At 40.8% G+C, this 288,358-nt stretch overlaps 3 protein-coding genes across 6 annotated transcripts; 1 reads left to right on the top strand and 2 right to left on the bottom strand.

Moving 5' to 3' along the window:
- The first annotated feature begins 8,468 nt into the window (after nt 1-8,468).
- Nucleotides 8,469-13,665, top strand: LOC146700547 (uncharacterized). Of its 3 annotated transcripts, XM_085470807.1 has the most exons (10): nt 8,469-8,675; nt 9,523-9,943; nt 10,092-10,124; nt 10,221-10,310; nt 10,722-10,793; nt 10,900-10,988; nt 11,101-11,203; nt 11,461-11,563; nt 11,643-12,971; nt 13,080-13,665. In XM_085470807.1, the coding sequence occupies exons 2-9, from the start codon at nt 9,731-9,733 to the stop codon at nt 11,678-11,680; spliced, it is 741 nt and encodes a 246-aa protein (XP_085326933.1). In that variant the 5' UTR covers nt 8,469-8,675; nt 9,523-9,730; the 3' UTR covers nt 11,681-12,971; nt 13,080-13,665. The 3 variants fall into 3 exon arrangements, with proteins under 3 accessions (XP_085326933.1, XP_085326932.1, XP_085326931.1); XM_085470806.1 differs by lacking the exons at nt 11,643-12,971; nt 13,080-13,665 and having other exon boundaries at nt 8,471-8,675; nt 11,088-11,203; nt 11,461-11,636; XM_085470805.1 differs by lacking the exons at nt 11,461-11,563; nt 11,643-12,971; nt 13,080-13,665 and having other exon boundaries at nt 8,471-8,675; nt 11,088-11,367.
- Nucleotides 13,666-14,804: 1,139 nt separating this feature from the next.
- Nucleotides 14,805-18,894, bottom strand: LOC146700546 (uncharacterized). Its single transcript, XM_085470804.1, has 5 exons — nt 17,923-18,894; nt 17,558-17,654; nt 17,074-17,184; nt 16,459-16,625; nt 14,805-16,126 (listed from the first exon to the last, which is right to left on the bottom strand). Exons 1-5 carry the CDS (start codon nt 18,345-18,347, stop codon nt 15,079-15,081), a joined length of 1,848 nt encoding a protein of 615 aa, XP_085326930.1. The 5' UTR covers nt 18,348-18,894; the 3' UTR covers nt 14,805-15,078.
- A 34,850-nt stretch (nt 18,895-53,744) lies between these two features.
- On the bottom strand, nt 53,745-275,551 carry jade2 (jade family PHD finger 2). 2 transcript variants are annotated; one of them, XM_085470801.1, is made up of 14 exons: nt 274,752-275,551; nt 245,041-245,104; nt 236,846-236,931; nt 203,846-204,003; nt 156,338-156,492; nt 149,646-149,857; nt 145,885-146,052; nt 142,434-142,550; nt 134,738-135,223; nt 131,617-131,781; nt 90,367-90,484; nt 74,287-74,418; nt 58,990-59,135; nt 53,745-56,834 (listed from the first exon to the last, which is right to left on the bottom strand). In XM_085470801.1, the coding sequence occupies exons 2-14, from the start codon at nt 245,102-245,104 to the stop codon at nt 56,049-56,051; spliced, it is 2,793 nt and encodes a 930-aa protein (XP_085326927.1). In that variant the 5' UTR covers nt 274,752-275,551; the 3' UTR covers nt 53,745-56,048. The 2 variants fall into 2 exon arrangements, with proteins under 2 accessions (XP_085326927.1, XP_085326928.1); XM_085470802.1 differs by lacking the exon at nt 74,287-74,418.
- Between the last annotated feature and the right edge of the window lie 12,807 nt (nt 275,552-288,358).

The raw sequence follows: 288,358 nt of genomic DNA, 5'->3' as shown, positions 1-288,358 counted from the left end.
AGATTTCTCACGATGTTGCTGCTAGCCGGCTAGCTAGTTCGGCCGGCCGGCTAGCGCCGCTTTGCTCAAAAGCACCCAGGCTTGGCTTTCAGTGAGGCGTCTCTAACTCCTTTCACCCCCGATCGCTCCGCAAACAGTCTTTGTATTAGCTGGACTTATTTTTCGTTTATATGGGCCGATGATGCTGGTCGATGTGGAAAAAATAACTGAGTTGTTCATATACCGGTGGCTAGCTAGCTCCGCGTTAGCCACCGGTATATGTCTCTTCCCCTCGTATGCGGGGAAAGAAACATGCGAGGCGGCCACCGATCGACCGGTGGTGGCTAACGCGGAGCTCAATCGTGGATAAGGGGAACCCAATGCAGGAGAAGCAGGCGGCTGGTGAACTGAATTTCAGGTAAGACGTTATTAACTGCACTCTATTTGGGTCAGATATAAACCGAGTTTAGGTGTAGTTTATTTTCGTTGTGCTGACAGTTACAATAACTGTACTGCGTGCTAGCTAGCACCACGGAGTTTCTGTACAGCTGTGCGCGCTAAGTTACTGATGTTGAACTTTATGACAGCCTCCCCTATTTTCAGGCGATAATGTAGGGGTGTAAACTTCAAATATCTGCTCGTTTTATCAAGAAGTCCCATATTTTATCAAGAAGTCCCATATCTCTCACGATGTTACTGCTAGCGCCGCATGGCAGCTAGTCGGCTAGCTGGCTAGGGCGGCTTGGCTGACACCCAGGCCGGGCTGACTGATACCCAGGCCGGCTCACGCTCTCGTTTCACCGCCGCATGGCAGCTAGCCGGCTAGCTGGCTAGCGCGGCTTGGCTGCCACCCAGGTCGGGCTGGCTGACACCCAGGCTGGGCTGGCTGACACCCAGGCCCGCTCACGCTCTCGTGTCACCCCTAGTCTTTCGTGATGACTCTTGGTTGACTGCTGGACTTATTTTTCATTTATATGGGCTGGTGATTCGGTATGAGTGTCCGGTGAACTGAATGTCAGGTAAGACGTTATGTATATTTAAGGTAGTGACTGGAATAAGTCACAAGGTGTCGCTGTTGAGCTGCATATATGTTGTAAATTTTAGCAATTTTGACCATTTGTCCTCTGCAGGACACCGTAGTTCAGATTTCTCGTTCGCGTGGGCGCCATCTTGGTTCAGTGTTTACTGTGATGTGCAAAGGTAAGCACTGTCAGTGGCGAACTGCATTGGTTTTGTTTAAAAATAAGTGTTCCACTGTGTAAAATAGCGGTTTGTCATTTAAGCCGAGCATATATTTTGTTTATTGAGAGGTTCATGTATTGTCTGATGAGAGTATGAGACAAAGATATACTTTTCTTTCTTACTCTCATATAAAATATTTAGCTTTTATTAAATAGTTATCTGAATCTTACAACCAAAGTTTGTATAATAATACACAAGATTGGCTGTAGACCATTGTTAATCATTCAGGTCTGCAGTGCCGCTGCAGGGGAGGTGGACCCACCTCAGCGGCATCTGCAATCACGCCTCTCAGGTGTAAAGTCTGTGCTCTCTCTGCTTTTTTTTTTTTTTTTTTTTTTTTTGTGTATGTGTCGGGCTATGAGATGAAAAGCTACAGCCGGCTGTGTGGGTACAGCAACTATGTGTGAAAAGTGGTCCATAACGTAATGCTTCAAAGTGTGTTCATGCAAACATTGTCGGTTCTGCTTATGAACCTCTGCGCACAGCGTCTACAAATTGGGGCTGTACGAAGTCACCTCATCTTTACACAAAACGGTAAGCTGTCATCTGTGAGGCGCGAGCGGTGTTTGGTTTTACCATAGTTCATGGTGGAGAATGGCTGCTCTGCTGAGTTTTGCTCTCTGTAGCCGTTTGAATGGCAAACTATACTGATTAGCGGCGGCATAGGCACACTTAAAATTTCTTCAGAAATTTTCGCTTTCTAGTTCTTTATTATTCTAGTTGCCAATTTTTGTACTTCTTTGGCACTTAACTAGTCCCACAATTTTCAGCCGATTTTCGCCGTTCAAATTTTAAACTATTCTACTATTTCTGCTAATGCGGGCTATGACTTTTGCTATTTTTTGCTATTATACTTTTTAAAATATTAAGCTTTTTTCCTTTAATTTGTCCCATTGAAATGAATGGAAAACTTCCGCAATTCTGCTAAATTTTGCTTGTTTTTGAAACTTAACTACTTCCTCATACTTTCGCCTAGAAAAACCATTCAAACTTTAAAATGTTCACAAATTATTGGGCTATTCATGTATGATTCAGCTTTTTCAAATATTTTACCGTTTTACTTTTATGCCTCTTAAAGTTTTGAGCTGCAAAATTGTGATTTTTCACAAAATACATGTGTTGTTATGGTTGCTATGCTCTTGGCTTCCAGTGTGCCACTGAAGGTTTTGCAATTTTCACTTCATGTCCGAACAACTTCCTGCTACTTGCTCAATTTTCACTCAACTTCCACAAATTATACATCAAAACGTAGGTATTTTTGCTGGCTTTCAGAAAATGTCACCATCATTGTTGTGGGATTTATAGAATTTTTGCAAATCTCCTCAGACTAACACAAGGTCAGAAAACTCTCCATATAAAGTGAATGGAGAGCTTGTTCAAAATCACCGCTGGATTTCTGTAATGAGAGGCATATTCGAATCGTCATATCTCCTTAACGAAGCAAAGTTAAGACATGAGGCTTGTCCCCGAATATCTTCAGACACCCCTGACGCTCACAATTCAAGAATTTCTTTCTCACCTATTACCGTTCTGAAATGAGTTGGACTTGTTTGAGGGTAGGAAATTCGTCCTTCGCTCAGATTTCTTCAGATTTAAAACTGTGGAAATGAACCACTTTTTTCTCTCGTCATAACTTTTTGTTGGATTTCCACAGAGACCTGAAAATTTCCATGATTGTTCACCAAAGCCTGCTGTCTCTTACGGTGAAAGAATGATATCGATACTCCAAATAGATTTCGAGTTAGAAAGCGTTGTTTGAGGGCAAGTCAAGGCAGTTTTTGCTTCGCTCTACTCAGTTATGGTGCATTAGAAGTCAAATATCTTTAATAATTCATATTTTAATGATAAATTGTAAACACTGGAAGATTCCCCCATCTCTTCTGAACAAAACGGTGTAAGAATGACCGCTCTAGCCCCTACGGTTTGGAAATTATGGTCATTTGTTTGAGGGGAGTCCTCACTATGAGAAATAGGCTGCAATAATCCTGTGCCTCTCTGTGCTGCGTGTGTAAAAAGAGGCACATGTTTTGGCGGGAAAAAGTACACAGGCTCTCTGATTGGTGGATTCAAATTCAACAGCTCCCAGGCTGACCTAGAAACTTACTTCTCTCTCCCTGTGCATTTTTTTGCTGATTTTTTCATTTAACAAGTATATTTGAGGGACCCTCAGCATGTTCAGCATTTTTTCAGCTGTCCATTTTGCTTTTCCAATTTTTCTGTTTAACTTATTACTATTGTGCTAAATAATACTATTTCTGCTATTTTATAAGATTTGTGCCTAATATAGTATTTCTGCTAAATTACAATATTTCTGCTTTTTATACTATTTGTGCTCAAACATAGTATTTCTACTAAATGTAGTATTTATGCTTAATCATACTATTTCTGCTTTTTATGGGATTTGTGCCTAATATAGTATTTCTGCTTTTTATAGGATTTTTGCTCAAACATAGTATTTCTACTAAATGTAGTGTTTATGCTTAATCATCCTATTTCTGCTTTTTATAGGATTTGTGCTTAATATAGTATTTCTGCTAAATTATAGTATTTCTGCTTTTTATAGTATTTGTGCTAAAACATAGTATTTCTACTAAATGTAGTATTTATGCTTAATCATAGTATTTCTATATATTTCTGCCAGGTCCCCAGGCAGCCAATCCTCTGTGAGGACTGAGAAATTCAAATTTTCAAATCAGGGCCTGCACGGCTTCCCAGCCAATCATATATGTGTCCTGAGGCATTCAAATTTACATATTGGGGCCTTCATGGCTTCTAAGCCAGCCAATCATATCTGAGGGCTGAGGAATTCAAATCCACAAATCAGGGCCTGCACAGCTTCCCAGCCAGCCAATCATGTATGTGGGCTCCAGGTATTCAAATTTGCATATTGGGGAATTCGTGGCTTCTAAGTCAACAAGTCATCCATGTCATATATCTCTAAAAATTCATATTTTAATGATAAATTGTCAACACTTGAAGATTCCCCCATCTCTTCTGAACAAAACGGTGTAAGAATGACCGCTCTAGCCCCTATGGTTAGGAAATTATGGTCATTTGTTTGAGGGGAATCCTCACTATGTGAAATAAACTGAAAGAAGCAGGTCTATGTCTCTGTGCTGCGTGTGTAAAAAGATGCACCTGTTTTGGCGGGAAAACGTAAACAGCCTCTCTGATTGGTGGATTCAAATTCACCAGCTCCCAGGCTGACCTAGAAACTTAGTCCTCTCTCCCTGTGTGTGTGTGTGTATGTGTGTGTGTTTGTTTAGTGGGAGAGAGAGGACCCTGCCCTTATTTGACAGCATGTCATTGTAGGATTTAAATTGAACATAGTTAGACTGGTTGACTGGATTAGAGCCTGTGTTTGTGTGTCCCTCTGTGCATTTGTGTTTCAATAAGTTATTACTATTCTGCTAAATCATAGTATTTCTGGTACTTTTCGGTACTTGTGCTAAATACAGTATTTCTGCTAAATCATACTATTTCTGCTTTTCATAGGATTTATGCCTAATATAGTATTTCTGCTAAATTATAGTATTTCTGCTTTTTATAGGATTTGTGCCTAACATAGTATTTCTGCTAAATTATAGTATTTCTGCTTTTTATAGGATTTGTTCTAAATTATAGTATTTCTGCTTTTTATAGGATTTGTGCTTAATATAGTATTTCTGCTAAATTATAGTATTTCTGCTTTTTATACTATTTGTTCTAAATTATAGTATTTCTGCTTTTTATAGGATTTGTGCTTAATATAGTATTTCTGCTAAATTATAGTTTTTCTTCTTTTTATAATATTTGTGCTAAAACATAGTATTTCTACTAAATGTAGTATTTATGCTTAATAATAGTATTTCTATATATTTCTGCCAGGTCCCCAGGCAGCCAATCCTCTGTGAGGACTGAGACATTCAAATTTTCAAATCAGGGCCTGCACAGTTTCCCAGCCAATCAAATAAGTGTCCTGAGGCATTCAAATTTGCATATTGGGGCCTTTGTGGCTTCTAAGCCAGCCAATCATATCTGAGGGCTGAGGAATTCAAATCCACAAATCAGGGCCTGCACGGCTTCCCAGCCAGCCAATCACATATGTGGTCTCAGGCATTCAAATTTGCATATTGGGGAATTCGTGGCTTCTAAGTCAACAAGTCATCCATGTCATATATCTCTAAAAATTCATATTTTAATATTAAATTGTCAACACTTGAAGATTCCCCCATCTCTTCTGAACAAAACGGTGTAAGAATGACCGTTCTAGCCCCTACGGTTAGGAAATTACGGTCATTTGTTTGAGGGGAGTCGTCACTATGAGAAATAGACTGCAAAAATCCTGTGTCTCTCTGTGCTGCTGCGTGTGTAAACAGATGCACCTGTTTTGGTGGGGAAAAGTGCACAGCCTCTCTGATTGGTGGATTCAAATTCACCAGCTCCCAGGCTGACCTAGAAACTTACTTCTCTCTCCCTGTGTGTGTGTGTGTGTGTGTGTGTGTGTGTGTGTGTGTGTGACAGAGAGAGAGAGAGAGAGAGAGAGAGAGAGAAAGGCTTTTAATGGGATGATCTCATTCTAAGATTTAAATTCAATATATTTAGACTGGTTGACTGAATTGGATCTTGTGTGTGGGTCTCTCTGTGCATGTGTGTTTCCTCATGTGTACATATTTGTGATTGTGTGGCTGTAATAAATTTTTTTGCAGATTTTTGTCATTTAACAAGTATATTTGAGGGACCCTCAGCATGTTCAGCATTTTTTCAGCTGTCCATTTTGCTTTTCCAATTTTTCTGTTTAACTTATTACTATTGTGCTAAATCATACTATTTCTGCTATTTTATAAGATTTGTGCTTAATATACTATTTCTGCTTTTATAGGATTTGTGCTTAATATAGTATTTCTGCTAAATGTAGTATTTATGCTTAATCATACTATTTCTGCTTTTCATAGTATTTGTGCTTAATATAGTATTTCTGCTAAATTTAGTATTTCTGATTAATTATAGTTTTTCTACTAAATCATAGTACAGTATTTCTGCTTTTTATGGGATTTGTGCTAAAACAAAGTATTTCTACTAAATGTAGTATTTGTGCTTAATCATACCATTTCTGCTTTTTATAGGATTTGTGCTTAATATAGTATTTCTGCTAAATTACAGTATTTCTGCCAAATTATAATATTTGTGCTAAAACATAGTCTCAATTTAAAATTACAATATTCATAGTTCATCACAGTGTCTCTGGTAAATCACAATATTTCTGCTCTGTTGTACTATTTTTCTAAATCATAGTGTTTCTGTAATGTTTAAGTATTTTTGGCTAAATATATTCTTTCTGTTATCTTATACTATTTCTCCTAAATTCTTGTATTTTTGAGAAGTTATGTTTCTGGTAAGTTACAATATTTCTGCTAAATTCTGCTATGCTATTGTATTTCTGCCAAGTATTATGTTTCCTCTAAGATATTGCAGTTCTGCTAAGTTATTCCATTTTAGCAAACTTCTTTTGCTTCTGCAAAGTTTTTACAATTTCTGCAACTTTTCAGCTTTTTCAGCTACTTTTTGCATACAGCTTCAGCTTTAAGCATCCACACTGCATTTTCGCAGGAAATGCAAATTTTTCTAGTTCTAATTTGTTGTTGTACAGTTATTTCATTTTTAACTTTAATCTTTATATTTTATTTTATTCCTTCCTAGTTAAATTGACCCTTTTTAATTTTCATATTTATTTCCTATTTTATTCATAGTCTTTATTTTCTTTAGGTCACGAGCAGTTGTGTAAGCATTTCACTGCATATCATACTGTGTATGACTGTGTATGTGACAAATAAAATTTGAATTTGAATTTAAATTTGATTTAATGCAAGAAAATTACAATAGAATCACACAACTGTCTTATTGAAGTTACAAGACAAAACTGAACATTTTCTATTTATGGATCAGCTGCATATCTGGCCTAAGTCTTAAAATCACAAAAGTAATCAAGCATGGCTGTAACTTTTGAGTGGTATCATTCATACTGAAGTATGTATTCTGAAGGGTTTTCAAATGAGATACTGATCTCCTGAGATCCAACCCAACCATAGAAATGGGCAGTGCATAAGAAAAGTCAAGAAGAGGGTAAAGGAAGGGTGGGGCAGATGGAGATGAGTGTCAGGTGGAAAAGAGGAAGACCAGTGAGAAGATTCATAGATGTAGTGTAGAAGCATGCTGGATAGGGTGAGATAGAAGCAGATGATCCACTGTGGTGACCCATAAAGGCACCTGCTAGAAGAAGAAGAAATCGTTGGTATAATTTTGGCAAACATATTAAAAATGGACTAAAATGCATGGTAGTTGTTCAAAATTATCTACTTTAAAGTATTTGAGGTGATACAGCTCATAGCACGTTTTGGACTTTGGCAGCTGAACATTTTATCCATTTTGCTCCGACATTGTTCTTCCGCTTTTGCGTCACCTTTTTCTAGCCAACAGTCTTGTTAATGTTTCTGAAAGTGAAGGCTATTTATAGTAGGTGTCTGTGAGTGTGGGGGTGTATACAAGCCATGGGGATGTGTCCTTCACCACTGCTGTGAACAATGCTCTGTGCCAGACTCACAAACACTTATTTGCAAGAGGGAACTCAGTTAGTGTGGAGAACAGTATACATGCATATAGACTAACACATAAGCACACGGCACATGTGCATGAAAACACACAGGGAAACAAAATCACACTGCAAAGTCAAAGAGAAGAAGGAGCTTTGCAATTGCAGCCTCTATTTTTTTTGTAACTTCAAAGGAAACTCACATCATTGGATGTTATTTGGAAACTAAAAGACTTGTAAAATAAAGTAAGTACACTAAAACTGGGCTACTGTTAACAGATATGAATTTTTAATTGTGTACCTGAAACAGTGGCTTTGACTTCTTGGTTGATTTTAAATATGGAAAATGTAAAAATGTAGCAGTATCACAAGTTAGCTAACAGCCAGTGATAAAGAGGTAAGACAAGCTGCAAGTGATGTCGAGGGTTCATGGATAAGTGGTATACAGTGTGGGAAATTTTTTTTTGATTGCCTGCTGAATTTGTAAGTTTGCTCATGTACAAAGAAATGAACAGTCTTAGTTTTACCGTACTTTCATTTTAATGGAGAGAGACAGAATATCTACCCAAAATCCTGAAAACACGTTACATGAAAGTTATTAATTGAGGTGCACGTCACTGAGTGTTTCATTGAAACAACCCAGAAACAATAGGTGTGGATCCTGGACGATCTGATTTCCTCGTGTCAGCATTGTTCCCACATCATCATAATTAATGTTGTTCCAGGTTCAACATTGCAAGTGACCAATCACCTTCTTGTGACGTCATTCCTTTGCGACTTCGAAATACCCGCCTTCGAGTATTTCGAAATACAAGTGAAGAAGCGAAAAACAGCCGCCTGTCCGCCGAATTTGAAGTCAATTTAGGATACTTTCCTTTAATAAACGGTAAGCATTATACATATGTTCCTCACTTGGCTTGCTGTTTGTTTGCTAGCGATAGGCTACTTGACGACAGCATTAGCTAACCAGTGTTCCCCAACTTTTTGGGTGTTTCGTGGCCCGGGGGTTGGGTCAGGCAAAATTGCAGTAGCTTCCCTGATCATTTTACAAACATAAGTGAAGAGAATCTGGACTAAAAGGCCTAGACTTATGGTTGTGTGCTGAATCTATGAATCAAACTATCACCTGGAAACATAATTAACTGGTTCATAGCTGTGAAACTGGACATGAGTTCTTGATTCTATGGAGATTAACAGTAATCCAGAAATTTACAAATTTGTCCTGGTACATCGCGTAAATGTTGTCCCTGGGACATCATGTAGAAGTTGCCCTGGGACATCGTGTAGATGTTGTCCCTGGGACATCGTGTAATTGTTGTCCCTGGGACATCGTGTAATTGTTGTCCCTGGGACATCGTGTAGATGTTGTCCCAGGGACATCGTGTAAATGTTGTCCCAGGGACATCGTGTAGATGTTGTCCCTGGGACATCGTGTAAATGTTGTCCCTGGGACATCGTGTAAATGTTGTCCCAGGGACATCGTGTAAATGTTGTCCCTGGGACATCGTGTAAATGTTGTCCCAGGGACATCGTGTAAATGTTGTCCCAGGGACATCGTGTAAATGTTGTCCCAGGGACATCGTGTAAATGTTGTCCCAGGGACATCGTGTAGATGTTGTCCCTGGGACATCGTGTGATAGCTTGTAAATAATGGAATGAAAATTATTGATTGTTATTAACTTGTGAAAAAGAAGTGTAACAAATCCACATGTTATGTTCTTACACCCTTACAGAAACTGTGACTCCTTCACAATGTCAGGTAAATGTCAACTCATGTTGAATAATCAACCAATCAAGCCTTTTATTATCACATGCAATGTTACACGTACAACTGCAATGAAAATTTCACCCCCTTCTGACCATACATATATTGCTTAAACATCACATTGGGAAGACAGGTCGGAAACAGTTAGGAAGGTCAGAAAACAATTTAATTAATAGATGAGGGGAGAGGAGGAGAAAAAAGAACTACAACCAGACAAAGCTCCTAGAAGACTGAAATGGATGATGGTTGCAGCATGCAAAAAGAAAATGATATCTGTTGACTACAGCATATGCTTTCTCACAGATTACCTTGTGGGAGTAGCTGGACCAAACTCTATTGGTATTTCAAGTTTGAAATCCCTGTTTGACCAGACTAACATTTCAGATGAGGTACCTCTTGACATAAAAATCCTTTTATGTTGTCATAAAACTAATGTTAAATTCTGCTTTAAATACACTTTATTGTACAATTTACTTAATGAATCGTGTTCCTTAGTTCTGTTTTTATTTATATGTATTTATTTATTTGTTTTATAAGGTAATAGATGGCCTAATCTATTTGCAGTGTGAGGTATGTTGAAAAGCTTGTTTGATCATAATGACATAGCATGTTTACGTTTTTTGTAATGTACTTGAAAACATAGGTGTATTTATGTTATTTTTATAGAATTTCCCTCACATTTATCCAATACCAAGCCAAATCACTGGAAAAATTTTGGATGGGTCCACAAGAGCACAAAGTGCATACTTTTTGAAGGTATGACTTGGACTGTGGTAACTATGTTCTTATCACAAAGGGTTTATAAGTTGCCACTATAAACAAACAGCATTTTCCAAAATTGAAGCCTTGTCAGAAGAACCTGAAAAATACCTTTCTGAAACCTTTTCTGTGTAAAGACTTGTTCAAAAGCAATGCACACAGATTAAAACATTTCTGTCTTGGCCAACTGATAAAGAACACCAAAAATTTAGTGGTGCGTGTTGAGTCTGTGGTCTTGATTTGTTTTGTACACACTATAGAAATTAATTAATGTAAACCAAAAATGACACTTTCTATATGTTTGTGTATCTGCAGAATTAATTACAAGTCTCACCTGACAAGCTTTTGCAGTTTTGCAGTGTCATTCTTGACAGAAAAACATACTTGTCACATTATTTTTATTTCCAGAAAAACATCTTTCAGATGTATGAGAAATTGATTGGAGCCTGTCTGGAAAACGGCAGCCACTGGACCTTGTTTGTAAGTTGCACAGATTTTGCACTCTCTAGTGCATGATACTTTTCAGTGTCCCTCATTAGGAAAGCTCAAGGCCCAAGCCTACCATATCCATCTTTTTACAAAACAGTTTTGTGACATACCCAAGAGGACCATAGTCTATATGAATTCATTTGGCGAGTCGGAGGTCAGAAAAAGTGCGGCGTTGAAAAACTGGAGGTAATTAATTAACATATTTAACATAACATATTTAATTTAATTGAAATCATTACCGAACGTGGTTATTGATTTCTCTATATGCTTTTTATTTGTAATAAGTGCGATCTCTCAGCTCATTTGCTTCAGCAAGAGGCTGCGCTGGAGAGTGGACCTTGTCACATGTGAGCCACCCACATCAACAGGATGGGAACTCATGTGGAGTGCATGTCATAATGGTACTGAAAACTATAGCTTTAACCTATATAAGTAATGTTTACATTTTTGCCTATTCAGTTTTTAAAGCCTTAGAGGCAGGATGGTAAAATCTCAATTTTTTTTGTAGATTGAACCATTTCAGCAGTAATGCTTTGCTTTGGTTGCTCTGTTTTTTTTTTTTTTCTCGGGGGGGGGGTTAAAAACAAACAAACATTTCTTTGTTAATCTAATTCTTTTTGTTCTTTTTGTTCTTTTTTTTTTCTTCGTCAATTATTAGTTTGCCCAATCTCTCATTGACGGTAAAACACAAGTGGAGGAGTACAACACTGAAATCACAAAGCTCAGGTCCCGACTTTGCCACTACTTATTTTCCTCAATAGGTAAAGATAAAATTAGCTGCCTTCTTTTTCTCTAACATTGGAAAATGTAACTTGTACTTAAACAAATTATATTTTGCAGATCGAACTAGGAAGTGCAGTCAGTGCTGGTGTGTGTGATTGCAGCCAAAGACCGGGTACACTATGACATGTCCTTAGCCATATAGATTGTTTATTTAATGGACTTTGTTCATTTGTTTTTTGTTTGTTTATTTCTTCTTCTTTTTTTTTTTTTTAATTCACCGGTGCAGTGCCAGAAATGTGGTGCATACAAGCACATGCGTTGTTCAAAGTCTGTTTGTGGCATCTGTATCTTCTGTGAGAGTAAGTCACAATATAACTAAACAATGTCCAAAAATGTTTAAAGTGAATTTTTTTTTCGTAATTTTGCCTTTGCACACCAGGACTGTGTAATTAAAGTGGACGTTTCAAGATCCAGTTTTTACACAAAACTATTTTAGACATAACTGTGTCGTATTGTGGGGATTTCTCTTCACAATTAAATTGATATAGTGCTGTTTATATCATTCTTCTTTATGTAACAGCACAGTGCAGCACAGCAGAGGGAAAGGAGTTGTGCAGCATAGTGGGTGGCTATACAGGAGGAGCAATAGAAGTAGCCAGTGAAGAATGTCATCAGGGAAAGCATCAGGCAGCGAATGACAAAGGAAAAGTTCCTAAGGGAGAGAACATCTGCAGCAAATCGACAAGTAACAGTGAGATAGGAAGACTGACAGTCAGAGATGAAGGTACACAGACTGAAGACAAAGAAAAAGAAACAGAAGTGTACGGCACAAGTCTGAGTACAGATAATGCTGCTGCTGATGATGTTGACAGGATCGATGCAGATACAGAATTCCAAACTGATTCAGAAGGAACTAGTACAGTTTACAGAGTGCATGGTCGCTTATCTGTACCAAGCTCAAAAAAGAAAACCTACACAATAACAGAAGACGAGATCAAGCGCAGAATCAATGCAGAGAACATGTCAGTTCATGTTTTCAGAGGTTTGATTGGGGTAGGTATACATTTCGTGATTTTGATGTCACCTGAAATAAATCCGGGTTACTCGTATCAATGAAGTGACAATGTGGCTGGAAATTGTGCATTTGCTGCAACATATACACAATTACACCATGTAAACAAAAGCATTTAACTTTGTGCGCGTGTGTGTGTCTCTCTCTGCTCTTTTGGTGTTTGCACTTTTTCTTTTTTAGGGCCGTAAAGCCAAACTGCCCGCAATGATTCTTGACAGGCCTAAGAAGGCCAAAACTAAAGTAACAGTGTTTAGTGTTCTGAGTGAAGAGGAGGCTGGGGAGCTAGCCCTCGGGTTTGCCGGAAGATTGGCCTGCGATGTCACAACAGACATGGTCTGTAAAGGCATCGACCATTCAAGTGCTGATATGACAAAGTAAGTTAGTAAAACAATATGAAAGTTGTATCTTTTTTGGTATTATTTGTCATTTCCCCGTATTTGGGTTATTGGTGTAACATTGTTAATCTTACTTTCTAATAACAGACAGACTCTTCTCAAAATCCAACACAATCTTAAACATGAGCTGACTGATTCCTCAACCTTCAGTTTGCTGACACACACCTTTGGCCCCGCTGCACTGGATTCTGTCATTTCATTCCTGTGTGAAAAACTTGATCTTGTCTCTTAAATAATGAAACCTTTTGTGACTTTTGTTTGTTCTGTAAATCAGAATCTTGAAAATTGTTCACTGTTGTTCTAAGTTTGTGTTAACTATTTGGCAAAAATGATTGGTTCCTAATCCAAACAGCATAATGACTGTTCTAACACATATCTTAAAAATGCTACAAAGAAAGAAAATTATCACATATGTTTCAATATGAATGTAATTGTGTCACACTCGGTTTGTAGTAGCTTTCCTGTTTTATTTTGAGTTTTGGTATGTTTACACTGTTATTTTTATTTCCCGTGTGTTCGTCTTCCCTTATTAGTTTTACTGTATTTAATTAGTCTGATTTAATAACTTATAATTATTTACTTTCCAGTGTGTATATATGCTCCTCGTTTGGATTATTGTTTGTTTGAGTTCTGCCTGTCTTTTCTATTAAAGATTTGGACTTTTGGACTATTAGTGGACCTCGTAGGTTTTTATTCTGTTCAATTGGTAATTGACTGGGTTTAATTTAGTGGCCTGGAAAACAGGCCGGAGGGGTCTGGTCATTTTAACCCCCTAAGACCCGAAATCTTCCATGGCATGCATTTTTAATTTCTCTTTGATATTTGGGCCGATTGGAACCCGATGAATGTAAAAAGAAAGAATTACCAGGTTTTGTTTTTTTTTTACCTAATTTTTGTTTCTGAGAAAAATGAGAGCCACATATGAGGACATTAATTTGAAATTTCAATAGAACAGTTGCAGTATAATGTCCTCATAACTGTATATCAGGCACTTGTTGATCAAGATTTAGTATTTTGGTCTAAATAACCCAAAATGTGATGTCCACATGTGTGGACGCCAGGCTGGAGTAAAGTGTTAGAGCTATTTATACCTATGTAAACTTTTATACACTGGTTTTTACCTGTCTTGTTTCAGAAAGGTTTAAAAGGGTAATGTCCACAGTTTATTTGTTTATTTATTTGTTTGAATTCAACATATTTTATTAAAGTAATTGAGCTTGAACACAGAAAAAACTGAATCAAATAATCATAAAATCAAATCACTTGCACTATACTGAAGTCTAATCTACTCTGAGCTAATGCCGGTTTCCAACACTAATGATCGGGTGAAGGAGAGAGATGAGGGTGTGCACGGCCACTGGTGCTCTTATCCCTGTTCTTTGTGATACAATCCAACAGGAAAGCAGTCAAACCCTTGGACATTAGCCAAGTTAACGTTCACAAATATATACACACAGAGGAACTCTGAGCCCCAATGTCAGCATTAGCACAAACATGCCACTTCATACCAAATCTCAGTGTGAGGTCAGGTGTTAGTCTCATTCCATTATTCTGGCTATATTTTCTTACTCATTACTATTAAACTTATACTTAAGACTAACTATTAACAAAATCACACCCCAATAACTCTGTTATTACACTTTGTATTTAATCATAAAAAGGCTGGATGTTGAAACCTTTTACTTCTATTTTGTATGAGCCAGGATTCTCAACAGCTGATACTCTATGTCCAAAAAGTGACAGGTATCGTTTTATGGAGCAAAAAACTTAAGAGCGCATATTTTATAAATAATACCAACAATTACAAATGCAGACCTTTAATAGTAATAAGTAATCCTTTATTTATAATGCATAGCAATATAAAAATAGTAACATATGAAAATATTACAATGGGCACAGATGAATTTGTATCAAAAACAGCAACCAAGCCAAAGTAATGAATAACACACATAAATAACAACTGCTTGAGAGACCAAACAATTTCTTTTCAACTGTTCCTTGGCAGAAAGTTAAGACAGCTATTCAGCTTTAGGTTTCAATAAACAGAAGTAATGGATGCAGTCCCTTTGAAATGTCACACAAAAGTCTACTTATGCATATACTTAGCTTTAACTCTTCTCTTTTTTGTTTTGTATTCCAAAAGGTTTTCATTTTCTCCAGAGGATGTCTCTCTTTCAGTGGTTATCGACTGTTCACATTCATTTTCACAGACTGTTGGAATGTCGATGCTGGCCGAACGTTTCTTGCTAGAATACAATGGCCTAATTTTGCGTGCATTATCTGTCGTCTTTATTTCGTACTGGCATATACTTTTGCCTACTTGTTTTGTTTTTAAGACATTTGTATGCAGTTCATCTATCATTGGAGTAATACCCTCTGGAATGAATGCCCACTGTTTAACTGTGTCTAAAACAGCATTTAGTTTTCCAACTGCATCTTCTGTGCATTTTTTGTCTGTGCTTTCAACTACAGGAGTGTCATTCAAAGTTGATAGAGGACTTTTCAGAGAGTTTTTCATTTTTTTAAAATGGCTACAAGCCACCTTCAGGCAAGCACATGTGTTATAGTGAGAGAACGTACAACAAGTGCACTGAAGTGTTTCAGCCGATGCAAAAAAACACAGATTTCCAAACAAACTTGGCATTTTTATCACTTTCAAGTCCTCACAGTGTACAAAGTAATGCCTTTCTTTCACTGCAATTCTTGCCAAGGTAGAAATGTCTGTTTCCATGTTTGGATAGATGTCATTGTCAGCCTCTGCTAATTTTGCAAGTAACACTAGATGCTTGCAAAGAAGTCCTCGTAAGCCATATGTACAGTTGCAGTAGGACTCAACAGGGCAGACATCATACACCATGTCTTCTCTTGACTCAGATGGGACTTGATATGCATTAACTCCATGGCTGTTCTTGACTGTAATTTTAAGAGCCCAACCACTTTCCATCAGTCTTGAAGCAGAGTCTGAAACTTGAGACAAGGTGTCAGCAAACCTGTTTTTCATGCGGCCCACATCTTGCAGGGTTTTTATGACTGAGAAGTAGTCGTCGGCCTTCCCTAGGAGCACTTCAATCAGATCATCCAGACGCCTATTCGTGTAGCCAGATAAAAACTGGTATTTCAGGCGGTGGAAAAATCTGAACAAAAGTTATTTGAAATGATTAGTAACTGTAATTGAAGGAATTTAAAGTTTTAATCAAGACTGTATTATTTTTTTAAAAATTGGAATACCTATTGCACACGTCTTTTATAAAGGAATGCTCTGTGCCGGTTTAGCTGATTTAGGCAAATCCACCTACTCTGTTTTTTGTTGTGATAACATAAAAAACGCTGCTAGAATTTAAAGGATTTGCCTAAAACCTGTTCTGGCAATGACATGACGAACCTACTCAGTTTAGCCTCTTGGATTAAAGCATAATATCTTTTTTTCAGCAATACAATTGAATGAGGTCAAAATAATAAATCATACCTTTCAATCACATTGTTTGTTTCAGAACGAGCGTGACTGAAGCGACGGCCGTAGTCACACCACATGTGGCCAATGCCTTCCCAGTGCTTCTGAAAATACTGGCACACCAAAGGGTATTGCTTAAATGTCTGGCAGAACTCTGCTGATGTGGCTTTAAAGTCGTCCTCCTAAGAGAATTGGATGCAACAGAATATATTTCAATCCATTTAACAGACCTATTGAAATCTTTAATATTATGTATTGAAGCCCTTTTCCTTTTATTGAATAACATTAAGAATTTTAAGTTATTAATAATATGTCGTGTTTTTGTATTAAGAAGCAATTATTTCTTCCCTTACAATGGCTAAGAAGGAACACTAAACCTATAAGCATATTTGGTTTCAGCATCTGTCTGTGAAAGAATCCCACTCACAAGTTCTACTGCACAGTGGGTGACACAATGATGTTCTGCACAGCTTAAGTACTTGTTTTGATAAGCAAGATAAGAAGCCAGTTTTAGAAATTGTTTCAAAAATCTATTTTGTATCTCTCTGTAACTTTTTTTAGCAACTGAAAGTTATTATGCTCTTAGTGTAATCAAGAAATCAAAATGTGAAATAGACAAATTACACTTACAGATGTGCAAGCTTTCAGCTTACAAAAGAAAGAAATGATTTCATTTCTCTTTTGGGTGTTAGAAAGCCCATGGACCCCGGACTCTGATTTTGAAAGCCATCGATTAACAGCCTGTGAATGTAAGAGAAAAAAAGTTAATCTGGAGAGAGAGACAGAGGAGCAGCTGTACAAAAAGCATAAAAGAAAGCTGACGTCCAAAAATAACTTTGTCACTCACTGGACAAGAGGACCTGTGCATTACAGAAATCAACCAGGCAAACATATTTTTAAATGTCAAAAAGAGCTTTGAGAAGCAGCCACCAGAAGATGAGTGCACTGTGGTCTTAAATGGATGGACATAGTCACTCAACATTTTATCCCTTTATATTCATTAACCTGAGTAGGTGAATATCACAATAAGGCAAATCATGACAACAGGACCCTGTTGTAAAAATGTGTTTCAGGTGCATCTTAGACAACGTGAAAAGAAAACAATGTGGTTTACCTGCAAGACATGGTACCAGCATAGAAGGATAGCTGACTCTGGAAAAACCTTCTGCAAAGCATTTATTTCCGCAAAGTCTTTGTCAACCATAAATGCTCTACAGAAAAAAAGAAAACACTAAATGAGATTAAACAGTATGAAAATGTTTTTGCTATCTCAAAGCACCACTTCAATGCCAAATTAAACATTTCAACTCACAAGTAGATATATAAAATACTGCATACAGCCTATAGGAATAACTTTAACAACTGGAAAGGAAAGTTTTTTGCAGCCCATGCTGCAGCTATAGCATTAGATTCTGGCATGTTATAACTTTTTTGAAAAGGAATTATTTCAAAATCAATAGCTGTCAATGTATTATTTACCTCGGGGAAGTTGGGAAATGCTCACAAACTATTCCAAGAACAGTTTCCAGGGTTTTCTGACTTTCGTTGCTGACAATAGCATAGGCCACAGGGACTCCATGCCCATGATCATCTCTTACAACAAGTGTGAATAAGGGAAATGAATACTGGTTAACGCAGTGCGTGGTGTCAACAAATACTAACTGTTTTGCATAGTTCTCCATGTTTGATTTCATTACAGGTGTCTGCAAAACAATCATTAGTTCTTGGTCAGATGTGTATGGTTGATAGAAGAGAACATGTTCTTGATGTTTTCCATTAAGTAAGGTATGTACACTTTGACTGTCTCCACAGTTAAAGTGCTTCTTCCTCATCATGCAGGTTCTAACACTGTCAATGTCACGTGGTGTGACAAAATGCTCTCTGTTGTGAAGATCTGTGTCCATGTTCTTTGGCCCATTTATGACATTCGGTTAGTATGATGGCTGGCTTAGTTCCAAGGGAAAGCAGTTCCTCAATCTTCCTCCTTAAATCACTGGAAATATTGTTGAAATGTGCGTCTTTTGGGTCCGAAGGATCATGCCCATCATGCTTATCATATGTACGCTGCACGATGACTGTGTGGTCTTTCCAACATTTGAGTACTTTAAATGAAACATAGGCCTTACAGCCCACTGCTCTGTAGCTGTTTCGACTTTTTTTCCCAGCTCTGATGCAGTTGAATTTGTAATAGTCTCTTTTCCTGTCTTTACCTGAGGCAACATTTAAACATTTATAATGTCCATGAAGGGTTAATGAGTTCAATTTTTCTAACACAACACTGAATGGGTCCTCCTGGCATTGTGACACATGCACACAAAGTTGTGTGTCTTTTCCAGTTCTTTTTTTTTCGTCATTCAGAACACTTCTTCTAATTATGTCGTCCATTTCTGGTGGAAAAATAACGAAGGTTTAATTAGTCAATATTCATTAATTCATTTTAACTTGTTGTGGGGTTTTTTGCAATACAATGTAAATATTAAATATAAAACAAACAGGGGCTAAAAGAAGCTAAACTTTTATATGGTATGTCCCAGGGGCAACTTTAACATGATGTCCCAGGGACAACAGCTACGCGATGTCCCAGGGACAACAGCTACGCGATGTCCCAGGGACAACAGCTACGCGATGTCCCAGGGACAACAGCTACGCGATGTCCCAGGGACAACAGCTACGCGATGTCCCAGGGACAACAGCTACGCGATGTCCCAGGGACAACAGCTACGCGATGTCCCAGGGACAACAGCTACGCGATGTCCCAGGGACAACAGCTACGCGATGTCCCAGGGACAACAGCTACGCGATGTCCCAGGGACAACAGCTACGCGATGTCCCAGGGACAACAGCTACGCGATGTCCCAGGGACAACAGCTACGCGATGTCCCAGGGACAACAGCTACGCGATGTCCCAGGGACAACAGCTACGCGATGTCCCAGGGACAACAGCTACGCGATGTCCCAGGGACAACAGCTACGCGATGTCCCAGGGACAACAGCTACGCGATGTCCCAGGGACAACAGCTACGCGATGTCCCAGGGACAACAGCTACGCGATGTCCCAGGGACAACAGCTACGCGATGTCCCAGGGACAACAGCTACGCGATGTCCCAGGGACAACAGCTACGCGATGTCCCAGGGACAACAGCTACGCGATGTCCCAGGACAAATTTGTAAATTTCTGGATTACTGTTAATCTCCATAGAATCAAGAACTCATGTCCAGTTTCACAGCTATGGACCAGTTAATTATGTTTCCAGGTGATAGTTTGATTCATAGATTCAGCACACAACCATAAGTCTAGGCCTTTTAGTCCAGATTCTCTTCACTTATGTTTGTAAAATGATCAGGGAAGCTACTGCAATTTTGCCTGACCCAACCCCCGGGCCACGAAACACCCAAAAAGTTGGGGAACGCTGGTCTAGAGAACACTGGTTAGCTAATGCTGTCGTCAAGTAGCCTATCGCTAGCAAACAAACAGCAAGCCAAGTGAGGAACATATGTATAATGCTTACCGTTTATTAAAGGAAAGTATCCTAAATTGACTTCAAATTCGGCGGACAGGCGAATTGACTTCAAATTCGGCGGACAGGTGGCGGTTTTTCGCTTCTTCACTTGTATTTCGAAATACTCGAAGGCGGGTATTTCGAAGTCGCAAAGGAATGACGTCACAAGAAGGTGATTGGTCACTTGCAATGTTGAACCTGGAACAACATTAATTATGATGATGTGGGAACAATGCTGACACGAGGAAATCAGATCGTCCGTGGATCCTACGAGGTAGAGAGGCGGAGTAATTAGTAAGGTTGTGTGAAGTGATGCAGAAGTATCCACATGGCAGCCATGAAAAAAACTGGTCAAATTCTCCAAAAAATGCATTTCAGTGCTTTCTTTATTACCTTACCAATACATAGGATACACTGGACCATCTTTTATGGAAGCAGAGATGTCTTTGCACAACAGACCATTCAGAAAAATGTCAAAGGTAATTTTTACATAACCAGTTAATAGAATCAGCGTCTTCTGAAGTTGTCACCTTGTAATAAGAGCATTTTTTTTAAAACTCTAGAAATAAAGATTAAGATTTAAGTTTAAAATGATGAAGTTCATTACACTATATATAATTTATGTCCTCAGTTTGAAAGCTGCTGTATAGCAGACTTTGGGATTATCATTCATAAATTTTATCTCTGTCACAGAAAGCCTTAAGAAAGGCAAAACTCCAATTCCACCCAGTTCCATCAGTAATGAAGTAATATTTTTCACCAGTGGTTCTTTTGTATAAGAGCTCCATGAAACATTCTCTCCACCCCAGGGAAGAGGGTAACACTACCTGGGTCTGGGTGCAGTTTCCCCCTCCAGGGGCAAGGGTACCTAGACCTGGGGCTTAGAGTACGCTTGGGGAGTGTGATTGTGTGTACAGTGTCTATTTATGTCTGTCTCCAGGTTGGGTGAGTGTTGAGTATTTGCATATGAGAGCACGAGGGTGGGAATGGATGTTTGTATCTGTGTGTGCCTGTTTGTCTGTGTCTATATGTCAGGTCGGGTATCAGACACCACATCTCAGGCCCTCCAAGGTATGGAGGCTATCTCCCCCCACCATTCCCCTGCCAGTGGCAGATGCCCTCAGACATCGGTGCATTGGTGGTTCTTTGTGTCTGGGCATGGGCGTCCAGGTACCTACCGGCTCACTCCTGGTGGCTGCTTGTCGGGGCCTGGAGCCTGGGGCTCGCTCGGGCCCCTTCGGGGGGTGGGGTGCCCTCGGACTCTCGGCCTGGGGCTCGGTCACTCTGGCACAGCTCACGGGCACGTCACTGCAACCCCCCACCCCCTGGCTTCTGCTTCGCGGCTGCTGAGTGATCCCTCATCTGTGGCTCTCCTCAGCTCTTTCTGGAACAGTGGCGTGGCTGCCCCTCTGTTGGTCTTCCTTGGTCTCTTGTGCTCTGGGGGCCTCTGGATGTCTGGAGTCTTGATCTCCTCCATACCTGCTTCATGCTCTGGAGGACGGGGCTGTGGACCCCCACACCCTCTAGCAGATCATTACATGAAGGAACCTTTTTAAAAACAAGTGCATTCATGCTCACAGGTGTACACACGGGTGCTCACACACACAAACTACACCCTTTTTGGCTCCTACCTCAAAGCACACTGTGTGCTGTCGATCTTACGTGCTGCACAATAATGTTTAATATTTAGTATTTACTGTTATATTCCCATAGATCATCGTAATGGTGTTGTTTATTATATTGCTCTTTTTTCTGCTTGTTTTCTCTTTTTTCTTTCTCAACAGGTGATCCAGATGATCGATATACGGTATGTATTTTTTCTCTGCTTATTTTGTTGGTTTTTTGCCCTTTATCACCATTCCTCTTCCCCGCTGTTTTTCTTTCCCTCTTTCTTTCTCCCCTTTTCGTTTCCCCAGTTAAGTCTGTCCCGTATTTAGCAGGTTAAAATAAAATAAATAATAAAAGGCGAATCAAATAGACCAATACGGCAAGGCTGGGTTGGTCGATGTGGTAAAGTAAATCCGTTGGGCATCTTTCTTTGCCTTTAGACAATAATTCTGATGGCAAAAGAGCCAAACGGGACAGTCAAAAAAAAAAAAAAAAAGGATCTCCATGAAACAAAATTTTTGGAACACCTTAGGTAAAATACTTAAAGTACAGTATGTCTATAGGCTTTGAGTTTTCCAGATCGTGGTCATTTTAAATGCTTAAGTTTAAGGCAACTGGACTTTTTTTTAAACAATATTTGTTTAAACAGCACTTACAAAATTATAGCAATCACAAAACTGCACAATTACTTTAATGTGAACAGAGCAGCACAAGAATCAAAGACAAAGTTTACACTGAACAAAGCACTGAAATCCCAAAATAAACAGATATCTTAATATTTCACTTCAGGATCATCTGAGGATCATCTTCAGTTCAGAGCAGAGGGGATACAGCTTCAAGAACCAAAAAAAGAAGTCCAAAAGCCTTCAGCTCCAGCGTTACAGACCGTGTAAGGTATGCTTTTTGTTGTCTCTTCTCAGGACATTTCACACCCATGTCAACAAATTACACATTATTAAAGGAGCCTCATGTAAGTGCAGTTGAATTCTCTGAACACAGTTCTCTTTTTCTGACTTGTTATTATTTCCCCTTAATATCTTTATTTAACTACATGGTGTTTTCTATTAGCTTCAATGAAAAATTAATTACAAAAGAGATCTTTCTTTCTTTCTTTCTTTCTTTCCCAGATAACCTTAAACTAAATCAACAAATCCAAATCAACCTTATAGCCCCTGACCCCCGAGAAAAATGTACTATAAAGCATAATTAATCTGGAGTAATAATGAATCTTTGTAAATATCCAATAAGCATGATTTACTAAAGAGCCATATGTAGATATAGATGTGTTCACAGGTCAAACATAAGTACAAATAATAGGTTGGACTGCAAGTACAGTGCAAGTAAATATAAGTTTTTGGTAAGTTCTGCTTTGAAGATGACAGATATTTGTAGTTGTGAAAATATGAAAAATATGAAAAAAAAAATTTTTTGGAGGAGGTGTATGTATACACTGTCATGGGGCTTGATGTATTATTATAAGTCAAGTTGTTTTATCAACTTACAGTGTCTTAATATGACAGTTTCTTAATAGGCCCAATAGCATATTAAAAAACCCCACTACTGTTAAGCCAGATCAAGAACACCAGCAGAGGGCAGTACAGGAAGGCAGCTGAGGGTCACAAGCTCTTCTAAATCTTTTTTTTTTTTTTTTTTTTGCTGTAACTGGAGAAAACAGAAAGGCTCAGATTTTTACAATCTGATATCCTACTTATTATCAATAATAATGACTGGACAGTTTGTCTATAAGATCTCCTGCCTTTTCCCTTTACTTTGTCATCTGGTGCCAATGGTGCTTAAAGGTTAATAAAAAATGCTGTAATATTTGTTAAGATTGTATCAGTTAGATAAGATAAGGTTCAATGGAAATTTAAAAGGCTATCTGATATGCTTCTTCTGCTGGTTTACAACAATTGCACTTATTCATTATTAGATAGGGTCGTGATTTTAGAATTTAATAAGATTGATTGATTGAATCTTTATTTTGAACATGTTGAAAAGTATAAAAAAAATAGAATTAAAAGAGACAAATGAACAAAGCAAACAAAAGGAAAACGAGAAACCACAACTCCAAATAACGTCCATGTTCAAAAAGGAGCAGGAAGAAGCATAAGCTTATTTAATCCCACCCCTTTTCCACTATCTAGTATCAATAGACTACAGAAATACCTCCTTGCAATTACATTATATGTTATGTGTAATTTTTTTTTTTAAATATATACACATATATGTTTCTATCTATCCATACATACGTATATACACACATACGCACATATACACATTGTCAATAACCCCATTAACACCTCAAGGATACACAGCCTACAATTATATATATATATATATATATATATATATATATATATATATATATATTTGTGTTGTACCTCGTCAATCTCTAGCTGTGAGAGCAGTCCCACCCGAGATTGGGTACATAGCCCCAAGTGTGATAGGAGAAGGATCGTTGAGTGCGAGAGGAACTGACCTGAAAAATAGGATCATGGCCAAGCTTGAAACCTGGATCCCCCGTAGCCGGTTACCAAGATTACGGGAAGTACCTTCAGAAGGTCTGCTAGATGATGTTAATGCAGCACTACGGGCAATACCTACAACCACGATTACCGACACTAACAAGCTGATCTACAATACGGCAGCAGTGATCAGTGAGATGCTTGGCTACAAGTTGAACAGCCACAAGGGGCAGTACCCTCCATGGAGAAGGAGGCTAGAGGGCAAGATCAAAGTAGCACGGAGGGAGGTTAGCCAACTAACGGAGTTGCAGAAAGGTGCGACGAATAAGGTGCCTAAGAAATACAGCAAGCTGTCCATACCTGAGGCCTTGGAAACTGCCAAGCAAAGACTCACAGCCTTGGCCAGCCGCTTGAGGAGGTACACCAGAGAGATAGAAGGCAGGAGAATAAACCAGCTGTTCTCCACAGAACCAGCAAAGGTGTACTCTGAGTGGCAAGGGAACAATAAGAGAACAGCACCACCAAGGCTGGAGACGGAGCAATACTGGAAGAGCATATGGGAGAAGGATGCAACCCATAACGGCAATGCTCAGTGGCTAGAGGATCTGAGGGCAGACCACAGCGACCTCCCTGAACAGGGTCCAGTAACCATCACAATGGCAGATATCCAAGAAAGGGTCTCCAGTATGAAGAGTTGGACAGCACCAGGGCCCGACATGGTTCACGCCTACTGGCTGAAGAAGCTAACTGCACTCCACGAGCGTCTGGCAGCACAAATGAACCAGCTGCTAGTTAACGAGAGACACCCGGAATGGCTAACTGAAGGCCGGACGGTCCTGATCCCCAAGGACCCCAAGAAGGGACCGGTCCCCTCCAACTACCGACCAATAACCTGCCTCAGTACTACATGGAAGCTCCTGTCAGGCATCATATCGGCTAAGATGAACAGGCACATGGGTCAATACATGAGCGGGACACAGAAAGGAATTGGCAAGAATACCAGAGGCGCAAAACACCAGCTACTGGTAGACAGAACAATCAGCCGAGACTGCAAGACCAGACTGACCAACCTGTGCACTGCCTGGATTGATTACAAGAAGGCCTATGACTCAATGCCCCACAGCTGGATACTGGAATGCCTAGAATTGTACAAGATCAATGGGACCCTAAGAGCCTTCATCAGGAACTCAATGGGGATGTGGCGTACAACACTAGAGGCCAACTCCAAGCCCATAGCACAAGTCACCATCAAGTGCGGGATCTACCAAGGAGATGCTCTGTCCCCACTGCTGTTCTGCATAGGCCTGAACCCCCTCAGTGAGATCATTAACAAGACTGGCTACGGATACCGACTACGGAACGGAGCAGTTGTCAGCCACCTCCTGTACATGGATGACATCAAGCTGTATGCCAAGAGTGAACGAGACATCGATTCACTGATCCACACTACCAGGCTATACAGCAATGACATTGGAATGTCGTTCGGACTGGAGAAGTGTAGTCGGATGGTAACAAAGAGAGGGAAGGTAGTCAGAACTGAGGGGATTGAACTACCAGAAGGCAACATTGCAGACATAGAGGACAGTTACAAGTACCTGGGGATCCCGCAGGCAAATGGGAACCATGAAGAGGCCGCTAGAAAAGCTGCAACCACCAAGTACCTGCAGAGGGTCAGGCAAGTCCTGAGGAGTCAGCTGAATGGTAAGAACAAGATCCGGGCCATCAACACGTACGCCCTGCCCGTGATCAGGTACCCTGCTGGGGTAATAGGCTGGCCAAAGGAGGAGATAGAAGCCACTGACATAAAGACAAGAAAGCTCCTTACCATGCATGGAGGGTTTCACCCCAAGTCCAGCACCCTGAGGCTGTACGCTAAGCGGAAGGAAGGGGGCCGGGGACTGGTGAGTGTCAGCACCACAGTCCAGGATGAGACAACGAACATCCAAGAATACATTGGGAAGATGGCCCCAACTGACCGAGTGCTCAGTGAATACCTCAGGCAGCAGAAACCCAAGAAAGAGGAGGGAGACGAGGAACCATCATGGAAGGACAGGCCCCTGCACGGTATGTACCACCGGCAGATAGAGGAGGTGGCTGATATCCAGAAATCCTACCAGTGGCTGGACAAAGCTGGACTGAAAGACAGCACAGAGGCACTAATCATGGCAGCACAAGAACAAGCTCTGAGCACAAGATCCATAGAGGCTGGGGTCTATCACACCAGGCAAGACCCCAGGTGCAGGCTGTGTAAAGATGCCCCAGAGACAATCCAGCACATAACAGCAGGGTGCAAGATGCTAGCAGGCAAGGCATACATGGAACGCCATAACCAAGTGGCCGGCATAGTGTACAGGAACATCTGTGCCGAGTATAACCTGGAAGTCCCGAGGTCAAAATGGGAGATGCCCCCAAGGGTGGTGGAGAATGACCGAGCTAAGATCCTGTGGGACTTCCAGATACAGACGGACAAAATGGTGGTGGCTAACCAACCGGACATAGTGGTGGTAGACAAACAGAAGAAGACGGCCGTAGTGATCGATGTAGCGGTTCCGAATGACAGCAATATCAGGAAGAAGGAACACGAGAAGCTGGAGAAATACCAAGGGCTCAGAGAAGAGCTCGAGAGGATGTGGAGGGTGAAGGTAACGGTGGTCCCCGTGGTAATCGGAGCACTAGGTGCGGTGACTCCCAAGATAGGCGAGTGGCTCCAGCAGATCCCGGGAACAACATCGGAGATCTCTGTCCAGAAGAGCGCAGTCCTGGGAACAGCTAAGATACTGCGCAGGACCCTCAAGCTCCCAGGCCTCTGGTAGAGAACCCGAGCTTGAAGGATAAACCGCCCGCAGGGGCGTGCTGGGTGTTTTTTTTTTTTTTTTATACACCCATACCAACAAACCCGTGCATGCGCACACACATGAAAATATTAGACAAGAACACCCTATCAAATCTCTACCTTTTCCCTGTACCCTGTAAAAACCATATCCTTAAACCGCTTTTTAAACTGCGCCATGCTTGGACATTGCTTCATATCTTTACTTAGTCTGTTCCACAGCTTCACTCCACACACAGAGATGCAAAAACTTTTTAATGTTGTACGGATACGAGGATGTTTTAAATTTAATTCCCCCCTCAAATTGTATCCCCGTTCCCTTTTAGAAAACATTTTTAGAATATTGTCAGGAAGCAGGTTATTTATTGCTTTATATATAATTTGTGCTGTGAGAAAATGAACCAGATCTGTGAATTTTAGAATTTTTGATTTTAAGAATAGTGGATTTGTATGATCTCTGTAACCAGTTTTATGGATTATCCTTATGGCCCTTTTTTGTAATATAAAGATTGATGATAGCGAACATTTGTAAGTATTGCCCCAAACCTCTGCACAGTAATTCAAATACGGTGCAATCAGGGAACAATAGAGAATGTGGAGTGATTTGTGGTCCAGAATGTGTTTTACTTTACTCAAGATTGAGACACTTCTTGAAATTTTGTTATGTATATGATTTATATGAGACTTCCAGTTTAATTTATCATCTATAATCACACCAAGAAACTTATGTTCAAGTACTCTTTCAATTTCCACACCATCTACATGAATCTGCACTTGTGCATTTCTAAGGGAATTCCCAAATAAGATAATTTTAGTTTTACTTAGATTTAGCGATAGTTTGTTCCTGTTAAACCATTTTTTAATTTTGCACATTTCTGAAGTAATTGTATCCAGCAGCTCCTTTAGATTCCCCCCAGAACAAAAAATATTTGTGTCATCTGCAAATAATACTAATTTTAATATATCAGATGCCTTACAAATATCATTTATATAAATAATAAATAATTTTGGACCCAGTACAGAGCCTTGTGGAACACCACAAGCAATGTCCAAGCATGATGAGGAATGGACACCCAGCTTCACAAATTGTTTCCGGTCACTTAAATAATTTTTCACCCATTGCAGTACAACCCCCCTAATCCCATACCGTTCCAGTTTATTAATTAATATGTCATGATTGATTGTGTCGAATGCTTTCTTGAGATCCAGAAATACTCCAGCTGCATACTGTTTCTGATCTATAGCATTCGTAATCTCCTCAATTGATTCGATTAATGCCAGAGATGTTGATCTTTTTGATCTGAATCCATATTGACTGTCAGAGAGTAATTTATATTTATCTAACAATTTGTCTAATCGTTTATTAAACAGGTTTTCTAGGATTTTGGAGAATTGTGGTAGTAAAGAAACAGGCCTGTAATTTGTGAAGTGGCGTCTATCCCCGGTTTTATACAGCGGCACAACTTTAGCTATTTTCACTTTGTTTGGCACTTTTCCCGTCTGAAATGATAAGTTGCAAATATATGTTAGAGGTCCTACAATTCCTTCAATGACCTTCTTGACGATTTTCATGTCAATATCATTACAATTAGTAGATGTTTTATATTTACACATGTGTACAATGTCAATTATTTCTTTTTCCTCCACTGATGTGAGGAACATTGAGTTAGGGTTCCTATCAATCAGGTTTTCACTACATTCTACTGATGGCAGTGACTCAGGAATTTGTTCTGCCAGTTTTGGTCCAATATTTACAAAATAATGATTAAAGCTGTTGACCTTATCAGCAGTGTTTTCCATAATATTGCCATTATCGATAAAGTATTGTGGATAACTTTGTTGTCCAGAATTATTTTTAATGATACCGTTTAAAACATCCCATATTCCTTTCATATTATGTTTATTGTTGTTCAATATTTTACTATAATACTCCTTTCTACATACACGTATAATATTGGTCAACTTATTTTTGTATTTTTTATATTTATTTTCAGCATCTTTTGTTCTTTGTTTTAGGTATTCCTTATAGAGTGTATTTTTCTTTTTACATGCATTTTGTAAACCCTTAGTGAGCCATGGTCTATCTGAATATTTGTGCTTTCTGTTGTATTTTATTGTTGGACAGTTTTTATCGTACAACTCCATGAATATTCTTAAAAATATGCCATATGCAATATCAATATCAGCTTCTTTGTACACATTGTCCCAGTCCTGATTTAATAGATCGTTCTTAAATGCAGTCATAGTTTCTTCCGTCCTTACACGTCTGTATCTCAGTTGTTCTTCATGATGATTTTTCTTATAATTAGTGTCATAAACTGCAAAAACTGGTAGGTGATCACTGATGTCATTAATTAATACTCCGCTCACAATGTTGTTTTCCATATTGTTAGTGAAAATATTGTCAAGTAAGGTGGCACAATGTGGTGTAATTCTGCTAGGCCTGGTTATTTTAGGATGTAAACTCAAACTGTACATAGTGTTTAGGAATTCGTCGCTCATTTTATGCTTTTTTGGATTCAACAGGTCAATATTAAAATCACCACAGATAAACATAACTTTTTGATTTGTTTTAGAGAATATTTCCTCTATGAAGTCATTAAATACTTGAATACTAGAGCCAGGTGTTCTATATATACAGCTAATTATTACATTTTTTTCTTTTTCCTTATAAATTTCAATTGTTATACATTCTAGTAAATTATCAATTACAGTTGTCATACTTTCTACCACCTTGTAGTTTAGGTTTTTATCCACATACACAGCTACTCCCCCTCCACTCTTGTTCCTTCTATTTACAAAATTCACTTCATATCCCTCCAGTCCAAAGTCCATTCCTTTCTCCGCATTGATCCATGTTTCAGAAATGGCAATAATTCCAAATGGATTTGTCAACTCATTTAGATATTCCTTTATATTGTTGAAGTTGGCATACAGACTTCTGCTATTAAAATGGATTATTGATAATTTATTTTCGGTGTTGATGGTGTGCTTAAACTGTTCATCAGTGAAGTAGCAGCAGTTACAGCTGATGTTGTAGAAGAAATTATTTTCCGGGTCTATATCCTTTTCTAAGTCTAGAACATTATGGTCTGTGTATCGAAATGTTCTCAGTTCCAGATTATCATAAAGAGAATTCCAATGAGTTATGTTGATATTGTTGCCGGATGCAGATGAAGTTCTTTTGGACTGTGCCATGTGTTGTGTTGTGTGTCACGTCACATGTGTATTCATACCTCCAGAGTAAGTTGATCTCAGTATTTGTCCAGCTCTTCCATATTTCTGATGACCAACACTTTGGCTTGTTCCGGTGTTCCATTGAGTTTAATGAATACTTTGCAGTTGGTGGTCCATGTATTTTGAATTTTTCCCTGTTTCTTCAAGTAACGTGCTTTCCTGGCAATGTCCGCATTTCTTTTTATCAGATGTTCGTTCATGAAGACATCGGATCCTTTCAGTTTCTTTCCTTGTTTTAACAGTGCTGTTTTCTGTCTCACACTCCACTCTCCCCACACTCGTGAACAAGAACCTGAGATACTTAAACTCTTCCACTTTGGGTAGTAAGTCAATATTCTGTCCATAAAAAGTATGAACAGAATCAATGACAGGGAACCCCTGAAGGAGTCCAAAACCCACCAGAAAAAAAAGATCAGACTTTCTGCAAACCAATACAAACCAAGCTCTACATGGACATAATGGGGTGTAGCATTGGGCCAGACATCCCATACTCCCAAAGGACCCCCTCTTCTCCAAGTCCACCAAACTCCCACTCACTCTCAATTATACTTGAGAGGATGAAGAGTTGGTCCAGTGTTTCACAAGAGTCACCCTGAATTCCTCAAGTTTCTGAATGTTATTGGGCTATCCTGGCTAACACGTGTCTGCAATGTCGTGGGGAGTCTGGGGCAGTGCCTATGGATTGGCAAACTGGGGTGACAGTTCCCCTGTGGAGGATGTGTTCCAGCTACAGGGAGATCACACTCCTTAGGAAATGCCAGGGTAACCTCAGATTCAAGAGGAACAATGCGGTTTTCTTCCTGGTTGTGGAAAAATAGTCATCAGTTTTAAAAAATCACAAAGTAAACTGATCTCTATTCTTGCTCTTGGAATAGTATTCTATCCTGTAAAGGTTGTCTGTTTCCATTATTTCTCTAAAACACTGCTTTGGCCGACCTGTATGATGTAGAAGATTTCAGAAGACTGGACTACAACTATTATGGGCTTGATAAAGCAAATTAGCACATCTGGAAAATCCATTTGGTTGACTGAAGGAGTTAAAAACACTACTTTAATATTTGTTTACAACTTTTATTCTATCTGTAAATATTCTGTCATACTGCCAACAAAACACTGGAGCCAAAAGAAGACCAGTTAACAGATTTTGTTGCAAATAAACAGGTTATCACACCCAAAGCTTGGGAACCAAGAAATGCAACAGGTCAGAAATTTTTGGAGCTGGGATTCTGCCAGAGAGGAGAGGCTAGTCAGAGCAAGGCTAATATCTGGACAAACAAAGTGATTAATAATTCTTTAAAATTGTTTGACGTAAGTTCTTACTTGATTCTGTGTTCTTGGCAAACAGGCCAAGAGGAAACCAGAGGGTGAGCAGTGGAGGTTGTACTGACCTGGAAGTCCAGGTCCAGGTCCAGGAATTGGTTTTTCCTTTGTGGATTTAAATTAAATTAAACTAAATTCAAGTTCATGCATATGGTGTCAAATTACAACAAGTGCAGCCTCAAGGAAAAAGTCAATCAGATGACCTGCTATGAGTTATTTTATCATAGTTCTGTGGTTCTGGAAGCGATCTTTTATATACAGTACACTGTAGTTTAACTTAATTATTCACAGACTTGATCGGCTGTTTTGATTAGTTGTAGTTTAATATTTTCTTCTGTTCCTGTGCCCTGTACATTTATGGAGATTGAGTGCACTAACAAAGCCCATAATGCAGTGATAATATTATCTGGCATCAGTAATCAAACATTGCTCAGCTGTGTTTCTAAGTCACATGGGTGTGAGGCAAACAAACTGCCTGCAAGTCTGTCAGATTTCACCACCCTGTGCCGATGTGCTGCTGCATCATTAACTGAGGTGATCATAGTCTTTTGCTTTTTCGGTCTATTAAAGTGATCTGTGCACATGTGTGCCTATAGGAGAAGTAGCTATTTCACATACATCTGCATCTTTAAAACTAGATTTGACTTCAGTTATTTAGCTCGGAAGAAAAAAGAACCATCTGCTAGATGACAAATGAGGTTCAGGTGCATACGATTCTGTCCTGCTCCTCCTTAATTATGATATTACGCTGCAGAAAGCACTTTTAGGCCAGCTCCTGTCTTTTATACTGTATTTGAGCAGAACATGCATATTATTCTTGTTCTAAAAAGTTCTCTGTATGGGTAAGGCACACAGAAAGAAAGCTGATAAAGCATTTTATACTCTTATCATGTCTACAATAGTGGAGCAGTAGCTGCAGAACTACTGTACCTAACCTTTGAGTGAGGTATAAAGGACTTGGCCCATAGGCGTGGCAAGGATAATGAAATGTTGTGTAGGGTCATATGTGTGTTTTTCTGCATAACTATTTAAAATATTACACACCTAGAAACCACATATTTTAGATTTTTTTTTAAAAGCACGGAAGTGACAAAGAAATAAGAATGACTGTAAAATAAATAAAAAACAAACCCTGACTGTTAGGAATTCACTGTGAATTCATCAGAGTAGTACAGAGTAATCAGTACATTTATATTTTGATGTTAAAGTGACACTTTATGTAATACATGAATCACATTTTAGCCAAACATTTGGTCATTTTAACCATTAAAACACAGTTGTTTAGAGGTTTACGTACTCTCATGGGCATGAATGTCATGGTAATTCAGCATCCATCTTTAATGACTTTAGTGAGTCATTAAAGATGGATGTACAAGCCTGAATTTATTTTGGATTTTCTCTAATGCATACAGACTCAAATATACAAATATACAAATATATATCTATATACATACACAGTTAAATCTTTAACTTGACGACGCAAAGGACTGTGAACTTCTTATTAGTGATCTTGCTTGACTACAATTAGTAGTTTTTCTTTGCCAAGCATAAACATGATGATAGTCCACATGGAGAAGCCAAAGGCCTTCTGGAGAAAGGTTTTATAAGCAGATGAGATAAAGAGCTATTTGGCCACAGTGACAAGAGGTATGTTTGTAGGAGTAAATGTTCATACCTGAAAACACTGTACCAGCTATTAAGCATGGTGGTGGTAGTGTCATGCTCAGGGGCTGTTTTACTGCCAGTGTTACTTGCACATTGCACATAATAGATGAAATAGTGAAAGCCACTTCAAATCAACAACTAGATGTATGAAACTTGGACACACTTGGGTGTTCATGCAGGATGATTATCCCAAACACACATTATAACTGGTTTTGGACTGGATGTAGCAGGCTAACATTAAGCTTCTGGAAGGAGCAGATTATCTGCCATTCGAAAAGTTGCTGGTTCAGTTCACCAACTTTCCCCAAGTATCCTTGGGCAAGATACTGACCCATTCATCGGCTTATGAATGTGTGTGTAAATGTAAGATAGAAAACATATACAGTGGGGCAAAAAAGTATTTAGTCAAATCAAATCAAATCACTTTTATTGTCACATCACATGTGCAGGTACATTGGTACAGCACATGTGAGTGAAATTCTTGTGTGCGAGCTTCACAAGCAACAGAGTTGTGCAAAATACAATAATGTAAACAAGGAAAATACAAGAATGGCTACATCTGAAACTAATAAATATATGTACAATATATAATAGTATATGCATTTCTGGATGTGTATACTAAATATTTTTTTACGTGTGTGTGTGTGTGTGTGTGTGTACACATATTTTACAAATTAAATAGAGTAAACAATAAATAAAATATATAAAATAAAATATACAGAGTGAGACATGTGCAAAACAGTGGCGTTACTGTACAGTATGGAGTGCATAATGTTAAAGTTCCAGTAGTGAAGCTGAGGTGTCTATGAAGTGTTCAGCAGTCTGATGGCCTGATGGAAGAAGCTGTCTCTCAGTCTGCTGGTACGGGACCGGATGCTGCAGAACCTCCTTCCTGATGGAAGCAGTCTGAACAGTTTATGGCTGGGGTGACTGGAGTCCTTGATGATCCTCCCCGCTTTCCTCAGGCACCGCTTCCTGTAGATGTCTTGGAGGGAGGGAAGCTCACCTCCAATTATCCGTTCAGAGCACCGCACTACTCGCTGGAGAGCTTTGCAGTTGTAGGCGGTGCTGTTGCCAGCGATAGTCAGCGATAGTCAGCCACCGATTGTGCAAGTTCCCCCACTTAAAATGATGACAGAGGTCAGTAATTTGCACCAGAGGTACACTTCAACTGTGAGAGACAGAATGTGAAAAAAAAATCCATGAATCCACATGGTAGGATTTGTAAAGAATTTATTCGTAAATTAGGGTGGAAAATAAGTATTTGGTCACCTCAAACAAGGAAAATCTCTGGCTCTCACAGACCTGTAACGTCTTCTGTAAGAAGCTTTTCTGTCCCCCACTCGTTACCTGTATGAATGGCACCTGTTTGAACCCATCATCTGTATAAAAGACACCTGTCCACAGCCTCAAACAGTCAGACTCCAAACTCCGCCATGGCCAAGACCAAAGAGCTTTCGAAGGACACCAGGAAAAGTATTGTAGACCTGCATCAGACTGGGAAGAGTGAATCTACAATAGGCAAGCAGCTTGGTGTGAAAAAATCAACTGTGGGAGCAATCATCAGAAAATGGAAGACATACAAGACCACTGATAATCTCCCTCGATCTGGGGCTCCACGCAAGATCTCATCCCGTGGGGTCAAAATGATCATGAGAACGGTGAGCAAAGATCCCAGAACCACACGGGGGGACCTGGTGAATGACCTGCAGAGAGCTGGGACCAAAGTAACAAAGGTCACCATCAGTAACACACTACAACGGCAGGGAATCAAATCCCGCAGTGCCAGACGTGTTCCGCTGCTGAAGCCAGTGCATGTCCAGGCCCGTCTGAAGTTTGCCAGAGAGCACATGGATGATACAGCAGAGGATTGGGAGAATGTCATGTGGTCAGATGAAACCAAAGTAGAACTTTTTGGTATAAACTCAACTCGTCGTGTTTGGAGGAAGAAGAATACTGAGTTGCATCCCAAGAACACCATACCTACTGTGAAGCATGGGGGTGGAAACATCATGCTATGGGGCTGTTTTTCTGCCAAGGGGACAGGACGACTGATCCGTGTTAAGGACAGAATGAATGGGGCCATGTATCGTGAGATTTTGAGCCAAAACCTCCTTCCATCAGTGAGAACTTTGAAGATGAAACGAGGCTGGGTCTTCCAACATGACAATGATCCAAAACACACCGCCCGGGCAACAAAGGAGTGGCTCCGTAAGAAGCATTTGAAAGTCCTGGAGTGGCCTAGCCAGTCTCCAGACCTCAACCCCATAGAAAATCTGTGGCGGGAGTTGAAAGTCCGTGTTGCTCGGCGACAGCCCCAAAACATCACTGCTCTCGAGAAGATCTGCATGGAGGAATGGGCCAAAATACCAGCTACTGTGTGTGCAAACCTGGTAAAGACCTATAGTAAACGTTTGACCTCTGTTATTGCCAACAAAGGTTATGTTACAAAGTATTGAGTTGTATTTTTGTTATTGACCAAATACTTATTTTCCACCCTGATTTACTAATAAATTCTTTACAAATCTATTTTTTCACATTCTGTCTCTCACAGTTGAAGTGTACCTCTGGTGCAAATTACTGACCTCTGTCATCATTTTAGGTGGGGGAACTTGCACAATCGGTGGCTGACTAAATACTTTTTTGCCCCACTGTAGATGTAGAAAAAAGTGCATGTAAGAATGAGTAAATGAGACATATTGTAAAGTGCATGTTGTTCATGTAAAGTGCTATATAAGAACCAGTCCAAGTAAAAGTGGATATCGAGCTGCTTCAAAGATCTGAGAAATATCAAAATGGTCAAAAATTTGATCTGAATATAATATTAAACTATGTAAGCCCTGGCAATTCTGACTCTGTTAAGCTAAGCTAATTAACATCTGCCAGAACAAAATTAAAGATGTTCGTCTAATACACTATGAGCAATGCAACCCAGTCGAGCGTGCCAACAACATTGTTGTCAGTGCCTTTTATTTAATTGTATATGTCTGCAAAAAATGGGTTCATATGACCAGTGTTGGTCAAGTTAGTTAGTAATTAGTTACTAATTACTGATTACTTCTCCAAGAAAGTAATCCCATTATTTTACTCATAACTTATTTTCAAAAGTAATTAGTTACTTTATTACTTAGTTACGTTTTAAAAACATGTACAACCTGAATCCCTAATAAAGCAATAGACCTTTCAGCCCAATTCTATTTTTTCTGCATAATCCGTCATATAAAATTGAATTAAATGAAAAAGTATCTCTTAAAAACTTGTTTTATTAGTTTTAATCTTTTAACTTTATGCATCAAGCAAAAATTTAATTATATGCAACAGTCTTTGACTTGAAGAAATTTATTTAACATTCAAATCTATTTTCTGCATATTCCAACATATAAAATAAAAATAAAAATTGTGTTTACACTCACTCTTTCAAATAAATGCAAGTAAAACGCAGCAAAAAATAAATAAAATCAAAGACTCAGCACCACTAAGTCCTGCCATTCTTAAATCTATTTTCTGTTTTTTTCCCCATGCAGAGTGCACAGTTTTTGTCACTTTTTACGGAATCAAACTCAAAGTAATGTCAGTACTTCCACACTTTAAACACTCCACGCTCATACTCTCTCCCGCACTCCATATTATCCATCGTTACTGCCCAATCTCTGCTTATAACTGGTTGGCGCTTCATTCAAGCCACTGTGTTGCTAAAAAATTATCTATGGGCAGGATCATGAAGCAACATACTGAGGGGTATCTTTGCATTTTCTGACCTCACTTACCCTAACATCAGAAACTGGAATAAGTTAATCCAAAGTGTAGCATCCTAGCTACAAGTACATTTACATGAAAGGAGTGCAGTTGGCTGCATGTGAACAATCACAGACATGGATAATCTGTGAACATCAGAGCTGCTAAAAGCACTGAGGTACTTTTAAAAGTGCTGTATGAGTACCTGTGTGCCTTTAGCACTTTGATTAGTCAGACTGTAAAAGATGTGCAATAAAATCAAAATCAATAAAATCGAGGTAACAGAGTATCAGTGCTCTATCGTTAAGACAAAGAAGACATTCTATTAAACTAATGTTTAGATGTGCATGAAACAGTTTTAATTATAGTGCTTGTCAAACAGTAAAGTTGTGGTGAAATTATTTTTGAGAGTCTTTATTTCTTGAGATGCTCATTGGGGAAATTCAAAGACTTTACACTGTCTTACTCTCTGCACACCTGCAAACACAGGTCAGTGGGATCTTCCAAGAATAGTGGTGCTATTGAACTGACGAGTCAGTCGGAGGTGATTTCACATTTGTTGATCTCTCATCTCAAATATAACCAGTGAACTAGAGTTTCTAGCACAGGTTGCCATGGCAAAAGTACCCCAGTGAGAAGTCTTTAACAATGGAAACCCCAGTTTAACCCTGAAGTTACCTGGATAATCCCTCTGTGTAGCGGGATTATCCAGGTAACTTAGCTCAGCTTTGATTTGCTGTGTGTGAGAAAGTCCAGTGACAAGGGTCAGGGCTCACTCTGTAGTGTGCTACAACTGCTTCCATTGACAAGACAAAAAAGTGCATAAGCTTGTTAGCTCAGGCTGTAGCTCAGGCGTTAGAGGTCATCTGCTAATCGGAAGGTTGGTGGTTCGATTCCTGGCTTCCCCTGGTCTGCATGCCAAATATGCTTGGGCAAGATACTAACCCCAAATTGCTCTTCGATGCATCCATCTGAGTATGTATGTGTGTGTGAATGTTACTTAGAAAAATGTGCTTGTGTGAATGGGTGAATGCACAAGTTGTGTAAAGCGATTTGAGTGCTCAGAGGAGTAGAAAAGCGCTATATAAGAACGAGACCATTTAATCACACAGTCTGTGCATTTTAGAATAGAATAGAATAAACCTTTATTATCCCATGGATGAGAAATTTGGGTGTTACACAGCTCTTATAGCAAGTGGAATATAAAATATAAAAGGAAGACACAAAGTGGTCATATATACATAACCAACTTCGTATATACAGGTAACACTATACAAAAATATGTATAGAAAAATTGTACGTAGATATGTATAAAATAAAATGAAATAAAATAAAATTTAACTGCAAAGCCCTATGTTGTATCTTGGTCACTCTTGGCCAGCCACATATGAAGCCTCTTATCAGTAATCTTATTGGTTTACAATTTAGTAGCTATAACTCGCTCTTTCAACTTGCTAATACCTTTAATAACCCTTCGTCTTTTTCTCCTCACCTCCACCCTTGTTTGGCTATACTAAGTATTTACAAGTGCTCTTGCGCTGCATTACTTACTGCAAAGCACCCTGGACCTCGACCAAGAGCAACAAACACAAACTATCTTTCATGTCAGCAGGCTCTGGTATCTTTTTTCCTTCTTTTTAAGCCCACCCCTCTGGTGAAACCATTGTTTGTTGCTTTAAGAGGAGATGGCTTATAATTCATCAGTGGAACACACTAAACCCTAGTGGCCTCTCGACATTTCAGCCCGCTGTTGTACTCAGTGATTTCAACACCTGACATGTGAAAATCCTTGTCTTGGTTGGATGCGATTCTGCTGTTGATAACGATCTGGGAATGGAAAAGAGAGAAAAGTGCGAGTTCAAGCGCCTGTGTCGGGACTAAGATGATGTTCTGTGTGTTGTCACAGTGCATGCGTGTGTTTGTGTGCGTCTGTGTGTGGAGGACAGTATATCAGATTGTAACAGATACAATTGTTCAGATCCTGCCAGCAAAAACGCCCACTTCCTTCCTCTGTCGTTGCAGGATGTCATGAATCCGATGGCACACATCCATTGATGGTGGATGGCACCCAGTAACAACAGAAGATTATTTGTGTGGGTTTATTTTAGACCCTTGTGTCAAACACACAGGTGTCATTTGATCTAAAGTGAGTCAAACCATTTGTTGGAGTTTCCTGGTGCCATTTTCTTTTAAATATTTTGGGGAAAAAAAACAACTTTTACTTTGAAGTACAGTTAGAAAACGTGCAAATGTGCATAAAAACTACACGTCACAACAGGTCTACAGATTTGTGGCGCTGAAATCGTTAACTGCTACTGCTCCTTATTCCAGTTGGAGCCTTTAACTTGTTTGCTTGACACCCCTGTTTTAGATCCTCGTAACAAGAAAAAATGGTTGGTGAATCAGCTCTGCATCATGCCCCGCCTGATCATAAACTGACCATCTCCTCCAGCTGTTTTCCTTCTCTCTTCTATCTGCATTACAATCTAAAAGGCTCCTTTGGATTCAGATGGACCTCGACTCTCTCAGCGCGTCACACAAGCACAGCTTGGAAATGAGCCAAACAAACAGACATATTCATAATAATGGAAATCAATTTAGATGCACAAAGCAAAAGCACCTGGAGAGATTTCATGCACCTGGCTTTCTTTACAAAGCACTCATTTTCATTCCTGTGGGAAGCTTTTGAAAATCTTTTTTTTCCCTTTTTCGCAATTTAAATGTTATTCTTCTGGGCTATTATGAAGGTTTAACTAGCTCAAGCTGCTGTATAGTTATACTACTGACACACTATCCCACAACAATTTCAGGGAGTTTGAAAGAAGCTTTTGAGAGCCCTCGTTTTGTGTGAATTTTTATATTTTACCACATAGCTTCATATCTCCAGCAGGTAACAGCAGGATGAAGTTTCAGAGCTGAGCATACCACAGGGGATCCGGCCAAACTTTTTTATGCACCTGCCGCAGTGCTGGTTTTATTTAGTTTTATTTATTTATTTTTTACAACGAGTGCTTATTTAAGCTGATTTTTATCAGCAGAGGAGGCTGGTCCACAGAGACGGAATAGGCTGAGATAAAATATAAAGAGCAATTGGATAAAACAAACCATTACAAAATGTCAGTATTGTTTATAAAATACTTTGTACTTTTTTATTGAATTTCTCAATGCCTCGACAATATCACCTGCTGGCAGGAAAAGATGGGGTAGTCTGGAAGAGGAGATCAGGATCTATATGTCCTCCTTATAAACCTCTTTATAAATTTAATACACTTCTGGGTAGTTTTTAAATGTTTTTCATGGTGATATGGCATTACGAGCACACGTAAATGATACTCAAAGGGAGGATGTGCTCACTAAGCATCTATGGATTTGGACAGACGGTGTAGCAGGGACAGTGCACCACAGTGGGGGGGGGGGGGTATTTGATTCCTACATCTTGCCCTCACCCACCTGCACAATAAAGACACACATGTACGAATTCTGTTCATAGACAGTTCCGCATTCAACACAATCATTCCTCAGCACCTGATTGGAAAACTGAGCCTGAACACCTCCCTCTGCAACTGGATCCTGGACTTTCTGACAAAGAGGCTTCAGACAGTCCAGATCAGTGACACCATCTCCAACACCACCAACACTGAGCACTGGAGCCCCTCAGGGCTGTGTGCTCAGCCCACTGCTGTTCACTCTGCTGACTCACAACTGTGCAGCAATGCACAGTTCGAACCACATCATAAAATTTGCTGATGACACGACTGTGGTGGGTCTCATCAGCATGCAGAGAGGAGGTGCAACAGCTAACGGACTGGTGTAGAGTCAACAACCTGTCTCTAAACGTGGACAAAACAAACTAGATGATTGTTGACCTTAGGAGAGCACAGAGAGATCACTGTCCACTTAACATCAATGGATCCTCTGTAGAGGTTGTCAAGAGCACCAAATTCCTTTGTGTCCACCTGGCAGAGAACCTCTACCTCTCCTGGTCCTTCAACACCAGCTCCATAACTAAGAAGGCCCAACAGCGTCTCTACTTCCTGCAGAAGCAGAGGAAAGCCCATCTCCCACCATCCATTCTCACCACCTTCTACAGAGGGACTATCAAGAGCGTCCTAAGCAGCTGCATCACTGTCCGGCATGGTAACTGCACCATATCAGATGGCAATACCCTACAACTGATAGTGAAAACAGCAAAGAAGATCAATGGAGCCTCTCTTCCCTTCATCACGGACACTTATAGCATCCGCTCCATCCGCAAAGCCACCAGCATTGTGGAGCACTCCCACACACCCCTCACACGCACTCTTCATCCAGTTGCCTTCCGGAAAGAGGTACCGGAGCATTCGGGCCCTCACTACCAGACGGCAAAACAGTTTCTTGCCCCAAGACGTCAAACTCCTGAACACTCAGTGATTGGACTGACACATGCACACCTTCATACACCAAATGACTTTTTGCACAATACTCAGTCTTTTGCACATTTCTATTGCACTGTTGTGTCTGCACGGTCTTGTGTCTGTATTGTTCTGATCTGTCTGGTGTTGCACTGTCTTTGTTTTGGGATTTTTTTTTTTTTTTTGCAATTTTTGCACATTGCACTTTATGTAGTCCTGTGTTGATTGTCTGTTATATGTCATATGCAGCACCATGGTCTTGTCTCGTTTCACTGTGTACTGTACCATTGCACACGGTTGGAAAGACAATAAAGCCACTTGACTTGACTAGCTTCATTAACTGTTCATAACTATCAATTAGTTATGATGTACACAGGATTGGTCAGGAGAACATCAGAAGGCTGAGGTGACACTTTTAGATGCTAGCTAGGAATAAGCTGAGGAAGAATTCTCATTCAGTTGTAGCTGCTTTTCCATTTTTGGGGGTATATTTTCTTCTCTTATTTGAAGTAGAAAATTATGGAAATGTAAATTATATTGCAGGTTTATTAAATTAGTCAAGGGCAGCGTCATGCAGTGTGCTGACTGATCTGTTATCCCCACTGTGCAGTAATCTAAGCCTGATTGACTGAAAGTGCAAAAATCCACTGGGATCGCTGGCTGATCACTGAAGACTGAGTTGGTTAAAGAAGCTCTGGAAATGATGAACGCTTAAATTTGAGACTTAATAAATGAATTTTTGTTCATTATTTACTCCCTGCCAAAACCCAGAGAGTGTCATTTTTGGATGATGTGTAAGTATAAGAAAGGCTAATAACAACAATGAGAAGGATAGCAGGAATGGTGAATTTAGTTATTAAAAACATGCCACTTGGCTGAGATGACTGATGACATTTTTAGTGAGAGATATTTTCTGCGCCATACATTTATCAGAGTTTTTATTTGTGCTTTGATGCTTTTCTTTGACCCTGAGGAGGAGGATTGATTTAATTTATGTACAGGTCCTTCAGCTGCTCTCCCATGTGTCAGTGAATGCAAAGTATTTTAGGTCATCAGCTGACTCATTAGCTTCCTATTTAAATCACATGGTCAGTAAGGAATGATAATAAGCTGTGTCCTACTCCAGAAAGACATCGGGCAGCAAATAGTTTCCTCCGCAACGTGACAAGCATCTGGCTAAGATATACGACAGACCAAAATTCAAAATATCAGGGGATCCATTTAAGAGCCTTTTGTGCTGGCAGCCAGTTAATCTGACACTTTGATGAAAAATCAATAGAGGGGAGAAAGCTGTTTGGCAGCTGCATCTTAATGGTGCTGCTGCCTGAGTTGAAAACAAATTACAGTGTATCAGATTTAAATATCATGTTATATAAAAGCCTTCTTCATATGTGGTTTTGATTTTGTGTAATTTATTGTCTTCATGCCATTAGCGCAGCTTTTTTGTGGATTATGGCTTGCTTGGATCTAATATAATTTTACCAAATCTGGAATAGTTGACAGCTTCCACTCTGTGCTTCCAGTTTCATAGGAAGTGCTTGGTAATGAAGAATGACTATGATCCCGTGGAAACATTCTCTGTTTGGGCCGTTTTCAATACATATCAGCTGATATTAGGGCTGTGAAATATGACCAAAATATCCCGATATAAGAATTCTATCGTCCCGATAACGATATAAATCACAAAAAATTAACATTTTCTGTCAATTCTGTGAATCTCGGGCAGCTCGACTTGCCTGAAGTGTTTGCAGCTGGGCGTCATGTGGAGTGGAGTGTTTTAACCGATGCATGAAACGACACATTTTTAGACATAAGTTGTAACGGCCTCCGTTTTCTTTGTGAGTATTTATTACACGGGGTGCTGCGGGGAAAAGCCTGTTCTAACGTTTGAATCTAAGGTTTATTTTGTTAGCACCTAGCGGCTCTTTTTTTTTTGCTTCTCATCCGTAAACATACTGCGTACTCTTTCACGTGATTCAGTTTATTTTGAAAAGTCTCAACAGGATCTTGAGCTTTATTGTGAAAGGTTTATGTGGAAAATAAACAAGCGGACACGCGATGGTTTTACCATCATTGTTGCCAAGGACAAAGCATAAAAACAGGCACTTGTCCTTCAGTAGTGTGGTTATATTAAATATAAGAGAGAACTTTAAGAAATTAATATAGCCACTACAGTGAACATCAAAACGATGAAAAAATATTGCCGTAAACTGTTTATTTTGCAACACCAAACGATAGTTGTTTTTATAACGTCATCCGATATATATCGTTATATGAACAGCCCTAGCTGATATATTTTAATAGATGGATAGTACCTTGTCACCATTTCTTACAAAGAATGATGACAAAAAGAGTATTATCTCAAACTGGTTTCTTGTACTCAAATGATCTCCACCTTCACCAGAGCTAATCCAAGAGAGCACCTTCATTGTGGGAGGTTCTCATGAAGGCTGTGCAGCTGACAGATCTGTAGCAACGGTGTGATGCTAACATCTCAATATGGAGCAAAATCTCTGCTGAATGTTTTCAGCATCTTGTTGAATCTACGCTGTAGTCTGACATATTGTAACCTGTTAAGTTGACAATAGCTTAATTGAAACCACACAGTTCCTGGTGTTTCTGGCCACCACCCAGTGACCTTCTGTTTTAGTTTTGCTCTGGAAAGTCCCGAGCAAAGATTAGCTGCTAAACGCTCCATGTTCATCAGCTAGCTGCTCGCTTTTCTCTTTGGTCCATAATGACAGATATTTGTTCGAGCCATTATTAATATGCAGGTTCTAAATAATTCAGCTTATTCAACTGTGAGAGGATTCTTTGTCACAGCAGCTCCCTTTCAACTCTTCCTGGAAACATTAACAGCTTGGCACATTTGGATATGGCTCGATCTTAAAGTCATTCCACAGATTTTCTCTGGGATTCAAGTCTGGGCTTTGAGGCCACTGAAGGACTTTCACATTCCTGTTGTGAAGCCACTCCAGCGTTGATTTGGCAGCCTGTTTGAGTCCTGTTGGAGGAGAAATTTATTGGCCCCGCTCTTAGGCCCCTGGCAGTCAGAAACATGCTCTTCTTGAGATTTGCCTGCATTTGGATTCCTGCATTGTTCCTTTGGACCTCTGGCCAAGTCTCTCCATCGTCTCTGGCCAAGTCTGAAGCGGCATCATCATGCTGCGAGGTATAGATGGTCTTAGAGGTTTGATCAGCCTCCCCAGTTCCAGCAGACACAGCACTCTGCATTGCAGCAGAAGCGTTTTGATTTGTATTTCATCAGATCTTTTTTCTTCTTTGCTCAGTCTATGCTTTGACAAACTCCAGGCTGCTGCCATGTGGTGCTTTTCAGGTGAGCCTGATTTTCTTAAAGGCGGTTGCCACAGTATTAGTTTCTGGCCTGACAAGAAATTCCAGCCTGAATGAAGAACGTCCAAGTCTGGCCGGATCGTCGGCAGGTTGTTGGCTATCTTGAGGTTCGAGGTCTCTCCTTGGCAGGTCGCTTGATTAGATCAACAAAAAGAAGGAATGACAGTTTAACCTGTCCAGAATACATCTGATAATTAAATTTTTTGCTTTTTTCATGTTTTCTTGGTTTGAGTTACTGTTGATCCTCAAACCCTTTTTATAGTTTAATTTTATTCCCCATATTACAGATTCTTTATACTATTTACAATATGAAATTTAGACATCAGTCAATCAATCAAATTATCTTGTCTGGTCCAACGAGTCTCAATTTTGCCATAAGTCATAAGTCAAACTTGCCATAGTCAGATGGTTCAGTTAGAAACAGGATGAAACCAAACACCTTACTGCAGCATTCTTGGCTGCACATCCATGATAAATAATTGCCAGTAAATTTAAATTTTTTGAGCCTGGAGTGTTTATTGAAATTTCTGAGAAATAATAATAAAAATGATTAAAAAAAAGAAATTCCAGTTTGCATAAGTTACATGAGTTTCTTTTTAGATTACTTTTGCTACATCTGACATTGTATACATCAGGTTTTAATGGAAAAAGCACAAAATTACACTGAGATGTGATTTTGAAGTATAGGGATCAAAAACGTATCAAATATACATTTGGCATCAAAGGGTCACAAATACCGTACACGTGAAAGTTTTAGCCTTTTTAGAGCCACTGTGATCGGTGTACTTTATTGGTAATGTGACGACAGTGAAATCACCGTATGCAGAAAAACACGAGACATTGCTGAAATTACACATATTTTCTAAGACTTACCCTCCTGTACCGCATCTATTTTATATGTGGATGTCTCATTAAATGGGAATGTTTTCAGAATATATTTGTACATTTTTTCCATACAATAGTTTTACTGTCCCGGCCAAATTGAGATCACACTGTATGTGTGTGGCCCATGAACGATTATAAGTTTGACTGGAGAGCCTCAACTTTTCCTCCTTTTGATACCTGCAACAAAAAAAATTCGCAGGAGACTCTAGACTCGCACTAATTAGCAAATGTTATCAGGCTCATGTAGCATCACAAAGCCGCTTGCATGGTCCTACCTTTTTATTTATTCAGCAGCAGAAAGGAAATTTTACTCTCCTCTCCCCTGTACTTTATTCTCCCTCGGTTTATTGGTAGAGCAGCAAACACCTCATAAATCAAACTATCAAATTCAACTCACTTTACTGTGACACTGCAGAAAGATTTTTATAGTGACCTTTGACATTTCTCTACCCCTCTAGAGTCTACACAAGAGTTTTGGTGATTCTAGATTTCTTTGGTAATGAGAAAGTAACTAAATGCTGATGATTATGGTAGAAAAGCTTAGCCTAGTTTTTGTCAAAGAGATATTTTATTTTTGTTTCAGCTGAAAGCTGGTATTAAAAATCTAATCTACTTCGGCTAAAGCCAGAGTAAAATAAAGATCTTTGTTAAATCAGCTGTGTTTGTGTAATGAACAGAGAGGCAGAGAGTTTAATGTACACAGAAAGCACTGCTTTATTGACTGCACTGGACTGGACTGGTCTGGACTGGGTTGGATGGGACTGGGACTCCATCAGATGAAGTTGAGAGGAGGAAGGGAGCAGAGTGGGTTGGGTCAGGTTGGGGAGGCACGGGGTGGGCAGGGGCATAGTGGGATGCAGCCATCATTAAGGCAACACAAACAGCATGCAGATACAGTCACAGGAAACATCATCATCATCATCATCATATTGCTTTTCAAAGTCTCGCTTAAAACATCGAAATTGTACAAAAAGGAAGAAAATAGGTTTTTCGCACTAATGAAAAATACATTTTTTGATTTTTTTCCCTCCTACAAAGAAGATTCTAATACAAGAAAATAAATATAGCAAAAAAAGCCAAAAAATAATTTAAAATAGCTCTTCTTTTTCATATATGTTCAATAGTTCTCTTTGCTATTAACAAATGGCACAACATTCTTTGAAACAAAGAATACAGAAGGATAAACTCCTGCAACATTCATATTATTATATTGAAGAACCGATGCAGAGTGGAGGACAAACTGGACATGACAGCAGAGATTTTAACCGTTTTATAAGGACAAATAAAGACAGCAGGAGGAGGAAAAATGTGTCCGAGCTCTGCTTTGAATAGACAGCGCCGATTGGCTTCATGTCGTTTAAATACAACCAATAAGATTCAGGATAAGGATGTCCAATTGTACTTAAGTATGTCATGAGAAAGTAGAAATGAGGGAGAGAGGGAGACTCCTATCTTGTCACAAAAATGGAGATTCAAGGGTGATGTTTAAAAGTTGCTCTTTGGAGGTTGCCAAAAAAAAGCTAATTTAAATTTCTACTTATTTAAACCTGAGGGTGAAACCTTTTTTTGTTGTTGTTGTATTTAATGAGTCAGGAACTGTCTGCTCTGCACAGAAGAAACGTGCTGAGGGAGAATGGTGAAAACAAAAGCCAAAGAAATACATCAATCAGATAGAAAGTTACACAAAATTAAGGAGAGCAAGAGAGACGGACTGACTGGGGAATGAAGAGAGATCAGAGTGGCAAAATGCAATACATGCAGAGTACAGTACAGAGCGAGGTACCCCACATCTGTTCTGGCACTTCATCCACATTGAGCCATCAATTTTTAACATTCAGCAGTAACTAGAACAGATGAACGTTGGCTTTTGGTTTCCTGCAGCTGAGCCTTTTGGAAGACAACACGCCTGGTCAGGAGACATGTCAAAGCACTTAAGAAGATGGCCTTTCACCTGTCTGTGATTAATCATTTTAAACGTCACTGCATTTAATCATATAACCGGCACACTGTTTTTAAGTTTGCTTATATTGTGTAGAGACCTTATAAATTTTAAAAGGTTTGACCTGCTGCGACCAGCATTTTTCCCCTTTTGGATTTTCACCTATCGGGCAAAAGGACGCTGGTTTGAGACCAGGTATAAACACAGGTCCCCTTTGGGGGATGGGCCATCCAGCATAAAAATCCAATATGTGGAGCTACCCAGAAAGGGAGTTAAAGAGCAGCTCCTTCTTAGCATCACAATAATACAGAACACCATCATATAATGTCCCCTAGGCTATAATAACCTCGGCTGACACTCAGCAGAGGAACCGGTCCACCCGTCCTCCTGGTGACCAGATATTGGCTGTGATGCAGCTTTGTTGCAGGATGAAGACGTGATTAGCGCTCATCCCATCGTTCAGGCTTTTAATGTGGCTGTAGATGTACCGAGATGTACCACAATTTTGTGCGAATGTTTTCTAAAGGTGTGTGCGACAAAACGAAGAGTCATAAATTCTTATTTCTGTGGGGGTGTGAAGGTTGAGGCTGCACCTCTCAATTGATGTTCCCAATGGAAAAACATGAGCTGTGAGCTTGATTGCAAGGTATGCATTAATCAAGCGTGACAGCTGAAGCCCCTGACGGATGTGAGGACTCACAAGAAACTGAATTTATTTGTGTTTTCCATCCGTCTGTCTCCCTTTCTCTCCTCGTCTGTGTGTTCGTACGAGCGCATTATTCAAGCAGAAACTTTTTTCATTTCTCGCAAAGAGTTTGTAGCATCTAATTATAGAAAATTGCTTCTCTCTGTTCCTTTCACATTTGTTTGGACACACCTTTAAGAGCGGAGAAGGAGTTCAGAAGAACAAAGGGACGGAGGTGCAAACTATGTTTAGTTTTAACTAGAATTATGCCAGTGGACTCTCTCTATTTTGCCTCCTGTGACCACATAAAACTAACAGAACACCCTTAAGCATACAGAGGGATCCAATTTAGGCAATCACAACACCTGTTGGTTCCCTGCAAGTATCGAATCTGGGATAAACACAAGAAGTGACTCAGAGGCAGGAGATAAACATTTGCGTGAATGAGTCAGCTCATGAAACGAGAGAAGAAGAACAAAAAAGTGGGGAAATGGATAAAAATGGAAGGAATCAAGGAGGAGGATTAAAGCGAGACAGATGGACTGCGTGGTGGAAATTACAAGCGGGAGAAGCAGAGACACAGTGCAGACGGCCTCTTAACAAATTATTTTAACCTGCATCTGAAATCCATTCTGCCTCGGCGCGATGTAGCCAGATTACATTTACACCTGCAAAACAGTGTTGAAATCGCTTTCTTTCCTGTTGCACTTTGGGCGAGCTTCCTGGCTGAACTCAGAACAGACGCTGGGAGACGGCTGGTTTGTCTAAATGGATCTTGGGAGTGTTTTTTTGGATTTACACTTCAATTTGTATGCTGTTATGTGGATGTCTGAACCTCACAGGAGCGCGATGGAAAAACCAGATGTAAAGACAGTTGAATAAACTGTTCATTTGGTGGGTGAGGCAGTGTGAAAAAGCGGGACTTTCCAGGTTTTCCAGGTTTCAAGTGAGATTTCCAAAAGTAAACATTAAAACAGACTGGATTCCAAACCTGGATCTTTTTATTGGTATGAGCTGTTGGCTAAAAGTATCTTTTTCTATGAACATAAACAACCAGAGTGTAAAACTGAAAGTGGATAAATGAAAATCTGGTCTTCATTGTGATTTTTAAAGGACAAAGTTGGTGTTATGATATATTTTTTTTCCTTATTTGAACAAATCCTAGAAAAATACCAAAGCCATCAGCGGTTTATTACAAAGATTTTCAGACATCTTAGACATGATGGGGTCTGTTAGCATCACAGCTACAAAAAGAGCCTCTTTCACATTCATTTTACTGTTGTTACAATGCCTTAAGCTCCCACTTTCAGAGAGTTTTTTCCACTGTTGGATCTGTGTGATGTCAAAAAGAGGGGCCATGCCTAATATGGCAGCTCTGGCTGTGAACACAGAAGCTTTAACTTGAAAGGAGCTAATAACTGTTTCAGAGTTGGGATGAACCTCGGCCTAGTAAGATAGAGAATGGTTAGTTTTAAGAGTTTTAAACTCTGTTTAAAGAATTGTTTGGTAATGGCCTTTAATTTATGCTCTAATTAGCTTCATATCACGAAGTTCTGGTGATTAATAATATATTCTGACGTAAAACTGAATCGTTTTGTAAGCCGTTTAAAATGGAAGCATCTCTGCTCGGCGCTCCCGATTTGAGTTTTTACATTTTTCAAAGACAAATCTTGGACTACCAAGCTGTGTGAGGCGAGAGAGCGAGAGGAGGCACAAGGAGGGGAAAGGGAGGGCCTGGTACTGTTTATATTAGCTGCTTGTTAACCTGACTGTACGGACAGGCTCCAAACAGAATGCAGAGGAAAGAACAAGTTGTACTCTTTTGTCTTTCTTTGGCTCCAGTTCAGCGAACAGTCTCCCTCCTCTCCTTCTTTCTAAACAACTCTCCCCTTTCCCGCACTTTCCCTCTTTTCAAGCCAGAGTTAAGCAAAGCTGAGTGCAATGTTTTCAGCTCCTCGTGCGTCTGTCATTATTTGTCCTTAAAGCTATAGGTGTCCTTCTTCTTTTTTGATCACCTTTAAAAAACCATGTGCCAAGGGCCAAGGAGGCTGATCACCGGACAGGGAGAGGAAGAGTTGTGGGCAGGAGGGAGACAACAGGGTGATTGTTTTTAGGGGATTCAGGATGGAGAAGAAGAGGGGAGTTTGCTGGTGGTGGGAGGAGGAGGAGGACGAGGAATTTGCTGGATGGTGGATGCAGAGTAAGGTACGCAGTGGGTACAGACGGGAGATTTAGTCTGAAAAGATTTCTCCGAGCTGCTGTGGAGGATGACGCGATCACACAGGTAGAGCATCAATCGCTCTTTGGTTCCACCTTCAGTCACCAAGAGATGCTGGACACAAACAGTGTCTCCCCCCCCCCACACACACCTAAAAAAAGGCACAAAAATAGAAGCAATGCTTTTCGGATGAGTGCTTCTTGAGGTTTGTTGCAGGCTTTGATCCAAAAAAGCAACGCGGTGCTATCAGATTGCTGCTGCATTTACCATTACATTAAAAAAAGGCAGCAAATCTTCACTGCTGTGAAGCTGAACCTGGGGAATGAATATCTGCCATTTCTGATAAATTAACCAAATAAATTTTTAAGATGCGACTGATTGAGTCTCGAGCTCTGAAGGTTGAGTTTTACTTGAGATCAGTTTCTTCCTCGGCAGCAGCTCCGGTTGTGCGACTAAACCTCCGATCTGTGGAGTGTGTGTCTGGGTTCTGGATGCTGAGACCTTTAAGCCATAACTTTGCTGTAACGGAGAGGAGAGCAAAGCGCCAGTAAAAACAGTAGAAGCAGATAATGAGTCAGCTTTCTAGTCTGATACGTGCCACAGCGGCTAGATAAGCATTATAAAAGGAAAAAAAAACAAAACAAACAGCTTGCAAAAGCCTCTTTAAAACACAGAAAATGAAAATGTCTAGTAGTAGTAGTTGAACAGTAATATACATTATTGTAGATGAGTATAAACTCCAGCGGTAGGTAGGTGGGCGGCTTTGTACGGCTGGTGTAGGGCAGCGAAACAAGGACTAGGCATTGATACCAGAAACAGGAAGCACTAAGCAATCTCTATTGTCATGTGGATACATTTTTCGACAGACCTGCAATTTTCTGCTTTACAGACATTTCAAGACTTCTGATCTAATCCTGCTTTTATTACTGGACTGCTGTCCCTTGTCGCTTGCAGGTATTTATTTCCTAAGCAATACCCAGTCCTGCTTTCACTGATCCCACTACAGCCTCAGACCACTTTCTGGATGAAGGAGCAACCACAGAAGAAGAAACGACATCTTATGAACTGCATCCCAATGCCCTCGTGGTTCCCCAGAACCACCTCAGTGCAATAAATGACTTTAAATTGTAGAAATCCAACTTTTTACCACCCACTAGGAGCAATCATGGAATTCAAAGCCCCGTTTTTAATGTCGTCGTTCACCAGAACTGAACATTGCTGTCATTTCTGGATCACCCTAAACTGCTTTTCTTGCTAATGGAAAGCTGTAAATGTGACCCTTCACCCAGCTGAGGGGGTTCTGAGGAGCCCAGCCCTGCTGGTGCACTGATGTTTTACAACAGAGTCAGTACAGTAAACGGCAGCTGTGCGCAGGCGAGGTTCCAATTACCTGCAAGCAATCGGTCTAGTGGAAAGCATCACTGTGTGTAGGTGTGTTTCTAACCTGCCATTATGTGCTTGATGCCCGTCAGTTTATTTCCGTGGTGCAGCGTCAGTGCCAACACCTGAGGGAAGAGTTCTGCTCTCAACATACAGCAAGCTGAGGACTGTACAGCTTTTCCGTTGCACATTTTATTGCCTCTCTAAGTGGTGACTTATCATAGAGGAACGTGACCTACCGACACGGATGCTCCGAGTATGAAGATAAAAACTTTCACACTGTGTCTAATTTTATGGGACACAACCCAAATAGATAGACAGAGAGCGCGAGAAACCCCCTGCACTAGATCTCCTTTCAGTGTGGATATTCGACCTGACAGAGTTGCAAAATTCAAAGATCATCAGAGCACATTCGGGCTGCGAGCCAACACCCACACTGGCGTACCACACAGAGGATAGCAATGCTTTGAAGTTGCATTCTAGCAGATATTGATAAAAAGAACCTGCAAGAGACTCCAGTCTACATTATCTACGAAGCGGAAGGAGAGGGCATTGAAGCCACACTGTAAATATAGAATAATAACCAGTTATGTTTGCTAAGGCTGCACAGTATCAAGGCAAAAAAAAAAAAAAAAGAAGATCAGAAGTACAATTTGCTTTGTTTTTGTGTGGAATCTCACCATCACCCAGCAGGAAATCTTATATACTGCTAACCAGCTCCACTAATTTAGCCCCAAATGAGTATTTTTCAGTCCTTTTTTTGTCCTTCAGGCACTGTGCAGCCTCAGCCTTTGCTACTACATGTTAAGGCCATACATGTGAGGCCTTGTCTAAAACCACTGTCTACAACGTCAGGCTACTCTGAACATTGAATATTGAAACCAAGATTACATTTTTCTGTCTTAGCAACACATGAATGGTAACGAACACCTGGCTGAGGATTCGGAGGCGACACGTCACCGCGTCCTCGCATCGGAACACGAGCTTTGTTGCTCTTTTTTTGTCGTTACTGTAATGTGTCAGCTGTAATAGCCATCGTAGAAGTCCCAAGTTCTCCGCCTGTCCTCGCAAGACTGTGACGCAACAATGCGAGTGCTTCTACCATGGCTACACCTGAAGGGACGAAGAGGGGACAGAGACGCAGCGCTGTCACCTGACCTGTGATAATACTCTCCTGCTGTTGGGGAGGGGGTGGCGTTTCGCTCTGAGTAAACTCATGCTTCCTGATGCAGTCAGGACCACATATACATAACAAAAACTTTTACATTGTAACCCTGTTATACCAGCTCTGGGGTTTGTGTAAGCGTCTATGTGTGTGTGTGTGTGTGTGTGTGTGTGCATGTGTGTAAGTGTGAGAGAGAGAGCTGTATGTTGTGTGATCAGTTCAGCAGCACTGGCTTTTTTCTTTTTTTTTTCCCTTTTTTGGAGGGGGTTAATACATGCGAGTGTGTTTAACAACCATCACCGGGCATTTCCTGTGGGAATCCCCCCGTGAATGCAGATCTATCCAGGTTGGGAATTAAAAGCGCCCCCTGGGTTAGAGGAGGTCGAATCACATCTGCTGACCTGGACATCACTGTTCGAGCGGTCTGACAGCTTAATATGTTTGCGTAGATAAGACTGAAATATGCTGCCTTGTAACACAGATCTGTTCTTTGGCATGGTTACTCCAGAAAACCGGGGAGAAGCTGTTCATACAGGAAAACGGAGAAAGTAGAATGGACTTGGGCCTCTGTTTAAATGTGTGTTCATCAGGCCTGGGTCAAGCAGCCCTTAAAATCAAATCTTTAAGTCATCCCAGTTTGGTGAGACCCAAAAGACAGTTCCATCTGTTAGCCGATACTATCTGACCTCAGATCAGATGGGTTAAAGTGGGACTGTTGAACGCAGGGCTGATGGTCGTATGCTGTACTGAGAGAAGGAGCATGCTCAGTAGTAGTCGTGTTGGAGTTCAAACAGTGAAGCTTTCCAAATAAGGAAGTTTCTAGACAAACACACATCACTTCATATATTTATATATATATATACTGTATATGATATAAAATGTGTGTGTGTGTATATATATATATATGTATATATATATATATATATATATCTACGTCTTTCGTTGCTTTTCCATAAATTCTTAACCTTTTATTGTTCTTTTTTATAAGTTTTTTTTTAACCCCTGAGAATACCACGGACTGCTTTAAGTACAAAATACAACTCTCTGAGAAAAACAAGAACGGCTCATGTGTTTCGTTTTTAAAAAACAAAAACAAATTTACAATCAAATCAATTCAGGGACTTAAGAGCGCAGGCCTCTGAAGCTGATTATTACACTGTCTACGTCCATCTAGTAGGAACAAGACGTGCCTCAGAGCCATCAGTTGTGAAAGCTTGGCCACGTCAAACAAAAGCGGCTGCCACCTTGGTGCCTGACAGTGTTTACGTCTTCATAGAACAAAATAATAAGCTGCATAGGTACACGTGGGTGATCTGACTAATAAAAATGACTAATTTCCTCTAATTTTACATATAGTTTTATGTATATCCACATGCACTGAATGCATTCCAAGTGATCCCGCTTCCACTGGACACATAAATAGCAACATCAGAATGCCAAAACTGAGGATTCCTCCTCTTATGAACCAAAGCAGAATTTCAGCTGCTTTTGAGGTTGAATTTGTGTCACATGATGTCAGCTGCTGTAGCAAGAATTTACCCATGAACTACACAATGCATGGCCACCCTAACCACTCTGAAACTGTTTATAAAACACGTCTCTCAGGCTTGGCTTACATGAACACAGCTACCCACTCCATATGAAAAAGCAAAACTGTACTGCTGATTAACCAAACCCCAAAATGAATACTATTTGCAGTAATGTGCATGAAATTTTAAATAAGAGGTCTAATTTTCAATGGCAGCAACATTGTGCCCGCAGTGTAACTGGCCAAACTCTGGTTATTGATGGCTCTGGGCTGCAGTGATGTAACATAAGGGGGCACAGAGCAGCAGGCAGCTCTTTGCACTGAAAGCACGATGTTGCTCTGCGTTGCAAGCTGCTGCATATGCTCTGTTGATAAATGGCAAGTGATGCATTTCCATCCTTTCAGGCACTACACAATTGTTAAGGTGACAAGGAGCCCAATGCCAGCTACGCTCAGTAGCCACTCCAATGGGATTTCCTTTTGGCTTGATTGTTACAAATCCGATTGACAAACGACTGATTGATCTACTCAGCGATTGTTTGGTTGATTTGGAAAGTTGGCGGCGATTGAGGGGGACGCAGGGCCACAGGGCAAGTGAAAGAAAGGCACAGAGTTTGTACGACGATTTTTCTCCAAAGACCCGGGAGTTAAAAGAACGCGGAATTAGGAAGAATTTGAAAGCAGCTGACAAAAAGTCAGACCAAATATTTCAACGGCGGCTGTGAGCAAAAGGGATCCGCTTATGGTAGTTTGTGTGTGAGTATGTTTGTGTGTGTCTGTGTGAAAATCTGAATGAGCACCAGGGTTGGGGTCAATGTGTTCGCTATTCAGAAACTGGCAAAGCTGGAGATTTGTAGATTTTTTTTGTTGTTGTTGTTTTTTCTTTTATGAACTAAAACGTGAAAATGAATTTGAGAATGAAGGATTCAGTGTACATTTTTCAAACCGAGTCAACGAGGGAGGAAAATTGACCCCAACCCTGAATGAGCATCTATTATACACACAAGTGCTTACATTACAGCTCTTATGACTAGCTATGTTGTGCTTTTCAAGGCTGAATACAAGTTGTCACCCGCTGTACATATTCAGACCAACTCTGGTGTGAAATTGTCTTTTCCACTGAACATATTCAAGAAAACAAGCACTCACTGGATGCAACTCGGGCCACAAAGGCCGAGAATGAAGCATACCCTGAAACCAGCTTGAATAATAATAATAATTATAATAATAATGCCCCAAAGTGTTTGTTCCCAAGTCTGGCAGATACCACAGACATGAGGCCAGAACTGGGTGCTTCGTTCGACGCCCAGAAATGAAATGATTCTGAAATATACAACACAAAAAAAAAAAAAACAAGAGAAAGAGACTGAAGGTAATGTTTGTTTTCAATCTGCTGAATGCATCACATCTTATGATAAGCTAACAACAAACTGCAGTCCAGTGGAGAAGCTTTTCTGTATGATAGGCAAACGGCTACATTCAAATCCCCTCCGTCCTAAAAAACAGAGCAGGTTAGGAGCTGGGGATTTCCCACTGATGGATGCGATCGGGATTTTGGTTGAACAAAGCGATCCAGCCGTGTTTTTATAGACTGTATGCTGGGCACAGGTGGGAAAAAACAAAAACAAAAAACAATTAGCCAGCGGGATTCTGCTTGGATAACTGCTTGTGTGTATTTGTCTATTGGAAACTCAGTACTTTAGGAAGCCAGCACGCTTCTTCTCAGCAGGTCCTCGTTCCCGGAGTGCAACTGCGGCAGGCGGAGCTTGCGCCCACCAGTGCGCGTGTCCGAATCGCTCTGCTCGCCGTCAGAGAAGTAGCCATCAGTCTCAGCAGCGTCTAACAGGGATACGTCTTTCCCTGCGAGTGGCAGGTTCATGGACTCGAACCCCGCTACACCTCCGGTGACGCCCCTCCCTCTTGATTTACCCTGGCGGGACAGACGGTGCCGCGGGGTCCCGCCACGAAAGATTGTCCCACCGTCGGGAATTGTGAACCCAAGACCAGAGACCGGTGGGTTTGAGCCCACTGTGAAACCAGATCCAGCCCCTGATACTACACCATTCCCTGCATGGATGCCATCCCAAGGACTGTTATCCTCCGAGATGTGACAGGAATCCATTTTGGAGATGGGCGGCTGTGGCGGTGGGTCCCTGTGAAGGTCAGAGCTCCTGGTCTGGTGGTGATGGAGGGGGTAGTGCACGGTCTTGGAGGAGCCTTTGTTCTTTTCCCCTTTCCGACTCACATGGCCAGACTTTTCCTCCGCCATGCTCGCCCAGAGCCTCTTTGCGGTGGAGGGGCTGCCGCCTGCGGACGCAGCAGCTGCAGACAGGAGCGTCTGAGGCTGGGCTGGAGCGGATGGTTGTGCACGAACACGGGGCTTGTTGCTCCCTCTCGGTTTGCGCCCCAACTGGGGTGTTTTCCAGGTGGACTGCATGGAGTTCTCCATCATTAGGTTGAGCAGGCTCTCTTCGCCCTGCAGGAGCTGGATGAAAAGAGGAGAAAGGTTGGTGATGAAAGAGGAAAACGGATGAGGAACAAACAAATCTTTTCATGTTTAAAAGTGAAATAACACAAAATATATAAATGATATAAGCGAAAAGTTGACTGATACAACAGTTAATCTGCTCATTTTTGATTTTGTGGTTTGGAATATTTTGGAACAAAAACTCCCCACCCACTCCCACCTACCCACATGTCCAACAGCTCAGCAGTTTAGACTGTGAGCTGCCGATGTCACAATTTGTTCCTGAGCAAAAAAGCCCGACTAAATGACAAAGCTGATCTGTTCTGACGGCACTCTACATCGTGATCTTTTATTTCTTCAGGGTGTGATTCTGTTGAATCTCTAACACTTTTTGTTTTTAATAAACAAGGCTGGTGTTTATTGATTTTAAACTACACCCCTAATATTAACTTGCGACATGTGGGCTTTGTTTAAATTACATCATTGTTTATTTATGCAGATCTTTGTTTCTGAAAGATATCAGGTTCCTGTTTAATTGGAAAAAATGACTGCGGTTGTGTTTATTGTTCTTTAAGCACATCCAAAAACAGCAGCGCAATCTGGTGAGAGCGCTCTGCCAGCCAGCACACAAACAGCACGTTCCTGGGGGGAGAACATCTTTGCTCTGATTAGCAGATCGATCAATTTACAATAAAAAACTAACAAGCTAAACTATATAAAACCACAGCCAATCTAAAGAATCGATGATCAGGTCTTTGTTCAAAGTCAGATGAACTTTTTCAAGTGTCAAAACTACAAACTGACGCTGTGCTGGCTGACTGGCTCACCGCAGACTCGATGAAATGACTGAAACTTGAGTGAAAAGCACCATCATGCAAACTTTTGGACCATCACAAACAGCTGTAGCAGCTGTTTCATGTTGGTATGATGCTGATGATATTCTATATTCCGATCAGAAAAACACATTAGTTCCTTGTTTAATACTTTCTGAATTCCCCAACTTGTTTGTGGCTCTCAGCCCTAAAACTACTGGTTCCCACTTAAGTAACAAATCTTTATAAATGGCTTCATAGAGGTGTTTATGTACACATTAATGTCTAAAACTAATTTAGAATCTAATTTCTAAATCTGAATTTATGTTTCAACATCAAAAAGGTGATAAGTTGAGTCATTGTGACCCCTGTCAGTTCGAGGGACCAGTCTAACCAGACCCAGGATAGGTGGGGTCTGGTTAGACTGGATAGGTGGAGAGCTGGCGCCTCTTTGCTGAGCTCACAGAGGCTACTGAGCGGGGACTCCAGCCACATCCAAGATGATGCTGCTGGAATGTGTCCGCTGGATGAGGAATTTATTGGCGAGGCAGCTGCCTACTGCTCAGTTTTTTAAAAAAAATGTATGTAGTCACAAATATGCATGTACACATCTGTTCATTATTTAAAAAGCACAGATTAGCTTCGCCTATGTCCACAGTTGTGGACACAAACGCAACAAAGTTCTGTGGGAAACACTGTGGCCTCTCTCATGTGTTCGGATGGTGATCAAAATATACACAGATGAATTTATGACAGCTTTTTAAAAAAATACTTTTCCATTAATACAAGCACCATTCAGGAATAGTACCAGTGCTCAATTCTAGTTGAAACTAACAAAAAGTAATTAAACTGATCAAATGATTTCTAATATATGTGGAAAAGAAACGCTGGTCGTCCTTGTGGAGTGTTTTAGACTGAATTAATGCATAAAAGTGAAATTCTCTGTGTATGTTTCATTTTCTTGTACACTTTAGCCGTTTTCCCTTCCTCGACTAAGAAGAACGCTTCACTTTTTTACTTATGTAGCTGTTTGTGTCGGCGTGGCCTCTTCACAGGAAAGTCCTTGGCACTCGTTTCGTTCACCGGTGAAGTGGACAGGAATTCAGGTCAAGATGTAACGGTCTACTCACAATGTTGCATTAGCAAACCACTTTTTCTTTTCCAAGTATTGAGCAAGACGTTTGTGTTGTATTCATCTCTTATCATAACATGTAACAGCTGCAGTTCACCTGGTAAAGCAGGCACCCCATTGTACTGAAGGCTTAAGTCCTTACTACAGCAGACCCATTGCTGCGTTTCATTCTTTCTGTCTCTCTCTGCTAACACATCGTCTTCTGTGCCCTCTGCTCCTGAAGCCCTACCTGGTCAGAAAGCAGGCTGCCGCTCTTGTCCCGATGTTGGGCACCCAGAGCCCACTGGCTCAGCATGTCGTCAGCGGTGATCTGAACCGACTGGGCGAGCCAGCTGTCGAACAAAGAGTTGTCCAACGGGAATGACTTTGACAAACCTAAGGAAAGGGGAAGAGGGCACAAGCAGGGAGAGGGGAGGTGCAGGAAGGGAGAGTAAGAGGAAGCAAGAAAAATGGGAGAAAAAATTGGATGAAATTGGTAAAAGTGAATAGAAGGGAAGAGGCAGAAGGGAAGAGGAGGGAGAAAACAAAGCAGACAGGTGAGGAGTGTTGCATATTTTTCATGAATAAGAAAATAAAGGTAAAAGATCGAAAGCCTCCTTTCGATCTGATGTGTTTTAGATTACTGTAATGTTACATATATATCCAAAGGGAGCACGAGCTTCAGGGCAGGAATGGATGGATGGACATTTTTCTTCAGGATTTTCTGGTACAGAGGAGAATTCATGGCTCCATCGATTACAGCAACTGTGATGCTCCTGAAGCAGCAAATCACACTACCACAGCACCACCATGTTTGACTGCTGGTATGATGTTGGACACAAATCTTCGGAAAAGTTCAACTTTTGTCTTGTCAGTCCACAGAATATTTTCCCTAAAGCTTTGGGGATCATGAAAATGTTTTTCTGGTAAATGTGAAACGAGCTTAGTCTCCTCCTTACTGTTGAATCATCAGTCTGTCAGGCACGTTGATTCAACAGGTCTGGCAGTAATGAAGCCTGGGTGTGGCTAGTGAAATTAAACTCAGACAAAATGTATTTAACAATGTAGTTAATCACAGTTAAATCATCAAGGAGGGGCATTAACGACTTCCTCACACAGGGCCAGGTAGGTTAGACTGGTGGGTTTTCGTTTCTCTAAACAAAATCAAATAATAATTTCAAGCCTGCATTTTGTATTTGTCTAATATTCAAACTAAGGAATCAGGAAGGAGGCAAATAATTTTTCTCAGCACTGTATATGTGTAAGTAGAGCAAACACAACAATGGTCTGGATTCGGTGAAAAATTACCAATGAAGGCTTTTGCTTTGTGTTTTAAAGTTTGCATCCAAAATTCGGGAATATCAAAGACAAAGCACTTAAATTAGATGACAACGTCCAAGTAAAAATAGAGTTGATGTCTCCTCGCCAAAAAAAAAGAAAAAAGAAAAAGGATGCGTTTAATGACTTCTCCAACACTGGTGTGTTTACAGGACTATCTCAGCCTGGATTATGTGCAGTGTGAGTGTGTTCAGTATCTGTGTTTGTGTGAGTCTGCAGACAATGCTCCCTCCTTTTAAGTGTTTGCATGTGTGTCTGTATAATTAGGAGATTTTCATGGCTCCTTTTCTATCATTGTGGGCTGTGAGAAGTGCTGCCAAAGCGCCGCATGTCTGTCTGCAGCATTTTAGGATTTCTTCCTCTAATATAAAAGCACAGACAAACTCGTTTTAACAATGTACCCACACTTTCACTTGTCAAATATTTAATTTAAGTGGAGAAAGATGGATGGTGGACATGGCGCAATGTTAACAGTTAAAAAGATGATAAAAACAAACCCAACACATAGAACAAGCAAGTGTCAAAAATCCTCACTCATTATATTTTGGAAAACAGAAAGAATCTAACATTTTATAGTTGTGTCAAAATATACAGTGATTATAATTATGTGGTATTTAGTCCACTAAGTGTAAAGTAGTGTTCAAGTGACGGTAATTGCTCAAACACTGCATCACGAAGTGGCCCAAAAGAAAACAGGCAGACAAACACGAGGAAACAAGGCAACTCATCGCAACCATGGATTTCACATAAAGGATAGACATCACCTTTTGACTAGACTTCAATATCAGTGAGAATCCAGACGTGAGCGGATTTTTCATCTGCAGTCATAAACCGTTTGGGGACAACACACAGACACCGATACGCAAATCAGGATTTATTAACAAACTAATAAAATACTAGAAATTCAATCACTAAAACCAAGCGCAAACATCTTGGACAGGCTGTACCTCACAGCAATAATATTTATTATTTGCCACATAATTCCATTGAAATTCATCAACAGGCACAGACGGCACAATCAAAGCAGAGAGGTCCAATTCAGCAATTCAAATTAGTTTAGGTGAAACCTAGTACACAGACTTGCTAAAGGTGCCTATGTCAGGACACTTACCACCACCCAGATGGATGAGCAGAATTAAAAACCCACCCCCTGGTGAGCTCTTACAAGGGGGAAAACTATCCATGGAGGTCAAAACATTTTATTCTTTAGCTGTAAACACGATTACTGTATAACTGAACGTGGGAGTCCACGGGGACCACCGGAGTCCACCTGTTCTCCTTTTTAAATGACCAACCTCTGATATTATCTAGTAGTGAATGTTTAAAAACTCATATATTCCATGAGGCATTCAGTGACACCAATATGACTGCAATCATAACCTATGATACAGTCTGTAGTTGTCTTAATCAGGTACAGGTTTGGGTGTATATACAGTATCATAATAGAGCTCACTTCTACTGTGAGTTGAATGAAGTGCAAATGTTATTGCAAAAAAAATCTAAGTATGACCTCTCAGGGACTCTGTAGGCATCAAGTGAATAAAAATAATCAAGTTTATTGATCTAATTTAGTCCAACCAAGAGCACTGGGAGATAGTCATACTGTCTTCTGGGACCAAATGCATCTAAATAATCGATAGCAGCCATATGCACATCATCAGGAATGCAGAGAATGAAGACAAAACTTTGCAGAAACTGAAATGTACTCATAAATGTGGATATTTTTGTGATCTGAGCATCTTTCTCTCTTTTATTTTTGCAACCTCCTTGTAAATCATCACTGCTTATAATGATCTGGCAAGCAGGACAGCAGGAGGTGCTGTTAGGGTGCCTTTAACACAAGCTATCTAACACACACACACACACACACACACACACACACACACACACACACACACACAGACACGCACACACTGAGCTGGTAGTTTCCATGACGCAGCATGTCTCTGCAGGAATTGAGAGAGCTCAGAGGGAGGGAATAGGTGACGGAAGGAGGGGGAAAAAGACAGTGAAGAAGTGTGAAGAAGACAGGGAGGGGTGATGGAGCAGAAGGGAAATGAGCAGAGTTCAGAGAGAGGAAATCAGGAGACCAACATAAACATGCCACCCTGTTACTATGTCCAGTTTGGTCAGGTACAACATCCATGTACAACATGATTTGTTTAGATGTGATTATTTAACACAAATCCATTCTATTGCATAATAGACAGAAATCTGGTGTATTTTATATGCCTTATGACATCTTACAGACTTATCTGGGAACAATTTTTCATGTCTAACTTATAGCCTGTTGTTGGGTCTGAGTTCTGTCTGTAGTATTTCTGTGTATCATCTTACGGTGGCAGTTGTGGCATGTATAAAAAAAAACTGATTATGCAATGTCTTTGTTTTTTCAGGACATGTTTTCCACATTTATCCAGGTTTTTCCTCAGCACAATCTGCCCAGGTACAATAACAGCCACAGTTTATTACCTTATTTTATTTAGTATTTTCCTGTTGTTGCTTTGCATGTGATAAAGAAAAAATGTTAATAAATGTCTGCGAATCAAACCCCCAGTTAAAAATGTTTGCTGATGCTAGAGATATTCCTTTCGTTTCCTATGCATTCATATGTTTTGGATCATCATGCTAACATCAGGAAAGGGAACCTTTAGATATAAACACGAGTATAAATAAACATAAAGTATTGTTTTATTTTCTGTTTAAGGAGACAGGGAAGATAAAGTCCTCAAACAGATTTCCATGAGAAACCTACTAATGGCAACACTTTGTCATTTAAACCAAATTGCAACACTGTTTCTACCTTCTTCTTTTTTTTGGTACAGTCAAGTAATTAGCTGATGCTGCAGTAAAGCTAATGACAAGGAAATATTTCTTTTCCTGGTACTTTTGCAAGCTAATGCTAAGGAAAAAATGGTGTTGGAGTTAGTAAACACTAGGCTGTCTTATGGCACACAGAACAACAAGAATTGCCAGCTAGTGCTAGCTAATGCAATGCAGGGTAAGGGACACACCAGCAGCAGGATAGGGCGAAGACCAGAGCCAGTACATAAGAAAGAGAGCGAAAAGATGCTCCTGTAACTAATATGCTCGTCATTTATGTGCAGCACTTTGTGTCATGTATAACGTTGCAAACACATAGTGTTGGGTTAGTTTGCTAAACTTAGCAATGCTAGGAGTAGTTTTTCCGTGCAAATGTCCACAACTTGGTACAAAATGTGATTACAAATGGCTTCAGTTGCTAGGTTACATTCCAGTTAGTTCAGGCTGCCTGAAATAGCTTGCTTCTGGCATAAGACAGGGTTTTTATTGATGTTTCAGGCTCTGTTGCCACTGATGTTTATACATTTTGGTTGTCTTTGTATTTTGTGTATTCTAGTTTATGCAACTGTGTTGACCGTACTGATGTCTTTCTTTCAGACTTTAAAAATCAGAAATACATTTTCCTAATTAAGGAATGAAGTCAAATAAAGGGACACAATAATGGGAACTAGAATAAAATCTTTTGTTGTTGCCTACCATTTCTTCTTTTTTCACTCTGTGCTACCAATTTGTCCAAAAGCAAATTCATCTCACACATTACTGTTGGCCTCATTATCTTTGTGACCAAAAGGCATCTTGTTTCGTTAGAGCTGTCGTCAGAAGGCACAAACCAATTACTGGATAGTTTTAAGATAACGGATTTGTTTCTCTCTCTGCTGTAAAATCTTCGCTCTCAAATTTCAAAGTCAAGAGAAACACAAGAGATTCTCAGAAATGTTAACCTTGCTTTTATGATCCACTATTTAATAAACTGTTATTTAATAAACAGAGAGCACGTTTTTAATATTTTTAGCAATGTGGTTTAGTTTATTTTTATTCAAGGTTTTATTAAATCTAAAAGCCTTTTAAAGCTCTTTTAAAGTTGCTGTAACTAAGGCAGTGCAGACCAATGTTCTCATCTGGTCTTATTACAGGTATTTGATATCTAAAGGCATCGACTTTATTCACATCTGAAAAAATGACATTTAAAAAAGTAAAGAAGAGACGGGAGAAACACCCTTCAATGATTTTGTGAGTGTTCATGTTTTGCAGCTTGTCCACCAGAGGGCGCTATGAAACTTCCCTGTAAGTAACACATGGTTTTCGAAGCCACGATCAGATAATCTGAGCAGAATCAAGTAAACAACTAAATAAATTCCCACACGTAACGAGGACATTTATTTAAATTTTATTTTCAGTGTCTGAAAGAAAAACTTAAACTGTCCCAGTATTGGATTTTTCAATCACCAAATATTGATATCGGTCTTAAAAAATCAGATATTAGTTTGGCTCTACTATTTGTGTACTATTTTATAAATCATAAAATCTAACTGGAATCAAACATGTAACTTTGAATTATAAACAATGTTGGATGTTCACATTAAACGTGAAAAACTACTTAGCGCTTGAATTCGGATTTTTTTCCCCACTCTTGGCTCTGTATGATGTCAGCGAGTGTGGACATCCTTAATGCGATCAATTCAGACGCGTAGCTCTGAAGTCCATCCCACCTGCCGTTCGAAGCTTTTGTTGACGAGGGGCAGCCTATCAGAAGAAAGTTGGCTTACAGGGTGGGGGAACAGAGCTGGCTCAAGACGGAGAATGAACTGAGCACAATACAGGATAAATATGGTTGATTGGGAACTTCATAGCTACTCTAATGGAGCCCATGATTTTAAAAAAAGGAAGCTGAGAATGAACGTCCCCTTTTAAGATGAAATTCCTCAGCACCCGTGGGGAACATTAGAAACAACTCAAAGCAATTTTCCTTTTTCTAATCATCACTAGCCTCTGGGCCTGACTAATAAACAGTGCGGATAGGGGACAGCACATCTGAGAAGGAGTTATGATACACGTCTGTCATCTTGATCCCAGAACAGAGAGAGAGGAAGACAAAGCCCTGAGAGTCAGGACCAGACCCGACAGAGAACAGATGGCCGGACACACAAACACACACACACATACGCACACACAGAGACAGTGAGATATGAACACATACGACACGCATAGACAAACACAGAGACGACACACTGAGAATGATATATAGAGCAGGTTGACAGAAGAAGGCGCACATAGACACACAAATGCAGACAAATGTTACAGTTGCAAACAACAGAAGCACACCATATATACAGAAGGACTTGTTTATCGTGGAAAGACGATTCGAGCTATGATTTCCCAGCAAGTATTCAACATCAAGTTGCAGTCCTTATCCCTCAGCAGTCGGGTGGAAAAACCGAGAAAGGCAGGAGAGAAGATAAACAGAAAGAGGGAGTTTCATAACAACAGAGCAGGGAGAGAGAGAGAGGGGAGATTCAGTATAAAAATAACTGTAACAGATGAGTGGGGGAAAAGGAGAGATAAACAAAAAAGGATGGAGATAATCTCAGAAAAGGAAGCAAGTATGCACAGCCAAACTGCTCTTGTGCCCCGTGTTATTATCTGCCTGTTTATTGATCACATTCACTTCGACTGCCGGCTCTGCGATGCTCAGCTCTGGTTAAATAAGGAAATGAGAGACAGTCCTGCGTCACTGCTGATAGTCACTGTGTGTGTGGGTGAAAAACATCTCTGCCAGATTAGATACTGGACTGTGAGGTGCAAATACACATGATGATGGACATGCTGGACCCACTGTAGTTTTTACACTGCATATGCCTAAAAATTGTGTGATCAGATTAATAACTGATGCTCATGACGATAAAATTACCCCATACGTGCAAAGTTCACCTCGCGTTTCACATGAAAAAAATCGAAGAATTCAGTAACTAATCCACAACATACAGGGAGTGCAGAATTATTAGGCAAATGAGTATTTTGTCCACATCCTCCTCTTCATGCATGTTGTCTTACTCCAAGCTGTATAGGCTCGAAAGCCTACTACCAATTAAGCATATTAGGTGATGTGCATCTCTGTAATGAGAAGGGGTGTGGTCTAATGACATCAACACCCTATATCAGGTGTGCATAATTATTAGGCAACTTCCTTTCCTTTGGCAAAATGGGTCAAAAGAAGGGCTTGACAGGCTCAGAAAAGTCAAAAATAGTGAGATATCTTGCAGAGGGATGCAGCAGTCTCAAAATTGCAAAGCTTCTGAAGCGTGATCATCGAACAATCAAGCGTTTCATTCAAAATAGTCAACAGGGTCGCAAGAAGCGTGTGGAAAAACCAAGGTGCAAAATAACTGCCCATGAACTGAGAAAAGTCAAGCGTGCAGCTGCCAAGATGCCACTTGCCACCAGTTTGGCCATATTTCAGAGCTGCAACATCACTGGAGTGCCCAAGAGCACAAGGTGTGCAATACTCAGAGACATGGCCAAGGTAAGAAAGGCTGAAAGACGACCACCACTGAACAAGACACACAAGCTGAAACGTCAAGACTGGGCCAAGAAATATCTCAAGACTGGTTTTTCTAAGGTTTTATGAACTGATGAAATGAGAGTGAGTCTTGATGGGCCAGATGGATGGGCCCGTGGCTGGATTGGTAAAGGGCAGAGAGCTCCAGTCCGACTCAGACGCCAGCAAGGTGGAGGTGGAGTACTGGTTTGGGCTGGTATCATCAAAGATGAGCTTGTGGGGCCTTTTCGGGTTGAGGATGGAGTCAAGCTCAACTCCCAGTCCTACTGCCAGTTTCTGGAAGACACCTTCTTCAAGCAGTGGTACAGGAAGAAGTCTGCATCCTTCAAGAAAAACATGATTTTCATGCAGGACAATGCTCCATCACACGCGTCCAAGTACTCCACAGCGTGGCTGGCAAGAAAGGGTATAAAAGAAGAAAAACTAATGACATGGCCACCTTGTTCACCTGATCTGAACCCCATTGAGAACCTGTGGTCCATCATCAAATGTGAGATTTACAAGGAGGGAAAACAGTACACCTCTCTGAACAGTGTCTGGGAGGCTGTGGTTGCTGCTGCACGCAATGTTGATGGTGAACAGATCAAAACACTGACAGAATCCATGGATGGCAGGCTTTTGAGTGTCCTTGCAAAGACAGGTGGCTATATTGGTCGCTGATTTGTTTTTGTTTTGTTTTTGAATGTCAGAAATGTATATTTGTGAATGTGGAGATGTTATATTGGTTTCACTGGTAAAAATAAATAATTGAAATGGGTATATATTTGTTTTTTGTTAAGTTGCCTAATAATTATGCACAGTAATAGTCACCTGCACACACAGATATCCCCCTAAAATAGCTAAAACTAAAAACAAACAAAAAACTACTTCCAAAAACATTCAGCTTTGATATTAATGAGTTTTTTGGGTTCATTGAGAACATGGTTGTTGTTCAATAATAACATTATTCCTCAAAAATACAACTTGCCTAATAATTCTGCACTCCCTGTATTTATTTTAGCCACCTGCAGTTAGTTGGTCAGGTTGTAAATGAACAGAGATACAAGGCATTTAGCAACCGCCTGACAACCACCCATTCATGAGGGAAAAATGTGTCTTCACTCACCAGTTGGACTAAAAAACTGAAAAGTAATCAGCTGAGCAAAAAAAGGATTAAAATGTGATGTGAAAACTAAGCCGGGCACCATCCTACGTTGGACTACACAAACCACAGGTATGTAGTTTTGTCATATTTTATATTTGTATCCCTGAAGTCAAAAATTTAATTAAACAATTAATAATCAGTCAAATATAACCAAAAACTCAACACGACTCTGTATTTTCTCGTGATTAAATTACTGCTGAGTAAAATACCTCTAAGCAGTGGTATGCCTTGTGAAAGTATGGAGCAGCTCCATGTAATTTACACTAATAACATTTAGTTAAAAAATGCTTTAATGGTTCCTCTTAGTTATTCTTTTTTAATTGCTGATAAAGCTCAAGAAAGATCAAATTTTATATTTCTAATATAAAATGATGGTTGTGCTGTTTTAAAGTATCTGTGGAGAAACTGACTCCAGTTTTCTGAGTATATATGTAGCCTCGTAATGGCCTTGGATGGCTGGACTCCGCCCCTAAGCCTTAGTGAGCCAATGACAGTCCTCAATGACAATGCCATTTTTAAAATTGGGCTTTGGGATCGGTAAAAACCCCCAAAAAACAAGCTATGTATGATATGACGCACATGAATCGTAATATAGTAAAAATCATTTTGGTGATTTTAAAATCACAAAAGGCTTCTCAGATTTAAATCAGTAATGACCAAATATACCTTCAAACCAACCGACATCCTACTGTAAGTTGAAGTCAGTCTGCCATAAACTTTTAACAGTGCAGTTCAAAATATGCAAACAGCTCTACCAGTGGAAATCGATACTACCAATCAATCAGATACCAATATGAAGACAACGGGAGAGGGTCTGTGGCTCTGCTTCCCTCAGCTTTATGGAGCCTTTTACTGAGTGATGACTGCATCGGATCATTTCACTCTTGTTGCTCTTACAGTGGTGTTTTCAGCTGCAGCAGGTACCTCTCTTCTTTGAAAAAGCTCTTAAAACCCACAGTGCACTACCCGCTCAGCACCAAATGGCAGACAGACACAGCTGGCACCTCACTGGTCAACACAGTACAGCGTTTTGCAGTCGGTAGGCAATGGATCAAAATCTTCCCAAACCTTTGGTTTTGTGCTCCACTGGGGCATAAAGCACAAAACCTAAAGGACAAAACTAAATCTTCATGAGGGTGAAGAAAAATCATATCACCGTTATGAAGAATTTATAAAACTCAAATGTAACTAAATTAAAAAATCTCCCCAACAATGTTAACAAGAGCACTTCAAGACTGCATATCTCTGCTACACGCCATCCATAAACTTAGTCTCAAAAGTGTATCTGAAGGTAGATCAGTTTGTGATATTCTCTTGAGAGCAGTGTATTCCTATTGTTTTGTACTGTATGTATTTGGGAGGATAGCATGCAAAGGATTAAAAATTGCCCAAACTTGCATCGGAAAAGAATCCTGACTAACTTTTTTGGCGGTAGAAACATTTCGTCACTCATCCAAGCGACTTCTGCAGTCTCCAACGATTCAGAATTATTCAGCTGAGTCTGAGGAAGTTACTTGGATGAGTGATGAAATGTTTCTCCCACTGAAAACGCCACCTCCAGATAACAGAAACAACTTTCCAGTATTTCTGAGCGTGCATCAAGACAGAAATTTGTGCATCAACTTCACAAGTTAATGACTTCTTAGTTGGGCCAAGCCACGCGTCTAATATCTATCGCTAAGTTTTTCCAGTAATGTTGCTAACAGACACAAACTGAACCGATCACATGACCTCCCTTGGCAGTGGCACAGGGTGCAGTGCAGCACTCGGATAGCAGGTTTAATCCTAGGGTGTGTAAAGGTTTTAATAATTAAATAAATCTACAGTAGAAAGCTGTATGTCGTCACCCAGAGTGAAGGCTAAACTGCAGCAATAGCACACAGTGTTCGCTCTGATCAGGTGGTAACTACTAGGATCAGTCAACTCATCTTTCAAAGGCCTGAATTTGCTTGGATATGAATTAGTTCTCTGCTGTTGAGAGAGTGTAGTAAAAAACGGCACGACGAAGCATGCAAATGTGAAATTTTAAGGTTGCAGTTTTCATCATTACTCCAATTTTACTGGCTTTAGAATAAAAAATCTGTTTTGTCTGTAACATAAGCAATTTGGTTGAATTAAAACCAAAGTGACTAGTTCAATACCGAGGGACTTCAGCGTACGAGGGCTATCAAAAGCAGCCCCGCCTTTTCCGTTTACTGAATCAAGAATCGGTTAGAATTAGCAAAAGTAACGCTGGCAAAACTACTGAAAGAAACTCGTGTTGCTAAAATGTGAAACTGACTTTGGAGGGAAGGTTAGGAAAGATGGCCTATTTTGAGTTTTCTGAAGATTCTGAGTTAAATCTACTGATACTAAGACACAAAACACTCTTTACTGCAATGCGCTTCTCAGAAGTCAAGCCTGCAGCTGTCACACAGGAGGCTCACAGTGGAACCTGAATCTTTGTGGGCGTATATATGAATTTTATGATACAGAAATGTTATAACAGTAGAGTGAGGTTAAGCTTGGCTGTATATAATTCCTACCAAAAAAAAAAGCTTTAATCCCTCAGAGCCAGAGCCCATTTTGTTATCAACAGAGCAGCTTCAGGTTTCATCCTTTGATGACAGCGTGAAATCTTTGTCGGCTGGTTTTCATAGCTTTCAGCAACTTTCTGTCATGTTCGTTTTCTGAGATCAGAGGAAGGAAGCGAGCTCTCTGCGTTTTACGTGTTGCTTTAGTGCCGCTGCCAGCGTGCTGAGATCTCCCGTTTATGTATTTTTTTAATGCGTTTCGCGTGTCTTGGCCGTCGTACGCAGACCCGTGCCTATCCGTCCCCTACGCGAGTTGCTTTCGGGCACGTAAAAACTCAGATGAAAGGACGACAAATTAGAGCGCACAATTAGTCGTCTAATTAGAACTCATTTTCATTTAGGCTCTCAGATATTAATCAGGTACAGTGACTGTCTGAGCAGCCTACAGCTTTTTATGGAATGCAGCAATATTCACAAATCTTTAGATATGGGTACACAAAAACAAGGGTTACATAAGGCTACGAAACCACCTACTTGATGTCCTACATATAGAAGCTATTTAGAGCACAGCAGCTTGTTTTTAGAGGTGGCCTGAAGATACAGAAGACTTTGTTTTTGTTTCTAGACACCCACGCAAACATATAGGATGTCAGAACTCGTGTGTTCACTTTTTGCGTGTTAATTTTTTTTCTTTTCTTACACAATTTAAAAAAAAAAAAAGACTTTATTGATGTGTCTTTTTTCCCCTGAAATTGAGGTCTTTTCGTTTCTCTGGAAACACTTTACTCAAGTCTTCCTATTTATAAGCACTATATAAATATTTGCAGAATGGTTTATAGCACCCTTCAAGGTAGTTGACATTTGTGTTTACAAGTGTATTTGTCAACAACTGCAAATCCACTTTCCGGGCACTGGTGAGTGGAAAGAATGACAATATGGTGCAGTTTAAATAATAAAACTAAGCCATTTTCACACATGAACTCCAGGCGATCTTGGCAGAATCAAGTCGCCGTCTGATGTTCCCCTCTTTTCAAATGTAGCACACATCAGAAGAAGGTTTGTGTCAGCTGTATTACTGCTGGAAACAGTTGGGTGTAAGTGAGGCTTCTGCCTGAGAAGAGTCTGCAGAAGGAAGGATGTGTAATCCACTCACTCACTGTGAGAAGTTCATCTACCTCCATCTCACCCTATCCTCAGCATCTTCTCTGTCACGCCAACCCTCTGCAAGTCCTGCTTCACCACATCCATGAATCTTCTCTGCAGTCTTCCTCTTTTCTTCCTGCCTGGTATCTCCATGTCCAGCATCCTTTATCTACTATATTCACTATCCCTCCTCTGCACATTTCCAAATCATCTGTAACTTTGTCTCCCTCTGAAGTCTAAAGTATATGTTCTGACATGCATCTCCATCAGGTAATGTCTACTCTAGAAAACTTCAGAGCTGCAGTGCATGTGTGAAAAACAAGTAATTTGCTCATAGGAGTGGTTAAAGGTGTTGGCATACAAACCCCCCCCCCAGTCCATTCAATAATAATCACTATCGACACAAAGGATTCCACATATATATTTTAAGCCAAGAGGCTTTTCCTCTTATTTGATTTTGTCATGTTAAGACCATTCAACATGCATGGTTGTCACCTTTTTCAAATGGCTTCTGAGAGTTATGGAATTCTGGAGCAAAACGTTTCCGAGATAAAAGCGATAATTTGAAAGACAAAACCTGAAACAGGAGGAAACTCTGCGTTTGATTCGGACGGCGTGCTCTGACAGCACCAGCTCTCATCAAACTGTCACAGTGCTACTGTCCCATGAAGACGCAGCATTGAGAAAAGTAACCTGATGATGTTTTCAAAATGTCAGGAAATGTGACTTTAGCAGCGCAGCAGAAATGCTGCAGTCGTTTGTGCCAACTTTTAAAAGCGAGCCATGATAATAGATGGACGTGAACAGATGGGTAAATACTCAGCTTAAAATCTGAAGCTCCCATGTTTCTGAACAGAGAGGCTTTGGTGTCTGCACCCCTGATTTAACACATCAATCAACATATTTCTACTGGGGCTAACAAGAACCTGGATTATTTCCTAAGAAATACACACACACACACACACACACACACACACACACACACACACACACACACACACACACACACACACGACAGTTATACACTGACTCATAGCCTCCTCGAAGCTAAGCCTGTCTCTCCTACTCAGAAGAAATAAAACCTTCTCTTGCTGCTTAGTGATGGACAAACTGTTTTAGAGTAGAGTATCTTTTTTGACTTTTATATGCATGTCAGCGCATTGAAATGTTAATTTGCACCTCAATAGTCAGGCAGGTGGCTTGTCTTGTGTTGACAACTTAAAAGCTCCAGATTCAATCACCAGAGCCGCCAGCGTGTCCATCAAACGTCTCTCAACTGTCCTCGAGTGAGTCACTGAGCTTTTATCTTCTCACTCGCTTCGACTCGCTGTGCGCTCGAAATATCTCTATAAATTGTCAATGTTAGGAGAAAAAAAATCTGTATAAGCCGCTTGCTCAATTTCCATATAATATCCATCTTCTGAGCATCATAGGTGGCTGCAAAAATCAGCCACATATGAGGGATGGATCATCTGACACGGCAGCCAGCCGTTATCTTCCATCTTTATCCCAACGATGAAAGGCCTCCTGTCACACTGAAGCTGTTTACTCTTTTTAGTTTTACCATCATTTCTGGGTCTATTTTTTCCTACTTTATTTAGTTTTTTTACATTTTGCCAAGTGATGCAAGTTGCTCTTTAATGGCTTTGAAAAATGTACGTAACCTGAATTTACAGCTGATGCAAAGAGTTAAAGACTCCCACCGTAGATGTCAACAGTTTTAAACCTTCTTTTTACAGCACCACTTAAAGTCTTGATGATTGGCCTTTTTTTTAATTCTATCTGTGGAATTGTTTTCTGTCTTTTGCCATCCATCCATCCATTTTTTTAACTGTTTGTCTAAATCAAGCTCACGGTGAAGCTGCAGTCTATCCCAGCTGTCCCTTGGTGACAGGTGTGGTACATCATTGGAAGGGTCACCAGTTTGTCACAGAGCCAACATAGACACCGACAATCATGCACGATTACATTTACACCTATGAATCACTTAGAATCACCAAATATCCTGACATTTGTAGCAATTTTGCATTAATTGCTTAGTAATTCCTAAGCCACCATTTGTATATACAGATCCCCATTGTAAGAGACTAAAAAATTAAGTGGACTCATTATGTACCAACCTACATACACCAACCTGCATATTTACACACACTAAGGAAGGGCTGTTTAGGTTGTACTGGCCGGTGGATTCAAAACCAGAAGCCTTTTACTGTGAGGTGGCAACGTTTACATGTTTCAAGTGTTTAAATTGTTAAAAAATTAAGACAATGTTCTTTGGGACATCCTGAAATTCCGAAGTTTCAGTAAAAAACAACAACAACCAAAACTTACTTCTCAAATAAATGATAAATATCTGATTTGTTAGGGTCTGTAAGCTTATACATACAGATTTCCACATTTCCCAGTCTGACCATAACTAGTCCTTCTAGTTTTTCTATAACTAAAACTCTACTTGACATGATTTTAAAAAACAGTCGTCGTGTATCCCTACACCACACTGTGCTTCTTAATCTCTCCCTCTCTCTCTGTGAGTGACGTAACGCTGCCCAGAGATTGATAGATCATATTAGACCTGCTGTCAGCTTCTATTAAAGATTTTGCCATCGGACCTGCCAGCTGATCAGCAGCTATCACGGAAAAGGCGTGATGGAGGCATGAAGATTGTAAAAGAAAATTTTAAAAAAGGCAAAATAGCACACACACAGAGTGTGGAGAGGATGCTAAAGTGGCAGTATAAAAACTGATTATTAGCGGATAAATAATTTATTCAAGACAAAATCATCTAATAGTGTGTTTATAGGGCAAAGTGTAACTGTAAAATCCTTAGATTTTCAGTTTTTGTAAGGTCTTGGTGTTTTGCACTAAGGGATTGTATATCAAGCATCAAGGCTACAAAACTGTGGGCACCTTCTTATACAAATGCACAAACACACACACAGACACACACAGGTTCAGCCTATGACGTGTAGTTTGGAAAAACTGCAAACACTGCAGGAAACGCAGCCACCCACCCACGCACACACAATGTACCTAGCTCTTTAAGCATGGAGCCGTTCTCTGACTTCCATCTCTCCTTTTTCTTCTCAGGACTATTCTTCCTTCTCTCCTTCCCTTTATCCTTCACTCCATTCTGCTTCCTCTTTTCTCCCTTCTGGGTTTTCTCTGCAAGGAGACACAGAAGACAGGCCCATTTTAGGGATTTAGTTGATTTATTCAATTTAATCTTGATTTAACCAAAAAGTGTCACTGAGCTTGGGGAATGTCTTCTTTTCAGGTGCAGTTTGAGTAAGAAAGCGAAGTTTCAAGTTGGAGAAAATAGTGCAAAAAGATACATAATTAAGAGCATGTTTGTCCTTATTTGAACAATTGATAAGAATAAAAAAAGAAAGCTGTATTTCTTTGTTTTATATAATTTAAAAATTACTGCATGACACCAATATTATTTCAATCTCAAGGAAAATTAGTTTTACAGAGGGAGCTCCTTGTAGTTTATGAGACGAATAATTTCTGAAGGAAGAAAAAAAAAACACCAGAAAATGTTATATTGGGAAAAGTTTGGCAGAGTGTAAAACAGGCCTTTGAGAAGTACATTTTGCCCTCACCGTTTAAGAAAAGTAGCCTCCAAAGAGCAATATTATCATTCAGTAATGTCAGACATAACTCAAATATTCTCTCTCTTTTTGCTGTTTTTGGTCTCTACTGACTCTTCTGGGAAATACGAAGCTCTTAAGCTCCATAAAGCTCCACTGTGTTTGAGGTAGCTGCTGATAGCGTCTTTCTGCTGTTTGGTGCTAAGAAAGCAGAGCTTTTCGAGAGAAAACAGCCGCCTGCACACCAAAAATTCTGTTTTTTGAGACTGAACAAAAAATGATAGAAGTTTGATCCTGAAAGGACAACTAAAACAAGCGGAAACTCCCTACAACCATTCAGGGACCAGTGATTTACTGATAGTTTAGACAGGCATGCCCTTCCTCAGACACAGTAGCTCCCTAACTAAACTCACTGGACACTTTATTAGGTATATCTTGTTACTAACGCATTGGGCCAACTTTAGCCTTCAGAACTACCTTAATTAATCATTTCTGCTGGAAACATTCCAACATCCCATCACACAGTTGCTGCAGATTTGTCATTGCACATCGATGCAAATCTCTCGTTACCCCGCATTCATAAGGTGCTCTATTTGACTGATAACTGTGGAGGCCATTTGAGTACGGTTAACTCAATGTCATCTTTAAGAAACTAGTTTTAGATGATCTGAACTTTGTGAATGGCGCACGTTTTGATCGAAAGCAGCCATGAGGTCAACCCAACACTCAGGTGGGTTGTGGAATTTTAACAAGTTGGTACTAGGATGCCCAAAACAGTGTGTAATCGTGGTTAACTGTGTGACGCAAGGCAGGATTTCATGCTAATTAAACTAACTTCTAACGCTACCATCTTAATGCCATCAGACTTGGCAATATTTTCTTCTATTGTCTAATTTTAACGAGCCTTTGTCAACTGTAGCCTCCCAGTGTGGTCTTCTGCCGCCGATGGGCTACAGCAGCAGAAGACCACATCTTTGTGTTGAGAGATGGTCATCTGCATACCTTGGTAAAAGGTAATTTCTTATCAGCTCGAAGTAGTCTCCCCTAGCTTTTTACCCCACAGAACTCCTGTTTGCTGGATATCTTTTTTTTAGGATTTGTAAATCCTAAAGATGACTGTATGGAAAAATCCCAGCGTATCAGCAGTTAATGATATGCAGTTGTTGCTCGTCTGAAATACTCAGACCAGCTCCAACAGTCATGGCATGTTTAAAGCCACTTAAATGACCTTTCTTTCCTATTTTTATGCGCGGTGTCAATTTCAGCGGTTCTTTACCATGTTTAGATGTGTAAATGCACTGCGGCGCTGCCGTGTGAATGGCTGATTACATGTTAGTGTTAACGAGCAGTTGAACAGATGTACCTAGGTGGTTAGTGAGTGCACAAAACAGCCCAAACAGAAACCTTCACTGCTAATCGGTTTTACTGCCATGCAGCTATAGTAACACGTTTTTATTGCTGTATTTGACAGCGTTATTATGAGACCTGGTGACAGGTTTACACCTTTTTATCAGCTTGGCCAAATGTGACTCCCCTTCTAATGAGGTTTAGTGGTTTGGAGCCACAGTTCATCTTCAGCAGCTCATTTTCACTTCTGCTCTACTCTGATAAACCGCAGCTGACTGTGGCGCATGTTAATGCTTGTTGTAAAGGTTGTTTAGTATTCCAGTTGAAGTTTCAGGTTAAAGCTGTCCATGTGGACCCATAATAATAATAATAATAATAATAGATACTTTATTGATCCCCATGGGGAAATTACTTGTTTTTCTCTGCATTTGACCCATTCACTCAGTGAAGCAGGCGCCCGGGGAGCAGTGTGTAGGGACGGTACCTTGCTCAGGGGTACCTCAGGGTAGCCGTTAAGTGGATTCGAACCGCCGACCTTCCGATCATGGGGCGACCACTTTACCTACTGAGCTATCCCTGCCCCATGTGGCCTTGATGGATGTTACCTCAGTTAACCTAAAAGTTAAAACAAAGTCTAGTCATGGGGTTATCTACGTGAGTGGATTCAGGTTAAAAAGCCGTTTTGTATTCTTATATTGTCAAGATATTGCCGATAAGCAAAATGCCTCTGGGTTGATGTGGACAGCAGGGGGGTCTCTGTCAACTATCATTTTATTTAGGATTGTTCAGAATTGCAGTGTGTGTTCTTCAGTCTCCCTAACAGCCTAGCCCACCATTTAGACACATTTTATGTGTGCAAAAAGCACATGCATCAGTTGTGTATCAGTCTTCAAGGCCTGCGAGCATGCTGACACACACACTTTATGGCATGTAACAGAGCCCTGCAGAGCGCCTCCCTGCTGGGAGCTGTCCTCTCGCTCTAGGAGACCTCGCTCACTCCCTTCAGCAGGGAGCGTGGCAGGAAACACAAGAAACACTGATAAGTACACACCGTGAAAGATACTGTAATACTGTCTAATGCAGTGCTTGTCAAATGGTGGTACTGCCAGGGGTTCTGTGAAGTCCCGCATGGGGTAAGTTTAACGTTAACAAAAATATCAGTCAAACACGAATCCTGGAAGATAAATAAAAAAGTGAGCTAAATAAAAGATAAATCAAGTTTTATATTCAATATTCTCATTTCCAGTGTAGTTTCAGTCAGCTGCTGCAAACTGCCAACTGCCATAAATCCTCACAGAAGGCAGAGGCAACAAGCCCAGTCGCATTTACTCAGGCAAACATCAGGTAAAATTGATTCTTGGTTGAAAAGTGTGGAAGACATAGATGTTTCTTACAGAAAGAAGTGAAGCCTAGTTCTTTGTAATGACAATGCACAAAACAAAAAAAAAAAGATCCTCAGTGAGGCACAATATCACGATTCCTACTAAACTATTAATGCAATTTATTAACCCTTTCAGGTGTAATGTCTGATTTAGACTTCTTTAGTGAATCTTTGCAGAGCCTACAGTGTAACCCGTAGGTGGCCAATGCAATCCAGTCAAAGGAACTTGAAAAGAAAAGCGTCTGGACTTCTTTAAGTTGCTTGAAGACGTTTCACCTCTCATCCGAGAAGCTTCTTCAGTTCTAAGGTCAAATGGTGGAGAGTCCCAGATGTAAACCTAGTGGGAGTGACCCCCCACAGAGGGACAAAAGGACCCCCTGATGATCCTCTAATCGCCTGAGCCAAGGTGTGAAACTGGGCGTGGGTCCCAATCAGCCAGAGTTTCGGGTGTGTTCATTGTGAAACCTGGCCCCACCTTATCATGCGAATTCCTGAGGTCAGATGGCCCAGGATGTGAGTGGGCGTTAAGGCGTCTGGGAAGGGATCTCAAAACTGGATTATAGATGGCAGAGAGTTGGTGTCGTAAACCACCGCCTCTGTTCAAAGATGGTCGCTCACAGTGGACATAGATGGCTTCTTTCACTCCTCTTTCAAACCATCTGTCCTCTCTGTCCAAAATGTGAACATTGGCATCCTCGAAAGAGTGACCTTTGACCTTAAGATGCAGATGGACTGCTGAGTCTTGTCCTGTGGAGGTGGCTCTTCTGTGTTGTGCCATGCGCTTGTGAAGTGGCTGTTTGGTCTCTCCAATGTAGAGGTCTGGGCATTCCTCGCTGCACTGTACAGCATACACCACATTGTTAAGTCTGTGTTTTGGCGTTTTGTCTTTCGGGTGAACCAGTTTTTGTCTGACAAGACTCAGCAGTCCATCTGCATCTTAAGAACAAAGGACATTCTTTCGAGGATGCCAATGTTCACATTTTGGACAGAGAGGACAGATGGTTTGAAAGAGGAGTGAAAGAAGCCATCTATGTCCACTGTGAGCGACCATCTTTGAACAGAGGCGGGGGTTTACGACACCAACTCTGCCATCTATAATCCAGTTTTGAGATCCCTTCCCAGACGCCTTAACGCCCACTCACATCCTGGGCCATCTGACCTCAGGAATTCGCATGATAAGGTGGGGCCAGGTTTCACAATGAGCTCACCCGAAACTCTGGCTGATTGGGACCCACACCCAGTTTCACACCTTGGCTCAGGCGATTAGAGGATCATCAGGGGGTCCTTTTGTCCCTCTGTGGGGGGTCACTCCCACTAGGTTTATATCTGGGACTCCCCACCATTTGACCTTAGAACTGAAGAAGCTTCTCAGATGAGAGGTGAAACGTCTTCAAGCAACTTAAAGAAGTCCAGACGCTTTTCTTTGCAAGTTCCTTTGACTACGATGACCTGGATGACTGAGAACCTTCACAGACACAATGCAATCCAGTGTTTCATATGCGGTGCCAGCCATGATAGAGACAAATAAAAAGATGGGGCATTTACAACATTTAACACATATGTAAAAATCCTTTGTTATTTACCTTGGGTGGTAACTCTACCTTAAATTTAAGAGCCAAAATGGATCATATGGAAAAAAAGAAGTAGATTTTAATGCAAGTAAGGCAGGTGATTCTTTTCTTTGGTCCTTTATTGCCCAAACCTGTAAGAACAGTGAAATAAAAAACAAAAATGCTTTTGTGCTAATTGCCCACAGTTAGGGTCAGGGCTGGATTATCACTGGTAATGACTTAGACCTCAGAGAATTAAGAAGATAATGTCACGGGTGCATAATAACAAAAACATTCAAGTATTATTTAGTGAGAAGCTCTGTGTTTAATAAATAAGACACTGAAGGGTCAGTCTTCTGTTTTAAGGTAACTGCTTCCTAAAAATGGTCAGAGGGGCACTTGGTTCACCTAACATGTTTTTCTTTACTTGCCTAGATACTGTATACTGTCACTATGATGGATGTTTATATTAAACATGAGCAGAATGTCCAATAGTTTTCCTCTACTCTTGGGTCTGTATGATGACATAGAGAAGGGATTTCCCCAATATGGTTGCACATCCCTAGCTGTGACCACAGAAGCTCCACCCACTTGTTATTCAAACCTTGTGCTTGTGGGGGACAGCCAATAAGGACAAGGCTGTCTTAAACGGATCTAAAACGGCTCGTTTCAGACTGTGGACGAATGCAGGAGTTGCACCAAGGTCCATAAATAGATAAATAAGGGTTCAGGGGCTCATTCAACAATAACTAAAAATGTAACAAGTGAAAAGCTGTGTAGGTGCTTGTTGGTTTTTCCGGTGATTTTACATAAAAAATATGGTGTAATAATACATTACAATAAAATATGTTTTCTTATACTGAGAGTAATTCAATTAGGGCTGAAACTAATTATTGGTTTATCATTGTCTCTTTTAATTGGTAGTCAGAATATTACCTAAGAAAAACTGTTGCAAATTTGCCCAAATGTGAGATATTATTATTGGTTGTTTTGTCCACCCAAACCTTCAAGATATTCTGTGTGTAACAATCAGAGCTGGAGTTAGATAATGCTCGGTACTCGGTACAAAAAACCAACCCTAATGATTAATGGATTATCAAAATGTTTTCATAACTGGCTAATCATTTCAGGCCCATTATTTGTGATGCCATAACTGAACAGAAAGAGGATTGCCGAGTTCTACGTTTACCAGATAATGACAAACACATGCACACTCCACACACATGTCTGCACACACAGCAGGCCAGGAAACGGCGCAGACCCATGCAGTCATACTTCAGTGAGCCTCGCATATACAGCACAGCGATGATCTCCATCTCTCCCTCCCATTGTATAACATGGGGAGCCCTTAATGTTGGAATGTCTTGTTGTAACAGGCTCTCGCTGTTTACACAAACAGAGTCCTGACTGCACGGCTCACTGACTCTCCTGCTGCTGTGCATCATGTTTATATATACATGCTTGTGTGCGCATGCATGCACCAGTACAGCAGGTGGCAGCTGCGAGATCATAGCGAGGTTTTAAAAAGGGTGAAACGGTCGAAATAGATTATCTGAAAACTACAGCGAGTGTCTAAACAGTACAGCAAATAATTTACTGGATTTAAAAAAAAATTGTAATGTGAAAATTAAAAACACAGAAAAGCCCAATTTATCGCTTTTAATTATTTTTATGTGCCGCATAATGAGCAGCAGCTCTTTTGCGAGCACATTTCTCTTTTCTTCTTTTGACTTTTTATTAGCAGCAGCTGTTGTTTTTTTAATTTTTTACCACCAGATGACCCTTGTTGTGCAGTTCGCAGCAGGAAATGGAACAAAGTTTAATTCCTCGTTAAAACCAGTTTAAAACCAGTCTCCTCGTTTTTATTAAAAAAATACATTTTCTGTGAAAATCTGCAAAAAACAAAGCAAAACAAAACAAAAGACTGATTTTTTTTTTAAAATAAAGGAAGAAACAACCATTAAAGCTGGTTGGTAAACATGACAGTGCACCGAGCTTTGTGTTAAGATAAGAAATACTTATTTATTAATCATAATAATGCTATTTATCCCATACATCTGTATGAGAATGCTGTAGGAGTTCATAAGCAATACACATATAAACACACTATGGAGTCATTTATTAGAAACTTGGTCATAAAGTAAACTTAATAAGGTGTTTTTTAAACATTTTTTGGGTCTACATGAAACATAATTGATATCAGGTTTGTTACATTTTACCCTGAGTGAGACTTTTCATCTGGATTGAATGTCTTTTGCGCTCCATTCAATAGTTGTTCAGGTATTTCACTCAGAACCACAAATGTCAAATTCATGGAGGAGTTAGAGGAAAGCTCAGGGCACGTCTCTACAGAGTCTTTTATCATCCAGAAGCTGCCGAGATATTTATTTAGTAAGGACCAAAGGGGTCAGGCCAAATGATGGGCTGAATGATTCAATGTAGCTGAGCGCTCAATTTGATCTTATATCAAATTTGATCTTATATCAAAAAATACACACAGTATTATATCATAGATGCTCTGTAACATCCAGAATAGACCTTTTTAAAGGCGTGTGTGTTACTTGTGTGTGTGGTTGTCATTGCCACCAGCAGGCTGTCCTCATGGTTACTTTAGCATGGAGGAGCAGGACATGCATGAATGGAGCTGAGAGAGACCAGAGAGCGATTTCACACTGAGACGACCTCTGTGTGTGTCCAGAGAGACGAGTGTGAAAGCTTAGTTCAGTAAGAGCACAACGCCAAATGTTAAGAAAAAAGGCAGAGTATTTGGTTGTACTGTGTGTTTATGTGGACTAAAAATCTTTCCATTTTTATTTAGGAATATTCACATTTTCAAAGGGATGGTGATGCTATAAAAACAGTCAGCAATAAACACAAAAAGGTCTTACACGCAGGCGTGTGCTGGACATCCTCAAAGACAGGAGGATACTTGGAAATATTCGATTTGAAAAGTTATATAAAGTGAAAACTGTTAAAGTTATTGGAGGTTAATGGTGTGGAAAACCTTTTAGAGCCTTAACTCTTTCCCATTTGGATGCCTACTACAGGTAACTCTTGTTTCTCTTTTATGAACAGAGGGGTTTCTAGTGAAGTTAGTGAACCTATTCAATTGGTTGTCAAATCTCATCTTTACTGATATATTCTGATGTATCAAAACTTGTAATTAAAGAAACAGGGGAGGTCATTAAAAGTCGTCTTTATGGCAGAATTAAAATTTTAGACGAACTGAACCAACCAACGAAAAATTTTGAAATAAAGAGGGAAAGTGGTTAGCTTTTTTGTTAAATTATGAAATTTTTTACACTTCTCTCTGCCATAATGTTTCCACTCCTCCACTTTTCACTGTTTTATTGTTCCTCAAAGGAAACACAGAGGCTCTTTTCATTCAGACGTCTGCTGTGATACGCGGTTCTTATCGGTGCTAGACTCCTTTCGAGAAGATAGCATCTACGACTATGTGCTTCCTTACTTCGCCTGTATCTGCACCAAAAACAAAGCTGGCATCCTTCCTGTCTCAACATCAGGTTTTGCATTAAATGTGCCAGATGAGTAAAAAAAGATTTTCTTGAATTCGCTGCTCCACAACAGAAATGAGTAAATCAAAAGCTTACCTTGGAGCCTCAAATATCAGCTATTTAAACCTGACTTACCTACAGAGGGAAGTAAATTTATTGAGATTACACTGCTGGCAGGGCAAATTTACACAGTACCTCTTTACCGCTGCAGTTCTCGGTGCCCTGTAAGGTGCACTACGACTTGTCAGAAAGCAAAGAAATGTTTAAATAGAACTTGGATTGCTGGCAAACATCTATTACCCGAATCTAAAGCAACTCAGAAACTGAAACACGCATTCAAATAATTTGGTCTTTAAACAGGACAGACTTAAATCACTGGGGGAGCCAGCTGGTGTTATAAACCTCTGTTGTTTAAACAGAGACGACCTGTTATTGGTATCATTTAATTCCTGGAAATTTCCTGGAAAGTCTGCCCATTTAAAAAAAAATTTTTCCAGTCAGCACTGTGGTAAAAATCAAGACCATGAAGACAAAGGAGGCTGGGGAAAAGCCATGTTTGGAGCAATACATGTGACCTGATAGCTAGTCTTTGTATGCCCTAATAAACAGTAATGTACACTTGGTGAGTGCATGCATCTTCGTCTTCCACTTTTCCCTCTTAAAGATACATTTAGGAAATTTGTCTAAATCTTTATCCATGTGAATTCCAAGGACGGTGGGTCTGTAAAACCACTTGACGCTGGTGTGAAGGTTGTAGGAGTTATGTATGACTGCGTGAAACTTTTTTCCCCCCCATTTCTGTAAAACAGCGCAGGTACATCTCCTCGACACTCTCCCCCGTTTTTCCAATTTATTTTATGGCTGTTGCTGAAACTGCAGAGGCCATTAACGCCGGGGGATCTTTGAGGGAGCTCCCAGAGGGAACGCTTCTTCACACAGCTTCTAAATTATAATTTCTTTCTTTGTTTTGACAGAAGCACCATCTTATCCTCTGATCTCCCAGCGACCGTTTCCAACACCCCCCCCTTTCCTAATCTTATCTTGTTCTTTTATATGTTCTACAGCATGCAATAGGAGAAAAAACTAGTCTGTGGGTTTTCAAGGACGCCTGCAGGCTCTGCTTGAATGTGTGGAAACTTCCTCCCTGCAGGTTGTAATCTCTCCACAAATCCAACCATCAGCACAAGAGACCTTTTTTTTTAAACATGTTTTTGTCAGATCTGGGCTTTCTTTTTTAAACTTTTTTTTTTATACGTTCTGCTGTTTGCTTTTTCTCAATCTCCACAGTATTACTCCCTCCCTGAAAACCTCCTTCCCTTTCTTGTTTAGAAGGTGCAACAGCACCGGGGGATTTGTCTTTTTGAAGTGTATGATTAATTTTCCCTCTTTCTAGGCGCACTGAACTGCAGCGTCTATGTATGTGTGTAGCCACTGTGTCCCATTTCTTACCTGAGCTCATTAGTGCAATGTGAGAAAGTTTTTTCCCACTTCCTCCCCTCCCCTACTGTCTTTTCCTCCCTCTCGCCACCTTTTGTTCCATCCTTTTGCTATTTCTCTCTCATTGTAGCTACTTCAGCTTCCCTCTCTTCTTCCACTACTTCTTTCATCCCATTACCTTCTTGTCCCTTCCCATTCTCGTCTTCCTCTGTCCTTATTTTCTCTGTCTTCCTCGCACTCCTACACACATAAACACACACACACTTGCTGAAAGCAGATCAGAGAGGCCAATACTAACCGCTGTCAGCTTGTCACGGTTGGGTTTGAGCCAGAATATAAATGCAGTGCACTATCTGCATAATAATAATGCTGCGTGAGAGCATGTGTATGCACTTTTCAAGAAGTCCTACCTACAATGGGGATTATAACTGGAGCTGTTTTTGCAGGTGTGTCCACTAAAGGCAAAAAATATTACCCGCATAGTGCTGTACAACAATTTGTTACATTGACAAATTACAAAAAAACGCATAAGAATGAGCAATGCAGGCTGGTAAGCGATAGATAAAACTTAAACCAGCACAAAATTAATAAGGAAACCTGACTCCAGCTCCAGCTTTAGTAGTTACAAGGAAGAAATACTGTTATTCTAAAGGCCTGACAAGAGAAGAGGAGGTTTAAGTGTGATATGAGTTTCTTTTATGGCTTTCTTTAAAGTAGTCAAGCTTTTTCAAAACCTAAAAAGAACATGTTACCTTGGCTTAACCAGAGCGTGTTCACTTACTACACTGCACTACAGCCACTGTCCCTACAGCACACCTACAGATAGTCCTCAATGAAAAGGAAAGGAGCTTAACTGCTAAAATAATTTTCACCCGCTTCTTGACAAAAAGCCCACATATAATATTAATTGTGTCAGAATTGAAATAAAACAATTCCCATATCCTAGTTTTGACCATAAATTGACAGCTTCTTACTACAATATGCAAAATCCCTGTTTGTGAGTGTGTGTTTGTTTCTTTGGCTGCCAACACCTCCTACACAATTAGGACTTGAAGAGGCAAACGTGGCACACGGTTACAACGTGTGCCCCTGAAGGTTTTTATCTATATTAGATGTTACGATGCCATCATGTTGTCTACCAGCAACCCAAAAATGAGTTCAAATGACCTTTTAGCATTCATGCAAAATGGAAAATGGACTGCGTTTTCCTTTCTGCACCTACCTTCAACGAAACCTGTCGTTTAATTTCACAGCTAACAGCAAGAACAGGCTTGACAACACTTCAGCATGGCCATGTATTAGTTTTCCTAATTTGCAAGAGGACATACACGCTTGATGGCATCAGTCTTCAACTGATTACTACAAGAGACTGGGAGCAAAGTTAAAATCAAAACAAAAGCTTATCAGAAACTGTACATTTGTGCTGATTGTGGTAGCTGACTGACTGCTGTCAGACAGCTGCTGTTAGAAATTCTCTGCTTCTAATCACTGGTGTAAAATTAAAATGACATCAAAGTATCTAATGTCATTAATTCTTACAAGAAAGTCTTTTACCCCCATTTAAAATATCTAAAAGTGTAACTGTAGGTACCCATTGTATTTTGGACCTATCCAGAATATAATGAAAATACAAATGAAGCAAGCAGTTGAGCCCAGAAACCAATCATTAAAGTGAGGCCACAGAAGGAGAGAGCTAATTCACATCCCTCACGCGGAACAAGTTAAAATTTGAATTATTTTGTGCGTATACTTTAAAATTTAGCAATGACAAAAACTCTTGACCATCCGTTTTGTAAACATGTAAAGGCTTGGGGAATCTCCCCATTTCAAATTCTGCACACAGTTCGTCTCAATTAGTTTTTATTTACTTTCTGTGCTTCTTGCTACAAAATGCAGTTTTCTGCTTTATGCATTCAGCATTGTGTAGCTTCTCTGTCTCGATGGGAGACCACTTGGGATATCACCCGCATGCCTTTCCGCCTTGCTGAAACCATGCTAGCACTCACAAAGCATGACGCGGGCAGCCCCCGACATGACAGACAGGCATGCAGAATGGCAGACAGAGCATGGATGACAGATGAAGTACTATGAGAGACAGACAGGCGGACAGAGGGTAGTGGATCTGTTTTAGGTGAGTTAAAGAAGCTGGAAACAAGCCCATAAAGGGAGTAAGAGTGGTGCAGTTTATGGAAGGGAAACTAAGGGTATCTGAAAAACCTGATTCTTATAGTTGTAAACGCTTTGTGCGCAGCCTAGAATGAGTGTTGGACAGTCCACATTCCTGAACTTCCTTGGGCAAAATACTGAACCCCAAATTGCTCCAACTGAATATGACTGTAACCATGGCAGTCAGATAGTGCCTGAAAACTACAAACTCCAGTATAAGGAATGCATGAAGGCCAAGAAAAACAGTGCTATGGTTCCCAACGTGAATCGTCCAACATCAACTCATGATGTTCACAAAAAACGAGCCTGTACATCGTTTTTGTGTATTCAGCGTATTCACCCATTTTACAAAGACACACAAGCAATCACATGTGATTTGGCCGAAGATACGAGCCCACTGAACATGATCAATAACGACTTAACATAAGTCTTTTAAATTTCTCTTGCAGCCTAAGTTCACTGACGGTTACAGTGGAAGCAATTTCCAGCAACACAGAGTCAATGGTGAAACTAGATTTTTCTTAATTCGCAGAGTAGTGAATGAAGCAGCTACCAATGAGAACTAAGGATACAGCTGTCATATGAAATGGTGCTAAATAAGGGTTACCTTGGCACCTGAAGCCTTAAATGTTGTTGATTAGTCTTTAAGTGCAGATGGAACCAAGGTGCCAGAAGGAGGTGGCCTACGGTCTGCCCAGTCTGTCCAGACATCGTAAAAGGTTTCAACAGGTGAACCTGCTGAAGGATCACTAATGGTTGCGCTTGCTCACCTGAAGGCTTCTTTATTACTCTCTGCATGGCTACCACCGCCTCACAGTCTCCTCTCTCCTTATGCCAACAAAGTCAGTTTCTACTCCACGGTAAGAAACTGACACTTGTTCTCTACTTAGTCATCTGTATTTTTATTTTTTATTTTTACAATTCAAAAAGATTTCCTGTGTGACTACATAAATGACAATATTAAATAACCAGTCTTACAGTTATTGACCAAAGTCATCATAATGATAATTTCTGTCATAATCTAGCAGCCCTACCTTTAATGCCATGAAATCAGTCTAAATGGAAGAAAGCCAGACCGATACAACTGATGGACTGACTAAAACAGGATGTCAGATGAGACAACCAAAATAACATAACTGAAAGAGACAGACGAGGAAGATACGAGCCTTAGAGGAGACTGCAAATGAGAGAAGGAGAGAGGGAAACAGATGGAGGAGAAAAAATAATTAAAGAAGAGGATAAAGAGAAATGGAGAGTGGAAAATACTAAAAGGAAAAGATGCTGAGAGACACGACAAATCATTACAGCAGACAACCTCATCCTTCATTCTCTGGTGCTCTCTCTTTTTCCCTGACACACAAACACACACACACACACACACACACACACACACACACACACACACACACACACACACACACACACACACACACACACCAACTATTCTCTTTAATCTAACTCCTGTGGCAGTGTGAATAGATATGGCTGTTTAGTGCCAGCAGCACAGCTCCTGGTACCTGATGGCAGCAATCTGCTGAGTCAGGAGCTCTGCACTGCGTGTGTGTGTGTCTGTGTGTGTAGGTGTGTGTGTGCGTGTGTGCCTTTGGGAGTGTGTTACGGAGAAACAGAGAGAGTGAAAGTGTTCGCATTCGATTTACTTGAGTGCGTAAATGTGTGTGTAGTCTTCTTCGGGAACGAAGAGCACTGCAAACTCAACACTCCAACTACACACATACACACACACACAGCCACAGGAGCAGGCTGACAGAAGTTCACTATCATTACCATGCCAGCAAGACGTTAGTGGTATTACCATGACAACAAGCTTTCACTGTCATCGCCATGACAGCTGCAGGTCACGACTCCTCGAACTGAAAAGCTTCCTTTTAGCAACAAAGATGCGGATCGCTGTAATTTCTTAACAACTATTCTTAAAACATCATCAATATAAAAAAACCTAAACAAAACAAGATCAGAATTTCCAGCAGGATGGCAATATAGCAACAAATATGACCAATTTAAATGACTGTTTTTGTTCTATAACTATTTAACCCACTACAAATCTCTGTTTGTAGTGATAACTGTCACTAAGGTTCTGTCTTATACATCATATCAAGTGCTATCGAGGAGGCTTCAGCACGAGAACAACCTCAAAACTAGAGTGATGTGCAGTAACAACAAGAACAGGGTTTCCTGCAACAAATGGTAGCACATCCAGACAGCGCTGATCTCAACATGTCTTGAAGGATTACATCAGAGGTCATCAAATGTTTGAAGTCATGTCCCACTTCAGAAAAGTGTTCCAGCCCTACATCACTCCGTTTTTATCATTAATAATGAAAAAGGATCAGCAGTTTAGCAAAAGTATTGCATTTACGGTTTAGGAATTGGAGTCCTTTTTATACACGGCCTCCCATTTTACAGATGCTCAATAATTTTAAATCTAATTTTAAATACTTGGATGAAATTGTTGTCAATGACTGCCTGAAGTCTAGAGCACGTGGACATCACCAAATGCTGTTTCCTCCCTGCCTGAGATGCTCTGCCAGGCTTTTACTGCAACTGCCTTCAGTTGCTTTGCTTGTTCTCTGCCTTCAGTTTTGCCTTTAGTAAGTGAAAAGCTGCTCTGTTGGGCTGAGATCAGGTGGCTGACTTGGCCATTGAAGAAAATCCAGTTTCTTTGCCTTGAGAAACTCTCGGGTTGCTTTTGCAGTATGCTTTGAGCCAGTATCCATTTGTACTGTGAAGTGCTGTCTGATTGGTTTTGCAGCCTTTGGCTGAGTACAGAGCAGCCATCCCCATGAAACTACTTAATTGTCAAGCGTTCAATCACCTTTGACCTGCTGGAAATTGGGGGTATGTTTACAAGTTGCTGTAATTCCTCAACAGTTATTGTAATATTTCTATTGACTCCTTGAAATAAAGCTGAAAGTCTACACTTAAGTCTTGTTTGATTTAAATGCCACTGTGGTTGTGTGCCTTTTAAACATAAATAAAATAAAATTTCAGAAGCAGATTTTATTTCTCCGTGACCCATGAAATTGAAGTTATGAGTCTCTCTCCATTTATTTAGACATGGGCTTCAAAATAACTGTCCAAATTCATTCCAAGATGGCTGGCTGGTTGTGGGACTTGAATCTACACGGACTTTGTTTTAATCCAGATTTTTTCCTGGTTGTCCAAGCGCCACCTTCAGTGGCTCTATCCCCCTGCAGTTTTAGAACCACTGGATTATAAGACACAAACATCTGAAACAGACCAAAATGCATCAACAATTCAACCTCCCTGTTTTATACCATCAAAAACTGTACAGGTCTACCCAAGAGAAATGGTACTTTATAAATACGAATATTCATACTGCACAATTTCTACCAATGGCGTCACAAGCTGTGAAGGCCTCAGTCTGGGTCTGGAATAGTTACACTAAGGATCAATCAGCGTATAATAATCTGCGATGCTTCTAGCAAGGACTCATTTCCAGGTGAAATTCTAATATTTCCACAACCCACAGAGACAAAAACCCACAATTCTAGATGAAGATAGCAAGTGGGGAACTGTGAGGAGAATACAAATATATAAAGAAATAGACTCCATTTAACCTGGATGTTTCACTAGGACAGTAAATCTCACTGTGAGCAGTTATCTGACCACCACAGCAGGAACAACTCAAGCAGCCTTCTTCATCCTTCCTGCTCTCCATCACAAAGCATCTGCACAAAATGCACCAAGGTCAGTCATCTGTGTAGAGTGGATAGAAAATCGAGCTCCATTTATGTGGATGGTCGGTGTCACAATATCTGGCTGAACTATTATTCCAGTGTTCTTTGCTGTGCAGGTGTCAAGTGTGGCCTACTGTGCAAAAATGATGACAGGCCATTTCCAAAACTATCCACCCACCACACTCAGGCAGCAAGGGCTTGGATGTAACTGTTATACACTTGAGCTTTCCAAATTGTACTTTTTTGGGGGGGAAAGGGGGGGTGGTGGAAGGATAGAGTACGTGTTGGCGGCATTGGCTGCAGAGCTCGAGTGGGTGAAAGGTAACAGGCTTTTTATATTGGTAAGTTTAGATGGCTGCAATTAGATGAGTGGAGACGCATGCTCACATTTTGTCTCACCCTTACCTCCAGCCATGTCCTCTTCCAGCAGTTGTATCTGAAGGTGGAAGATCTTCTCCTGGAGGTCACAGAGGGTGTGTTTCATTTTCTCCCTCCGTGTCACCATGTAGCACAGGTTGCGCACCTGAAACACAGGAAGAGGAGCAGTAGCTATAACTAGAGGCTTGTGCACGGGCAACATAATTTATCATGATGCAGTGAAAAGATCAGCCAAAAAAACCAAAAACAAGATGACTTGGATGACAAGGAAGTACGAGTGCTCGAGCACAACCTGGCTAATGGCAGCAGACCTGCATGATTGGTGCTACAAATTAATTATTATTTGCACATTATTTTATATAATATTTGTGTTAAGTAAATTGTTTAATAGTGAACTGACTTGTGAACAGTACAAGGAAATGCCAATGAAATTTAAAATAGGCAACACTTTATAATAATGGCATGCTATTAAGCACTAATAAGCTATAAGTGTATTCATATGACAACAGCACCTGCAGAACACATGACAGCCCAAGCATGTCGACATCCTAGACATAGGCATGATTTTGAATATCTGAACAGTCATTAGGTTATTAAAAAAGTCAAATAGCTAAGGTGAATTTTTTATTTTTGTCAAAAATACAAATTTCTTCTTCTTTTTAATGGTTTGGGGCCCACCATTAAACCACAAAATGAAGGAAGAATGAGCCACTAACTAGGACGCATCAGACCAGAAAACCTGTGAGATGTTTCAAATTATTGCTTGAAATACCCCACGACAGCTGGTACAGGCGCTAGCCCCCCATTTCCATTATTATATCACTTTCTTTATAAAGCATTTAAAGAAAAACAGGTCTGACCAAACAACAAAACCAAACCTATAAGACAAAAACAGCCCAGAGAGTAAAAGTTCTAGGGACGCATACAAGCTGTAGAAGGTAATAATGAATGCACATAAAAGAGGAACATAAAATTCATAGTCAACAAATGACACTAAATCGAAAGTCAGGAAATAAAAGAGCGTTTTTAAAAAAGATTTAAAGATGAAGGAGCTCGTCTCATGTGCAATGGCAAAACTTTCCACTGTTTTGGAGCTGCAGCCGCAAATTGTTCCTATTTGCAATACATAAAACCATAAAAACAAAACAAACAAACAAGCAAAAAAAAAAAAAAAGTTAAATGGATTTGCAAACAAACTGCAAGCCAGTAAAGGGAAGTCAGAATTGAAGTAATGTGCCCTCGCTTGCTTGTGCTAGTTAAAAATCGATTGGTGCTTTTTGCACCAGCTGTAGGCGAGCTATGGAAGCCGGGCTAATCCTAATAAGAAACACACCGGAGTAAGTGAGAGACTAGAGGTTATAAAAAGCGTGTATTAAGTATTAGTTAATGATTTCAGGCTCTTGTTTTATGTGTCAATGTAACCATGTTAGCAGTGCTCTCATCTGGCTTTTGTGCAACAGTTGGTTCATACAGGTAGCTGGTATTATATAACCTTTGTATACTTTATGTTTATGTAATCAGAGTGATCACAGACCACTGAGACTCTGCAAAAGCGATGATATACAGCTAAGTTATAAGATCTCCATTTCCAAACTCACCAGTGTTTGCTTCTCTACATTACCCAAAGTAAACTCTGAACTGATTTTGACACAACTGGGTCGAGACCACGTCAAAAGAACTGCTATGTTAGTTACAGTAGTTGTGAATATGAGACAAAGCAAAGCAAACATGCGTCAGATGAATGTTATTGTGATTCTACCTGTGCTGTTTGGTCAAGCAACACTTCGAGAAGCAAAAATTAAAGCCAGCAAACGCAACACAATGCAGACAAAACCACCAAACTAGAGGAAAGTCAAATGTACACATTAGAATTACAGCCATCAGATGGACCGAAAATGGCCTCCAGCAAACATTAAAGTTGCTCTGTGAGTATCAATAACTGTCTGTTAGTGTTTCGTGAAACTAAAGAGATTCACATTTCAAAAGAATCATGAGGTTTAAATGATACATGTCATAATATCAGAGGTTTATAGTCCATCCCTCCGCTTCTGACACGGTCACAGAGTCAAAAGGCGGCATCCTGTTTCCTGCCAACAAACTCGATCTTCTTCCACTCGAACCCAAACTCCAGCTGAGCCCTCGTGCTCCTTCATTCTGCCAAATTACTATCATATGGCCCTGCAAGCGGTATATGACCGCATTAGTGTCTGCGCTGAGCTGGAAGATGGATGTGCGAGCATGCATGTTTATGTCATGCGCATATGGATGTTCAAAGAAAATCTGTGGTTGTAAATGCATGTGTTACTGTTTCGTATTGGCAAGACATTAAAAAAAAAGATGAAGAAGAAAGCAAATGAAATAGCTGAGAATTAGACTAACGGGCAGAAAGAGATGGATACATTGAGAAAGACAGGTACATAAATATGATTCAAAGATATAGACATACATAAAAAGCTTTAGTTATTAAATGCTAACCAATAAATCTATCTGCAGATAAAATGATGACAGAGCCTGTGTATGCTCCAGCAGTATGTTTCAAAGGGGAAAAGGAGTAAGATGATGAGAAGAGAAAATGTCCAGCGCATCTGAACAAACATTTGCTCCACAGTCATTTCAGTGAGAGAGCAAAGGCAAATTTCTAGTTATGAACCGAGTTATCCAGCTACAAAGTACTTTACATCTCATTATAGATCACTGGACCCGTGTTCTTACTTTTCCTTCTGAGGCTTTTGATTTAAAAATCCGCCAAACATAAAACAGAAACAAGTGTTTAAATTTTAAGTTGGCTTATCTTTTCTTAAATTCATTTTCTATTGATCTTCATTCTTATCTTGATGCACATTAGTACCAAAACTAGCACGACTGAAAAGTAAAGCCTGTGTGGGTTAACACAATGCCAAGGAGGAAAAACGTCAGCAGTGATTAGAGCAGCCATTGTTGCTCTCCAGGGAAGGGTTACAAGGTCATTTTCAAACAATTCACAGTCCATCATTACCTCTGCCATGGAGGTTATGGTTTTGTTAGCATTTGTGAGCGTGTCTGTGTCATTATTATGTCTGTAAACACGATAACTCGAAAAGTTTGGAATTCTGATCAAACTTTGCAGGGGTGTGGAGTGGGGTCATGTTCACAATCCATTCAAATTCGACTCATTTCCACAGAGGTCTTTAAGGTCAACTTAATGATTTATTGGATGAAAACTGATTTAAAAAAAAACTTAGAAACTATGTGCTACATATTGTCAACATACAGAAAAAACTATATAAAGATTTAAAATATCACATCTGACCTATGACCTCTCCTTCAAGGCCAAAGTGATAATAATGCTATTATGCTAGAGTTACTGCCATTGTTGGTACTGACAACATATAACTATATAGGGAATTATATATGATGATTTTATTGACTTTAAATGTACATTCGAGTACCAGGTTAAAGCTGTTTAAATACAACACAACCACAATTTGAGGAAACAAAATGAATATATACAAAATACAATCCTGCACTCTGAAAAGTAAACACTGCCCAGAGAGTGAGCTGCCTCCTTGGAGGAGGTTTATCCTGCAATGAGAATGCTTATTTGCAAGCGGAAAAAATTCAAGACAGCTTCCAATTATCCAGGAGAAAGCCTCTTCTGTCTAAGAAGAACATGGCATCATGGGTTACGTTCGCAGAGTTGCATCTGGAAAACTGTAAGACTCTGAATAGAATATAGCATTTTATTGACATTATGCATGTACAATGAAATTGTGGAACAATTCCTTGGGATAGACAAGACCAAAGCACAGATGTCTGGCCATAATGCACAGCACCACGTTTGGATAAAACTAAACACAGCATATCAGCACAAACACCTCATACCAGCTGTCAAGCACAATGGTGGAGGGGTGATGATTTGGGCTTATTTTTCAGCCACAGGAGAGACTAATAAGGTCATAAAACAATTACTTAAAGAGGTGGTTTTACAAGCTACTGAGTGATGGGATGTCCTTAGTTTTTCTCATGACTCGTTGCAGTACTTCTTAACTCTGCACATGAGACCCACTCCCGGGTTTGACATTAGAAAGATATGTGCACCCCTGAGTATAACCTAAGTGGTCCGCAGGTGCGCATTCGCTGTCAAAATAAAAGACACGCACCAGATAAGAAGTTGCAATGCGCGTTTGCGTACATATAAAAGGCACTGTTTTTGTCCTGTAGAGTGGGATTTTCACAGCATATTCTGCACCACATCTCTGTGCGTTCATCATTTGTTTGAAGCCAGCTCACCTCCTGCAACCACTTTTCAGAGAATACACGCTTTTTTTGCGGTTCTGAGATTTCTTTGGAGGTGGAGGAACACCAAAGTAATTGCTTAAAGGAGCTTGCTTCTTCAACATCTTTAAAAGTTCTAAACAAATGTCTGTCCTCCTCCAGAAAATCTTATGCACGCAAACGCGCGTTGTAACTTCTTATCTGGTACGTCTTTTATTTTGACAGCGCATGCACACCTGCTTGTGTGCAGCCCTGGTTATACTTACACTTTATCCCTCAGATAATCTAATATTAATAACGTCCCAATTGGTTTTGCTGCAGCAATTTGTTTTCAGCTAATTCAATTTTTACACTATAAAACAAACAAACCACAACAGCCGGTTATTATCAGCAGCTCATAGTTTAAATCATGATTTTCCACAAGAGCCCCTTCTTCTGAGGATCCAAGTTGAATTTTAAGTAATCAAAGATCAGCTGACTGAATATCAAAGAAAAATCACATCTATTCAATTTAAATTCAAGTTATAGTTTTTCCCTCGTTATAAGCGCCCCATAGTTTGTAAACCACAGCAATGATGGTAATTTAAACCACGATTTCAGAACAGAGAGTAACAGGAAACAATAAGTTAGGCCATAATAAATGTATTTGAACCATATACATTGTGGTTGCATGCATTTACCACGAGACTAACACGGCTGCTGCTCTGTAAACCAAACACCATGTGCCATGCATACTGTTTAGAGCCGTTTAATGCGCTTATAGATGCTATTCCCTGTTGCTCTGACAGCAGGAATCTCCAGTAAGAACTATTATAGGCGCCGACATCCCTTATGTTATATAAAATGTACCAGTGTTGTGTTGGTTTCCAGTTTTGTTGCGGTATACAGCACAATTGTCATGTGTGCATAGAAAGGGAGAAAAACTAATTGGGTCCAAGCCAGACTACTTGAGTCTCAAACTAACAAGCCAGAAACTGGATCTCTGCCAATTGGCTTTCTCTCACAACGGTGCATCAGTAATCATGGGTCTCTAAGTACATTTATGTGTGTGTGTCAGCATCCTATGTGTGCGTGCGCGTGTGTGTTTGTTCATGAGAGAAAGAAAGTCACAAATGCAGGTATTTAAGAGGCAGCACTACCAATACAGCCAACATGTAACCACACGCAGCAACGTTTTGTACTGGTAGGAACACGAATCCACATCCTGGACTGGAGCTACCTGCACTCACGTGGGTCAGCACAAGACAAAGATGCAGGACAGAGAACGATCTTTGATTGCCATTATCAGTTTACTTGTTTACTTAAACGGGGGCAGCTGTGTGTAGGTGTGTGTTCGTGTGCGCTGGCAGTCCTGCCGGCTGACTGTTTACAGTCTCCGTTGGTCTTGACGGATTCGTCAGCCTGGCCTATCTGACCCATTCCATCCCTGTGTTAGAGCAGTGCGGATAAAAATAGCTGCTCAACTGGGACACAATGTGCAGAGCCTGGCTTTGATTAGGACACTGTGTGTCTGTTTTCAAAAACAACCACCTCTGCCTGCAAACATGACAGGGGAGTGGAGAGCAGGATGAGGGGTGGGGAGGCGGGGTGGGTAAGGAAAGGGGAGAGCATTGACAGATGAGGGGATTTTGGAGTAAAATAACAAATAAGCTGCATCTTGGTGTTTGTTTGCTTGCTTGTTTTGTGCTTTGCTTTACCTCCGCGTGTTAGCGATTTCCTCTAGCCCTCTTCTTCAAACCTTTATATTAAAGCTACCCGTCCAAAGCACTGAGCAGTTTTTCAGCTTTCTTGTTTAAGCAAAGTCATACTGAACCAAACGGAAGCGTTTTCAATAATAACCAGAAGATCACACAATCCATCACAACTCCAGGTTATTGTTATGTGTGAAGCGCAGAAAGAGAGCTATAAGTTTCCTTGTTATTGGTCGGCTCTGTTGCACAGACTGATGAGAAATGAAATCTACTGAGAAGTGAAGGAGGCTGGCAAACAGTCACATCCAGGACTAAATTCATTTATTTCACTAAGGTCTGTCCAGCACGCTAGGAGCTGAGTTATTATAGTTTTGTATTTTGTAATTACTTTTTATATTCTTTTTATTTTACCATGTTTTTTTTAGTATCTTAGGAAATGTTCTTGCTTCCCTTACTCCACTGCCTGCTGGAACCTCCTGCCCTTTACCAACTCTCCCTGCCCCTTTTTTAAATACTGCCCTCAACCTCAAGTCAGTTTTTCCTCCTCCTTAAGTACAAATGTGTCCGTCTCATTCAGACGTGTTGATCCACAGACACAAATCTGACAAGACGTGTAGAGTTAATTTTGTTTGTCAGCACAAACGGTTATGAAATTTGTCTTTGGACTAGCTAACCGCTGGACAAGGACACTTGAAAACCTCAGTCGCATGAGACGGAGACAATGAAAGGAAAGCAGAACAGCTCTCTTGTCAGGATTGAGAAGCTGATGATTTCACTGTTTTTCCTCTCCTGATAAAGAGAGACGTGCGGCTGTTGCAGTTTATAAAAACATCAGTTATCAGGGACGACTGTTTGTCTTTGGATAATCTCGCCAGTGTGAAGCAATAAAACAACATGACCTTTTAAATGCCGCGAGGGTTTCATTTGAAAATGCAGATGGCTTGTGAACGTGTTTATCTACCCGACACATCGGGAAATGACTACAAAGACAATTTCCACAATGATATCCAGGAAAAGAATTTTTTAAAAAAATCACTCACGTCCTCTTTTGGGCAGTTTTAAAAGCCTTTTTTCTTCCCCAGTCAGGAGAGACGTTCTGATTCATCACCATTTGTCATGCCAGAGTCAATATGACACATTTTTGGAGACCGGTCGTTCGTTAATTTGTCCACTGAAAATTAAACTTGACAGACAATTAGCTTTCTGGCAGGTACATGGGCCGCGATATGAATAATAAAATAAAAGTGGTACATTTAGAATAGAATAGAATAGAATAGAATTCAACTTTATTGTCATTGCACATGCACAGGTACAGGGCAACGAAATGCAGTTTTTTTGCTTATCAATGCAACGCCTAACACTTGATTTACAATAACGTTCGATAAATGACAGACAAAATGGACCTTTCGGCTGAAAGCATCCATCTACAACTCCTCGTGCTGGTTCATCCATCCTCCGTCCCTTAATCCCTCGACAGCTAAAGCTACCTCCCTCCTTTGTCATCCATCCATGACACGACAGGCTGGAGATAATCAGCATTACAAGTGTATTAACTCTGCTGAGCAAAGCCACCGCCTCTCCATATCACTCCCTCGCTCTTTAACCTTCACACTGCAAGGCCCTGTCCCCCCCCCTCTGTGTGTATCATCACCTTTTCCTGCACTCGCCACACCGCTACTGTCCTGACAACAAATGCACACCCACACAAATGATTGTACACAAACTATATGCACATATACAGTGGGGCAAAAAAGTATTTAGTCAGCCACCGATTGTGCAAGTTCCCCCACCTAAAATGATGACAGAGGTCAGTAATTTGCACCAGAGGTACACTTCAACTGTGAGAGACAGAATGTGAAAAAAAAATCCATGAATCCACATGGTAGGATTTGTAAAGAATTTATTCGTAAATCAGGGTGGAAAATAAGTATTTGGTCAATAACAAAAATACAACTCAATACTTTGTAACATAACCTTTGTTGGCAATAACAGAGGTCAAACGTTTACTATAGGTCTTTACCAGGTTTGCACACACAGTAGCTGGTATTTTGGCCCATTCCTCCATGCAGATCTTCTCGAGAGCAGTGATGTTTTGGGGCTGTCGCCGAGCAACACGGACTTTCAACTCCCGCCACAGATTTTCTATGGGGTTGAGGTCTGGAGACTGGCTAGGCCACTCCAGGACTTTCAAATGCTTCTTACGGAGCCACTCCTTTGTTGCCCGGGCGGTGTGTTTTGGATCATTGTCATGTTGGAAGACCCAGCCTCGTTTCATCTTCAAAGTTTTCACTGATGGAAGGAGGTTTTGGCTCAAAATCTCACGATACATGGCCCCATTCATTCTGTCCTTAACACGGATCAGTCGTCCTGTCCCCTTGGCAGAAAAACAGCCCCATAGCATGATGTTTCCACCCCCATGCTTCACAGTAGGTATGGTGTTCTTGGGATGCAACTCAGTATTCTTCTTCCTCCAAACACGACGAGTTGAGTTTATACCAAAAAGTTCTACTTTGGTTTCATCTGACCACATGACATTCTCCCAATCCTCTGCTGTATCATCCATGTGCTCTCTGGCAAACTTCAGACGGGCCTGGACATGCACTGGCTTCAGCAGCGAACACGTCTGGCACTGCGGGATTTGATTCCCTGCCGTTGTAGTGTGTTACTGATGGTGACCTTTGTTACTTTGGTCCCAGCTCTCTGCAGGTCATTCACCAGGTCCCCCCGTGTGGTTCTGGGATCTTTGCTCACCGTTCTCATGATCATTTTGACCCCACGGGATGAGATCTTGCGTGGAGCCCCAGATCGAGGGAGATTATCAGTGGTCTTGTATGTCTTCCATTTTCTGATGATTGCTCCCACAGTTGATTTTTTCACACCAAGCTGCTTGCCTATTGTAGATTCACTCTTCCCAGTCTGGTGCAGGTCTACAATACTTTTCCTGGTGTCCTTCAAAAGCTCTTTGGTCTTGGCCATGGCGGAGTTTGGAGTCTGACTGTTTGAGGCTGTGGACAGGTGTCTTTTATACAGATGATGAGTTCAAACAGGTGCCATTCATACAGGTAACGAGTGGGAGACAGAAAAGCTTCTTACAGAAGACGTTACAGGTCTGTGAGAGCCAGAGATTTTCCTTGTTTGAGGTGACCAAATACTTATTTTCCACCCTGATTTACGAATAAATTCTTTACAAATCCTACCATGTGGATTCATGGATTTTTTTTTTCACATTCTGTCTCTCACAGTTGAAGTGTACCTCTGGTGCAAATTACTGACCTCTGTCATCATTTTAAGTGGGGGAACTTGCACAATCGGTGGCTGACTAAATACTTTTTTGCCCCACTGTATCACTTGCTGCCTGTTTATGTTCCCTCCTCAAACACACAGACGGTCTGTTATCAACTATTAAATTCATCATGAGTCATCTGGCAGGAGAGCGCCATGCTCGCTCATCCAAATACTGCCCATTTTTAAACACACTTCCACGGGTTGAGAAAACGCTGCAGAACAGTTTGAAATATGGAAATCTTCTGTAGCCTTCTCAAAACTCAAAGCACAACTGCGATCGGCAAACAATACTTCTAAATATTTATTTATTTTGTGCTCGTTGAGATTGAATCTCTTAACAAAAAATAAATAAATATGCTGTAAAATGTAATGTAAATGTAAAATGCATGCTTGCACTTCAAAATGAATGGGTTAAAAATATAATTTGCCATCTACAAAATATAGAAGGCAAAGCTACACACACGTAAAATGACTGTTTTACAGTAAAGCCGGATTACGCTGACACGACGGTGTCCATCGACGCTGTATACTACTTATCAAAGTCAACAAACAAAGACAACACCACACCTACAAGGACTCTTTAGAATAATGCACGCCTACGCTCTTATTTAGAATGGAAGTGTGGGCGTCAACAACGTTCCGATAACAAGCATAACAAACATTACACAAGAGCAGCTATGCACCGGCTCTTATGAAAGCCAGATGTACAAGGAATCTACACGATACGAGAATCGACCCCCGATTAGATTTACAGGCAAAGCGAGAGCATCAGCTAAGAGTTGGGAACGGGCTAATGTGCATTTAGACTGACCGTACGGTGCCAGAGCATGTGAAATCGGTCTTACTTAAGGCTAAGTGTGCTTGTGCTTTGGGATTCACACTAATGTATATCCATACATCCTATATTAAAAAACATTAGCCCCCTCTCTTACCAGCAGCCTGTTGATTTTGGCGATCTGCTAGGTTTTGCCAAGTTTTGGTGAGGCTGCCTGCCTGTTTGCAAGTTTAGTGGCCGCACTCTGTGACCCAGCGCTTTCATTTGGTTTTTGATCTCTTTTGCTGTATTTTGAAAATAATGTTAAGTTCTAGGGTCATTATTTAGTTGCCTCGAGTTTAATCTAGTTATGTTTCACTTACGTCTTCTGGTTAGTCTCATGTATTTCAGGTTGTCAAGTTTGTATTGTCATGTCTGTGATACTTTGGTCAATGGACTGAGATCCTTCACAGACATTTCTGGTCAATGGTGTAAGTTTAAGCAACCTAAAGTTCACCATTTCTACTATTAAATACTTAGTGAAACACAGAAGCATACAGTACAAATACAAAAAACCCAACTTCATTATCTATTTTTCAATTTGTACTCATGGTCCTGCAAGTAGTGATTCGGGAGTACAGTGGTTGACACATTCGCCTAACGCGAAAGATCAGTAGTTCGAGAACAGGAGGAGACACAAATCCCTGTGAGGGTTGTGTCATCTGTGCGACATCAACCATACAGATCCATCTGCTGTGGCGACCTCTTGTGAATAAAAAAGCAGCCAAAACAAGCTTTAGTTCATGTCCTTTACGAGTAGCCGGGGAAAGCTGCAGTTTCCAAGGCCGTGATACTTCTCTGTATTTTGGTAAATAAGACTTTGGAATTTTGTTTACAGAAAATGGAGCTCGTTTAAAACTCCCTCCAAAGTGAAAATTTTGAAAAAACTGGAAATTTTGTCTTGTAACATCAAAAGTGCAAACCTTTATCTCCCTTTTTGTGCAACCGTCTTATTGTTTTTAGGTTTGTGGTTGGCCAACATTGTTATGCAGTTTACAGTTACAGTATATAGTTTAGACAGTTATCTCTACCCCGTTGCTCTGGCATGCTCTTGACATGTTGTTTTTTGGATTTGGATTTGCACGTGGACGGCGATGCTGTGGACGTAGAGCAGTACATTCCACGACAGGGACGAGATACAAGATGTTCCAGATAAAATAAATGAAGGGCAGCACTTAATTATCAAAACTTAATTACTATTATGTATTTATCTATTTGGTATAAAATGTTAAGTTGCAGCCTACCTGCAGGAGGCATTGGCACAGTTTTTAATAACTGTTCAATACTTAAGTAACAGATTACTTTTTTTTGCTGGGGCTCAAATACAAACAAAATATATTTTGAACAGTTTTCTGTATTTTAAAACATTATTTTATAAAAATGTCAAAGTTTTGTCCATTGATCTATAATGAAATATGTATAAAACAGGTTTTAAAAAGTAAAGTTTATTAATGTGTCTGCCTTCTCTTAACTATATGCAATGCTAAGTTTACAGTAACGAAAACAAAACCTGAAAATGTTTTATTAGGAAACAGTTCCAGCAGCATCGGTAATGATCTCCTCCTCCAACCTGTACACCTCAACCACCAATTAAAACTACGATATTTAGGGCTTTTTAGTTTTGACATTTCAAATCAGGTTGTCTGATACAGAATATCAAGGTGGGTGGAAGAAAAAAAACAAACAGGAAATGAGTGCCTCCGTTTCCCTCAGTCAGCTGCTGTGTTTAGGTCTGAGGAAGACAGTGTGTATCCATGTGTGTGCTGCCCCCGGGAAAAAGGCAGGACCTATTTAAGTCTGAACTAATTCCCAAAGTGATCTCTGAGATAGAGATAAAAACCCAGGGGGGGGAACAGAGATTGAATGAATGTGCGTGTGTGTGAAAACAGGAACATCCGTCTGTATGTGGGGATGCGTGCGTGTGTGCGCGTCTCTAAGGGTCTGTGACTAAAAATGGATTTCATGGTAACGACTTAAGTAATATGTGACGCACATGTGGCAAATTACTGTGACTAGATACTTACAAAGACAGACAGGGAGGCGGGAATCCAGTACAATCAAAAAGACAAAAAAAGTAAAGAACTGATCCAAGGATAACAACAAAGCTTGTTTTGTTTTTTTCGAGTTTCACAGCTCAGCCAACAACTGATAAAACAAAATTTGAGTGAAACAAAAAAGTCTTAGAAGAAAAGCAGAAATGAGCCAAGAAACAAAGAAGATAACACTTTCTTTCTTTACTTCTCCAACTAACTTCCAGCTCAGATCCATATTGATTTGACCCTCTCGGCTCTCACCATATTGACTAAAAACCTGTGCTGCTTACTAATGAGCGCCATCGACTGCTCACTCACCCTGAAATACACAGACACCACTGTGAGGAAGCAGCCAGCTAAAGATCAGGATTATTGATCTTTAATTGGCCCAATATCACCCCAACCCCAATATGTAGAGCCTGGGTTAATTACTAACAAGACAATCCCAACTGGAATGATTAAAGTGGAGCGTGTATTTAAATTTAGACGGCTTGTTTCAGACGGAGCTCTGCTGTGATCGCAAGTGTAAACACGTAATCAATTTGTCACATGTTGCTCAAGTGTGTAGGATAGAGTGCTGGGATTGTGTGTGTGTGCGTGTGTGTGTGTGTGTGAGGTGATTTACATTGGACAGAGTTCCTGTTCATATCTATTTGAACACTTAATGATGAAGACGATTATTTAAAAACAGATCAAATCACTGGCTTAAAGCAAGCTGCATGCACTTGTGCAACAACCAGCAAAAACGCTGACTTGGTGACTGGCAGGTCTTTGTTAATGTGGAAAATCCAGGCAGGGGTCACTTTAGTGATGAATCTTGGAACATAATTATCACCTGAAACTGCAGTTCCCCTTGGATTTACCAAGCTTACCCAGTTTCAGCTCAAGCCTTCGACTTCACCACTGTGTTTGACTCATGTCTCTCACAGACTTGTTTCTGAAACCAGAGAGGCTCTCAAATAGAGTCCTAAAGCTAGATTAAGTCCTTCTCTGAATCCCTGTAGAGCCTGTGGAGCACTGGACGATGCTGTCGTTTGCACTTGTACGTGTGTGTGCTGTTGTGTCAGCATTGCCGTGCCATCGTGAGTCAAACTGAGCTGATCATGTTGGACTTGGAGCTGATAAATATTGAATGACAGCTGCTGTTGCTCAAGGCAAGAGAAAAGACGGTGTATACTAATGCTGTACAGGATGCTATAATTGTGTGAGCACGCTCTATTAAAGCAAATGTTTGAGCAGTTTGTTAAGCTGTGTGATAAAACAATACCATAGTCTTCTCAGGAGTGGAGCAATGTTCATAGAGTTACATCTTCATCTCTACAGACCTCAGTTAGCATGTTAAATGTTAACACTCAAGACAGCACAATTAGAAAATGAGTGGACAAGTAGATGCTGTTTGGACAGGTCCCCACCAGAACGCCTCTGCTCTCTAAAAAGAACATGGCTTAGGTTTGCAAAGTCGCGTCTGAAAATACTACAAGACTTCTGACACAAAGTCCTATGGACAAACAACATAAAGTGGCCATAATAAACCAAGCACAGCATATCAGCACAAACAACTCATAAAAACTGTCAGGTGCAGTGGTGGAGAGGAGATTTGCATACATTTTGCAGCCGCACAACCTGAATTTTGCAGACTTCTAGAGTCAAACGCGAGGACATCTGTCTGACAGCTGAAGTCTGGCCGAAACTGGGTTACACAACAGGACAATTGACTTCAAGCACAGCAGCAAATCTACAACCAAGTGGCTGAAAAAGAAAAAGGTGTTGCAATGGCCCAGCTCAAGTCCAGACCTCAACACGACTGAAATCCTGTGGCGGGACCTTAAGAGAGCTGTGCACAAAAAACCCACAAACTTCACTGAACCAAAGCAATGTTGTAAACAAAAAAGTCCCACAAAAAGTGATTGCTGCTAAAGATGCGAGACGCTGAATCATGGTTTATACTGCTGCTAAAACTCTTTTTTTTCTTCTTTTAATGAAGGAATTATCCTTGTGCTATACTGTAACTAACAGACTAATCACAGTTGTTGTAACGTGTGTGTTACAGTAAGCCTAATGCTTCCTGAGTAGATACAGAAGCAGAACAAAAATGAGAGAGAGAACATTTGACTTTCACTGGCCAACTGGCCGGAAGGTGGACTGATTAATAGATTGTAGAATCTGCTTCCTACAGGGAAATAGTAATTTTAAAGCTTTTGAAACAGACAGATCTGGCGAATAACATACATTCTTACAATAATCTAATAACTGATACCAAACATTTTGGTGCTTTTATTTCCACTTGTAGCCAAAGAAAACAGCACTGTGCTGCACGTCACGCCAAAAAATCCCTAAGCAAAATTAAATCTGACTGTTTTATCTACAAAAAAGTTATGCAAGAAAAAGTCTGAAGGAAATAGCAATAACAAAGTGACTTCACTAACTCGGATCTTGAAAAAAGTGCACCGTTAAATGTTCTTCCTCGTGCAGTCCTCACTCAGGAATATTACACACCAGTGAGCTGCACAGTCAGAGCAAAACACCTGAGCACTATGCCATGAATCCTTTTCATGATCCTAGAGGGAAGGCTGAGTAACTCCCACATCTTACATTCTCATCTCTCGAAACATTACAAATTTATGAGTGAAAATAAAAACCTGCCTGAGAGATGCAAACTATACTAACTCTACCTCTGCTGCCTCAGACACGAAGACAAAGTTTAGCTCGCGGTAATATCTCGACCATCAATCACACGTCGAAGCACGCTGGGTAAATTATTCGAATTGTGAGCATCTGAACAAGCACAACAGATCCACAGAAGATTGTAGTCATGCACTGATTCCACACTTCATATATAGACCTGTGGTGAAGAACTAATTATTAATCAGGAATATTGTTTTGCTTCAGCAGGAAGCAGAATGTCAAACCTAACCTGATGTGTGATTTAATGCAGGGTTGCGTTGCTTACTGCTTTCATGCAAATTGTTGAAGCTTTCCTTTATAATAGAACAAACACTGGAGCATTATATCTAACGAGACTGGATTAAATCAGACCACCTTCAAACAGCTACAGCTCACTGACAGCACAGCCCAGCAGTACAGTGCATTATTCCACCTCTTCAGCCTTGGCTTTTCACATAATATTAAAATATTATTACTGTTTATAAAGCAAACAGCGATTTCGGGCTAAATAGATAGACTCAGATCCTCCAGGGCTATTCTGAAAGTTAACCCAGAACTCAGGAGTGCAGAGTTTAGCTTTAAAAATGCATCTGGATCAAACAGGGCTAAAGACTTTTCTAGCATTTGGTCTCTAAAATGTATTTATTATATTTTTCCCCCAGCTTATGCTTTCGGTAATATCTCATGCCATATGGAACATCGCTGTGTTTAAATTGTGCTACAAAAATAATAAACCTGGACTTGCTTTGCCTGACTACAGACTGCATTAAACACTGTGGACTGAATGGCTGCCATAAAGGCAGATCTTGGCAGCAGGAACACAAATATCCTTGCAAATCATTAAAGACCTTCAGATAATATCAGCTACCTGGAGAATAAAGTAGCTCAGTGTGATTGGTACCTTCCCTCTGTGGTGCCATTTAGAGGGTCCTAAAACAGTTAGGGGCTTAATGCCACCCACTGAAACTATCAGAACACGGAGTAATCACAATCTTCACAGCAGGGGCACTCTAGCCAGTGAGCATTATCTCGACTCTTTAACTACTGGTCACGACCTAAAATAGATCATGAACATGTGAGGCGAGTGGGCGCCCACAAGATAAGAGTAGCAATATAAGCCTGAATGCGAGCTCGATATTAAATTTCCATCTCCAGTTCTTCTGCTACTTTTTTCATGCTGCTGAACGTCGACAGTGTTTGTGTTTTTGCTCTGCATCGTCCCAAAGGAAATGCCGTTATTGCAAACTTATGCCTCTGTTTACGTGATTCGTGCTGCTGGAAATATAAAACTAATAACTTCTTATGCACCAGTGCATTTAACCTGAGTAAGAAAAAACATCTGTAGCTTCTTCTCTTTTTGTATATCCCGTCCTGATTCAGAAATGGGTGCTTCCTCTGAGGTTTTGTTTGGCATCTGTGCAGAAACAGCATGTCAGTTTGGGAGTGGACTTGGACAGATTCTCTTTTGAACCAACAGCTGCACTTTACTACAAGTAGAATAGTACAGGGTTGTGCAGAAGGCTTGAGCCACCACTTATTTCTTTATATTTTGGTTCTAAGAAGGCAGACTCCTTTGTAATGTCTTTGGTAATAGTTCTCCAAGCTTTCTGAAGGTCTTTAAAAGTTTCTCTTTGGACATTGACTGCTTTTTCTCTCAGTTTGCAGTCCTTATACCTGACCATTTTCAAAGGAATGCTTTTGTTTGTGCTACTTAAGGCTGACCTATGAATCATTGAAGCATAAAAAAACAATAAAGAACCAATTTTAAATTTCATCTTTAAGCACTTTGTTACCAGCAGCCTGTTAGACAAGCACATAATTTGTTCCCATTTCTTTAGTTAAATCTACAAAAAAGTCAAAGTATATGTTGGCATGGTGCGATCTAAAAGAATTTGTGGAGGGGCTAACAAACTGTGCACATTATCTTAAAGTCCCGTCCTTAAGAAATAAAAAGAAATCCAGCAAAGACAGGATGGACACCAAAAGATTTTGTGGACCTCCTAACCAAGATCCTCAGCTCCAGTGGCACCATTTCTTTTTCCTGAGACCTGAAGCTAAACGAGAGAATAAATCTGGTACTTAGGTTGGTAAAATTTTAAAAGCAGAAGATGGATAGCTGCTGAATAGCACATGAGAGTCTTGAAGGCAAAGGACAGGTAGACATTCATAAAGGCTGACGGGCAACAAAAGAAGAACAAACCAAGAACAGAGAGGGTGTGCAAGAAGGGTGATAAAGAACACAGGCAGAAAAAAATTTAATAAGAAAATAAAGGAAAATGAATGATGTGCAGGAACTTGTTCATCCAGTCATTAAAGAGAAACCTCTATTCAAAGACAAATAGAGGGATGATGGAAAAAAGAATTGAGGGCATTTAAAAAAAGGGATGAGGGTAGCAGGAACAGAAGGGATAGCATAAAGCATGGACAGAGGAGGGAAGGAAGGAGCACAATAAAGGGAACAAAGGATGAAAAGAAGGAAGGAAAGAGGAGAAAGTGGGTCAGACAAGCAGACAGACAGTGGAGGCTGGATTCAGCAGACTGAAGCTTTGTGAAGCCCTCCCTGATGTGCAGTGCACACAGCCGTCAGATACACACACACTATAATCAAGCACACCCCCCAAGTCTATCGCCCCCAAACACTTACACACAAACTACATGATTTATTAGCTCCTGCATATCACTCACTGACACTGAAGCCACACCCATCTGGGATCCATAGCAACATCATTCTCCAATCAGAGTTCAGATATTCGGCTTTTTGGCTCTATGTGTGTGTGTGTGTGTTCCCAACATGCATCTAAACGCGTGCATGAGCCTTAAACTATTTGCTTTCCGCAGGTGTGAAAACTTTCTGTCACTTTTCACAGTTTCACACTCGTCCTCAAACACTTACAGGTATGCATCACAAAGTGCACACATATTGTATTTACCCACACAGACTGCTGGAGGAATATAGGGAGGGAGTCTGGAGCGCTGCCAAAACAATAAACTCTAAATAAACCTTGTGACACAAACGCTCTGCTCCTCTCTCTCCTTTCATTCCTCTACAATCACACACTCCCCTTTTCTTTTTCCATGTGCGCTAATCCTCTCCCTTTTCTGCCTCCTCTTCTTGCGTCTTTCTCAAATCTGCATCCATTGCTCTCCCGTCTCCTCTTGCACTCCTTTTCTCTTTTTCCCCAGCCCCCTCTGCCAGTTTCTCTCTCTCCCCAAGAACTCTTTTACCTTCCTCGTGTCTTTTATCTAACACCCCCCCACCCTCACCCCCGTTTCTGCAGAGTCCTCATGCACTGTCCGTGCAGAGATAAAGAGAGGAAAAAAGACAAAACGAGGGAAGAAAAGAGCGAGGTAGAGAGAGCGAGAGAGAGCAACAAACAGGCCTTCACACACAGAGTTTAATTAAAACTAGAGGAAAGTGTGTACACACCACACCATGTCTAATAGCAAATATTTAAAGATCAAATCCCGGTTATGAAAACCTTATTACTCTAAAGCCCCTCGTCTCCATTGGATTGAGGTTTTATTGGACAAACTGTTTCATGTCAGCAAACAAAACAGGATTTGGGGAGGGATTAAATTGTCTCCAAAATCTCACTTGACAATGTATCCAGACACCATGGATTGGCTGTCTTGCATGCAGCATGCATAAGCCCTGACAGGATTAAAGAAGAGGCTGGTGTGAGCTTTCGGAAATTTTAGTCCTTGCCACAGTTCCTTAAGGAATCCCCTGTTGTGCGCATCTTAAATACAGTCTTTCATTTCCAGCCAGCAGCACTTTGTTCACAATTACTAAGTGCTGGAGTCGATGTTTGTCTGAAATTGCCATAAACAGTTCAGGTCACATGGTTCTGTGTTAACTATTTTTGAATCTAATACTAGAGCTGTGTGATTAAAACCATAATCACAAATACTACAGTACGCAAATACACTGGCATTAATTAAACGTTAAATATTTAAATTAAACCAAATTTAATAGAAAAAAAAAAGGTGGACTTGGACAAAAATACTAGCCCTTTGATAAACTGGTGACCCGTCCATGGTCTCATCCATTGACTGCTGTGATATGCCACGGCCCTACCGCAACCCTGAACTGGATAAGTGGACAAAAATGGATGGAATACGAAAAGATATAATAGATAGTTTTACGGAGTAAAGCATCAGCAAGTCCTTCATATAAATCAACTACATTTACACTGTTTTTTTCTTCCTTTTCTTTGTTAATTCAATCAAAAATGCCCTTTTCCTTTTCCTGAAAGATATATGATGGGCAGCAAATAGAAAAACGCTACAAAAGACACAACGCAAGTTGAACGCAACAGAAATAGGAAAAAACGCACAAATTCTAAAGAAATTGAAAGTTACAGAAACCAAAACATGCAAAGGACTTCACTGAGACGCGCTTAAAAGAGGCTGAAGGTTCATCGGTGCTGTAACAAACATGATTCATATAATCCTGAAGCTATACGTTTGCTATTAGCCGTTTACTGTTAGCTCGTCCCTTCCACAGCTGTTCACTTTACTATCCTCCCAAATACACTTCCATTTTGTTTGGTGATTTTATTTTATTTTTTACTTTTTTCAGTTTTTGTAGAGTTTTTCTTTTTCTCCTGTGTTTCATACAACATTTTACAATGTGTTATATCATAAGAACTGAATGAAGGCTGAGTCATCACTGCCGACCCTGATTAGGTGACAAACTGCTCTACCTCCTGAGTCACAGCCAGTTGTTTACCAGTGTCAATCTTACTGAGGAACCTGTGTTGCATTTCCATCTCAACATGCCTGGTCTCTTGTTATAAAAATTGTATTTCATTTTTTTTAGTACAGTTTGTAGCTTTTAAAGCCCAAAAACATGCTGGATTTGTCTTCTGCTGTTTTGTGTGACTGTCCTGCAGTAAAGATCAAACATCCCTTTGTGTTCATCGAGTGCGTGAGCTTGGTGGTGCATTAAGTTTTGTTTTGTGTGATGAGACCTAGATTAGATACAATTATACACATGTGATTAGTCCTTATGAATAGTATCACGGGATGAGAAAAGTTGATTTTCAAATAACTTGACTTTCAGCTGTGTACATTCCCAGGGATTTAAGTGGAATTTGTAGGCTCTGTGCCGAAACGTAAATGCATTTTTGCCATGATGTGATCCAATAAACAAGCGAAATGTATTATTATTTGGTCCTCGCCCACTTGGACGTTTGTGATGTACTATGTTTTCTGGTTTTTGGATTCCTGTTTGTTGCAGGACAGACATCCAAAGGCTCTGATATCAGTTTGGTGATATTACATTATTACAGCTCCTGGTTATTTAGAAAGTGGCAGTAAGATTTTCAATACTGTCATGGCATGTTTTTTTTTTTAAACCAAAATGGTTAGGCTGTGTGTTGGCCATGCACTGCAAAAAAAAAAAAAGAAGAAGAAGAGAGAGACCAGAAGGCAGTATGTATGTACTAGTTAACAGTAAGCTGAGTTCATTGAGGTGTAAAAGAAGATGAGAAAGAGTAGCTAACAAAGTCTTTGTGAAATGTGGTTATGCAATAGGCAAGGCAGAGCATGCAAACTTCCTGCAGATAGGCCCTACAAAGGTTCAAACCCAACCCAGTCTTCTTATGGACCAATCAGAGTCAGAATCAACTCTATTAATCTGAACACATACAAGGACCTGGGGCCGGCTATTTCTTTGCTCTCAACGTACGCGTGATTCAGCAGGTATGGTGGATGTCTAAGTACAGACCAGTGAAGCCACAGTATGCCAGGAAAGTATGAAGACGTGAAAAAATAGACACCGCTCAAGCCCACTCTGATATGGAATTACCTCCCGAGAAGTTTCACACTATTTGTCAGGTTGAGTAGAGAGGTTACTCTACACCCACCTCATCTCAGGAGGGGAAGTCAGAGAGGAAGTTATTCAGACTCAAATCACACTTAGCAGCAGGAGAAGGGCTTCACACAGCAAGGAGTAAAGCCTAATTGGCTATGTTTTATTACCCAGCCAGCCAGGGGTAAGTAGAGGCCTGAGGAATGTGTTTGCAGATGCTACAGGGTGCTCAACAGGGAAGCCTTATTCTATAATGGCTTGAGAGGCCGGCTGTGATACAATTATAGCATGAGGGAACGTCATCGAAATTGTTTTCAGAGCTTTAGGGTGAAACGCTGTTTGGGAAGTGATGGATTTTTGGTGCCAACGGGGTGGGCTGAGCTGACGGTAATCTTTGTAACCTCCCAATTAGCTCCACTTTATTGTACTCTGGATTTACAGACTGAGGACAGGCTCCCCTGCTGAAAGAGAGCCAGTAGCTGTGCTGACCATAAAAGCATAATAATCAGGTGATGATATTAAAACTGCTCTTAAACAGGCAGTTAACCCCCCCCCACATACTTTTCTTGCATCTTATCTCTGCTCTTAGTTTCAAAGACATCGTTAGGATTCTCTTAGTAAATATGAGATACACAAATATACATCTGCCCCTTTTTGTTGCTGTAACTTGCTTTTGTTGGGGGTGATTTAACTATCATGCACAGACAAGTAAAACATCCTCGTCTATTATTCAGTGCATGCAGAATCAAATATACATTCAGGACTAAAAAACATACCAGACTTTAATCTGCAAATCTGTTCATGCGTCACAGGACCAAACCCTTTGCTGCTCTTTTATCATGTTTCTGACAGCTGGAATTTACGATGTTTTGAATTTATTTGTCTTGCCAAAAGGATTGTTATGACGGCAACCAGATGGGTGGAGCTGAAATCTTGAAGGTGCTAAAGATCAGCGTGAGTTATATCTAACTGCCTGGGTATGGAGCTGTGATAGTGGGGGCTGGGTGGTGCTTGTTATTGTACCTACATGGTTGATGATCAGATAACGGCTGAATTTGTTTATAACTGAGAGAAAGAAAGTTAAACCAGGATGCGGGTGAATTATAAACATCGGTTAACGTATTTTTTTCTCACTTCCAGCTTTCTATTTTTAATCGTGGACTCTACGAGACTGGCTGCGCATGATTCACAATTCACAGTAATTGTTCTTTTTTGTATATTGGGGGTTTGCGCAATCCTCTGTCTGAAACAGAGTTTTAAACACTTTAAGTGAACTTTCTTCTGATTGGCTGCCCCTCGTAAACACAAAGTTTAAACAGTAGCTGCGTTGTTCTGCTGAGCTAATCACAGATGAACACATTAAGGATACTGTCTTACTTAATCGATGAAAAGATTGGAATCAGCAGGCCACATAATGGCAATTTCTTTTCTAAGATCTGTAACTGTCAGCATATACAAAAAATATCCACTTTTCTTCAATGTAAAATATTATTGGTATAAACAACTGTGAAAATAAAGTGCTCAGTTACTGAAAAAAAAGGTCAGATAACTGAGAATGAGTTGCTGTACATTCTAATAGCTGCTTTGATCCTTTGCTCATACCGAGGCTCTTGGCTTGTGGCTGCCTCTGAGCTTTAGATACTTTAGGTTTAGCTATTTTGCTTTAGTTAGCTTGTTTGACATGACCATGTTTAATTGTGTGAGGGTTATTTAAGTGTCTGATTAGGTTTGTTTGTACCAACATTTTTATTGCGGTTGCCCTATGGCTTACTTTGATGAACTTTGTCTTCTTAAAATATGGCAAAGAATTTGCTAACAACCACAGCCACATGCTTATTTGCCTGCACCACTGTGTGACTGTGTGTTGTGCATGCATAAAACAGAGAGACTTGTATTCGGACACGTGACCGGGCTGGTCTGGACTGTTGACTGACCAGCTAATGATCACACTGAAAATTTTTCAAATGTGGTCCCTGGTGCATGTCTAATAATTCCTTATGACAGAAAAGAAAACTGTAATAGACCCATTACAATTTGAGTATTTGTTGGGTCTGCACCCACTTTATATGTGTCACACATAAACACATTAAATCATTGAGGACTTGGAGTCCTCAATGATTTAATGCGAAGTAGTCTATGAAAATATTGTGACACTGACTTAAATGTCAAAGAATTGTGTTAGCTTGCAACAAGCTGGGTGCATGCTGAGTAGTACTAATGCAGCAACCGTTTAGGTGTAAACCAAAGAGGTGAATTTGTCACACATACATACCACGGAGCTGAAAATGGAAAACACAGACCTCAGCTCGATTCAGTTGTTTGTTTCAGTACTTGGTTTCATTTCTGTTTTTGCTGCGCCAATAAATGCTTCAGTAAAACTGCCTCGAACATGGAAAGGTCAGTCGTCTCACCGCTTTATCTACAGCAAAAAACACGTACGACTACACAAAAGCTCTGGAAAATATGCAAAGATACAAAAACTAGGCCACTGAAACCACATATATTATTGGTTCAGCACTGATTGAAAAATTCTTGTGAAGAGACACGACACAATGAAAAGAAAATGTTCTTATTGCAAATGCATTAAACCATAAACGCCTGCTTTAGTAACCTTAAAGCACCTCATATTCCAGCCATAAACATCAATTTCCAAGAAACGTCTGGCCAAAGAGGGTTTGTATTAATAAAACTGTTCAGAAAACTGCCAAAATATTCCTGAAGCTTCCACGATAATGTTCCTGAATTATGTTGGCTATGCAATTTAGTCCTTGAATATTTCATCTGGATAGAGAAAGCAGTTAGCTATGATGGGAAACAATAAATGTGCCTGTTATTAGAAAAAGAAAGTTGAATAGCATCTTGTGTTTGATGTGTAAAGCAGTCTGCCTTTGATTATGAGCTGACGATGAATCAAATGAAGTATTAGACTGCAATTAGGCATTTCCCTTAAAAGCCAAATAAAAAATAGCCACATTAAAACTGATTTGTCATCCCAGTGCATTTGTTTTCTGGAAATCAGGCTTAAGACTTTAGAAGCAGTGGTTGCTTTGTGTGAGCTAAAATACACCCTAACATTTACATGAATCGATATTTCTGCCTTTATCAAACAAAAAACTATTGGATTCCTCCTAAATGCTGCAGAAACCTTGCATTGTTTTATTGCAGGTCAATACTCTCCAAAACTGAACCTGATTGGCCACCTCCTGAGCTAATCTATACTAAAAGGAAGCATTCACACTTCAAAGTTTCTCTTCTGTCTTTCTAACGTCTGTGATTCAAAACAAAATATGTTTTAAAGGTTAAGGTTTGTGCTTCAAAATGAGAAGGGTTTACCAGAAGGGTAACCTGACTTTATATCTTACAATGTATGCAATTAATGAATAACTATTCCTGTTTTTTCCCTACAAAATACAGGTCTGAAGTCGGAAAGAAACAGACTTATTATGAAATATACATTCACTGGCCATTATGCCTAATTTGCCTATGCCATGGCAGTGACTCAGGGTTCTAGGGATACAGACAAAAGGCAAAAACTTAGACATGAAAGGTGATTTACGTGACATTGCTAATGAAGTAGGTGAGCGTATATTTGTCATGTTTTTTGCTGGCGCTTAGTAAGATTCTGATTAACCCAAAAACCAAGAAGCAGCTTAAAAATAAAAACATCTATACCAGATACAGCTGAGAGAAATGCCTACTGAAAGTCAGTATTAGTGTTGACTACACGGAGAGGCTCTCAGAGGATGCTACTAAATTGGACCTTGGAGGGCGGTGTTTCCCATCAAGTCCTGCAAAGAGAGATTTTATAGTTGAGCTGCAGCAGTGCATTGGCTGGTACCGTCTGAGAGACCATACTGTAAAATATTTAAGGTCCGGGTCAACTGGGGGCCCCCCTTACATCTCCCTCATTACTTATTGACGTGCCCTGAGTGTAACACAGCCAGTGAGCCTGTAGGAGTGTGTTGCGAAAAACGAACATGGTTGACGTGCGCAAACATTCACCACAAAAAGAGTGAACAAAATCTCGAAGACACGAGGAAGAATGTGTAATATACATTTTACAGTCGGTTAAAACGTCCGCAACAATGCTCCAAGTTAAGCTCATGGAAGTGCGTGTGTGTTTTTTCTGCATTACCACAGTGTGCATCGAATTTAACGCATGTTCAAGTTTGCACAAGTGTGTTTTCATGCATGGTCACTGAAAGACACAAAATCGGTATCAAACACATATGCAAGGATGCATTTATTCACACATGTGTGAGGGCACAAACTGACTGTTAGTGCTACATTGTGTGTGTGTGTTATGTTCTTTTACTCCTATTGTCTTATCAAAGTGATGTGAATTGAAGGTTTAACTTGCAGTGAATTATTTATCCCTGCAGCAGCTTGGCACCTTCACTGGCCAAGGGTTTGAAAACGTATACACCCCCCAAACACACACACACAGACCTTCATGTATGCATGCACACACAAAGTGCAACATCACACTGCCGTGCAGAATTATACAGCCGGAGCAGCTATAAATATTTATACCTCTCCCGCCTCATATTTATTTCATCCAGCAGAGCTCATATCAGAGGGGCAGCGGGATGGTGAGGATATCCAGAGACAGAGAGAAGAGAGAGAAGAGGAGAAGAGGGGAGAGGAGGAGGTGAGAAGTGGAGTGATGAAGGAGGAAGAGACAGAAAGTTAGACAGGATGTTGAATAGTGAAATTCCTTTACAAATAAGAAGTTTGGTGAAACGAAAAGGGGGGGACATAAGTTCTGTATGGATGAATATATGGAAAAAGTTGGAAGAGTGAATTAATGAAGAGAACAATAAAAAGAAACAGTTACACTGACTGAAACTAGCCAAGTGTTAAGTTAAAGTCAGTTAGAATTGCTATTTCTCAGTTGCAAAACTGAAGCTGGCCATGCCACTTAGCTTGGATAGAAAGCCTGTGCTGGCCAGCCTTCTGCAGTGCCTGGAAAAAATACCGGCCGCTAGGTTGTAGCTGCCAGAGAGGAAATGTCAGGGAAAATATCACAGTGACTCTTAAAAGTCAGAAAGCACTTTGAGTCAGGCAGCAAGCAGATGCTTTGTTTCCCCAAGAGCTGCAGAAAAAGTTTCATGTTGCTCTCTAAGAGTCCCACTTGATTACACGGTGCATATTCCAGCAACACGTACTTATGTGCCTTCCATCAGTGCATCAGAGACGGTATATTTTAAATGAAACCAAACAGTGGATCTCTGCAGCTATTAATGCGCAAAGTAAAAGATGAGTTTTGTATTCGTTATGTGCATTTTAGTTTAAACCATCTTGATGGCTGGCAGTTTGGATTGGATTCAGATTATCTTAGTACCAGTTTATGTACACTCAAGCTTCTAGTCTTAAGAAGAGATGAGGTGAGGGCTACTGGGATTTTTTTCCTCCCATTTTCAGACATACACTCCTCACTATGAACTGTCGCTTCAGGCAATATCTTAAGACTTCACCTTTCATGTATGCAGTTGTAATCCCAAAGCCTTGAAACAGATTGGAGATTACTTGGGCAGCTAGCCCAGGTATATTAATGGAAACCCAAGAATATCTGGCAAGAGCGTTTTTTCTTTTTCTTCATCCATGACAAAACACAATCTACCATTGATTTATTAATGGGCGATGCCCTCCCTCACTCTTATTTTGTTGCCAACCCCAGGTTGAACAGTCCCCAACATCATTCAGCCACCTCTCATTTTGCTGTTGGACAAACTTCAAAGCCGCACTATGGTTGCGCACTGGCAGCTATAGTGCTTTTTCTGCTTTCAGGATCTGCAATGAGACTGAGAGACACTTTAACCGGGACCTGGATCAAGAAGAGAAATGGTCCATGTGTTGATACACCGAGCTCACTGAGATAAGGTGGAAGAATGGCTGCTGTCACAAACTGTGCTCCAAGACAATGGCGTTAGCAATTAAAGCTGACTGAGGACTACTTTTATATGGTATTAATTCATTCTTTTAAGAAAAAGTCAGTGCACCTCCCTGCATATGTATACACCAGTGCTGTAAGCCCCTCCCCCTTTCATATGGGGGGGTCATATGGGGTCATCTGCTCAACTCTTTAAAAAAAAGGCCAGTATTTGTATAGCGCTTTACTAGTCCCTAAGGACCCCAAAGCGCTTTACACATCCAGTCATCCACCCATTCACGCACACATTCACACACTGGTGGTGGCAAGCTACATTATTATTATTATTATTATTATTATGTAAGAAACACTGCAGTACAACATGTTGCCAGATAACAGTGAGAAAACGACATTTTTCAAAATCTAATGACGATATACAAATATTACACATTTGATAATAATAAATCTGCTTGCGTCTTTGCATTGGGTTTCCCTCACGAACTTCATATTTGTATCACGACGAACCTGCCTGAATCTTTATCTTTTGGTGAAGCCTTGACTGTCCCTTCAGCGCAAGAAGTTCTAGATCTAGGTTTTGTATGTCCAAAGTACGTGTAGGTGGCATAATTAGGTGCTTCTGATCTCTCCTTGTGCTCTGGAAGGCAACTCAGTGACCTTTTGGCACAGAATTATCAAAGGCTAGAGCCAAAGGAGCAGTTCTCTGTAAGCTTTGAAGCCTTGGGGCTGTGTTACACAGTCAAGCTTAGCATGCAGCATTTTAAACAGCGGTGGATCTCAACAGGCGGTTCCTAGCAAAGTGAATGGAGCTTGAGGCTACCTGAAGGTGGAAAGCCTGTTCTTGCTGTCAGCTCATGCAGAATGTTGAGCTGAAGGCAGAACGATGCAGCCCAGACTCTTAAGGAGATTGAAGAAGAAAAGGAATATTTTCAAGATTACACTGAGTTTTAGAAATTATCTGGAGTTTATTTTGAACATTTTAATATCACAGACTGACCCCTGCCAACAGGTATAAGGTTTGGGTGTGTTTGCTGGAAGCATTTTATCATAATTATCTATCCATCCATCCATTCGCTTCCGCTTATCCTTTTCAGGGTCGCGGGGGGCGCTGGAGCCTATCCCAGCTGTCATAGGGCGAAAGGCGGGGTACACCCTGGACAGGTCGCCAGTCTGTCGCAGGGCTAACACACAGGGACAGACAACCATTCACACTCACATTCACTTGCACATTCACACCTAGTGGCAATTTGGATTATCCAATTAACCTATTCCCACAAGCTGCTTGTCTTTGGACGGTGGGAGGAAGCCGGAGTACCCGGAGAGAACCCACGCAAACACGGGGAGAACATGCAAACTCCACACAGAAAGACCCCGGCCTGATGTTGGAATTGAACTCAGGACCTTCTTGCTGTGAGGCTAACCACCGTGCCACCGTGCTGCCCCATATAATTATCTATACTCTCTTTTATTTTTCTAATAGATTTCATGAGCCTACTCTTAATTACAGTCAGTCATATATAGTCATTATCATAGTTTCTCCTAAACTTAAGTTTGTTATGATCATAGCAAAGACATTCATGAAAAGCCTGCCTAAAAACAAAGAAAGGACTGGATTAAATTTTTTTTTTCTTCTTGAATACACTTGTAATTACTTGCAAATTTAGTGGGAATGTTTCAAGATGAAAGGATTACTCACTCCCACCAGCAATTAAAGCACCTTCAATGTACATGTGAAATGATTTCCAAAAACAAAACACCTTATTAGCAATTATATGTGACTCAGAGACTCATTTTCCAATCAGTAACACAGAGTTTAGAGCAGAGTTTTTCTTCCACTACTAAGAATACATAAATCAGTTGGACAGAGTTTACCTTGGTAGAATTTCTTTTGAATAACAGCTACAAGTCCACCATTATTGGAAAAAGTCAGATTCTACTGTATGAACATACACTCACCTGTCACTTTGGGTACAGCTATTCAACTGCTTGTTAATGCAAATGTTTAATCAGCCAATCACATGTCAGCTACATACGCATTTAGGCATGTAGACTGAGCATCAGAATAAGGAAGAAAGGTGATATAAGTGACTTTAAACGTGGCAGGGTGTTTGTTCCACACGTTTAGGTGTTACAGGAAAATGAAGACAGAGGCCAGCATGCTTTGAGCTGATAGCAACAGTACCTCAAATAATCAATGATTGGAGAAGAGCATGTCTGAGCACACAACATGTTAAACCTTGAAGCAGAGGGGAACACTCCTGTCAGCTAAGAACACAATTTCTTTTACAAAAATTGGACAACAGAAGACTGAAAAGCCTCTTTGGATTTGTCTCAGTTTAATTTAGATGATTGGGTTAGAATTTGCCATAACAGCACGAGAAAGCATGAATCCACAGATGGTGTGGGTAATATTTTGTCGGCATACCAACTGAGATTCATTTAAACACCACAGCCTGCCTAGCCATTGCTGCTGACCATGACCCTTTATGACCCTCTATGACTGCAGTGTACCATCTTCTGATGGCTGTTTCTTGCAGGATAACGCACAATGTCACAAACCTCAGATCATCTCAGACTGATTTCACTGAACATGACAAAGAGGTCACTCTAATCTAATGGCCTCAATCAAATCACCAGATTTCAAACCAATAGAGCATCCCTGGAATGAGGTGGAAAAGGAGATCCACATCATGGATGTGTAGCCGGCAAATCTGCACCAACTGTGATGCTGTCATTGCAATATGGACCAAAATAGCTGAGGGACGTTTTCAGCACCTTTTTGAATCTGTGCCACAAATAAGGCAAAAGGTGGTGTACCTAAAGAAGTGGCCGGTGATTATACAAGTATTAAAAAAAAACTAAATTCTTCAATAGTTGTACCTTAAGCTGAGATTTGACTTTTTTCCAAATTGAAAAGAAGAATTTGAAAACAGTTGTTATTGTCGAATTGTGTTCAGTGAAACTCACACACCACTGAACAAAACACATTCAGAATAGATCAAAGGAAAAAAAAAAACATGTTCATCTTCACTGCAGCCAACGAGGCATCTATTCAAATCTAAACAGAGCGACAGGTTTGTACAGCGCATCTTCACCCTTTAGGAAGATTGCACCTCATGCACTACTTAATAAGCAGGCAATGCCACAATTGTGAAAACATGTCCTACCTTAAATCATAGCTTTCAAATACACAAAGCATAACAAGCAAAACATAATGTTTGATTTAAAATGACAAATGAACCTTGAAGTTTTAAATGTGCTGATGAATCCGCGTGAGGTGTACAGTTAGGTCACAGCTCATCTAATTCGAATCAGCCCAGACTCAGCAAGTGGCGCGCGGTGTTTAAACATCCCTCAAAACTATACATCCTACTCACATTATTCAAGATTTTTTTTTTCTCTGGAGAATCCATCAGCAAGCAAGAACATGGGCCAAAAATCCTGCAGCAGAAAGGCTGTAAACCACTGAAAGGACCAGACTGCTTCCCTCAGGAGTCTACGTTACTTTGCCTCGCACATTGGGAGTAAGCCAACATTGACTTCCAGGTCTGTACTAAATGTACAAAGGAGACCTGGTTGGCTGGTAAAACACTTACAGTGTCTGCTGAATGTTGAACTTAACAGTAACCGTTGCTGGTGGATAGAAAAGGCCCTTGTCTTCTCCTCTCCTGGTAACTTGAAGCATCTTGGAAACAGACAGCAGCCTAAGAAGAAGGGATTTTGTGCAGAGAGCCAGTATTAGGTTTGGAGCAGAGCTGTGTGTGAGGAGCCAGGCTGATGCTGATCCAACAGGGTGGGTCTGTCTGACTCGGCCCGTCTGGCCTGGAGCGAGAAATCTCCCCCACCCAACCCCCCCTACAGACATGCAGAGCTGTAAAAAATGTGCGTAGGGTGTCGATGCATGTGTGCACATCTCTGCAGGCAAGCGCGCAGGCCAATGAGTGACGTTGCACTGTATGGGTGCCAAGCATGCATAGATTTGTGCACGCGCTACTGTGAGGCATGTCAGTCAGCGTAAGAAGTTGAGTGCATATGCACTGGTGTGAACTGTGTGATTGCAAGAGAAGAGGAAGAGGGCTCACATAGCCAAGTAGTCTGTGTCGCTCTTTCCATTTCTCTGTCCTCGCCCTGACCCTACCTAACATTGCATAACACCAGGGACTTTTTCATGCCAAATGAGTGGCTGGATGTATGATGTTGAAGTGGCTGGGGGATGATTATGGGAGGGTGTGAGAGGTTACAAGTCGGTTACATCAACCACATGAATGCAACAAACTAAAGTCAAATGCCATTTTCAGGATTGGCTAAAAAGAAGAAAATCCATTTTGAAGGGAGGCTACAGGTAGAAGGTCATAAAGTCATAAAGCACTTAAACGGATCAGCCAAAACAACAAAACTACCGGCAGAAAAAGTTAATAACAGTTGATATTTCATTACAAGAGAGGCTGTCAAGAAGTGTGCTAAATAAAGCAGCAAGTGAACAGTCAGATCTTGAAACTGTTGTGTTGAAAGCAGATTAGGACTTGGTCAGAACGGCACGTCTTAGGTGTGTTTCAACAATGGTTAAAGGCTTATGGGTGTGCTTGTGAAGGCCGGCCAGTGTGGTCTGAGACTACAGAAGAGCAACTGTTGTACAAACCAGGGTAACTGAGTAAATGAGGCTTTATGTGCTCATTTCCTGCCTTTTAAATACTGTTAAAAAGCTGGATACACATTAGACCTTTATCACCCAAGTATCATACAGGCTGTCTGGACTTATTTTGTAACTTTGGCTGTAAAATAACAAAATAATGCATTACAAAATAGCCCACAATGGTTGAGGTGTTGCAGTAATGTGACACTGAGATGATTTTTCTCTCTGTGTTCAGACAGTATTACTTTGTGAACGCTTTGTGCTACCGTCATACACCAAATATCGCCTTAGAGCTCATCTTCTCCTCTTTAAATTTTGTAGAAGGATAACAAACTCCTTCTAAATCATAAGCTTCATACAGCCCACTTTAATCTTTAGTTGGCTGGACCATTGAAGCTACAGGATAAATGTGAAAAATCACATAAAACATTCTGATAGTTCATTGCACAGATTGTCTTGTAATTATAAAACATAAATGTTCTGTAAATTCTCTATGGACTCACTGATAATGGAAAAACAGGAACTTTCCTGTCATTTAATTGTTTGATAGTTAATTGCTTTGGTGTAGTATGAATGGCAATTGGCATAGGCAGTCTTTCTCAATAGGAAAAGCTGTAAAACTTGTGTCCTTCACCTTTTCTCAAGCTGTCCAGTGGGCCAGATTTGAGTCTTCAGTGGGCTGATTCAGGCCCCTGGGGCCTCATGTTTAACACCCCTGCTGTAGCACAAACATTAAGGACTTACAGTAGGGTAAAAGGGACCCCCTACCATAATAAAAATACAAAACGAAAAACCCACTGAGCTCAGGTTATGTATAAAATCCTCCTTCACTGCTTATTTAGAGGGGAAATCCCTATTATGCACGTCTATTATGGACAGCCACACTCACCTGCTGTTCAGATGCTCAGCTTATGAGGGGCAGCCAATCAGAAGAAAGTTGGCCTTTGCGGGAAAGGAAGTAAAATGCCTTTGTTTTTACTGGACGAAGTTGCTATTCATCATCCACTACGCTTAAACTCTGAACATGCACAGATATCCCAGTTAGCTTTGTCTTACATGTGTCACAGTCATGACAGTTATCTACCAAGCAATCTAAATGACCTAAAAAGCACATCAAACGTCAAACTATCGTTATCAGATGCCCCACCATCACTTCAAAATCATAAAGGAAATTAACCTGTTTCTTTATGGGGAAAAGTAGGATCCAGGAGTTTTGGAGCTTGAGCAATACATAACACTAAAAAGACTCCTTTTTGTTCAGTTTGATACATTTTTAACACCCACCTTAAGGGCGTAAAAAGTCTGAAGAACAAGCAGAGATTATGCTTCACAAGCATCAAGGAGTAAAAAAAATCACTTAATTAAAAAGGAAGCCACAGGTAATCCGAGGGGTCACAACTGTAAAAATAAATAAAGAAAAATTACTCCATAAATAAGGAATTCTTGGATAACTTGAGGCAACTTGAGAATATTAAGAATATTGAGACTATAAAGAAGAAAGATGCTTCTGTGTTTCTGTGGTTCCTTTTAACTGTGGGGAAGAAAAAAGATTAAAAGAAAATCGAGCAATAGGAAGATTTCTCTGGTGGCTCGTGTGGATTTTGCCGTGTGTGGATTGTAAACGTGCGTCAACCCAAGATGAAGAAAATCCAGTAAATCCATACATGTCGATTGCCTGAGAAAAAAAAAACAAAGACACAAGCAGCAAGCCTTTTCTGCCCAGACACTTTTTTTAGTCTTTAGGCTTGGTTTGATGTGTGAAGTTCCTCCCTTTAACCTCTTCCTGCCAATAGTTTCACTCACAGCAGTGCAAATCCAAGTCAGCAGATTAGGGGTTGCGGGCTTGTGTACACATACATTTTCCTCTCATTCTTTATTTTGCTTCCGAACTTCCTCTCTCTCCTCAAACAGAACGAAGCGCCGAGGGGGGTTTGCGGAAAGAAAACAAACTGTGAAACTGTAACCTGTAGCCAAGGAAAACTAGCTGATGGGCTTTCCTCCCTAGTGCCTCGGCACACAGTGTAGCGATACAGTTTACCTGGCAGATACCTGCAGCTGAAGGCTGATGGTGCTGTCACGGCTGCTTTCTGTCCAGGTTTCAATCTCTGCAGCACTGTCCAAACACCTCTGCCTAAATCTGTACTAAATACATACAATATCCCTTCTTCTCATTAATTTCTCTTCATATAACCTCTCTCTACACTCCCTCCTTGTCAGCATTCTGTAGTTTAAAAAAAAGAGAGAAAAATATGATATAAAACATATGTTAGCTACTCATAATGAAAACTTTCCCCTTCTTTAAATGGACTGTTTCATAAGTGTACTGCTGTGTTCTGCTCTGAGGGCCTCCTGGGTGTGGGACTGCTGACCTGCTGAACCAAATGTACTGCCAAGTCGTTACCGTGAGAGAGCGAGGGAGAGCAGAGGGCAGGACACAGAACGGCGGCATGCCATCAGACACCCTGCCAGCCTTGGCTATAGTACCGATGCACTGACTGACCGGTGGGAAAAGACTAACTGCCATTGTTTGACTCGAGTGGTTTTAGAATTGAAAACATGCAGGAAGAACCGAGAAAGGAAAATATATTCTTTCACACCTGCTTTCTCTCCATCATCCCCATTTCCCCAGTGAATCACGTCCCAGTCATTTCCCCTCTCTGGGAATCCTTACAGGTCACCTCACTAAAGTTTTAACTTTTAATTTCCAGTCCTACTCTTTTCTTTTTGCTTCCAGAGCCTGAACCTTCACCTCCCCTTCAATATTCATGAAGCTCTCCCTTCTTTTGCCAGTTTTATTTAATCTCAGTGAGCTCTTCTGAGAAGCCATGCTGAGTAAAATCTATAATTTCTCAGTTCCAGTATCATCATAAATGTATAACTGTGTATATTTTGCAGTTTTACAAAACAAAATACAATCATCGGTCTCAGTTTGGTTGGGAAATTATTCCAGAACTGTGATCAAACCAGGTATGAACGCCACAAACCGAACTTTTCCAGAACTCTTCAGTCTAAACTTCTGATAACGGTTTCTGGCACATTTTGATACTGCAGCTATCATTGCCTTCTATTTCATACTACTGATATAACCCAACACCATTGTTATCTGAGAGGAATGGTATAATGCATGGGTCCCCAATCCGGGTCCACGAGGGCCAGTGTCCCTGCAGGTTTTAGATGTGTCCTTGATCCATCACAGCTGATTTAAATGGATAAATTACCTTCTCAGCATTCTTGAAGTTCTCCAGAGGCCTGGTAATGAACTAATCATGTGATTCAGGTGTGTTGACCCAGTGTAAGATCTAAAACCTGCAGGGACACCGGCCCTCGTGGACTGGGATTGGGGACCCCCGGTATAATGGTTTGGGAATTATGGTTCACTCTCAGTTGCTCAGAACTGGATAAAGAAGATCGATATTACTCTCGTGTCTGTTGGTTAAAGTATGGATCTGGACCCAGGGGGTGTTCAGCTTGTAGTATTGGGCTAGGTCACAGGGGGAAAGCCCGGTTCTATCCAAAGGAAAAATACATGTCAACACCTCTGATACTCTCTAATTAACAATTTATATCTTTTTTCTGTGATTTTCATTAGATGGAAACATCACCTATTTAAATATGTTGCTCAAAGCATCTACCAAACTAGTTTTGGTAGATGCTCGATCTTTTTATATTTTATATTGTGCTTCCAAGCAGCCCAGATGTTCTTATAATTTTTTAAAATGTTTTTTCTTTGGACATTTTCAGTCCAGTTTTCTTTTGTTTGTGTGTTTGCTGAATCACTTAACACAGATCTATGATGAATTAAAACAAAAAAGACACCTAAATATCTGACCCTTCAGTTGATCCATCTACTTTTCAATTAAAGCTCATCAGAAATGGTCTCGGTGGAAGAATGGCAGTCCAGAAGTCTTTCTTAAGGTAGGGAAACAGGGAGAAAAGGCTGATAGATGCCAAATTACACAAGAACTGCTCTGAAAACAGATCTAATGGAGTGATTGGTAACAGCTTCATTTTTCAGTATAATGATCCCAAACGCACTGCAGTAAAAACATACCTGATAGAGAAACAGACACTACAACAGTATTAGTCATGTATTGGCCTCCCCAGAGCCCAAACCTCAACATTATTTAAGGAGTGTGGGATCATCATGACAGAAAACAGAACAAAAGGCAGCCAAAGACCAGCTTTGAATATCTTTCTACAAGCCTGGAGACTTATTCCTTCACACTACTTAAAGAAATGAGAAGAAAGCCTGGCAAAGAGAGTTGAATTCAGGCTGTGCTGAAAAATAAAGGTGGTCATCCCAAATATGGAGTCAAGATCATTAGACTTGCCAAAAATCTAGGCACCAGTTTAGCTCACTGGGATGAGCGGGCAACCACATGCTGTGTGGCAGAGAGTGGCAGGCCCAGTCTCGAGTCCGACCTGCGGCCCTTTGCTGCATGTCTTTCCTTTTCTCTCTTCCTCCGCTTTCCTGTCATTCTTCACTTCTCTATTCAAAAAGGCCAAAAATAAAGTATAATTTAAAAAGAAGAAGAATTGCACAAAATCTGCTTCTACGTCATCCTCTACTGCACCTATGCCCAGATTTCTTCTTCTCTTTTTTTTTAAAGGTCGAACACTTACCTAACTTACACTATCCAATCACTGTGTCACACATTGCTTCAACATGTTGCACGCTGATTGGATGCGAGTTGTGGGTGAAGGGAGGGTGTTGGGGCAGCACTCAGGAGAGGAGTACAGAAATGGAGAAAGCTCACAGTGCATTAGGGACAGCACGGTGCAATTCGTTCCATTGGCAGCACTTCAAAGAGGAAGAGGAGGGGGATAATCCACCCCAACATTAGCCCTTGGAATCTTCCACCACCAACATGCACACCCGCACACTCACACACAGACACACATACACACTTGTTCACAAAAGCAGCAGGCTGGAGGCTTTGGTCGTGGGGTCTGATTGGGTTGGGGTCTGGGGATGACGGGATGGAAGGATGGAGAGGATTTTTCAATTTGCCCGCAAATCAGAGATGATTGCAACACTATCTTCCACACAGACACATACATGCACTTAGAAACACAATGTCATGCACACAACACCTCCACAGAAAAATACCATATGCAACGAAAAAACAAAGCAAAGCAGGTGGACCACTTGAAAAACAGGTCAGCAATGGATGACAGAGCAGATACTTACAGGTGGTGTCGGCGTGAGAGATGGAAAAGTAAAAGGAGGAAGAAAAGTGAAGAAGACGGATGAAGTGAAAGAGAGCTTGTTTATCGACAGCCAGTGGCATCACAGCAGTGAGCTGTCAACACTCACTTGGCCAAAACGTGACCAATTGGAGATCAATCCTCCTCATGGGTGACTTGCCAGCAGCAATTCTAATCAATCCGACTTTCTCCGTTACACACTTGGGCAGTGGTCAAGCAGAACACTGCTAGATTTGGAGCTTGCCAGATTAAACACCTTCAGATCAACCTCACGTCTTGATCTGCAATCGCAGCGCAGCTTTCAGGCTATTAAATGCTGTTTTGAACATGCCTCAACAAAATGATCAGACACATTATTCTGCCTCATTTGCACAAAAACAATTTGAAAATTCAGACTTTGTGCCCCAACAACTCCACGGAAGCTTCTTAAAAACACAATAACATTGAGTTAAAGTCGCTATACTCAGGGTGTCTGTCCTAATATATAAAACAGAGTACTTATGGTGAAGTATGGTCAATAGCTACCAGGAGTTCCAACAATTCAACCAAGACTACATGAATTTAAGAGTTCAACTACTACAAGTTACAGCTCCAATACACCTGATTATTAATGGTGCTAAATGGAGGTGAGGTGATGGTGACACATTACTGTAGTTGCATATCAGCATCACTCAGTGTGAGCCTAGTTGAATCATAATAGTGAATAAGATGAAGCAAATAGTGTCAGATATTTGTCTCTAAGAGCTTAAGAAGAGCTTAAAAACAGCAAAGTTATTTTACATAATAAATCAGGAAAATAAATCACAAAATCCCCAAAACCAAAATGTCAGGGATCTAGAAGCTCATCTGTCACCACTCATAGGTTACTACAAAGTTTCCTTGTCATTTATTCGCTGTACTGCACAAACGAATGAGAATTCAAATTAATTGACAGTGACAAATGGGACTTTAACCTTGAGAACAATGTGGTTGAAGACCCATCAGATGATCACTGTGTGTCAGCTTAATTAAATTCTGACCAGTACTGTAAGAGGAGTACGGACAGCCTTGCCAGCACATGAGCCATCAGTCTTTCAGGCGCACGAACTGAAAAAAATAGGGATCAAATACAACTGTCACTTTCCCAATGTTGCCGTAGCAGCAGCGTCTCAACAGAACGCTGAACGGTGCCGAGCAGAGTGATACCAAAACCTCTCACGGTCTACAGTATGTACAGCATTTTATTTTTACTAAGAGCTGACTTTGGACTCCTGGAGGTTTCTACCTGGAGTTTGTCCTTCCCACTGTCACCAAGTTCTTGCTCATAGGGTTCATCTGGGTTTTTATCTGTATTATCACAGGGTCTTTCCTTCGTAATATAAAGAGCGCTGAGGCATCTGCTGTGGTGACTTGGCGCTTTATAAATAAAATCAGTCTCTCTATTATTCCTAATGTTTTTTGTTTGATAAAAGAAGGCATATGGAACATTAAAAATCACAGAAAAATGACCTTTTTATTTGTCTGTGAAGGTTCTCAGTCATCCAGGTCATCGTAGTCAAAGGAGCTTGCAAAGAAAAGCGTCTGGACTTCTTTAAGTTACTTGAAGACGTTTCACCTCTCATCCGAGAAGCTTCTTCAGTTCTAAGGTCAAATGGTGGAGAGTCCCAGATATAAACCTAGTGGGAGTGACCCCCCACAGAGGGACAAAAGGACCCCTTGATGATCCTCTAATCGCCTGAGCCAGGGTGTGAAACTGGGTGTGGGTCCCAATCAGCCAGGGGTTCAGGTGAGCTCATTGTGAAACCTGGCCCCACCCTATCATGCGAATTCCTGAGGTCAGATGGCCCAGGATGTGAGTGGGTGTTAAGGCGTATGGGGGGCGTCCCTCTGCGGGGTGATACTCCCACTAGGTTTATATCTGGGACTTTCCACCATTTGACCTTAGAACTGAAGAAGCTTCTCGGATGAGAGGTGAAACATCTTCAAGCAACTTAAAGAAGTCCAAACGCTTTTCTTTGCAAGCTCCTTTGACGACCTTTTTATTTACATTTCTGTATTAAGTGAAAGCCAAATGATGTTCCCCATAAATCTGCAATATTTGGATGTAATATTCAAGCTAAATCCAACATGTGTTCATGGATTGCTTTAAATCCACCACGTGTTTGCATTTTTCACAAATAGGACGCAGTTGCCTCGAACACTGAGGTACACGTAGGCACCATCTTTACATACTCTGAGTAAATAAGCTGTTTCAACTGTTATTTCCTACTGACTGCTTCGCTGTTTTGTGACAGAATGAAGAGAGTTAACTTTTGAAAGCTGAAGTGGTATGGTTCACTTCTACAACACACATACACACACATCAATAATGGGTGGTCAGGAGGGAGAAGAGTTATGGAGTCCATGGACACACTGACTGGTTGAGAGGTTAGAAAACTGCAACAATCAATAAACCCTGACCACCAGAGACCACTGCGGTGTGGCTACAGTTACATAATTCTCTACACATCTGTAGAGTGGTCTTCCAATCACAGAAAATAGTGTACATCGACAGTGATTTGCACAGCTACAGAATATCTAAGTATAGCAAGGGCTTTCAGTTATTTGGCTCACCCAAATAAAAAGTGACCTACATAAAAAAGTTCAGCCCACTGTTTAGAAATGACAACCTGGCTCTGTGGGAAGTGATTTGTGATTCCATTATTTTAAGTTAAGAGGTGGAGGAATTATCATCTAAAAGCCAAATTAACACCGTGGGACGCTGGACAAAGCACGCTGATCCCGTGGTCTAATCAGCACTGAACTTAAGTCCACTGGTCTTACCAGCTGAGGCTAAATGAGAAAAACTAAGGAGCAATTAACAAAAAAAAAAATCTCCAATTATCTCTTGTGTTTGTATTTGAACTCTTTTAGTTTTGTACAGAAAGGTCATTTGGTTAATATGGAGCCACCTAATTACCAAAAGGTTTTCTTACTATGAACGAAATTAAATCAACCAAGCTGAACAAAACCAAGGCACCTTAGACTCTGCTGACAGAAATATCCAGGGGTTAAGAATCTCTCTGCAGTGAACATTTTTGGTAATTTATTATGTGAAGGTAAGCAGATATAATAAGATTTTTTTTTCATTGTGGGAATGATATAAACAGTTGTCTAAATGTAAAAAAAAAAAACAGAGGACTCCTGCCGCATGTCCTTAGCGAACCGCATTTACGTGTATCCCCCTAAATTTTGGCCGCAGTAGATGTTTGGCTGCTCGCTGTAATTTAGATCCTGTATAGTTTGCAGGGTCAGAAAGAGGTTTTGAGAGCACTGCAGCCGCAGCAGAGAATGCCAATGTACTAACAGAGCTCTGGAGTGAGGTTTTGAAGATGGGCACAACTAATTCAAGAAACCAGGCAAAAAAATGAAAATATTAGTGCGCATTCTGCAGCCAAATGCAAGCTCTGATACTGAAATCAGCAGGGGAATATTTCAGCATTCAGAAATAACCTCAACTCTTAGCAGCTACAGTTACAAACTACAAGCTGCAAAGATTTCATGTAGATAATGATAAGTTTTGTGTTTTATTTAAATGTTAAGGAACATTGTGTCAGGCAGGGCAAAAAAAAAAAAACTTCCATAACCTCCTTTCTCCATAAATAGATCAACAAGTTTCTCATTGCACCAAGATACTGCTAACCCTCCAAAATGTGATCAATCCAGTTACAACAGCTACTACGAATGCAACACAACATGCAGCACGAATCTCAACTACCCTTTGAAATTTCTTCACCTGAGAGATGGGCCAGGCTTCCATTAGATCTTTCAATTTTCTCATCCACAGACACCTTTAATTAGAGTTAGCAGTTAAAGCTTCAAAAGCCTCCCTATACTTCTGCTTCCACAACCACAGAAGCTGGAAAAGTATTCTTCGCCGGGTTTAAAGCCTCCAGTACAATTAATGCCCATTAGCTCGCTCTTACGTTAGGACACTTGGTCTACCTGAACTCATCAACAATCAAGGTGTAGATGTAGCACACTCCCAAAAATCACACCATGCGTTCAGTTCTAAAAATTGACAGTATCATGAAATTTACCATATTTGATTACTGATGTCATTTGGGCCAAGCTAGAAACCATCTGAGGTGCCTCAGTAAAAGTAGGGAGTCGCTGCGGAGCACCTTTTCTGGTATCCACCAACAAACTCCAGATCAAAGCCTTTCTCTCCATGGCACGGCAGCTGCACAAGCATTACCATCTCTTTCTCTGGGGAATAACAAACTGTTTCCAAGCAGGGGGCTCAGGAGCATCACAAAACGAACCCACAGGCTCTCAGAGAAATGAAAACGAAAAACGTCTGAACCAATTTCCACTATAGAGCTGACTTTCCACTTCCCGAGGGACTTTACAGTATGTACTGTATGCTATTCCTGTGCTCCGGGTCACTTGAGACTGAATTTTCTGTGAAGTTTTTTTCTCCAAGTCAGAAGAGTGGGAGAGACACGGCAAACAAATAAACAAACAAACAAATCTGAGGAAATTCCGAGAGTGCCTCGCTGACTTTTTACATGAAGTAACTAATCTGTCACAATGATCACAGATCATAGAAAAAACAAATGAATTCTCCACAGTTGGTGAATTTTCACTTACATTTCCAACACTTGGCTATCAGTCAGTCACTCATTATATCCCTGAGTCATTTCATTACCCCGTCATCCTTTGAGCCATTCATTCATTTAACATCAATATTCATGAGAGCAAAAATCAACTTCATATGATACTGTCAATGATCTTTTTAATTAACATTCGGAAAAATGTAAATTAACTCGGAAATTATATCAGCGATACAGGGATGGATCAAGCACCGAGCACGAATATTCGCACATGTTCGAAACACACACACACACCGAACACACACGAACAGAAAGAAATGATCCCAGAATAAAGCACTCTGCAAAGAAACAAGTTTTCTTTGGCTTCATACCAAACAAACATCGAAACAACGTCTGCATCTGATTGTCCAACTCACTCTTTCCAGGTCTTGTCGGAGGTGTGTGAAGAGTTTGAGGCGTCTGTAGAGGACGTCCTGCTCCTGTTGGGCCAGGTTGTCCACCTCGTCTCTCTTTAAGGTCACCAGAGGTCGATTAAAGTTGGCCTTCCTCTTCAGCTTCCAGAACTGATATAAGTAGTCCACCTTAAAACGTAGACACACATTTACCTGTTACGCTATCATAATGTTCGCATCGCTGCCATGTTTGATTTCAATTCAAGTCAAAGATGGCAGCGAGAAATTTCATGGAGTTAAAAATCAGTGCGAGCATCTGGTCAATGAAGGTGCTGTGTGCGCAGGTCACATGGAAGGCCACTGTACTGTGCTTTCAGACTATTTCCTTTTTTTGTTGTTTTTAATTGTGAATTAGAGGCACTGAAGCATTATAATGTGAAATTCTAGAGCACATTTTTGCAGGAGATTTATTTCAAAAAGTCATCCAGCTTTGGAAACTTTATAGTCATATTAAACTTCAATAATTTTCTCAAATTAAGGATCAAATACTTGGATATTCTTTGTTATTTTAAAGTCAAAGAAAAACTTTACAAAGGTCTCACAAAATTACAAAATACACATATAGTCACATAGAGAAGAAAGGACTCTCTACTGTCCTGTGAAAAACTAGGTGCACCATTACAGCCTCAATACTGTAGGAATTTTTTTAATTAAATAGCCACCAGGTGCTGCTAATCAAATACACCTGATAAACTGATCATCACCAAGTGTGAGCAATGCTATAAACACTGAAGTTTTGGTAGTTTGCTGGTCAGGAATGGGGATCCTCACAAAATCAGCCCAAAGCATATCTTAAGTTTGCAAAATTGCATCTGAAAAACACCAGAAGACGTCTGGAACAATGTCCTTAGGACAGATGAGACCAAAGTAGAGATGTTTGTCCATGATGTATAACGCAAACACAAACACCAACTGTCAGGCATGGTGGTGGTGGGGTGATGATTCGGGCTTGTTCTGCAGCCATTCAGTTGACCAGAAACTCCTCTGTACACCAAAGTAGGGCTGTGCGATATGACCAAAATCTCATATCCCGATATAAGAATTCTATCGTCCCGATAACGATATAAATCACAAAAATTTAACATTTTCTGTAAATTCTGTGAATCTCGGGCAGCTCGACTTGCGTGAAGTGTTTCCAACTGCGCGTCCTTTACCCGGAGTTGAGTGTTTTAACCGATGCATGAAACTATACATTTTTAGACTTAAGTTGTAACGGCCAAGAAATTTCATGGAGTTTCTTTGTATTTATTACACGGCGTGCTGCGGGGAAAAGCCTGTTCTAACGTTTGAGTCTAAGGTTTATTTCTTAGCACCTGGCGGCTCTTTTTTCTTCTCATCCGTAAATAATCTGCTCTTTCATGTGATTCAGTTTATTTTGAAAAGTCTCAACAGGATCTTGAGCTTTATTGTGAAAGGTTTATGTGGAACATAAACAAGCGGACGATGAAAAAATATTGCCGTAAACAGTTTATTTTGCGACACCACGAAACAAACGATAGCGTAAAATGAAACGACAGATGTTTTTATATCGTCATCCGATATATATCGTTATATCGAACAGCTCTACACCAAAGTACTTTAGAGTAAAGTGCGAGTCCATCTGTCTGACAGCTAAAGCATTGCTGAAATTCTGTCATGTAACAAGTAAATGAACTTAAGCACAGCAGCAAACCTACAACTGTCTGAAAATAAGAAGAATCACCGTGTTGCAATGACCCTAACCTGATTGAAATGCTGTGGTGGGACCTTAAGAGAGGTGTGCACACATGGAGTGTGAACTGTTTTTAAAGAAATGTGGGCCAAAATTCCTCCACAACAGTTTGAGAGGCTGATAAAGTCATACAGAAAATAATTACTTGAAGTTACTGACGCTAAAAGTTGTTCGACCTCACCGAGTTTTTCACAGGGCTGTATAGAGTCCTGTGACAACTTCATTTTTCCCATGATTGTAGACGTGACATTTTTCTTTTGTTAAAAATCCCCATTCATATTCACATTTGAAGGATCAACCTTTTACACCAATGAAAATAAAACAGGACTGCACACATTAAAGAAGTGCAGCACTACGAAAAACGTTTCACTCGTGATCTGAGTAAGCAATGACTCTTCAAAGTCTGGGTATTTGACAACATGGCTACAATCGCAAGTATTTCATTAGTGTATCCAACTACAATGAATACCTCTATTAGATCATACACTGCAGGCAAGACACAAAGCACACTGAGGCACTGTGGTGTAATGTGGTTGCCCCAACCTTGCCAAGAAAAGTGAAGCGGTTCTTTGACAACACAACAATATTTTCTCATAGATTTGTGACCTTAACCAGACAATACCTGAGTTTTTTCCTCTCTCTCTCAGCTCTATTATATTTTTAAAACCCAAAATGGCCCTGAAGTGTTGACTCAGTATCAAAAATTCTTTTTATAAAAAAGAACTCTTTCAAATCCATGGTTTAGCTTTCCTAGTAAAAAAAATAAAAAATAAAACACTTTCCAGCAGCAGCGTCCATGTTTGGAAAGCAGAACAGAGCATGGTCTAAACAAATACCTGTAACTCATCATGCGGTCTACGAATACCTATGAATGGGGAACACTTGAGCCAGTGTGCTAAATCGAGGCAAGTACATGATTAGTCTTCTCATATTTCTATAATTTTATACTCTTAACACAAACACATTTTTCCGACTAGGCAATGTTCTCCCAGATTTCATCAATCAATAGGAGCCTTCAGCTTTTTGTTCTTTGGACAGAAACGGCACTTCCTAACAGCTTCATGCTTCGGTGAATCGGGCGTTCTGAAATGCTCTGCTGCACGTCGCTGCTGTACTGAGCAGTCACAGTATCTGCATACTTGCTCCCTCTTAGCAGGAACAAGTGCTGCTATTATGAGCTCTCTCATCAGTGAGTTTTTTCAGCCACTCATCTTGTTGACCATGTCTGTGCACTTCGTGCCTATACCTGAGTCACTACCTAGAAGAGCAGGTATTTTTTGATACACATACAGGCGTACCTATCCTATCGCAACGAGTGTTTAACCTCATTTCTTATAACTTAATGAGAAGCTGTAGGGTCCTAGCTTAACACACCTGGGAGACGGGTAGCCCCAGGTTTTCGGCAACCTCCCTGGGTTCCACGAGTCGGTAAAACTCATCCTCCAGCTCCTGAAGCTTCTGCTTCCTCTGGCTCACTTTTTCTCTCTCCAGTTGGTCGCGCTCAGCCCGCTCCGACGCCGACACTGAAACCAGGTGCGATACCGACCTCTGCGCCGGATCGCTGCTGCCATTTCTCTCGTTTTGCTGGTCCTGCCAAAGCTCGGAGGTGAGACCGGGGGCGGCCCACTCGGGTCTGGCTCCACCGTGTGCTCCGTTGGCGGTGGAAGCGGTGACGTGATTGCCGTTGCTCATTCCGCTTGAGCTGAAGGTGCTGTTGGTGTTTGTACTGGTGTTGCTGTGCTCCAGGCAGAAGGACTTGAAGCGCACCTCGTCGTTCTCGGCCAAGATGGTCTTCATCTCCAGGCCGTGATCGAAGGCGCAGGTCACATGGAAGGCCACAATACAGGAGGGCATGGAGCACTGGGAGCAGGGACAGAGAGGGAATTGAGTTAAGGGACACAGAAATAAAAAAAAATGTCTTCATGTTCTCAGACATTTTGTCAAACCTGTTTGTTTTAAGCTGTCATTTTCGGTTCATTTATTGCGTTATCAAGGTTCCAGAACAAGTGCAGCAAAGCAGAAAGACAGACCAAGTCACAACAAACACAGCTTTCCCATTTCTGCTGACATTCTGGTAACTTGGGATATGTTTCAATATGTGTGTGAGTGCATGTTTCTCAGTGCTATCCATTACAGGTCATACTAAGAGCTGACCTCCCACTGAGTCCCTCCAGGCATGCTACGATTTTGTGTGTGTGTGTGTGAGAAAGCGAGAACCCTTGTGACTGTACTGGTGTCACTGCTGCATGCACATTTTTTTAGTATGTGTGAGTGTGTGTGTAGATCTGCACTTATCAAAGTAGTTCAGGATTCGGCAGGAGGCTCGTTGGTGACTCTCTGCACTGCAGTGCATGATAAAAAAAAAACCTCACTGATCCGACCGACTCAACCATCTGGAAAACAACTTTTCTACAAATGTCTCTCTCCCTTTATTTCTCTTATCCTTATTTGGCTTTTATGCTTCATAAAAACTTTCTAAAAAGCTTTAAAAAGTTTTAATTGGAACTACTTCCTACCAAAGAAACAGTCCAGTCCTAACTGGCGTTGGGCTTTTCGGCATTTCCAAATGTGGTTTGTACGATGAGGCAAAAAAGGAGACATAACTGGCTAGCATATTCTTTTTTGCTTGAACTTCGGGTTGGCTTTGGACTGTGCTGCGGTCTTCTCTACTGTCACACTAAAGTAGGTCATCATCAGCCCGAACACCAATCTATCACTACAACCTTCAGCAGCACATGGAAAAGTGTGCGACTGTAATCTCAGGTATGCTGAGAGATCCAGATGAACCCACTCTCATTTCATCTTTTATGGACTTAATATTAGAGCCTATTTGTGTGTGGGAGGATTAACAGAGATATCCTGCATTAAACTTACATGATTTGTGAAACAGCATGTGAATCCATGTGAAACCGCAAACTGACTAATGGAGACCTCCTATGTGTGTTATTCCCCAATGTGGATAATGATGATAGACTCCTTGCTTTAATTGGCTCAATATGTCAAGTTGTACAGTCACTGTTATATATTTTAGTCTTTTGAGCACGACAAGCTTGGTTTTTATTGAAAACTGCCTGCAAATACCACATTTTCACCAGTTCTTTCCCTAACGTTACCAGATACATTATCAGAGAGATTATGAGGGAGATTTACCACTCAAACAAACCCCGTTAGAAATCTATAGGGAAGTGCTATAACAGCAAATATGAACACTACTGATTGCAAACAGTCAATCAACAGCAAAATGAGAAAACATAAACCTACTGTGTTATTGTGCTAATGCAGATGAACCCTAGAAGTTCAAAAGGTGTGGCAGCCTGTACACTGGGGGAAATACAGTGAAGTGAAAAAGTGTTTGCCCCCTTCCCGATTTCTTAAAACACAAGTTAATTACAGTTTATAAATGAATTATTATTATTACAATGATAAACACCTTCATTTAGAAAATGCATTTTGTGTTTACTTGTGTTTTCTCTAATATTATATTTGTCTGATGATCTGAAACATTTAAGTGTGACACGTATACAAAAACTAAAAATAAATCAGGGGACAAACACTTTTTCAAACCACTGTAAGTATCTGATCCCCTGCTAAAATTTTTAAGTTTGCCAAGAAACACCACTGTTAACAGCATTGGTAATGTACATGCCTGCCTAAGTTTGCCACTGAAAATCTAAATGATTCAGAGAAAGTGCAGGAGAAAGTGTTGTGGTCAGATGAAAGTAAAATCGAGCTTTCTGGCATCAACTCAACCTGCCATGTTTGGAAAAAGAGAAATTCCAAGTATGACAAAAAGAACACTATCCTCACAGGTGTTTTTCTGCTAAGGGTACAGGATGACTTCACCACATTAAAGGGCCAATGGATGCGGTCATGTCCTACTAAATGTTGGACGAGAACGTCCCTCCCCAAGTCAAAACACTTAGAATACCAATTATTTCCCCCACTGTATATCTACTCATTATCGTGGTAAAGATGCAAGCGTGCCTAGTGTTGTTTCTCGGCTTATGTATGATGTGGCACAGCAGAACACTTGTGCTATGGTGAAGAAAGTCCATAAACACCTAAACAGTTAGAAACACTGATATAGCATATATTGCGTAACTTTGTGCATAGCATACACGCCTTTTGTAGATGACAAAAAAAAGAAACCTTATTTTAGGGTAAAATCACCAAACTCACCTCATTGTTTATCAGATTAGACAGTTTTATATTCTGGTAACCACTGGAATTCACGTTATATCTCTCCCCGTTTATTTGACTCGGGGCTTTATGATAACTGATAATTGCCCATCTTAGTTACAAATGGAGTAAGCGTTTACCACAGCTGCCACTTTGTTACCAAGATGGTTGTTGAGTGGCAAATTTTCTCCTAAAACTTTGACAATGTATCCAAGATATTGTGTCCAATAGATAACAACATTCTACCCATAAAGTTTATTTCACAGCACTTGTTTAAGTCCCACTTCATATTGTGCATATATTTTATATGAATTTTACCTTTATTGACGAAAAACAAATGATTTCCATATTTTTTTCACTATGGGACTGTATCAGGTCTGATATAGCGATCACGTTTATGAAATCTGTTTTTGATGTGCAGCAGTCTGAAATGACTGCATATGCACAAGCATAAGCATGTGAACATTCTGCAGTATTACCATTTTGTCTTCTTGGCAACACCTGCTAGATTTTACCATATATATATTTTTAATATCCATATTTTCTTTCCATGACCTGATTATCTTGACTCATCAGGCTTAACTCAATCCATCCATTTTGTGTCAAAGAAGAGTGAAGTGGCACATCATTGTATGCGATCAACAAACACAGCCTGGGTTAACAAAGACAGTGGATAACTATCCATTATTTTTAACTGGGGTTTTAGGTGTTTTTCAAGCTAGCTAATGCAAAGAAACCTTGGCTCTAATGGATTTTGCACAGCCCTCAAATCATTATGACAGTTTGGTTGGCTTTTCAGTGTACATTCTCGTGTTTAAAGAGTTTAATTTGTCCTTTATTGTTTTTTAAGGTAAAACTAAATGGCTTTTCTCTGTCATAAGAAGCTTTGACCAATGAGTTAGCTGCCAGATGTGGGTTTAGAAGGCAGCTGTTTTCCTCCACCCCATCGGAGTGGAGCTGCAACCACGTTTTCTCCTCCCCTTCAGGTCACCTGCTGATCATCAGAGCAATCAACTGCTGAACAAAAAGACCAGCGCAGCAATCCACACTCCGCCAGATTATGAGCTCACCCGACGTGGTGAAGAGGCTAATCTTGTTTTTATTTGCTTTTTCTTATGATCTGTTTCTCATGTAATTCTGTGCCTTTTCTCCTCGTCTCCACTAAGCCAGCCAGCCCCGGATCTCACATCCATGTGCAACCACTCACCTCTCACGAATGCCACTTCTTCTGCTGCTACTTGAGATCATTACTCACCTGCTGGATCACCGCTGCCACTCTTCGGAGCCTTCCCACGCTCCACCCTTCACCAGCTTCCTTGCGGGCTCAAAACCTCTCCCTTTTGGCACCCTCCCCTGGCCCGACTACCTCGGATTTCAAGTAAGGTTTTCTCACAATAATCCTCTGGACAACATTGCCTAACTCACCTCCTCCTCCTCCTTCTCTGCACTGTCTAACTTGTCCTCTTGTCTCACAGATCTTACCCTCGCTACCTGCCTTCGCTCCTCATGCCTGCCTCTCTCTCCTGTTAATTGCATTCATATGTTCAGCTGAGCTCAGCCTTGTATTTAAATAAAGTTTGTTTCTATGTTTACGTTTCTTTAAAGTGAGTAAGAGCTCATTTAAGTTAGTTCATGTGCAATGTCTCTAAGCGAATAAAGAATCTCAAAATGCACTCTACTTCTCTCCGTCTTGCCCGGGTCCCGCACTTGAGTCCTACACTCACTGTTTACTAAAGCATGACAGTTTCACCTGATGCACAGATAAATCACCAAGAAAATAAAGCCAGTGATGAAGAAACAGAAGGTGTGATCCAATAATCACATGCTTAGCCTGTGTAAGACACCCCAATAAATACAACATCCTGATAAAACGTGGAGTTACGGTCAAAGATCTCCACTGTAAACCCATTTTTTTTATTACCAACCAAATGTCAGATTGAGACCACTGCAGCTGCTCTCACTTTTTCGGTGGCAAAAGGTTGAACACAGCGTGGAGTTGGCTAAATGTGTTGTTTGGTATGAGCCAAGTCATCGGAGGAAAAAAAAAAGAAAAAGAAAAAAATACTCATCTGGCCTTTTCGACTGCACCTGCTCTGTTCTGGCAGGGATTCATTAATAATGTTTTTATCAGTGCCCACACTGCTGCCGACTACTTCTGTTTGTGAAGAAAACATGTTTCTCTAAAATAATCTTTGCAAGACTTAACTGAGAAAAACCCCGACATTATTCAGACTGAGGTTTGTTCATACTTTACTCTGGAACATTTTTTAACTTGTGTATCAACTTGCGATTTATCAACATTTCCTTGACCTGAAAAATTCTGGATTTGTTTCCTCTCTTTTTTTGTTGCACATGTATTTGGTACAAACCAACCAGAAAAATCAATGAAGCAACTTCCCATCTTTTTCATCTTTAGGTTTAGCCGATTTTCTATCACTCTCCATAATTAATTTTAAACAAATCTATCCATTCGTTATATTACCACAAATTCAATTCGGGGTCATGCAGGCACTGGAGCTTATAGACTTACATTGGACCCTTAGCAAATTTAGAGTCACCAATTAACCTAACATGCAATCCTTTGCATCGTGGAAGGAAGCAGGAGTACCCAGAGGGAGCATAAACAGGCAAACTCCACAGAGAAAGGCTGTGAGGCGGCAGTGCTAACCACTGCACCATTTTCCCACCCAAAAACCAGAAAGGGGCAGAGATTAGAGAGAAGCTTGGACCTACAGTAACTAATCAGTGTGATCACTTGAGAGATCTCAAGCATCTTCCTTATATGTCAATCAATCGTCAATATAGTCAATTGTATCAATAACAATACTAGTATTGTAGCGCGATAGGATCAATAGTTTGATCCTATCCTCCAAGTTCAGAATGTAGCCCACTGAATCGTGTTAAATTGTTTTCTTTTTTGAAAATGAAAAAATATACCTCAAACATGCACTATGAAAACTGTCATAACCCTTTTGTGTTTCCCAATACATCTATTTTATTTTTGACCTAAAGCAAATTTAAACAACAGAAGTTGATCCAAAGTGCTTTAGAGCAGGCAAATTTCCTCCAAAAAGCCCAGTTTCAAAATACATAAAAGGCTGATTGGTGTGCTTTGTAACCGTGGAAAGTAAAAAAAACTGTGATTTAAGGGTCACATCTCTTAAATCTCTACTACATAAGTTGCTTTTATAAGTTGAAAGTATAAGTATTGTTCTTCGCAATACTAGCCCTGTATTTACTTGGTATCCCTTCAATAACAAAATGTGCAGCACTGCACAGGACTAGACTTTAAAACAAAGTTCTGTATGTTTAAACAGAATTCAGCTCCAATCCTATGATATTCCAACATCTGAGCTGCTGGATGTCCACCGCTTGATATGGGAATAACCAGAGTCATAATAAAGCAAATTAAATTCTTACGACATATTTTCAAGACCTTTTTCTATTCACTTAATCCATCTAGCACACTTAGAGCTACAACAATCTCATTATTAAAAGCTGTACACAGAATCTCTTTTACATATACAGTACAGGTGGCACTGGTTGACCTTCTAGTGCACAGATCTTCAGTAGAATACTAATTAAGAGACTCTTAACTCAGAACGTCCTGGCTAATGGTTGTTAGATATGTATACTTTGTTATGAGCGCTTGAGATGCTTGTTAGTAGCTCAGCATGAAAAGAGACAGGACAAGGTGTCATTAGACGAAGGCTTCAAAAAGTGGATTTCACTGTTGGAAGTGGTGCCGAAGTGAAGAACACTCAAGGCTGAAGCTGTCTGACCTACTCAACATTAAAAACACACAGATATCAGTGGTAACACATGCTTTGTGCTTTAATGTCTGCTATAGTGTGAATACATTGTCCTGCAATTGATCTACAATGATTGTATCACAAATCACAGCAAACACTTAAATCGGAAAAATAGATTAAAAGAAATTTTCTCTCCTGGACTGAAACTTTTCGAGGCGGAAAAATATTTCTTATTTCCGACTTTTCTCCACAACGTGGTTTACAAAGAACTCCTGCTGCTCGAGCTGCTGTGCAGAAAAGCATCTCAACTGATTAGCAAGTATGTTTGTACAGCAGTCTGCTTTCAGCTATGGAAACAGGAGAGTGAGACTCTCCCTACGGACGACTCCAACTCAGGGGGTTCGCTGATAGTCTACAGCAGGGATACACTGTCAGGAAACACCCTCGCCGATGCGCAAACGCACACACGCGTTCGTATCCAGTACATACATCTGGGATGTGCATATGCTGCAAGCAAATGTAAAAGCATTGCAATGCTTTAGGATTGCGGTTCACCTTAAGGGCACTTTTGAAGCTAAATCATGCACAGGCTAATGTCTGTGAAGTGGGTTAGTGTAAGTGTGTCAGCAGGGGCTGTGTTTGCATACTAAGCAGTCGCTTCAAACACATCCACATTGCCTATCAGGAAACTAAAAACTACAATAATTTGATGAGAGAAATGCTGTGTTTGGAGCATGCTGTGCTCATTTTGTGTCTTTTTACCTGCAAGGCTTCATTAATAAATTCATGGATCAGTGTTTCACCCTTTGTAATAAATATTACACATAGTGGAAACCTTCACATATCCACAAACCACCTCTGGCTGATGTACAGCATGCATGCAGGCTGCATGATAATTTAAAAAGAGGAAACTTGTTGCTGTTGAAATCACACCCTCACTTATCTTGGTTTAACTTGTTTGCAAACTGGTAGTTGAGATTTAGCAACCAGAGAAGGAAAAGAAGCAAAAACTGAAACCCATAATCTGGAGCACTGTAGAACCTGTGGACGTTTTGAATGCTGTGTTTCTTTTGTTTTTGGGGTTTTTCTTTTAACATTTGAAGACAATGAGATAGACGGGCAAAGCACTGATAATATACCTGAATGCAGGTCCCTGTGTGCTCTCGACACAGGCTGCAGGACAGAGCCCAGCGGCTGGCGGGGATATGGGACACCTTGGTAATGGGCTCCATCTTCTCTGGACAGCCTATACTCACCTAAGGAGGAAAACAAAACAGTTAGTAAGAAACAAACATAGAAAGCACAACAACACTGATGAGACTCATCTTACTCTAAATTCTTTTTAAAAAAATCTCACTTAATAATTAGGCAAAGTGCCAAACATATTTTGGTTGCAGCTTCTCAAATGTTGGAATATGCAGCTTTTTTTGGGATAAGTTAATATTCATCTGCGATGGTCATACAGGCAACTGAGGCTGAAAGACTCTTGGTGCATCTGGGGGCTTCCCATGATGTGTTCCTTTTCACTCCCTCTATTTTTATACACCACTTTGCATTTCATCATTGGCTATTATTAATCTCTGGCTGTCTTTCACTTCTCTTTTCTCCCCTCAACCCCAACTAGTCGCGGCAGACGGCTGCCCCTCTCTGAGCCTTGCTTTGCTGGTGGTTTCTTCCTCTTAGGAGGGAGTTTTTCTTTCCGTCTGTCGCCAAGCGCTTGCTCATATGGGGTCGTCTGATTGTTCAGATTTTTTTATGTACTATTGCAGGATCTTTACCTTAAAAAAAAAAAAAAAGCAAAAGCTTCTTGAAGCAACTGTGATTTGGCGCCATATAAAGTATTAATAAAATACAACATTTGAAGTTACAACATAATTATCATCTTCTTAAATATATTTAACACCTCAGCTACGCAACTTCTTCAGTTTCTGATTAAAGTAACCTCCCTAAACGCATCCTAGGAATGACAGTTTACACCCTAATTTAGCTTGAATAACTTCACCTGTTTTCCAATTTCCAAAACTGTCCTCGGACCCAGAGCAGAGACACATGTGCTTCTTGGAAAAAGGTTACTGTAAAGCTCTGTGTGACTTCCTCTTTGAGCAGTTCATTCAGAACAGCTTTGGCCCCAGACCTCCCTGCACCAAATACAACCAAGAAGTCATTGACTTGTGCCAACCAGCCATGCAGAAAAGAAGTGAAGAGCACTCATCACCAAAGCGCTGTTTCTTCCTTCCTTCCTTCCTCTGCTGCCTATTTCTTTACAAAAAAGGAAAAAAACAACATTCCACTTCTTTCACATCCACTTCTTGTCATATTTGAGGCACGGCCTTCTCTCCTTGTCCTTCACGCTTGTATTAACAAGCTGACAACTGATTTCCGCAGGTCACGCCTCCCCCCCATCATCCACTCGTCCTTCTATCTGATTTTCTTTCCTCCTCTCATCTGCTCAACCACAGAACAAACCAATGGCCTCTGCTCTTTCTGTTATTATCGATGTCTTTTGTACAACACACTCACACAGTTGATGCGGGGGTCAATTTTCACTCCATTGAGAATGTCAATAGAAAGTGCAATTCTGACTATGATGCCACAGCCGTCACTGTCAACGCGCACTTCTTTTATGCAGCTGATATAAGAGCCGGTAGATAAGAAAAGGATTTCCACTTTTTGAATGGTACAGTTAATTGATTGAATTGTTCACAACCGTGATTCCCACGCGCACACACACACACATACGCAGAAGTTGCACTTCACATTTCAAAGCAGACAGATGAAAAAAGGGACAAAATCTAAAATCGCTTTAGAGGAAATCACTGTGTTAAATAAAAAGCCTTCTTAAAAGAGGGGCTCTTCCTCTTTGAGATTGAGTGTGTGTGTTTGTGTGTCTATGTGTAACTATGAGGGGTGAAAAGCTGTTTAAAGAGAGACCTTTCTCTAGGAGCTGAAGGCAGGCATAAGGCAGCTATGCACAGCTCTGGAGAGGCTGTATCATTTGAAGGCACACACACCCATACAAAAACAAACACACATACACTATAAATGTAAAACACACTTACACACAGTTTTTTCCACCACATATTCAGAACAAATCTACCAACTAGTAGCATGAAGCACATACATCTGAGCCCACACAAGGACAAGAGCACAAAACACACACACACAGCACAGACATGCAAATTAACCCCCTCCGCCATGGTAGGAAGAGAAAACAAAAGCGAATGGAGCAACGAAAACAATTAGCCCAATCAAGGGTGACAGAAGGCAATTAGGAGGAAAAGGTTTGAGGTGCCAAAAGCCACTCTATTATTGAGAGAAATGTGCTGGTGAAGTGTGCCGCTGAATAGTCGCAAGAAATATGGCTGTCTTAAAGGTATGCAAGGCTCGAAGCGCATCCACGAACCTTCTGAAATGAGGGGGCTCCGTTTGGGGCTTTCAGATGAGCGACGGTGACAAAAGATGTCATCAAGAAACGTCAAGACGAAATGAGCGGCTGCTGGGAGAAGCACGCTTGACAGCCAGGTTCCTCGGGAATCATTATGCATTCTTCAGATTGTAAAGAGGAAGGTGTTGACTGGTATTTTAAACATTTACTCTAAACAAGTGGTGGAAACAAGTAACAGGTGCAAATGCTTCTCAAAATCTTCCACCAAAGACTTTTTTGAGTCTAATTGCAAAGCAAAGGCCTCACCGTAAAACCACAGCGATGCGCTACATTGCCAAAAGTATTCACTCAGGCATCCGAATCATTGAATTCAACTCCGGTCATTTCCACGGCCACAGGTGTATAACATGCAGCACCTGGACGTGCAGACTACTTTTACAAATATTAGTGAACGAATGGGTTGCTCTCAGGACTTACCTGTCCAACAAGTCCAGTCATGCAGTTTCCTTGCTACTAAATATTCCACAGTCAACTGTTAGTGGAAGTGGAAGTGACTTGAAGCCATGAAGTGGTAGGCTATGTAAAGTTACAGCTCAGTGTCAGCAAATGCTGAGGCAAATAGTGCGCAAAGGTCGCCGACTTTCTGCACAGTCAGTTGCTACTGATCTACAAAACTCATGTGACCTTCAGATTTGCTGAAGACCAGCGCAGAGAGAGCTTCATGGAGTGGAGTGTAATCCAAGCCTTACAGAACCAAGCGCAATGCAAAGCATCAGATGCAGTGGTGTAAACCACACCGCCACTGGACTATAGAGCAGTGGAGACGTTCTCTGGATGGACATCACGCTTCTTCATCTGGTAATCCAATGGAAGAGTCTGGGTTTGGCAGTTGTCTGACTGCAATGTGCAAAGTACAAAGTTTGGTGGAGGAAGTATCACAGTGTGGGGCTGTTTTTCAGGAGTTCGGCTTGCCTTCTTAATGCTTTACCATACCACGACATTTTGAACAATTTCATCCTCCCAACATTGTGGGAACAATTCTGTGAAGCCAACAATGCCTAAAAGCGAATGTAGAAAAGGTTACACTTCCAGGGATGTATTAAAAATTCATTAACATGCTGGCTGCAATTTTAAGATTGCACAAAGAAACCAATCAGTATCTGACTGTATGTGACCACCTCTGTGTCTTTCTCTCAGTGTCTCACCTCAGGGATCCATAAGGCACAGCTGACGTGGACCCACTTGGTTCCACTGCGGGTGGGCTTGAGTGCCCCCCCTCTCTTGGGGCAGAGCAGACATTTTGGCTGGACCCCGAGAGCGCAGGTCCGACACAGCCAGTTCCCCTGGGGTACCTTCAGGATGCCGTAACACGCCTGCAACAGGGAAAGAAATAAAAAAGGAAAGTTATGACAGGTCTTAATGCGAAAGCTGCATAACGATGGTTCTGAATTTACATAGGTTACCAACCATGACGTAACATGCAAGCCAATTTATTCTGGCTAACCAATTCTACCTACAAAGTCTTTGTGCCAAGCTAACCAGCCAATAGCTGTAACTTTTTATGCAGTGGACAGATTGCTAGCCTTGCTAATAAGAGAATGGAAAACTACGTCAAATCACCATAAATAAAAAGTTCATTAAAGACCTATTAGTACACTGAAGCACATTAACATACACCCCATGTAAACCATTAGGTGTATATTAAAAGTTGTATTCCATATACTCTGTGTTGGCAAAAAGATGACTGACAGTCAGCTTTTCAAGCCAACCTAAAAACAGTGAATTTTGTTTTGTTTTTGTTGTGATTGAGCACATAAGTGGTGCCGCAGCTGATCCGGTTCACAATCCATTAAGTTTTCTTGTTGTCGGTTGCACAAACTAATGAGAATTACAAGCCGCTGAAAAGTTAAGAACGCTCTCAAGCAGTTATATGGTGGACACATTCATCTCGACATGACTGCTGCAATACAATCACTCGGCCATAAAAAGCATGAAAATGTGTAAACGCATCAGGATGTCACAGCACTGACCATATTACTGATGTCAGCATAATGGTTAATGGACTGGTACTTATAGAGCACTTTTCTATTCCTTTTTACTACAAGCTTCATTCACTCATTCACACAAGTGCCTGTTCCTATGCCTAAGCCCTTTTAATCTAACATCACACACCAACGGACAAATCAGAGGGCTTTTAGTTTGAGCACAGTTTGGGTGGAGACCAATAAGGTCATCAGTGTGCGAAGTAGCAACAATAAAATCATTAGGAAAGACTAAAAACCTAAATAACTTGCTTTAAATGGGGAATGGCCTTCCTGTGTTAATGACGTACTTGCTTGCAACAGTAACCGTAGAAGACATTGGGCGATTCCCAACAGGAATCTTGGCATAACTTTCACCAGCTACACCCTGAAGCCTGCGAGTCGTCTTGCTTTTTAAGTCAAAATCCCCAACATACATTTGGTTTCAATGCAACAACTTCTGTATTCTCATATAGGTTTTATTAACTGAAAGGTTTTATCCACTGCTGCTCCAATTACAAATCTCCATTTAATATTTCTTTATTTTAGTAAAAACAGCAAGAGCTTCCAACACATCTGAAATGCCACATAGACTTTATTTTGTTTTTTAAAGCACAGCTGGGTTTTGTATGATCAGAGCTCCACCCAATTCCCCTTCCGCTATCACAGAGGGGTGCCATGGAAGTCTTTCATGCCAGCATAACAGCATGCTTATATGTTTCTGATAAGATCCAGTCCCCAGGGTTAGAAACAAAGTGTTATTTTATTGTCAGACATTATTTACTCCTTCATTGTTAGAAAGGGTCTACTGTGGCAAGCGAAGCATACGTAATGCCTCTTTTTCTACCATTATCCCTATCACCTCAGATCTATCATATCAAAGCATTACTCCTTTAGTTGAGCCTCAAATGAAATTTAGACGCCCCAAATCCCAGACCATCACGAGGGAAGGACACATCATATTTCATATAACTGAAAAGGCAGAACACACATTCATATTAGACTTAGAGGATGATAAAACAACAGAGACAGAGAGAAAAAACAAACAACCTTCAAGGAAATGAAACACGAAAGTCTCAGTCTTTGTTAAAAGCAATTAAGGGACTCTATTGATGAAATGATTTTATTGATCAAACAAAGAACCTCAGCAAGCATGGCCCGTGTTTCACCTACCGAGCGTTGGGGAGACCACTTTACCAGGGAAGGAACAGACGATGTGATATTTTAGTGTGGTTACACACTAAAAGCAATATTACTTAATACTGCTGGGAGCAACCTTTTCTTTCACCGCCTGCTACAATTTGTTTCCATGACACCTCAACTTTTGGCTCGTACCTATTTTTACTCAACAAATACTACTAGGAAAACACCAGAGGCTCCTAAGAGTAATGTTTTGATGACTTGATCCAAAAGTTATTTATGCCCCGCGTTCTTGAAATATGTGCATGAGGGCACACATGCAAGGAAGAGGTGATGAAATATACGCTTATGCCAAAAACCTGCCCCCCTCCCCTCACCCCCAACCGGTTGCAGAAGATGGCAGCAACTCCCTGAGCCTGGTTGTGCTGGAGGTTTCTTCCTGTTAAGTTTTTCCTTCCTAGCGTCCTTACCTTTCAGTCTAAGCACCTTGAGCCGACTGCTGTTATTTGGTGCAATATAAAGAAAATGGAATTGAAAAAAAAAAAGAAAAGAATTGGACTTGAATGGAAATAGCGTGCTTTCAAACATGCTAAGGTGAGAAAAACCGAGATATTTTATATATTGCTGTGCTTCTTTATGAACAGTAAGAGCAGCCACGCAAAGCTGTTATGAAATGGAGTAAAAATGCGTTATATTTAAGATGATTCATATTTCCTCCTGTTTCACAGTCTGGCTTTTGATTTCATATGCAGAAAAAAATTCTTTATAGTTCTGAAAAATGAGAGGAGACTTAACCTCCAGATTCTGATTGCTAATTTTTGTCTGATAGTGGGAAACCGAGCAGGTTTTGTTTGAAATATCAAAAGCACTGAGCTCAGGATGTTTTTCCTAAACTTGAATACTCATTATAAAATCCTCATGCAACTTAAAGGAAACATTTTTTTTAACTTGGATTTTTCTTTCGATTTTAAATAAAATTCAGCTGAGGTGGAGGCGGAGGTGGACACAAGGTCGTCTGGTTGGGAGTAAAGCCCAGACTTGAGGCTGTTTTCGACATTGAAGCGCGGCTCGCAAGGTCAACTGCCAGTCCCGGGCGGCCGCAGCCTCCACCACAGGCGGTCTGCTGTTGCAAACGAGAGGCTAAGGTGGGTTTCTGAGGTTTACCTACGGAAACTTTGTCAGGAATTTCAAATCTTTGAATTATCTTGGCTCAGACTGAAGTTTGCAGAGCTTTAAGTTGGGGGTCACGACACACAGCTGTCAAATAAAAGGTGAGAGTTGAATTTGTAACGCAAGAAAAAAAGAAAGGCAGTTAGTGCAACACAGTAACTGTTTTAACACGATTATCTTGTTTTCATTACCATCGGAGGCCACAAACCATAACTGAAAATAACACTGAATTAGTCGCCCAGGACTCGTTTATTAGAGGAACTGGAGGTGACAGATTAAAATGAGATCAGTTCTGCAGTGGTGGGAAACTTCTTCCATTCTGTGTCATAACAGCAGGTAAGCAGGGGCAGTCTGAAGGGAGTGATAGTGTGTTAGTGCCAACTGAGCCGACACAATAATTAATATTCTGTCACCGTGTGACAAACACAGCAGAGCCCCTCCAGCTTCAGGCTGTCACGGGAAGTATTTGTGAAAGAACTGCTCTATGTGCACCTTTGTGCAGTTCATGTACTCAGTCGCCTTCTTATTCTGCAGAAACCTACAAAAACTCCAAACGCAAGGAGCATACAGTGCATACAACTCCACAAGTGTGCACAAACAAAAAATGTGAAGAACTTGAGCCCATAATTGCTGACCTGATGAACACAGACATTGCACTTGTCACAGAAAACCATCTCGTTGCCGTCCTCTCCCTCCGGTGAGCGGCAGACGTCGCAGACCACGTCCTCATCGTACTCGATGCCCAGGCCTTCCTCTGTCTCGATGGCCTGCTGCATCTTCTCCTGGCACACACTCTCCAGCTCCACCAGAACGCACTCCATGGTGAGCTCATCGAGCTCCGGTAAGCCTGGCGGTGAGAAAACAAAGTAAAAAACAAAAAAGATTAGTTTGCATTTGTCGTACAGACGAAAACTGAACCAGACAGAAACTAATCATCCATCTCTTGTGAGGCAGGGAATTCTTGGTGATTAGAGGATTATATTTTGTCTGGTGCTAAGCTGTTTTTTGTTTTACACATATTGTTTTCTTTGAAAGCTTGAAGACTCAAGCACGGCCTCTGGGAGAATGGATGAGTATTTAAGAAAATACTAAGCCTGTACAAAACAATTAAAGCTAAGAGTAGAGTTCCAAGGTCAACACTCACTGGTTTCTTTGAGTTCCTTTTATCGACAAGGATAACAGAAACGAGAAGCTGCTCATATGAAGTTCAAAACAAGCAAGCCAATTTACAGATTTCAAGTTATTTTGGGCCTAAATGCTTTGCATAACACTAATTTGAAACACACACAGCCTTCATTTGCGTGTTTATCTCACAAGGTCACTTTCTGTTTCTTCAGGGCGGCTCAGGGCGAAGCGTGCTGAAAATTAGCCGAGAGAGTGTCAGCTGGAGTCGACTGCTAACCAGAGTAAGAAGAGAAATATCACATGTGCTCTGCAGGCCCATTAGCTACCAAAGCCAAAATTTGAAGAAAAGCAACCAAAAAATAAATTAAAAAGTGCCATTAAGCCTTTGTTGCCCTCAGCTTAGCTCACTGTGCCAAAATGTGTCGACATTAGCATCAGTATCCCTGCTCCATTTGCATCTCAAAGTAATGCCTTGCTCTAAGGCTGGTTAATTGTTGATGAAGACTGATCTAACTGGCAAACGCAAGCCTTCTTCCTCATGAAAAATAAAACGTTTAAGATACCAGGAAAGCAAACAGTCTGGTTTCCAGGATCGTGGCGAACAGATGCAGAATATTATTATCTCATTACCTGCGATAAGATTACAGTGATTATACAAAATGGGTAACAGGAAGGCATTAAATCTAGTGTGAAAATTTTTTTGGTTTTGTTTTTTTTTTTTTCCCCTGAAATGCAAATGATTATTTCGATAACAGTTTAAAAACCGTACAAAAATATTCTAAACGACACACCAGTGTGAATGCTGGCCGTACATGATGTTCACACAGATTAAATCACAGACTGCACAATCTCTGGTCATCATTTTAAAGTTATGTGAAACCTTTGCAAACCTAAGATCCAGGGACCGGGATCGGCCCAACAGACACCCCAATGCGCCCCATTTGACATCTTTGGAAAATAGATGGGATGCATGAATTTTGGACTTTCAACAGTGTTAAATAAACTTCACAGTTAGTCCTCCACCACAGCCATTCAAATGAGAGCAGAGTAAAGTAATAGTTAAAAACATTAAATGAAAGAAAAGTTCCTATTTTTTCACTATTTGTTATAGAAATGTTTTTTATAATGTATCCACAGTAAAATACATAAATAAATGAATTCAAAAATTGGATTGGAAATAATGAAATACATCTCTGCAACTTTTCCCCTAATTTTACAGATTTATTTCTTTCCATTTAATGAGTTGTGCTGACTGATGTCTTTCAATAACTACAGCAGAATTTCTCTACCACCTTTTTCTTAAATATTGAGATTCTCACTTAAGATCAAAGTGGGTTGTGTGTGGCCCACAATGTAAAATGAGTCTGGCATCGCTGCTTTAGAGTAAAGACTGATACGCACGGAGAGAGTTGTGAAAAAACGAGAGAAACTTTTGAGTTGTTCAGATGCAAACTTGTCGTGGAAATCAACATCGAGCGATGATGATCTGATGCTCATGTTTCTAAGCAAGAAAAGGAAGAATCGGGGATTCTGGTTTCATCCAATTCTAACGAGAAAGCTGTAGCAGCGAGAATTTCATGGTTTGAGCCTTAGGTTGAAGCTGTATCACGACAGCTTTCGTACGTATTTCAGGATGTCAGTGGGGCAGTTTGAGCTCCTGTAGGAGAGATGTAAAATTCGAGCTTGTTCCAAAAAAACAAATGCCACAAATTTGTCCATCTAAAGTACGCGGTACGCCCTTCAGATGATTCCTGATTAATACAGCTAATCAGAGGCCAGTGTCATTAGAGTCCTGCATGCAGCAATCAAAATAAAACTTTATCAAGTCTGTAGCTCTGCATTATTTTTTGACTCATTTGTAGGATTTTGCACTCAGTTGGGAGGTTTTTATAACTGGAGTGGGTCAATTTGTGGATCTTATTTATGTCATTCATTCTCTTCCAATCAAATAATAATATTAACTAAGCAGCAGCATGATTTACTGCTCAGGTTCTTTTTGCCAACAGGGTGAGCTGCTGTTTAACCTACCATACCCCTGCAATGTACTGAAAATAACATCGACTTTATTATGATAGCCAACATCTGCTGCTGAGGCAGAAAACACGTGAATTGGGCCTCGAGCTGGAACGTCGACATGAACAAAGAAAGAACAAGAAGAAGAACACACGTGATCGTTGTCGTGGATTCAGAAGCTGCTTCTAAAGCCGCTGAAAAGGGGAAGCGGAGTTAGATATTAACCTGCCGTGACATTTACATCATGAACTAAGCACACATACCTAAGACCGCATTATCTGTTGTCTCCGTGTTTGCATGTGGCAGCTGTGAGCACATGCAGGGATTCTTTCATTTTTGTGTATGTGCAGTATTTGTGTGTGTGCTTAAAAGTAAAACGGAAATTAACACAAACACACACAAAAAAAACAACGTCCTTTTCTTCATGCTTTGATTCTTCTAGTCTGCCTGACTGCTTTGGCTTTCAAACTTTCATGTACACTGTGCCTTAATGCACTTCTCTAATTGTATTTCTATTAATCTACTCAATGCAGCATAATGCTAAACACTCTGATCTTACAGTAACCCAGAGTTACTCATCCTTATAATCAGAATTCATGTGTATTTAGCTGCTGTATTGACCCAGTTTTCTCCAAGAAGACACATTTTCCTACAGCAAAACACAGCTGCCAACAAATATTGTAAACACGTATGATATCATTGAATGTTAAAAAAAAATTATATTTGATTTTGTGGGGGAAAAAAACAAAAAGCACAAGCCACAAGCTGGCTGTGTCCCAGCGGCACAAAGCTGGATTTTCACAAGAAAAGTTGTTAGGCTCCAAGTTATCCGTTTGTAATACCACATGTACTGTGTGGCAAAGTCACCACAGGCTGGTGCATCTCGTGCAGCTTCATACTTAAGATACGCTGCTGTTTGTGCAAACCGAGCAAAGGATAGGGAACAAGAGACAGAGAAGGAGAACAAAATGAACGATTTAGCCTAGTGTGATTAGGAAACATAACTGAAAACTATCAATTCAATTCAATTTTATTTATATGGTGCCAATTCACAGTTGCTTCAAGGATCGTTAGATTGTAAGGTAACGACCATACAAGAAAGAAAACCCCCAGCCATCAGATAAGCCCCTATGAGCAAGCACTTGGCAACAGTGGGGAAGAAGAACTCCCTTTTAACAGGAAGAACCTTTCGGCAGAACCGAGCCCAGGGAGGGGCGGGGCCACATTCCATGACAGGTTGGTGCATCTGATTAATCGCATTGCTGTGATGCCATATTTTTTACGATGTGGTTAAAACCCACCCTTGTTTATTCTGGAAATAATAATTAAAAAGTGTCCGGGGTTAAGGAGTAATTGTGTTTCCAGGTAGCAAAACTGTGGCATCACAACAACAATGTGACTGGTCACTTGGACTGTTTACATCAAGGGGCAATCGTGGCTCAATCGTGGCTCAAGAGTTGGGAGTTCGCCTTGTAATCGGAAGGTTTCCGGTTCGAGCTCCGGCTTGGACAGTCTCGGTCGTTGTGTCCTTGGGCAAAACACTTCACCTACCGCCTACTGGTGTTGGCCAGAAGGGCCGATGGCGCAATATGATGCGCCTGATTCAGGGTCACCTCATCCAGCAGTGATTATAAGTTTAAGAAAAAAAGTAAAGTTTTAAGCCTAATTTGAAATTAGAGATCGTGTTTGTGTTCTGAACCCAAACTGGTGCTGGAAACTGAAGGGTGTGCTACATGAAGCACTTTGAATCACCTTGTTTTTGAATTGTGCTATACAAATAAACTTGCCTTGCCTTGCCATGAATGATTGAATGATTAAGAAAGTGCTCTACTGGTATAATCTGGTACCAAGAGGTACCATGTGACGGAGTCTGATTATACAAGTCTTTGTATGTAGAGGGAAGGATTTTATATTCAATTCTTGATTTAACATGGAGCCAAAGAAGAGAAGCTAATATTGTAGAATCAGCTACCAGCTGAAAGCAAACAGTGTTAGGGCTTAACATTTACCAAGTTTCTTTGCTTTGTTACTCTTCTTTAGTAGTTTTTAGTAGTTTGTGTGCTTAGTGGGAAGTTATGCAGTGGTACATTGTGCAACCTGAGCCTGCAGGAGTTCAATTTGGGCCTTGAATAATTCAGTAACAGTGTGCGGTGTCTGAATTGGCCGTACCCGTCCAGGTCTTTAAATGTATATTTGAGACTTTTTGCCAATTTTGACAACCCTAAAGCTGAATAATGCAACACCATCGAACAAAAGTCCTGAAATAATCAGCGATTGCAGCATGTCCAGGATCAACATTTGGTCTCCAAGAGCATATTGTGAACACAAACAAAAATACACAGATAAATCTAAATAGGATGTGCAGCACTGAGACAGAAAACGCTGAATAATCCCATCATGATTCGGCAGCCTCACCCAGCAGAACCAATCAGCCGTCTGTTTGTTTTGTTTAGCGTTGAAGGTTATGAGAAGCTTCTGCCAGTACGCGTGTGTATGCGCATGCACGTCCGAGTTTGATTTAAAGTGAATGTGCAGCAGAAATAAAGCCTGAAACCCCAGCGGGGATTTATAGACACAATTATTATGCTTTATCTGAAAAGAGCCAATCAGATATTGAGTAAAGTGGCGGAGATGAGAGAGATGCTCGGGGTCAGCAGTTGTCACCATGGCAAAATGGGGGATGTAGAAAAGCAGAGAGGAGAGTGTCAGGAAAAAAGAAAGCGAAAGGGAAGGAATAATGAGAATGGAGAAAAAAGAAAGAAAAGAGGCCACACAGCAACACTACAACATATTCACAGCATCTGCAAGTTTCAGAAAACCTCATTTTAAGGCTTTTTCTGTATTTTTTTTTAATAGAGTGATTTTTCAATTTAAAAAAGAAATGAAAGGAAAGGCTGGTGTTTGCTGGAACCTATAAGATAAAGGTTCTGAGACTATAAATGGGTGGTAATGGAAAAGAAAAAACACAGACCTACCTGTGAAATGAAAAGAAAATGCTAAGGCACCTCTTTAGCTGATTAATTCTTTACTTAAAAACACCAGCTGCCAGTCTCATTCCTCAGGAGAGCTTTCCAAATGAACTGAATGTAGTAATAATGTCACGGTCCTGGGTCGGGTCGACCCAGCATTTTGAGTTTCTTATGTTTTGGTTTATTTTTGCACTATGGATTGGTTATTCTCTGGTGATACTGTTTTGATTACAATTATATTCTGATTCTTTAGTTATCTGATGATGATGTTGATGACGATGATGATTATGTCTGGTTTAGGTTTTGTTATCTTGCCCTTATGTTTGGTTTAGGTTGCCTGTGCTTGGTCTTCTCTGCCCGTATGTCCCTCTGTTTGTCCATGACGTCATTATGCCTGTTTACGAGTCTGTCTCTGTCTGGCGTGTGCTTCCTGTCTTATTTTGTAGGTCTGTGTCCTTTGTCAGTGCGTTCAGCTTTGTGCTCTCCCTGTCTCGTCAGTGTAATCAACGTCAGCCGTGTCTCCCAGCTGTTTCCTCTTTGCTCCGTTCACCTCTTGTATTTAGTGTCTGTGTCTTCCCCTACTCGGTGTCGCATCGTTAACGTCTGTTCACCCTCACTTGCTGCGTGTTTAGGATTTCCAGTCCTCCTGCATCTCTGTTTAGAGTTTTGTTTGTTTTTGTGAGTTTTATTTTATCTTGATGTTCTGCTCCAGCAATAAAGCTGCATTTTCTGTCTAAACCTCGTGTCCTGAGAATCCTGCATTTTGGGTCCACCACTCCTGCCTGCCTGCCACACAGCCGACCATGACAAATAAATCAACAAAAATAATTAAGTAATAATATCTCTTTAAAACAAACTAAAGAGTCGCTCCCATGCTTTCCTGTCAAGCTTATAAAATCCTGGGCAGAATCTCTGATATTTAGCTTCAGCCCTACAGGGGGAATGAAATTCACACACTACCCAGCTAACAACTCCCATGAAGTGAAAACACATCATTTATGACACATCGGGGTGAGTCACTTCATAGAGGTCAACACTCAGACGAAAAACAAGTCAAAACACATCATTTCCAGCGCTTCATCCTTTACAACCGTGTTTACAGCCTTTGGAAAGTCTTCTGACGCTACGCAAGCGGAGTGGAACGGCCCTACATTTACACAGGTTAAGTGAGATTTTCCTCAGTGTTTTCAGGCTATTATTATCAATAATGCAGTGCTTACCCATCTGTCTGAACTCTTGGTTGACTATCTGTAGCCAGGCAACATCCAGGTCATCCAGGTCATAGCAGCTGTAGAGCTGGGTGGGAGGAGGCCGAGTATCACCTTCCCTCTCCTGCCCGTTGTTGGACAGACCACCTGTCGACTCCGGCAGCGACCTGCAACCAAAACGAAGATGCATGCAGAGAGTTTTATTTGTGCGGCCTGGAAGCAACAATAACTCTAGTATCCAAGAATATCCTCTGAAGCAAATGTCACATGTTGTGTCGATGTCACTGGTTGTCACACAGAATCGGATAACTGCCAAAATTCAAGTTTGGTTTGTTATCCATGCGCTATCCTCTACTCTCTTTTAGTGTTACACTGTATTCGGTGACTTTGAAGTCCTTGTGAAATTCACAGATCTGTGAATTTTTTTTAAAACTCCATGTGCTCTGTGAGGAAAGTGGCTCATTATACCAACATGAATTACGAGGAAGTCCTTACAGACAGGTCCTGACCTCATTGTCCACAAGTACTGAATCACAGTATGACGGATTAAAAAAAAACAAAGACCCAAAAGACCCAATGACAAATCAAGCAGTTGTGGCCAGCAGTGACACAACGCTCCTCCAGGCACTGTCTAGTCTCTGGAGCCTGGGGACCAAATGTCTGTCTGTCAACAACAGCAGGAAATGGGGTCAGGAACTCTGCTCAACCCACTGGGAACCAATAAAGACTAATAAACACACGCAGGCCCACATAAAGCATTGGGACGCTGCAAGAACTAACAAACACGTGAAAAGACACAAAAAAATCGCATACCCGCCATCACGAAGGCAGTGACCACACCCGAATAATAGGCGGAAAAAAACAAGACAGCATTTACAGTAGATCAAACACACGCACACCACGATTTCTCCAAAACATCTCTGTGTTTAGCATAGTAACAAACACACACCCTTTTATTCACTCGCTTGCCACTGAAGTCGAGACCTTTGCGTGAAAAGGTGAAGTGCGTCACGATCACAGCAACAAACAACAAACAACCTTTAGCTCTCGGTGTTGCTCCCGGCCTTCAACGGCTCATTATCGCACCGCTTACTTATTACCAGCCTCCTCCATTACTACTGTCACATCAAACAGCGCTGAGATCATCTTCCTCATCTTCGTCATCATCATTATCCTCCTCATTATCACCGCCACCACTGGTGCCGTCGTGATCACAAAACAGCTGCCACAATTTAAATCCGCTGTCTTCACCAGAATCACGTTTCACGGGAGTTGCCAGCTCAGTTAAACGTGAAAATAACACAAACCGACGATGTAAAAGCAAAAAAGCTTTTAAGATAAATGTTATGAACAGACCAGAATAAGTTTTTAATCTGGTGTATACAGTCATCTCATCCAATGAGCTTTCTGCAATAAAAGGCTCGACTCAACTGGTTGCTTTCTGGTTGTATTATTATACAGAAGCAAGGTTGCTGAGCAACTATGTCATTTTCCAGTTAAGTCGGCATCCTGCAGCAACTATGTCACTATTTGTGGAGGAATTTCTGGATTAGTGTTCAAAACTGTGATGTTCTGACTCTGAACATAAGCAGTTTATGTGCGTTTCTGTTACATTTCTATAGCTGTGTATGTAGAAAGTAACAGATTAGCAATTTCTGACACTTAATCTGAGTTATCACTGTCTTATTGCCGTTTTATCACAGTCTTGATCATCTTTTATCACCAAAGCTCCTTAGAAGACTCCAACTGACTGCAGGATGGGGAGCGCCGTCCTGGTCCCCATCTTCAAGGCAACTATTTCAAAAGCAACAAGACTGCAATAATTTTGTTTTTGTCCCTAGTCTCAATATATACTGTCTACACAACATTTACCCCAACTTTCTTGTAACACAGGTCTAATCTGTTTTTGAGTCATCCAAGTCAAAGTAGCCCAGAACACAGCACAGTCATTGTTAACTTGTGTGTAGGGATGGGTACCGGTGTCCGGTGGACATAAACGGTAGTAACCAGACCGAAAAGCAGCGCACATTTCGGTGCTTTATTTCGGTGCTTTTTTTTCCTGAGCTGTGATACACTTCTAGCCAATCATTTTACGTTTCCGAGGATAGTAGGCGGGGCCAGGTACGTACGTTCAGTTAGAGCAGAGCTACAGATTAAAAATGTCCAAGGCGAAGCGGTCAAAAGTCTGGCTGTACTTCACAGCAAAATATGCAAACTCAGCAGCCTGCAACAAGTGCTTTAAGCTGATACTGTGATACTGTCAAAGGAGGTAACACCAAGAATCCGATTAAACAGCTGGCGACGCATAGCGGTTTTTTTAAAAGCCGAGAAATGCGCCGTATTTGATAGCTTGCTGCGAGACCTCACACCGTGCACGTCGGGTGGGTTGCCAGTTATCGGACCCGGAGCAACATCCCCCAAAAACCCGAAGAATAGAGTCCTGGCCCCTAGCCCTGCCAGTGTAGCAGAAATGATGAGGATGATGATGCAGCAGCAGCCGTTCTTCTCTGCGTGAGTAGCTTAATGTTGTTCGTGTAATTTACGTTGAGTAGGCTAACCACGTTATTACATTAATGCATGTAAGGTGAACTAGCAAACATCATCATAGCTACATGCAGCTGTCTTCTTGTTTGATGGCAGATACTCCCTTCACCCTGGCCAAAAAGGCTAAAATGACCAAAGAAAAAGTGGGAAACAGTTAAACATGAGAGGTTTTTGGACAAAGTTTGTGTTTTTTCCATTGTTTAAGCACTGCTTCCAGCCAAGAGTGATGCCATATATGCCACATAGCTGCAGAAAAGGCACACATTGTTATCTTTTTACAAAAAAAACCAGCTGAACATGAGAGGTTTTTGGACAAAGTTTGTGTTCTCCATTCTTTAAGCACCGGTTCGAGCACCGGTTCGAGCACCGTTTAAGCACCGGCACCGTTTCAAAAGTACCGATTTGGCACCGGTATCAGATAAAACCTAAACGATACCCATCCCTACTTGTGTGTACTCTGATTATTATTATTAGTATTTCAAAACCAGAATTTTAGCAGTACAGAGAAGCAGCATTGAAACAGCTGCTGGTTAACATGTTGTCTTTAATTTCTGTTTGGCATGTTTAGATCAGAACAGCAGAACGAGATCCATCGTTATTTGGAATTTGACTTTATTAAAAAAGTCATTCTTTACTTTATTTATTATCTTTTCAGACCAGTTCTACTTTTTCTGCATAATCCATCATATAAAATTTAATCAAATAAAAAAGTCTCATTTTGAAACTTGTTTTATTAGTTTTAATCTTTTAACTTTATGCGTGTTGCTTCCCACGCAGAGTGAACAGCAGACACTAATGGTTTTGTCACTTTTTACAGAATCAAACTCAAAGTGATGTCAGTAATTACAAGCTTTAAACGCTACATGGTTGCACGCTGTCCCACACTCCATATTATCCATTGTTGATCTACACGGACGCCACACGCTCGTACGTCATTGTCGTCATTGTCATGAGACACTCTCACAAACAAAATCACGGTTTAGTAACGCAGTACCGCTGCATGCTTAGTGGAAAGTGACGGTAATCTAATTAATCCCCTTGCTTTACTCGTTACTTGAAAAAAGTAATGGAATTACATTCAGTGGAAAGGAGTTATATACTTTCCACTGAAAGTCAGTAACATTCTTGCAGCTGTGGTTCATGGATCTTCCTCCATCATCCAAGTATCAGGTAGAAAGCAAAGCTGAATTCGAATATATTTATATACGAAGACAAAACAGCAGGAAATCAGACCCTGTTTTGGCCTGCTTTCAGGCTGATATCTGACACTGGACAAACAGGCCTGGCCAGTTAAGTGGCAAAGGGGAGAAAAGAGATGCACAAACACACACAGAGGGAGAATAGGTTCCATAATGGGGACTCTGGGCTGGCTGTTTCCGTTATGTAACTTTAAAAGCAACAAGTGTCTTATTACAATGGAGGCTGGTGTTGTTTCATTATTAAAGGATAAGGCTGGTGTCATTCTATAGACACTTGGCTTTAACAGCAAATGCTGTAAGAAAAGGCCCAGAACCAAAATTGTGTTAGTTCACTACTCCTTACTCCTCCCCGTATCCCACTGGATCTTACTGAAAACATAAATCCTTTAAAATGATTCCTACATATAGCACATGGGTAATTTTTATTTTAAGCAGGAGAAAATCCTTCCTTTGATGGGAAGTATTTCTCTGCAGATAGCACAGGTGATTCTGGTTAATAGGATGAACAGTACTAAGAAAAATTTTTCAGTATAATCCAGCAAAAACTGAATACCCAGTCCATAATGTAATAACCCATCAACGGTGTAATATGCTGGGATGTTATCAGCCCAGTGCTATTGGATTTTATGATACTCTTCATGTTGTTTATTTTAATATGGACTTTATTACATTTTGTTTTATGACTGGAATGGTGTTTGTTTGGCTTCTAGTGAAACATGAAAATGATAAAAGAACAAAAACAGAGATGAAAATTCAAAGTTTTCACACCAGTTATATCCGTAAAATAGCTGAAAAGTTAGATGTCAATCGCCCGGCCGGTACCAACATCAATCTGTGAAAATAGATTGAGTTTTTCGCATTAATCAGTCCAGAAAGAGCTAGAACAAACATACAAGAGACATACTGATTCATCTTGTAAAGTAGTTAGGAACCATTTCCCAATTCATTTTACTCTCTTAGCGATATACTCTGGCTTAGATGTAAGTTAAATGAGATGGAAAGAAACAACACGAAGGGAAAAGATTACCTCACAATAACATCCAGTCATACCACGTGATGCTTATCAGGAGTAAATGTGTTCCTCCTTTGATAAGTATCGTGTATCCTACAATCACATGGACATCATTCATGCACACTCACTCAGTTACACAACGTAGGTAAACAAAAGTAGGTGCACAACTTCTCCCTTTGTCCAGGTTTTATCAAATCAGAGGAGGTGGAGATAAAATGCACAGTCATCCGTCAATACTGAAGACAATTATAGTTTCCAGGAAAGCTGTAAATAGATTTTCTGCCCTTTTATGGTTAAGTGCAAACTGGAGAAATTATTTTTTTAAATATTAGATTTATTTCAAAGTCACAAAGGCTGGCTCATCAAATTTCAACAACGGTACTACCTTTTTATAGCTTTGTTAACATGAAGTGAGGCGAGCATTTCTCATGTGTAAAAAGTGTGTCGCTATTCAGGTTGATTTCTGCACTAAAATACACCCACCATCCCCGTTTGCCTTAACAGCATAGATTCAACAAGGCTTTGGAGACTTTGGTCCGTGTTGACATGACAGCATCACAGTCTCTGCAGATTTTTGAGCTGCGCATCCATGAGGTGAATCTCCCATTCCACCACATTCAAAGGTGGATGATCTGATTTCCTCGTGTTGGTGTTGTTCCCTCGTCATCATAAATAATGTTGTTCCAGGTTCAACATTGCAAGTGACCAATCACCTTCTCCTGATGTCATCCGCGACCTCGAAAAAAACAAACGCCTTCAAAAAATCTACTTCACTTGCGAGAAGAGAAACCGCCTCTGTAAGGACAATATGTATAATGCTTACCGTTTATTAAAGAAAAGTATCCTGAAATTCAAAGACTTCAAGTTCCTGGATCGGCGGACAGAAGCGGTTTCTCTTCTCGCAAGTGAAGTAGATTTTTTTAAGGCGGTATTTTCAAAGACACAAAAGGGGGACGTCACAACAATGTGATTGGTCACTTGCAATGTTGAACCTGGAACAACATTTATTATGATGATGTGGGAACAACACCAACACGAGGATATCAGATCGTCCTCCAAAGGTACTCAACTGTATTGGGATCTGATGACTGTGCAGATCATTTGACTACAGCGAAGTCAATGTCATGGTTCAAGAAACCAGAATGCTTGAGACTACCTGAGCTTTGCGACATATCCTGTTGAAATCAGCCATAGTACACTGATCATAACGGGATGCTCAATACCAGGCTGTTGTGTCCTCAACCACTGATAAAAGGCAGGATGGAGCCATGCTTTTTCTACTGTTCAGATTTTGGTGAGCCCTGGGTGAATTGGAGCCTGAGTTTACTGTGTGGTCTCCTGCTGCTATAGTCTATCTCCTTCAAGGTTCATTGTGCTGTTCTTTATACAGCAGAGATGCTCTCCTTCATACCGTCATTGTAGTGAGTGGTTATTTGAGTTACTGTTGCTGTCCTATCACCTCTGCCCTTAACAGGACATTTTCACAGAGAAAACCGCTGCTCACTTGACATTTTCTCTTTTAATGACCATTCTCTGTAAACCCAAGAGATGGTTGTGTGGGAGAATCCCAGTAGATCAGCAATTTCTGAAATACTGAAACCAGACAATTTGGCACCAAACACCATGCAAGTCAGTTAAATCGCCCTTCTTCCTTATTCTTATGTTCGGATCGAACTTCAGCAGGTCACCTTGCCCACGTCTACATGCCTGAATGCATTGAGTTGCTGTCGTGTGACTGAATGATTTAATATTTGTGCTTAAAATCAGCTGCAGGTGCATCTAAAGTGATCGGAGAGTCTATTTTCCACTTTTGACGCTGTTTTTCTTTAGATGTATATTTTTGTGACAATATTGAGATCATGACAAAGTACTTTACATATTTATTTTCTTCCCCATTAGAAGGAATTAAAGAAGCATACACATCTGACCTGAGAACTATTAGGAAAATTTTAGAAAGATAAAAGAAGACAATCAGTAAATACATTTTAAGCCAAAGCCAATAAAATCTTTATTCTATAAGATGCAGTTGTTTTAATTTCTTAACCCTTTTTCTTCTGTTTTCTTTGGAAACACTTCTGTTTGCGTTTGAGAAGCTCTACTGAGAAAAGCAACGGAGGGAGAGAATTTAAACCTTTCCTCCTCGGAGTCATAACAACACAACACATGACTTGGCTTTGATCTTAATCGTGTGTGCAATGAAATATTCAGAAGGAACTCCACGCGTTGGGGGCTCTGAATCCTAAAACAATGCAAATCAAACACCCTCCACCTCCCCTTAAATCCCTCTCTTCAGCTTGAAGCCCCTGAGCGGGACTGCCGTTCCTCTGCTACACGGGATGTGCCTCTGGGGACCCGAGGAGTGGGAACTGTAAAAGTATATTTTGCGGCGTAACACCGCTGAATAGGATGTTATGCGAGCTTGGACAGCGAGGACGGGAGTTTTACATGATTGGTTGTGCAAAAGTGAAAAGAAAAAGTGAACTGGGTCAAATTACTGATGCGAACGATTCTTACGCTTTTGCCTCAGTGAAATATACCAAGATTTTGGCAGCCTTACTGGAAAAAATCATGTTATGTCTATGCTAGATCTCATTTCACTTTCTCATGCTAAATGTTTGGCAGGTCACTTGAATTGTGTCTAAAGGGAGAATAATGCGTCTTCCTGGTGGCCTTTTGATCTTTATCATACACATAGAAATAGCAGGAAGCTTAGGGGAATCCTCTTGTACCAAAGCCAGTATTTTATATTAAAAGCTTACCTGTAAAGAAAGGTGTTCCTAATCAGTAAGCGAGTGAAACTGTCATGCAACAGGTGCAGAAAGAGCTGTACAGTTTCACTGATACACTGGGTTGTAAAAAGTCAGCCGAGCCTTCTTCTATCTCCCAACTCCCATGTTTCTCACCGCTGTGTAAATCTCACTTTCCTCCTTTACACGAAATGCCAATAATAATCTCTTCTCAAGGAGGGATGAAGTGGATGGTGTTTACAGAAAATATTTCCAGTGTGAGTAAAGTGACAGTGGCTGGGCTTAATTCTCTGTCTGACTCTCTGCCCCACACAGGACATGTCTAGTTTAAACAGACCTCAACTCCTGATAGATCACTCAGGAAGAGCAGGAAGCCATTCTAAATGAGGATGGAAACATAGAAGACTAAACAGGGGAAAAGGGAAGGGGGGAGGGCATGGATCCGTATGCTAAAAATGAGCTGAAAGAAAGAAAGAAAGAAAGAAAGTCTGCTGTTATATAATAAGATTTAACTAAGCTTCACCTTAACGTTCTCCATCTGCCACTTTAGTTTTACACCACACTACCTGTCAGAGAGAAATTCATGTATTTTAGCAAACTCTGAAAAGAAAATTCTGCTAATTAGCTCCAGATGATTAAATTTACCAGCGACACCTGTCACTTCTGCTGGCAGGAGTGACCAAAACCTTCACCTCTTCAAAACAAGACACCCTGCTTAAAAATGAGAGCCATAATTAAAATTCCAGCCCTCATGGGTGCATTTTTTGCGACGAGAAGGAATTCAACGCTATTTGACACTATTTATGCTTACTGAGCTTCAAGGAAAATGAGCTCTGGCACTAAATCATACTGCAGAAAAACAATTAACTACACTGATGGCAAAATGAAATGGGTCCTAATCTGTGATGTGTCAGCAAGTCGATAAATCAAAGCCTATGCTGGCTTTGCAGGAACTTATTGGAACTTCGTGGGATCGTTTGAGGGCCAGGTAATTTGCAGAGAGTGAAATGATGGAGGCAAACAGTCACGAACTGGAAGGTGTGAGAGAAAATGGACATTCAACAGGCTGATTGTTATTAACTAGACATGTTTTACTATTTTCATCCCATGGAGTCAAACACTGATGTTGAAGAGACATCTTTATTTAGGAGGCACTGGTTTGGGAGCTGTGTATTTTGAACTGGTTTCACTGCTTTTTCACTTTTGCTTTAAACTTGCTGGTTAGGTTTAGGCACTCAAAATACTTGCTTATATAGGAAAAGACTGTGTGTGTTTTTTAAAAAAAAAAACATAACACCCTATACAATAACAATGCATCTTTAAAAAAAAAAGATGTTTACAGATAAACCAATAAGTTTCAAATCCATTCATCAAACCTTAGCAACCGAGTGAGACCTTCTAGACTGAGAGTTTTAGAAACGAAAGCCACACTCTGTTATTGTCGGAACAATTCATTAATCAACTTTGAGAGTGGGGGGCATGAAAAGAAAAGAGAGTGACAATATTATATTAATCAATACTCAAGAAAGTGATCAGGGCAGGGTAAAAGCATAATGGTGCTAATCAGGAGTGGCAAGAAAAAAGGGGAGAAATGTTCACTATAGCTGGAAAAAGAGGCAGTAATAAAATACAGGTCAAAGCAAAGGAAAATGAGAAGGAATCGACTGAGTTCAGTTCACTTAAAGTCAAGACTTAAAGTTCTAGTTTGAATGTGTTACATGAATGTTAGCATGTTACATGAAAGTATATCACAGCAGAGAATATCCAGACAGTATAGATACAGTATCGCATCACAGACGACGACGTTTTAAAGTTTGGGAACAAAAAATAAAAATCCCCAAACACCTGCAGCCATTCTGTATATGTACAAAAACTTGATAAGGGTCTGAATACAAGATTAAACCACTTATCCAGACATAGCATTCTTGTCAGATGCAAACAATCACTTCCCAGTGTGTACACACTGGGTCTGTGTGCGTTTGAAATAATCTCTCATTCTTGAAATACCTCACTGTCACAGTACGGCTGAGAAAACTGGCTATTCCCTTTTCTTCCCTGTAATCCCTCTCTTTCTTCCCTTATTTTCACACCAGACTCTGTGTGGCTGTGAGAGAGAGAGAGAGAGAGAGAGAGAGAGGGAGAGAGAGACAGAGTGGAAGAGAAACAGAGAGAGATGGTGTGTTGTGCCAGCACCCCCTTGTCCTTGGCCAACCCCTACAAATCCCCAACTCTAAAACACAGTCTCATATCTGCATGCAAACTGGAGCAGGACAATCAGGTCAGCATCCAACTTCCACAGGGTTACCGACTCAAGGATCCAGGGGCAAACCCCATCATGTGGTGCTGGAGGATGCGTGTGTGTGCGTGCAAGAAAGGGTTAACTCAGCGACAAAAATGCCTGTGCATCTTTGCAAAGTTTTCAACAGCGCTGTTGCAATATTTATATCTGTGGTAGCGTCTGCAATAATCGACTTTCTGACCACTCGGGGGCAGCAGAAATAAGTGTCATGCAGTCCGTTAATACACAAACCGTGTCACACCGAGCAGTTGTCGTTTTAAAGCGTTTTAGATGCTAAATTGGCCAATATGTGCGCAATGTTTGATAACTTCCTTTATCTGAAAAAAGCAACCTTATGTAGTCGGAACAGCGACTTCGAAGCAGTGAGTAAGCCAAAATACTAATGTGAATACTACTAAGGACGGTAATTAGGTTTGATTATTTTAATAGTCATGAAGATATTTTAAAAAATATATATAAATAAATATTTTTATGCAACTCAAATAGTTGCATAAAAATATTTAAGGAAGGTGGCATCATGCAAACTATTTGCAAGCGACCATTAAACAACAGCAGACAAAGAACACAACAATAACAATCAGGCATCAGACTGTACACAGTATAAAAGAAAGACGCAACTTACAGGTCTGAAAAGTCAAGTCAAGGTAAACCTGCACTGCTTTTAATGACCACCAGGGGTCATTACCCGTGGTTGTAAAAAGCCTTTATGTTCTACAGAAGTCTATGTTAAAATGATCGATGGTCTGACCTTTCTAAAGACTGTCCTGCTGAGTTTATTGTGTCAGTTAGGGCTCTGCGATATGACCAAAATCTCTTGTCCCCGATATAAGACAACGACAACGATATATATCACAAAAATGTTACATTTTCTGTAAATTCTGTGAATCTCTGGCGACTCGACTAGCGTGAAGTGTGTACCTAGAGTCGAGTGTTGAGTTGTGAGGTTTATTTTGTAGCACCTGACGGCTCTTTTTAGCTTCTCGTACGTAAACACTTTGCATACCATTTCACATGATTCGGTTTATTTTGAAAAATCTCAACAGGGTCTTCAGCTTTATTGTGAAAGGTTTATATGGAAAATAAACAAGCGGACGGCGGAGCCATGCGACAGTCGCTTGTGTAGTGCGGTTATATTAAATATAAGAGAAAGAGATAACTTTAAGAAATTCTACAGTGGCCAACAAAACGATGAAAAAATATTGCCGTAAACAGTTTATTTTGCAACACCATGAAACAAACCATAGCGTAAAATGAAACAATAGACGTTTTCATATCGTCATCCGATATATATCGTTATATCGAACAGCCCTGGTGTCAGTTACTCAATATGGGATTGTTGTTTAAACTGAGGTTTCTTCCTGTTAAAGGGGAGTTTTTCTTTCCCACTGTCGCCAGTGTTTGCTCAGGGGGGGTAATTTGATTGTTGGATTTCTCTCTGTATGCGTTACTGTAAGGTCTACCTTAAATAAATACCAATAAATAAATCAGTGATATAAGCACACACACCTTCCTGATTTCTGACAGTGTTGTTTTGGGAAAGTGAGTCATATTAAACAGAAAAACACACACAGAGTGATCCCATCTTTGTTATATTTATGTGAAATAAATAATGTAACCTCATCTCCCACACACACACACACACACACACACACACACACACACACAAATATATATGTATATACACAGAAACTGTCATCCTTGGGAGCAGTGAGTCACCTTCATGTCATATTCATGTCAATGAAATCAATCATCGCCTCAAATACACAAACATCATTTGCACATTGACCTTTAAGAGATGACTCACTCCTGTGAGGGTTTCATAGCAATCAGCTAGTGTACCGCATACACATACACACACTCATTAAAACACAAGCACAAATCATGTAACGCGATCTTCACTCTTTTAAAAAATACCCTTATTTTAAGAGCCTGATTGTCTCAGTGCTCTTGCATAGGCTTCAAACGCCTTTCCTCTTTTAAACGCAGATGCTTCATAAAACTGTTATCAAATCACATCAGATGACCCCATTAAATGAAACATTAATCACCCCTGTGGTATATAAAAATCAAGTAGCAGCGAATCGCAGGAGAAGACAGAATAGGCCATAAATATTAATAGCCAAAATACATAAATGTACTGAAACCAACTTTTCTTCCCCCCAAAAAAAAGTTTACTTGAGGGATTAAAAGAGAGGAAAAACAGTATGAAGAACTATTCCAACTTTTTTCAATAGAAACACCAAGAAGATGATGTTACAGAGCTGCCCACACTGCGTGACTGACAGCTGATCTTTGAGAGGTGCAGTGTAGAAATGCCACCATAATGAGCGCTGAGCACCAAAGATGGAGAGAACATTTTTAAAAATGAGGAGACTGAAAATTACCATTTTAAGTAGGAGCTCATGAATGCAAAATGTGGCTTCATTATAGTCTCTTTTCACCCCTCTCTCTCTCTTTATGTCATAGCTACTCACTCTCCACCTCCTACATGGTGTAATATATCTGTTTGTCACAACCAAAACATTATACCTGCTTTTAATGCAAAGTTTATCTGTTAGGGCTGCAAAAAATTACATATAAGACAGTATAAAAAAGAGATTCCTAGAATCAATGCGAGGAAGAGTTAATGTTTGGATCATACAGAAATAAGCCAATAAAATGTTTTCTAGGTAGGAAGCCATAAGTTATCTTTATACTATTCAATATAAAGAACTCTGGATAAGCTAAAGGAAAGACATAAGAAGATCTAACTGATTAAGTTGTGAACAGCAACCATGATCATCATTGAGAGTACATCCACACAGGTGGGGTTTTTTAAAATGTATACCTCCATCTCGATTGACGTGAAAATGCCCAAAAAAATTAAGTGCTGCCAAGAGGATGACAAAGCAACAGGAGCTTGTTAACTCTAACCATTTAGAAGCGTTGGCCAATTAGAAGCCTACAAACACTAGGGCTTATAGGGTCGTTATAGCGAGGTGCCGTCACATTTTCGGCTCGACTTAACTCACTTACAACCCCGGTCGAGTAGCTATTAAAAAAGTACCTGGTCCCAGGTACTAACACTTAATGGAAAATTCTAAAAACCAAGAAGAGAATGGAAAACAGACAAAAATGTGCATTACCCCAACTGGTTGCAAGCGATTGCTAGATGTTGCTGGCTGACGCTGGGTGGAATGGGTCAGTCATCATGATTGCTCTGGTTGCTAAGTCGACTGATTGCTGCAGATGACCACAGTTTGCACGACAATGACAAACACCTACTTGTCTGCGATAACTCATTTTACTCTCAGAGCTCTAGTAAAACTTCATTACAAACTGAATTACAAACCGGAAACAGAGAACATTTGCCTTCGGCATAAAAGTTGCCAACACATTCTAAAATGCACTGCCATGCAAATTATAGGAGAGGCAACCTGCTAGCAATCAAAGCAAAGAAGTTTTTTATTGCAGCCACCTGTTTATGACCAATTTTATGCTGGTGACTGGCAGAAACCTCTAGAAACCACTCGTGGAATACAGGATAAGTGAAATCTGCGAAGTAGCCAACTTGATTTTTTTTAAAAAATTTTTACAATTTTTATAGATGTTTTAAGGCTGTAAAACCCCTCACTACATACTTCAGACACTTTTCTCAGACAGGCATAAACATTTTCACACTTTTCTCTCTTGTTTAAACACTCAAAGTTCAAACCTTGAAGAAAAATAAGTGCAGTATTACAGAATGAAACCAAAGCCACCGCAGGTGACGTCGTTTCATCGACATTGTTGTGTTTGTTGGGGAGAAAACTTACAAACATGCCGTACAGCACTTTAGACTCACACTGCTAGCGATCGAAGATTTATGTAAATTCGACAAGCTGACCGCATTCTGCACCACACAGGAGACACGGCACGAGATTGATTGACAATGGTCTACAGCAGAGATGGGCAGTAACGCGTTACTTGTAACGCGTTACTGTAATCGGATTACTTTTTTCAAGTAATGAGTAAAGTAAGGGATTACTATTGCAAAAACGGTAATTAGATTACCGTTACTTTCCCGTAGGAACGCTGCATTACTGCGTTACTAAAACTGTGATTTGTTTGCAAGAATGTCTCATGACAGTGATGTAAGCGAGTGCGACGTTCGTGACAACAGCTGTCTGCAGATCAACAATGGATCATATATCAGTGCAGGAGAGAGTATGAGCGTGCAGCGTTTAAAGCGTGGAAGTACTGACCTTACTTTGAGTTTGATTCCATAAAAAGTGACAAAAACATTAGCGTCCGTTGTGCGTGGGAAGAAAACTTCTTTTTACTCCGAAAAAAACCCTAAACAAGCTCCGAGTGCGCAACGACGTAATGGGAAATTCACAGAGAAACTCGCAGATTCTTCCACTGACCGCTGTGCCACACCTGCACCAGAGCACACCTCCGCCTGCCTCACTCCTGCTTTACAGGTGAAAATAGAGCAACAGGACCGCTAGTCTTTGATTTTATTTACTTTCTGCTGTGTTTTACTTGCATCTATTTGAAAGACTGAGTGTAAACACAAAAAATATTTTATTTTATGTGCTGGAATGTGCAGAAAATAGGTTTAAATGTTAAACTAATTTCTTCAAGTCAGAGAATGTTGCATATAATTTAATTTTTGCTTGATGCATAAAGTTAAAAGATTAAAATGGATAAAACAAGTTTTAAAAAAAGAGACTTTTCCATTTGATTACATTTTGTATGATGGATTATGCAGAAAAAGTAGAATTGGGTTGACAGAGCTATTGCTTTATTACCTATTCAGGTTGTAAATCGTGTTTTTAAAAGTAACTAAGTAACTAAGTAATTAATTACTTTTGAAAATAAGTAATCAGTAAAGTAACGGGATTACTCTTTTGGGGAAGTAATCAGTAATTAGTTACTGATTACTTTTTTCAAGTAACTTGACCAACACTGGTCTACAGTCATTGTCAATCAGCACATTGTGTTCAGGATGCAGAACACAATGTGCTGTTAAAAAAAAAAAAAAAAAAGAGTATGCAAAATTGCACCCCCCAAAAAATCTGCGAATAAGTGAGGCCGCGAAAGGTGAACCGCAATATAGCGAGGGAGCACTGTACACACTTTTCCCTAGAGCACTGACCAATGTCTAGGCCGATTTCACAACAGTATCCAGTAACCTCAGCTGCCACACACTTTTTGCGACCAGTGGTTGCTAGATGGTTGCTAAGCAATCGCTAGGCCTGAAACTCAGGTCAAATTTGTCAGTAACAAAGTACTATGATATTGTGTTAAACCTGACTTTAAAAAAAGCAATTAAGATGATAAAACCCTAAGAAAAATGTTTACCGGCGTAATAAATCGAGTGAGAACGGAGTGAATTCCTCACAGACTTCCTTCCATTCGCCCTGCTGGCCATTACAAAGAAGACAAGCTGTATCCCATCTTTATATACAGTCTATGACTGCTAGAAACTCTCGAGGGAAATCTAAACTATTTGCTGCAAGAAGCTCCACTCAAAGTAATGTACTTCAAAACAAATGCAAAATCCTAATAATAGCAAATATCAGTGGTTTTAAGAGTAAAGAGGTAAACTGTAATTTATACTATGGGCTCAGTTTTTAGATATTCTTGAAAAACTATTTTTTTTAAAAAGGATTTACAATGCAAGAATATGAGTGCATAATTTTGCCCTTTTGGTTTATCCCTTAACCCATGAGAACAAGGGGATTGAATTTCAGGCACTGTGTACACAGGAAACCAATGTCAGAGTGCATTTATAGTGAGCTGCCACTTTGTTCAGTGGTTCAGATGCCAGTGCGGTCTGCCCGTTGTCATGGATATTACTCAGACTTCTTAACAGTGTTTCTCTAAAGCACTGCAGGCGTCTGCACGGAAACACACACATACACACACACACAAACAAACAATGCATAACTTACACACAGATAATGCAGAGTACATAAACATAGACTCAAAAGCACATGCACACAGTCAAAACTTCCTCAGAGTACATACAAAAAATCACACACTAACCACACACTAATAAATACACACAAGCGCAAACACACACACACAGACACACCACTCTCAGTATGCCATCCTGTTTGCCTTCCCTCTCCAAACTCCCACAGATCCAACATAAACAGTAATATTAAAAAAAAGAAACATCAAAATTTTTTCTTTCTGCCCCGGTCCTCAGATATGTGCAAATAATGTTTAACAAAAGAGACAAAGCGTGCAATAACAAGAAGAAAAGAAATGTATGCAGCGAGGGGGATATGAGAAAGAAAAACGCAAAGAGAGAGAGGGATGGGTTGTGTATTTGCGCCCGGAGCAGGGTCTGGGCAAACAAGGCGGGGGAATGTTTTCATTCATATTTTCCACCCAGTTAGTCGAGAGGCACAGACGAGAAAGAGAGAGAGAGACAGTTAGAGGGGCGAGACACTGAAAAAAAGTGGGAAAGAAAGCGCGAGTGAGAGCAGATAGGAGACGCTGAGGATGTTTCTCATGTTTTGTGGCACTTTTTTTCTACCTGGGGGCTCAAAATATCATGTGGGATTAGATGCTATTAAATAAACAAGGATAACATCCAAAGCAAAAGACAATCAGCCGTCACAAACTTCTGTGTGGGGCAAAATAAAAGAAAATGAGGTTTAGCCTAAACTCCGCCAGGTAATTATAGCACACAGTCTCCCATTACTACCGAAATGCCAGAGATTTGATTGGCTCTCAATAATTCATTAAGGAAATAACACAAATGCAGCTATCATATGCGCACTAAAAGTGAGTCTGACGCTTAAAATATCAAATTCTGATTGGAGGTAACACAGAAAAAAATTCTGATTTTATTAAAAGTTTACCAGTCCACTTTTGATCGTTAGTGCACGCTGGAATTTCTTCCACTAACAAACCATGTTTGGCAGGATACACGAAAGCACGTGAAAAGCTTGCGCTGACCATATCACACAGCTTAATTTCACCTGTCAAGCTGTACGCACAATTTAAATAACTACAGCTGACAGCCTGCAGATAATGTTGTTTATTATTTTCCAGCCAAAGTGAAGGCCGGTGCTGACCATTAGATCATGCAATCTGATAATTACTCTTACAGTTTCTCGATGAATGAGTTTGAATTCTATTAAACCCAGAGACGAGGACAAAAAAAAAAGCAGAATAAGCATCTGTTAGGAGTTTCGAACCAAAGCACAATATGTTTGCAGACATCTGCAGACCCAGGTATTTGAAACCTACATTATTTACATCAGCCGGAAGTCTTTGCTTGAACGCTGCTACAACTGTCGGCCAAATGAATAGCTTTGAAAGAGAATGACAGCTGCTGGTAACTTTTGTTTTTAGGTGTACCTGTTCAACCTCTTGTTAATGCAAATATCTAATCAACCAAATACATGGCAGCAGTGATTTTAGTGAGTCATGCATGCCCTACTTGCAGGATTTGTTAGCACAACCATAACTAAGGTTTAGAGAAGATGCTTCAAGCTGATACGAAGCCAACAGTAACTTGAGTATTAAGCCCTTATTACAACCAAGGTATGCACCAAGGAGCACATCTGTATATCTTGAAGAAGCAGACGATATCACAAGGGCCCAATTCCGTAAGCTAGAAACAGGAATTAAGGTAGTTCTGAAGTCAATGTGAGCACGGTGTGGCTAATAAAACGACCTGTGTTTGCAGATCATCACTTTCTATGGTGCGATTTCTAGTTAAACTCTCATAGAAAGCAGCAAAACAAAAAAACTCCACAAACTCACTTTGTATGGAAGGTATGACAATGCAATTGGTGTACTGCCCCTTTAAGAGGGTAGCAATCACTTTCAGGAAAAATCAGTAAAACATTACTTCACCATTACGTACAAATTATTTCTCACTTTACATGCCCCCACGCCTTACAAAAACAAGCTCTGATCTTTGTTTTGTGAAGAATGATGTTAACAACTTTGATGTTGACAAGTTTTCCACAGTTCATCCTCAAAGCAGGGGAGGAGTGTCACCCAGCTGAGCCACAATGTTCCCTATGTTCCTTTTAAGAGGAAACACTAATACATCTTTATATAAATGATTACACAACGCTCGGCCAGTTCACAAGAGAGGCACCGCGCACGCGTGTGTGCGTGCATGTGTGTGTGTGTGTGTGAGTCCATGCTGGGAAAGTGGGGGGAGTAGCTGGTTAAAGCGCACACACAACCAGAAAAAAAATACACACACACATTGAGGAAAAACAGATGAAAAGGCTGAAAAACAAACACAGACAACCATGCACCGAAACAGACAGACAGAGAGAAAATACAGACGCAAGTAAACACAAACTGCTAGCAAGAGTCTGTATATACACATTCATACACACTGACACAATGAATGGGACAGCCACACTGGTGGGAAACGCCTTCATTGTGCAGCTCTGTCAACATTAACTCCTCCCTCATTCATCTCTCGGCTGAACACACACGCACACACGCACACGCACACACACACACACACACACACACACACACACACACACACACACACACACACACACACACATGGGCTCATTTGAAATTATAATCTAAAAATATTATTGTTCAGGCTAATATTGCTACAATAGTGAGTTTTATCTGTGCAACTGCAGAGTGTTGGCTGGACTTACTTTGCAAACAGGCAAAAAAAAAATATGGAGCTGCATAAAAAATAAACACTGATCTGCATATGATTCTGTCATGTCAAAGGCTTTTTGAGTCGAAAACGCTGCACAATTAAGAATTTATTATTCATTTTTAGTAACATTATTATAAATAGTAAATGATACCCCCCAATCTGGAAAACGTGTTGACTATTGCTAGACAGTCTACCTTTTTTTGGTCTGTTTTTTTATATTTTTTTAAGCAAGCACACTTTCAGTTGCATCCTACTGATGTGACTGAAGGCAGTGTTGTTTATTTAATTCAGTGCCAATTTGAACACAACCTTGGGAAGACTCCACAGCAACCAACAAGCCACTTTAGTACCTTTTCACTGATGCCGATGTGAGTTGTTTTATGGTAATTGGACATGAATGAAAGAGTAAATCTGTATTTCTTAACCACAGGAATGAACTGGAGTGAATGTGTCTCTCTGTGTTAGCCGTGTGACAGACGGCTACCTGTCCAGGGTGTACCCTGCCTCTCGCTCTGTGACAGCTCGGGATATCTCCAGCCAAACCATGACCCTGCCTTTGGACAAGCGAAAAAGGATCGATGGAGAAATGAACTGGACCAGGATGTAGCATCATAGTGTGAAAGTCTGATTCAAGGCATTCATGTAGTATGGGGGTACGATAGGGTTAGTGCTCATGAAATGGATAAGTCACATGTCTGTGAGGGCGCCAGTAATATCGTAGACCAGTGATTCCCAGAGTGCGAGTCGGGCCCCCTAGTGGAATAGAAAGGTACTGCAGGTGGGGAGCAGTAACAAAAGAAATTCAGTTTGAAATGACGTCATTTCAGTATGTACAGTTACATATTTACAGTAATGTATTTATTCATATTAAACTTGTATTGAAACGAACTGGTTATAAAGCTATGTGTAAGCTAATTAGTGCTAAGGATGTGCGAAACTAGCCGGGGCTTGTTTTAACGACTAGCAAATTAGCCCAGTAATGTAAAGTGTATCACATTTCAAACCTGGGTTTTTATAGGTTTCTTGAGACGTCTACATCATCACTGGAATGTTTTTCCCCTGAAAAACCTGAATAAATTACACAATTTTTTTAAATCAATTGCACGAAAATGCCAGATACAGCAAAAATAACACAAATTAGAACTCCTGTATGCAAATTTAGTTAGATATTTAGTTTAATTTTAAAAACTGCTGAGAATTTTCTGGATTAGGCTAGGCTTATACTATCTGTGTCTGCAAGTCCACTGAGACAGTGAGCGCAAGTTTCTGCAGAATTCTGTGTATCTGTGTTTTTTTGTAGCCACGTGAATCAACGTTACAATCTACCAGCTGCGCCCAAAGCAACGGATTTGTCTAAGACTTCAAAGAAGTATAACAGAAATTTAAAATAAAACATTTACCCAATCAAAATTTCTATGAGCAGGGAAACTACTAATAGAAGCAATGGTGTTTTGTACAAGGCTATAAAAGTATTTTCTAATGCTATAAAGAAAGGCATTTTAATAAGGGACTCTATTGAGATTGGAGTCAGCCTAGGGGAACGTCAGGTTTTTTGCCTTTTCAACATTTTTACACATCATTCCAAATTTTTGCACAACAGGTTTGTGTGTGTAAGTAACATCTTAAATTTGCCATGTTTTGTGTTAATGTGACAAAATATTATGGGTTGTTTAAGAAGACATAAATCTGCCTGTTCTGCTCACAATGAGGGGTGACACCACTCCACCTCTCAAACCTACTGAAATGTTTTGCGTTGAAGACTGAAATATAGCTTGATAGAGTCTGCCATCATTCCCCACAACTGAAACTATGTCTGTTTTATATCAGCTCATATTTCTAGCAGGACACCACATTAAAAACAAACAAAAAAACCCACGTTTGACTGCCATGTGCTATCTGAGGCAGCGTTTAAGTCCCAAGATCATTTTCAAACATTTTGACAGCTTTAGTGTGCCCTTTGGTTCACTCGACACTACAGCCTGGAGTTTTAAAAGTGTGCCTCCTCATTCAGATCCAATAAAGCACTGCAGAAAAATAGATGGTGGAACAAATAAAGAGTCTTGTGGAAAAACATCTTGACAGGTTTTCAGTCCGATAGCACTGCCTAGCCTCTGCTCTTCACTGTGTGTGTTTGTTATCTCAGCATTTATGAATATGAGATGGTGTGAGCGCTTGTGCAAGTTGCAGCTGCGGTGTGGGTCACTGTGTGCACCAGTATGTGCGTGTCTGCGAATGCCCAGTTGTGTTTGAGGGCTCGGCCCTCATTACATGCATGATGCAATTTGCAAACAGTATGTGTCCGTGGGTGTATGTGCATACATGTGTTTGCTGGTATGCTTCTGTAAGACAGATCAGAGTAGGTGTGTGGGAGTGGTTTTAAAAAAGCTCCTTTACAAGATAAGAGACCAGAGAGTAAGAGAAAAAAAGATAGAGGGCTACTGAGCCAGAGAGAAAAAAAAAAAGGAAGAAAAAGAAGTAAGATCAGGTGGAGGAGGAAAGAGCAAAAGGAAGACAATAAAGGGACAGAAAAATGAGGGAAGGTGGTAATCTCAGCCCTCACCTGCTATCCTGCTTTGGATGATGTCATTAAACTTACTGGACATGCTTTGTGTGTGTGTGTGTGTGTGTGTGTGTGTGTGTGTGTGTGTGTGTGTGTGTGTGTGTGTGTGTGTGTGTGTGTGTAAATTGCTTTTCATCGGCTGCGGGATGAGGATGACTCACCTTTCTCCAGGAACAAATGCAGTGTGTTATGGTGTTTATACAGTGGTGTGTGCGTGCGTGTATATATATACATGCACTAAGCCCTTTCTACACTGACTTGATGGAAAGGATTACATTTCTATATGAGGTTTCAGTACACACACACACACACACACACACACACACACACACACACACACACACGTGGGTGAAGCTGTGTTTTCATCACCTCTTTGCCTCACAGCCCATCAGTTACACTTTCACACCTGCGACCTTCTCAGTAATATGGCCGGGGTTAAATAGCATTTTATCTAATTTGAATCCATCATCAGTTCCACAAATTGAATTCACCTTTGTTCGTCTTTCAGCATATGCAAATACTGAAAGTAAAAGCCTCGGAGATTAAAATAAGACTTGTAAACAGAATATTGTTAGATGAATAACCAGAAATGATTAAGTACAGATTAGGTCTTTATTACGACTAGGTGAATATTTCTTCATTCCCTCATTTTTCCACTTCTGGAACTTGATTTTTGAGGTTTTATTACAGTATTGTAGCTCCCCGTACATCTGCTTTGTCAAAAACTAACTTGGTGGTTTCACGTTCTTTTGTGTGACATTAAGGGAGAACTGTACACAGATACTGAAAGGGATTCAGTAGAGACCTGGTCCATCTTAAATGGTGTCCACACAGGCAGAGGCTAGTAGAGATGTACTAGCAAAAGACATTCAACCGACAACAGGCGAGACAACAAGATGGGCAGGCCGACCCATGACTGATGCTGTTCCAGCGTCTTCTGTGTGTTCTGTCCAGGTATGATTTTATTGCACTGGCAGTGAGATTAGGGATCATTGTCACGCTGAAAGATGAAGCCATTGCCAATCAGATAATTTCCAGATAGCATTCAATGGTGGATCAAAATCTGATGGTACTGTCCTGAGTTCACGATTCCTTCAATTTTGACAAGAATCCTAACATCCACTGTCTGAAATGCAGCCCCAAACAAAGACAGAGCCTCCACCGTGTTTTAGGTTTAAACACTCACTTTTGGACTTCTCTTGTGACCAAATCTGGCTTCTTCAGAGCCATTCTTCCACTGAAACCACAGCCACATATATCTCTCAGGTCTTTACATGCAATCGCTGAAAGTGTGATTCCTACACAACCTACACTATTACTAAGGCTACGTTCACACTGCAGGCGAAAGCGCATCAAATCCGATTTTCTTGACCCTATGCGTGTCATGGTCCTGCGACCATGACTCAGTGTTCTTTATTGTTATTATTCTCTTTATTATTCATGGGCTGTTTTGGGATGGTTTGTGTTTTGGGATTTTAGGTACTGGGTTCTGAGCTTGTGCTCCCTCTATTGGTCCCTGGTGTCAGTGTTCCCCTGTCTCGTCAGGTTAACCAGGTCCAGCTGTGTCTCCCACCTGTGTGTGATTTCCCAGTGTCTCTCTGTGTACTTATAGTGTGTGTTTTCCTCTGCTCCTCGTCGCGTCGTCTGTGTTCATACCCTGTGAAATCCTCTGCGTGCTCTCCCTGCTGTTCTCCCTTCATGTTCAGGTTTGCCACTCCTTTGTGTAGTTTCTCCCAGTTTAGTTCGTCCTTAGTTCAGTTTTGCCATCTCCACTTTATGTTTGGTATTGTCAATAAATCACCCTTCACGTCTGAAATAGTGCTGCGTTTGAGTCCTCCTTCCACTCTTCACACGGCCGCTGACCCGGACCGTGACAATGCGACCCATATCCGATCATGGTATGACAGTGTGAACGGCACAAATCCGATATTTTCAAACCCGATCTGGGTCACTTTCGTATGTGGTACTGAATCCGATACATATCCGATGTTTTAGAAAGCGACTGCAGTTTGAACGGTCACGTCGCATTAAATCCGTCTTTTACGTCACTGACACAAGACAGACGCCAATTATCAGCTCCGGAGAAGCACCCGAGAAGATATCGCGAACGCTTCCTGGCCATCCAGTGTAGATGTCAGGGAAACTGTTGGAAAGACAACGTTGGAGAAACGTGACCATTTTATTTGTACTGCATAATCTGCAGATTCTGACAAAAATCTGCAACTATCCTTTGAAGCACCGCTCCACTAAAACAGCAATAAAGATAATTATTAGGTTATCTACATTATTATGTAAATAACAAAATAACTTAAAGCAAAAATTGGGAAACGTAAAGTCCGAAGTCTTTATATTAGCGGCCATCAGTCAAACAATATTGTTTGCTCTTGGTCTAAACAGAGCGCGTTGTGTGTGACGTCTTCTTTTGCGCATGCGGGCCGCTTTGAGCGTTCACACTAGAGCGCGTTTGCTGTCGCATTTTATTTGTAGTGTGAACAAGCAGACAAAAAAATTGGATTTGATCAAAAAATCGGAATTGAGCATTAAGACCTGCAGTGTGAACGTAGCCTAACACTGTCAACTCATCAGTGCAGTATATGAAAGAGGTACTTACACAAGCCAGTGTCTGGGTATCTGCAAGCACATTAACCAAACAACACCCCTCAAAAAGATTTTTGGCCATCAAATTACTTGAGGCACTAACATTAGTCGGCTACGTCTGATACAATCTGCTGGGGGCAATTTTTATCACTCCTGGCAACAGTGACTGTCAGTACTGGCTAAAATGAGAAGCCTGAAGCATCCTGGTGGCTTAGTAGTTAAGATGCATGCCATTTGGCCACAATGTTCCAAGTGTAATGCTGTGCTCTCTCCTCATGTTATTGGCCTTCTAATGTGACCAGCAAATAAAAGCAAAAACCTTAAGAAACAAAAAAAGAGCTGACCAACAGGAAAAAAGTAAGACATCACAGCTCTTTAAGAACTTTGACTCTAATGTTGAACCATCAGAACCCAGTCTTGTAATGAAATTCAGTGACTCTCATTTATAGCTGTAGTAGTGATAGTCAGCTACTTCAGTCATTAGAATATTTCAGGTATTCTTCTCTGCAAAGGTAAAATCTTAGTTTTAAAACCACAGTGTCATCTGACTGAATCACCATAACAGGTTAACACTTACACCCCCGGAGAGCAGTCATTTCGGGGTAGTACCTTAGACCCCCGCGGAGTCATCATTTTGCGTTTCTACCTTTAAAAGCCGGAGAGCAGTCAAATGCTGGAAGTGGAAGCTAAATTGGCTAGTCATTCATATGTATATTGGGTCGTTACCTAGGAATTCTGGAGGGAGGGGATTGGGGGAGAAATCAACACACATGAGTCTAGGTCCTTTGTTGCTGACATTTATTGATAAAAACAGTAGTTTCATTTCATGTTATTTCCTTTTTCATTTCAAGCAAGGAAGTGGATGTAGTTAGTAAGTAAGATATTTCAGACATTATTCTGACACAGAGGAGGAGATACTGGAATTATAATTAGTATCTATGCATGCATTTGTGATTTTGTTTGACCTTCCCATTGCTCACAATTTGAATTTGTTCACACTGCAGATGAGTGTCTCAGTCCCCAAACAAGCTCTCTTTTTCGGTGGAGAAGCAGTCTCCTCATCCGCAGTGAGTGTGGAGAAATCAACACACATGAGTCTAGGTCCTTTGTTGCTGACATTTATTGATAAAAACAGTAGTTTCATTTCATGTTATTTCCTTTTTCATTTCAAGCAAGGAAGTGGATGTAGTTAGTAAGTAAGATATTTCAGACATTATTCTGACACAGAGGAGGAGATACTGGAATTATAATTAGTATCTATGCATGCATTTGTGATTTTGTTTGACCTTCCCATTGCTTACAGTACAAAAAACCAACCATTTGTACACATATGTACTAATAATAATAAAAAGTGAGTGCAACACTGCAACCCATCACCCCGTCGTTCAGTGGTCGTTGATCAGTGGTCCATTGTGGCACCATTCAGAGCACTGGTACAATAGTACCAGCAAGATATGGGAAGACATTGCAAATGTACTTGGATTTTAGGTTGCAAGCCACCCAAAACTTGATCCCAAACTTGTCAGGTTTACTTGCAATATACTGCAGGAAACCCGTCACCCCGTCGTTCTGTGGTCCATTGTGGCACCACTGATCAACGACCACTGAACGACGGGGGTGTGACCCCGCTGATCAGTGTGACCTGACCCCACTGATCAATTGTGATCAAGGGTATATATATGATACAATCTCACTGCACTTAGCCTAACCCTTCATTGCCCTGAAGAATCCTGTGGTGTACGGACCTCCTCTCCAAGGAAAGAAAATGCAGAGAAGACTCACCACCCAGCAGGCGTTGGAAATGCATGCATGCATAGATACTAATTATAATTCCAGTATCTCCTCCTCTGTGTCAGAATAATGTCTGAAATATCTTACTTACTAACTACATCCACTTCCTTGCTTGAAATGAAAAAGGAAATAACATGAAATGAAACTACTGTTTTTATCAATAAATGTCAGCAACAAAGGACCTAGACTCATGTGTGTTGATTTCTCCACACTCACTGCGGATGAGGAGACTGCTTCTCCACCGAAAAAGAGAGCTTGTTTGGGGACTGAGACACTCATCTGCAGTGTGAACAAATTCAAATTGTGAGCAATGGGAAGGTCAAACAAAATCACAAATGCATGCATAGATACTAATTATAATTCCAGTATCTCCTCCTCTGTGTCAGAATAATGTCTGAAATATCTTACTTACTAACTACATCCACTTCCTTGCTTGAAATGAAAAAGGAAATAACATGAAATGAAACTACTGTTTTTATCAATAAATGTCAGCAACAAAGGACCTAGACTCATGTGTGTTGATTTCTCCACACTCACTGCGGATGAGGAGACTGCTTCTCCACCGAAAAAGAGAGCTTGTTTGGGGACTGAGACACTCATCTGCAGTGTGAACAAATTCAAATTGTGAGCAATGGGAAGGTCAAACAAAATCACAAATGCATGCATAGATACTAATTATAATTCCAGTATCTCCTCCTCTGTGTCAGAATAATGTCTGAAATATCTTACTTACTAACTACATCCACTTCCTTGCTTGAAATGAAAAAGGAAATAACATGAAATGAAACTACTGTTTTTATCAATAAATGTCAGCAACAAAGGACCTAGACTCATGTGTGTTGATTTCTCCCCCAATCCCCTCCCTCCAGAATTCCTAGGTAACGACCCAATATACATATGAATGACTAGCCAATTTAGCTTCCACTTCCAGCATTTGACTGCTCTCCGGCTTTTAAAGGTAGAAACGCAAAATGATGACTCCGCGGGGGTCTCAGGTAGAAGCCTTCTTGACTTGACTGCTCTCCGGCTTTTAAAGGTAGAACGGTAGAAGCTGGGAATTCCAGTGTTAAAGAAAACAGTGCTGAGATTTCACATTTATTTAAAAGTTGTTGGGTTGTTTTCCAAAAAGTCATCCCTGTGTGGAAATCGGCTCATTGCTTGTGCAGAGAGCAGCCTGCAGCAGAAATAAAAACAGCCATAGAGTGGTTAGTAGAGAGTGCATTCTCACCACTTACTATGAGCACAGGTGAGCCGAAGAGTAAAACCTTGACATTACACACACGACAGTACACCACACATGATGCCCAGTCACTAGAACCAATCACAGACTAACTTTACTTGGGAGATGGTTAACGGTAAACATTTTTTGCCATCCATAAGTCACGGTTTTGGGCTAGGTGTCTTAAACTTTACAACGCAGTAACTGAAACTTCTGAGAAAACAACATAAAATTGAGAAAATGATTTTAAATTTTGAGTGGTGGAGGTAAAATGGATTTAAAAGTTTCAAGAAAACAAAATACAACAAGAATTTTTCCAAAATGTCTGAAAATATCTTCTGTGTATTTTTTTCTTCAGAAAGCATGCAACACTGGCGATTAGTGTCTTCGAACAATATAAGAGGGGAAGGGTGTGGAAACACTGTCAACTAGTTAATTAATCACGGACTGCAATGTCAAGCAGATTTTTAGAAGACAGTAAAATACTTCAGTAGCCATTAATATACTTGGGAGGCTGGGCTAGGGTTCAGTTTAAGTGTAGGAAACGCTGGCTGTGGGTCATCTTATGGCTACAATTTTCCATTTTTCACTCGTTTCATTTGCATGTTTTTCTGTGGTTGTTTTTATTTCTGCTGCAGGCTGCTATCTGCGCAAGCGATGACCTGATTTCCCCACAGGGATGATTTAATCTAATCAAATCTAATCGAATTTAATCTCTGATTTATAATAGCGCTATCTTCTATTTCAGAAGAAGCGCCAGAAGACTGTCCTAACTCACTCCTTCTCCCTATCAAAGCCCAGTGTGCTGCCCTGAATACAGACAAGCAGATAAGGAAAAGTGTGTGTGTGTGTGTGTGTGTGTGTGTGTGTGTGTGTGTGTGTGTGTGTGTGTGTGTGTGTGTGTGTGTGTGTGAGAGATGTGGGGGGGGACTATAAATACAAAATGAAGAACCGTCCTTCCCTTGGCACTTTAAACACCACACACACACACACAAGCAAACACACAGCAAGAGAAAATGATGGGAGCAGACAGTCAAGTGTTTTCAGTTCTGTGAAACATATACAGGTCATGAATATTAACACAAACCAGTTGGTGGCTGAGGGAGGGAGAGAGAAATGTGGTTTTGCTGTCATGTTGTCAAGCATGAAGCGAAAGTGTGTCCGCGTGTGCGAGTGTGAGTGAGAGAGATAGCAAGGAGGAGCGTTTCTGGGAAGGAGTATACAACCAATTAGCTCCGATAAACTGTCCAGAATCAGTTCGTTGTCATCACTCTTAACAAGCATCAGGGTGAAAGAGTCATGAGCTCTGAAATTCTAACACGCACATTACTATTCAGCAAATGAAAAACCTAGCACAGACAGAAGTGGTCACTGTGCACAACGATCCAAACACAGCTTACAAACACTCACTTCGGTGCAAAGTGAGTTAAAGAATGTGAACATGCACATTTCCCAAAGAAACTCGTGCAGCTTGTATGTATATGGACACAGATGTTCATACGCAATTGTGTGCTTTTGGTCTGTGTCTTTGCTGTGTGCCGCACGATGACATTTTAGACAATAGCGTGCTTCCAACTTTGTGGCCACATTTTAGGGAATGTCCTGTTCCTGTTTCAGCAGGACAATGCCCCCACGGACAAAGCAAGGTCCACAAAGAAAATGGTTCACGCAGTATGGTCTGGCCTGCACAGAGCCCTGACCTCAATCTCACAGAAAACTTGTGGGATGAATCGAAGGGCTGACTGTGAGCCAGCCACTTATCGCCCAACATCAGTGGGCAACCTCATTAATGTTCTTGTGGCTGAATGGAAGCAAATCTCTCCAGCCAGTTTCCAAAACCACGAGGAAAGCTTTCCCAGGAGTGCGAAGGCTGTTACAGCAGCACGCTAATTCCTGTGATTTTTGGAATGAAATGTCCAATTATTGCATGTGTGCAGAGCCCGTGTGTCCAGATACATTTGGCTAGTTCAAATATCATGTGTGTTTGGCTGAGGAGAAATCTCTCTTGGTCCGTCTTACCCTCTCCTGACAAACAAAGCAGTGTTTGTGCTTTTGTTTGCGAAACAAAGCATGGGAATACTGTCTGGGGAAAAAAAAAAATCCATCGTGACAGAGAAAGAGGGCAAAAGACAGTAGGCAGCAAAGCTAAACAGCAAACACAAAATCATTGAAGTCAGGCAGACAACTGGTGACAGACACTGCTGAAACTTCAGTGGCCCGAGTGACACACTTGGCAGCATCAAGCACATTGGATACAGATAGGTCTGGCTCAAGACGCGGCCGTAGCGCTTCAAAACAGCGGGGCGCAAACATTGTCACAGCGTGACGGTGACAAGGTCACTGCTAAAGTCACTCTCACAAGCTGACTTGAGCTCACTGAACCCAACTTGAACCAGCGTCGCCACTTAGCCAATAACCCTAGGAGAGATAAAACCCAAAGAGCTGGCGAAAGCAGATGGGTCGAGGAGCAGGAACGTTGAAAGAAACACGGAGAGAGTGTGAAATGAAAAGAGAAGGAGGGAGGGATGATTAAAACAGACTGAAAGTGAGAGCACTTAATCCCACCTCTCTCCATGTGTGCTCTTCTGTGTCACTCTGAGACAAAAGTTAATAGGCCAGCTTTCTGCCTCTGCTCCTTCAGCAACCCGCCACTGAGAGCTGCTTCACTGCAGAGCCTCCAGCAACACTGCCGGCAATTTGTGTTTTTGCCAACGCAGGGGTTTTTTCCCCCTCCATTTCTTTTCTTCCTTTTGCTAAATCAACATTTCTCAAGCAAATGCAGCACTTCCTTGCAATCTGGTAGGGTCTAAGCACTAAATGTAGCAATTTTAACATCCGTAATTTATTGGCATAATTATTTTGAGAAATTGCTCTACCATAAGCAAACAGGGTGTCTGCCAAGATGTACGGCTGCCTTTATTACACTGTGAATTAAAAAAAACACTACACTATGAGAGAGAAAACCCCAACAATTCGACCATCCTGAGGAAGCGCTTGGCAATAGTGGGAAGGAAGAACTCCCTAGTGACAGGAAGAGACTAATGGGTGGTTCGGGATCATGTGATTCCACCAAAACTATAAGCTTTTATCAAAATGCAAAGTTTGAAGCTTGGTCTTCATGGTAGACACAGAGCCTGACAAATGAAGGCTCTATTGCCTTTTCTACTTTTCAGAAACTCTGCAAACCACAAGCCTGTAAGTGCACTATTAGGATAATCTGATGCCATGAAATTATTAAGATATGAACCAGTGCAGATCCAGTATATCATTCTGAAATATTGAATGACGGTATAATAATGTTATTAAGTATGAGCCTCACCCAGTGGCCATGTCTCAGACTTTTTCAGTTATTTGAATAAATTTAGATCAGATTTCTTTCCCAGAAGTCAAAAGTAATTTGTGCAAGGTGTTATTACAATTTCGAGTATTGTATTAAAGCAGCATCTAGCAGCTGTGAGGATGGGTGCTTACAAGAAGCATTTTGATGTAATCAAGCTGACATGGGTTTGATGTAAAATAGTCCATTTCAACTCAAACTAGGTCCTTCTCAAAAACCTAGCTTTAAATCCTAGACTGGAAATGCTCCTATATCACATTTCCTATATATGGGCCTTTCACACTGCATTAACAAACAACTGATTAATGATTAAAATCTGGTGGGTTGCAATTGTTTGTGTTCACTGTGTGCATGTGAACACAAACAATTGAACACCTGTATTTGGGTCCTTGTAAAATTCACAAGATAACAACCTTGATAGAGTCCGACGTAACTAGCTTGAAGTCAGTAACTGGCATCCTATGAAGAACTACCAGCCAGAAACACTGTAGTCATTGGCTTATTTTACAGGAGAAAAAAGGTTTTTCCAGTTACCTACCAAGCATTTGGTAGGTAACTTCAATTCAGTGAGGGTTTGTAGAGAGTATGCAACAGCTTATGGGAAAGGAATTTGTTATTATGAATTGCTCTGCAGAACAGTCCAGTAATTGGCTTGGATTCTGAGAAAAAGTCAGATCACCCAAGGGAAAAAACATGTCAACCTGACCACACTGAGGAAAGATGCGGAACAATCTGCTAATAATCCGCAGAAGCTTTGATTCTTTTCATGCCGTAACTGTTGTGATTCTCGTCCTCTGATGTCGCAATCTCGATGAATCTGAACCACCAGGGGCTTCGACAGAACGCTGTAGCACACTAGCTTTTAAAAGTATGAATATTAACACGTCACTCAATATTTATTCCTTTATTCTCTATTTAAACAGGCCCAAGGGAGGCCCAGGATGTTTACATACCAAGGATGATATCAGTTTTTGTGGTGTGTTTGTTATTGTATGGCTTACTTTTCTTCCTGTGCTTGGGAAACTAATTTACTCTGAAGGGACGGTAAATATGATTCTTAATTTAACTGTTTTTTGTTTGTTTGTTTTTTTATGTCCATTAAAAAATGGAAACCTAAGACACACTTTATGGCATTTGTTTTTCTATTCGCTCAGGGGGTGCAAAAATGTATAGTTGTGTTCATTTTTATACACTGAACACACAGTGTCTAGGCATCAAACACATAAATTTAGCCCAGCTTTATTACCAGAGACACTGCGGGGAACCCCTGTGGGCTTTGAAATTGAGACAAGGGGGTGGAATAATAGGTCAAAGCAATGCAGCCTTGAGGATGCATCCACACATGCACACATTTAGACATGTCCAAATACACATACTTCACTTTAACGGTGCGAGCCTACACTTAGCGCCGTCTCCATGCATCTCACACACGTGCACGCAGACTCCCACCCTCTTCCTGCATTCTTCCCCTGTCTGACACACTTCCAGTAAGCCCACCAACACTTCAAAAACAGCCCTCCACCACCAGCACCAGCCCCTCAGACAACAGTGCCTGCTAAAAACATGCACAGCAGAGTCACACAAAAACAAACACCATCTTCTTCTTGGAAAAAACAAAAACAGTAAAAACAAGCCACAGGTGCAGCCAAATCCTTCATCGAATTGTGACAGTTTCGCATTTAGTTACAATCCTATGTCACAGCAAAAATAAACATGTTTCCATGTGCATATAACACTTTCAGTTTTTATAGATCTTTGTTCTCCTCGAGAGTTGTCCGTCATATTGGCCATGATACAACCACTGGGGGGGGAAATGTGTAGCGAGTGGTTTCTGGAGGTTGCTGGCAGCCCTCGTGAATCATTTGGTTGCGAGCAGTTTGCCGTGGTCGCCTGTAATGTGTAATTAATGATCCCACGATTCTGTCTCTTTGCATAAGTAAACACTATAAGTAAGCCTGCACTCTGAGAGCTGCAAGCTCTCCATACAGGCGATGTAATCCACTGCAATGATCCACTGCAAACTTGCACCCGTGCAGTTCTTCAAAATCCCAACCGCATGATGCTGCAAGTGGATGACGGTGTCTGTCATTAAATACCAATTGGTCGTCAACTGAACCACAACAAAGACAGAAGCGACAGTGGAGCATTGGGAAAAGTACAGGTAGTGATGACTGCAGTGGACATTTTTCATTGTTTTAACACAGTTTCACTTCAACTCTTTGTATGTTATAATTCTCTTTTCTGCAGCCGGCAAACAGTCCGTGGGAATAGCCCACAGACTGGCTACATGAATTTTAGCTTAAGATGTCAATTTTGTTAGCAAATACTCCCCAATTACTAGCCGAGCAGTAGGAAAACTTGAAAAAGTGTGACACAAACCAGAACCAGAGAGCGTTCGCCTTCAAAGTAAAAGTCTGTAATCAACATGTTTCAAAAGAACTTTCTTTAAGTTTCTGGGTTGTGCATTTTTCACAGTTTCACTACTGCTCCCCTGTGTTTACAGACCAACCAAAGGAATTGTAATGAGGTTGCTCACCAACCAGTCACATTTTTTCTGAGTTACTAGGGACCATGTGGTCAGTGACAAATCTCTGGGACATTGTGATTGCATGGCCATCACACATCCAGACCTTAGGATAAATTGACCCTTCATGAAAAACTGTCCTGGGGGTCACTGTTTTTGAATAACAGATCTATTTCAACTGCTTTAAGGTAGTAAGTTAGGCATTATTAAAGGCAAGCCTGCTTTGACTCACAAATGTCTGTTGAGGATCACTATGCTGGAGCTGTAGACTATGCTGGTGGTGTTTCTGCTTTCTGGAATACGTTACAACGAAGACAAAAACAGCTAAAATCATAAAATCAAGGCTTTACAAACCACCTTCGCTACATCCATATTTATAGTCAATGCGTTGAGTCTAGGAAAGTGTTGTTATCACGTTTTAGTATTTTCCAATTTTAGTATTGATCAGTCTAAGCAAACCTAATAAAACAGCAACAGGGATGAGGTGTCACTACCTCATTGTACAGAAAATTAGGAATTTTCAACTAACTCCCTTCTCAGATTACTAGGAAGCCTTAAAAACTATCTGTGTCTGCTGCCTTTCTTATGAGCTTTGTTTCAATTTCTTCTTTGCATTAGCAGGGCATAAAGCGTCAAGTCTGCTCCTCTGAGATACATTCCCACATCCTTTAATTATGTGCCTGAAAGCTTCGATTAAACCCACATACAGAGAAACAGGCGAACAGGCAACACAAGAGAAAGGAGAGAGGAGAAGGACGAGGGTTTTGCAGTTATTTGCTAAAGCATAAGCAAAGCTCTGCTGTGTGTCCATCTCTCTCTTTCCTGCTTTTTGTCATTCCCAGCAGATCTAGTTGTTGTACCGCTCCACTCAACCGCCTCATCTACCTGTTTGTTTACTTATTCCCTCAGTTCCTCCACCATCAACATCCTTCCTCCCCACAGTTTCTCTATCCCTCATTCTCTGGATGATTCGCTCCACCCTGAATCCCTGCCTCTGTCCCTTCATTTTGCCTTTCTTTTGTCCCCATTCTTCTATTTGGCAGACAACCCTCACCAATGCTCACTCCCTTTTACTTCAGCTCTTTTTTGTGGCTTACCCTTGGTGCAGGAGAAAATACCCAGTGAGAGGCTATTGAGAAGGTCATCCTCTACAATGCGTGCTGATAAATGAGGCAAAAGGGGAGGAAAGGCAGTCAGTTCATTACTGGTGTAATGTGTCATGGGGTTTTTTTATGCTTCAGGGCAGCTACAAACATTTGCACTCAAGTTTGACAAAAGGAAATCAAAAACTCTAAACTCTAAAGTATTACCTATGCATGCAAGGGGTGCTCTGAATTCTCTGAGCTTTCCAGAAAAGTCTGTGTTTCATCACCGTCGCTCCACCAGGTAAAACCATTGAAGAGGTAGGACTTAGCCCATGGGAGGAGATCTACTAAACAATGAATAGGTTGATGTTTGTGACTTGTAAGAGGATATGATGGTCTATTATACAATAAAACCTGCATGCAGATGCATGGAGTGGTTTTATGAAGAAGCACAACTGTATGACATTCTGTTACTGGAGTCAGTGATCCTCCCTCAGTGACTCGTGCGATACCAAAAGACCGGCTGTTCATTAAGTAATGCTGCCACAAGAAAACACCGCAAAAGCATGCGAGCACCATTTTACGAGATAAATGCCTCCAAAGCTGCTTTTATGCCGTGCTGATCGACTTTCCTCACTCACCCAGAGTCTTTGTTTTTCAGATAAAAACATGAAGTCATATTATTGGAAATAATTTTGTGCTACTGCTCAAAACAGAGGATGAAAATGTCTACATCTATTGCTCTCCATTTGGTTTATCTTCCCTTTCTTTTATCCGTCCGTCCAGGCATCCATCCAAATCAATGGATATTATTTTATTTGAGGCTTGGGCTTGAGGACTCCACTGGGAGAAAAAAAAGCAGTAAACAATGTTTACTCTCCTGGAGGCGGTTAGGTTTTAGTGGCCAGAGTGGGTGGACCGGGTTCCCTAATGTGACCATTAAAGTCAATGGCTTCACCTTGACAACAGGCTGAGGATACTGGCGGGGGACACAAACAGAAAGAGAGGAGTTAAAGAGAGAGACAAAAGAAATACAATAAACCTGCATTTGCAAAACTGATCTGAAACATGTTTGAGCAACAGCCTGAGAGGAAAGGAAGACTGCGCACAAATAGAAAGGAAAGGACATTTACTGTGACAGTATTAGTCAAAGTGAGCGTGCACACACACACACGCACACACACACACACACACACACACACACACACACACGCACACACACACATAATGGATCAGTAAAAGAAAGATGGAAGGCAAGCTTAATTATCCATCTATCGTCTCATGTGTCTCGCTCTCTTTCCATCTTTTTTTTTAATATAGACAAACATACAGACACAACACACACACACAGTCAAGTGAAGCTGGCAGATGGTAGATTGGTAAAAGGAAGACAGCGTGGTCCAGATGTTGTTGAACCCACAGTGCAGAAGGCAAAGGGCTTTGATCTTCCATAGCAGAGAAGAACTGCTGGATCTCAACAGAGTTGAAGTCCTTCCTTCAAAGAAAGAAAGGTGTTTCCAGCATATAGACTTAAAAGGCTATATTTACAGGTGCAAAAGTATATTCAGAAAAACTATTTTTTAGCTGCCAACATAATCCGGGATTGATTTGCCAGTCGACAGCCCCCTCACTTTTATTTTGAAAGTTCAGCTGCTAACCGGCTAGCCCCATCGGATGTCTCAATCGCCAATAGTTTATTGCCTCTCCATGCAGTCTAATCCCACGGCCGTATAGCCTAACTTCAGCAAGTGGAGATGAATCCTCGTCACACTAAAGGTAAATGGCTCACAGTCCACTACACTGAGCTGTTCAAACGACCACAGGATAAGAGCCTCACTAAAAAGCCAGCTGAATGTGAATATACTGCTCCTTTATTCATTTGCCAGAAAGTACTTGGTAGATAAAACACTAGCAGAGCTCCTTATAAAAAGTTATTATTTAATAATAAGTAACTTAGGAAATACATGCAGTAGCGCCTTTTGCATGTGTGTCTGCATCTGTGTGTGTGTGTGTGTGTGTGTGTGTGTGTGTGTGTGTGTGTGTGTGTGTGTGTGTGTGTGTGTGTAAGAGACACTTGGTGTAGCACAGCAAGGGATGCAAGATGTAGCAGTGTTTACTGAAAAAATTACCCAAGGGACAGCTCAGATGTATCACAAACAGATACACACAAACACACAAACACACACACACACCCTGTGCATCCACAAATGCGGGCGCCTAAACACACACAGTCCAGACTCCCACTCATGGCTCTTGGGTTTACTCACATGACACATGACACCCATGTGGGGAACAACAATGATGCACACACAAAAATCTACACACAAAATCTACCCACACTCAGCCTAAGGGTAACCTGGAGTAAACACCACCAGCCACACATGCCACACATGCTGTGTTGTGAACAGGGAAATTGCTTTCATACACACAAGAGCAAACACACACACACACACACACACACACACACAGAAATGCTTTTACCCCGTTGTAATTTAAGAAAAGCTGCATTCATTTATCAACTCAGACTGATTCTACTTCACACTTTATCCGGCTAGTCATTGCGTTTTTCAGTCGAGCCTTCAAATTAGTTTTTTGTCAATGGCACTTAATAACAGTAGCCTGGTTAAAAAAAAAAGGTTAAATAAATCAAAAACTGCCAACTGAATCTCTGGGTAGGAAATGTAGAGGCATCTGCCAGCATATTTAGAGTTTGGCAATCTACTTTACCAATTCCAAAACACACACACACATGCACACACCTTAGCAAGTTAAACCTGTTGTTTAGAAGTGAAATGTTTAAATTTTCAGTCCCCAGACTTAAGCCAGTTTTTGCCCACAAGCCGCTTGAGGTGAATGGGTTTAACTGGAGAGTGACTCACCCGCTAACTCAGCTCTGGCCGATGATCAGTCAGTGTGAGAGTCAGCCTGCCAGCCATTCAGGCAACCAGTCATTTAGTCCGCTTTTCAGCTCTGTCATTCCACAGAGGTCGGCCAGCCAGTCAGTCAATACAGTACTAAAATTAGTGGTCAAAGATGGGACACTCAGACCGCCATTGTGCTGCTTGCTTGTATACTGGCCAGAAGTACAAAAAGAAAATTCATCCAGACTGCCAGATTTCAGTCACTGCAATCAGTGAGCAAACAAGGCTGCTTGTCTTATATGTGATTAATAAAGCACCCAGAGACCCAGCCGCACGCTGTGGTAATGCGAGAGCAGAGGGTTTTGTTCTTATTTTCATGCAACCACTCATTGACCCTTTACTCGTCCATTCAATCAGTCAAGGAAGTGGCTGTTCTCCCAGGCATCTGACAAACAAACCACCCAGGCAAGCAGTCACGGGGCTGGTCAGCCATTCAGGAAAAGAGCCTGAAATGTGGTGAGCAACAGCACCACTGACCCAGTCAAGTAGTGAGTAGGCAGTGTTGGGGTTTTTTGCAAAAAACAACACGGTGATCATACTTCCATTTTTTTTTTCAACCAAAAAAGCCAGGGAGACACCAATCAGGCAAGTGGCAAGCAGAGTGAAATCTACCAGCCAATCAGTCAGTCAATAAACCTGTCAGCCAGCAACCTGGCCAATCACTCAGGCAGCCAATGACTCAAACAACCAGGCATGGTTTATTGAGAATAGTCTCAATTGTGGTAAAAGATGTACCCAGTGACTCGGTGAACTCATTCAGAAATGAGCATGTATTATTATGTTTCTTTATTTGCCATTATGGTTCCCCTCCAGCCTCAGTGGGAAGTTTATTAAACCCCTTCCCGAGGAAAGACATCAAAAGCTATTTCTCACTGTAACATGCTATTAGCTTTGTCATGAGGACCTACCAGATACAGACAGCAATGGCCCTGTTTGGCTCCTCAGCCTATACTTAAAGAAATACAGTTCTCATATTCGCTCACTCACCGAGCCAAAAGCAACCAGATCAGCCTGCGGTCGAGAGATATGCTACTTAACCCCTCATAGCAATGTAGTGATGAGATACTGTGGTTTTTGGTATAACCCTAACAGTCCATCAATGGGTCAATAAGTGATCCATCGAAGTCACTGGATGTTTATCTCTTCATTCCTGCATGCCATTTACATCAGGAAATGATCTAGTTTGTACTTAGAAAGTCACATATAAAATATCCCCATATTTACAGATTTTTCCTCTTTGATATATAGCACAACTTTATATTCTTTGTGGAATTACATATGTCTGTCATATACAGCTAAACACTAAGTACATCCTCACTGCTTCCATAGGAATTAAAGCAGAAGATTTGGCAGTTTGGAGCATTCAGATGTGCAGGAGTGGATGTCTCAGCAAATTTACGCCAAGGTTGGACCGTCCGAGAATCTACATAAAACCCAAGAACTACATCTCAGACTCTACACGCCTCAAAGAGCAGGTTAAATGTTCAAGTTCAGGACAGCACAATTAGAAAAAGACTGAACAAGTATGGCTTGTTTGAAAGGATCTCCACGTTTTGATGATATTGTGTACTACACATCACAAGTTGGTCCAACCTGTTACTCTTTCGTCTCGGCTGCCAAACGGACAGATGCATGCACAATGAACAGCACTAGAAACACACACCAGGAAGGAAATGTATTCAAGTATTGTTGAGTAAAATGTATAATTTCTCCTAACTGTCTTGAAGGGGCAGACTGCAAATGTTTTTAGCTAAGTGTTTTTAATCTTAATGACACTGCATGAAGACATAGTAGGCAGTAAATTACAAATTACACATTTATACAGTGTAAAGTGCCTCGATTATCCACCTGTTCTGTCACATATTAATTCTGAAGGTCATTTATGTAGGCAGCTTTTCCCAGAACGACAAGCACCATGTTACACGTACATATACATCAGCCCATTAGATGTGCATTCATCCATCTAACCAAGTTAAAGAGGCATCGAGAGTATCAGAGTACAACAGACTACTAACAAACATCAGCGCTGTGTGTGGAACATATTAGTTTCACATGCACCCGATGACCCAGTGCATGACGGTGCTGGTGATGCTGCTCTTACTCATCTTATCATCTGATAAAGAGCCTTTTCAGAGAGCCAAGGCTCCAGATGTTATTGTGAACACCTGTTACACATACAAACACATACTTGGATGAAACGTGTGCACATACAATCAACACTCAGGAACGTGAACCTTTTCATAGTGAGCTGCAGCTGGGCCTGGCAGTTTAAAACCACAAGGGACTTCACAGCCATCTACCCACCGCTTTTCTCCATTCCTCCATAGTTTTTTTTTTTTTACGCCTGTTATTAATGTTCTTGAATGAGTGCTTCTGTTCCGACCTTTCACTGGCAATGTCTCTTCATTAGTTACACAGAAGAGGAACAACAAATGTCACATTTATTCCAAGACGGGAAAGGATACCGAACTGGAAAATGTCTCCAAAGAAGAAGCAGAATCTTCAAAAAAGGTGGTCAGGTCGGGTAGCCGATGAATCTGCAATCTCTTATACTAACTTAAGAGACTTGCTGGGTCCTATGTTTTAAATGAAAAGTGGAAACAAAAGAAATGTTATTTAAAAAGCCAAATTTATTAACCTTTATCAACTCCTTGTATGACAAGAGCGTTGGTGGAGTAAGAAAATCAGCAATATCTGCAAATTTCAACGTATACTTTTTATGCTTTAAATATAGCTGAAGCTTTGAGATACATGACATTTAGACTGTCCTCCATCTCCACCATCCTGCAATTTGTCCTTCTCACCATCTCTCCATCCATCTCACTGCCCTCAGGCTGCCTTCAATCCATTATCTGTGTGTGAGTGTGTGTGTGTGTGTGAGACAGTCACTGAGTTATTAGTAGCCGATTAGCCTCCTGACCCACTGTCTGACTTGCCCGCTGGAAGGGTGTGTTTGCGTGAGTCAAACAGACTGACTTTTTTCTTTATGTAGAAACAGAAACAGCCTGTTTTAATCAGTAACAACCCATGTTTATGCTGCATGATGTTCCATTTGATTGCATCTATTCAAATGATGTTAGTTGGCATTTCCTTCCCTACCCATACCTGAATGCAAAGCTTGACATATGAGCTTCCCCTCTCTAATGTCCCATTCCAACTCAATCAGTGGTACTGGTGGAGGTCCAGGGCAATTATACTTTTATCCAGTCCCAACCTGCCAAGTCCATAGTGCTTGGCCATCCAGAGAGTACAAAAATACTCTGGAACAAATTACCAAATGTTTCCTCTGCTGCACTAACGAACTGACATCTATGTAAAGTAATAATGCGTTGGGTGTTTGGCAGCTGTCAGACTGTCATAACACACGCAGGCTAATAGTCTAAGTGGACTCGGTTTCAGTCTGCAGCTGTTTTTCTGTTGTGTAACACAGCCTTACTATGTTTTCTATGCAAGAATGGTTGCAGCACAAAAAAAATAAGCAGATCTTCAGATGCAGGTAGCATCTTCAAGAATCTCTGGAATGTAAAGCATCAACAGGTGAGTAGTTTTGAAGGTTTTTTCATTCTGTGGAAAATATTTCAGGATTGCTCTGAATGAGGAAACTTTAAGCCAATTAAAAAAAACAAGCTTGTCTGTCTGAGCAGGAATTTCACAGATATCGTTGGTATCTATTCTCACCACTGCCTTCCTGCTTTATCTGACAACAGCTTTTACAGCCTTTCTGGGTTCAAACCCTCCATCCCCTTTGAATAAGGCTGCAAGCTTGTTGCAGGTTTTACATATTAGAGCCAAGTTTTGCATATGATCAAAGCTGCCCGAAACCTGACCTACTGATATTCCACCAATGCACTCCACATGATGTATCTCATTATGTTTTGACAGTTAAAGCTACACATTTATCTCAGGACTTCCATGGACTCTTGAAGTTAAGCAATCGCGTCAATAAATTAAATCTGTAGCACGTCGATGTGCCAAGTGAGGAGCGATTCCCTCCAACAAAAGCAACTTAAAAAAAAACCCCACACAAATCTGCATAATCAATCTTTGCTGTAGTCTTGCAGCATGTAAACCACTCTGGTAAGGATTCTCTCCATGCGATGCTCTCAGTGACCGCAGCTTTACACGGCGCACCAAAAGCCAACATGTTTCGCCAAACCGCAAACAAAGGGTTCACATTCACCACCCTGGCCACCGGTCCAAGGGGGAAAAATGAAGTAATAAATAACATAACCACTATCCCAATTCTTAAATTTTGTGAAAAGGAAAAGATCTTCTCATGTGCATGTGTAATTATTTCCCTCTCTGGTTTAGCATTGCCACTGGGGACCCAAGACTGTCCAGACATTGGCAAAGCTTGGTTCACTATCTGCACATAGCCAGTATTACGCAACGGCTAATTACTTCCACTCAGTCCCGACAAAACCATGGAGAAGGAGAGAGGAAAGAGGGAGAGAAGAGAAAGGGAGGGGGAGTGTGTGATAAAATAAAATAAAAATGAACAGAAAGGAGACGAGACGGCGAAAAGAGAAAAATGAGAAGAAAAAAAGAAGAGATAGAAGAAGGCAGCGGTGAAGGACAGACACAGAGAAGCAAGGAGGGCTTGAGAATTGCTATCTATTTTCCTTCCTGCTGTGTTTTGGTAAAGATAGGTGCAGAAAAAGAGCATCAAACCATAATGACCTCTTCACCAAATGCCACAGCTGTTTTACTGAAAATCATGCCACAGCAGCCAAATATGGTCCAAGGAGAGAGGGAAATGTAGAAGAGGAGTGTTGTCAAAGCCAGACGGGGCCTGCAGCTCTTTTCCTCTCCAACAATTTTTGGAGATGATGTCATTATTCATAAAAAACAGAAAAAAGAAAAATGTGTCTGCGCCTTCGGCTCGACTAGGTCGAAAGGTAGAGAGGAAGGTTGGAAGGCTGTGGGAGGGAGGGATGTCGAGATGCAAGGAAAAGCAAGAAACAAGGTAATTTCTACCTCTGATTTATTCTGATTATGGAGTTAACCAAACCACTTTAACATGAGAAAATGAGAATAAAGAAGTCACCAGATAAAACATTTACCAATTCAATATATTGGTTTAGTTAGTATATATGTTGATATGCACCAACATAAAATACTTAATTTAAAAAGATATTTGGGGTAATTTATTAATAGTGTCATCACATACCTGCAGCTCACACCTGAGACTGAAAAATGCATTTCCTCTGGTGGCCACTTATAGAGTCACACTTTAAAATGCAACACAAATACACAACACACCCACTCCTACATATAGGGCTACATATAACTAAACACAACCAAAAGTTACAAACTAAAAATATTATTGTCTGTGAAGGTTCTCAGTCATCCAGGTCATCGTAGTCAAAGGAGCTTGCAAAGAAAAGCGTCTGGACTTCTTTAAGTTGCTTGAAGACGTTTCACCTCTCATCCAAGAAGCTTCTTCAGTTCTAAGGTCAAATGGTGGAGAGTCACAGATATAAACCTAGTGGGAGTGACCCCCCACAGAGGGACAAAAGGACCCCTTGATGATCCTCTAATCGCCTGAGCCAAGGTGGGAAACTGGGTGTGGGTCCCAATCAGCCAGAGTTTCGGGTGTGTTCATTGTGAAACCTGGCCCCACCTTATCATGCAAATTCCTGAGGTCAGATGGCCCTTTACGACACCAACTCTCTGCCATCTATAATCCAGTTTTGAGATCCCTTCCCAGACGCCTTAACGCCCACTCACATCCTGGGCCATCTGACCTCAGGAATTCGCATGATAAGGTGGGGCCAGGTTTCACAATGAACACACCCGAAACTCTGGCTGATTGGGTCCCACACCCAGTTTCCCACCATTTGACCTTAGAACTAAAGAAGCTTCTCGGATGAGAGGTGAAACGTCTTCAAGCAACTTAAAGAAGTCCAGACGCTTTTCTTTGCAAGATCCTTTGACTAAAAATATTATTCACTCATCTTATATATGAATATAAATATCTACCGATATACTTGTGTCTGCATTTATAATAACAAATCAATAAAAATGTAAGAATGAAGACATAAGAGAAATGCCTTTTAACCACGTTATGAGTGTTGTTGCTGCATAGTTAATTTGAGCAGAGTTGGGCAAACCATAAATGAGCAATCTAAGATTTCTGACAATAACAAAGAATTTTTTTAAGCCACAGACTTTATTTTTTGTAAGGGCTCATTAATGCTTACAAATAGCAAATGTTAGTGAAATCTGTTTATTTGTCTGAAAGTGACGAAAAGATCGACCAATATACAGTGGTCCCTCGTTTATCGCGGTAGTTACGTTCTAAAAATAACCCGTGATAGGTGAAATCTGCGAAGTAGCCAACTTGATTTGCCTTTGTTGCACTAAGAGCAGTTGATTAGAGGATCTGAGCGCTGTCTTGGGGCAATACACGTCGAGAAGGTCTGTTAAGTAACTGGGCACCAGGTTATTTCAAATTTTAAAAGTATACAAGGGTAGGATTTTAGGATTTTAAAAGCATTTAAAAAAACAATACGGAATTTACGGTATTGTTGTGTTTGTTGGGGAGAAAACGTACAAACATACAGTACGGCACTTTAGAGTCACACTGCTAGCGATCGAAGATTTGTATAAATTTTGCAAGCTAAACGCATTCTGTACTGTACTGGAGACACGGCACGAGATGGATTGACAATGGTCTACAGCCAATCAGGATGCAGAAAACAACGAGCTGTGGAAAAAAAAAATCATGCAAAATTGCACCAAAAAAATCAGTGAAACAGCGAGGCCACAAAAGGTGAACTGCGTTTTAGTGCGGGAGCAGTATCCAAATCTGTATCTGATTTTTAATTTCCATGTCAGCCTTAAAAATCCCTTTTAGGGTTGTTTTCCCTTCAGAACCTTACAGGTTATATTTATAAGGTCTGCTTATATCCCAGCCCTCTGGGAAATAGTTGTCTGTGGGCTATATCTGCTCATACGGTGAAATTCTAATTTTTCTTAAACACTGGTGCTTATAGGAATATCTTCCTACTATCTGTTAGCCAGTTTTCCTTCCAAGTGCTAGTGATCTGCTAAGCTAAACTAAAAGGCTGCTGTTTATATTTAACAACACAGACTTAAGAGTGCTCCTCTAACTGAATTTGTGTTGTTTACAATTTGACATAGAAACACCCAAGCATCACTCTTAATTTTTAATGGTAACCCTGCAGTAGTTATTGCTGTAAGTACTTTTTTTGATGAATGAGTTCCTTAAAAATATTTGTGTGCTATACAATGTATACTTGTTATCAAATTTATCAAATGAGAATGAAAAAAAAAAACCTACTATGGAATTTATGTTTAATCTTTCTTCAGCTGACAAGCCATAACAGCCTTATTGGCCATATGTCTTGTTCTACGTGGGCGACAACCTCTGCTATTAACTTATTTGTAATGAATTTAAAAGACAGAAGAAGCTCATTGTTTACTGGTGACCTTTCAAGCGACAACGAACAAAGCAACAGCTGCCCATAAAAGCACTAAAGCAAATAGCAGACAAAAAAAAAACAACTATTTTCCCACAATCTTACAAGTCATTTCTAACTAAAAATGTTCTAATAGCAGTGATTTATGTTGATAAGCTGCATAAACTGACAGCTTAAAGAGGTATCCTTACAGTCTGGTAATTGCATTTACTTGTGACCTTTTACCTAAAAAATGTCTCAGCATCATCATCACTTACTCTGTGAAAATAAGCTCTCCTACCACCGATTCCGCCTGACCGCAGGGGCTCGTATATGGGTAAAACCTAGGAAATCACAGGGATCAGTTTCAGACCAAGCATATCGCAGAACGAAGTGTGGAGAGGAAAGGATAGGAAAGAGGAAGAGGAAAAAAACGAGGGGCGTCAAAGTGACACACGAGAGGGGAAAAAAAAGGATGAACGTCGGGGGCTCTGACAGAGACCATCAGCTCACTCACACTTACTCTTCTTTAACACTATCCCACCATTCATCCATCATCACTCCATTTCAGCGTCACAGTAAATCCCTTCTTCGTCCTATCACATACAAGATAATAGATATGCCCGCATGCATCCATCTATCCTCAACTATCTCTTTTATGCGTTTCTCTTTCTCTCCCAATATGCTCATCTATCTCTCTGCCTCCAGGCCCTGTTCAATCTGTTAGCGCCATATTGCTTATAAGCATGAGCGTGTGTGTATATGTCACAAATGATATTAACCTGGTAAGCAATGCAAACAGTAAGGGTGGCACAGCAATCCTGTCAAACCTCATAGATGACCAGATTTTTTCCCGTTTCCTGTTCTATTATTTATAACATTTGTCTTCTGCCTGCAGTCAGACTCATTCATTCTTTTGTCTGATTTCAAATTGAAAAGAAAGTAAAACTGAAAGACAAACTGTTTGTTATCAAAACTGCGTACTGAGAGATATCGCTATTAGACATGGCATTAGACCATTCCAACTCCCTTTTCTGCTGTCATGATCCTAAAAATTTCTGTTTTATTTATAAGGGAGTGGCTGAATGGTTAATGAAAAATAATTACTTCAATTCTATTCATGGCGACCATGAATGTGCAAAATAATATAATGGGTGTTCAGAGTGTTGCCAAACAACACTGTGATACAGGTAAGAGACTGAGCTTGTAATCAACCCCCAGCCTTGTGAACATCCCTGCTGCCTCCTGACCTGCAGCCACTTCTGAACTTCAATTACTCATAACATAATGATTAGTGTGCAAATAAGTCCTCTAACATGCTGATGCACCTTCATAGACTTACAAGTAATCCATTTAAAGTACATGGGAGAACATCTCAATAGTGTGAAAAAGAATAAGCTAATTTGAATGTGTAGGTACCTCGATATGGTATGGCCCATGTACAGCTCAAAGGCGACTGGCACCAACATGATTATCATACACATAAGGAGCCAAGATGGCATCTGGGTAGAGGATTATTCACTTTTCCAACTTCCCCCCAGAAACACTTGGGTCTATTTCCAACTTCTATTTTAAGATTTGCATTTAAAGGAGTGGATAAGGCTGAGCTGCCACGTTTTTGAATAGTTTTCTCTTGTTTATGATAGGTAGTGAGCCACTGCTGTTGCTTTCTGGTTTGTTTCTTATGAGTAAGTTATCTCAGTTTGGAGTGTAGACAGTTTTTCTTGTTTGTTATTTTGGCCTTGGCTCATTCTGACATTGATTTGTACTCCTGAATTTGTGAAACTACTATGTCTTCGTCTTTTGGCTGGTCCCTTTATGGGTCGTAATAGCAGATCATACGCTTCCATCTCACCCCATCCCAGCATCCTGTTCTGTCACACCAACCCTCGGCATGTCCCTCTTCACTACATTCATTCATGAATCTTCTCTGACATCCTCCTCTTTTCGTTCTGCTTAGCAGCTCCATTTTCAACATCCTTTGGCCAATATTTTCACTATGTCTAAATTATCTCAGCCTTGCCTCTCTATCTTTGGTCTCCAAAAGGCTCAACCTAAACCATTCCTCTGAAACTATTACTTAATAAATACAACACCTGTTGATTTACTCAAGTTTTTCTTGTGGCTACTTGGGATTTAAAGTAGACAGGAGTTTTTCATGTACTGCATTAGTCCCCCATAGATATTCCATTTCATTAATTGGGGGCTTGTCCGTGATTCAGACCTAGGACCTCTCGCTGATAAACTTGGGGCAAGATGGTGATTTTTCTTCCAGTTTAGCCCTTGAATAATTAAAAACAAACAAAATGCCTCCAACAGCTTTAAATAGTGGACAAATATTTTTAACTTGAGTCAAGAGTGGAAAAAAACAAAAAAAGATGAGAAACATCTACCATGGTGGGAATTTTTTGCTTTCCTCTAACCAACATGTGTGTCACCTCTTCACCTACTCCATGTTCCTGTAAAAAAACAAAAACAAAAAAAACCCCACTGCCTCTATATTTTTGTTTAATAATTTTCTGCGACTGGGGTTCTTGAGCCATGTAAATTGGGGGGGAAGCATTCATGGATGCAGAAGGTTTGAAGAGGATAAGTCATGACTCGATAACTCGTTTATTTCTCCGTCTCTCAAAAAGACTGAACACTTGTGTGTGCTTGCCAGTGCGTGTGTGGCCTCACAGTATGGCATGTCTGTGCAACAGGCATTACCAGGCAGTCTGAGCATTTTTATTAGTTCCTAGAACACCAAACAAACCACACGGGCACGTGAAGCAGCTGCAGTAGTACTAGAGAGTTGGAGAGACTACCGCCATAAGAGAGACACACAGAGGGAGAAAGAGAAAAAGGCGACTAATTTACAGTATGGGAGTGAATGTAAGTGGGTCAAAGTGCATGCCTGTACACATCTGCCTACCAGCTTGATGTTGTGTGTGTGTGTGTGTGTGTGTGTGTGTGTGTGTGTGTGTGTGTGTGTGTGTGTGTGTGTGTGTGTGTGTGTTTACGGATGAATGAACTGAAGCACAGAAAGCTAAAGCGTCTCACTTTATACCTTTGTAGATTTCCGTGTGCAGGAGTGAGTGTGCATATTTTCCATTTCAAATGTATTGCTAATTAGTGTAATTGCAGGAAATGTAATTATGTAAAGGCTTCCCACACCTGTTATTACACTTTAATTGCCCCCCCCCCCCAAAAAAAATAAAAAAATTGCCCTTTGTTTGTTATTTTTAATCATTCCAGCAAAAGCTCTTTGGAACTTCAGGCATCTCGTCTGCTCGTTTAGCCACATTTACAAGAGCTTATCAAAATTACCTTAGCAAATTTAATTTTCACAGTTGTATGAACTTTGCAACAAAATCTACAATCTAACAATATTCCAAAAAGAAAAAAGAAAAACAATTAGTCATGCCAAACAAAAGTTCAAATGCAAAACTTTTCCAAGATCTCTTTAAAGGCAGCAACTTCATGTCCCCATTGGCAGCTGTTAGTGCTTACAAGAGCAATGCAGATTAAATCTGCCTTTCAGGCTTTAATGAAATGGAGAACAAAAGAAAAAATACCTTTGGTACTAAATACCAAACTACTGCATGGGTTTGGGTGTTTATCGGTGTGTTCTCTGTGTATTTCCTACCTGACCACAGGCTCCGGTATGGCCTCTAGGTTGGCTGGGACCTGCACTCCCTTCTCCCACTCTTGTCTCCAAGGGTCTGAAAGCACGTAGAAGTCGTCTGGGCCGAGCTGGGCTGAGTCCGGCAGCTTCATGGCAGTGATGAAGTCAGTACGAAATACCTTTACAGAAGAAGAGAAAAAAAATGCAAGAAGGTCGTGTGATTGGCTAGGTTTTACCAAGGTGGGACTTGGCCCAATTGAAAAGGGATTTTTGGATCCAGAATCATTCTTTAATATTGTGAGTTACTGCAAAATGGCACATGTTTACATGTACACAACAGAACATCAATAAGAAAAACTGGGAAGCATCCAGAGTCAGATATCTTTCTGAACCAGTGACCCATATTATGCATGGTTTGTGATTTTAACACAGTCTCGCCCTGCTTTGTTATTTTCTTCAATCTTCTAATTTCTGCCTGTGTCTTTCAGCAAAAACAAATCTTATAAATCTTTATATTGATATGAGTTTACAAATCTAAATATTATACAGCACCTCAAAGTAGACTGTATTTAACACTTACTATTGACTCTCTTGCACAATTCTTGAATATATCATTTTTAGCACAGTGTTGAGAGAGACAAAGTCAGGGTAGAAAAAAGGTTAGAACACAGAGCAAAAGCCCCAGCTGGGAATGAAACTGTAGACCAGTTTGGTCACAGCATGTGCAACCATTAGGCCCACAGAAAACCCCACAATAACAACACATTTTTAAACTACCCAGTTCATCTGAAAGCTGGTCCTACGAATAATATCTTCAACAGCTCTTGGGTTTTACTTAAACAGAAAGCCAGCATGTAACTCCAAAACTGCAACTAATGCACAGGAAAACAATGCTCGTGGCCAGAGATAACCTGTGACACAAAAAAAACCCCAAAAACATGGAAGCCTGGTGCGGTTCCAAAGGCAGACCGTTTTCACAATGACTGATGCCATGTTATGCAATCTATTTTCCCTCAGTAGCCTCCAGTCAGTCAAGCCCCGTCTCAGGGCCTAAGTGATCCTCAATGATCCTCACAGCCTGTAGGCTCAGACTGCTCATGATAAAGCCGTTACTTACAACAACAAAATGTCAGGCTTGTGTTTGACTTCCCAGCTCAGATTTACCATAAATCTCTTGCGGCCTCAAAATTATGCATCTTTTGCATTTCTTTTGCTGACGGCTGCCTGACACTAAACACTGGTGTAACATTTGATCAGGCAACACAACACTGAGAACAGATGTGCAACGGCACTGAGATGCATTTGTCTAGTAAAGTATAAATCCCAGATTTTGTTGCACTTAATGTCTTTGGCTCTCTTGGGTACTCGGTCATAGACTCTGGAGTCCTTTTAAAGTTTTACTGGATGACAGGGACGGGATTTGCTGCTCCAGTATTCCAGCAGCGCACCACACAGTCGGTGCTTCTTCCCTCTGCAATTAAAAATAATTGCAGTGCATTACGTTTTAGTGCAAATACAAACTTGAAGGTGAACCATATGTGACACCATCAACTGATGTTACTTCAGATGACACAGAGAGGGAAGGGACGTGTCATTTCACTACAACCGTGCATCCTAGCATCTCTCACTCAGCGGGTTTCGTGTATTTTAAGCGTCTCCTGGTTTCTCTCATCTTTTCATTCAGCCTCTTTCTCACATCTTGAATGGGACAGACTGAGATGTAAGGAATGGTTGCAAGCAAGGGGAATAAAACATTTTGAAACACACGGACAGATGAAAGAAGAAGTAAAAGGTAAGGAGGAAGAAGCAAGTGGAACACTGATAAACTCAAGTGGTGGTAAATTATTGATATTAACCAATATGAAATCATTAAAAGTACAATTCTTGGGAGGATTTTACAAAAACAAACTAGGTGTGCCTGAGTGTGATGCGGCATTTGAGGACACGAGGGAGTGGATGCATTCAAGCAGACACGATCGTTCTTGCACATAATGCGAACGCACACACATAAATTCTCCGTCTGCTTTACCAGGGACCTGAAGCAGCGATATTATCAGTCATATAGTCAAGGACATCAGTCAAGAACACACAGGCATAAACACACCAAGCCACACACACACATAAAAAAAAACAAAAAACAAGCAACACTCCCTCGCAGTGGTGCCAAATCAACCGTATGACTTCACTCTGCATTTTATCATTACTTTCTAAGCCTCCTTATCCCTGCTATATTAGCTCCTCTTCTCCATCTGTCTCTCTATTAACCTCCCCATCTCCCTCCCCTCCCTTCATCCCTCCTTCCTCTCCATCTCTCCATCCCCAATGTGTGTTTTTATCTTCTCTATTTTGACCTAAGAGACACGATGAAGAAAAACAGACTTGTAAGACGAAAAATGGAGTTAAAAGAGAGATAACAGAAGCAAAACTGGGTGGAGATAAAAATGAGCAAGAAAGCGACGGATGGAGATGGAGTTTAAGTCTCCCAGTGGACCACGAGAAAGCCCGCAGATGAATTCATTCGCTTGTACAATGTGAATGGAATTTTTACTTTAAGACGTAGCAGTCACCTCCTGCATCTGCAATGTGGCTATCCAATGTTGACCATCCTCTAAATGCCAGTCTAACAAAACCAAGGGTGCCCACTTCTGCTCATCCACTGCTCTGTTTTGAGGACAGTGAGGCCCACTATGACTTCACCTGCCCATGATCTCCTCTGCGTGCTCTGCAAGCGGCCACGCTCAGCAACCTTCCAACTGCAGCCATGCAAGAGCCTGCAGAAGATTGCCAGTTTGCCATAACCACTACTGACCAGCAGTTTACTTTACAAAAGCAACAACGGCAGCGCAAAGTGCTGACTCTGCTGACAAAGATAACAATAGAAGCCACTCTTCTTTGGACCTGGACCTGAAAAGGGACAGCTAAACTGGACTTCAAGGCTTTTTTAGCTTGGATCTGATCTACAATAACCTCCTCTAGCAACATCCAAAAAGTCTGGTAACAAACCACCGAGGCACAGCATAGCTTCCCATAGCACATGGTTAACAATATGGACACTTAATATAAAATGTTGTTTTTTTTTATATAGCGCATTTTGAAACAACAGATGTCGAAAGAAAATAAAAAAAGCAAAAACTGGTAGCTCTTTAGAGTTTATTTAAAATTCTCAATTGTTGAGCAGGTTCTTTTGTCGGAAGGAAAAGTTTTCCAGAGCCTGGGGCCAATAACAGCAAAGGCCCAGCTGCCTGGGCGAGAGGAGGGCACTGAGAGAAGTTGTTGGGATGATGGACTCATTGACCTGGAGGCAAAATACTGAGTTTAAGATCTGCAATGCACTGTGGAGATAATCCATGGAGGACTCTATAAAAAAAAAAAAATACAACTTTAAAGTCTATTCTAAACTTCACTGGTAGCCAGTGCAGCTGTGTGAAAACAGGAGTGATGTGCTCTCTTTTCTTTGCACCGGTTAAGCGTTGAGCAGCTGCAGTTTGAACCATCTCCAATCAAGGTGGAAACTGTCAATCCTACACACAGGGAGCTGCAGCAGTCAAGCCAAGAGGTGCCAAGTCGTCGATAACTGTTTCTACATCACTGGCTTTGACTTAGTGATGATTCTCCGCTGATAAAAGCTGACCTTCACAACATTCCTGGTTTGATTGTTAAAAGTCAAGGAGCTACCCATAAAAAACACCAAGATTTTTAACAGTAAATTGGACGCGGCTGGATAAAAGACCAATATCGATGCCTCGGTGAGAATGTTTGTAGAGCTTGAAAGGGTCATTCAGTGAAAGCACTTTTTTTTTTGCCATCCAGGATTTCAGATGACTCAAACAGTCAAAGGGACTCTTTGTGGAGTGGTCACCATCTGGTGCGACAGGTAGATGAACATTTCATTTCTGTTCATCCATTCAAACGTGATCACTGTAATGGTTTGATTCTAGTTATCCTGTACACAGAAAAGACAGCTTGCATGCCAACTAATGATCTTCCTTATTAACCTACCACCATTATTCCCTATGATCATACTTTCATACATTCAATTAGCTTAAGCATCACAAGACAAAGTCAAAACTCCCCAGGCATCCTCTTCCTCTCTGGCCCAGCACATGTGGGACGGAACAAAGAGACACATAATCTGACGACACACATCCACCAGTGTGCACAGACACACAAGCTTTTTTAACACCTACATTAATGCCGGTGCTGCCTGTATGAGGCATGGCTGTATTAACAGCCAGTCATAACCCGTACACTGATATTAAAAACACTTGTGCCAGCTGTTCAGTGTGCAGCATTATTATCAAGGCTCAGTTTCAGTGAACAGCAATAAAAACTGTAACCTTAAAGTAGCTCACTCTGTCCCTGGACTGGCAGTATAACTGTGTGGGGAAGCCTCTCTTTACTATCTCTGAGGTGCAACACATCAAAATCCCTGAAAAAAACAATAAAACAATCTAAACCCGCCAGAGTCTCCCAATTTAATCAGGAGTTATCTTATCAAAATCCGATCAAAGGATAAGTAAATAAGAAGACTACAGATCTACTTTGAGGCTGTACTCAGGCACGGTAGTGCTTGGAGCTAAGTGAGTGATCACTGTGACATGTTTACCACCTTAGGTTTTCATCTCAGAGTGCTAACATTTGTTAAGTAGCAGTAACTACAGTTCACTAAATGAAGTGCAGCTAAGGGTGACTGGATTCCCATTAGTTCTTCAGCAATTCGGTCAATTTCCAGAGTTATTATGAATTTCAGTTTTCACTTAATGATGGAAAATGCAAGATTACTCAAATTCATCCCTAGGAGAGCGCAAATTTGTTTATTTTCATTTCAATGCACACACATCCATAGTCGTCGAGGTATTTTCACTCACAAGCTAGCAATTTCTGGAGTTTGTCAGGGATCACGCTATTAGGGTTCAGCATCACCAAATCCTGACTTTCTCCACAACATTTTGTGACATATATCAGTAATAGAGGACAGCGTGTAGGAAGAGGACAGAGGGAGAAGAGGAAGAGCAAAAATTATGTTATGTGAAGAGAGGACAGGGCCAAGCAGTGAGAGGGAGAGAAACAGAGAAAAGGAAGTGAAATTAATTTCAGTCAGTGGAAAGAGAGACGAAAGACAGGGATGAGGTCTGTGTGTGTGTGTGTGTGTGTGTGTGTGTGTGTGTGTGTGTGTGTGTGCGCGTGCGTGCGTGCGTGCGTGCGTGCGTGCGTGTGAGTGTGTGAGAGAGAGAGAGAGAGAAAGTGCAGTATATTAAAAGGCCATATGTAAAAAGCAGCATCCTTGCTTCTACTGCTTGGCTGCTTCTGCCGTCTGCCAGCCAGCACAAATAAATAATGCAATGGAGCAAGGATGTTTGCGCCTGTGCGCATGTGTGCGTGCAAGTTCAAACTGTACTGTAACTGTGTGTTCGTCTGTGTGTGGGTAAGTGTGTGTTGACAGTGAGTCAAGGCCATCATGAATCTTGTCTTCCCCTTCAGCAATACCAGAGGAGGAAAGACAGAGACTAAGGGCAATCCACTCCTCCTTAATCTTTCTCTTTTTACTTCTTCCATCATTTCTCTTGCTCTGTTTTCATGCTCCTCATCAGCCGAAAAACATGGTAGTGGAAAAGAAAGAGGATGACAAAAAGATGAAAAAAGAGCGGGGGGTTGGGGGGGTAATAAAAATGCATGGTTGGGGGGGAAAAAAGGGGGAAATAATAGAGAGCCAAATAAAAGGACTGAGATACAAAGGGAAGAGAGGATAACCAAGAAAAGAGGGGAAAGTTAGGGATGAAAAGAGAAGAAGCCAGAGGTAAGGAGAGGAGACAGGAGGGGAAAAGAGGAGAGGAGAGGATCAGTTTTATTACTGTGTGTTTGTACAGGAATGACTTCGGCTAATTAATGTCTAGGAAACACTATTACAAGCTCCCGCAGTTTTATGTTCTACCTCGCGTCTCTCTCTCTCTCTCTGCCTCTCCAGCTCAACACCATCCTGCTCTTCCTCTATTCCACTGCCCACCCTCTTCATCTTTTTACGCTTTCTCTGACAGACAGTTGGGAGTCGCCCGTACTCAGTGACGGATGACAGTCAGATAGATGGAAGAGGAGAGCGATAAGAAGATGAGAGGTCCCAGGAGACGGGCTGTAAAAGTCAAGCAGGTAGAGGGGCAGGAAAGCAGTCCCTGCTTCCAAACTGTCTGCCAATTTTTTTTTATTTTTTTACACAAAATATAACATATGAGTTGGGGGTGGGGGGGTGGGGGGGGGGTGTTCTCCTCCCTTTAGCTTTCACAGAGCAACAAAACAAATCCAGCAGAAAAATGGAAAAACAGAGACCTTCGAGCACTGATTAGATTTGAGTAACTAGTTTATCCTTTACAGAGTCAGTTAGTGCCGGCTGTATTTCATGCAAAGACCAAAACAAAGAAATCCATTTGGCTGCATTGTAACTGAGCAACTAATGAAGAGTTATGTACAGGAGTGACAGTACCAATGTCAAATCTCTGGCTGCTTTTGGAAGAGAGAGCCTGTTGTGCAATGAGCCTGAAGCAGCAATGGAAACTCTGTCAGTAATTACTCAAAAAGTGCATTTCTTTTTCCATTTATCACATGATTTATTTATTGCTGGAGAGATTTTCCACATCCATCAACCATAATAACTTTGTTCTGAGGAGAGCATGTGATTGAATTTTGCCATTTCCACTCAGCTTTCCAAATTTGATAAATCACAATTCGCAAATGAAAATACTGAGTGCAAGCCCAACTTCTACAAAAGGAGGAATGCTAAAGTAGATTTCCAATAGGAAGAAAATCCCCTTTAGAAGGTAATTAATATACGTCTTCATAGTAATCCCGCTGTTAGTGGTCATTTCAGTCAGTTGCTCATCAAATTTGTTGACATTTTCCTCGATGTTTCTGCTGCAACAAAGTATGAGCTTAATTCAGCCTTTTTACACTTTTCTATACGCAACACTCATTTTTGTACAGCTGCAGTGCATCTGAAAAGTTATGTCATTCATTTAAACCATCCGGTTATATTATTTCTGTCTGTAGTGTCCTTTTCTCTAGATTTTCCCCAAATGTAAAAGGCGGTCATGTTGCAAAGACCACACCGGAGTTCGGCAAAGTCTGCCAAAATACCAAATAGTAATGGCTACAGTGAAACATAATGATTGAAGAAGACATCAGGGAAGGAGTTTAGAAGTGTGTTCAGAGTATTGTAGGATACTCCTACCTTTACATTTTATTTGATTCCTTTTTGTTGCCAGACTTAAGTGTAATCACATTAGGACTGGGCAGTTAATCAAAAACAAAACTGACATTCAAAACCTCTAATTGCCCATGTCATTTATCTCCTTTTTTTTGTTTTGTTTTCATGTTCCAGTAATACTCCCCTGGTATGAACTGTGTCTTTGAAAACACACAAAATGTGTGTAGACTTGTGAATCTGCAACATGGCAACGTCACGGAGGAAAACTCAAACTTCGTAAGTTGAGCAGCTTGTGCCAAATAGAAATGCCGTATCCGTTATTTGAACATTTTTGGCTTCAGCAAACAGACGTCAAGCAAAAAGAAGAAAACGTTGCGAAAAATTGTTTCAGCAATTGAATTTTTTCAATTGAATTGAATTTATTTAGTGCTATCACGACAATGACAAGTTGCATCGAGGGGTTTTATATTGTAAGGTAAAGGTAATACAGAAACAAACAGCTTTCAGGATGCACTTGGTGACAGTGGGAAGGAAAAACGCTCTTTTAACAGGAAGAAACCTCCAACAGAACCAGGCTCAGGGAGGAGCAGCCATGTGCCGTGACTGGTTGAAGGTAATACCACCAATCTGTTACAACACACGCTGTCTCCATCTTGAATAACAAGATTTCTCTTCTGCAAGGTTTCCACAGTTACCCCTTTGCACCACTGTCTGTTTTTAAAGCCTCTTTCTTTTTGTTTACACAATCAGCCTTCATTTACTCCCATATTCTGCACATGTTAAAAGGCAGAACATTTAAACTTTTAAATTTAAAACAATAAAAGCCATTGCATTGCGCTAATACTGTTTGCACAATAACGATAATTTAAAGCAAAACTGTTGATTTAAACTCTTCTATTATCGGTTAAGTTTGCATCACAATCTAATCAGACAGTGCGGCATGATCGATGGTCTCTCCATAAAACTGATTAGATTCAGCTGCTCGGTTAAGGCTCCACAAAACCTCAAGTTCAGCATTACTGTGAGGTGAGTAGTAACACACACACACACACTCACACACATTCCTCTGTCCAATCAGTCAGTAGGTCAGTGTGCTGTGATGAGTTATGGGCTGTTAGCATGCAGGGGTCTCATTAAGTCCAATCTAGGTCTGAACTGATGACATTACCAGGGGATGTGAAGTGTGTGTGTGTGTGTGTGTGTGTGTGTGTGTGTGTGTGTGTGTGTGTGTGTGTGTGTGTGTGTGTGTGTGTGCACGACGGTAAAAAGTCTGACAGCCTCAGAATTTTTTCCCTATTAAAGAATTCCTGTTTATCGAGCCACACCGCTACCAACACTGTAACTGCTATATTAATAGAGACTAAACCATACTGACATTTAACATTTTTCATTTGCATCGCGTCACATTATGCATACATTATTTTACAGGCTTTTGTGAAGCGACTGTTTACGAAGCACCCTTAGCAACAGTGACATGTAAACAGCAACATTGGTAGCTCACCTTTTCTAACATTATTAGCCTATAAAGCACTTTTGCTTGTCGTGAATCATAAGAGAGGTCTTGCTCTCTCTCTGCAGCACCCAAAGAGCGAGATCATGCTTTTAGTAATAAGTTTGGAAAGAGCTAAATGTCCTAAAGTCGGACTATCCTTCACAAGGCAAAGCTGCCACTGCCTGTTACTACAACAATTACAACAAGCCTTGTGCAGTACAGAAAAAAAATGTGCCTTTCTCAATCACTGTCACGGGCATGTTTTAACATGCAAGTGACCGTGCCACTTTAGTCACCTGAAGCTGTAATAGTGTATTATACTCATGTTCAGAACAGAAAAGGTTTATGACAGCTGCTGCTAACACTATGATGCTGCGTTTACAGCTATTATCACCATTACCTCGTTCCACTTTAGCCAAGACTATTACGGTTGATGCGTCTAATTCTACTCTCCAGTCCAAAATATGACGATCACCGTGAGCGCTGCTACTACACTTGTTGCTTCAGCTGCTGCGAATAGAACCAAACTTATGTGAGCCACCACTACCTCGAGCGGTAACAACTACCGAATCAATAATCAAATGATTAAGTCAGGTTTTAAGCTAAAAAAGAAAGTAATCCAAACCTTACTTTACGCTTCGATGAGAATTTACAACTTCTTTTTTCCAGTGTTTGGCTATTTGATGAGATTATCTTGAGTTGGGAAAGATTGAGAGAAATCGTTAACCAGATTATTTGATAATGAAACTGGGGATAATACTAATTTTTTAAAAAGAAATGTGTTTTTCAGGAACAGTGTCAACTATGAGCTTAAGGCAGCTCTGATTCAGCTCGTCTATGTGTCGTAAGTCTACCTGTCAGTCTCATTTCGCGGCCGGGCTTAAATCTCTGACCATCTGCGGAGAAGTGATAGATTAACGCTGCCTGCTTCCTTCTGAGCGCAACAGAACAGAAACCACATAGTGTGGCCGTTGAAAGCGGACATTTCACTCCAGGAAACGTGCGCTCGGAGAGGCAGATAGGGATACACACAAAAAATTTTCTGGTTAACACCAAAACTCCTGTAAATAAAGGACCAACACACACCAATTCGCAGCAGCCGAACATAGCTGAACACACCCCCTCGCAGATGAGGAAACCCAGGAGTAAACACAGGCGAGCATATGGGTCATAGAAAAATGCATTTAGGCACTGCAGTGACACACACACACACACAGTACACCTCGTTATTATGTTTCTGCGGAGCCAGTTTCCTTGAAGCACAACGACAAAGTGCTTTAAGTGCTTTTAAAGGCCAGCTGACATAACACAGCATCATTTGACTCGCTGGTTATCTTGAAAAACAATCATCCTTGTTCATGTGTGACTTTGAAAGGGATGAGAGCACTGACAGATAGAGAAAGAGGATGGTATGCCCTTCATCCCTCATGTTATTATTAGACTGCTCAAGTCTGGCATGGCCTTCTTACAGTGAAAATACAGATGGATTTATCTAATAGTGATAAGCCTGTGAATACGGATGAGACTGTTTATTCTAAGAAAGGGCATTTAAACTAAGTATTTGTGTATTATCACAGGCTCAGATGACGCTTTGGATGACGCACACACCAAAGTGAGAATTCTCCAATGCTAGACCCTTCAATAAAAACACAATGCAAGCAGGCATTAACAACAAAGTAAGTTTTTGTCTTAATAGACGAGCCAGTCTGCGATTGTGCAGCACAGCACCTGCTAGCTCTGCTCATTTTAGGCCACAGTTTAAAAATTCTGGCTGAAATAGGTACAAAAAAGTTCCTAAAATGATTGGATTTTCATTGGTGAACCTATCTGCCTGATGATAACAGCACAGAGTACAGAGGAGGCGATGGATCACTCTTTCCCTGTGCGAGTATGCGCTTGTTACAAAGACAGTGAAGATTAAAGTGATCTAGATTGTAAGGTAAATGTAATACAGAAACAATCCCAGCAATCAACTGCTTTGAGGAAGCTCTTGGTGACACTGGGAAGGAAAAACGCCCTTTTAACAGGAAGAAACTGGTGTTTTTATCGATACCTGATTAGACTCTCTGAAGCAGCTGCTACAACAACAGCAACAATATCATTTAATGTCTCCAAAGTGATTCCAAACTGAATCTAGAATTTTAAAAAGAGCATTGCTGGGTCAAGAGTAAACCATGGCCACGTGTTGTTGAAGTACGCTCGCTGTTGAAGCCAAGAGACTTAAAGCACTCACCAAGTTTGCACTCATCCATTCTTATCTTTTCTCCTTGAGAACAAGTCAATCAAATGTGTGACTGTGTGATAAAGCCACTGAATTAAATAATAAATCACTAAATTATGACTTAATAAAAGAAAAATATAATAATACTGATGATAATAGGGGGATGAGAGTGGAGAGAAGTACAAAAAATGCAACTTTTTGGATTAAATTAATAAATTTATGAGGAAAAATGGCAAATTGAGAAGAAAAATGCAAATTTATTGGGGGAAAATTGATTTATGTGAAAAACTTTCAAAATTAGGAGACAAAAATCTGCAAAACTTTGAAGTCATAAATTTATAAGAAAAAAACTGAACAGATATGAGAAAAAATGCAAATGTATGAAAAAAGGTGGCAAATCTAAGAAAGATTTGAGCTTTATGTGAAAACAGTGGGAAATTTAGAAGAAAGAATTTGCAAATTTGCACACGAGAAACTCTGAAAAGGAGTTTGGGGGTTTTTTGGTTTAGTAAAGAAGCAATACTGTTTCATTTTTGAGGTTATTTGAACTCCTGGAATCAAAACCTGTTATTAGAAGACCAATAACACCTCATTTAAATATAAAATATTAAGGCAGTCAGGCAACTATAAGATCGTTTTCACCAAAACAACTTGCTCTCCGTCCTCCGCCATGATGGTCTCTATGTGCGGCTGGTTGTAACACGAGTGTGCAAAGACCATCTTTAAAGTGCAACACTAAAAAAATGATAACCGTGAAAGTCTTGACTTTATCAGACCGTACAGCTCAAATTTGTGCCATGTCACTCTCTGGAGTGAGAAGGTGCACATCTACATAGAACTGAAGACAAGAGAATAAAATAAGAGTTTCTTTTCAAATAAAGAAAAGGGAAAAAAAGTTGTTTTTCTCCTCTGGGCATCATGGCTACCTGGTTCTCCACAGTGCGTCACAGCAGATGTCGACTAACAGAGAGAGAAGGATAATTTTAGCAGCCACATCACAGCGAGGGCTCTAATGATTGGCTGCCTGGAAAGTCCACAGGACTCAAGAAGTGTGTGCATGCGTGTGTGTGCTGAGTGGGTGATTAAGAGTGAGAAAACGACAGAGAAGGAGAGAAAGGGGTTGATGAGAGAGTAGCAGAACGAAGGAGAGGAGAGAGCGTGTGCATGTGTGCGTGTGTGTGTGTGTGTGTGTGTGACAGAGAAAGAGATCAGTGCATTAGTGGAGTGACTCAGTGATTTCAGGCTGATCCACACACTCAAACACAGTCTCTAGGATGCATCAAGATAGGACTGCATCTCAGTGCCAGCAATGTGTATTGAATTCAGCAAATTAGAGCCTATATCTTTAAGACGATGTGACCTCCAGCTTGCAACGGGGCGGCTAGAGTGTGAAGTGGCAGGGATGACATTTAACACCTCCAACTCTGGGCTCTCAGTCAGTTCTCAGCTAGAAAAGTTTGTATTTCCTGCTCTGTGTTGGGGATGAATTGCATCCTCAAGTGGAGAAGCACACATTGGGGGTCTGCAATGATGAGGAACGATGTACTGGTCTGCAGTGGTAAAGAGAGCACTAATCCCACAGGCAAAGTGGTCGATTTTCTGGCCAATCTATGTCCTTGCCCTCACCTGTGGCCACGAGCGACAGGAAGTGGAGTGTCTGGGCTCCACTGGAGCTCAGTTATTTGGAAGCAGCTCAAAGTAGAGCTGCTGCTCGTCCAAACCAAAAGAAGACGAGTGGGTTGGAGTTGGGTTGCAGATGGGTTATAGATGCCTCCTGAATGAGGCACGTTAAACCAAGTAGAGGCCCCATAACAGAACCAGTACTAGTACTTGTAACAAAGACACAGAGATATTCAGAGGTGTGGACTCGAGTCACATGACTTGGACTCGAGTCAGACTCGAGTCATTAATTTTATGACTTTAGACTTGACTTGAAAAAATGTTCTAAGACTTGTGACTTGACTTGGACTTTTACACCAATGACTTGGGACTTGAATTGGACTTGAACCGGTTTACTTGAAAAGACTTGATATTTTACCCCAAATATAAAATTTAACATGCATATTATATAGAGATTGAAAATGTGACGTCATTCACGGGTAGAACCGCAAAGGATTCTGGGAACTCGTGGCAAGTGGTACTAGCGCACGCAGGCTTTCAATTAAAATCAGTCACACAGCGATAAAAAGAAACACAAAAATGTCAAGCTGTTGTATTATTAACTGCAATGACGCATGACAGCCACGGGAAGCCGACGGGTAAAGAGATCGGTTGTTATCGGATTAGTCGTTGAAGAGAAATTGTTCGAGCCATGTTTCCGAAGTAACAAAGACGCGACGGATGGCCTGGATTGCAGCCATTCAAAGACCAAATATAACGTCCCAGAACACTCCAGCTCACAGGTTAGTCTGCTCCAAGCATTTACACGAAGGTCAGTGTTTTTTAGTAGTTAATACGTCATTTTCATAACATAATTAGTGATATAGGTTACAAGCAAGTCTGGCGCTGAACAGAAATTGTCGCGCTATGCTCCTTTGTTTATTGTGCATAAATAGTGAATTGTCCTGACACAATATTGCGTTTCGCTTCTGTTATTATGGTACATTGACAAAAACATATACTTTTATTCACAGGATAAAACAGTTGTTTTGTATCACTAATTGCCCAGTACGATTACAGCATACAGTATTATTGTCACTGCTACATTTCTGTGATGCTATCAGAAATTATTTCCACTACTAATTAATTACCGTTGAGCTCAAAGGTCCTATTAATAAACGGTTAACGAATCTGTATTTATGACGACAATTTGTGAGACTGGTAAATTTATGATACGTACGATGGTCTTTACTTTCTACACGGTGCATTTCAAGGTCCTGTACCCATCCGTCGGTAAACTGTACCTGGGCTTGTTGCAGTGACCTGAAGTTACTAAACTTCATGAGTGTATGCACTCACTCCAAGAAGCGTATGATTATAAATATGCATATAAATATGCTAAGATGAGATAGCTGACTTCATCTAACTAGCAAATGTTGTCCAGGCTACGTTGGTGATACAGTTTTTTTTAATGTGTATGATATTTTTGTCATGCGATTTTAAAGCCGGTCCTACAACCGCATCCAAGAATAACATGCAGCTTATCTCAGAACTGTCGGTGAAAATTATTCTTGGAGCTAGGTTTAATTGAGCTGCATTTTAAAGAGGTGCAATTTCACAATTTGTGTATATTTTCTAAGTTCACTATTTTGTCATGTGTTGAGAAAAACACAGATTTTAAAATTACATGGTCTAATATTTACATTTAGCATAACTGCAACATTCTTTTTTCTTTTTTTTCTTTTTTTTTAAAGACTCGAAAGGACTTGAAATTCAAAGTTTCAGACTTGTGACTTGACTCGGACTTTTACACCAGTGACTTGAGACTCGACTCTGACTTGCCTGACATTACTTGAGACTTGACTTGAGACTTGAGGATAAAGACTTGAGACTTACTTGAGACTTGCAAAACAATGACTTGGTCCCACCTCTGAAGATATTTACTTGATAACTTGCATGTCAAACCAGGAGAAGACCCCAGGGAAAAGCCAGGCCGTTTATAAGAGATCACCTTGTTGCAGAATCTGTATCCCGTGCACTGAAAGAAGGCTCAAACTCTTGCCAAAGAATACCGCACATCACTGTGAAGTACATGTACCCCAATTCTGGGGTTGTCGGGTAGTTGTTGGATAAGAAGCTGAAGAAATGGATGGATGGAATAAATTTGAACTTCAACAGCAGGGAGAGAACAGGTGGCAATAATTTACAACTGTGTTCCATTAAGACTCCCAGTAATCCATGACAGTAAACCAGAGCGCAGAAAACAGGACTTCTCCTAGTGGAACAGAGTTATAATTAAACACACGTGTAGTTTCCCTACTATGAGAAGTTAAGATGCTTAGATTCAGATACTAATGTCATCAGCCAACCAGTGAAATTCCAGAAATCAGAGATATTCAAGTTTATTTATGCAGTGCCAAATCACAACAACAGTTGCCATACTGTGTTTTTATATTATAAGGTAAAGACCCTATAATAATAATACAAAGAAAACAGAGAAAACCCCCAAAAATCATATGACCACATATGAGCAGTCACTTTGGCGACGGTGAGAAGGAAAAACTTCCTTTCACCAGGAAGAAACCTCCAGCAGAAACAGGCTCAGGGAGCGGCAGCCGTCTGCCACGACTGGTTGGGATGTGGGGACGGAAACAGGACAAAGATACGCTGTGGAAGACAGCCAGAGATAATAAGAACTAATAATTAAATGAAGAGAACTGTATAAACACATAGTGAGTGAAGAAGGACTCAATGCATCATGGGAATCCCCCAGAGCCCTTGACCTATTGCAGCGTTTCTAAGGGAGGGTTCACCTGATCCAACCTTAATTATATGCTTTATCAAAAAGGAAAGTTTGAAGCGTAGTCTTAAAAGTAGAGATACTCTCCCGGATTCAAACTGGAAGCTGGTTCCAGAGAAGAGGGGCCTGAAAGCTGAAGACTCTGCCTCCCATTCTACTTTTGAATATTTTCGAAGTATTAGGGGATTTGGGAGGAGGTAAGATTTTTACCATCCACCAAATATTATTAGGGTGCATGTGAAACATGAAAAATAACACAAAAAAGAACAAAAGCTTGCCTTAAAGCAAACACATACAAGGGACAGTGAGCACGAAGACCAACCAACAGGCTACAAAACAAACAATAAAGCACCAAATGGGGGATGTCAGAGATGATTTAGCAAGTTTTTCATGGATGCAACCCAACTCATCTCTGCTACTCAACCCACAAATGCCTTTTCCTTACAAATGTGGCACTATTTAACGGGAAGTAAACATGCTTTCCAACAGTGTAAGATTTATTGGCAAGAAGGATTGTTGCAACAAAGAAACAACTGACCAAACACATTTCTTTGCTCTTTGTCTTACGTTAATATGGAGCATATTCAAAGGGCTGCAGAAACCACAGATTTGCAGGTATTGACTGGTATTTTGTTACTACACTGTGATGTGAACCTAACTCTGCTTTCACATCCACGTTGTGCTACATTACACCTCTACACCTGACACCTCTACAGGACAGCCAGAGAATAAAAGTGAAAGAACCAGGGGACAAACAAAAGAAAAGAACCAAAGTGCATCTTTTCCTGATGTTCCTCTTCAAATAGGCTTTCACTTTGCATCTTCGATTTGTCAATTTTAGGTTTTCTGGTTTTCCACGTGCAACAAGAAGCAAACTAACAGTGGACAAAAAGGTTGGAGGAAAAACAAATCAACAATTAAAGAGATTAAGTAGTGAGACAGGCTATCAAGCAGGCGATATGGAGTGAAAAACAATCCCAAATCAGCCAATAAACTACACAGAAGTATCATCATGGCTGGATTAGAAGACTACTTTAGACTTTTAAGCATCTATATTTGCTGCTCATAATATCTATTATTGATTAATCTAAACATTTTTCAGTACAGTTAGTATTTCAGGCAGCAGGTGAATGTTTAATCTCTACAATTTTATAATGTTATTGTGTGCATCACGTTGCTTAAGTGATCAGAATATAAAACAAGAAGTGTTACGTCAAAAATAAAGAGTATGCAGAGGCTACATGAAAAATATATCTACAGCACCTTTTCAAGTCACAAATGGATATATATATATATACATATATATATATAAAAAACACCCAGCACGCCCCTGCGGGCGGTTTATCCTTCAAGCTCGGGTCCTCTACCAGAGGCCTGGGAGCTTGAGGGTCCTGCACAGTAAGTATCTTAGCTGTTCCCAGGACTGCGCTCTTCTGGACAGAGATCTCCGATGTTGTTCCTGGGATCTGCTGGAGCCACTCGCCTAGCTTGGGAGTCACCGCACCTAGTGCTCCGATTACCACGGGGACCACCGTTACCTTCACCCTCCACATCCTCTCGAGCTCTTCTCTGAGCCCTTGGTATTTCTCCAGCTTCTCGTGTTCCTTCTTCCTGATATTGCTGTCATTCGGAACCGCTACATCGATCACTACGGCCGTCTTCTTCTGTTTGTCTACCACCACTATGTCCGGTTGGTTAGCCACCACCATTTTGTCCGTCTGTATCTGGAAGTCCCACAGGATCTTAGCTCGGTCATTCTCCACCACCCTTGGGGGCATCTCCCATTTTGACCTCGGGACTTCCAGGTTATACTCGGCTTGTTCTTGTGCTGCCATGATTAGTGCCTCTGTGCTGTCTTTCAGTCCAGCTTTGTCCAGCCACTGGTAGGATTTCTGGATATCAGCCACCTCCTCTATCTGCCGGTGGTACATACCGTGCAGGGGCCTGTCCTTCCATGATGGTTCCTCGTCTCCCTCCTCTTTCTTGGGTTTCTGCTGCCTGAGGTATTCACTGAGCACTCGGTCAGTTGGGTCTATATACATATATATATATATATATATATATATATATATATATATTAGGGGTGCAACGATATTCGTATCGATATTGAACCGTTCGATACAGTGCTTTCGGTTCGGTACGCATATGTATCAAACAATACAAAATTTGTAATTTATTTGATCAACTTTCCTTCTGACGATGCTGTCTGTGTTGAGCGCTCAGTGAATCTGCGTTCGACTACTCTGCCTAGGGTCGACAGTGCAGCCTAGGCGGAGTAGTCCGAACGCAGATTCACTGAGCGCTCAAACAGACAGCATCGTCAGAAGGAAGAGCGCAGGGCAAGCTAGCGAGACAGAAGTTAAGCTCTCCTTGCAACATGGACCTCCCCCACCCTCATTCAGATCTGGCGTTTGGAATTATTTTGGTTTTCATGTGATGTATGACCCTGAAGGTAAGCGAGTCATGGACTAAAGTAAAACAGTATGTTGGATGTGCCACGCAATGCTCAATTACATGGGTGGGAGCTAGTGTGTTAGCGCAGTTAGCTCGTTAACGTGTTGGCCGTCTAGCCCCATGCACGGGGCGATCGGCGGTAGCTCGTTAACGGAGATTTGCCGTGTTGTGGCGTTAAGGTCATTTCAACGAGATTAACCTGAAAGCACTAGTGGGAACACAACGAATATGACTGCACATTTACGCCGACATCATCCTAGTGCAAAGACAAAAACAACAAGCATGCTACTAACTTTAGCCGAGTCATTTAGACAGCTGTTTAATATGCTGCTGAGAATATAGCCCAGAAGAAGCGGATAGTATAGCTTTTATTTTGGAAAGAGACATTTCTCTGTAATAAACTCTCTTTTCCAAAGATGAGTGATTCCTCAATCAGATACAGGGCTCGCAATATCGCTAGCCCGACGTCCCGGGGCTAGCGATTTTTTTCAGTCGGGGTACCAAAATCTATCTCTGCCCTGCCCGTCGGGCTATTGTAGGAAGGAAAAATATATGTCAATGCTTTTGCATTCTTTCAGAAATGTAGCTGGGTTATTATGTCATTGGCATCGGTGAGCCACTGTCAATATGTGACATATTGAAGTCGCGTTTGAATTTGCGCTTGTTTTTTTGCTTTCACTTTGCAATCGCGTGAACTGTGTATAGAGAGCGACAGCACTGATCTGTGAGTGATGATAATTTGTGCACCAATTCCTCTGACATCGTCTTATTAATTGTTAGCTTACTATGCAAACATGACAAGTGAAATCTCCCGCAGCTTAAACATGTGAGAGGTTGATCGCGCAGAGAATCGCTGAGCTTATGTGAGTGCGTGTGTAAAAGCAGCAGGATTTATATTTGACTACGATGACCTGGATGACTGAGAACCTTCACAGACAGATATATATTTCAGTTCTGCTGAGCCAAATAAGACAGGTCAGGGTGAAGAAGTGACAGCCAAAGAAAAGCTTACCACAAAACGGAGAAGTTATGACAAATCAGACTATAAGGCAAAAAGAAAGTGCAGCTTTATGGTTTCATGGACAAAATAATTTCTGTGGCTGCAATATGACGAGCTAAATAACCAGGGCTGCACATAAGTGGTCCGCAGGTGCGCATTCGCTGTCAAAATAAAAAACGCGCACAAGGGTTAGGGTTAAATTTAAAAACTGTACTTTTGAGTTAAAATATATATTTATAATTTTAATAAATGCCAAATTAAAAAGGCATGAAAATTTTTTTTGTATCGAAAAAATATCGAACCGTGACACCAAACTATCGAACCGAACCGAACCGTGAATTTTGTGTATCGTTGCACCCCTAATATATATATATATATATATATACACACAAACTCTTTGATATCCCACCTGTGATTTTTTACTACTGAGTCCTGAGGTGCCGTTCAAAACATATTTTTTTCACTTCTTCTCAGTATATGGCATCAGACACGGTTCGGATGGCAGCTTGTTCTTTGTGTGAGCGCTACAGAGCAGGCACCATGCAGGGCACAGAGAGCACAGGCCTGAAGAAACCTTTCAGTGCGCTCGCTACACACTGCTTCAACTCAGGATGGATGGCAAGGAGGAAAAAGGCGTAAAAAGCAACAGGGAAGGGAGTCGCCGCTATTATGCAGAAACATTTCTCACTAACATAAATCACTCGCATCAACAGCCTTTACCGGCTTGACACTTTTCAAAAGACACATAAAGGACATGATAGGAATGTGAAAAGGATTTCCTCCTGCTCTTTCTATAGTCCCCTCTCCCTTCTTAGATCTGAAATGTCACATCCGTAGCTATTAGCCTAGCTCCGTAGTGCTGAACTCTGAAAAGACACTCAGTCTACAATTTATGCCCCTCATTAGCGTGAGACAAGACAGTGAACAAGTCCTTTTGAGATTTCTCTGAGCGCCAGCTCCTCATCACAAGCCCCTGGCCTGAATGATGCGTGGAGCGACGGCGCTCCCCTCCACGCCAAGGGCAGGCTGATTGCCAAGGCTTCACTCAAAGGTCATGCAATTAAGCTTTGTTCCCGCTTCAATAAGGCTTTGACTGACTTACTGTGCTCCTCCGTCTGAACAGATGTGATTTTTGGCCTCAAGCGAGCTAAAATTCTGCCCTCCATTCATGTCCACAATCACGTATTCAAAGAAACGAGTCAGAGATAGAAGAATCATCACAAAAAAATTAACATATGTGTAGCTTGTCCACAAATTTAAATTCTAATATTGATATTCAGGAATGAGGAGGCAGTGTGGTAGAGGTTAAGTAAGTTGGATTTGGAGCCAGGAACTGCTTGAATGAGAGTCTTATCAGCGATAAGCTCTTCTCCCCAAATGTCCTTGGGCAAGGCATTTAACCTCTAAAGTGCTTCAAAGGAGCTACTAAACAGCTTTTCAGTGTTGTGGAAAAGTCTTGAGCCACCTCTTATTCTTTATATTATTGAAATACACAAAAACATACATGGAAATACAGTAAATAAGGTACAAAATGTTTTTACAATTCTAACAAGCCTGAATGTCAGCAGTGATTAGACCTGGTATGTCTTAGACCAGTGGTCCCCAACCCCCGGGCCATGTAAGTCGTTTGGTACTGGGTCGTGAGAGTTGAGGCCTGATGTGAAATTTATGGTTTTCAGGGTTTTTATTGTTATTTTTTTATTGTTTGTATCGTTATCTCAGTATCCCTGGGTCTTCTCCTGTGTGTTATGAATAAATCTTCTATTTTTGGTACTGTTACTGGTTTATTTTGTTGTATTTATCCGCGACACCTTAAAGGCCGGTCCGTGAAAATATTGTTGGACATAAACCGGTCCGTGGCGCAAAAAAGGTTGGGGACCACTGACTTAGACACGAATAGCTGTCCAGGCTTCTTAAAGGACATTCAAAGCTCTTCGTTGGACGCTGGCTGGCTGCTTTTTGTTCTGTTCTCTCCCAAACTGCTTCAACGCTGAGGTCCGGGCTCTGGGGAGGCCAGTCCACGACTGACGGTGTTCCATTGTGTGTTTTTCTATCGAGACCTCCAACACTGCTGACTGAAGTGCAGCCACATGACAGAGCCTGCACCATGTTTTACAGATGGCTGTAGACACTCACACCTCAATAAATAATGACAACAATTTAAACAAAAAATTAGTCCTGTTGCAACTAACTGCCAACTAACTGTTGGTACAAAAGTATCATTTTATCCTTGTCAAACTGTCTTCCCTTTAGCAATTTTCACACATTCAAATAAAGAAATGGACACAAATGTTCTGTTTTTGTGACAGACTGCTAGCATAAAGCGCATAAAGATACAATTTGAAACTGTTTTTTGGTTCTTGCCAAGTTGTCTACTATGTATAGACACAGCACTGGTTTTCCTTGAAGTATTCTTTGTGCTTGAATTAGTAAAAGATTGGAATTAAGTGACTTAAGATAAAAAGACTTCTCTGAAAATGGTCAGATATGAGGTCGGGACTGAAAATAAGTGAAAAAGCAGTCCTTCAGAAAGTCTGGAAAACTATTGCTCAAGACCATTTTAAAAGACTAGTTTGGCTTCTTGGGAGCAAGATTTAAATGGTGGCTTGGGCTGGGCGATAAAATCCACATCGTGGTATAATTTGAAGCACGTGCGGTAATGATATATATCACGATATATTCTTTTCTTCTGTATAACGTATTTTCCACACTATAAAGCACACTTAAAATCCTTTAATTTTCTCAAAAATCGCCTTATGTATGAATTCTGGTTGTGCTTAATGACCTCGAATCGATTTTGGCGTGCAGAAATCTGTTAAAAAGTGTTTTAGTACAACTTTGGTAAGCTCCACTGCTTGATGGATTGTCAGAGCATTACGGCTGCCGTAGTGAGGAGCTTCGCGGAGTAATCTGGGTCCAAAACTCCGTCCGCTTCAGATCCCAAAGTCAAACGAACACTGAGAGTTAAAAACGGTCTAAATTCTTTCATCTTTAATAAAATCATCAGCGTTGCTGCTTTACCAGGTGTAACAGTTAAGTTTAACATCCAGAGTTAGAAGTTAACAGGAAGTTAGCTCGCTAGTTTCCACCTAAACATGACATACCATGTTCTGACTGAGAGATTTTTGAAACTAATTAAAAAGTACAGCTCTGCTACCACTTCCAACATAAATGAAGACAGAAAACTAAACAGCAGTGACGTTTGCAGGGTTACTGAAGTTGGACTACATGGTATATAATGTTGTGCTACGTGATTGCTAGCGACACAGCTATGTTAGCATAACATTAGCACAGTGAAGCTGGAGGATGAATGCCAACTTTTTTTCCACTCGATAAAAGTTAACGTGAGGGATTCTGGTGGTCAGGGACAAATGCAATCGCATAGCTGGATGCTATACACAGGCCAAACTTCAGTCAGGAGAACAACTAAGATTATTCATCCACAATACGAGCTTAGTTATTAATATACTGCAACAACATGGGAATAGAACAGCTGCGAGGGAATTCAACATTAATGAATCAATGTTACGGAAGTGGAGGAAGCGCAGTTTTTGGATTTCCCCATATTTCAAAAGTGCTTCATCTCTTTGCTATGACTGTCGGCATAATTTGCAGATGATAATGGTTGTAGCCGCTGCGATGCTTTTGATCAAAACAGGCGCAGCTTGATGACATCATCAACATGCGCTATCGCGGTAGAGCGATATAGTCAAAATCTCTGAGCCCCTAATGGTGGCTCAACATTTTTGGACAGCACTGTGAATTGTATTGGGGCAGCTTGGATGCCTAAATATGACAGAAAAAAATAAGTGAACAAATTAGAGCAGAATTGTTATAATAAATGTAATATCTGCTAAGTTTTTTTAAGTTATAATTTTAAAAAAATCCAAAAAACTAACTTCCTGTTTAAAAACAGAGATTTCCGCACAATAACTGACTAAACCAAGGCATGCAGCCCCCAAACCCACTCCAGTGGATCAGATCAGTGGAGGCTGTGCTTGTACTCTGCAGCTCCCAGGTGTGAACATGTGTACAGTCATGAATATGAAGCAAGATTTTTTAGAGAGAGCAAAAGAAAGAGGGCGAACAGGCATCGAAACACTTCCTCCAGTAAATAAAGTTTTTTAAAAAACTGGGTCACTGACAAGAAAGAGTGAAGGCGACTTAAGAGGCAGAAGTGATAAGCCAATTACCCCTGCAGAGTCCAATGTAAAACATCATTCTTGGTACGGCAGCTACGGCAGGCGATCTGGTGAAATGGCAAGCAAAGGCTGGGGAGAGAGATGTGACCTAGTTTTGGAGGAGATGTGTGGCTGAAACAACCAAACAACTGCATGATTAATGCTGCTTTGCATGTCTGCATCGACTGCAACTTGAGTCGGTTGTTGTGCTTTTTAGAAGCAAAATTTACTAACAGGGAACAACACAGTGGATCAAATGAAAGCCAATCTGTGTCTGCTCGCCAAGAGCTCCAGGAGATTTACCTTAAATGCAGCTTTCTAAAACAAATATTTTTTAAAAAGACATAAAAAGTCAAGCTTTTTCCCCCCATTTTTTAAAATAGCACATCAGGGGTGGTATTTGACCCAAAGAACAATTTCCCTCTGTCATGGCGGCTACATCAGCTCCCTCAGCGCCGCTCCTCGCTTCCCCTACACTACAACTTTGAAGACCTGCCATTATCCACCAGATCCGCTAAAACTTTCCCACTGAGTCTGGTCCCAACTCACACAGTCACCGATGCCAGCTTGTCACTGAACTCTTGCCATCCCGGTCCCATCTCTGCCTGTCCTGTTAACCAATCCAAGCCATCTTTTTTGACACCCCTTCTTGCCCCCTTGGTTCTGTTTGCTGGTTTGGATCACCTTTTTGTGCTCACTGTAAGCCTTTCTTATTTCAGCACTCGCTTGGTAAGCTTCATTTTCACGCCTCTCCTGTCTCAGTCTCTGCCATTGGCTTTGAGTTCTCCTTTTAACATCTGATGCATTAAAGTCCACCCATCTGGTGTTGTGTGCCGGCCAAAGTAAATGCGACGAGTGGGCCCGCAGGGTCCTAGAACAGTACATCAACTTCTCAAGTGGCTTCATATTAACGCCCACTCTGATGCTAGATCTATTTTTAAAGCAGGAGAGATCCGCTGACAGACACGTTTGCCTTGTGTCGTCGATATGAGGCGTTCAACGAGATGCAGGAATCTCCTTATTTTCAACTTTCATACCATTTTGTCCTTCAGTCTGCTTTATCTGCTTCTGGTTCACACAATGCATAGGAGGCAGAAAATGAGCATGATCATTTTGCATTTAATGAGAGATTTTCTGCTAGTTGAGAAAAGTGAGAGACGGATGGTGTGTTGTGGATGGACCGCCTGCTGAGTTTGTCAAGTTTTAATTTTCTCGGTTTCACTGTTGAATGTCAGCGCAGCGCGAGCTTTCCAGGAAGGCATTTTCACTGTTTCTGAGCGACTGGAAGCAAAACCTGACGTTTAGCAACTGACAATAAAACCATCAGTTATCAGAAGGAATCTGAAAGAAGAAGCGGACAGCTGTGACTTGGGAGGTAAAGCAGGTCCTAAGCCACAACTGGGTGTGCAAGTGTGCAAGTGTGCAAATGTGCAAATGTGTAAATGCTTAATGCGGTTTGAGTGCTCAGACTAGACCAGGAAAGCTCTACATAAATTTATGCCTCCCATTCAGTACTTTCTTTCCAAACTCATCTCTCTCCCTCTCTCTCTCTGTAGACTTTTCCACCCCATCAGGTGCAGTTAGTGTCCAGCCCTTTGATGTTCTGCCATGAAACCATCAGACATGACCGAAAGTACAAATATGGGCCATGAAAGGCAAGCGCAGACACACACCGACTGCTGATGGCTAACTAGAAATAAAACAAATGCACATGAGTGCACAAATATTAACTTTCCGCACCAGACAAAATACACACCCGCTGATTATTGTTTATATTTCCCCAAAGAAGTTCTCTGGCCAACGCTGCTAAGTTTATGTGTCAACAACAAACTTTAGAGCTCTGAGATGGAAGCACAACAAGTGAAAATATCTACAAAAGCAACGTCCAAAATAACAGTTTTTCAGCCCTCACTGAGGTCGGCGCAGGCTACACCTAGTACTGTCTACACCTCAGGACAACTCATTTTGAACTGAGCACTGTACTGTGCAAAACTACCGAGCCACCCCTCATTTCTTTATGTTTTCCTTCTGATGGGCCTGACTTTTTGGTATTTTTTTGTTTTTAAAGTGATCTTGAGTAAAAATGTTTGCAGGCTTGCTGAAGGTCTTTCAAGGTGCATTTCAGTCATTTTCAGTCTGGACCGTGTACCTGATTAAGAAATGGGGGGGAAAAAAATCTGGTCCTTCAGTTGATGTTCACTGAAGAAATGGTCTCAGTGGGAGGGTGGCTATTAGGAAACAGGGAGAAAAGGCGGAGGTATGCTGAATTATACAAGAACCTGCCTTAACAACAGTGGTAACAGGTCTGATGGAGCGATTAACTTAAATTAGAAACAGCTTCAATTTTCACCATGACAATGATACCAAACATATTGCCAATGCAGTAAAAACATAACTAGATAGAAAAACTTCTCCCCACACTCCAGAGCAATGTGGGATCATCTTGAGAGCAGAACAGAAGGCAGCCAACATCCAAAGAAGAGCTTCAAATGTCCTACAAGAACCCTGGAGAACTAGTCCTGTTGCTAATCGGACACGTTTTCTTTTCTCTTACCAATAAGTGCAAACAATGTGTTTCTATTTAACTTTTCAACACCTGGCAGGTGAGCGAGGGGGGAGCAATGCTGACAGTTTAATACGATGGTTCGGCGCTATGTTGGCTCGCGGCGTGTGAATGTGTGAGCGTGTCCGCATTCGTTTATTTGCACTCATCTCCCGGCTGGTATGTGTCGACATGCAAAACTCTCCGCCATCCATCCAGCCTGCTCATCCATTCACTAGGCTTGGCACGTGTGTGTGTGTGTGTGTGTGTGTGTGTGTGTGTGTGTGTGTGTGTGTGTGTGTGTGAGAGAGAGAGAGAAAGAGACAAACTGTAACATCAACTTCGAGCTGTTTGCATCTGGTTGCCATGGAGTTTCACAGCTGTTTCCACCAGACCCTAATGAGCTTCAGCAGCTGTTAGCTTAGAGGACACACACACGTAAAAATACACTAACATGTATACATACAGTACACATTAGTTAGTTTGTATCGTTACCTGTGATTGTTTACTTGCCTTATTGTTCACATATACAAGATTGCAGAGCATCTGAGCCAGCAGTAAGGCTGATCTAAATAACAATATGTCACAATCACGACTCTTGACAGGGATCCATCTATAACATCTGCCTTGGAACAATAACCCTAATCTTGACACACAAGCTGTTAAAAATGCTTTGGTTCACACAGTCTGTCAATACCCCGAGGACAGATTTCAATTTCCCTTTTATTCTCTTCTACTGGAACATGACTTTAACAAGTATTAAAGTATAAGGCTTGATATGTGTGAAAAGCACACTATAACATAGTGCATTAGATTAAAGGATGGAACAAATAGCTTATTTCACAATTTTAAAAAAAATGTAAATGTAATGTAAACAAAACAGATTCCTCCTCTGTTTAAAAATGAGTTTTTGCACAGTCTTACTTATAAATGGGCAGATGATCATATACCTCCACCTCAGGAAAAATGGATCTACAGTTCACTGTAAAAAATCTTATTGTATTAATTTCATCAAGCATTACAGCTTCTGCTCTCAAACAGATAACAGTATGAAGATTATTAAATCCAGCATCTGAAGTTCTTCAGCGGACAGAACAGGTAGCTGTGGTACTCCTAATGTTAATGCTAAAGCCAACGAGCATGACCTAAATATTGGAAAAGGTGGACCCAGCTGTTCTACTCAGACAGGGCTTGGATGTGGATTTAGTAAGTAAGGAGTATCTCTCTGTTATTTTACTGCAAATTAAAAGGACACCGGAAACAGCTCCTACTTTCTTATCAATGCTATAGATGAGAAAGACACCTGTAGCCGTGATAACTATAAATAACAAAGAGCCAAAAACTATAACATCAAAACACTTTGAAGACATTAAAAGGACTACATCAAACTGACAAAGGTAAACTTTAAGTTTTTAAGTTTTTCACTAGAAAAGGGGGGGGAAATCAGATATTAAAAATTTAAGAAACCAAGCAGACTAAAAAATTAAAGCTCATGCAAAAATACCAAAAACTGAGGCCACCTATTGTCTATAGGGAATATTACACATTTTAGCTAGTGTGTGTGCAGTTTCACATTTCATCACATCTCTCATTTTTCAAAAGCGCAAGATGGTGACAATGAAAACGCTCATCTATCTGTAGAATCCCATACAATTCGCTGCTACCAAATTTCCACTTCATATTAACTGTACGGACAATGCTTTATTTTTTTTTACCTTTTTGTTACCTTTTATAGATAACAACTTACCTATGTTTGCATTTTTGTTTTGTTAAGGCTTACAATTAAAGGTGCGTATTGGTCAAAGCACCGTTAGCCATTCACTGTCTGCGCTAATTCCAATCGCTGCCATGTCAAGTGTATTTGTGGTAGAAATGCAATTATCTAATTAATACTACAAGTTTTCTGTGCAGTTAACTGTCCTAATTTCCCTTACATTTTTGTAAATAAAACTCTTATCCATTTATCTATTACTTAGCACTAATTAGCATGTGCCTGTGTCTAACGTATAGATAAAGCTTGCTAACATGCTAGCATTAGCATTAGCCGATAACTTAGCACTCCACATTCTCCTCCAAATACAGACACATGTAGACCTCACAGCAACATGACTGTGGTCAAAATGCTAACTTGAGACTATAAAAAATGGCTTCACAGACTAATGGGTAATGTCAAAGTGGTTATGTCTATGTTTCATACACACAGTCTATGACTAACATGAATAGACATGTTAGTCAAACCCCAAACACTTTCCACTGCAAAACCCACTCATTTTTGCTTTGTAATCATATCATCACTCAATATATGATTTCAAAAAATGAATAAATTACATATAAGCAAAATAAACTTCTCATCCTATAAAGCTGTCTTTAGGTTACTAACATTAAATCATGCTCACTAAAAGGAAAATCGAGGCAGTATTAATTAAAATCTTGGAAGTATTACATATCAAACACCTTAAACAATAAAACAATCTATATTAATCTCATTTTACTTTGGTTTACTTTCACTGAACAAGTGCTGATATATTGTATACCACCCCTGCTGATGTAAAATCCATATACAGCATCTACAGCTGACTTCTGTCTCCACACACACACACACACACACACACACACACACACACACACACACACACACACAATTAAACAACAATGCTATCGAAAGTGCTTCACACCTGCTCATCATCTTTTTCGGCAATCCCCCCGCTGATACCACTTCCTTCCTCCCATGTTGCACCAGAAGTGGCTGATATTATCATTTCTAGTTCAAAGCCTTCTTGCTGTAAATTGCCTGTAAAGCCTACTCAGGTAACATTTATCTTACCCTTCTCGCCTCCACGGGGCTGCTGGATATTTGTTATTGAAAATACTGTGACAAGTTGAAAGGTGTGAAACTAGTGCTTCTGATCATGCCATCCCGCTTTGGTAGGCCCAGAAAATAAAGCAATCATAATTTGCGACTACATATTATATATTGCCATATTGTTTTGATGATGATGACGGCTTAAGATGCATTAATCTGGATTAATAAGCAGATTACAGTACTTTGACTGAGTGTAGGTATTCTATTTGTTTTAATCAAGACTACCCACATGATATAGCATTAAAAAATTTTTTAAATTAATCGCTTTTAACTTCATGCCTTTGGTGGGTACACAATATTTAACTGTTCCCCTTCCCAGTTGTAAATAGCTGATTAACTGCATCACTGATTGCAGGTCACAGCTTTTGCTAAATGCCCAGCTGCAGACTGTATACAGCTTATTTCTGTTCTGTTTATACAATATAAACCTCATTTTGTTTGTTGAGATTTGTTAAACCCTAAAATACCATCTGGGTCACTCCTGTCCCAAATAGCTTTATTTTTTTGTATTACAGCATTAAATATACTTTTGATGAATTTTACATGCCTAATTAAATGCGGTACAAAAGTCCTCATTTCAAAGGCAGCAATCTGCTCAATAACAGATCATCCTCGTTAAATTGTGTGCAACTCACAGAATAAGTTATCAAAATATCAAGGTCACAGAGACCAGTTGCTATTCATTTTATTCTCTAATGTTAACTATGCATATTTAATATTCTGCAGCTTTGCTCTCCCTATGCATACACTATGCATAAAGGAAAAAACACCAACAGACATCATAAACATAAACCCTTGCTGTGTCTGCTCGCATCTCCCAATAGAGACCATGACGAATGGATTGATTTTTCCCTCAAAAAAGATTTTTGTAAACTAAGCTTCTTTTTCTGTGTAAGCTGCATGTAAGCAGTAGCAGACAGTTTTCATCTCTTCACACCTGCAGCCTTGAACTATTCCCAACAATGCCAATCTCATGTTTTCTATGTTTATGCATCTAGCAACCATTGAAATTCTCCATCTCCACCCTCATCTAAAACAAGATAAAAAAAAAAAACTAGGGAAAAAAAGGAAGCATTTGACTGTGTCCTCCTTCCGCCGAGAAAAAAACATCTAAACCACTTCTAAGAAAAGGCAAAGCTGGAGTACGACTCGCAAAGGCGCAAATAAAGATGGCTCATTTTTAGAAAAGCACTACGTTGTCATTACAAAGTCCATAGTGTTTAACATTTGCCACACCTCCCTCCGACCAAGAGTATGCATCAACCCATAAACTTTTAAACCCAGAAACCCACATTTGGAGCTACTGTTCAATTTTCTCACCAGTGGGGATGCAAATCGTGAGGATTCTTCACTACCTAAAAATAATGTTTTTGTTGACATGTTTTTAAAAAAAGCATGTAGTTCCAACCACTGGACTAACTACAAAACACGCCATGTACAGTAGTTGACAGAACCAGGCTTTTCATGGAAGGATGAAGGGGAGGGAGGTTAAAAACTAGAAGAAATCTTTGATAGAGCACACTTAAGCATCATAGCCTAGAAGTCTATTTCACCCAGTGAACCATTTCGAGAACAAAAACCACATGGAAATGTGACATTTGTTGTTTCGCTCGTCTATATTAGCCACATTTATCTACCACTTACATACTTCCTTTCATCCTTTGTCATTAGCTAGGTGAAAAAAGTGAAATAGTCATGCTCACTCGTAACAACAATCCAGAAGGAAACTACAAACTCTCATTTAAAAGCTGCTGAGTCTACAGCTTTGCAGAGCGTCTGTTTTCGGTTTGTGTCCAGGCTGGTGCTCACCACACTTGGCAAGCAAAGGAAACCTCACTCCTGACCCTGGAGAGTAGTTAACTGCCTATCAAGTAAAAACAAGGAACTAATGTTAGCATTATCAGCAAGGGAGGAAGGCCTTTTTTCTTAGGCATGTGACGTTTGAACTATAAAACACACAGCAAGGTGTTGCTATCGCCTCAGGACGATTCACACTCTGACAGCAGTTGCAGCCACCTCTGGTTGAAGTGCTGACAGGCAACCAGTTAGTACTCAAAGATGGGTTAGTCCTGTATTCTGGCTTAAGGACAGTGTCTTTGTTAGCTCCTCAAAATGCTGTCAAAGGATGACTTCCCTTTGAAACATTTAGTCATGAGCCCAATTAACAGGCTAGAAGGAATAACTACACAAGGAGTTTTTTGAGTCATGTGTGGGTTTTCCGTATTCATCAATGCCATTTTTCATTGCAACCCACTGCCTCCTCATTAGCTTTGTATGAATTCTGAAGAGGACACTGAGCAATTTCAGAAGAACAGTCTTCCCTTGATTTTGCAGGGTAATTGCTTATAATAAAAAAAAACTAGGTCAAAAATTAAAGAGACTTTGAGAATTAGATCCAACTTTTACACCTGGTAAATTACCGTGCAAAGAGATCCTGATTTTTGGATTGGCTGTCAGAAAACAATCAGATACAAACAAAGTCCTCTAAAGTTGAAAAAGTAGGTCAGACACTGATAATCAACCTCTTGATTTAAACGTGAAATAACGAATCTGAAGTTGTCCTCCAGCCTTTCCGGAAGAGAATTTAAAAAAATGACTGTAACAGATATAAGTGAGTTATAAGTGATTTACAAGTGAGCACTTTTATACCAGCAATAATGTTGTTGAATTATACAATTCCTGATTGAAACCATCCATCCATTTTCTTCACTGTTTAAATCGCATGGCTGATTTAAATGGTCTCTACTTATCTACACTAAACTCAATTATGGATATTTCTAGAGGGTTAACAATCAAAAGCTTAAAGAACCTAGCCTTCTGATGGTTGCAGTAGGTGGACATTGTCAGTTAGCAAAGCAACATCACTTTGAATGTTTGCAATATTAACAGGTAAACTCAAAACGTTACAAATAATGTAAAGATTCACCGTTTAAGTAAAACAAACAGAGATCTAGCAACCAGCTTTTGCACCTGTAATCATAGAACCTAGGGTTACAGTAAGTAACCAATCCCACAAATCCCTTCCTTTCGCATGTTTGCGAAATGATATCACAAAATTGTAACATTACCTTGTCAATGCGATGGACACTACGCCAAAGTGGAAACAGAAAGGCTCAAAGACCCAAACAAACTAAAGTGGAAAAACAGCCGTGATATTTCTATCAGCACCAAGAGAGCAAAAAGCACCAGATTTTTTACATTAAATGAGTTAAGCTGTCTTGACACCAGTTCAAATGCACTCACAACTCTTTTTGAAAACTTTGCACTGAACCTTTGTCAGCTGCCACCCACTTTTTTTTTGTTTGTTCAACCTTTCTTGTCACTCACTGCTTCGGAAAAAGCAGAAACATTACTTCAAAACACCATCCTTTATGAAAGAGCAGCGTGCCCCGGAGCGAGGAGGCAGCATTATGAAAGGGAACATGGCCCCTGGCTCTTCAGCTGAGGCCCGGGTCAGAGCAGAGAGCTAAAGTAGTAATTACTGAGAGACTGATTGCTGACAGGACCTTCCAACAGCCTGTGGTTAACTGGATGGAGCTGAGGGGGAGGAAGCATCAAATGCACAGGCCTGACAGATGCTCTGCTGATGACTTCAGGGTGGTTCGGGGCATGCATGCCATTTTGCTTTATTCATTCTTCTTTTAAAAGTCACTGAAAAACAGAATATTTGAGCTTCTTCACTTTTGCTAGTTTTTGACATTTCTTTTGAGCCACGATGCAGAGATACAGATAAGGTGGGAGCAAATTAACTTAAAGTATATGAATTCATTTTGTTAAAGAACTTTGTCATTGAACATCCTTAGAAGCCCAGATCTGCCGTCAGAGGCAGCTACCTCCTCTGCGTTATTTAAAAATTCCCCCCCTGCTAATTTTTTAAGAGTAAATGCAATTTCTTCCAAATGGCAGATTTATTTTTGAAGTGAAACTCTTCAAAAAGCAAGAGACGAGTTCTCCTTAAACAGATCAGAGCCCACTTCACTGAGAGTGGGAGCAATGTGTGATTGTGGCAGGCAACACATTGCCACAACTGGTAGAGTGCACCATTTTCCAACTGGATTATGCCAGTTTCTTGCTCAGGGTGGTCATTTGAGAGCCCGTGGCTCATTCATCATGACCATATGGATGTTACAACCTGGTATTTTAGCCAACCAATTTATGCCATCAGTGCGCCTGGTTGATTTTGCTGCGGTGACGGAGATGGCTGTATTTACATTGGACAGAAGCGACCATTTCACTGATTCACTGACTCTCAAATGCCTTTTGTGTGAATTTATTTGATTTCCACTGATTGTGTACGCTTGGACAGTGGAATAAGCATGTTTTGACATATGTTTTTATCAAATACTCTGTGGTCTCTTACAGATCTGCAGTGGCAACTAGCTCTGAAACATGAGACGGTAGCAACAATGCCCACATTACATGCAACCAAGCAAACAAAGGATGTGACTGGGTATTTGAATATCATTCTACTGTTCAAAAACATGGACAAGCTGACCAAAAATGTTTGAATGTGACCATTTCTGCCAATTTTGCAAACCAAAAACAAATTTCTTTCATTGAAGTGGAGCAAAATTGTGAGCTTGTCACGGTCAAACAGAGACTGGGTTTCATTAAACACATGCTGGTGTACTCTATGGGTCTGAGTCACTAAACCCAGCTGCCAAACTAACTTACCTCTGATGGTTTCTTGTGCTGGTGGCGGACCCATGTGCTGCTGGTGCCCGTATTCTTGGATGACCTGGACCACGACGTCACTTGACCTGCAGGAATAACAAAGACAGCAATGATACCACAGTCAGTGTAAGTATGTGAATTCTTTTTAGAGTTTCTAGTTTTGCTCTTCTCCTCTGCTCTCAGTTTAACACCTTATCTCACCATGTGCTCTACTCCAGAGCCGAACGAAGTTAATTTGGGAAAAAAACAAACAAAAAACAAAGTTGCCATACTATTTTAGAACCTGAAATTACCAGAACTGGTTATAATGGAGGAGTTTAAGTCCCTTTCAAAGGAATGAAAAAATAGCACACTTGGCAAACACTCTTGAAACACATTTGGGCACCTTTTTGGGCGTTTATCTTGAAGCATTATCTAAACAGACTTTAGTTTCCACTTGCATCTATATAATCAGCAGTGAAATGTCATCAAAACGAGAGCGTGAGCTCATCCAGCTCACAACCCATCATAATTCCCAGGTTGTTGTAATGTGTGATGCACAGAAAGACGTTTTCTTCGAAAGCCCCAATCACACCTTCTCAATGTTATTGTCAATCAACAGAAGTACTTCCTCCATGAATATGATCAATAAAACCATAATCGTCACCATCGAACAGGATACAACAGGTGTAGCACAGTGATATTTCGAGCCACTGCATCATTTGATATTTCATCAAGTTTCTTTATCCTTTAGTGCAAAATGTATCAATACTGAATCTTATCTAATCTTTCTCTAAAATCACTGTCTTCTTCTTTCGACGGCTCACTTTAACGGTCTTCGGCTCCACCGCCTGTCTTTTTGTGTCACCGTCTCTGAACCACACATCATAGCAGGTCTCACTACCATCTTGTAAACCCTCCCTTTCACTCTTGCTCTTCTTCCTCCTTCTGTCACAAATCCCTCCTGACTCTCACATCCACCAACTCACTGCTGCCTGTACTCTCTTCTTCATCTTTCTCGTGCACTGTCCATTGCTTTGGATGGTTTACCCCAGCTCAACCCTCATCCACTGCATCTACTCCTTCTTCACTGACACACCTGTCTACCTCTTTTTCACACGTGTATTCTGCTCTCTACTCTCACTACAGATCACAATGTCATGTGCAAACATCACAGTCCATGGAGATGTGTTAACCCGTCCATCACCACTAGAAACAACAGAGTGCTCAGAGCCAATCCCTGATGTAATCCCATACCCACCTAATCATTCCAACAGCACACTGTCTCACTGTCCTCATACATGTCCTGGACCACCCTCACATACTTCTCTGCTACTCCTGACTTCCTCATGCAGTACCACAGTATCTCTTGGCACTCCATCATATGCCTTTTCTAGATCCACAAAAACAGTGCAGCTCCTTCTGATCTTCTCAATCAACATTCTTTGACCAAACATCATATCTGTAATTCTCTTTCTCAGCATGAAGTCATACTGTTCACTGATCACCTCTCTCCTTAACCTACCTTCAACAGCTCTTTCCCATATCTTCATGCTATGATTCATCAGCTTTATCCCACTGCAGTCACAGCTCTGCACATCACTCTTGTCCTTTACAATCGGTACTAGCACCAACCTCTCACCTAGACCTCCATGTATGTCATCAGTTACGTCACTAGGACCGTCTATCCACTCTTTGTCCTCTTCATAGTTGCACTCACTTCTTCTTTACTGCACTTGCCCATTTATTAACGTTCCTCCATCTTTCCTCCTCTCTTTTGCTCTCTCTCTGATTTTCTTCATTTATCTTTGCACCCAAATAAGGTTTTAACTTTTTAAAAACCTTTTAAACTCCTACAACCATTCTTGCTGTAGCAGAATTCACCAGTAGATTTCAATTAAGGATTCAAAAGATGTCTTGAAAGGACTGCACAGAAAGTTGTTTGCAATTAATTGCATTTATTGCAATAAAAACATTCTAACAAGTGTTAATCTATTCAAAACAGAGAGAATGACATTCGTAAATGTATCTTTGAAATCTGCCCTCCTGGATGCCACAAAGGAGACAACCTACCGAAGAGCTGCAAACATCTTTTTCGCTACTCAGTGAAGTTTTCTGCTGAGGACCAGAGGAGAAAACATCAAATTTTTTTTTTCTGGCAGACAAATTAGCCTTTTCTGACCTTCCTTTTCTGACTCACAGCTGGAAAGAAGGGAGTGTTTCAAGTCTTCATTCATCTGGATCAGAACACAAAGCCAACTTAATCTGCGTTTGATTTGTCAAGAATGTTTAATGAGTGTGAATGTTGATTTAAAGTGGGGAAAATGAGGAACAGGTCTCTGGCTGTAGATTGGACTTCGAGCGCACAGCGTGTGCTGAAATTCACGCCAAAGAAATTTTATGGAGAAATTTGTTTTGCAGAGAGGGTTTACAATAAAACGATAATACTTTTTTGTTGTTTCTTTAAACACTGTTAGCCAGCACCAACCGGTGGGGAATCGGTTACTTATTAGAGAGCAAGAAGCTGCTCATCAAAGGTTCTTAAAATGAGCATGCGATGGGGTTCAATACTTTTGTAATTCACACCAGTGGAGGTGATTCAAACGCAGCAGAGAAGCATTTAAAGAAAGCAGCCAAACAAAAACCTTCTTTGTGACTTTGAACGCCCGTGGCAGCACTACCACTATGAGTCAGACCTTTAATTGAAGCAGACTGATGATGATCTATTAAAAGCTTTAATAAGTAATGGCCGCATAAATAGCATCTTGTTAAGCGGTTAGTCCACTGTGGTCCTTTACAACCTTATTAATACACAACCTAATTGCAATTAACCAGACACCGGAGCCAATATCCCACCCACCGCTTCAATCAACAGCTGTGTGTGTGTGCGCACACCTCTTTCCAAGTGTGCCTGTACATGTTTGTGAATGGAGGCCAAACCGATTGAGGAAAAGATGCCCCTTATGCTGTTTCCTAAATTTAAAATAAATAAACCCCAAATCCTCCTGCGACACTTTTCTCGTGTGACCATAAGAAACTCACTAAAAATTGGATCGAATCTGCAATTAAATTATATCACACGCATAATGGATAAAACATAAAATCGACACAACATTCTGCGATTTAACATCTGCGACCGTGACTTTATGCGAGTGTGCATGCGTGCGCTGCCTCCCACTCAACATATTTCCCTTTCCACAACAGCAGTGCTGCCACCCCGCTAATGTTGCTCATGACGTCTGAGGAGCAAACTGCGCTGAGAGCCTCTCTTCAAAAATCACCAACACTACACACACACACACACACACACACACACACACACACACACAAAAAGACATACTGTATTGGAAGCCACTAACACATCAATGTTCCTACATTTTTTCACCATACACAGTTTGCCTACATTGTCAGTCATTACAGCACACACACAGACATATTTGTGTGTGATCTTTTCCTCTTTAACGGTCCGCTCTACTTACAGATTGACACACTACAATAATACAAAGAAAACAGAGAAAACCCCAATAATTATATGACCTCCCCCAAACAAGCACTTTGGCGACAGTGGGAAGGAAAAAAACCCTTTTTTAACAGGAAGAAACCTTCAGCAGAACCAACCTCAGGCAGGGAGGGGCATCGGCCGTGACCGGTTGGAGTGAGGGCATCTCAGAGGAAAAAGTGCAAAAAGAAGTTGCACTGAAAGTGGTCCAGAGATGCAAGATACAGAGCGCTTCAAGGGAATGTCAACACAATATTCAAAATCAGCTCATACAAACTTGATTTAGACATAACACAGTCCCAGAACGTCTTTATTTTTGGCCTTTCCGGCTTTATTTGTTTTGCTTAAGGAATAGACAAGAAAGAGGGGGAAAGACCAGGGTAGGTAGTAAAGGGACAGTCGGGCCCTTTGGATTTCAGCAATAAGGTATTTGGGTGCTTGCTGGACAAACGAGCTAGAGTGACTGCCAGAACTTCTTGACTGCACCTTCAAATATGAATCCTTCTGTTTCTTTTCTAAGGTGTAGGCCAGCAGTCCCCAACCTTTTTTGCACCACGGACCGGTTTATGTCCGACAATATTTCCACGGACTGGCCTTTAAGGTGTTGCGGATAAATACAACAAAATAACACCAGTACCGATACCAAAAAAAGAGGAGATTTATTCATAACACAAGGGAAAATACCTGGGGAAACTGAGTTAACAATAAAAACAATTTAAAAAATTACAATAAAAACCCTGAAAACCATAAATTTTACACCCGAGCCTCAACTCTCACGGCCCGGTACCAAACGGCAGGGGTTGGGGACCGCTGGCGTAGATTCACAGTGTGCTTACCTTACAGGCTGATATAGGACACAGTGTGTGGTGCTGTATGTATATACAGTATCTGTGTCAGACAGAACCAGCCTTCATTCTTCAAGGTTAAACTGGGCAGTTAGATCCTAGAACGGCCAAGAATCTGTTATTAGTTTTTTAATCATACATCTCAGTCGCAACATCGTTTGACACCTACACAGCAGCAGCCTCCACCGCAAGCATCAAAAAAGCCAAACAGCTTCCAGAAGTCCGATGATGAATGACACCTCACTCAGACACCGCTGATTTTCTTGTCCACCATTCTCTGTTTAGTACTGTGTTCCATGCGTGTAAGCGTCGAGGGTATAAAAACAGACTGCACACTAATCTGTTAAGGATTTTTTACATTTACTCATGAATCTGCACTCCTCAAGAATGTGTGTGTCCAGGCAGGTTACATCTACACGTGCCCAACATAGTGCAGCTGCAGAGCTCAATCACTGTGGCCAGATAACCAAAACAGGCCGCGGCGCAGTTGGAAGTTACCATCGTGGCCGCGTGTTAATTAAAAGCCACGCTGGATGCACAGCAGCCAAAATTATCATGGGCATCCTTCAATTAGAAACCTGATAACCTCCAGTGAGCAGATGCAGCTGGAGCCCACACTGCAGTGAGCAGGGGAAGCTAACAGCTAAAGGCTGATTATAAAGCAAAGTGCATGGCCTCCAACGCGGGGTGGCTCGGTCACGTCTGCAAAACAGCCTGTTAAACCTGTTGTAAAATGCATTATACACGCGGGGCTGTGACCACACAACAGTTAAGCCCTTCAGAGGTCATTTTAGCCTGTAGTGTAAACAGTTTGAATGACTACATTTCCCAGATTTAATCCGGCTGCAGATCCCCACTGATCAGCCACGACTATACTACCTGTCTAATATTGTGTACGGCTACGCCTCGTGCTGCCAAAACATCCTGGACGCCTCGATGCATGGGCATAACACATCTTGGGTGTCCTGTGGCGTCTACCGCTGTGAAGTTGGCAGCAGTTTCTTTGGGTCCTGTGGGTTGTGGGTGGGGCATCCAGGGATCGGGCCTGTTCCGGTGCATCTGGCAGATGTTCAGAATTTGGAATTTAAAGGCTGCAACCAGGCTCTTTGTTGTGTTCCTCAAGACATTCCTGACGCCCGCTGTCTTGCTGTGGCGAAGGCCCCTGTCATCGAGGAGTTCCACTGCAATGTTTGGTCAGCGGCAGTATTTAAATTGGCGGTATGTGTGAAAGAACATTTGCATGAATTCCACAGTCCAAGATTTCTCAGCACACTGGAGCTCAATGAGAAGGTATTAAAAGTACTGACAATTCTTCCTGATCAGATCCCTGCTTAAGCTTCTAGAGTAATGTCAGTGCTTCTCTTTATCTAATCTCTTCTATCACTACAGTTCCATTTATATTAAGCTGAAATACCAAACTGGATTTAATTCCAGAAAAAGATTGTCACAAATGAAAATATTTTGCTCTGGCGTACACACAAATGTACCACAAGATGGGTGAGAATACTTTTATCATTATAGTTTTCAAGGCACCACGCTGTGAAAGGATAACTCTTTTATTTATACTCATTTAGACAAGCATTAAAATAATATCTGAAAACCTCATTAGCGCAGCCGGGTTTAGCGACACCAAAACAAATGCCAGGTTCTGTTGTGTTTTTTTTAATTGTACAGCTCGCTTTCTGATGTGTCTAATTTTGATCTGTTCTCTAATATTGCCAAGGGAATAGCCAAACAAATATATTTGCTTACTGCAAAAATGCGTGCCGCGAAAATGCCAAGAATTAGTCACACTGAACTGACAAAAGCCGAGAAGAATGACATTTAAAATGAAATTGAAATCGCTGGCTGTCTTCAGTGAATAAACCCTCGTATTTTAAAGACAGTCATCAGCTGTTGTGGCCATTTGTGCTTGTATAACAACGTATTTCATTCGAAGACTGTTAAAAGATTCATTTCTCTACAGAAGCTGCCAGTGTCAGACATGCGGTAGTCTGGCCAGATGTTCCTATCCTCTCGTCTTAGAGGATTGCCTGTCTGCTCGTCTTAGAAGTTGTTTGAGTTTGTGTCATTAACTCTGGGAGGAAAACATATCTGCCACTCCGTCAAACCATGCATCCCACCCTATAATATCAATTTGTCACTCAGCTAATTAACTATGTGCTCAACATTAAATGTAAAGCACACAAGGCCAGACATAACTGCAAAATGCAAATGTGACATGTCCGCTTTATTGACTTTGAGTCTGCGTGTATTAAGCACCTTATTTAGTAAAGTGGGGAGCTCAAACACATCCAGAACTGACATCCAGACATGCCCTGCAAGCAAAAGACGGCTTTGTCTGAGATATCTAAGTCCAGATATTAATAAAGAACCAAACCTGATTCAGCTCACAATGTTTTGGCGTGCATCTACTTTTTCGGTGGTGATAAAGAGATGCCAACCTCAGCAGAGGTTGGCGAAGGCGTGAGAATTGACGCGATAATGCAGCTTCTGAAAAGAAAAAAAAAAGAGCGTGGTTGCAGTTTGTGGTGTGTTTACTGACATAGTTCATCAAGTTCAACTGCACTCAAACGCAACTTCCAACTTTGTTTTTAATAATTCGTATCGTAATAAACAGCATCAACTTGATTTCCCCGGAGAGATCAGGGTTTATCTGGATCTGCACATCTTCTCTTTACTTTAACAAAGTATTACAAGACTTAAATACACAGACCTTTGTACCAGTTAGAGAAATTGGAAAAGACACAAGGGACTGTACAATATACAGTCAAGTACAGATCTTAGCTCCACTGAAATGTTGTGGGTGGACCTGAAACTGATGATACGTGCAAGAAAACCCTCAAGGTTTTGCAAATAATGGAACTTTGCATGGGAAGAATGGTTAAAATGTCACACGCAGGGGGACATCCATCTATCTTCCTAACTTCTTATCCGATTCAAGGTCGTGGGGGCTGGAGACTATCCTAGCTGTCATGAGGCGAAAGGTCAGATACACCCTGGAGGGGTAATCCAGTGCCCCTTTATGGCCCAGCCAGAGAGAGAGATAACAAGTCATACGGTCAAAGCAATCTCCAGTTAAGCTAAAACACAAGGCTTTGGACTTTGGGAGAATACCCAGAGAGAATCCACGCAAGCACACGGACAACATGCCCCACGCAGAGGGGTCCTAGCCGACTGAAGGATTTAAGCCAGTGTGAGGGAACGGTGATAACCACTGGATCAACATGCAATTATACAAAACACCTACAAGAAGGTTTTTCTGTTAAAAGGGACAAGACGAGCCTCCGAGACCCCCAAGTCGTACTTACTACACAGATGGCTGTTTTGTGTTGCATAAACTGAAAAAGATGGCTTTCCTTGTGGTATTGCCCAAGTAAACCACCTGTATTTGCAGGCTCCGTTTCAAAATGCCTCAAATTTTGCAATCTGCTCGTCCAGTAATGATGCACCACAATCTGTTTTCGTAGCAACATCTCTCTCAAAGAACGACATTTTCCGACAAATTCGCACTTATTCTAAAAATAAAGACTTTATTCTTCAAACCTTAAGTTCTTATTCCCACCGGTGATTTCTGTTATGCTAACTGGTTAAATCGCGCTCATGTTTCCAGTGTAGCTCGGTTTTAAAATGGCAAGTCTTAATGAGCAGAGGGAGGACAACCATGAGACAGGAGGAAAGTCTATATGGAGAGTGAATACGAGAATTGGGAATTGACGAAGACCAGGCAGCTCACCGTATAAAAGCAGCAGAGGAACTCGCTTTTCTCACACTTTCAGGATTCCATCGTCACACACACACACACACACACACACACACACACACACACACACACACACACACAGATACCCTTTCCCTGAATCCCAACTTACTGTCAGTGGTGTCAGAGTCGTTGCTGCTCGTGGAGTATTTTCTCCTCTTCTTTTCGCTCTCCATCTGTTAGGGGGGTGGCAGGCAGGCAGGCAGGCGGGCAGGGAGGGAGGGAGGGAGGGGGGCAAGAGAGAGAGAGAAAAATGACGAGTGAGAAGATGTTCACCATGAAAACACAAGTGTTAATGAAATAATGTGCTGATGGCACCAATCTGTCAGAGCCTCCAGCAGGCAGCCTGCCAGAATAAACTGACTTGATCACCGTTACACATTAGCACTTTGGACTCCCTGGGATACAGTTGTTCCATTTTTCCTCCCACCACCCCACAACCACCACCACCACACATACAGAGGGAATCCTTGTACTAGTCGACAATGAATCCATCCTTTTATTAGCCTTGTATTCACTGCCAGCTTTGGCACAAGACCCTTTCTTATGCATCTGTTTCAATACTGAAGGTACTCCTTTCTTCATTATAATGGAGTGAAACCAAATCAAGTGAGAGCAAAAAAAAAACAAAAAAACACAGGCTTCTCTCATCCAGATAAAATCTAGGACGCTTTCTAAAGCTCTAAGCAGCTGTGTTTCTTTGTGATAAAGCGCACTAAAAAGCAACCTCTATCATCTGGACATCTCTTTCTAATAACAGCATTATGTTCATTTGTCACCTTATCTTTCTAATTCTAAGATAAGCACTGAAAACTAAAATTGAGCTTTGGGCCGCTATTCAGTTTGATCCAGAAGGAATTTGTTCTACTGCAAAGTCACAGCAGTGTTTTAGTGATGGGATTAAAACCTGCTTTCACTCAGTGATGTTTTTTTAAAGAAGTGGGGAAGCAAGCTGTAAAGGCATAGAAGATTATGAGATTTTTGACCACCTTTCGCTTTGTCCTGCAACATTTTTCAATTTCCTTCAAATCCACTGGGAGCCTTCTGTACTAAGAGACGCAAAGGCGCACAAGAGCAAAGCAACTCAGTGGCGATTCCTGCACATTTTCAGTTTTACTGATTGTGGGGTTAAAGGAGCTTGGAAAGAAAAGCGTCTGGACTTCTTTAAGTTGCTTGAAGACGTTTCACCTCTCATCCGAGAAGCTTCTTCAGTTCTAAGGTCAAATGGTGGAGAGTCGCATGATAAGGTGGGGCCAGGTTTCACAATGAACACACCCGAAACTCTGGCTGATTGGGACCCACGCCCAGTTTCACACCTTGGCTCAGGCGATTAGAGGATCATCAGGGGGTCCTTTTGTCCCTCTGTGGGGGGATACTCCCACTAGGTTTATATCTGGGACTCTCCACCATTTGACCTTAGAACTGAAGAAGCTTCTCGGATGAGAGGTGAAACGTCTTCAAGCAACTTAAAGAAGTCCAGACGCTTTTCTTTCCAAGCTCCTTTGACTACGATGACCTGGATGACTGAGAACCTTCACAGACTGATTGTGGGGTTACAATGAAAGGCCTGCAGGGAGAGCAGGAAGCAGGTAAAAGAGAATGTAGAGAGGTGGAGGCACGCTCTGGAGAAAAAAAGGAGTGAAAGTCAGTAGAAACAAGACAGAATACATGTGTGCGAAATAGAGGGAGGTGTAATGATGAAGATTACCTGGGGTCAACCATCCAAAGCAACAAGAGAGGTAAAGAAGAGAGCGCAGGCAGGTTGGTGAGGGTGGACACGAGTGTAGTGGGGGGGGGGATGTTTGACAGCAAGAGTTAAAGGGAAGGTCTACAAAATGCTTACGAGTTTAAAAGACCAGGATGAGCATCAGAGTACGTGAGAGGGACAGCTCAGGTTGAACCATTTGGAGACAACGCTGGTGAGGCAAGGCTGAGATGGCTTGGATGTGCACAGAGGAGGTGTAGTGGATATATTCAACAAAGGATATTAAATTTTGAGTTGTCAGGCGGGAGGAAAAAAGGAAGTTCACAGCAGAGGTTCACGGATATAGTGAAGAAGGATGTGCAGAGGGTGGTTGAGACAGAAGAGGATGCCAGGGGGGAATCAGAAGAAGATGAAGATGAAGTTGAAGGAAAAAGAAGAAGAGTTGACAAAGAGGTATACGGTGCTCTACCGAAACCTCCTCGCTACTGCTTTGCAGATGTTTGTATATGAGGCAGTGATTTGCCTGCAAACAGTCATCAACAGTAATCAAAATGTGAAAAGTGCGACAGAAACATCTGCCTTCAAAGTAAAGCTTTCGAAACATGTTTGCAATACTAAGGAACAACTTGTACAATGAAAGTGTTTCTAATTTTCACAGCTTCACTACCGCTCAACAAGTAGCGGCGGGAGGTTAACAAAAAAATCATGCGGTGGTCTTTAGGTCTAAAAGACCAACAAACAGAAACTAAAGGGAGCAAGGTAACGTAAACAGACTGGAAGTAAAAGCATATTTCTATAGAAATTCTCCGCTTTGTGTTGTTTTTTGAAGATCGGAAACGCCTTCGATGTGCTTATATGACGTAAAAGACTGCAAACACTCGATATAAGCGAGAAAACTCCAAAGGACTCCTTCATCTTATGAGAACCAAGAATACAGAAAGTTTGCCTCCTCCGCAAAAAGACTGCAAAACACTTGAGTCATAAAGGATATCGCTCAACATGAATGGGCCCCTGCCAAGAGATCAGCTTACTGTACATAACACAGCAGATGCATTTAGTGTATCAGGGAGATACTCAACTTTATTATCTAACAACCGTTAATTTCAGATGTAACCATTTTAAGCTGGTTTTATTTTTTAATTAGAACAGATACATGCAGTGCAAATTTAAAAGCCACCGGGTACCCATATCCACAGTAGCCTTCCAATTATGTAATTTAGCTTCTTATGTATATTACAGCAAGCATCTGCCTTGCTGTAATATACATACATAATAAAGCCCCCTCAGGCTTTATTAATGATTCTAATATTGAAATTGAAATATTTATTTCAATTCAAATTCAAAATACTGTTAAATAACTTTTTTGTCGATTTCAAATATTTAGCCAAAAATTGGTTTTGATTAGCCAACAAAAGTTTCCCCAAAAGCCGTTAAGCAACTTTGTAAATAAACGTATCCCTTTGAAGCCAAATGTATATTTGATACATGAGGTTTTGCGACTTCTACACCATGAGATGTAAAAGGAGCTAAATAAATGGCACATTTTATGCAAAAAAAAGATTGAAAACAAATTAAAAAATAACATATTCAACAAATTACTTTTTTTATTTTAGTCAAAAGGTTCAATAAACACTCCATTTAAAAATATCTGGAGACCCTCTTTTCGTAATGAAATAAACTATGTGTTTATAATATTTGTGAACGCTCTAGAGGAAATTGCATTCTTCACTCAAGCAAAGAGATTGACAGTCTGTGTCGTGTCAAAAATCACTTAAGCTTCGGCATCTTTTGCCACCCTGAATTTGAGCATTTCTTAATTGTAAAATGTGGGCAAAGATCAGAAGGAACCCACAGGCATGAAAGTCAAAATGCTGTCAGATCAGCACACAAATAAATGCAAAGTCAGACACATAAATGTTAACGATGGTATACTATAATGAGAGACTAAAAATAAAGCTTACTTTCACAAACTGAGTTTAATTTAAAATCCATCTCTGGCTAGAATCGAATAGAAAGAATAGTGAAGAGAAAAAGGGGGTGGGGACAAACAGCCCAATAAAATGTTGTTAATCTATTGCCTGCTGTTAGCTTGAGGGTCAAAGGGGAAAAAAGAGGGTATAGGTCAAGAGAGTCTGAAGGAGACAGAGACTGAGCTAAAGAAAAAGGAAAAGATAAAGTCCAGAAAAAAGGGGTTTTAGCGTATTTCCAAACTGAAGGAGGAAGCCTAAAAGAGGAGCTGTCTTACAACCTTCAGAGTGGGGAGGAGAGATTTATGTGCCAGTAAAACTGGGCTATTCCCTCTTAAATGGGGCTCTTCCTGTAGCCTGGCCTCCCCGCCTGTCCTGCACACACTTAAGTACTCTGACATTTATGCTGACGAAAACAAAAAAAACAAAAAAACGCCGCGCTTCTTTGCTGCCTGTGACCATTTCCACTCCAGAGTCCTGCCATTTCACTCTTCCCCTCTTCCTCCCCCCTTCCCGTCTTTACTTGCCTTACAATAACAGGGACACGGAGTCTGTGGAGTAAGGTTAAGTACATTATTGACTTCCTCAACCTCTGTTGCCTTTCTCTCTCTCGCCGTATTTCCACCTCTTCCCATCTGTCTAGCTTTACCTCGTCTTCCTGCCTTTGAGGGGAGTTGTTAAGTACATCACCGACTTCCTCCGGCTACGACTGTCTGACTTCGAGTCTGCACGCTTGGATCCATCTCAGGGTTTCCCCTCGCCTATTAAACTCGCAGACGACCCACTTAAACCACGCTCGGGCTACCAATGCGTTTTGGTTTTTTTCTTTCTTTCCATGTGCAGCTCAGTCATTTCTCTCCTGACCGCTTAAAGGAAAATGTCAACGCTGAGAAAATAAGACATAAAATAAGTTTGAGGGTCTATGTTTTACACCAACCTGCTAAATGAGTCATTTTGGGAGTGTTTTAAAGCAACTGCAACAGAGACATTTTGAGGCACGGGCTCGAATAAGCACAAAGATTCAGAGCTTGAGCTTCAGACGACCTGGTTTGCGGTTTGAGCCGGCCGGTCAATTTACTGAGCACTAAAAACAACCAGGTGTCTCTCTTGTAAAACGCTGGTTTTTATTCTATTTATTTATTTTTCTGTGCGAGTTGAGCAAACCACAGCGTGTGCGCATTAGCATCTCCTTTTCCAGCTGCCTAATAACACACACAGTGATGTCGCTCAACAGCCTGACCAAAGATCAACAGCAGGAGCTGGTGATGACAAGAACGAGGTGGTAAACCCAAACTGAATGAAAACACACCAAGAAGAAGGTGCAGAGCGTACGTCAGGAAACCTTTTGCAGTCGAGAGACACAAAAGGATTATTCACTGGATCCCACGAGAGTTTAAAGAGCATCAATCAAGGTATGCAAAATGTCCTGGCATTTTAAAATGTCTACAAGGACATCTCATACTACAGCTCTACCAGTGCACTGAAAAGAAACTAACTGGATTAATTTACAGCATGATTGGGTATAAAAAGAGCATCTTAGAGAGGGAGAGCTTCTCTGAAGTAAAGATGAGCAGCAGTCCCTCACTCTGAAAAAAAAAAAGAAAGAAAGAAAAAACCTGCAGTTCTGGAACAATTTCCGAATAATGTTCCCTGAAGTAGAACTGACTTTGAATATCTCATCATCTGCCGTGCACAGATTCAGGAAATATGGAGAAAAGGCTGATAATAATAATGTCTGTGTCCTCGGGTGGCACTGCATCAAAAACAGACGTGATTCTGTCGTGGAAATCACAACATGAGCTCAGAAAAACTGCCAGAAATCACTAAAAACAGTTCACTTCGCTATCATGCAAAGAAGAGCCAACATGTGAACACGGTCTGGATACACCGCCGTCTTCTCTCGGGCTCATTTAAAATGGACTGTGGAAAAGTGGAAAAATGTTGTTTAAAGAAGACGAACAGTGAAGTTCTTTCTGTAAAACACAGACGCAGCATCTTCCCAGCTAAAGAGGAGCGGGACTATCAGGCTTTTGTTAGCACTCAGCTCAAAAACTTTAACCTCTGATGGTATCGGTGTGCAACAGTGCCTACTGAACTGGCACATTTGGAAATGCACCATCAATACTAAAACATATATACAGGTGTTAGAGCAACATATGCTCCCATAATGTCTTTTTTGCATATTTCAGCAATACGATCAACAGCATCCTTCATCTTGTCATGGTCCCCGTGTCTGCCCGGCCGGCTCCACAAGGCCACATGTGTTTTGTGTACATTCTCCTCTCTCCTCCCCGCCAGGGCGGAGCTCACTGAAAGCTCCCGCCTTTGGCACACACACCTGCATCTCGTCAGGCTCTAATTATGGGTTGGACTCTTGAGGCCGGGACGCAGACAGCCTCACCGCTGGATGATTGTGCTGGACACGTCAGTAAACCTTAGCCTGGTATCCTTAAGCGTTGTGGACCTGCTGTGATCTCTGTGTAACCCTCTTTTCTCCTGTGCACAGTTTCCCCGGACCCATGACCAACCTGTTGTTTGAACCGTTGTAAAGAAGAAGAGCTAGCATGTATGTGACTCCTATCCCGGACTTCCCTTTCGGACCCAGGACCCCCGCTCCCCTCACTGTATATATCTGCACCTGGTGACTGTGTAAATAAACGTTGTTTTCCCCTGAACTCTGCTCTGCGCCTGAGTCCTACCACACCGCATGACACATCTATTAGAACAGCATGGCTTCACAGTAGAAGAGTCCAAATGCTGGACTTGGACTCACCAATTGAAAATATTTGACACATCATAATATGAAAAGAAAAAAAGACAAAGAAGACAGAGGACTGTTGAGCAGCTAGAATCCTCTATCAGACTAGAATGGGACGACATTCCTCTCTAAAGTCCAGCAGCTGCTCTCCTCAGCTCCCACACATCTACAGGCTGTTGTTAAAAGAACAGGCGATGTTACACAGTGGTAAACATGGCTTTGTCCCAACTTTTTTCAGATGTGTTGCCATGCCATTTTTCTTCTGTTCCGCTGTAAATAAAATAAGGGTTTATGAGATTTGCAAATAACTGCATTCTGTTTTTATTCATATTTAACCGGTATCCTTTTTTTGGAATTGGGGTTGTAGAGAAAGCCGGAAATATTAAAATTAGGGATTCTGGGGTTGCTTATCCTGGCTCACAGTCGCGACCCGTGTTTGATGTAATGCATAGAAAGTGTGCTTTTGGTACCGTCACAACTCAAAATCTTGTCATGGCAAACCTTCTAATATTTCTATAACAGGTTAAAAAGATATTTCCAGGAAAAAAAACCTGCATGCAACACAGTCGGAACGCTGTAGAGTCGTTAATATAGTTTACTTTAAAATTTTGAATGGCAAAGGTCAACGGCTTGTTTAGTTTTAAAATAAATAAAGATGTAGGGAAAAAAACTATTACCTAAAGCGACTCTTTCAGCTTGTCTTTTGTGTTGACCAAGGCCTCGAGGTAGCGGCTGCTGGTTGCAAAACAGCATAGGCGTAAATAATGCGACAATTATTGCACAGGAGGTTTTGCATTTAACAGATGGTTGATTACAGAGCCATTCAACCAGACTCTTGTCTTTACAGAGGAAGGGAATGTTTGCACCCTGGCACTGTGAGCTAGCTTCTGACACTTGGATTTCATTTGGTTTGCTGTTAATGCTAACAAGCTGTTACTTAGTGAAGTACAAAATCCCGAAACTTATTCCCCGTTGTGTGAAGACAGTCCAAAGCGATTTCTGTATAATGTTAGAGTAGCAGTTGGAGAGCTGGGTTCATTTTACTTAATCACAGCCCACTTCTGGTTCCAATTGTGGTGTTTTTTTAGTCCTGCAACTGGTAGGCAAGCAGTACATTTAAGCAGTAGCCAGGCGCTCATATGTTTTGGACTGAATTATAAAGAGTTTTCCTCTTAAGGCTGCACCATTTCCCTTTCTTTTTCAATTTTTTTCACTGAACTGACCAGAACGACAAAGCGTTGTCAGCCAATCTGGCAAATTTTGGCCGCTCAAGTTATTTAACCTACCAACCATTTTCAAAATACAAAAAATAAAGGATTAATTGTTCTATTTTGCCCATTAAAATCTCACCTGTTATTTAAGATGCTGCTGGTATCTTTAGTTAACCAGACATAAAGCTATCATGAGGGCTGAAGCTGTGATTGTAAGCTTAGCGGACAGTCTCTTTAACCTCCTGTCCTGTGGTAACCCAGCATTTCTCAATGCATGCGTAAAGGGGGAATTGCTGGCCCGTTTAAGTGAAAGACTTGACAGTAATTGGAAATGTCACTGTATCGCCTTAAAAATCCCCCTCCCCTCCTGTTTTTTTGGGGGGAGCAGAATCACCTAAGGCAGAAAGCAGACCAACGGCTCAACAACTGCCAAGAACAGCCACTAAGTTCATTTTCTCAATTTTTCTCTCCAGCTCTGGCTCACTTTTTCTATATCTGCACCTGATACCCTTCCTTTCCTTTCACTCAGTCGCCCGACCTTACTTCCTATTTTCTACTGTATGTCTCTCCGTCCTCCTTCCTCTCATGCAGTATGCACAACCGTGTCTTCAATCAGTTCGGTGAATCCCACCTTAGCCTGCAGATTGAGATATTTTGTGTTCTACAGAGAGACGGGGTGGGTGAGGGAGAAAAGGAGAGGGAAACGACTCGCAAATGTACAACTTTATATCTATCAGTGCAGCGAAGCAAACACCAGGTCTGCACTGGGTTACGTCCTGAATCGAAAACCAAAAAGAAAGAGACAAAAGGAGAGAAACAAGAGGGAGTATGTGATGGTCTGCCTTCTTGCCAAAAGGCTACAACAGATGGTACGGCATGCTTTTATCTCTGGAGCCAGAATGGTTTAAATCACTTTTTTATATAATTGAATCTATTTTTAATTTGACTTTTGACTTTCCTTTTGCTGCTTACCCATAGTGCTGACTAAAACGGCAGCTAACCACGAAAGCAGTTTATGAAATCTTTTATATTATTTTTTGGTGAGCTCCTCTGAATGAAGTACTTGATTGTAAAGGACACTGTGACTTTCACATTTCTAAGAGCAGAAAAAACAAGCATCCTACATTTAATGCTTACGCATCATGGTCACCTATAACTAATGGTTGAAACTTTTATACTCACAAGTCTTTTCTCCGAATTAAGATGTATTTTTTTCACCGTACATAAACGTAATGTATTCATCTGTATCTATTTTGCCTGACACATGAGGACCCTGTACAAACACACTGAAAGTAGAGCTCAACATTAGCTATTTGCCAATATATCAGTGTAAAACATCTGATATCAGTCGGGCCTGTTCCCAGTGGAAGGACTCCACCTGGACTTACCAAACTATTAATGGACAGAATTTCAAGACCAACCCTCTGTTTTTTGCAGATGATGTGGTTCTTTTGGTTTCATCAGACACTGACCTCCTGATCACACTGGGACGATCTACAGCCAAGCAGGATTGAGAATTAGCGCCTCCAAGTCTGAGATTATGGTTCCCAGCTGGAAAAGGTTGGATTGCCCACTCCTGGATGAGCTGCTGCCCCAATTGGAGAACATTATCTCAGGGTTAGGTTCAGGAATAAGAGAGCAGAGGAGCAGGAGAGTGGCCTGCAGATTGGCACAGCATTGGCAGGGATGGGGATGACATACAAATCTACTTTGGTGAAGAGAGAGCCAAGTGTGAAAGCAAAGCTATTGACTTGCCACTCGATTCACAATCCCTCCCTCACCTATGGTCGGGATCTGTGACTCGTGACAGAATAAGATCACAGATACAAGCTACTGAAATGGGCTTCCTCTAGAGGGTGATCCCAGATAAGGAGCAGGATGAACATTAAGTTGCGAGCAGATTATTTTTAGATTATTTCGTAGGTAATGATGTCTAATCTGATCAAACTAACTGCCATAATATCGAGCCATCTTACTGTAGCCGTAAAACATACGTGAATATCAACTTGTTAATTAAAACTATTGGAATTAAAAAGAAACGTAAAAAGAAGCCAGCTGGCTTTAAGTGAACAGTGTGATATTTGGCTGCCAGCCACTGAGGGAAATCCCAGCAAAGAGAAACATCCTCATATCATATTTACAACGGCAAAGGCCGAGGCATTATGTTGCAGGAACCTTCAAAAAGCAGATTACAGGACTTTGTTGCCTGATGTCATTTATTATCAGTCCTATGAGACTGTTTTATTTGAGTGCATCAAACAGCCCCATGTTTTATGATGCAGTGCTATGCGTATCAGTCGACAGCTGCAGCACATTTGGATGTATTGTACCGAATTATACTGCATCAATGCATCATTTTAGATATAATGTAATACATGATAATATAGAGCCAAGTAGTCAATTACCCAACAACTTTCCATATCTGTTAAAAAACATATTATATTTTTAAGAAATAAATGTGAGACAGTCTTTTATGATATGTTTGGATTTAAGATTCTTTATTAAAAAGCAACAGTCAAAAATCCAAAATCCAAACAATCTGAAGCACTGGGAAAAATACTGGGAAGTACTTTCTATTACTCTGTAGCCCAAAAATTATAGATGACTTAAATAGTGCTCTATCAGAGCACATTGTTGCATTCATGTGTTTCACTCCATCACAATGCTGTTGGTTTGTGTTGCATTATGTTCCCGTACTATAATAGCTCTGCACTCCGTCAGAGTTGAAGCAGGACAATAGCTGGAGGCAGCCAGCTGTCAGAATCAATGAAACCCTGTTGTACAAAGAGGAGAAGACCATCAAACAGAATGAAATATTTAACTATGTCACGAACTGATGTGATTTGGTGTGGCTAAACAGGTCTAAAGAAAAGGAAGGAATTAAGTTTAGGAAAGAGCAGAGAGAAGGACTGAGGTATCGGGAATTCCAGATCAATACAGCAGAGAGTTCACAGAGCTCGGAGGTTAAACCGACCGGGAGACTATTAAAAAAAAATTCAGAGGAAGACAGAGGAGCTGCAGAGGCAAACAGCAGTCTGTTAGCCTCGCACAACAGAAATCTGAGTGTAATGACAACAAATTAGAAGTATGAACAAACACTTAAACCATAAAAGAATTTTAAAGTACATTAAACAAAACCACATTTCCTATTGATCTGGTTCATTTAAAAAAAATGCATCACAACCTGGTCTCCATTTCATCTAATTCAGAATTAGTTAAATTCAGTAACCAAAAAAAAAACCAAGCGTACAGGCAAAGAGACGGAGACCACATTCAAATACTCACTCATACACACTGTAGGTGTTGACATGCTATCCGCTGCCCTGTGGCCCAAGTATGTAACAAAAAAAGAGCCAAAAGAGTTATGGTTTCTCTTTTTCTCTAATTTTCACCATTTTGCCTCTTTACACCACAACAGATATCAGAGGAAACAATCAGAGCGCAACTGAAGGGAAGACTCTCGGCTGTAATTCAAAGGGTTGCCCAAAATTATTGTATTACACAGTGAGGACTTAAGGCTTGAATGAAATTGGACAATTCCCTGTTTCATGAGCCAGATGTGATTTTTTTTTCTTCATTTTTTCCCATAAATAAAGCTTGTTAAAAGTCTGGAGTTAATTCCAAATGTGGTATTTGCTATTGGAAGCTGTTTCTGGGAACCACAACATCCAGTCACAGGAGGACCAAATGCATGTGAAACAGGCAAATAATTAACTTAATTAACAACAATAATAATAATAATAACTCAGACAAAATGCAGGATTATTAGGAATGACCAAATCAGTGGCCGCTGAGCTCGACATCATGACCAACCATAGATGTCCACAGACTCCCACAAAGGTAGATGAGCGCAGGATCCTTTCAATGATTTACATTTTTATGTGATCTGCCCGGGACTACAGACGTAAATGAGCAGTTTTGCTCCAGGAAGGAGGTATATTATTCTCCAAGCCCATCATAAGGCACACAAGGCTCATACTGATGATCACCAGAGTGGACAGAAGAAACTAAGATCAACCTGTACCCGAATGGTGGGAACTTGGAATGGGCTACAAGCCTATGCATAACGCAGTACCTGCAAAACATACCGGTGTCACGGGGATGCATGGATGTGTGGCTTCCAGTCACATTGGGTTACTATAATTATTGATGGCGTGACAGAAAGCAGAAGCAGACAGAAGCTCTCTGCGGTATATAGAGCTATTCTTTCAGGCATGTGACAGTAGTGATGGAAAATTACCCAAAACATACTGTTAATGTAAACCCAGAAGTTTTTAAAGGTAAGGAAGCAGAATCTTCTTCAGTGGCTGAGCTGATCACATGATCTCAACCTTATTAACTATGTATTTTACAACCAGAGAACAAAACTGAAGGCAGAAAAGCAAACTACAAATGAAGACAGCTACAATAAAGGCCTAGCAATGCATTACAAATTGTGATGTCTGTGGTTTCCAGACATCAGGCAGTCTTAACAAAGTGTTAAAAATAATCAGTTAAATTTTTCCAATTATATTTAAGCCCCTGAAAATAGGGTAGTGTGTATAAAAATGGATGTTATTCCTCAGTGGTTAATTAACTTAGCTTCAATGAATTAAGGCTGAGCGTCTGCACCTTAATTGCATCTTGATTGTTCCATACGCAGGAAAACTACAAAAAACATCCAAAATTTTTCCACATCAAACCGCGTGTCCCAATTAATATGCAGGAATGGTGTGATTGATCCAGTGGTAATCATCCCTTTGCTTAACGTTAAGATGTTACTATCAGCCTTTAAAGTCTGCCTTCAAAAACCAGTCCGGTCTCCTTCAGCTCAGATTAATTCAGATTAGCTGTCATGTGCAATCTAGTCCATATTACTCTAGCAGAATCCACTGGTGTGACTTATTTTTTCCCCAGTTACTCTGGCTGATTACACTTCTGCTGAGATTAAAACTAGGTGGAGCTTTGCTGCGTAATGCTCTGGATACAAATATGTATACGCACACACACGTATGTTGCGCGTATGTGTGCACGCGCACGTGTCGGTGAGTTTTACCGGGCTTAGAAAGACACCTTAGGTATTAGCTGGTATAAGCCACATTTTCTGTTCATGGTTTTTCTGTCAGCCCAAACCATTTACAGTGAGAAGGTTGACTAATGCATGCTGGGAAAAGCCAAGTTGCCTGGGGAGCTAATTAATTGGCTGACTATGACACTGCTGAGAGCACTGTGTCTGACTGAATGTTTAAAGGGGACTGTCCTCTGAAATGTGCAACATATAAGGCTTGAGAAAAAGGCCGTACGCGGGCAGCGAACAGCAGGTGGGAAAGAAATTCATGACTCAGCTGGTTTTAGCAGTTCATATAGAGTAGAGTGAGCTACAGCACAGACACCAAGTACGCATGCTCCTCAAAGACGAAGGATGAATTCACATTCGTGCATGTTAGAAGCAAGATTTCAGAAACTTTATTCACTTTGAAAGGTGTACCATCGAGTCTGTACAATTAAATCACATTTATTAAAAATGCTCCAGTGCATGCACTCACCAATCTAACTGCACTGTGAAAGCAGCAAGCAAAGGAGGTGCAGCCTGTCAGCTCACATCAAAATGAAGGAGAAAGTACTCCTTGGTGAAATTACCACAGTTAGCCATAAAAAGCGAATGTCCCTTAGGTGTTTTTGGGAGTTCGCTTCACTTGTTTAAATTTGTTTGTGACGTTTCTCACAAGAAGCCGCTGAGAATCTAAAATGGCAAAACTAAAGTAAACAAAGCTTGGGAATTTTCACACACCAAATTAAAATTTCTTGAATTAAAAGACCAGGGTTTAGTCACCAGACAAAATAAGGCACAGATAAATATATGATGTAAATTGGTAACCCGTTAAGGCAAGGAGGTCTGATGCCTTCCTAAAACATATGCTACAACGTTTGGGCAGTGAATACAGTCGTCATTCCAAATAATACTATAAGAAACACCGATTTTTGAAGTCATGAAACTCTCATGATCTCCAAAGCTGATAAATGGTCTGTATTTGTACAGCGCTTTACTAGTCCCTAAGGACCCCAAAGCGCTTTACACATCCAGTCATCCACCCATCCACACACATTCACACACTGGTGATGGCGAGCTACATTGTAGCCACAGCCACCCTGGGGCGCACTGGCAGAGGCGAGGCTGCCGGACACTGGCGCCACCGGGCCCTCTGACCATAACTCACGGAAAGAGCGCGGCGAGACTGCTTTGAGCTGATACAGGCAACAGTAATTCAAATAACTGTTCGTTACAACCAAGTTATGCAGAAGACCATCTCTGAACGCAGCAGAAGACCTCACCAGATGGGACTGGTGTCAGATAAGAACAGGAAATTGAGGCTGTAGTTTTCAGACGATCACCAAAATTGGGCAATAGAAGAAGCATGAAAAAAGTTTACTGTCATATTAATATGGACCAAAATCTCTGAGAAATGTTTCCAGTCACAAACAATTAACACAGTTCTCAAGAAAAAAGAGGGTTGAACCCAGTAATAGCACAGCAGACCTCATAAAGTCACATGAATAAAATCCTAAAGTAATAGGATACATTTAAAAGTAATCAGACCTAATTCTGTGTATGCTAGCACAGGCTTTAAACTCTTTATCCCTAAGAACGTTTAGGAGAAAATTCAAAGCCCCAAAGCTGCAAGTTTTATTTAGTACCTTAATTCTAAAACCATGTTAACACTTAAAGAAGTTCCCAAAAGTAAAGCTAATACTGACAGCATGCATGGCATCCTGCAGAGTTTCACAGTCCACTCTTGTGATCATTTTATAGGGATCACTGTGTGTCGCTGCAGCCAGTAAAACTTCATCAGCACCGTTATTAAGTGAGCAGATGCTACTACAGCTGAAAACGGGAAATAAGGTGTCATAAAAAAAGCACTGTTTGCTTTAGAACATCTTGACAGCAGCATACGGCCCACCTCGGGCAAGAGTAAATGTGTAAAGGTATTGCACTCAGATAGTCAAATCCGATCTGTCAATCACACCGTGAGTGGGACTGTGCCACCTTTCCACGCTTCAAATTTTCCGTCAGTTTTGTCACTTCCTTTGGAAGTAAGTTTCCTCTAAACAAAAGCAAGACTAAAACTTTCACATCATTTAAAATAACAAGGGATGCTATAACAACAAAGATTTTTCCTGTAGAGCAGCTGACGGGTGATTTCTTTCTGATAACTGAATGAATTCTTTCATCTATAAAACTAAAACTAAAAAAATACAATTCTAAAAACAAGGAAATAAACCAGGGAAAAGCAGAAAATACATTAAGGAGCGTTGAAATAAAAAATGTGCTCGCTTTGCTTTAAATACCTTATCAATACTCTAAGTCCACAGCATTTCACTTCCTCTCAACTGAGCGATTGATTGAGGGTCTGAGATTAATCACGGCTAGTTAACCCACGTGTGATCGTGTGCAGCTCAACGCACATTTGCATCGTAAAAGATTATTCGAGTTTTTATTTGGCCTAGTCTGATTTAAAAAAAAAAAAAAAAGAGTCTTTCTTCTCCGTCCCCCAGCTTCCAGATCTATGATTGGCTGCATCCCATTTGTCATCCTGTCCATCCGTCTGTCTGCCTATAAGCTTGCCATCTGTCTTTCTGTCTGTCTGACTGCTTGACTCTTTGCTTCTCTGCCCGTCTACCCATTTGCCTGCCATCTGTTTAACTGTCTGCAAGTATGTCGCTCCTCTGCTTGGCTGTCTGTCTGTCCCCAGTCAGAGAGAGACAGACTGTGGATGACGGTGCACTTACTTCAGCAGGAAAACACTAGTCGGTGGCCGGTGTCTGTTTTAGCACTGTGCAGCACTTAAGGTCAGCACAACAACGGTTACCATGATGGCGATCTATTATTAAGAGACTGTAGCTGTAGAAGCCCAGTGAGCGCACACACACACACACACACACACACACACACACACACACACACGTGCAGCCCTCTCTTGAGATGAGCATGCAGTCTGGCTGTCAGAAGAAAACAGATCCATCAACAATAACACATTAAGTGACTGCTGGAACATCTGGGCACGTATGCACGACCTAAGAGAGGCTGGGATACATGCTGGTTTATTATTCATAAAGAGAAACAAGCATATAAAAATGAATAGTTAAACAGTGCAAATGAGCAAAGGTGCTCTGCAGCTGCACGCACGTACACGCGCCGAAATGACGCAAGCACCAACAACAACAAAACCCGGGAAGTAAAGCTTCCTGTCATTCAGCGCACACGAACACACAGACACACAAACACAAACAGTTGGCCAGTGCTCAGCACTCCTCGACTTGCCAGAGGTCAGTCGGTTTGATAAAGAATCCTTGCATATAAATTGCTTCATAACAAGCCATCTCTCTGAGGCAGTGCTCCGTGTGCGTGCGGGAGAAGATTTGTGTATTTGTGCATTTAATGTGTGTGTTTATTTGTGTGTCTCTTTTGCTATGATCCTAATGTTGTGTGTAGCTTGATTGAACAGAGTAAAGACCTGCCTGCCCGGGGAACAAAGAGCCTAAAAAAATAAAAAATAAAAAATCTTAAAAGCCTTTGGCAACATCCAAACCTGGAGGACGCCGAGCTGCGCCCCCCCGCCCACTTACGACTTTCTTCTCTTCCTTCTTTTTTCTTTTACTCGCTTCCTTTCCATCACTCACTTTTCCACCTCTAACCTTATCATTTCTTTCCATCACAGTATCCAATCTCCTTCGCTGCTGCTCTCTGTATCCTCAAGTCCTTGAATTTTATTTATTTTTTTGGTAAATTCCACCTCTCGCTCAGTCACTCTTTGCCTGACGCTTTCTCACTTTCAATCCTCTGTTCAAACCCAGTTTACTGATCACCTCATCAATACTGACTCTTTCCTTTCCTTCATGGCGGTGTGTGTGTGTGTGTGTGGGGGGGGTGAAAAAATGAGATGCGATGGACAGGAATCAATTAATGAAGTGTGTGTTCCTGTGCAGACCTAATGCTGCGTGCACAAGCAAGACAACAACTGCTAGAGGGCACGCAGGGAAGACTGCGACGCTTACGCTCGCACACATCCAAGTCTATTTTCACTCTCCCCAACCCGTCTCTCATCCACCCACACACACACACACACACACACACACACACACACACACACAGCTATTTTTGGACAGTCACTGGAGACAAGGTAGGAAAAAGAGAGTTTGACAGGTACAGAGAGAAAGAGCACCAAAGAAAGGAATCACAAAGATTCATAAAGTGAGGCGGGGAGACCAGGGAGAGAGACAGAGATGGAGAAATAGGGCAACTGTTGTGAATGAGCTGAAAGAATCGAAATGTCAGAGTGGGTGTCTACTTGTGTGTGATGTTGGGTATCAAGTATTTACCTCAACATCAAACGTATGTGCATGCACACAGAGACGTATGTGCTCGATGAAAAAAAAGGGGGAGAAGAGAAAACACACACACACACATCAAACATCTTCATCAGGTTCATGCTAACAGGTGTGCAAGAAAGGAGGCGGCGACTAACTCACACATCGCAACATGAAAGGTAGCGAAACACACGCGCGTTTCTCGTGCTAAGTGTATTAGGCTGCGATCCAGCTTTCAACACTGACACTTCAAGAGGAAGAAGTTTTTTTTGGTGTTCTGTTTAGATGAAGTGCGACGGGTTAGAACAAGTTTTGTGTGTAGTTCGTTTATTTGGACGTGTCACTCCCATCTGTGATTTATCTGGCATTAAGATGTTAATAATCTTGGCAAACATGGGGACTCGATGGCATCACTGTGTGAAAAAATATAACTGGAAGCTATTCTAGTTTAGACTATCAAGGATGTGTAATGCAGCGATTTTGTTCTGGCGCATATGGTAAATTTGTCGCAAATGATTGATGATTGATCAAAAATTTAATTTATCAAGTAAACATTCAGAGGGAACATTTCAATTTTGGTCCTGAGAAAAGCTGCCACGAAATTTTGTGTAGGCACTCATGATTCTGGAAGGATGGTGCGCCTACGGTTTTTGGTAGTAGTTTATTCTGCGTGGCACCGATTCAACAAGGTGCTGGAAACATTCCTCAGAAATTCTGGTCCATGATGAAAAGTTCCTGTTCCTCCACATCCTAAAAGTGCTCCACTGGATTGAGAGCTAATGACTGTGGGGGCCGTACAGTGAACTCTTTGTCCTTTTCAAGTTTGAGATGATTTAAGCTTTGTGACATGGTGTGTATCCAGCTGGAAGCAGCCATCAAAACATGGTTACACTGTGGTTACACTAAATTCTAGCCCTACTATCTGAATGCTGCAGCAGAAATTAACACTCATCAGACCAGGCAACCTTTTTCCAGACTTCTCTTGTCTACTTTTGGTAAGCCAATGTAAATTATAGCCTCCTTTTCCTCTTTTGAGCTTACAGGAGTGGCACCTGGTGTGGTCTCCTGCTGCTGTGGCACATCTGCTTCAAAGTTCGATCTCTTCTGTGTGCCTTGGTTGTAACGAGCAGTTACTGAGTTACCGTTGCCTTCTTATCACCTTCAAACAATCTAGCTATTCCCCTCTGACTTCTGGCATCAACATCGCCCAGAGAGGTGCGACTCACTGGACTTTTTCTATTTTTCAGACCATTCTCTGGAAACCCTAGGGACGGTTATGGGGAAAGTAACAGTAGATGAGCGGTTTCTGAAATGCAAAGACCAGCAAATTCTGGCACCAACAACCATGCCATCGCTTAAGTCATTTTTGTTGCTAGCATGTGATTGGCTAATTAGAAATTTGCCAATTGAGTGTATCTCAGTAATATTTCAACAAATCTTCATGCAAGCCCTTTGTCTAGGGTGATCGTGGCTCAAGAGTTGGCAGTTTGTCTTGTAATTGGAAGGTTGCCGGTTCGAGCCCCGGCTCCGACAGTCTCGGTCGTTGTGTCCTTGGGCAAGACACCTCACCTATTGCCTACTGGTGGTGGTCAGAGGGCCCGGTGGCGCCAGTGTCCGGCAGCCTCGCCTCTGTCAGTGCGCCCCAGGGCAGCTGTGGCTACAATGTAGGTTGCCATCACCAGTGTGTGAATGCGTGTGTGAATGGGTGGATGACTGAATGTAGTGTAAAGCGCTTTGGGGACTAAGGGGACTAAGCGCCATAGGGACTAAGTAAAGCGCTATACAAATACAGGCCATTTACGCACTAACTTTTTAACTAGTATCACTGTCAGTTCAAAACATCCAGTACTTTGGGATATTACAAATGGCAAGCATTAAACTTAAAGTACTGCCTTGTGCGTGTATGTGTAAGCAAAGCCTCAAATAGCTGCTATCATGGCTGCAGACCATCATGGCAACACATGAGGTATTTAAAGCAAGTTTTTCATTTGTCCATCCTCACACGTCAGAAGGAACAGATACGTACAACTTCTGCTGTAATCAATACAGCTGTCCGCGCAGACTGTGCACAGGCTCGTGCTTCACTTTCTTTGGTGGCTCAAACTCAATAATGTGACCAAAAGCATCCTGCATAGACAGTGACAGGGAACTAGAATTTCCTCCTCCATCCTCTAGGACAGCGGTCCCCAACCCCCGGGCCTCGGACCGGTACCGGTCCGTGAGTCGTTTGGTACCGGGCCGTGAGAGTTGAGGCTCAGGTGTGAAATGTATGGTTTTCAGGGTTTTTATCGGTTTTCAGTGTTATTTTGTTATTGTTTTTATCGTTTACTCGGTTTTCCTGGGTCTTTTCACGTGTGTTATGAATAAATTTCCTTTTTTTCGGTACCGGTACTAGTTTTATTTTGTTGTATTTATCCGCGACACCTTAAAGGCCGGTCCGTGAAAATATTGTCGGGCATAAACCGGTCCGTGGCGCAAAAAAGGTTGGGGACTGCTGCTCTAGGAGTTGAGTTGGACTCCTTGTGTTTGTGCAGTCTGTACCCTTTCCAGGGTTTTATGGTGGTGAGAAGGTCATGTGAAGGCAACATCTAAAAGTTATTATGGTTTAACTCTGCTAAAATGGTGCTGCTAACTTTCAGCTCTTGGAGATAGACGTATATTCTGGGTTTAGGATATCTAAGAAACTAGCCTTCAGCATTTCAACAAAAAAAGGAATAAGTTGTGGATCAGCTATTCAATACATTTTTTAAACACAGGCTGCTGTATAGTGCAACCCACTGATACAGTGAGAGCTCCATCACAAAGGTAGAAACCACCAATAAACCTGAAGTGAAAAAGAAAACAAACCGCAGCACACAGCAGTACTAAACATCTCAGCCGGAAACTCCATGCGCTCACGACCTCACTCGGTAATACACACCTCCACCCCTTCACATCTAACTGACTGTTAGGCTCAGAGCCACTTAAGAGCAGTCATGAGTCACTCTCTGATGCTGATATCACCATCACCATTCCCATCAGCCCTCTCCCCTGTGGTCCCCCCCTCCCGCTGAACGCTCCGTGGGGATCCGCCGAATGGAAGGAAACTTGCTACTCATGTCAAATACAGAAGACTGTTGTCTCCGTAAAGTGAATTAGTTTTCTGGTATTGCTCTCAGGGGAGCAAAGCTTCCCTAAGTGAAGCGTAACATAAGAGAGAAGCAAAAGACAAAGACCCCCTGCCAGCAGTAGCATGGTTTAAATGAAGAACGTTAACGATGCTAGAAACGACAGTTTGTAAAGGCTTCTAAAGGAATATTGTTTCCATTTCACGATTACGATTTAGGTGCTTTATTAGTAACTTTATTTTTTGTTATTAGGATTTTTTCCTTTCCCTTTTTCCTCCACTGACACGTACCAATCCACTGGTTGAATGTACTTTGGCAACCATAAGAAAAGCAGCTTCAGTATTTTATAGACTCAGGCGACTTGATCAATATATCAGCTTTTGACAATTGATGTCTATTGCACGCTGAATAGATGTCAGACAATATAAGCTGACGCAGATAAATACAACTAAATAAACGATACGACCAAGACAAAAGCTGCGGTAGTTTGTAAATATAATAAAAAAAACGCGAATTCACTGTGTAATTGTGTAACTTTATTAGCAGCGTCCTCCTGAAATGAGCCAGTAACATTAAAATTAACATCCTCCTCTCTGCTCCTTAATGCTCTCTGGTCTCTATGGTAACGCTTAAATGTTTCTTTCAAAATAAGATACGAAACTACAACACGGGAAAAGACCCAGTGAAACCGAGTTATTGATAAAAACCCTGAAAACCATAAATTTCAACTCTTGTGGCCCGATACCAAACAACTGACGGACCGGTACCGGGCCGTGGCCTGGGGGTTGGGGACCGCTGACCTTCATGACAAGAAAACTGTGGTGGGTGCAGTGGCACTACATCGGGGAAAGCAGGGTAACCAAGAAGAGCAGTGCTTGCCTAATCAAATATAAAAATACACATCACTTAAAACACACCAAAGGGAAAGCAATCTCTCCCAAAAATGACATCACATCCACGCAAGCTGTGCTTTGCTGCTCTTTTGGCAGCTTGTACAACTCTCATTATTGATAACCTTGTGCATTTGCCATTGCCATCACAGCTATTTTCAAAATGGACAAGCTCGAGGAAAGACTGTGCGATCAAATTCGGCCGTAGAAGCAATTATAAGACACATATGTGGAAGTACAGGCATTCCCAGATGGGACAGGGCTCATGGAGGGAGATGTGTAAATGAGTTACAAACTGCTTTGTTTACATCCTTAGGATTACAACCAAAAATAGCAAAATGGGCTTGTACAAATGAACATATCAGAATCAAAATCAGACAATCACACCCACGTAATTCAATAATTGCCCAGCATTGCAGTGTAGACAAAGTAGGTAGGGTTATAAAATGCTTTCTAGGAATACCTTACACAATAGCTCAGTCTAAAAATAGCTGCCTGACAGATAGACCATACCTGAACCCTTTGATCTCACATATACCTTGTAGCATTACGCACATACAAACTAGTTTACTTTATGCATATCAATACCTCAAGCAGCTTCCCTCGACAGTGTCTGTTTCTAAGTACAATGCTCATGCTAGCTATAAAGAAGCAGTTAAATCCTTAAGGGACTCCGTCTCAGTAAAACAGTGTTAAACTCGGGAAGAAAATAAGGAAACTCTGAGGACGGCAGCAGAAGAGAGGAAGTGCGCTTGCGTTATGAAGAGGGAATAAATGGAGCAAAAGACAAAAACCTTTACACACACTTAATGCTGCTACACCAAATGTGCACGCACATATATGCACACAAACCTGAGAAGCCAAACAAAAGAGCCACAGAAATCAAATAGATTTCCTTTATCATCTTGCTGGCTCCAGCCACCAGAACATTAACACAATATTTATTGATGCTGCCACTGCTCCTGCTGCTGCCGCTGCATTATGGGAGCAGGGATGAGTGAGCAAAAAACAGAAAGATAGGAGAGAGAATGAAAGGGAATTTAAAAAAAAAAAAAAAAAAAAAAAAGCGGGAACAAGGCTGAGGTCCAAATCATTTTCTAACTAAGCCTCCCGCTCCATCTCCTAAAATCTGCTGACAAACAATAAAGAAGGTGAATCGGAGCCAGGGAGCCTCGGGCTCTGCCAAAAACCCGGGAGGAGAAAGAGCAAAAGGGGACGACAGGTGGGAGGAGGGAAGGTGGGAGGGAGGGAGAAACACAGAGAGATGGAAGGCTGATCCAGAGCTCCCGTCTCCACTGCCATCGGGAGTTCATTAGCCTTTGGAAGGAAGGACGACAAGGACAGAGATTGAGGATGAGCACTCTGCCCTTCACCCTCTAGTAACCCCGACTACCTGCACCTCCCATCCTTTACCCTACATCTTGTCTTTCATCTTCTATTACTACCTTTCACCTCCCTCTGTCGCTGTCTTCGACTACCTCCTCAACAACTCATCGCCTTTGTTCTGCCTCTCTTTTAAGTTTATCCTAATTTCTGGCAGTTCAAAACACACATGTAGCATCTCGACACATGTACATTAAATACAAATAAGCGCAGTAAAGGCTTATTTTCCTCTCGAATCACCGTGCGTTCCTACAGCAAAGGAAGGCCGGACATACTGTTTCTATCTGTTGTTTACTCCCCTCGCTCAGCACAAAAACATACACATACCTACTCCTGAAACTCTTCCCATCAGGAGCTCAGGCGGCATCTGTCAGCCTGTCCATCAATGTGCTTACAACTAGACTTTTATTTTTATTTTCTTCCCCTGGAAATAAGAGTAGGAGGTAGAGAGAGAGAAGAGAATAACCCAGCAAACCAGGAAGAAAGGGGAAAATGTGTCTGAGCATAATAACACATTTTAAATGTTTCTGCTTTTTAACTTTGTGCACGAGTCACCTGAGACTCTACAACTGTGGGCTTCACCTCTATTTTCAGAAATGACCCTACATCTTGTGTGCTTAAAACTAACTTAAATATTTCACAGATTTTCACAGATATACTATATTACTTAAACACATGTACATATAATATGCATCTCTTAGTACGGCTGATGTAGTTAAAAGGGTCCTATTATCCCCATTTTCACTTGCCTCGAGTTAGTTTGCATAATTTACAGATTAAAATAATCCTCATTAAATTAGGCCTTGGTGCAGCATGTAACCCTCCCTTTAAGCTAATTGGCTGCCCCATCTAAACAAAAAGTCTGAACATTAAATAGATGAGGCTTCTCATAGTCAAAGTTTTGTGCCTGAAGATATCTTACGGATATCTGCTGCCTGTGTAAATTCAGGGCCACTCGAATAGGTTTTGCCAAATACCCTTGCTCTTATTTTGACAGTTCAGTCGCTGCATACAGCAGTGGCCCCTCAGACAAACTCTAATTCTACCTTCTTGGACCACAGCTGGTCATGATATACTCCTCTGGAGATCCACTGTGAGCAGGAGGGTCACCCTAACCAGAGCCTGCAGCAGGCTGACAGCTAGTGCTGCTACTCTGTAGTCCTCTGAGGCTACAGAGTAGAACAAGGACTACCTCCACCAGCTGCAGTCCAAGACGATAGCACTGAAGTCTGTCTGTAGGATGAGGAACTTATTGCAACAGATTCTTTTTGTTCTCTGCTATTTATTCTGAAAAAGCATATATGGGATTACATATTACTTCAGTTAATAAAGGGTGGGTGAGCTTTCTTTCGTGTGCATACACAAGCGTGCATGCCCTGCTTTGCTACTGCAGCAGTTCTGTGGGCAACACAAGCATAATCCCTCATTATTTGAAACTTTGGGCTGGTTTACAGTATCAGAAAAAAAGGATAAAGCAATATGTGCTAATTCCTGTGCAATACCACTATAAAAATAATTCTAGTGAATAGGGCTGGGCCATATACCGGTATAATGTTGGGCAACGACAAGAAAATGAAATATCACGATAGAACATGGGTAAAACGCGCATGCGCAGTGCCTTTGTTTACATACGCACATGGCGGCGACGCAGAATGACAAGGGCGAAAGCGGATCGTTGAATGAAACGGATGAACCAGGTTTGTAAAAATGCTCCAACTTCAGTGGTGTGGAACTGGTTTGGCTTTCGTCCGTCAGACACACAACAAAGCACTATTTTTGGTAGAGCATGCTAGCGGGCCGTCGTTATTACCGTGTTTTTTGGAAAATACGGCACACTTAAAATCAATCCTTTGATTTTTCTGAAAGTCGACAGATTATAATCCCGTGTGCTTTATGTATGAATTCTGGTTGTGTTTACTGACCTCGAAACGATTTTATGTCGTACACGGCGCTCGAAAATCTGTCAAATGTTTTAGTACGACTTTGCTAAGCTACGAACCCGCAGCGCTTGACGGATTGTCGGAGCATTACGGCTATCGTAGGCAGGCGCCTCGCGGAGTGATACGTACTGTGCTTCAACATAATATTACCGTATTGTGTGTGTATAACCTCTTTTTAAGTTTTGTGGATATTATACATGGTTATGCTGAGGATATGTCGGCCAGTTTCCACTGGAAATGCCTTTTGGTTAAACTGTCAGCAAGGAATTTGCATTTGCACTGTTACGTTTTTATACAACTTTAATGTAAAAAACAGCTGCTTGTTTAAGTGAAAATACATTGATGGGGTTTTTTTCACTAATAAAGTTGTGGAGTTGATATAATTGACACTAGACAAAATACTTTACGTCAGTTATATCGTTATCGCAAATTTTCAAATCTATATCGTGATAAATATTTTTGGTCATATCGCCCTGCTCTAATAGTGAACTAGCTTTACTCAATTACAACATGAGACGGCCAATATAAAGTCGACAGAAGTCATTCAAACCATGTTTTGACAGACAACACGAAAGGCCAATGACAACGAGAGCAGCACAGTGCTGAACCATTGATGTGATGGGTATAGAGTTAGAGCCATAACAGGTTAGACTAATGCATCCAGCAGCCACTGCAGCTGTACACAGTATACAAGTATGTCAGGAGTGCGAGCGACACTCCAACATCAGATCTGTGATCCGGTCACACATCTAGTCCATATATAATCCTGACTGCCCACTTCGTTGAGACAGTCCTGCCATAAGAGGACCAGAGCTGAATGAATAGCTCATTTTTGCTTATTTTCTCCTTTGTTTACATGTGAATTTTTCTTGAATTTACCCACTTTGCTTATTTTAAACTAATCAAATAATTTATTTTTCCATTTTGTTTGTGTTCTCCCGTAAGACTTGAAGCTTTCGACCGGTCAGACCTACATCTGTGGTTTCACACAAAATTTCCAAACAAGCAAAGACCCCACGTTCAGTCTGTCACAAATCCTTTTGGAGCTGCATCGGAAAGGACATCCAGGGTAAAAAAAAAAAAACTAAAAAAAAAAAACAAAAGCAGGTTCTATATATACCTAAGTTTTTTTTATTTAAAATATAATTTTATAATGCTCTACATTTAAGTTTGACAGAAATAGTCATTACACTGATATGAAAAAATTATAATAACAAGTTTTTTTTCCCGACACAGTTTTTGTTCAAAAAGGCTTTCCTGTAAAATGTAACAAAAAAAAAAACAAAACAAAAAAAAGCATCATTAATTTTTCTGAAAAAACATCTGGTGCACCGCAGCATCCACTGCTCTCATTCAGTCAACAAGGGACAGGTTTTGCAGACCAAACAGTTAGGAAGCACATTCCAATTACTCCTGCAAAAGTCTTCTCTTGAAATATGTTCCACATTTTCCTCCTCGCCAGTGTTCTGTGCAGGTGTGCAGACTTTCCAATTATCCCTTAATAACAAGGCTGACTCACAGTGACACGAGAAAAAAATATATAAAAATGAAAACACCCCCTCTCCCCTTGAAGTCTGACGTCATCTCCTGCTCACAGAACAGCAGGTTAGCATGTGCACGCATGCACACGCACAAGAAGCCGCTAATGAGGTTCTAGGCCACAGCGGGGTCATCTGCTTCGAGCAAACACTGACAGAACACATCAGGGTAATGCATAAAAACATGCCTGCGGCATTTAAGCCAACACATGGTTTGTTTCGTGCTGCAAAACCTCTAAGACACGACAAAAATCTGTGCAGGACAAACTAATTAACACAATCTGAACTAAGCTAAACTGTAAGTGAACTAATGGCAACTCCACATATGAATTTATTCTGAATAAAACATTAAAGTTTTTGTTGTTAAAAGTATTTTCTACTTTCCTGATTTTTTTAGCATATTTGTCTTAAATTTGTCATCATCAGACACATTTTAATATTCCAGTTAAATACAAAATACAGCTTTTAAATGCTGATTTCATTTATTAAGAGTTATCCAAACCTGAGTTATCCAAAATTAATTGTGCCACTCCTCATATTAAATCATGAAAAAAACTGATTAACCATATTTTTTTGGAAAGCTGAGTTCAACTTTACAAGCAGCTGCCAGTCTTAGTGCCAGACCTGTTGAGCATTTCTAAGACTTTATTACTTCAATAAACCACAGCGACAGTCAACAGTGGTATTACCTTCCCAGTAATGGTCCACCTACCAAATGAGCTCATCAACGACTCATCCAGGTTGTCATAAAAGAACCCAAACAACATCTAAAGGACTGCTGGTCTTATTTGCCTCAGTTAAGGTCAGGTCATATCAACAGTCAAACATGGTGGCGGTAGTGAGATGATGTGGGGCTGCTTTGCTGTTTCAGGACCTGGACACTTTGCTGTAACTGATGATCACACCAGCAAGTTCACCTCTGAATATCTCAAAAAACAAAAGAAACAAAATTAATGTTTTGGAGTGGCCCAGTCAAAGTCCGGACTTAAATCTAATTGAGATGCTTCGGCACGACCCTAGACAGGCTGTTCATGCCGAAATAGCCTCGAATAAATCTGGAAAGAAGAGTGTGCCAAAATTCCTCCGCAGTGATGTAAAAGACTATCATTGGTGAGTATCTCAAACGCATGATTGCAATTTATGCTGCCAAGGGTGGCGGTGGCACAACCAGTTATTAGGTTTAGGGGGCAATTTTTACACAGGGTAGGTTTTGAATGATCTTTTTTATCCCTTAATAAATTAAACCACCATTGAAAAACTGCATTTTGCATTTACTCTGATCTTTGTCTAATGATAAACGTTTGAATGTGACAAGTATGCAAAATCGAAGAAATCAGGAAGGGGGCAAATATATAAATAGTGCTGTGAAAAAGCATGTAGGAAACACAAAGTAACAATAATAATGAAAAAAATTAAGAATGTTTAATCGTCTCAAACTACAAGAAATTTCAGCTGAACAGTTACAGTATTGTGACACAGATACACAAATCCTCCTCAGCTAGTAGCCCACATGCTGCTGGGTTAGTTAGTTGGTTACTAAGCAGATCAGAGCAGAGAGCTATGAACATGACAGCTAGCCAACACGCCTGAAGGCGGCCATACACACACACACGCTCAGCTGGTTCCCATCCTTCCTATACGACAAATCTCCAAATCTAACTCTTAAAAAACAACAACAACAACAACAACAACAACAACAAAAACTATACACGCTTTCGCAGCCTTCATCAGCGATGTGCGTAAAAACATCCATTTGTGTGTGTGTGTGACGGATTGAGGGTACGGTTTAAGTGACGTCAGCCGTCCATTCATGAACAGCATCTCTCCTCCTCCTCCTCATCATCACCTACGTAGCCAGCTAATGCGATACAACACACCACGTGGGGGACCTTACCCCCTTTTCCAGCCAATCAGAGCTGAGCGCTTAACGCAGCAGACACTAATACTCACAGACACACACGCAACACTACACCCACGCCTAGACACACGTGTGAGTACGGGCACATGTGAGGCTTAAAAGGTCTGCAAATGACATGGTGTGAAGGGAGTGGCGGTACGATGGATGGATCGATGGATGGATGATGGAGAAGTTGGTGGAGAAAAGCACAAAAGAGTGGATGGAGTACAGAAAGAGAGGGAGAGTTGAATGAGATGGAGCAATGGAAGATGAAGAAGCAGCTGAAATACAGACGACTGGCTGGAGGGCTGTCATCAAAAATGTGGAAGCAAAATAACAACAGCACTCATCCCCATTCGCTGATTTTGTAAACAACCAATGTCTCTAGGCGAGCGAAGAGAGACCCGAGGGAGGGAAGGTGGGGAGCGGGAGAGAAATGAGCATGAGTGAGAACAAGATAGCACTGCATCAGAAAAAGATATGAAAAAAAAATTAAGAAGGGGCTAGAGGGATAGAGAGAGAGCTGTTATACCCCCACACACCGTGACTCATCTCCGGTTTCATACCCAGCGGGAGGAGGACGGTTGTGTGTCTGTGTTTGTGTTTGTGTGAGGAAGACAATCTGAGGTGAAGGTATGTATTTGTGCGCATCTGTGTAATCGCTACCTGCATCCATACTTGAGGATCAGAGTAGGCATGAAGCACGTGGAGTTGTTGGCATATGTGCACAGGTCTTGCTTGCAAGTGGCGATCGTGATGATGATGATAATGATGCACATGTGTATGCGTGTGTGAGGAAGGGTAGGTGGGAGGGAAGGCTGTCACTACTGGGAACATCTAACAAATCTCCAGACAATTCAATTGATTCAACGCTAGAGCCACTTCAGCCTTTCTGAACTAAAAAAAAAAAAATGATAAATTGCTCCATCCATTAATAATTAGCACTAATAGGCAGATATACTTGTGTTCTTTGGAGGTGCTCCAGGCAAATGTTGAAGAGTAGGTGGCCACAAAAAAAAAAATCACACAGGAGGCAAATGCCCCAGTTATAACACATTAATCCTGCAGACATCTGACTTGCAGCATCACCATCTGCATCCACGTGTCATGTCCTGGTGGTGTTGTTGTTTCCCCCCCCTCCAGGTATGAATGCATCTGCCACACTCAGAGAGAGCTCTGACTTAGAGGTAAACAACAGCCCCCCCTTTTCTGACGCCAGCTAGATCAGCACAGCACGAAGCAGGAGGAAGGGGGATGGGGTGAAGGGGGCAGAGAGAAGTTGCTCTAATTCCTTGATGTGTGTATGCTTGCGTGCCCAGCCTTCCTAAAAGCAGTACAGCTTCCGCTGGTCCCTTTTGCCCGAACCCCCCTCCCTCCATTTACCGAGCAGTGAAGAAACCTGCAAATCCCCAGGGCCTGCAAATTGTTTGGTGCCACCAACACCCCAACCCCACCCCATCCCAGACCTCCTCCTCTCTTCACAACTTCACCTCATGCGCCTCTCCATGTGTGCGACCCTCAACACCCCCGCAAGTTTTCTTTTTTTCATTGTTTATATTTAAAATATCCCACACGACTCACCCCACTGCCGCGAACAATTACGCCCCGAAAAAATATAAATGCATAATAACAACAATAACCACACTCTTGGATACGCTCCAACTAACCAGCTCGCACTCTTTTGATTCCCACGGGGGGAGCTGGCTCGTTCACGTCACATTTTTCAAGCACAACAACATGGCCCGAGTTTCCCCGGTTAATTTCATGTCCCTGCAGTGAGTGCACCGGCTCTGCTTTCAAAGGCGCTGTTTGTCTTTTCTTCACTGCAACACGTAAAGCGCATATCCCCACGCCTCACCCACAACATCGCCACCTCTCCTGGACCCGTTTGCCCCGCTCACTGGCGGAGCGCCACAGCCGCGACTGTAACTCACAAGTCCGCTGCGAGAAAGTCCGTACACAGCTGCTAGCCTAGCTCTGATATAGCACTAGCAGCAGCAGCAAAGTGGACTTCGGATGTTTATTTTCTTCTACTTTTATTTATTTATTTTTTTACTAAATCAGCGTTATTTCTTATTTTACCTTGATCGCTGTCTGCTTCGGGTACAGAGACGTCCTCAGTCCTGGACGGCGGGCGATTCCCAGAGATTAGGAGATCATTGGGAGCCAGGCACATGTAGTTCAACAGCGGAGGCGGTTTAGGACTAATTCAGCGTGCCCACTCGGTGCCCTGGCAGGCTGTTAGCAGTGCAGCTAAAAAAGCTGGCTCCTGGTCCACGCTAGGTGACAGGACTGTCCCTTCCCCTCCCCTCACCTCACCTCACCTCTCGGTGTGTTGACAGCGCGTCAGCTCTGCAAAGACCTACGACCGAGTCCAAATCCGAAATAAAAATCCCCCCCCAGCCAAAAAAAGTGGCAGCCAGGATGAGATACAGCCTCCACAAGTCAATAACAAACGGAGCGGGTGCAGCGGCCGGTCCTGCTACCGTTCACGGCGTAACGGGCTGCGAGGTGCGCACAACATAGCGCTCACAGGAAAGCGTGTCGCATTTTGCAAAAAGCAACCCCAAACGTGGTGTCAAAATCCGACTGTTTTCCTCTCCGGTGCCAGCCGCACGGGAGGAGGAGCAGGAGGAGAAGCGAGGATTTAAAAAGAAAACGAAATAAAGAAAAAGAAAAAAGGGTCTGCTTTATTTCCAAGCGACGAGTCAGTAAATATTGCAAGCCAGTTTCGCAACGTCCCCTTCCTTCAAAAATAAAACACAGCGCTCTCTCCTCCTCGTCTTCTTCACTTGCTCCGGTGCCTTGCCTCGCTTCCACTCCTCTGCCCGGTGCTGTGTACGTGCACACCGCTCTGCACAAATGCACAGGCGGGTCTTCTCTTGCTAGCCCTCTCCCTCCCACCCCCCGGGAAAGAAAAAAATAAAAAAGACAACACAGAATGAGAGAAAAATCAGCTCTTATCATCAGCTTGAAAACTCTTTTGGCGCCATATTTATGGCGTACTTTCAATTCACTGTTACCGCAAACTGCACTTCCTACTCTGACAAACGCTAGATTACTGCGCCTCGGAGAGGAGATCGTGGGGATTGAACCTTCCTTCACCTGCCAGTTCTGTCACAGTGATACAGCATTACTGTATGGAAGAAAGTTATGTAATGCAATCACATACACGCGCGCGCGCACACACACACACACACAAAACACATCTCAGCTATTTTAAATTATGAATATTATCCTTAAGAATTAATAGATCACTCATCCATCAATGCACATTTGGCTATATGAGCTCAGAGAGATGAATAGTTTTTTGAGCTGTGTCTAAGTTATTATCATATCCCTAAAAAAAAGTAGCTTCTTCATTCATAGGAAGAAAAATAAAACTGTTAAAAAAATATCTGACAAAGTGCTGCCGACTGAAACCTTCTCTGTATATGAAAAGATAACCAAACATCAACAACGACAATGGCTGACATGTGACTGCAATAACTGGGTTTAGAAGAGAGTTTAGAGCCTGAATAAAGTGCGCTTGATCAATAGTTCTCTGGATGGTTTTCCTTGGACACTGGCTGCTTTTTTACTCATTTCCAGTCCAGTCCTTGTTCCTTACGATTTTCAGAAGCTACTTAACACTGACATATGAATCATTAAAATCATAAAAAGGCTCCTAACTAATGGGATGAACCAGTGTTGTGTCTACACAGAACAGAGAACTCAGCAAAGAACCAATTTTACATTTTATCTTTAGGCACTTTTTTACTAACTGTGACAAAGCATATATTTTTTCCCATTTTTTTTATCTAATACTTGTAAAATTCCAACGCTAATGTGGTTATAAAGGCATAAAATAGCATTTAGGCAGCAACAAGGTGATTCTTAAAGAGGTTTTAGCTGAAAACATATCCAAGCACGGTGTGCAGTGTCAATTAATGGCAGGCCTGAAAACTACCTATAGCAGTTCCTTTTATTTTATTTTATTTTATTTTATTTTATTTTATTTTATTTTATTTTATTCAGAGATCTGACACAGTGGTACACTGGTAGATCCTGCATTTTTAGCTGATCACTGAAGCCTCCTCAGAGATGATGTCAGTTAAAAAGGTGTCAGTCAAGAAGTCTTTCTTAAGGAAAGGAAACAGAGAGAAAACACTAAAGTATCTCCACACAAGCCCTGGTCTGAAAATCAGTGGCAACAGGTCTGATGGAGTGGTGAATCCAGATGGGAAACTTTTGATTTGAATCATTAGTGAGTGATTACTGTAAAACACAATGAAGGCTCTGTGATGGTTTTAGAGCTGGATGTCAGGTAGTGGTGCTGGGGATCTTGTCAAAATTGATGTAATTATGAAATCTGAAATGTACCATCAGACTTTGATCCAAGTTCTAAACCCTCTGCTAACGGTTTCATTTGTCAATATGACAATGATCCCAAACCCACGGTCAATGCAGTAAAAGCATTCATGGATACAAAAGCATAAATTGAACACTATCGGTCATGGATTGGCCTCCCCACAGCCCAGACCTCAACATTGTTAAAACAGTTTGGGATTAGCCAACAGCTAACGTCCAAAGAAGAGGTAATACCGAATTCTTGCCATCACCATTAACTGCTTTCAAAGTTACTGACATCTGGCGTTTTACTTCAAAGTGAGAAACTCTTTAACTCTAAGTGATAATATCTCTCCACAAGTGATTGATTTGCACACAGTGATCCATAGGAAATAGCTGGCAAGTAAATTACTTTCCTTCACATTTTCTCTAAAATCTATATTTAAAGGGGAAGAGGGTGTTTGATCAATATGCAGTCTACTCCCATCTACTGTCTCTAAATCACTGTCCTCCTCAGCTGTTATCAAGCAGGATTATTTATTTATTTTTGCCCCTCTCTTACAGTCTTTTTCGAAGTCATTTGAGGTGCTCACAAGCGAATCTGTCTTCATTTCCCAGTGAAAGAAAAGGTCTCCTTTTCATTCAGTATGTGTAGCTTTTAACTCTGCACCTCTGCAGTGACAGTGTATCATCTCCACTGCTGTAACTCATCTTGGCTCCGAATCTAAAATGTCTGGTCAATACACACAGACGCAGAGCCAGGAGGCATGCTGAAATTAAGGTCATTCGGATGAACAAATGGGACAATTTGACTTTTATGAAACATGCAGACCTACAACCGGCAGTACACACTCACACAAACACACACAAAAACATGCACAGTGCTCATCCTAGCTATATCAGGTGTCACTCAGACAGCGGGGAGAGAGAAAGGGGCAGAGGAATAGAGGGTGTGATGCTGTTTTGCACAAAGTGAAATGAGGCAGTGAAGGACACAGAGGAGGGATCTCTCTGGCACACATTCAAATGCAACAGCAGCATCCCAGGTTTTTTTTTTCCTTCCTCCCCTCTCTCACTCTCCTGCACATAATACAGGCAGGTAGCGTCTCCCGAGGAAACAGCTTGTGACCCCCCTCCACGGTCGCTTTAATGTGCACTAATGCAATTTCCTGGCCGATGAGATGCACACGTTGTTTATTTAGGAAGCAGATCTAGGTCAAATGGTAGCTGTAGTTTTTTTATTTAATCTGCCGGCTGCACTTTTTGGATGGGGTTTTTAGTTTTTAAGAGGTAGCTATTAGGAATCATCAGGCTAACACAATTTTGATTACATCAAATTACAAAATGTATTCCTTTTTTTAAACTATTACAAATGATGTTGAAACTTTTGCCCATCAAGCAACACCATCGTAGCGGCATCTGATCGGGCTCAAATGCAGTCCGTAGCACACAACAATGACCTCAAACATACAGCCAGAGTCAATTAAGATTTATCTTCAGCTACAAAAAGAACAAGGCGTCCTACACCAGATGGTATGGCCCCCACAGACCGAGATGGAATCAGTGTGGGATTACAAAAGTGACAGAAGCACTTGAGACAGCTTAAATTCACACAATTGTGCAAAGTTCCTCAAGCATTTGAAAGAACCTGCCTGCTGGCTGGGTGGGGAACGCTTTTAAATGTAAAGAATTCGAATACAGCTTATGCATTTTATTGTTTTCTTCTGTCTGTAGAATGATCAATCATACATGGCATCCTTATAAGATCCATAACATTTGCACAGTGCTTTATATCGTATCTACATACCTGAGACATAAAAAGTGTTTTTTTGTAAGGGGATAACTCAGACGTCCTATTTGTCTTGTTTTTTCTGCACTGGAGTTTCGGTGCGATGAATTAAACTGTGAATTAATTAAACATTTCCAGGAGAGAGAGACAGGTGATGTAGAAGTCAAGCATAAGAGCAATATTAAACCTATCCTTGGACTGCTTATGTGAAGCTTTATTAAGTTATTGATAATTTAAGTGCTTATTTTGCTTAAGTAAGAGCAGCAATAGCAGAATAAAAAGCTGAAAAAGGAAATGTTATCGCTGTCAAATGCAAGCAGGTGGATAAAAAGGTAGATTACATTTGGAAATGTAGTTGACTCCAAGTATCTCATACTATATTATATAACATTTAAGTACAGCGAAGGTACCACAAAACCTCAACTACGCACATTATATACATTCACTAGCCACTATATTACATCTTGCTAATACTGCATTCGACTCACTTTTGCCTTCAGAGCTGCTAAAATTCTATGTGGCACAGATTCAACAACAAGTTGGAAGAATTTCTCAGTTATTTTGGACCACACTGACATGACAGCATCACACAGCTGCTGCAGATTTGTCAGCTATACATCCATGATATGAATCTCCCATTCTACCAAATCTCAAAAGTGCTATATTGGATTCAGATCATGTGACTCTGGAGGCCATTTGAGTACAAATCAGTGCTCACTGTCATATTGAAGAAACCAGTTTGAGATTATTTGAACTTTGTTGGTACCGTATCATGCTGAAGCAACAATCAGAAGATGTGTACACTGTCGCCAGGTCAACAACAATATTCGGGTAAGCTGTGGGGTTTCAATGATGCCAAAATGTACCAAGAAAATATTTCCCACACCCTTACACCAGAAGATTTTTCTTTCATTTTGTTTACAATAAATTCTGACTCTGCTATCTGAATGTTGCAGCAGAAATCGAGACTCATCAGACCAAGAAGTCCTGTATCGGTGAACCTGTGAAAACTGTAGCTTCAGTTTCCTGTTCTTGACAGGAGTGGTGCCAGGTGTGGTCTGCTGTATGGAGCACATCTGCTTCAAGGTTTTATGTGTTGCACTTCTAGATATGCTCTTCTGCATATGTTGGTTGTAACAAGCAGTCATTTCAGTTACTGTTGCTTTCCTATTCAGCCTGAAGCAGTCTGGCCATCCCATTTTAAGTAAGCCCTAAAAATGACTGTGCAGGTATTGAATTACTTAGACCTGCGTGCCATCAGCAACCATGGGACTTTTTACCAAGTCACTTAAATCACCTTTCTTTGCATTTTGATGCTCATTTTGAACTTCTGCAGACTGAGTTGCTGCCATGTGATTGGCTCACTAGATATTTGCATTAACAAGCAATAGACTAGGTGTGTCTAATGAAGTGGCCATTAAGTGTATATATGAAAAAACAGAAGAAGATGTCATGGTCCTGGTCATTTTTACCCAGCGTTCTTAGTTTTCTTGTGTTTTTGTATTTTGTTAGTTCATTATTTATTCTGCGGTTCCTAGGTTGTTCAGTTTAGTTTATTGGATTCGCCCTTGTGTCTCTGCCCTCTGTGTCTCTCTATGTGTCTGTGTTTATATTGTGGTGTGAGTTCTTGTGCCGTGGTTCCCTTCATGTTTTTTTCTATTTTTTCCATGTTTCCCCAGCGTGTTCCCTCGCTCCCTCGTCTGCCTCTCCTCCACTCCCACATCATGTTTCCTGTTTTATTGTGAAGGTCCCACGTTTTCGTGTTCATTCTGTTCAGTCCAGTCTCCCCTGTCACGTTATGGTTATTAGTGTCAGCTGTGTTCCTAGTGTGTTCTCACTTCCTTGTTATTCCTCTGTGAATTTAGGTCAGCGTCTCCCTCAGTTCTCTGTTGTGTCCTCCCTCATGGCTGCGTGTCTCTCCCTGTGTTTCCCCAGGAGTTCATATTCGTAGATTTTCCCAGTTTAGTTTTGTATTGCTCCCTGTGTTCCCAGCAACAAAACTGTATTTTGAGTTCACATTTTGCTTTAGTGAGTTTGCATTTGAGTCCAATTCCTGCCTGAACGCAGCCCGTTCATGACAGAAGATTTCTTAAAAATTTGCTTTACCAACTAGAGAAATTGTTCAGAGTTATCAACAATTAACAAAAGGAAAGGTATAAAAATAAATACATGCAAAAATAAACAACCAGTAACAAAAACGCAAGAATAAAAAGCAATCAAACAAACAATCATTTGTGTAGAAGATCAGTAATGGGACGTAATGCTAATTGAATTGCTAAACGCTAAAGCTAGGCTAATATTTTTAATAATGTTATATAGTTTTGCTGATAGCTAGCTATTACTTAACAATATTTTACAGCTGATCAGCTGATTGTGACATTTACTGACTAAAATGTAAATCACATACGACACAAATGCAGTGAAGTTTTAATTTTGTGCATACGCTACTAACCTGAGTGGCCCTTAAGGTGCACAAACACCAGGATTTGAACAGATGTGCCCATTTATTCGGTTTATAAAGTATGTATTCTTCCTGCTGTACTCTGCCAGTTTGAGTCACATGTTAATTTTACAATTTATTTTTTTCTTTTTTAAATTCACTGTCTTACAACCTTTTCAGAAACATTCTTTTAGTTGTAGATTGCAGTATTAGCCATCAAAATCATTTCAGACTTTGACAATAGACTTTTTGGTGGCAGTCCCTCTGAAAGCACAGTTGTAATTATTAACTTTAATAATGTTGGCAGTCATTTTAAGTAAGTCTTTTCCAGGGTTTGGTATCAAGCTCCTAGTGAGGCTTGTAAACCTGTTCTTACATTTATGTACCGTGTTTTAAAATTATTGGTTAGTAAATTTGCTTTAACATGATTTCCATCTCTTGGATTCATTAGATCTTTATGGGCAAATACTTTCTCCTCAAAACTAAATTAAAAACACAGGGCACTTACAGGAGGCCCAGTTCTTTATTTCATTCTGCTTAAGTATGCTTCAGGGATACATTTGAAGGCTTACTTTTTACCACATTATAGCAAAATGTTTATCTAAACTCCCCTAAAATTACCACAGTCTCACCATCTATTGACTAGTGTTACTGCACTCAGCTTCCCCAGTTTTTTGGTCTTCTAGCACATGAGTTTCCCACCTTTATTTTCATGTGCCAGAACAGCTTTTATTCTCATGGGTCCAATTTGTACTGATTTGTGCCCCAAATTAACATTTTCCACTGTTAAAATCCACCGTTTGGAACTCAGAGGGGTTGTTAAAATCAATCAGGTAGGTTTAGAAAAAGATTTTGGTTAAAAGTAGTTGCCTTCTTTCAAAGCACCCCACTTTGGACCACATCATAGACAGCATAAAAGAAGGATAAAAATTCTTGGCCCCAAAAAGTAAAGCCAGTGTGACAATCATTTAAACTGGCAATTACTTTTCAATTAACACCAGGGAGTGAAGTCTATGGGACAATGATCCTTTAACGTCACTTCTGTACCATGATGAGTTTAGGTGCTCAGTCCCACATTTTGTATCGTATTGAATGAAACAGTTACGTTTTGTGAATTTTTGGTCGTTCTCTGTTTCAGAAAGGAGGTTTAACCAGTTCACTTGTTTCAAAACAACAAGAGCGCAAAAGCAACCGTCTGAAGTCTTCGGAATGGATTTGCGCCTCACATTCTTCTGTTCTGGTTTTGCTGGAATTCTGTATTTTACTTAGGACTTTTCATCAGCCACAGAAAAGGCTTGGCTTTTGTTGAAGAATCACCCTGCGTGTGTTGCATTTGAGTCCTCCACGTTAAACAAAATACAGCTAGTTGTATAGTAGGTTTACAGAACGTGGACCTGCTGCTAATACAGGCAGAAACAGATTAATATTCTTACATATAGTACTGCTTATCCTCTTACACTTTTACTTTTAAATAACCTTTATATGCAGGAAATAATTGCATATTGTAGTAAAGCTGACAAATGTAGAAAAAGCTGAAATAGTGTCGTAGCAGTTCTGATCTTATGTTCACCATGACTGTTAAATATTGGGATTTATTAACTTGATGCAGTAACATCTCTGTTTTGCAGGCTGGGGATTTTGACATGGCAAAAGCCGATTGATTCGGCCTTCTCTTTGACGAGGGAGAACCACCTCTTAACCAGATCACCTCTTTACCCCGAGGAGCTGCTCAGAGCTTTCAGTGTACCAGAGGAGGAGATGATCCACAACTTCTTTCATTTCAGCTGAGTTTACCTGTGTTAAAGCACAGGACCAGACACCCTGACTACTTCGGAGTGAACCGGACTTTACGCTGACTTATCTGACTAAAGCTAGCTAACAGGCTACAAACAAGAGGAAATTTGAGCCTCAGGAAATCCCAGAGACATGTTCCTGGATTATCAGTTTAAGATGAGGAGCACTCTAATTATGATGGTTACCGTTCTGTGAAATAGTCACTATTATTTTGTGAACACCTTATTCTTATTTTATTTTAAATGAAGAATTTAAACTACCCTGTGGTAGTATTGCTCAGTGTGTCTTTCTCTCTTAAACCCCTCTTACAAACTCAGGCTCTGGTCCTACCCAACATTTCAATATTCTGCAAACCTCAGGTGCATTATGTTTGCATCTGCCAATAAATATTTGTATGTTGTGTATCTCTTTGTGCTTCGTCTGTGTAATTTTTCACTTTTGAAGATAGCTTAGACTTGTTTGAGTCTAAGCTATCTTAGACTCAAACAAGTCTATCTTATCGCCTCTGTCAGTGCGCCCCAGGGTGGCTGTGGCTACAATGTAGCTTGCCATCACCTGTGTGTGAATGTGTGTGTGAATGGGTGGATGACTGGTTGTGTGAAGCACTTTGGGGTCCTTAGGGACTAGTAAAGCGCTATACAAATACAGGCCATTTACCATTCATCTACTTTCATTTTCATTTATAAATGCTTTATAAGGCATAAATAGATAAGGTTACACAAAATATAACAACTACTAACAGGTTGATGATTGTTAGACATGATAAATTATATAATGAACATGTTATAAATCAGGTTATCAATAATAAACTGTATTTAGAAACTACATGCTTTATAAATGGTGAATTAAGCACTTACCAATGAATAGTGCTTAATGGTGTGTCATTATAATAAGTTGTTACCCAGATTCTCCAGAAACATAGAAATATGTTTTCTGTGTTACACTTTGAATAAAATATGGATTTCTGAGATTCTGTTTTTATTTCTACTTTACAGAGCGTCACAGCTTTTTGGGAATTTGGGTTAGAGGTTTATGTGGTATGACATGAAGCATTTATACAGTGATCGGTGCAACAGTGACAGTTATTTTGGGAGCTGTCCTGTTGTCCATTATCTGTACAGACTCAATGCCACGGAAAAAAACAAATGTACTGTCACTTTTCAAAACTTACGCTTATTTAATTAAAAACAGTGACAGCTGCAGAGTCGTTTCCAAAAGCACAAAGTCGGCAAAAACAAAGAATCTCAGATTCTCATCTTTTGTGTTTTTTTTACGGGTAAAAGTCTTTAACAAAATATGTCTGTGCAGCTTGCTGGTAAAGTCGCTGATTATCATCCACCTACCACAGTTACAACAAACAATAACAGCACACACACACACAGCATCAGCCAACATTACGCTATTTTTCCATGACATAGGTTGCATTTGATTTTCATAACCACATATTACGGAAAATAAGATCAATATGTGAATACTGAAGATGACAATGCTCCTCAGAAAGCAGCTGTGGGTTTGTGTTACCGCAGAGTGCTTGTGTACACATATTACAGACATGCACACTATCACGGCCCCGGTATCCATGTCAACTGCAATTAGGCCAATAGATTTGTATGCACCCTGAATTTTCTTTCTTTAATTTTAAAACACTAGGTCAGGATTCAGGACCTGAAATAGCTAGCAGGCTCTACTGTTCCAGCATCACTACATGTCAAGAGCACTACTTTTTAATTAGTCGGGGTCCCAGGGTGACAGACTGCATCTCTCGGGTCCCGAGCCTAAAATGTTCAAAGCACCCGTCGTGTGTGGGAAACTAAAGTCAATGCAATGTCAAGTGGAGCCTAATTCTGACATTCCTCCTCAAAAAATAAAACCCTTTTTCAGTGAGTTTAAATGTCATAATCTTCATTTAAGTCAAATTTTAACATTATAGAAGTTGTTCTCTCATCTACTTGGAGTTGTATAAATGTGGCTCATTTATATATTTATTATTTTTTATATTCATTTATTTTCACATCAATTTTATTTATGCAGTGCCAAATCACAACAGCAGTTGCCTCAAGGTAAGGTAGACCCTACAATAATACATCCAGAAAAAAACCCAACAATCATATGACTCCCTATGAGCAAGCACTTTGGCGACAGTGGGAAGGAAAAACTCCCTTTTAACAGGAAGAAACCTCCTATATATATAGGCAGATGGTCGCCTACACACACACACACACACACACACACACACACACATATATACACATATATATATATATATATATATATATATATATATATATATATATATATGTGTGTATATACTGAGACAAGTGTTAACAAGCAGCAAGCAGAGCAGATGTACCTGATGAAGTTGGACAAGAAGATGATTCAGGAAACATCAACATTTGAGTTAAAATAACAGCAGACAGTAAACAGTGGCCTCCATGGCTTTCCAGATGGGCAAAAGGTAATTTCAGTGTTTATCGAAGGGATTCATGTCATTTGAGCAGAAACACATGATGTTTGTTGGTATTTGCTGTCACAGATGCTGCTTTTGTTTTCGAGCACCTTCCTTGGCGAATCGTGAGTTAAGGCATGAAATTCAATAGATCAGTATTGGCCTCCATATGATAACTCACTCGACTGCGTGCAGTTTCTGAAGGTTTAACTTTTGCTATGTTAATAAAGATTGAACAAACTTCCCCATGAGGTGTAAATCCACTGACACTTTACGGAGAGGGTTAATTCTTCCTCACTGGCGCACCCCCAGGTCTCTGGCTGAAAGGCTTACCTGTTGTCTGTCTTTCCCCAATTACAGCGTTCTCCTGAGTAAGCATACATTAGGTGACTCATCAAAAACGGCTGTCTGCCAGTGCTGGCTGGAACAGTGTATTATTTCAGCATCAGTGTATATTTCAAGCCGAGAGAGGAAGAGTGAAGCCATAAACTTAATGGGTTAGTCCACTCAATAAAGTGGTGACTTGTATGACTTGGAAGGGACCCAGAAATATAACATGCCCTGGAGTGCCGCCGATGGTTTTTCTGTGGGAATTGGAGAGGAGGTGAAAGTGGATCTGCATGTACTTGTGAGTTTTCTTGTCTATAGGGCTCGTCTGAGGTACATCTGAAGAGGCTACACTCAGTATTTAATATAGGTGTTCAGATGCGTACATTATACATGTGCATTTATGAGGAAACATCAATCCTCAGTGCGCAGAGATTGTGTGTTTTTGTGTTGCAAACTTAGCAGGCAGATGGAAGATTAAGACAGCACCGTGTTCCTTTGGAGTTTGCTCATGCCTCCGTGTTCTTTTGTGATGGTGCGTGAAACACTCAGTTCGGAGCAGCAGGAGAATGCAGCCTGTCAAGATGAAGTTTTGCAACCACTTGAAGTAAACTGACACTGCGTGGAAATAGAATTGCAATGTTCAAGGCTCCACTGGAAACGAGGTGAAGATAAAACATCTGGGCGTTTAAAAGGCAAATAAGGGGACTGTCAGAAATCATTTTCAACTTAGTTATTCAGCAAATAAAGCCAATAAACACAGCCAGTGCAACAGCTTGACTCATTCATCACAGAGTTGTGTTTCTTTATTGTTATTTTTGGTTGCTCAGATATATCTTTTATATGTGGCGCTAACCTTGAGAGACACACCAAAAAAAATCAGGCTAAAAAAGAAATCCTGGCACGCTGCTTGATGATTTGACCTCCATTAAATTGGGGTTAACTGAGCAGTCACGCACAAGTGAAACGACTGCAAAGAGCAGCCTGGCCTTTGCTAAGTGCCTATAGTGTTCACTGCACTTCACAAGGTCCTTACCTTCACATAAAGATGACTCCATATTTCTTCTTCTTCTTCCCCACATCTTTTTTCAGCTTCTCATCAGTGTTTCCGTCACATTAAATAAAATCCTGTCTGGTTCTGCACAGACGTTATTTCATGTTTGCACGTCTGAGTTTTGTTCCAACCTGCTTGGCCTGTTAGTCCCTCTAGATTGTGTCTCTCCGGCGTTCCTACGAGACAAATCTCATATGCTTTAGATGTTTACATAACCGGATACGCTTGGTGTGCGTGTCTTCTATAAATATTTGCCTGCCTATTGCATTCAGCCTTATAAAATTACATAACAACAATAATGGAAAACAAATGTATCATTTTTCACTTTTCACTGTTTATCTTCTCAATCAATTCCAACTTGCAACTCTTCTTTGTGGTCATTTTTGCAGCCCTTAAGCCACATTTCAAGTCTATTGATTATTTATTACCATGCAGAGCATAAAGCTACTCGGACTAGACCCTTTAATCTCACTGTTATTAGATGGATTTCGCTGTGCTCTGAAACGCAGCGACTGAGCAGTGTGCTTGTCTGTCTGTCCCTCTGAATTCATGTTGGCTTGCCTTTCCCTGGAATCCCTCTGCATATCAATGACTTCATGTCAAAACAAGCCCCAAATCCTCTGCTGTGTGCGAGTGAGAGCGTCATAAGGATGGAAGACTCTTGTAGGCTTATGCAGCGCACATATCTGTGCAGACAGAGGGAAATGGAGCCTGCCTGTGTGTGTCCCTGTGTGTGTGTTTGAGTATATCTGTGAGCTTGAATGACTGTCCATAAGCTCCTTTCCATAGACTGGAGGTCCAGTGTTTCTCTCTGATCATTCCTGGCAGGCTGGTCAAGTGCATAGAGATTTCACTCAAGTAAGAAGGAAAAAAAAAACATGAAAGCGAGTGAGCGAGCATGTGGTGCAAACATTTCACTGACACACTACCTGCTCCGTGAATTTCAAACATGGAAAGACGGCACAGAAGGAGGGGGGGAGAAGCCCCGGGAAGCCTAAAGCTGTGTTGGCCCAACTACAGTCTACAGTCAGCTAATGTGGCTTCTTGGCAGCCGTTAAAGGCGGTGAGTGGCTCTCCTTAAATTTTGAGACTGCTGCACGTAAAAAGCAAAAACACGGATTCAATTAACATTACGGATGGCTTCGTTTCATTCATGCGAATCAGTGTCAGGGTCCAGGAATTACCACTTAACACGGAACACAGACTTATCCTTGAAGTGATCTCATCTGCTTTGATTAGTCAGACGATTAGAAGAAATGCGATCAAAAGCATTCCTGCCATGTAAGTGAATTCTTTTAATCACACTACACTCAGACCTCAGTAAATGTTCTGATTTTTTCAAAATAATACTTTAATAAATGCTAACTTATTATGTGCTTTAACAAAAAAAAATTAAAATATTTTTCCAACAAATTTAACAAAAAAATCTCATTTATATCTGCAGTCCCTGGGTGGAGTCTTTCAATAAATGAAATATTCAATATGTTTTTAAAAATAAAATAAAATTGAC

This window comes from Copadichromis virginalis, linkage group LG10, assembly GCF_057382275.1.
Source record: "Copadichromis virginalis isolate Kocher_CV1m ecotype Utaka linkage group LG10, C_Virginalis_male_GT1.1, whole genome shotgun sequence".
Lineage (NCBI taxonomy): Eukaryota > Metazoa > Chordata > Actinopteri > Cichliformes > Cichlidae > Copadichromis > Copadichromis virginalis.
Note: the sequence above shows the minus strand (reverse complement) of the source record. Positions and strands in the feature narration are given on the sequence as shown.

What these genes read in the sequence shown, in the direction of transcription:
- LOC146700547 (XM_085470807.1), top strand. Translation starts at nt 9,731, where the DNA reads ATGAGGGGAGAGGAGGAGAAAAAAGAACTACAACCAGACAAAGCTCCT. An exon ending in GCGGCGTTGAAAAACTGGAG is followed by an intron (nt 10,989 to 11,100) that starts GTAATTAATTAA and finishes GCGATCTCTCAG; the next exon opens with CTCATTTGCTTCAGCAAGAG. An exon ending in GTGGAGTGCATGTCATAATG is followed by an intron (nt 11,204 to 11,460) that starts GTACTGAAAACT and finishes GTCAATTATTAG; the next exon opens with TTTGCCCAATCTCTCATTGA.
- LOC146700546 (XM_085470804.1), bottom strand. Translation starts at nt 18,347, where the DNA reads ATGGACACAGATCTTCACAACAGAGAGCATTTTGTCACACCACGTGAC. An exon ending in AGCTGAAAGCTTGCACATCT is followed by an intron (nt 16,626 to 17,073) that starts GTAAGTGTAATT and finishes CAATTCTCTTAG; the next exon opens with GAGGACGACTTTAAAGCCAC. An exon ending in ACAAACAATGTGATTGAAAG is followed by an intron (nt 16,127 to 16,458) that starts GTATGATTTATT and finishes ACTTTTGTTCAG; the next exon opens with ATTTTTCCACCGCCTGAAAT.
- jade2 (XM_085470801.1), bottom strand. Translation starts at nt 245,104, where the DNA reads ATGGAGAGCGAAAAGAAGAGGAGAAAATACTCCACGAGCAGCAACGAC. An exon ending in CGACTCTGACACCACTGACA is followed by an intron (nt 236,932 to 245,040) that starts GTAAGTTGGGAT and finishes TTATTCCTGCAG; the next exon opens with GTCAAGTGACGTCGTGGTCC. An exon ending in AGCACAAGAAACCATCAGAG is followed by an intron (nt 204,004 to 236,845) that starts GTAAGTTAGTTT and finishes TCTTCTGTAAAG; the next exon opens with GTATTTCGTACTGACTTCAT.